Source organism: Grus americana, chromosome 13 (assembly GCF_028858705.1).
Source record: "Grus americana isolate bGruAme1 chromosome 13, bGruAme1.mat, whole genome shotgun sequence".
NCBI classification, from domain to species: domain Eukaryota; kingdom Metazoa; phylum Chordata; class Aves; order Gruiformes; family Gruidae; genus Grus; species Grus americana.
In genome coordinates, this window is record NC_072864.1 from 22,296,517 (window position 1) to 22,513,273 (window position 216,757).

Below are 216,757 nucleotides of genomic sequence, written 5' to 3' on the forward strand. Positions count from 1 at the left end.
GGACCCGACAGGCCCTGGGACTCCTCTCAGCCCCACAGAGCCCCAGAATCCCCTCAGCTCCATGAACCCTCAGAGCCCCCACAGGCCCTGGGATCCCCCCTCAGCTCCATGGGCCCCAGGGTCCCTCAGCCCCACCAGGGCCAGCCCCCCCCCCCTCAGCCCCACAGGCCCCAGGACCCCCCTCAGGTCAGTGGGCCACAGGAGTGCCCACAGGCCCTGGGGCCCCCACGGCCTCCATGACCCCCCTCACTCCACAGGCCCCAGGACCCCCTCAGCCCTATGTGTCCCAGGACCCCCGCAGCCCCACGGGCTGAGCAGGAGGCTCTCCCCGCCAGGCATGGTGTTCCCACTCCCACACTCCTGTCTCTGAGGGGCGGCCGTGGTGACCTGCTGCCCCAGGAGGGATGACTCCTCGTCTCCTTGTCGGAGCCAAACCCGGCCCAAACGGATCCCCAGCAGCGCCTGGGAGTGCTGCTCCCACCGAGGCTCCGAGGGCTCCCTGCTGGGCTGCAGGGCTCTGGAAAAATACTCCCTTTGCAAGAAAACCGCCCGGAAGCATCAGCCCTTTTCCTTGGCAGGGAAAACCGGGTCCCTGTGGGCTAGCTCTTGTACACAACAGAATAACGAGGCACATTCCTTTCTCCTTTCTTTTCCCCAGCTACTAAGTGCCACAAGACCTGCAAAGCTTGCTTGGTAACTGCTGGTGGGTTTTCTTCCTCGTACCCTTTCCCCATCCTTTAAGCAAACACTTTGCGTTTCAGCCCAGGATGACCTGAAAGCAGCAGGATGAGGGATGACACCTTGCAGAGATGCTGACGGCACTTCTTTCTCCAGGGAAGACACAAACACAACACCGTCGGGGCTTGTTTTCCAGCCTGGCTGTCGTGTCATTCCCTGTGCGGTTTAGGTTGAAAGGGGCTATTTTCACACTCCTACCATGCTTTTAAAAATAGCTGGTTTTATTTTAATACTCCTGGGCTCTTTGGCTGTTTAAAATGCTTAGTAAGTCATACCGTAATAGAAGTTATACCTGCTGATGCATGCTATTGTCATCAGCTTCTTTTCCATGTAATTCCAGATAAGGTATGGAAATGTAATGAGTGACACATTTGAGAAGGGGCCGCTTGGGCTGCGCTCGGCAGATCTGGTGAGTTCTACAGTTTCCTTCAAGGGAAATTAGCCTGTTCTTGTTTTCCCACACTGCAATAGCGCTGATGGTATATTTTCAGCCCTATAACCCCCCATTTTCTTTCTGGAGATGTTTCCACAGCACTCTCCCTGGGAGGTGGCTTAGCTTCTGTCCAACGTGTAAAACCTTGCATGTGTCCCTGTTAAAGTGGATCCCGTTATTTTAGGCCATTTTCCAAGGTCATCCCAGCTTGATGCCTCCAGAAAATTAAAGTGTGCGCCTCTCCTCCTCAGCTATGGATGGGCGTACAGAAGCAGGCTGCCTCACCTTGGCCACAGCTGCTCGGACAGGGATAACCACTCTGCCAGGATGGATTTACCTCAGGGTTTTGCATCTTCCATTAGTCACTTCCTCACAGCTTTGTTTCCTGGCTGGCTCATGAGAACATCGAATGAGGCAGTTACAGGTCCATCACCACTGCTAATTGTCAGCACAAAACTGTCAAAGAGCCAACACGTATCGAATTCTTGGGCCAGAACCATGGACTTCTGAGAACTTCAGTCAGAGCAGCTCTTCCTTTTATTATTTATGCCGTGGTAGTGCTCTGAGACCCACTGGAGCCAAGAGAACATCACACCAGACATCCGCACAAAGCCAACAGATCCACCCGGCAAACTACCCAGGGACAAGGCCGGAAGGACCCGCAGCTCACTGCGGGAGCGCTGGAGGAAGCCTGAAAACTGTGACAGAGCTCAAGAGCAGGCAGGGATCTCGGGGAACCGCTCCTTCACCTACATGATCAGCTGCCTCCCGGTTTGGGCACCCGTTTGGAGGTTGGGGTCAGTGGCAGCTGACCCCTGACACCTGTGATTCAGTCTAGAGTCATTTTTTTTCCAGCAAGAAATGTTTCATGACCAGGGTAAGCGTCTCGCTGCTGGGGATGCCAGCTGCAGGCTCTGCAGCCTCTTGCCCCGCTGTCAACGAGCTGTTGTCTTCTTGTTTCTTGATTGACTTTCACCTGGTGCTGCCTCCTCCTTCCCAAGATGTTGCTCTCCCGAGAGAGGAGCGTCACCCTGCCCCTCCTTGCTTGCCCCCTCAGAAATCCCCTGCCGACTCTTACCTCCCAGGCTCGCAGTCTGCCTCCGGTGCCGAGGGAAGGATTCAGCCCCTCGAGGCAAGGATCTCTATGAAGAAGCAGCAGCAGAGGTGGCCCCGCAGCCTGGCTGCTCCCTCCTGGAACCACTGTCCCTCTACAAGGATGGATTCCCTGCAGGGTTTGGCATCTCCTGTCAGCGGCTGCCTCATGGCTTCTCCTGTGGAAGCTGCTAAAGGCAGGCTGGGACCACCAAGCTGATGGTGGGTACCCAGAGAGATGGAGAATCCTTCCTCCTTGGAGATGCACAGCTCCACCGGAGACAGCCTTGAGCAGTGCCGGGTAAACCCCGCTTGGAGCAGGAGCTGGGACGAGAGACCTCCGGAGCCCCCTTTGCATCCAACACCCGCCTGCAGCGCTGCCATCCGAATCCAGAGTTTCACTGGGGCACAACGAGCTGTAGTTTCCTACGGAGTGATGGAAACAGCCAGCACCACCTCCAGCAGCCCCCAGCACCCCCAGGCTGCCTGGGACATTGCTGCACGTCCAGGGCACGGGGCATTTCGGGGAGACCGGGGCTTCCTGCTGTGCCAGGCCATAGGAAGGCAGAAGAGGAGGAGAACGGGGCCCCTCGAAGAGAAACGCGGTGAAGTGGGAAACCCAAATTTCCTCCGAGCCACATCCCAGCCCCACGTGGCAGGGAGCCCTCAGCGTGCCTCAGCGGCCACGCCAGGCCAGAGCTCAAGGTTGTCCCAGCAAGGCTGAGCAGAGGTCGGAGGGGAAGGATGTTCAATTAAAGCTGCTTAAAAAAGCAATCCAACTTTCCATATGCCTCTCTGGTGAAAAAAAAGTCCCAAAGCTGAACACAGACAGGGTGCCAGACTGGGGGCTGAGCACGGTCCCAGCGGCAGAGGTGACTCCGGCTCAGCCGATCACGCCACATCCAATCCACGGGGATTGAGGTTGCCTTTTGGCATTTCCTTATGGAAAGCTGGACATTTGGCTCGGGAGAAATCCCCACGCAAACTCGAACGGCGGCCAGCTCTGCAACACAGTGTCCTCCAGGCTACACACGGCTCCCGATGCTCCCTCTCCCCCCAGCGCACTGGGGTGCTGGTGACATTGGAGGCAGCTCTGCCCGGCAAGGGTGGCGCCTGGGTGCGTTCCTCCGTAGGGACACCGGACCGGAATGGTGGCACTGGGGACCGTGGGAGGGCAAGGAGCCATCCCATCTCCGCTGCTGGCCCCGGTGCAGCTTCAGCCCATCCTGTTGGACGAACTCAAGTGCGTCCCCGCAGATGAAGAGTTGTTCCCTGGCCGGCACCTTTGCCGGCAGGAATTTCCCTGGGCAAAGGAAAAGGAAAGGATGGATTTATCCATCGCATGGTGGAGGTGGCATGCGGTGTGGCCGGGAGGTTGGCCCTCGTGTTGCCGTGCCACGTGTGCCATCTCGCTCACACAGCTGCCCAGAATAGCGTCACCATCTGGTTCCAGCTGCCCGGGGACGTGGGGGCCTCCCCAGCCCCGTCTGCAATTACAAAAAGTGAATTCAAACATGAACTCAACCTAACTTGGCCTTCCTTTATCCCCTTTCGGTTTTTTTTTTTTAATAATTCAGGTTTGTCTCAGAAAAGAGAGAGGGAGATAATGTCTGCAGAGCATTTAATCTTCTGCCCAAAGAATAGCAGAGAGCAAATTAGGATCTACTCCAATTAATTTGCCTTGATGGGCAAAATCTGGAGAGCAGCCATATCTGGGAATTAAGAACAAAAGCAGGGAGTGTAAAGTAGGTCGCTGGAGTTTCATAACCGGAGCGATGGGTTTTCACAGCACGCCGGGTGCTCAGAGGCACCCGGTGCCGGGGGCCAGCAGTCCCCGTCCCCCCGTCCAGCGACCGCAGGTTTCAGCCAGGGCAGCTCTTTACGATGCCGGCCAGTGTGCTGGGAGCCAGCTGTTCAGTTTTGGGGGCAGGAACGAGGACTTTGTCCCTTCCCATGGTGGGACGCGGCCGCAGGACAGTCCTAAACCCCTGCCACAAACCCTTGAACCCAACGGGAAGACAGACACCAGCTGCTTCTCACGATTTCGGAGCACCCGGAGAGCTTTCCCGCGGGTCAGCATGCCTGTCCTTGCTCTCACGCTGCTGCTCCCAGCCTTGCAGGCACCTGTTTGAAGGAGGACTGGGGGTGACACGGTGACGGTGGGTTTAGGGCGATGCTCTGCTAAGGACCCTTGCACCATGGGGGGTCACCAAGCAGCGGTGACCCCCAGGCCCATCCTTGCCCGGCATCCCCAAATCCCAGCCCTGGCTCCCCAGAGCCCACAGACTGTGCGGGGACACACTGGTGTCACGTATGGGGACACCTTCCAGCTACAGGACATGCGTGGCAGCGTAGCCAAGGGTGTGGGCCACGCGTGGTGACACGCGCTGGTGTGCAGGACACGTGGTGACACAGCCAAGGGTGTGGGCCACGCGTGGTGACACGCGCTGGTGTGCAGGACACGTGGTGACACAGCCAAGGGTGTGGGACACGTGTGGTGACATCTTCCAGGGCGTGGGACACGTGCGGCACGTCGTTCTGTGTGCAGGATCAAACCCCCCACGCGTTTGGGGGGTGTTCGTGGGCCTTCCCAGGCACCCACAAGCTCCCGGCTGGATCAAAGGGGCGTGGTTTGGTGCACACCGGTGTCACCATCGCGGTGACGGCCTGGCAGAGGCCCCCAGCTCCCCAGCCACCTCCCACCACCCCGCCAGAGGACGATGGGCAGCAGCCCGCAGCAGTGAGCCCACCGCTCCCGGCTCCACGGAGGTGCCGGCAGGGCAACGGGCGCTGCGCGGTGCGTGGCCGGCGCCTGTCCGGCATTTATCCTCTTAACCACCCTGTGGGGATCCGGCACTAATTCACCCTTAAACACAGGATTGTCAGGAACTGGAAAGGAAAGAATCGGCGGATTATCCCCCCCGGCGCCGGCGTTAAACACGGGGAGCAGCAGCTGCCGGCCAAGGAGAGCCGGGACGGTGTCCTGTGGGGGACTCGGCATCATTCCCCGGCAAAGGCCGCCGGCAGCCTGTCCCCACTCCCCACCCTGCAATGTTTTGTGTCCCTCCCTGAGCCAGCTCCTGGCTGGTTAATGAAACAAACAACAGAAAGTAAATACGGGGCGTCCCCGTAAAGCTGAGGGATTGCTCAGCCCCCCGGGGTGCACCACGGCACAACAATCCGGCAGCACTTCCCGGCCCCGGAGGGTGCAGGGGACCGGAGCAGCCATGGTGACATCCCGGAGGCTGGGGATCACACGTTTGAGTGACCGGACATTGCAGGAAGAGGTTTTGCAGCAAAACGAGCAAGAATTTCCCCCGGCCCAATGAAGACAGCGATAACTGAGCTTCTTGCTCGCACACTGAAGGCTTTCAGACACGGGATGTTTTTGGGACAGCCTTGGAGTCGTCCCAGGGACCAAAGTCCCTGCAGCAACTCGCTACTCGCAGCACGTGGCTGCTTTTCTCACTGCTCCCGCTTGCAGCTGAGCCTGGCGCGGCAGACACGGCTGTGGCAGGTCCAGGACCCGGTGGCACTCACGTTGGCCGGAGGGTTTTGGCGGTCAGGGTGCTGTTGCCTTTACCGAGTGGGATGGTTTCCAGATCTACCCGGAGCCTCGGGGCCGCGCCAGCGAGGAGGAGCCGTTGATCTGTGCAATAGGCCGGGTGGCCCACGTACCACTTTAACGTCCCTTTAGGTGGCGGGCGGGGGGAGATGGCCGTTCCCTGGAGAGCGGGGAGGTCCCTTCGCCAACCTGCATCTAGGGGAACCGGTTTGCCACGATGGGTTTTAGTGCGCTAGGAAAAAAAATACCTGCAGTTTGCAGCGTAATGGCAACAGGGATGGGAATAACGGCATCTTCCATCGATGGGCACAGCCACGTTAAACTCCGGCACTTGGTTTAACTTCAACGAGTCCCACTCGGGACCCGGATGAGAGCTTCAGTTCCCTGCTTTTCTTCACCTAGATCATCTCGGCTAAAAAACCCTCCTCTTCCCTGCAAACCCCAACTTCCTTCATGACCGTTAACAGGACCAAATATAGCAGGACCAAAATAAAAGAGATAGAAATGGGATTTCTTTCAGAAAATTGTCTGATGCCACTGGAGGTGCCTACCTGAGGACAAGCTACCGGTGTTTTCCTGCGCTGCCCCTTACCATAAAGACACCATTTGACCCATCTCTAAAGGGAATACCCTTCATGTCGAGCCCTGAGGAGCAGCTGGCAGGGACCAGCAGGGTGGTGGGAATCGCCGGCCCAGCCCTCCCCGAGGCCGTCGGCGTCCTGTGGGCTGCCCGGCGTGGCTGCTGGGGATGCGCCGGGGGGACAGAGCCACAGAGGCTCCCTGCTGACCCTCCCCGGGGCTGGTCCAGGGACCGGCTCCCCTCCAATCCCTGGAGCAAACCCGGAGCCTGGGAAAGGCACAAGGGGCGTCCCACAGCAGAGAGACAGGAGAAATGTAAAAGCGTCTTTTAATATAAATATAAATCCATCTGAAAGGCTCCAGGAGAGGACCGTGCCCCACAAAGGATGCCCGGGAGGAGGTGGGCACGGCGGGGACCGTGGGTGCCAGTGCCTGGCCAGCACCAGGGGACCGACCCAGGGCATCGGCCGGGCACCCCGCGGGCGGGCAGCGCTAGAGCCGGGGCACCAGCAGCGGCAGCGCCAGCAGCGCCAGGAGACGGGGATGCGGGGGGGTAGCTGAGCCCCGCAGCGTGGCCTGGTTGGTCTTGGTGGCTGGCGAGCCGCGAGCGCTGGCCAGGCGTCCCCGGGCGCTGCACAGCTCCTGCAGGTTCCCCTGGAACTGGATCTTGCGGGACTCCTGGCGCAGCGATTCCCAGATGGCGGCTGCTTCCTCGGGGCAGCTCGACAGCACCTCGCTGGCGCAGGCGTGGAAGTCGTCCCAGGCCCTGGGGAGATGGGCAGGAGCGAGGGGGACCGCTGGTGGCAGGTCACCTGGCCGTCCCAGCAGCTCCCGCGGGGACGGGGACACTCACTTGCAGATGGTGTCCAGCTCCTGCGCCTCCTCGCTGTCCTCCTCCTGCTGCCGCCGGACGCTCTGGGCCATGCTGTCCCCCAGGCTGATGAGGCAGCCGGCGAAGCCCTTGTAGATGGTGTCACACTTCCCCGCCATGCTGACGGGCTCCTGGCTCGCGACTGTAGGGGGAGAGGAGAGACGGAGCTGAGCCCCCGCAGACACCCCTGAAGACCATCGCCTGCCCGGCTCAGGGGTAGGTGGCAGCAGGCGGGGGTGGCACCAGGCTCCGAAATGTGGCGAGGGGCTGACACCCCCTCCCACATCCCGCCGGACCCCCCAGCATCCTCTCCCTGGGCGCTCGGAGTGAACCTTTGCTCCTGGCCTGGGAGCACGACGTGGCGTGATGTGATGACCTCGTAAGCGATGCTGCCATTAGCCGCAGGGGAAGAGCAGCGTGCCGGCCGCATCGTGTCGGACCTCCCAGGCTCTCCCCGGAGCCATCTGTCCCGGCTTTTATCCCCGAACAGCAAAGATTAATTTGTGACTACAACAGGGGAAAAAAAAACCAAACCAACAAAAGCAAAGGCTCAGCAAGCTGGAGTTCCTGCTCTAACTGCAGTGGGAGAGAAGGAAAAGAGGAAGAGGCAAAAAGGAAAAGGCAAAAGGCACCAGTGCAACCCCAGCTGCTTCACCCTGAGAAGCCCCAGTTCCTGCTCTGCTCCGCAGGGATGAACCACGGGGACTGCCCGAACCCCAGTGCCAGCCGCGGGTGACAGGGTGTGGGGGACGACTGCAAGCACCATCCAGGGCTGGGGGAAGCCCCAAAAGAGCCGGTGTGTGGCTGGGTCATGGGGAAACGCTGCGTGGTCGGCTCAGCTCTGCCCTGGGGTGCCGCAGGGCCAAGTCATGGGAGGCGTGAGACTTTCAGAAGCGCCATGCGTGTGCGCCCGGGAGCTCTCTAAGCTGAGGGTGCTAAAAAGACATGAGGACAGACCTGGAGGGGTCCCCCACAGGAAGGAGCCCCCAGAAGAAGCTGAAAGTAGCCCAGTGGCTGCCAAGGCAGGCAGGATGTCTCCAGGGAGCTGTGTGCCGTGCCGCTGGCATCCCATGCCTGCACCCCTGGAACACGGCCCTGAGCAAAGCGGCTGTAGCCGAGACTAACGCCGGGGCAAGCCTGAAACCTCAGCCCGTCATGGGGCACAGTGGGTGTTCGCAATGAGAAACCCCCCGATCGCATCACCAAGGAAACTCTGGGATTGATGCCAGCCACGCGGCTCACAAACGTCGCAGGTAGCGATGGAGAAAGTGGGATCCGTTGCTCCTCTTTCGATCCAGCCAGGCAACAAGCGTGTCTCCCACCAGCCCAGGGACACACCGGCCCCAGGATGGCAGCTGCATGGCAGGGTCAGGCCAGCAGACCCCTTCCCTTGGCCGGCCGGTCCCTGCCACCGGCCGGGGTTTGGCCTCCTGGGCTCCTCTAACGCCCAGCGCGAGCCCTCCCCTCCGCCCAGCTCCCTGGGCACAAGGCCGGGCAGGGCAGGCAGGGGAAACCGGGGTGTGGGGGGGCAAATCAGGAAAAACCTGCCCCCGGCTCCGGCAGGGAGGGAGCCCCAGGGGAAAGGCAGGGAGGGAGCCCAGGGTGCTGCAGAGCATTGCTGGCTCCAGGCAAGTGCTGATGTGGCCGTCCAGCTTCTGGGGAAGGAAGGGCCTGAATCATCCACCCTCCGAGCCCAAAACCTGCCCCAGGCTTGGCCATCCCCATCCTCCCCACTCCGTGCAGCGCCGTGCCAGGTCAGCCCCCGGGCTCCTGCCTCCCTCTTTGGGGCAGGGATGCCGCTGGGTACCGCTGCACCCGGAGCCGGACGGTGTCGCCGGACGGTGTCGTCCCTCGGCTCTGGAAGGAGCGGGAAAGCGTGAAGGCGGCACGTTGGTGCCGGCGAAGCGCAGGATCTGCCGGACGATCGTTCCCCAGCGGGCAGGATGCCCTCCAGGCCCCGGGTGAGGGAGGGCAGGCAGGGACAGCCAGCGGGAGCGGGGGGGTGGGCAGACGGGGCTGCCCTGGGGCGCTGCTCCGGGCTGGGGAGCCGGAGCCTGGGGACTGTCCCTGCCCGAGCAGAGGGACCCCCCGGGCTGCGAAGCCGCTTTCCTCCTTGCCCGGCACTGCGGGACGGCAGGACACGGGGCAACGGCGGGTCGCTGAGCCTCGGGGCAGGCGGGCACCCCGCTCCGGCAGCGACAGGGGGTACGGGCGGCGCGGGGGCAACGCAGCCGGAGGTCCCGCTCCCACCCGCCCGCCTCCCCCGGCCCCGGCGGGGAGAACCCGGGGATGTCCGAGCCCCGGCAGCCCCGGCACGGAGCGGTTCCCGGGTCTCGCCCCCCCCCCGGCACTCACCGAGGTGCAGGAGCAGCGGGCACACGACGCCCAGCAGCCGCCAGCAGCCGCAGCCCATGGTGCGGACCCGCCTGTGCTCCGCGCTCCGCCGCCGCCGGCAGCCCCGGACCCGCCGCCCCGCCCCGGGCCCGCCCCGCCCCGCCCGGCAGCGAGGAGCAGAGGAGACGCTTTTTCAGGGTGAAAAGGGGAAATAGTGGCTCCTTCCGGCGGGCAGCAGCCCGCCACCCGCCGCACCCAACGCCGGGGGGGTGGGGTGGGGTGCGTGTGTCTCCCGGGGGGGCCGGACCGCAGCACCCGGCTGGCAGCGCCCCGGGAAGCTCAAGCAGAGACTCGGGGGACGATCTGGGAAAAAAGGGGATCCTGGCCCCGGGAGATTGTCCCTCCAAGCCCCACCCAGGACTGGTTCCCAAGGCCGTGCAGCCTTTCCTCTGCAGCACAACCCTTTTTTCTTTTTCTCAAAAAGTTGTTTATTGAATTGTTCTTAATGTTATTTCAAAAAAAAAAAAAAGTCAAAATTTAGATAAAAAGAAAAGCCCTGGTGTAAAATCAAAACTCACCTCTGAACCATGGACATGCTCCAATACATAACAGAACCGATGCCCCCCCGGGGCTGGCACAGCTTGCTGCTGCCCAACCATCCCGGCCCCGAGCCCCTCCATGGGTCGCACAGCACCACGTAGGAGGGGCTGGGCACCCCACCGCGGAGCTGGAAATAATGAACCCCCCTTGCCAGCCACTCACCCCCCCGGGAGGAAGACTTCGAGTCCCTGATTGAGATACAGCTACAAGGTTCTGGTCAACAAGGAGCACGCGTCCCCGGCCGCCCCCTTGCTCCGGGGTTCGGCGCGCACCTCCCTTCTCTGCTCACGGCAGCAGAATACGAGCTAAAGGGGGAAGAAATCCACCAGCTTCTGCTGAATGCGACGTGGACTGCCAGCCAGGCCTGAGGGACGGATGGGCAGGTGAAGAAGAGACTTAACTCTCTCAAAAAGAGGCTATTTAGGAAAAATAAGCCAAGTGAGCGTTCAGTGACTATTTGGGACTATACACAGATGGCATTTGCCTTAGAGACATCACACACATGTTGATAGATTTCCTGGCAAGAGCTCTTAACACAAGCCATACGTGGTTAGTAACTATTGGAGCTGCTGCGTGGGCTTCCATGGAGCAGCCCACAAGGTAGCCAGGTCCTCCTAGGTCATGCCGGGGGTGACCAGGCCCTGGAGCATGATCATGAGGCGCCGGGCCGGCTTGCTCAGCGTGTTGTGGGGTTCCACCTGGAGGAACTGGAAGAGTTTCTGCCGCACCTGGTTCATGACTGACCCCATGTGGTCTCGGGTGATGGGGTCGCTCTGGTCCAGGTGCATCACGGCTTCCTCCAAGTAACTGAAGGAGAGAGACCAGGGTTAGAACCAAACCCAACGTGCAATCCCAATCTGATTCAGTTCATTTTAGCACCCAAGATGCACGATTCCACTCCCCCACCCACCCAAACTCAGTGCAGTACGTTCAGCCATCAGAAAACGAACGTCACTGACTCACAGCAGAGACCACCTCTCCCTTCATCAACACGCAGGGCAGCCTGTAGCCTGCAGGACGTGCAACACAGCCCGGCTGCCGGAACCAGGCAGGCTCAACAGCGAGCTACAACTCCCCGCAGAGCTGGAGGTGGCACTTGGCCACAGGCCATGCCTGGTCACACCTCTGTAGGTATTTTCTTTGATGTCTTTTTAGCATAAGCAGAATTAGTCACTTATCAGGCAGTAAAAATGCTCAGCAGCAAGGCTTGTTTCACGTAGGGATGTATTTAAGGTCTCCTGGAGGTGTGGGGAAGAGCAAGAATTTTACTACAAGCCCTTCTGAAGTTCAGAGGAGCCACAGACTTTCCAACCGCAGCCCGAGGGTAAGGCGAGGCGGTGACTGCCTGTTTTCACTAAGCACACAGCAGCAACCTTAACTCTGATTACCAGCTCGTCTGTAACTTAAAGCTCTGTTTCAGTTTTTCTAGCTTGCTTTATCCCTATTGTTAACTTGAGTTAAAACCTCAATTTCAGTCATTTTCCATACAAGCCACAGTCAAAACCTGCAGGGACCTTAACAAGTTAGGTTTTTTAGGGCAGATAAAGGGTTTTGACTCACTCACTAAAATCGTTCATGGCAAATATCAGCACAGTCACTATTTTGTCACACGAGCTTTGCTTAGAACATCTAACAGACGTTACTTCCAGTAGCTCCTACTGCCACCTCCCACTGAACCTGTCTGGCAGTCACGATGAGACGCTGCTGACACGATGTCCAGTGGCAGGTGAAGAACTGAGGACAGAGCAAAGCGGCTCTGGGTATTGAGCTGTCCAGGAATCACGGCACTATCCTTCCCCTTTTGCCTCCCCAGGGGAATTGCTCCTTTGCTAAAGGAAATCGCTGCACAGACCACGGATATTTACGGGGGACAATCCAGGAGGTAACAGCACCCACAGGTGAGTACCCCTCCTCCTACTACCTCCAGGCAGTAAAGCTTTCCGTGGCAATGCCTGCCTCTTTTTCCAAGTCACCACCGGCTGTTCCCATGCCAGCGACAGGCTACAGAAGCTCCAGCCTTCATCAAAGCATCGCCCTCCCCTCCCAGGCAGTGAACGTAAAGCTAGAACCGGGAGCAGGTCTGCACAGGTTCAGACCCGGCACTCTGATCATACTCACTTCAACTTCAGCTCCGTACGAGTACCCAGATCCGAGGAGAGCTGCTGAATGAGCGAGAGCAGCACAGGCTGGGACAGCGGGCACGGATGCTGTCCGAACACTTGCTGAGTATCCACAGTCTCACAGACATACAGGACCAGGTTGAGATCAGCCGCTGTTAGAGCCTGCAAGGAAGATACACGTAGAAATGCAGAGGAAGCCACAGGTGGGCGAGGGACACAGGACAGAGCGCGAGGCAGCCCTCTGCCTCGGGGCAGCTCAGTGGCTCACCAGCCTCCTCTGGGAGTAGAATTCCCTGCAAAGCCTGCTGTACATGCAAGCAGGGCCGTGCTTAGGCTCTCAGTCTATGCTCAGAGGACACCTGTGGCTGTTCTAAGCAGAACAGACCACAGAGAGGGCAGCAGGGTACAGTTAGGACAGAGCAGGACCGTGTTTGCATCCCCTGCCAGCCCACTGGCACAGCACTGCTGGTATTCCCAGAGGAGTTTGTCTGCAGCAGCTCAAACAGATCTGCCTACGTATTCAAAGGCAAAGGCAAGGTCAGGCCCCAGCTAGTAGATCTGCCTGGAGAGGCTTACGAAGCTGTTGCTCTTCAGGGGTGCACCACGTGCCACCCCTGATGGCAAAACACTCTGGCTTACTGGAGCCCTGACGGTGTCCCGACAGGGTAGGGAAGAAGGAACTTAACTGCCACTGAATCATGGAACCTGCACGGCTCTGGCATGACCCGCACCCCTCAAACAGTCTGCTGCTACAGACCCTGTAGCCAGCTCCTGTATGAGTTGCTGTGGGATTCCGTGCCCACCTCGAGGAGCTCTTTTTCCCCTACTCCACCTCCCAACAAGCAGCGATGCCCGCTACCAGGAAGCCTAGGTACCTGCTGGAAAGCTTGGTTGAGGTGTCCCTGCTGGAGCAGCTGAAGGATATGAGTTTGCTGAGACTGGAAATCCAAGTGAGCAGAGGGGATCGGAGTCCCGGCCGCTGAGCGCATTGCCTGGACGATGCTGGAGGTGACAGCTGCTTGCTGCTCCTTCATCGCCAAGCTCACTTCTCCCTTAATGACTCTCTGCACCTGGGCCAAAATAGACTCCTGCATGCTAAAAAACAAAAAGAAAACACCACAAACAGGCGTCTCTGAAAATGAAGAGCTGAGGGACTCCATTGCACAGAGCCTGTGCCAGCGAGAAAGCACAGGCTGGCTTGCTTATCACCCCACGGCTCCCGAAGGGTTAATACAAACTGCTCTGAGGCACAGGCAGCGGAAACGCAGCTCTGCGGCCAACACCACAGCGTCCCAAGGTGCATGTGGAAGATGCTGGGATTCTGTGCAGGAAAGCGATGTTTCAGGGAGCTAAGTCTCTCGTTATACAGTGTTTTAAATCTTTAATGCCTCTGGCTTACAAACAAGGCTGCAAAGCTCTAGGTTCATCCCTGAGTGGGCTCAGCTTTCTACCTCAGATCTGTTAGATGCAGTTTCCTACCCTGCAGCTGACACCTTTAGAATGAGAACACGCTTCCACTGAGCCTCTGACTTCTCTGCTCAAGACCAGGTCACAATGAAGGCTCCACTGCTGTGTGTTACACCTTTTTCCCCCCCGAGGGCCAGATCCTCCCCTCTTACAAAAGGTACAAAGCATTGAACCTGTTCTACCACAGGTAGAATAGCAGGACTTCCCTGGTAGCAAACACAGCCCGTGCAAGGAGACCAGAATTTAGTCTGGTAGCCTTCCTGGCAAGCCCGGTCTGCATCGAAGACCCCAATGTGCTCTGACATATGTTCTGGTAGCTTAAAATAGACGGAGGCATTCTGCCCTGCAGGTGACCGCCGGCCGATCTTAACGCCTGGCCACCGACCTCATGGCGTGAATGTGCTGAAGGCACCGCCGGGATCGCACCTTGAAACCAGGATGGCCAAGCACAAATCGCTGCAGAGCAGTTGGGAGGACAGAGCGGCCTGCAGAAACTGTCAGTGTGTCCGAGGACACAGAGTTAAGAAGAAAATCCTTCAAAAGACCAGAAGAACATTTTAAAACAGGAAGGCTAGTCAGTACTTTTGGGCTGCCTTAGGTCCTTCTGTCCTTCAACGTGCACGTGGGACCCTGTGAGCTCTCAGACGCAGCAGCGTTGCAGTTGGCTGTTAGAAACCGTCTTTTGTTTGTACTCGCAGCTCCCATCCTTTCCCATACTGTGCACAAGCCAACAAGGAGCCCTACAGTGGCAAATGGCTTGTTTCCACAACTAAGCAGGAAGAGGTGTTTGTTACACACAGGTATACGTCTCACCAACATCTCTTTCCACAAGCCCAGTTGCCAACTTACTTGCCCACGATAATGTGCAGCTGATGCTGGACCTCAGCGTGGACGCTGGCTGCGATGGTGGAAGCCAGCTGCTCGGTGGTGCTCTGGAAGGTGCTGATGAGCTGCCGAAGCTGATTCAGCAGCGGGTCCCGGACCTCCTGTTCTCGTACCTTCTTGTTCTTCAAGTGAGTCTCAAGCTGCTGAATATCTGCAACAACCAGAGAGGAAGACGTTCGGGCCACCGGTACCCGTGGAGATTGTCAGGGCAGAAATCCAGCTGCCAGGCTCTGCATGTTCTCCAGGAGAACAGATTACTGAGCCGGTGTACAAGTGCCGGGAGAGAGGGGACAATACACCCTGCTGCGTTACACAGACCTAGGAACCCTGCTCCCAGCCTCCCCACCACACAGGATTACACGATACAGCACCCGAGGCACGAGTTCTCTTGCGACAGACCTTTACAGGCACTGTTTGTTCAGGGCAAGATAAAGGTGGGAGTGAGGGTATTTAATTTCCTACACAGTGCGAGTTGGGATCTGCATTAGTGATGGAGTTCAATGCCAGTGGAGACAGAGGAGGAACATTCCTCACAAAAATAGTGTAACATCTGTAGAGATCAAAAAGCTGTATTTTAAAATATTATACGAATTAGTCTGATCAAATGGGAGAAGAATATAAGCTCTATTTACTTGTGGGAGAGTTGTGAGGAAAAGGAAAGGTACAAAATAAGCAGCAGCTGGAGACACTCTGCAGATCTACAGAGAAGAGAAGTCGCTGTGCTAGCACTAGCCAGCTTCAGGCCCCCTCAGAAACCAGCTCTGCAGAGTAATACCTGCCTGGCCTGCCAGAAGGCCAAGGAACTGGATCCCAAGCCTGAGAACAGGAAAGATCTTCTCCAGTGCATCAGCATACAATTTTCTTTACTTAAGAGTATAGTTTTCTTTTTTCCAGCCTGACCACACCTACACTGTTCAGCCACTATTTAGCCTCTGGATCATCCCTGTACCCTTCTCTAAACTTTCCCCAATCCGTTTACTACTCAATAGATGAAGTCACAGATTCACAGAATGAGGCCAAACGTTTTGCTGCATGAGCTACAGAGAGCAGAGCCAAATCTCTGTTCTTATAGTATGACCCACAAAACCCTCCTCACTTCTGCTTCTATTTCCCAAGTGTGAAACGGAGCACGCAGATGGGCTAAGAGGTTAAAAGTCACAGTGAAACTCTGAAAGGCAAAGACATGAGAAAAGGGCAAATTGTTGCAAATACGCTGTGCAGAGAAAACTCAGAAGAGAAAACCTACTCACATTCCTGCGTGCCCTGCTTGAAGGTGTCATTGATCTGCTGGAACATGGACTGGCAGCTCTTCTCGAAGGCTGGCAACACCACGCTCTGAAATGCTTCCCTGTAAGCCGACTGGATCGGCCCCTGCAGGGTATCGGCTGTTGCCCTCACAACGGTGTCTGTAAGGTTCTTACAAGCACACACAGAAGAGATTCCAGAAAATTAACAGCCTGCTGCAGCCTAACGACATGAAAACACACCGTAGGTCCCCGCAGTGCGCCCACGCCAGCTAAGGACAGTCTGGTGCCAGAAGCGCGTGTTGCCTCGGCCCCTTCCGCTGACCAGGCTGCACCACGAGCGCAGCAGGCAGAGAACCTGCTGCCTGAGGACATCGCGATGTCCCTCTGCTTCGGCTGTAGAGCTGGGGAAGGTGGCACAGCCACGCACGGCTCCTTTCCCCTTCGCCTGCTTCCCCCCCACAACCCACCGTTCACTGCCAAGGTAAGTAACAAGCTTCCACTCCCTAAATAATGGAGAAACGGAGAACGGAGTAGAAAGCAGAAGAGCCAAACTTCCACCACTTGGCTGATTGAGATGGCCCTAAAACACTGCTGTAATGAGAACTCTCTAATAAAAAATGAGCAACTTGGTAAATGGAAGAGAGCACTAACGAGGCAAAGCGGGCGGGGGGTACACAAGCAGCTCACTCTCCTGATGAGACCAAGAAAGAGCTTTGACCACTGGCAGCTAAACTGACCTTACCTGGAGATAAAGGTGAGGAGAAGAGGTATGAGGAGTCACTACCCAGGCAGGTGACAACTCAACGTCCCCAGGAAAAGCTACAGTCTGGTTCTCCTTACCTTTGATTTCACTAGCTTGGTGATACTCTCCTTCAGCGTCCCCTCAACAGCAGCAAGCCTGGTGGCGACAGTGTTATTGAGCTGGCCAGCGACAGGGTCCATGCTCTTGGAAATGCCTGGACACAACACAAACACGTCAAAGTTGCAGCTTTAAGCCTAGAGTCACACTTCAAAACCCAAAAAAGAAAACAAGAGTCAAACTCTTCTTGGATATGACACAGTGAGGGGCAATGCTCACAAGCTGTGGCTTGGGACGCTGAGGTTAGACATTAGGAGAAACTTTTTGTTAGGAAGGTGGTACAGCTCTGGAAGTCACCAGAGAGGCTGTGGGATCTCCCACCTTCAAGACTTGCCCAGACAAAGTCACAGCTGACCTGATCTAGAATAGCGAGCGGCCCTGCTTCATGCAGAGTGGCTGCAGAAGGCTTTCCCACCAGCATTTCTTTGAACACTTCCTTACACGGATGGTGCCAGCGCGTCAAGGAAGGGCAAAGACAAGTTGAAATTTGCCCCAGTCAAGTCTCAACATCTCCAAACTCATTAGTTTCTTTTGCCTTCCTCCACTGAACAGACTCCAGAGGTTTTATGCATTATAACAGAAGGTCAGACCAAGCTCTCTGGAACAGCGTCTCCTCTGGGAGCCTCGTACTCCTTCCAAACCACAACTCCTCAGATTACAGCGGGGCCCGCAACAGTTTAAAGCGCAATGACTAATCTTCATGTAACCTAACTCCCGCTCCATACAGTGCCAACACTTTTACACAGCATGCTTTCAATCCCTACGGGGCAAACTGTAGGGATCCACCTTCAAAACCTAGGCAGCACCACTCACACTGGGGTACGGTCTTCTTCATCTCCTCGCGAATGGTCCTCTCCAGACGGTTACACACAGCAGTGGAAAGGGACTGAGAAAGCTGCTGAGACAGATGCTCCTGGAGCTGCCCATTGCGCTGCTGTCCTTCCGTCAGCACTCGGTCTAGTCTTCTCTCTAATGAGAATGCACGTTAAGGAGCACAAACAACAGATTTCCTCTCTACCCTCAACACTCCTGTCCACAAAGACGGACACTAGCCTCACCTCCAGAGGCTCAGCGACAGCAAATTTGCGGCTCTGGTGACAGATGGGTCTATGTAACATTGCTGATGTGTCCCTGGAAACAACAGGGTGCTCTTAAACAACTGATCAGGGTGAGAGAAGAGCTCTGGAAGGCATGGTAGAAAAGCCAAACAGCTAAAACTAGCTCGGCAGTAGTGTTCCCTACACGCTGCGGGTTAAATTAGCTGTCCCCGGAGGCAGCTCAGCCCCACGCAGCCGCTCCAGCGGGATGGGGGAGAGAATAGGAAGGGTAAAAGTGAGAAAGCTCACGGGTTGAGATGAAGACAGTTTAACAGGTAAAGCAAAAGCTGCACAAGCGAGCCAAGCGAAACAAGGAATTTATTTACTACTTCCCATCGGCGGGCAGGTGTGCAGCCATCCCCAGGAAAGCAGGGCTCCATCACGCGTAACGGGGACTTGGGAAGACAAACGTCGTCACTCCAAACGTCCTGCCCTGCCTCCAGCTTTTACTGCCGGGCACAGTGTTATAGGGTATGGGACATCCCTTTGGTCAGCTGTCCCCGCTCTCTCTCCTCCCTACTTCTTGCCCACCCCCAGCCTGCTTGCCGGTGGAGCAGTATGAGAAACAGAGAAGACCTTGACAGGGTTTAGCAACAGAGAAAACATCAGTCTGTTATCAACATCGTTTTGGTCACAGATCCAAAACATACCACTATACAAGCTGCTGTGAAGAAAATTAACTCCATCTCAGCACAACCAATATAGAAACCAAGAAGCCAAATATCCCTAAAAAGCAAATCGGTAAAAATGTTTCTACAGGATGGAATTGGTGGACACAAACAATACAGCATACAGGAGCAAACACAGGCTTAATAAAAGCATCTTGCGAAGCAACCAAGCTCTCTGAGGAAGCCAACACACAAACAGCAAGATGCACGTTCATCTTAAAAAAAAAAAAAAAAAACAAAACCCAAAAAAACCCCCAAAACCAACAATGAAAGAACAATTCAGCTGCTGACAAAATTCAGTGCAGGTATGACGGTGTGCAGATAGGGGAAAATTATTCTAATATTACAATATAGCTCTAGAGTCCCAACTTCAGCAGAAAGCTATGTGAATTATCTATGAAATTATCAGCCTGGTGCTCAAAAAGGGAAATCCAAGACTAATTAATACAGAAAACATTGTCACATCACAGAAGTTAAGAGTGATTTCAGACATGAGACAGGCTAGAGCTGCTCAGTCTGGGGAACGTGACCAAATTCAGTGCAGCAAGAGATGTACAGGAACTGACTATTCACAATACAATAAAAATAATCTGATACCAGGTTTGAAGAGACCAAAAGAAAGTACTTTTCAGGATAATGTATTAGGTACACCTCTAGTCTACTCCAGCGCTGCAGCACTTATGGTCTTAACGGGTAACTAGAAGATTTAGTGGCATGGAGAAAGTATCAGTTCTTCTCTGTTCTGTTTCTGAGACTCTTGCCCTTAGAAAGGGACCGAGAGGAACCAAAATAGTTATTCTACAGCAGCCAGGCAATTCTACTGCACCTGTGGCCCACACCACCAAGATCTTGAACTTTCTTAGCTTTCCTCGTGGACTGAGGAAAATCCTTAACAGATGGAGAGCAGCCCTGAGGAGAAGGACTTGGGGGTGTTGAGGGACGAGAAGCTCAACATGAGCCAGCAATGGGCACTGGCAGCCCAGAAAGCCACCTGTGTCCCGGGCTGCATCCCCAGCAGCGTGAGCAGCAGGTCGAGGGAGGGGACTCTGCCCCTCTGCTCCGCTCTGGTGAGACCCCCCTGCAGTGCTGTGTCCAGCTCTGGGGTCCCCAGCACAAGAAGGACATGGAGCTGTTGGAGCCAGGCCAGAGGCGGCCACAGAGACGATCTGAGGGCTGGAGCACCTCTGCTATGGAGACCTCAGGCTGAGAGAGTTGGGGTTGTTCAGCCTGGAGAAGAGAAGGCTCCGGGGAGACCTTAGAGCCCCTTCCAGTCCCTGCAGGGGCTCCAGGAAAGCTGGAGAGGGGCTGGTGACAAGGGCAGGGAGTGACAGGCCAAGGGGAATGGCCTGAAGCTGCAGGAGGGGAGATGGAGATGGGATGTGAGGCAGAAATCCTTCCCTGTGAGGGTGCTGAGGCCCTGGCACAGGTTGCCCAGAGAAGCTGTGGCTGCCCCTGGCTCCCTGGCAGTGTTGAAGGCCAGGTTGGATGGGGCTTTGGGCAACCTGGGCTGGTGGAGGGTGTCCCTGCCCATGGCAGGGGTGGGACTGGATGGGCTGTGAGGTCCCTTCCAACCCAAACCAGTCTGGGATTCTATGTCTCTAGTCCACCTCACAGCCTTCCACTCAACTCCCACACAACATTTGCCAACAAGGATACGCTCCTGCTCCTGTTGGGAGTCGATCACCCTCTCCACGTGGCCCATAAGAGAGCTCTGGATGGCATCAAGGTGATCCGTGAGTCTCTGCAGCAGCTCCATCTGGTTCTGACGTAGCTCAGAGAGCTCCCGCTGTTGGCTCCTCAATATGCACATCAGCTCATCCTGGAACTCCAGTGTCACCTACACGTGGAGAGGACAAACATTCGTTTCTAACAGGATCAGAGGTCAGTCCAAGCTTTCTGCTAGGTATGAAGTTAACCCCTGTGCCTAGAACTGAAGTGTAACACACAAAGCGGAAAAACAGGGCCAGCTTAATGCCTATTCCTAAGACTTTTGCCCCAAGAAATAAACTGAAAAAAAAAGTACATGAAGTTCCCACACAGAATTCATAAATGGTTGCTTAGATTCAAGACTCTCTTCAAAGCTCTGGCATCTAAAAGAAAACAGAAGAAAACCTCCTGTTCACTTTTGGGCAGGTACCAAGAGTGTTTAGGCCTCTGAATGTAAATAATGACCTCAAACACTTATGAAAGAGCTGTGCAATCCGCAGAGTAAGCAGGTGGTTTCCTAGAGCACTTTTTCAGCTCTTTCACTTACTCATGAATAACCAAACAACTGGAGAAGTATAGATGTATAGCTCATTGTCTCTTCACCTGCTCAAAATATCTGAAGGAGGGAATCAAGAGCAGTTTAAGAAGCGTACGCAACTCGGCTGAGAGCACCTCCTGCCAGACATGAAGGTACTATCAACAGAGATAAGGAATTCCAACAGGCCAGTCCCACCACGACCCTCTACTTTGCTGGGAACAGCTTATCCTGCCGCCAACACGTGCAAGTCATCTCGGCAGGGAAGAGGAAATGAGTGGTAGAGTTTTGGATGATACAGGGCTTCTGAGAACACAGAAATGCACATCTGTGTGCAAAGGCGAGAAGAAAGCCATCGGTCTGGACTGAGCAGCAACTTCTCTGCTGCGCCGAGTCAAAGAACAGAGCAATGCCAAGCCCAGGTGCAGCCCCATCGCAGCCTGCTCGGGCACGGCAGGGCCCCATGGTACTTCAAGGAACTGGGATGAACTTTCTCTCAGGTAAGACAATAAATCCAGCTGAAGCATCGTGCCCTTCGGACAGACTGCAGAGCAGCTCTGACTCACCTGGTGGTTGGATGATCTTGGTGACTGATTCACATCCCTGGAAATAAAAAGAGAAATAGTAGTAATCCAATTATGTCAATTAACTGCTTTTATTATCCAAGTCTCCCACCAAGACAGATCACACGTTTTACGGTTGCTTTAGATTTTACACTTCAGCTCATACTTCTGTTTTGCCTAGTGTAACACGAAGAGCGATGAGAAGGTGATGAAATCCCAGTCCTTACAGCACTGTGACTCCATCACCTGCACTATCCACAAGCCCTGAAGCTCCTTACAGACCGGTCCCTTCGCAGGGAGGGGATTTGAACCAAGTCTTAATGACGACCATTACAAAGAACAACGCACACTGATTTTTTCAGTTTTGTCCAAATTCAAAGCCAGGGAAGGCTTTGGCAAACCACTTTTGAAGGTCTCCTGATATTTAACAAGAAAAACCAAGTACCCGTTTGTTAAATATAGAATTAATGAGTGTCAAATCATCTAGAATGATTCCAGCTCTCAAGGTGAAGAAACTAGTGAAGCACTTCAGCATATACAGCAGAATAAAGGAAAACACTGAACTGATCCACTAATATTGCATGTCTCCATCAAAGTGACAGATCTATGATTATTCAAAAGCTACCGGAAGGAAAACAAACATTTGTTGTTCCCAGACAGCATCCATTCATCAGCTTTAAAAGGCCTGAGGCAGGAAAAATAAAAGTCATTTCAGAGACTAAGAGCTTCTGGGTGTCACAGTAGAGGACCAAGCCAGAAATTTAATGCCATAGCCCATCTCTGATGTAAAGTGCACAGCTAGAGACCCAAATCACGGGGCTATGGGAACACAAGAAGAAGAGAGTGCCCCGTGCAGAAGCTGTGCTGCTCTCCTCACATTAACGCAGACAGGGTGGTCTAATTTGCCACGGGCAGACCTTTCCAGTCATCGCTTACAAGACATTCATACGGGCACGTTTAGAAACACGCAAAAGCAGCAATCAGGTAACAAACGATAGGTACTGCTGAACAAGGGCACTGTGCCAGCGCTCAGAAGGCAATTAGAAACGGGCGCCGCGTTAAGCTATACTCACAGTGTCACAGTTCCAACGAAGCCTTCACTGAAACCGGCAAACGGATCCAGTGTCCCCCCGCAACGCGCAATTTACCTCCCCACACGTTCTTCCGAAGCCCAGGCTACAGTTTGGATTTTGAGCCCCAGCTACAAAGGTAGTACAGACCCTACTCCCACAGTGAGTAACCAGCAACACTCCCTGCGGGGTTACTGCCGTTTGCAGCACGGGGTGAGGGCTGGGAGCACGCGGCTGCAGCCCAGCCTCAGACCCTAGTCTCGCTGTAACGGCTGCGTCAAGTTGTGGCCCTGCACGGCTGGTCCCGCAGCCACCTGGATTCTGGCAAGCCCAGCGTACCCGTCATCTTTCTTGCCCTTCCGCTTTAGCTTTGGGGAAGCCCGGGGGGATGCCTTGGCTTTCCAGTCCTTCACAGGCAGCCTCTGCGTAGACGCTTTGGCACCAAATCCACCTGACGTAGAAGCCAAGCTCGCAACTTCGTCATCATGGTCACTATGAAGGAACAGCAGGGGAGAGGACATCACTTGCAATACTGGACAGCGTTAGCCTTCGCTAAGGGGAGGGGAGTCACACGCCGCTCTTCACCCACACACGGCCAGAGTCACACAGCTAAGGACGCCTGCCACCTTGGTCTTTAACACAGAGATGGAGCTCAGCACGTGCTGCTCCGTTTCCACCCTGGCTGAGCTCGAGCGCTGCGTAACAAGACTCGAAGGGTCTCTGCGGCTCAGGCAGCGTGGCGGAACGCTGTCTGTTCTTGCTGCATACACACGCTAGCACGTACGCCCTAGGATGTGACGCTGAGCCAGCGGGGAACCCAAGCACAGCACATCCTTACAGCTTTACACAGAAAGCACTTAACGCAGCGAGTATTGCGGGAACGGAGGAGAATCAGGCTGAGCCTAGGAAGTACATGATCCATGGGGTCAATACAGGCTGCACGTTTCAGCCGGAATTGAAGTGTGGATTATGAAACTGTCAAACAGGGCTGGGCTTGCCAGGCACACAGAACATGCCCACAGAGCTTTCGGGTGGCTCATGAGGGAGCAAAGATGTCAAAAGCGAGAAACTAACCCCTGAGATACCCTCGCTACCTTATCTAAGGCACAGTATTTGGAAACTGATCCCTTAATAGGTTTTCCCTGGTAATTAAACCAAGCTTTGTCCATGCTCTTAGGAGCAGCACAGTCAAAGCTTTTCCTACAGAGAGTAAAGTGGAGACAGTGCCCAGAGGCCAATCTCATGATCAGCTGAAGTCATCAGAACATTACAGAAGCTGGACGGCATACACACGTTAAGTCAGGAGACAAAGCAAAGACATTCACCCCACACGTGAAGGCTTGCTGGGGACAGAAGCACGAATGCAGCCTGAACTGAGTCCATGCAGGGCGAGAGAGGGGGCTGAGCACTCTGGTACCTTTGTTCTGCACTAGCATCCTGGCTGTCATGCTGCAGCAGGTGGTAGCTGTGTCGATGATAGGAAGAGCTCTTGTGCTTTTCTTCAACCTCATCCCTTGGGCTAGAGGAGGTTAAAAAAAAAAAAAAAAAAGAGAAAATACTATCATGAAAATCTCTTTCAGCTTGGATATTTGCTCACTCCACTTCTCATGAGAGATCCTGATGGAAGGTCTAAACCAAACAAAACCCCACACCTATGTGCACAGAGCCAGAAAGCCACGGGTGTTGTTTAAAGGCAGGAAACACTCAAACTTCTCCGTGCATTTTTCTGGGGGCCTTAAGAAGGGAGAAGCAGCTCAGCTATGCTTCAGGCACGAACCAAGAACAATCTCCCAACAGACATTCATGCAAGACAAGTAAGGCAGTACTCAAAACGAGCAGTACAGCGTACTTCAGCGAACAGCAACATCTTGGGTTTGGTTTTCCTCAAGTAACACTGATCACTGGGGCAAAAATCATCAGTGCTTCTCAGTTCTTTCAGGTGTCTGAGGCAGCGTGCGAATTTAAAGGGTTAGCTCTATCAGACAGAACACAATTGTAACAGTGAATCCAGCCCGAGTTTCGTAAAGATTTTGAAAGAAAATTGCACATGCTTCTAACTGTAAACGAGGTCTATCTGAATTCAGCTTGCAGGAAGATCTTTAGACAGCAGTGAGCACTTGCTACTTTCACATAGGCTGATGGCTTGACTGAGCTGGGATGTAAAACAAAAAAAGAAAAAAAAGAAATCTCTCGGATCCAGAGATATCTGATCTTCTGATATGAGAAGTCCTGAAGAGCTCAAAGACGGAGTGGGATTGAGGGGAGTTGCAAACTCCTATGAAAGTATTTTCTCAACTTCAAATTATGAGCAAAAGCAAAACTACTTTGAGTAGATATGGCCTCAGTGCCCTCCCCAGAGCCATCAGAACTGAGAGCGTTTCCTGAAGCAGCATCCCCAGGTGTGGAGGCACAAGGTGAGGCCTTAGTCTCACAAGTCTGATGGGAGGGAACAGCCCTGGATGGTTTGAGGGACAAACACGGACACTCTCAGCCTGCTAGTCCTGTAGAAAAGGAAGGTGTTTGCGGGCTCTCGTGGTGCATGCAGCCCCAGCCTAGATGGGCTCCAGAGGTGCCAGATGCTTCTCGCTGTTCCCGTCCCACTATAAGATGGAGACGCTAATTCTGTGATGAATCCTAGCACTGCTCCAGTGTAACAGTTTGCTCCCGGTAAGCAGAGTACGTGATGTTGCCCCATTCCGCGTGCCTGCTCCACAGAGACATTGCCATTCATTTTCTGACTTCTAAAGTACTTTATTTACAATGCTAGCTGCACAGAGACAATCCTAGAAGAGAGATAAATAATTAACCTATAATCAAACCTGTCAAATGTATGCTAATTGATTCCTTTCAACAAAAGCATGCAGGAATGCATCAGCTGGGACAGAATTTAGCTTGTATTGGTTTTATTTTCAGAGTACAAAAAAAAAAAATCATCCCAGCTCAAGTGTCCATTCCCAGGTGAACATGAAGGCCAATAAAGTAGACTTTTTGCCTTCTTAACAGAGATCCTTTATGCTGCAAGGGGTGTTAGAGAGCACAAATTGTTAGAGCTGGCCTAGGAAGTTCAGGACACACCACAGACAGACCAAGCACACAGGAAGGTTGAATCATCAGATCCTTTAAGGAAAGGAGGGATGGAGAACTGTTCTGGCTTAATCACTACGTAAGAGCTTTTCACCCAGCTAGCGATTTGGCCACTGCAAAGAAACTGCCCTAAGCAAGACAAACCCAAGTGATTACCTGTCTGCCATGCTGTTCCTGGTTTCTCTGGTTATGTCAGGAGCTGCCGGCCACGGCTGACTCACAACACTGTCAGAAGATGCATTTTCCTGAGTTAAAGCAGTCTCCAGTAATGATGGAGCATTCAGTCTGTCCACCTCAACTGGAGGCATGTCCAAAGAGTGGTGGCTGTGCTCTGAATTGTGCCTGTTCCTCGGAGACAGCAAATGCAAGGCTGAGGCGGCGGATGCCATACTGTCTGCGTGATGACTGGGCTCCAGCACCTCTGCAGGGAGCCCAGACGGAGCCCCCGCAAAGCTGCGTTGCAAGGTCTCGGAAGCAATCTCTGGGATATCTTGGGACATGGCTGTGGAAGCAGAGGAAATGACGTCTGGAGAGCGCTCGCGGGTGGGAGAAGCTTGGGGCACCACCAAGGGCTCCACCTCCTGCAGTTCCAGCGCTAGAGAGGAGTTTCCTGGCGCGACCTGAGTACAAAAATCAAACAGGAGCCTTCAGGGTAATGCGGAGACACCCCAACGGCCCCTGGTACCTTACACCAACCACCTCTGGAAACAGCCAGCTGTATCCTTTCCTCCTGTGATCCCTGTGTTCCCACTCTGCACAGCAGACAGAGAAGGGCCCCAGGACTTGTAACAGACTCTCACAGCTGGGCTAACACCACAATTAAACCAAGGCTAGTTTGAACACACTTTCAAAAGAAAGTGTCACACCAGTTCTACCTCCCTGCTCCAGGATCCCTTCTCTTTGAGGGAAGAAGTTAGTTTTAACATTGAGTATCTCCTGGACTGAAAGCTTTTTTCAATTTCAAGCTGCGGTTGTAATCTGTTTTACAACACACCTGGAAAGAAAAATTTAGGAATAGGAAATGATTATTTCAGACTCATCAGACCAAGAAGGAGGAAGAAACCTTTCCAGGTAGCACTGTCTCCTAATACAAAGGCTGACCATGTCCAACCAAGCTAGAGCTGTCTAGTTTTCAGAGACGTGCCGTTTTACATGAGGTCAGGTTCCATTAACACTGGTAAACCTGGCTGCAGATCTGTGCCAGCAGCTGTGTTTTCCAACGGGAAGTCGCTGGCCCCGTTAATATCCAAATAAGTCTAATTGCAGCTTGTACAGGCCCACAGAGAGAGGTCCCCTGGCCCACTAGGAGAAGGAAGTGAGCAACATTTGGAGCCTTACTGGAACAGGAGCCTTTGGTGTTAGCTTGTCAGGGAGGCCTGGGATAAGGACTGAATGGCTCCTAGGACTAGTCTGGAGGCTGCTGCTACTGCTACTCAGCGTGAGGCTGGTGTCCAGCTGCATCTTGGGGCTCACAGTCAAGTCTTCCGATGGCCTGAAGAAAACAGAGACACAAACAAATCAAGCAGGCCAACCTAATGATACAGATCTGCATCAAACACTCGAGGTGAGGAGACGGGATCCACAGGTCAATGCAGAAGCCCATCCCAAACTTCACTGGTGTTCTCCAAGCCCTTGCTCTTTCCACCGTGGTCAGCTACTCCCTGTCAACTAGCACCTCCATCTCCTAGTCCTCATACAGCCCAAAGAGATGCTGGGTGGAAATAAAACAAAACACACCCCCCCAAAAAAAAAGAGGGGCATCACAATCTCTTAGAATTCGAGGGGTCAATGCGAGAAAGGACCAGTTATATCTTCAGTGCACAGTGTACAGAGTTTAGGGAGAAACAGGACACTATGAGATAGGTCTTTGTCCTTTTCCAAGCCTCCAGAAGTGAAGTTTTTGCCTGTTATGCAGCCCAACCCACTGCTACACTAGTAAGATTTTCCTAACGGTCCCAATTACCTCCCTGTCCTTGGTGGTTGCAGTGTTCTCTTACCTGTAAACAGGGGCAACCCTTTGGGAGAAGCAGTAAAGCACCAAAACTGAGATGCAATAAGAGAATCCCTATGAGGCACAAATGCAACGCTATTGTTGGCCCCTTGGATGACAACAGGCGTGCTCCAAGCTGCTTTAGAGGTGGAAACAGTTGCCCAAATAGGGACGTTGGGACTCAGGCCAGTTTCTAACTCTGGTTACAGTCTCCTCTCCTACATGATACGCTACAGCTCTGCACCACCCTGAAGGGCCGCATCAGTTCAGCTGCGGATGTATTATTTAATACATGCGCTATTTACCTGGGCATAGAGGCATCTGTGACAGAAGTGCTACTCATGGCTGTGACTGCAGTCAGGGAACTGACGCTGCTGCCTGGAGATACAGCGATCTAGAAGAAAATACACAGCGGTCAGGATGTGATAGAAGAGTCCAACAGTAGAAATTGAGAATGCTGGCTTTGGAACTTCAGAAGAGTCTTGGGTGAAGAGGGAATAGAAAAAACAATAGGTTGAGTTGTGCTGCTCAGGTGCTGGTCGAAGGCATCCTCGTCACATGAGCCATGAGTGCTTTCACTGAGCAATTGCTCTCCCAAAACAAAGTGCCACCAGATCCCCATTTTGTTCTTTGAGCCAGACTGCTCTTGTCCAGGCCTGTTGGCACGAGCGAGGCCAGAGTCTGTATGGGGTTTAGGTCCTGTGCTGCTGATACATGGAAGTAGAACGCTCCAGTGCAGAATAAGAGATATCTATCATCTAACTGGCTAGCAGTGAAGAGCACAGTGGGATATGCTGGCCCCCATCGCTGCTTCTGGCTACCAAGAAACACCTACAGAGAACTCCAACACACAAGTACTCAGCTGGGAAAGCTGGGGTGGCCAAGCTTCTTACGCTTGACAGTGCCTACAGCAGAGATTGAGCTAAACTCAAGGCTGTGTCCACCCTACAGAGCTCCTGGGTGCTGGTGCCACCAGGGAAAAGCCTGCCGTGAAATAGGTAGCAGTGAAGAGCCAGGCTTAAACCGAACAGTTACACTGTTTAAACTGAAGAGTGAGCTGCTCCTTGCAGCAAACAGTACATGCAACCATCACCCCATCAACAACTTCTCTCTGCTCCCTTGGCACAACTTTGCTACCCACCCTCAGGCACAAAATTAACTCCTGCACTCAGCAACTCTGCCAGCAAACTTCTCCTAAAGGTTTTGATGTTAATTTATTCTTTGCTCCCCAAGCTGTCGCCAGGGAGCTGGGGTGGCTCTCTCTGTAGTCAACTCAGCACAAACTCCATTTCTGCACATCTCCATGTGCTGTCCATCCTCATCCAGGCTCCTCCAGTGCATGTTTAAGCTGTGGCGACAGTCATGCATTCCTCCCTGGGAGGGAGAAGCCCTGCCGTGGGCTGTGTACGTGGAGTGCTGCTCACAAGCACTCTCCTCCTCACCTGTAAGAACTGTATCAGCACGGCAAATAACCGCTGACAGTTAATTTCTCACAGGAAGGCAGGGAAAACACAAACACCACAGCTTCTCACCAGCAGAATCCACACACAATGTAATTATGTTGCAGATCACTTTTCTTAAAGGATGCGCTTTTTAAAATACTTTTTAATTTATGTCTACTCCCATTCTGAAAGCACATAGAGAAAAACTACATAGTCACAAATTCAGTGCAGAGGCACAGAAGCAGGCTATGCAGCAAGAATATCTGGGTGGGTTTAAGACAAACTAACATGACATCTGGATGCAGAGTGGCCAAGAAACAGCGGGCTCCTGCACCTCTGCTTGTTGGTGTAACCAAGAAGGGGCAGCAGAAACCTGTGCTTAGACAGATGTGCACCGTCAGACAGCCTCTGGAAATGCCCAGCAGGACCCAAAGGCAGCACTTTCCCGAGGAAAATGCTTCACATGCTTCCTGATACCAAAATCCCTGGCGCAAGCACAGAAGACTCGCCTTCCGTACAAGTTAAGGCCTGCTGCTTTAGATTAAAAAACCAAGACACCAAGCTACTGGATGGACGATTTGCAGATCTCACGCAGAAGGTGCCACAGTCCCATCCACCTACCTGATCATTTCAGACATGCATTCCCACAGGATCCCATCAGACAGGATATGCAGAGATGGCATATTTTCTTCCATTATAGTTATATCACAACCCCAAACGACATGTGTAAACCAGCCTCCCAGCTTGGATGTAGTTATTTAGCAAACCCGTATTTCTACACAACACAGTTGCATCAGCAGCTTTGTGGCTAAACACAGCACTTGCAATACAAGCTTAGGCCAGCTTAGCATTTTAGATGTGCCAACACGTCTTTGCTAAGCTTGGTTTCTTGCACAGAGTTTCCTGTGTGCTCTGCATTCAGCTACTGCCTAAAAAGAGTTCCCCAAAGTATCAAGATCCTTGTACCACCAGTAACAGTGCTGCTCTCTGGTTACCTGTTGAAGGGATGTACTTGGTGTCATGAATGCATCTGGAGTCATCAGCTTAGGTTTGGCATCATTTGAGAGCGAAAGGAAGTCTGCTGGTACAGGCAGGTCAGCAATACGCCGCAGGTCTGGTTGAGAGCCGTGCACCGATCCTTTTTCAGATCCCAGCCCTTCTGTGCTTAGATCAGCCATGTGGTCTGGAAAGGCTTCCAAGGGAGAAACACAAATCAATTTACAGGAACTTCCCCCGAAAGCTAAAGCTTTAATTCCATAAAGTATGAACTTAGGCCATTGCCAGCCATACTAGTTTCCAAAAACAATGAGCAAAACCCCTGCAACATCCTAATCAAAGCTTAGGGCAAAGCAAATCCCGTGTTATGCTAAAGAGTGATGTTATCAGGCTTTGACAGCAAGAGATCCAAGCGTCCTTTCTTCCCTAAATGCAAGGCCAGTTTAACAGCCCCATCCCAGACCGGTGAATGAACTGAAACAGCACACCACACACAGCCCAGTCCCCTCCACTCCCAAAGCTCTGCTGTCACTGGAATCTCTTCTGCTTGACAAGAGACAAACGCCAAGTTTCTGGCACAAGTGCTAAATCACCTAGCAAGGCGAACTCAAGCATGCACGAAGCATTAGTGCTCCTAGCCTGATGTGTCCCCATGCTCCATACTCGCACCGGGGTCCTGCTGTCCCCCCACCAACGGCCTTTAAAGGGTCAGCAACACCGAGGAGCAATTGAATACAAACGCTCACCAAATTCTTCATGAGAGCCATGGGAAGGCATGGATGCGTTCATGTCAGGACTATGAAGAGGCTGGAATCTAATCTGCACATCCTGTAGGGCCCTGAAAAAACACCAAAAACAAACCAGGCATCTCTGATTAGTTTATGAATCACCAAGAAAAGTCTAATGCTCAGAAGATTCCTCTTCACAGAACTGATTCCTTTGGAATACACGTTACTGTTTTCTGCCTGTGACAGAAGAAGCGGGCGCTGATCCTCATTCAGCTGCGTCACCCAGTTCTGGCACCCTTAGCATTCGAGAGATGTTTCCCAGCATTTACACATGAGCAACAACTCTTAAGTCACTGCATACTCATGGGGACAAAAATACTAGCTTGCCACAGCACCATGCAGGGCTAGTTCCTGGGAAGGCCACACTGAGCGCAACACAGGTAGAAGCTTCTATGGGTCCAAGTAGGTTTTGTTATGCGCAAAAGGAATTGCTAAATTAAATTTCTACAGGTCAGCGCAGGATTAGGACAGCCACAGACAGCTGCCCATGGTAGCTGCTACACATACTCACTTGGTGTGTACACAGAAGAGTTTTATCAGGACGCCTGCTGCTGATTCAACAGCCCCAGCTCCCTGAGCACCTTCTGGAAGCGAGACAAAAATAAAACATGAAGTTGGGTGGAAACTGCAGACAAAGTACTAGAAGAACATCACAGCAGATGAACCAGCATGATACAGCTTCATCACTTCTCCACCTCAAGAGGTGGATTCACCCTGTTAAGGGAAATTATATCCTAGGCTCTCTTTACTTTTCAATGTGAGAGCAAGCACATTTGCTCTAATCCAGCCAAATAAGTCTCAAGAAAGAGAAAAAAAAAAAGATAAAAAAGAAAAGAAAAAGGTAAAGAGGAGGAAGTTGGGACTGCTAGTGATTTATCTGGCTGTGGAAGCGACCGGTTGGATATACTTTAAGAGACACACGTTAGCTTATATTGCACAGACATTCAGACTAGGGCTCAACCATCCCTCCTGGCTTTCAACAACACTAGTTATGAAGAGCTCTGCAATCACTTCCCATCAGCCAGCGCTGACAACATTCACCCAACACCTGTATCAGTCACTGCTAAGAAAGCTAAGGAGGCTGAGTAGAAAAGATAAAACTAACTCGCCATTAAAAAAAAAAAAAGAAGTATTAGGCATTCCTATGTGAATTGTCCTAATTCTCTGAGCACCAATCAGGGATCTGAAGTTTCAGTCCCAGTCTGCTCCCGACTCGCTACACCTATCTATCATTTTTGCTTCTGCGTTCCAGAGCAATACGCCACAAATACCACCAACAACATGAATTAACTATTATTGTGTACAATAATAGGCATAGGGAAGCACGTCATACAGCTTCTAACAGGAATCTTTCTAACAGTCAATATGTTGATGCTATTCAAAGCAACTTTCCACATTTTACTAGAAGGTAGGTATGTGATCAGAAGCAAGCCAACAGTTGAAGAGAGGCAGCGATCGAGGAATGCTTGCACAGGACAGCTCTCCACAGGATTCACTATCATATTCATCGTAGTAACAGCCAGAGAAGACACCTCATGTGTCTCTCGTCTAAGAGAGAGTTACTTGCCCATTTCTGTTACAAGAAGCTTTGTGGCTTGGCAATATGCCTTCCAGACATGATAGAGAACCCCACCGCTTCCTTCAACTCAGATTGCGTACTGTCATCACATCTATCACAGCTCAGGCAGTACGATTCAGAAGCAACCAAGGTCATGTGCTAAGACCTCTGATGTTTAACTACACAGAGTTTACTCGGACAAGCAGTCACAGAAATACATCCTGCCAGTTCTTCCAGGAACCCTTGTGCTCCTGTGAGCCTCAATCAAACTGTGCTGTAAAGGAAGCTGTCCCCTGCGTTCTGATGCAGGCAGTGACGGTATGTGATTGCAAAAGCATCACGGCTCAGATATGGAGCAGCTAATCTTGTACCTTAACCAAAGCAGCACTTGCAGTTACTTCATCCCACACAGTCCTGGAACACTTTTTAGTAACAGAAACACCTCAGCGGAGTTTCTGTGTGATAAGGGGCAATGGCTACAAGCAGGTTGGGAGGGCCAGGTTGGATATTAGGATGCATTTTCTTTGGGAGAGGGTGCAGCTCTGGGACCAGAGCAGAGCCAGAAATGTCATGTTTGGGGGCCTTCAAGAAGCAACGAGATGAAACCATAGGTGACCCAAACTACCACCAGCAACAGTCCTGCTTCAAGCAGCAGGTTGGACCAGAGACTTCAGAACTCCATTGTACCCAACTCTACTGTGCTTCTCTGAAGCACTCCAGCTGCACAGGATGTATTTCGTACAGACTAAGAGAAGAAAAGAGCCAGCCTTTCATGAGAAAGCCAGCAGAGAAAGACATCCTGATCTCACAGGAGACAAATTCTCTTAATCACCTACCTACACTCAAGTTGTCATTTTCCTCTTCTGCTGGGAGCACTTCAGTGTGCCTTAGCCGACAGCGGCTCACTGCCTGGATGCCAAAGCTGAGGACTGGGTGGGTAAGGAGGAACTCCGAGATGGAGCTGAAGTAAGCTTTACCCTCCTCTTGGTTCTGCATCAGCTCCATCACATACAAGACCTAGAAGAATCAGAAACGGTAAGTCACCAAGCTTTCAGAGCAGACCATGTACACGCGCATGTGGACTACAAAGCCTGGCGCCTGAACGAGATTTGGAACAACGGGAATAACTTGAGGAATAAAGCCTGCACCATTTAAATTTGAAACCAAACACCCAAGGGCGCCTCAATAAGCACACTCCTACGTGACTCAATGTTGATCAGGAACTCAGTCCTACTGTGCCAGACACAGGTTCCTCCAAATGAGAGCACAGAAGTAATCCTTAAAGGCTGCTCCAGATTAATCAGCTCAATTGTTGCCATTTGTCATCTTATGGTGAAACAGCTGAGGCCAACCTCTGCATTTTTAGCTATTAATGTGCAAATCCTAGGCCTAGGCAGCAGAATCAGTCACACAGATGGCCGTTTCTCTTTCTGTCACTATTACCCACGCAGCCAGCGATAAAATGAACCACCTACTTTTCTCTGTACATCGCTCAGTATCAGATATTCAGCAGAGAGGTCCAGGCAGACTTTCAGGCTGGGAAGAATACTCATGGAGCTGAAGATGTCAGGAGAAAAGCTAAATCCACAAAAAAGAGGTGGGGGGGTGCAGAAAGCAAGGTAGATTAGCACAACCAGAACACTGCTATGAAACTGCATTATTTAAAACAAAAAACATCTTAAGGAGTTTACAGCTATTTTACAGTGCAACCAGTTTTGGACCTTCTGTAGTATGAGGTGGAAAAAGCAGCGATCAGCTGTATGCCATATTCTTCTCACTTTAACAGGGCAATTCAGAAGCAGCTTTAAGCGTGCATGTGATCAGAGAGACCACAATCCACCATCGGAAAAGTGAAATTGGGGAACATAAGCTGAGCGAAGGGATGGACTAAAGTAAAATTTGAACTTCTGGACCTCGGCAAATAAGCTTGTATAATTGCTTTAGCTCTGTCCACATAGTAGCTTCTCATTATTTAAATCAGAAAAAGCAGTAACAGGAGAAAAACACAGATTGGCTACTGAATATCTAGCTTTTTTACGGAAGAAAGCACTCAAGGCGTGCAATTTTGGAACGCCTCTCCTTATGTACAGGTGTGTCTCTGCTCTACAGAAGAAAGCAAAGACAACATATGTCTTGGTAACACCAAGGAGACTGTATAAAGCGATCAACCTCCCTGGCCTTGCCAAAGCTTGACCCAACAGTCTGCCACAGCCCTGACAGCTTCCATCAGGTAGGTCAGACTGGCAAAGGAGGCGGCTTTAACTGGGGCCAAAGTAGACTCCGTTGGAGAATCACCTCTGCAAAATAAGTGTACCTGGAAATTGAGAGCTTTGTTACGATCCTCTGCTCATCAAAGTAAATCCAACCCCTCAGGGGAGCTGGTGTATCAACACCTACCGGACAGTCTGCAGACAGGTCCAAGACACAGTGCACCACATCTTCAGTTCTCTATTCTGATCTGCTCCTGTGATGAGAAATCTCCAGAAGGGAACCCTGCAGGCACAACAGAATTCGAGTCTTTTAAAGAAGATCTGGTCCTTCCCATAAGGGCATTTTCACAGGAGAGCTCCCCACAAGCTGCCCATAGCTGATTTTGCCCAACCATGTCTTAAAAGTTCCCAGATGATGTCTGCCTTTGAGGCAGGTTAGAAACCACTACAGCTCTCAAGAACCCCAAGGGCATAATTTACTGAAGAAAGAATAAAAATTTAAAAACAAACAAACAACACCCTCCCCCCCCAAAAAAAAAGAAACAACAACCCAACAAAACCCAAACCAGTTCCTTCTTAATCAACTGCAGCAGAAATTTGAAGGATAACAGGCCAGTTAAAACTGACCAAACCACAACCCTGACAGGAGTCATCAATTTAGATTTTTCATTGCTTTCATGGAACTGACACTAGGATTAAGGTCACTTTAGGCTGTGCTCCAGAGCCTTATTTATTTCTCCATCACTAGAAAACTGACTACAAAGAGGTCAGGACTTGCTCCTGCCGCAAAGCTGAATTTTTACAAGTACAATGCAGTTACAAGGAACCCTCCAAAGGTAGAGTTAGAAGACACCACTAAACTTTGACACTCCGGACTGGGAACTTACTCTGGGTCTTGTTTTTTGTGGTTGTCACAGAAGAGCAGGCAGGAAAGAGGCCTGCCATCATGGGGTTTCCACTCATGAAGACACCTAGGAAAGAATCAGAAAAGACTGAGTGTACAGGGAGTAGTACATAAGGAATATATACGGTGGGCGCTGAACACATCACCCCTTGTCCAAAGACAGCATTAAGTCAGCAGCCACCAAGTGTTATCAGCTTGTACAGGCTTATACAAAGGATGGAGATCACAGCCCACGCCATAGATTGTGACAAACAAACAAAAAGAATAAAAGAAATCATGTGTTGCTATTTGGTTTGGTGCCTTAGCAAGGGCACAAGACATTAAAGAAGTCAACATTGAGAAGAACAGCTCAGAGAAGCTTTCTGCAGGGACAGCACAGAACTCCTGCTTCCAGACACAGCTCTCTGCTTTTCTTTTTTTTCCCCCCCCTAAGTTCACCAAACCCTGAGCATGTGTGATATTCAGTGATACAACTCTTCGGCAACAAATTACTTTATATTCATCCTGTATCTTTATAATGGCCCGAGAATGACCATCGCAGGTAATTCTGTAACAAGGGAATTCTCACAGAGAAAACGCTGCTCTCTGTTCCGAGATCCTTCATTTTCTAATTCTCCAGTTACCTTGGCTCGTCTTGCCCCTCAATATAGATCTGCCAGAATTTGACAAAACCATCATGGCTTGCTGTGGCCAACACAGTTCCATCTGGAGAAAGTGCTCCCTCGCTCAGGCACTAAACAGAGAGGGGAAGAAAAAAGACACAGAAAAGTCATTTCATAACTCTTTGGGGAGAAAGAAAGAGTACTCCCTCCAAACAGGAATTTGACTATCAGTCTGATAAAAATCACTCTGACCTCCTGTGCTAACAGACACGTCACCAGGCAAATTAGCCCTTCACAGAAGAATTGACAGGACTTTTTTTTGTAATAACAATTAATAATCACCTTTTCCAGACAGGAAATTTAAGTACAATGGATTGTGCTGCTCCTGTTCCCACTGTTACTCACGTTATGAACAGAGCTCATTTTGGTTTGGGATCTTCCGGCTTTTCAGTCACTATGGTTTCACAATCATAATTGTTTCATCTAAGCGATACAATTACTTTGTCATCATCCTGGTCAAGAAGTGAAAATGGACTCTTTCCAGTTGTTTCTTTTATATTCAAAATATCACCTACAGTCCTGGTCCACTGTACTCATAACTATATTCATCAGGGAAATCATAGGAGAAAAAAGATGACATTGGGCTTAATTTTCCCCCCTCTCACCCAGCAGTAAACAGCTGCAGTGTTAAGTGTTCATTTACCAGGAGATAAAACAAAATAGTTGAAATCCAGCCCAGGTTCTCAGACAGGCCCTTGGAAATACAGATGGGTTCTTCCAAGAGGAAAATTTGCACCTTCAAAGCAAATGACTACAAATTCACCTTGGCTCTTTAAACAAGGGTTACTTATCAATGTATATACAACCAGTAGGCTGCGGGTGAGAGTGGGGATGGGTAAGAAACTGGGGTTTTTTACAGCCAACTGTCCTAAGGACTGCAGCTCCTGAGACACTATAACCCAGAGAAAACCTAAGTGATCTGTGGCGATCACCTATGCGATGGCGGTAAAGAAAGCAAAACAGGTTTATACCGTGCTGTGGCCTTTCACTACGATGAAGCCTTCTTTGATGCTAGGCACTTCCACCGGCCAGGAGCTGTTGTTTGTTCGGATAATGTCCAAGTCCCACACCTCTGCCTGGAAAACAAAGACGTGGGCAGATCCATATTGGCTCCTTCCTTCATTAGATTCTCTCCCTCCAAAAGAAATAAGGGACAACGTTTCAAAAGCAAGGTTTCCTTACCCTGTCCTCATGCAACAATGCCAACGTCTGGCTTCCCTCTTCACCACTCTCCTCATTATCATCTGGGATGAAAGGGCACCAAATGATTCTTCGAGAGGTGTTCAACGGGGTATTGTCAGGTCGCTTGATGTTAACCAAGATCTCCTCTCTGATCACCAAGGTTAAGAAACAGAACATTGTGGCAGTGCTACCGACACTCAGCAATACCCTATTCAGGCTTGGTCCTCTGGTGAATACTACTAAACCTCAAGATTTTTTGGATCTTTGAAATTCAAAAAGAAATCAGATTCTGCTAAGAAAGGTGGCAAGCTAGCATTTCCTCACTGACAGAAGAAGATAAGCTTACAAAAGTTAACAGATTCTCATAATTTTCTCTTGCTGGCACAGGACAAGCACAACAGGAGCACACAGCCACATCTGAATGTGCAATCCACGCAACTGCTGATGGACGGATTAAATTATTTCAGCTAGCACTGCAACAGCACTACCACAGAAACACGGAAAAGCTACCAGGCTGAGTGCTCTGGTCCACCCGCACAAATCAGAACTGAAACAACCACAACCACCTTTGCTCCAGCTGCTCTTGAAATGATGGTATGCAATTAAAATTAAGAAGCCACAATCTAAGACGACATATCTCACAGACTGATGTGCTTCTGAAAAGCACTGAGCAGTCACTCCTAGCAATTAAAAGGAAAAAATTTGGGGCAGTGAATCAAACACTGAAAATGAATTTCAGGACCACCAAAAGAAGAGGGACGTCAGGTTTGGAAAGAAGATAGCAAGCAGGAAGTATTACATCCTCTTCCCCAGAAAAGTAACTGAGGAAAAGAGCTAAAACCAGACAAACGTGAGTAAAAAGCTTTGTCACACAGTCAGGGTGACACTGTCCATGTGTAAGGCCAGCTAGTACAGACTGACACTTCTCACTGACTAATTTTGCATGGACCAGGAGCACCAAGGTGTCACTCCTAGAATTTCAAGTTACGTGCAATTTCACATAATGACTGTGCTGAATACAGGCTCAGCTTGACTGATTTGATACTCTGGAAGGGGCAGAACTATTGACTTTCCCCCTGCAAGCTGCTATCCTGAAAAGGCTACAAAATAAGCTGCAATTTTGAGGCTGCATTCACATCTAACCATTACACAAAGACTCTTATGAGACATATTTTGACGAGATACTGGATTTTGTCTTTATCCATGGCCAGGCGCCAGACAAAAAGGTTGCCGGCCTCATCCAGGCACGCCAGCTGGTTGGAGTTGAGATGAGCAAAAGCCAGGTCTGCCACACCGCCTGTGAATCCCTTCAGCAAGGTCCGCTCAGCAGTGCTGACGCTCAACACCCGCACCATAGCGGAGCCGTTACTGGCAGCTGCGGAAAAGACAGAGGGAGAAGTCACCATCTACCCGTGAGGTTTCCCCACAGGGCTGCCTTTGTTTCCATCCATCGGCTTGTCGTTTCCAGCACCCATCCTGCCATCAGCTGTCACCAGCAGCACACTGATAACCCCTATCAGCAGGTACCACGTTAACAAGCCCTTTCAAGATCCAGATAAACGCTGTGCTTTTCAGCTTTGGCAGAGAAGATTGGAACAGCAGCATCAAGAAGGACTTTGCCTGCCTTAGGGCAGCTTAATTCCCCATATCTTCTACAATTTCTTGAGCACTGCAAATTCTAAGTTGCTCTACTTAAAAAGAAGTCAACAGAATTTGACTTCTCATGCTTATTCTCAAGAAAGATGCCTTCATTTAACACAAGGCCTAAATCTTTATCCTGAGTTCATGACAAAGCTACTAAACCTCCAAGACTGACAGTAAATTAATTTTAATTGCAATTTCATTTTCAGTAAGTGGAGCAAAGGAGTCACTGAGAGGCAGCTAGCTCAAATACATCCTCTCTAAGGGGAACGTAAAAAGCATAAACACTCTCCTGGCAAAAAGTATGGCTTTTTGGCTTGCACGACTGAGAAGAACATGCTTTAGAGCGTGCACACACCAAGCAAAGTTTCCATACTGCTACTGCATCCAAGCTTTAATACTTCGGAAAAGGGTGAAACACCCCAAAGCTGCTCTAAAATAACCTCAGCTAGGAAAAAAAACACAGAAGCAGAGTAGCAGATTTATTAAAAGACTGATGGGTTAGAACTAAGAAGAACGGGAAAAGCTGATGGAGCCCCAAACACTGTGTATTTATCTGAGAGTAGAAAGAAACATTGCAGATGACTAAGCGTTCATTTGTTTCGTATTTGTTGTGGAACAATCTTTCCCTGCGTTATTCTGTTTTTCTCTCCCTTCCCACTGCAAAATACACTGCATCTGCATTGCTCTTTGGCTCCTCTAAATTTAGCCTTAAACTCAACTCTAAATTTATACAAGCAAGTCCAACACAAACATTTATCTGCTCAAATTACCACGGGGCTGTTTCTGTGCTTAGCTACAGAGAAGCTTGTTTGCTGCAGAAATATTTAATTAGAGGAGTAATCTGAACATCAGCTTACTGTCCAGTGAATCCAATGCAATCCTTCAACTTTTCTTCCATCCCTACTGAGTCCTCCTTTTTCTTTTATTTCTAACTTCAGAAAAGCTTTATTTTCTCGGTAGAAACTCTCCTACACCTCCAAATCTTCCCTCCCCCATAGCTGCAACTTCACTTATATTCCCACTACAACAGCACTCTGATCCGGGTATTGCAAGAAGCATTTTAATTACTGCCAGTTACCTCCTTCTGATGCAAACTTTGCTTCTTTTAGAGATACACGGAGCAAAAGAACACAAATTGCATCCAAGACAAGAAGGTATCTCACCTCTAATGGCATAAGCCAGGTAAGAGTTTGAAACAGCTATCAGGTTGCCATAGTAGTATTTCTGCTCCCAGTCATATCTAGCAACAGGCTGTATTTTCACCTGCTCAAGAGAAAGAAAACAAAACATCAGAAATGTCTGGAATTAACTTTTTTCCTGGAACAAACCTGCCAAATATAGGATTTCCTCTAGGGAAGATCGGTAATGCTTAACAGGAAACTGTTAGAAGCAGCAGCTGGTAAGAAGAATTGCACATCAAATAACACCAGGTAGCAGAGCCCTGAACGTTCAGAGTTCTGGAGGCCGATGAACGTTTCCTCCCACTGCAAGAAGAAATGCAGCTCACTGAATTTGTCATGCTGCAGAACAACACTCGACCCTGCAACTGCAGCAAAGCAGCCTTTACCCCTTCATCAGCACTCTGTCTGGATTCCCAGTTCTTGGAAACTTTTTTGAAATATAGAAACACATTTGTTGCATGGGCAATTGCTTTTTAGTTTTAATACTGCTTTCTAAGAAACTGAGTCCTGGTCTTATTTGATAAGCATTGTCTCTGTGAGCAAAGAATTAAGAAATACTATGGGAATTACAGCAGTGATCCTCCTCTTCATTTTTGTCTTCAGTATTATCTATGAAAAACAAACTTCTACGTAATTACAAACTCCTATAACACAGGAAAGAAGATAATTTCTGTTTAAAATACTTTAGCATGAGCTGATGTGACTAAAAAAAGAGAGAGAACTATGCTTTCTCTTGCTCCTTACCTTATTACTCCCTCTGGCCTTACTGGTGATGCTGGAATCACTGCTGGCCACTATCTCCACATCTTTTGCTGATATCACTACGCAAGTGGAGCTGTCATCACCAGAAAGGCAGCTTTTAAGAAAAACAAAGGGGAAAAAAAATAATCAGACAGGACTCTACAGGAAGAGAACAGAGGTCAGATATTTGCTATTCATAATTTTAACAGCAATGCAGAAGGATTATCTGTGCATCTAGGAGGTTTGAGCTGAACAATCGAAACCAGAAGCTACCTAGTTAAGTCTCCCTTCCCCACATGTCACAGGTTTGAGAATGCCAAACACTTGGTTTATTCAGCTTAAAAACCTCCAGGCTCTTTGACTTGAGCACAGACCTACACGTGGTTAAAGTAGCCGTGACTACAACCCAACATTGGAAGGTGCAAAGAGAGCAAAGCCAACCAGCTGAACCTCAGCAACAACAGTGCACGCTGCTCACGGTTCTCACCGCATCCTCACTCAAAACTATGACCAGAGAACCCAAACAAAAGCTATTTGCACGAGCTCTGATGTTAAGAGTCCGCACACAAAGCCAAGCATTACACTAATCAGTTCATATGTTCTCTTGACACGTACTGTCCAAGACACACCGATGTATATACACGACTGAGCAAAGAGGTAGAAATCTGGCTCAGGATCATTTGCCCCGTTCTAAGTTACGTGGAGAGAAATACTTCAACAAGCGCGAGGTCTAACGCACTGCAAACTGGTGTAAGTTACCTCTCGGGTACCTTGGGTCCCTGAGAGAGTCCAGTTGGAGGTCTACGTGAGAACGCCAAGTTTCGCCCAGGTCCCTGCTAATTGACCTCCGTCCTGACTTACGATGTCTGCCATGCGGCCAGTCCCGCTGCCCTTCTCTCTGAACAGCTCTGCCGATATTCTTGGGTTCCTGAGCGGCAGGGATGGCAGGCTCCATGTGTCAGCCTCACAAAAGCTACAAAAGCTCTGACCAACAGCACGGACTCACAGCTGTCACCTGAACTCAACGTAAAACTGACCATCAGGTTCCCAGCATGCTTGTCCAGGCTCACCTGACCTAACTTTTAACCATTTTCTGTTCACTCTCAGCCTTTTTTCGACAAAACTTACATGACTTGCTTGTCCTGCAGGGCTCCCAAAGAAATGCTGCGATGCACCGGCTTTGCCAAAGAAGGTCCATCTCCAGCCACAATGGGATCAGGCACCAGCAGTCCATTCAGGTCTCCATTATAGGAATTTGACGGTCTCTGGTTCTCATTCACTGAACCTTTGAAAGAAATTACATTAAATAACCATTTAAATAACCATTTAAAAGAAATAGCGCTCTGAAATAACACTACCTCCAGATGTTTTTTTGTCAGATTCTACCGGTCCTATCAGGTAGAATACGCTGAATTGGCTGGGAAAAGTATTCTTCTCCAAAAAGGACATGTAAGAGACCTTCCGTATAAGAAACTTATCTCCACGCAAACGGGTGAAGTCGTAGCTCTTCTCTTACACAAGCAATCCCAGGAGACCAGAAAAACACCAAAGAACAGGTACAAGGACTTACCAGGTTCAAGGAGCAAATCATCCTGGATCAGAAAGACTAAGCTGGTAATTTAGATCTACCAAATCTCATACTCCAGCACCACACCAAAGGGTTCTTGAAGGGCCGTTTCCAACCCTCCTGCCTGCAGAGAGATCTCTGAAGTCCAGCAACACAGTGCTTAGCCAGAAATAACACATTTTCTGCTTTCCAGAACTGCCTTCTGACTGAGACCTGACCTCGAAGCCTGGGTATTCGAGTAACTTAGCTATAAAACTGTGCTGCTGTGCCTATGGGACTCCTAAATTCTTCCTGTAGTCGACTAATCCCATAGAAGTTTACAGGGCTCAAATTTTGCATGAAGCAACCATTTATTCAGAGTTTTACCTGTGCTTTGAAGAGCACACGTGCCCTGAGTTCGTATATTGGGCCTAGCACAAGCTGCCTGGAGGCCTCCATCCCTTCTGAAGGCTTTTAGCCCTGGACAGACAAAAAGGGGTGAAGGAGACTCTCCTCTCTATTTCACTAGCAAGGGAAATAGTTGACAATCCCCACTGGGGAGCAAGCCCGCTCCATCTGCGCTTACACATCAACACCAAAGTCAAAGCCTCCTGTCTCAGCCAACTCCTCGCTTGAAATTTTCACTGGTTTTGAAAACTGAAATTTCGTATACTGTTGCCAGGTAACAACTGCTGCTGAGCTCTCGCAAAATGGCTGCTCCCAGGACCAGAAGCTCCTCTGTTACTAGCACACGTAACAAACCGTGGGCAAGAGGCACGTCCTTTGAAAGCAAGGCAAGCTTTCAGTTACCAAACAGGCTTTAACATATCAGGATGAGTGTTGCTGCCTACAGAAGTAACTGCAGCTATTATTCATTTGCCAGAAGAATATTTAAAACTTGCCTGTTTATGAACAAAGCCATTAAATCAGCAACCACGCTAGGGATGCAAAGAGCCTGTGCGGTGACAGGGTGTCCCGGCGCAAAGACCATCAGGGCGCTCACCCCAGTTTACCTGCAGCGCACGAAGAAAACTGCAGCAGCACAAGGGAACTTCAGGCCAGGGAGCGTGATCCTGTAACCACCTAACACGCGTGTGCTGCGTTTGCTGTTGCAAGACGAAGACGCACCCTTTATTCCTACAGCACATGGCAGGTGCTTGTCCAGCGGCAGCAACTTCCATCGACTGCGATTCAGCCTTTGCAAGCAACAGCAGGAAAATATTCACTACAGAAAAAGCAGCCAGAGAAAGATGATACGTTCTTTGCTCTATTTGCAGCAACAGGAATGCCTCACGTAAGTGTATCTGCTCTTTTACGGACAGCAGGACAGCGACATTCGCTCCATGGGAAAGGGAAGGAGGAAGGAAGCCTGATGGGCACAACAACAGTGCACTGAAGTTCAGGAACGGGGCTTAGCCCATCACTATCTCAGTGGAAGCCAGACAAGCACAGACGCTGCCTGCACACAGTCCTGAAGGCATAGAAGAAGGGAAGAGGCTCAGTGTTCAGTAGGTACAGGAGCAAAACCGGAACAACCTGGACCGGTAGATCTAGGCCTCCAAAGGGAAAGAAGCACGGTCATATTCATCACCTTTTTAAAGAGCGGGAAAACAGGAGCAATCAGAGCCGAGATACTGAACCCCTCCTGTCCCCCCCATCTCCTGCGCCAGCGCTTTGTATGGAACAGAACACTTCCCTGCCATCATCAGACACGTAGGGCGAGCCCATGTAACACCCGGTTATCAGCAGAGATGTCAGCAGGGACTGAAGGATCCTGCCCACAACCCAGCAGTGACTCTGCTCCTGACCGCCTGTCGACGTGCCCCCGGTCTGATCGTGCAGCTGCCCCTCACGGAGGGCACGGCATCCAAAAAGGGCAAGGGCTGCTGAAGGAACGGGTGATGTTTGTGGAAACTGGGAGAAAACCATGTTGAGGCTTTGGTGGTGGATCCTATTTTCTCAATCACCGAATCCAGCAGAATTAAAAAAAAAAAAAAAAAAAGAGCATTACGACAGTCCTAAACTCTTTAGAGCAAGGAGTGTTTCTTGTCACCTGCCTGGACAGCACCCAGAATAACATAATGCTGCTCATAGCTACATGCACATAGTACAACAAAGCTTTCTTCGTGGCAATAGCTTTGGAGAGCAGCTACACTAGTCTCCGCTTGCAATCAAAATCCGTAAGTGAAACAGAAGATAACAGAAGTAAGGTAACAGAAAGTGAAACTAGAGAGGACCATGACCACGGCAACTTTATGCCAGACGAGACTAGCCCTACACACGCAATTAATTCACAAGGCTGCTTCTACTCTCTTTCAAAAGCCTCAAAGGATCCCCCAGTTTCCCTTTCCTCTGACATCCCAACAGGATTTTCAGAGGCTTTCAGGTAACAAACAAGTACTCTTGCTCTTCGCTTTATTATATCCAGTTCTTTCAAGTCTATTCGCTACTACCCAGGCAGTGATTTCTGCTGAGAACCGCCACAGGTTCCTCGCTGCTTGACTTACTGTCTGTTTGCTCCTTTTCCTCTCAACTGCCTTCTTGTGCACTAGAGCTGACAAAGAAGGTACAAAGAGAATGAACAGGAAAGAAGAAAAACTAAAGGACATAAGCCATACTCAGAAAAGAACTACTTTGCTTCAACCCGCAAGAGAAGCTGCTGCAGGGGAAAGTCACATCACCTTGAGAAAACAGAAACAGCTTCAACCATGACGCCTCCTTTCAGGTTAGAAACCACTTGTGAAACAACTGCTCCCCATCTCTGCACTTTCAGTGCAGTCTTTCAAGTACAGAATGCTGTACTGTGAAGAAAAATTTATTTTCTCGTACAAGTTATAATCCGGGAGCACCCAAGCGCTCCAGAAGCATGAGAAACTACTTCAAGTAATGAGAATTTTTGCTATGGGTAGTAAATCTAACAAAGGTGGCTTCCTGGAGATTTGCTCCATCACCCCAAGTGCCTCCACACCCGTCCTGCAGCAATCCTGCATCCCACCTCTCATCCTTTTGGCCGTGCAAAAGGCAGCCCACGCGGCAGCTGCTTTGGGAGCAGCACATTCGTACTGAAAAGCTGCATTCTTCCTGCCTTTCCCTCAACAGGAGCACAACAGGGGCATGAATTCTGTCCTCTACCCAGAGGCTAAGTTTTTTTTACAGAACATTCAGGCTCTGAGTCTCCTTCAGACCATTACCTCATCAGGTCTGGGGATGGCACCGATCTCGGAGAGGCCCGACAGCCCCTTCCACCGAGCCCAGCAAGACACTTTGGGAAAAACTGGAAGTATTCTTGGCAGAGGAGGGACCCTCGGGTGGAGGAGGGCAGTGCCGGTGGGCTCTCGCATCAGAAGTGCCCAGAGACCGGCAGCAGCGGTGAGATGCGGGCCCGAGCCGCTCCCGCTCCGCGCCCTCTGCCACAGGTCAGGCTCCTCCAGCGGGCTCACCGGCTCCTCTCCTCACCCGCCCGGCACACGGCTGGGAGAGCCTCGGGGCTCCGCGGGGAGAGCGGCAGGGCCGAGCGGGACCCCCCCTCACCCCGGGCGGGACGGGGCCGGCGGAGGACGATGCCACCGGCGTCCCGAGGGGAGACGGGCCCGGCGCGGCCCCGGCGGAGGAGGGTCCCGCGGCCCCGGCCCGGGACAGGGCAGCGCGGCCACCGGCCCCGCCCCGCCCCGGCCTGGCCCGCCGGTAGCGGCCTCCCGCAACCCCCTCGGTCCCGGCCCCTCACCTCCTGGCCGGTCCAGCTTGAGGATGTCCCGCAGGTGCTGGGTCGCGTCCTCGATGTCGATGCTGGAGGAGGAGGCCATGGGGCCCGGCCCGCTTCCCGCCGCCCGCACAACCGCCACCGCGCTGCCCCGGCCCGGCCAGCCGCCCACGCTTCCGCCTCCGGTCCGAGCCTGGTGCGCCGGGCGGAAACCGCCTCCGGGACGGAGGGTTCCGGGTGCGGCGGGGGGCGGAGGCAGCCGGGCCCGGGCGGAGCCAGCGGCAGGGCCAGGACCGGCGGCCGCGGCCCCGGCCCCTTCCCTCGGCGAGAACCGCGCCGGGAGCCCGGCCCGGCAGCTCCCCCGCCGCTCCCCTCCTTCTCCCGGAGCCCGGCCCGGCAGCTCCCCCGCCGCTCCCTTCCTCCTCCCCGCCGGGCCTGGTCTCCGTTGGCCCCGCCGGGCGCGGAGGGGCAGCCGGTTGCCGCAGGCCTCAAGCGCCTACACCGGCCCGGGCCCCCTCGGAGCGAACTGCCCGCCCAGCTCCGGTACCGTGAGGTGACACCGACAGAGCGTCCCTCCACAGAGGCCTCCCGAGGCAGGAGGTGACTACCGGGGCTCAGTCTAACACCGGCGGGTGCGAGAAACGAGACGGCAAATCCGTTTGTGTATATTGGGGCTGAAAAGGGACCTGCAGATCTCAGAAATATTAAGCAGTGGTGTTTTGGACACACGGGTGTTTATCTCTTGCTGGTGAGGAACCAGGAGCGAATGACAGTGTGGAGAAAGGAGGACAAAGAGCCCCAGGAAGACCAACACCACCAATTTCAGAGGATAACTTTGAACTTTTCATGGCCTAAAACAATCTCATTTTAGGTAGTTGTTAAACTAAGACCTGTCACACATATCATTCCTCAAACCTGACTTTTAAGCAAGTGCTCTCTGGCTTACTGACCTAGCAGGCTGGGTTCATAAGCCAGACCTATTCTGAGATCCTCCCTCCCCTGCCAGGCTCCACTGCGACCTGGAGCTTTATACCAGGATCCTCGCTTAGCAGTGACCACACAAAACGCCTCTTTGTACTGAAAGTCACTTTATGTGTGACTTTCATAGCATAGAAGCAGCAACAGAACAGCCCTACATTTGAAGCAGGGACTATGCAAGAATGCTGCAGTACAGAACTGGAGAGCCCAGGAAAGCTCCATTCCGAACACCAAAGCAGCCAGGCTTGAGAACCGACTAGCATGAGCACACCCCATCCCGGTGTTCCTGAAAGTCTCAAAAAGGGAAATCAAAGTTCATAGACTTCAAAAGCAAGTGCAGCAAGGTGTGCTAAGTCCTTGGAAACTGGAGCCTAATGGCTCGGTGAGGTCTGGAAGTAAAGCAAGCGTGATTCTGTTCCTGTGCCATCTCATGCGCCGGGAAGATTAATTCCATACATCCCTTCACTGGTGGAATACTGCTGCCTCCAGGGAGGAAGGTACAGAACAGCCAACCATGTAAATACCTGCACAGCGACTGCTTCTACCACCCAGAACCAATCATAAGGCAGGAATGCTAGTCAGAACCTGGCCAGGGCTTTACAGCAGGATACAAACCCCAGGACTGACATCCAAGGAGGAAAACACCCATCCTGTTTAGCTTTGAGGGTGGACGTAATTAACTACAGGCTACCCTGAGTGTTGTCATCCTTGTGTATTATTTGAGGCTTTTTAGCTGAGAACTAACTTGTCAGTGGTGAAAGCTGAGTGAGAAGTCTGTGTTATAAAAGCTGCCAAGAGGGAGGGAAAAAGAAGCTGCATGGCCGAGGGGATACCTGAACTGCCTCCATCAGTAAAACCATCAGGTGCTCTTCAGTTGGAGAGTTTTAGGTTTGCGAACATTTTCTGACCAGGCAGAGAGAGAGTATCCAAAGCAAGGGGTATCACATACTCCATATCCAACTCATTAAAACAATTTAAACTGTTAAGAAAATCTCATGGTTTTATTGTGTAATGTAGCATTGAAACATCTGAACAAATCAATATCTGGGCTGTACAGGCTGCTGTTCTTTCATTTCTTTGGGTTATAGAGCATCTTGTCAGTACATAAACAACAACCTTTTGCATTATAAATTCTTTCCGAGGCATGCTGGTACAACACAAATTTCTCTTGTCAAATGCAGCTAAGTCTAACTTCCAAACATCATGCACAAGAAACTCATCTAGTGACAATGTAAACTCAGCAGAAGGGCAGGTCACAGGTCTTGCTTGCTCACGCTCTGCGGTGCTGCAGGTTTGTGTATGATATTTGGAATGTTCCGTGAGTGTGAATAATACCAGTAAGAGGAGGAAAAAAAAGAAAAAAAAAAGGGAAAAGCACGGGTGCCTCGGGGTTGCCAGCTCAGCCAAAGTTGTGCAATGCTAGCCTGAACATGTCATTGGTGCAAACCCAGGCATCGTTGATGTTCTTTAATAGAAATATCTGGTGGAATCCCATGATAGGATCTTCATCAGCCTGTAGAAAGAGAGGGGAAAAAAAAAGTTCAAAAAGCTCTTTTTTGAGAAATGTATTCCAAAACTCATGATAGGACAACTTAAAAGCTAACATGAACAGTGATGTCACATGCTGTAAGATGCCTAGCACCTCAGGAGACACTAATACAACCAGAGGTTCTGTTCCAAGTTGCTTTGCAGACAAACACCCAGGGCCCAACGACCCAGAAATCCTGCAATGGCATCTGAAGCCGGGCTTTTCTGGAAGAGCCGCAGACATCTCATTCCAGCAGCTTCACACCACTGATAAGAGCATGCCTGCCTTAGTGCCGAATCACAAATTCTCTTTGGGCCTTGCCCAGGAAACCGAGCATAAACCAGGGTCTTTCAACATTAGTTTTTAGCTGCTGTACTTTGGATTGATGACAGAAGGGAGTTTCTGTAGAAGTCCGTATCAACATTATTGCCTGAATAATCTAGGTAGTGATCTAGGTTTTTGAAAGCTTCCCTGGAGCAAGTTCAGCCAGCCAGTCACTAGTACTTCCTGCTTCCACTCTCCAGGAACAGCTCAAAGGGAGCGAAGTATCTGCTCTAGCTGCAACGAGATGTTCTAAGCACGGGGATCTTTGCAGCAGCTCTGCCTTTTGCAATTCATCTAGGCGGGTTATAGTGCCTGCACTGTATTTACTATAATAGTAGAAAAGTATAAAATAGTATTAGAGGGAGACTAGTTCTCCCACCTAATGTTTACCAGTCTCCTCAGAAACACCAGGTAGGAATTAAAGCCTCAAAACAACATCAATTATTCCCAAATCAGCTGGAAATCACACAATAGGATTTAATCTGAACAGCGCACAGGGCCTAGCTACAAAACAATCTTCTGATACTGACCATAGTGTATTCAATTCAGCATTTTTGGAGGATTTTAAGCTCTATTCTTTCAGCACATGACTATTCAGCTTCAGAAAAGGGGGGGAACGCATAAAGAAAGCATTGAAAAGCAGCAGAGAAACCCATGAAACAGACTGTCAAAATGCTGAGTGTTTATTCTCAATGCTCCGCTGATGTCCACCAAGAAAAGCAAGTGAAAAGGTTGAAGAGCAAAGCAAACTACAAAGTAAATACAAAAAAATAATCTTTACTTAAAGTAATATACTTGTCAGTGATTAAATGAACGTGAAACAAGTCAGCTTCGAGGAACAACTCGCTAAGGACATCAGCTATATCACAAACCAGCAAGTCTACCAGAGCACTGGTAGGCTCAAATGCATGTAAAAGGAGTAATCAAATCTAAAACCGACTGCAAGGACTTCACAGAAACAGCTGACTAGGAAATAAAGTGGCAGATGAAATGCAGTTTCAAGTAAGGGTACGCTAATCCAGAGGAAAACCAAAGAGGGCCCTAGATTAGCTGAGGCCTCTCAGGAAAGTGATACTGAAATCACGATGGACGGTTATTTTTATTGTTTTTGAAACCAGCTCAGAGCTCAACAGCTATCAAGACAAGCGCAGTGTTAGCAGTTATTAGGGAAGGAGCAGAGAACCACAACCCCTAAGTAAGAAACCACATAAATGCACAGATAGCACCCACATATCAAATCCTGCATGCACTTATTTAACACAAATTCAAGTGTGAATAGGCAAAGGCCAGAGAAGGGCAAGAAAGATGAGCCAGCTACAGGACAGGTTCCTACAGAAGAAAGTAAATCGAGTACGACGCTCTAGCTTGCAAAAGTGCGATCAGGGTGGGGAGAACAGGCAAGATATCAAATTACTATAAAACCATGAAGGACAAAGTGAATGAGGAAACTACTACAGCCAGAAATTAAGAAGGCAACAAGGCAGGCCAGAACTACAAGCAAGTCAAGTGTTTAGTTGACGAATGAAAAATCCTCAAGTGCCAATAAAGTCACTGTTCAACAGGCTGATGAACTGGGCAGCTTTTTGTCACACTGATACACGCCTCCTTTGCCATTAGGCAGAGGCTCCATAATAGCCAGCACAGCGTGAACACAAGCAACGATGCTGGATTAAAGCAGCTGTCCATCTAGTTCATTAGCACATATGACAGCAGTTGTGCCAGTTATTTCCAGGGAAGTCTTAGCATTATTAGACCTGCCCAGATACACTGTGCACTGAAACCCCTGGGTTTATGCCTTCTCTAGCTTTTCCTAGGTAAATATAACACTTACTCCTAGTATAGTCTCACTACTGCTTGATAGTTGGTGGGTTCCTGGACATGAAGGAATCTTTAGGAAAACTGAGTAGCACCACAGAGCTGTTAAAGTTTGACGTACGACTTTGTGAAGCATCTTATTAATGCTATCCCTTTTGACTAAGGTGGAACGAATTCATATTTGTGTCACCTCCTTTCTAATGGCTTAAACTAGCCAGGCAAAAATCATTTCAGCTTGAATCACTTCTAATCAACACTATTAATAAGCATTTAGTATACTCTCAGTTGCCCTATGGTCTCCTCTTTTTAGGTCACTGAGGCATCTAATACCAGTTGCATAAGTAGTTTTCACACCAAACTTGAGTGTGTCGTTACTGACATGAGTACTTGTTAAAAATATACCTCTGGAAAAAAAGGTATCACCACCTTTAGATTAGTTTTAGTGCAGGTTTCCTCAATTTCTGTTAAGCCTAGCTGCACTGCAGCTCTCAGTGCTTTGGCTTGAGGAGAACTTCCTCCTCTCTTATGCAATGCAGGACTGGACACATGAAAAAAAGATTAAAAGGGAATTCTTCCCCAAACACTTGCCGTTGTACATGTGGCAAATTCCCACAACAAAGTCACATCATTGCTTTCTTTATTCCTTTCATGTTACGTCTTCACAGCATAGAGGAGCAGAATACTTTAAAAACAAGGAAAATACTAGACTGTATTTAAGGTGAATGAAATAACGTATAGTCTGTTCTCAAAATTCTGGATACGCCCTATTAACATACAGCAAAGACCCACAGCTAAGTGATTTGAGATGCTCTAGAAGGCATAAACTAACCCTATCCCACTCTATTATTGATCTTCATCATAGCTCAGGTAAAACCTCACTGAAAAAATCTTTACTCTTACTTTCCACTCCAAAGTTAGCTATGTCCAACTCAAAATTTGCATTCCAGGCTTGAAAGACAAGGGCTTTATTTTTCCTACAAAGCTTTCCTTTGTGCAGTTCAAATTCTTTCATGACATCCTTGAATTAAAATAAAAATGAAAAAAAGTCAGTGACAGAATCAGGTTGGAAGGATCCTCTGGTATCCAGCCCCACACTCACAGCAGGACTACAGCAGCACTGCCTCAGCCACAGCTCTGTGGTCTTCCAAGCCTCCAAGAACGGAGGTCTCAACACGTCCAGGCAACAGTTCCCAAGGCTTCAACCTTCTGGGGCTGGGGGGAACCAACCCAAAAAACCAACCAAACTTCCCTTCGTGTCCAATCTGAACCTCCCAAGTTACAGTTTACAACCACTGTCCCTTGTTACACTGTCTAGCACCACCAAAACCAGTTTGCTTTCAGATTATTGGAAGTTCTCAACTACTTTCCACCTACACTTCAGGCAGATTGCCCTTAGGTGCCTCCTCTCCAGACTCCACAAGCTTTCGAACACTGGCAAACTTGGCAGCTTTTTGACCTCTTCCAGTTTTTCTACATCCCTTCTGACCTGGAGGCTCAAAACTGTAGAAACTCCTCAGCCCACAGAACCATGGGTCACGTAAAGAGCATTAGCTGCAACACTACTTTGCAATCCAATTTTAGCTAGACAATTTTCCTCCTCTTTGTCTGGTCAGACAGCTTTACTCTTTTGCCAGCACCCCACAGAAACCATTAATTGACCCGTGGGCTTGCAGCTATCCTTATCTCAAAGGAAAAGCTAATTACTTAGGACAGCAGGTTCTTTCAGATGCTAAGCCTCATTTAACAGATTTTAAGCAGTGCTTTAAGTGTTCAGCATGCATTACAAAAACATCCAGTGATTTTAATTGCAAATTTCCTTTCCCTTTTAAGACTAGGAAACACCGCATAACAATTAGTTATTCACAATTAATTCTGCAACAATCACTTCAAAATTCACACTCTCAGGAAGAGCCACAGATCTGCCACATTGCTCCCAGAACCCACAAGCCACAGCCATACTTCTCAGCCCAGCTCCAGTGACAGAAGAGCGAGAAGAGAGCGCTCCTTACTCAACCAGGACAGCGAGGATGGCATGGAAGAGAGGTAAGGCAGAGGGTTAAACGTTGTGGAGGGCTAGCCTGAAGACTTCGTTGGTGCACACCCAGGCACCTTGAAAACTTTTCAACAAAAAGGTTTGGTGGAAGCCTAGAACCTGGTCATCGTCTGCCTGAGCATGACAGGAGAAATATGTTACGAGGTGAAGCACACTGAAAATACTGGGTGACATTTTGGATGAACATTGGTAAAGTAGCAGCACACCAAATGAAACTCACTCCTAAAGGCTTAAACTGATGCTTACTCTGCCTAGTTGAAAGAAGCAAGCACGCATTCAGACAATGAGTAGCAATAAAAAAAAATAGAATTAGAATAAGCGGTGGTATAGTTATTATACCTCTACAAAAGGATAAAAAAAGCCCATTACTGCCTATCCCAACGTCCATTAAAGAGGATCTTTCATCTGTTTACTTGAAAAATCTGCTTTTCAGTGAAAGCGATTACTGTACTGCTGCTGCCAGCGAGTTAGTTCCTCGCTAGTGACATTGCTCTTGAACATCGTCTCCAAGAAGCTGTTGTGTCCGGTCCCATCAGCGCAGATAATTATTCTGCTGCAAAAGATGTTGCTTTTTCTTTTTTTTTTTAATTTACAGTTCATATAGGTATTAACATGCTGGGCTGTTGCAGAGCAGATACACATCCTGACCTTGCCACAGGGCAGCAATGTTTCCAACTGATCCCAGTTAAATTCCCCTCCAGCAGGGGAGGCCAAAGGCTTAAAACAACCCAAACGCTCAAGTTTACTTAAGGCATAACACTATGGTAAAGGAAATAAAGAGTTAGACAGTAACAGTCCTTGGCTCCATTATTTCTTCAGAACTATTCTTGTACAGTTAAGAAGAGAGCCGAGGCCTCGTTGACAATTTGGGAGTGATTCACCCCACAGTATATGCAGGGAGAGTAGAAGGTTCTTATGCTGCTTTGGTTTGTTTTTTTCCCCTTAAAGCAAACAAGATCAAAATATAATGGTTTAAGGAAGACATACAAGATGTGCTCAGCTCACTTAATGAGTTTCCACTGAACTTTTGGGACGAGCAATTCAAGCCACTAAGGCCTCAGAAAATCCATTTTAATATCATGCCAAGAATGACTTCTTAGAAAGGGTACGTTACAGGTATTTTAGCTTTATTATTTTCTTGGATTACTCTATTAAAAGCATTATGCATGCTCCTTCATTACATAAAACAACACTAGTGTAAAAAAAAAGGCAGAGGATTCAAAAGCATATGCATTAATTGTACTGGGTTTTGAAGAATTTGGCTCACAGTCCCATGAAGAGGATAACTGAATGGTGAGCAGGAAGCATGGCTTTTCCCTTCAAACCCTGCTACTGATGGTCTTGGAAGTCCCCTTCCATGGGCAAATTTCTCTATAGTTGTCCTCAAGACCAACAGATGGGAGCTGTGCAGAACAGCCACACCGTTAAGGCAGCAATCTTCACATAAAACTAAGCATGCCTCCCCATGTTTGCGTGTTCAACTGGAGCTGCAGATGAGCCACTTGTTAAAATGCACTAAGTGAACCCAGCTGTTCAGTTCCTGTATTGCATCTAGAGCAGCACTGAGATGCATTAAAATGGATATCAACACCTATGTATTAGCACAAGAAAAAGTGCTACCTATGACCACCAGGTTCATGTTCATGTCATGCTATAGACGGTTACTTATTATGTCATTTGTCCACCTGTATAAGTATCACACAAGGCAGAGGCAAGAAGTCAAAGTTCTAAGTTGACTTGGACTTTCTGGACACTTCCTCAGTGAGGAGCAGCATTCCCAGGCATTAAAACGTGCTTTTTAAAGTTAAGATCAGACACACATACATGTGAATAATGGAAAAGTGTTGCCTCTCCTACTAAAAATTCACAGACAAATTGGATTTGATCGTGACAATAGGCATACTTCAATCCAGTATGTTCTTTCCAAGTACCTAGACGCACTATCACGTGATCCCTGAATTATTCTGAATAATTTCAGCAAGTTGAAGTTATTTAGAGGATAAAAAAAAAGCACAGTAAGAAATGCTACTCCCGGCCATGGTATTTATGGAAAGCTCCCCAATTGCATCTACAACCCTAACGACCATACTAAAGGCTGAGAAAACCCAAAAGCTTGACAGAATCTTTAAGAACTTGGTATCTTGCCACAGGATTCAACACAGTCACTGTTGCAAGCTGTAATCTGCTTAATGATTACACAATAACCTTAAAAACATGACTGTGCAAAACCAGGTGCAGATGTGACTGGCCTAAGACACTGCATCAAAAGGTCACATCATCGAGTTTTGTGCACACCCAGGAGTAAGACAGATGAGATCAGCACATCTGACTTCACACCTGTCCTGCAATTCTGTGCTTTCCGTGGCCACGCGTGGCTCTTTCCTCAACGGAGTGTGTGCAGGCAGGATTGAGCAACAAGAAAGCTGGAATCCAACTTGCAGCTAGGAAGCATGAGCAACTTTAATGGGAGCCAAAGCTATCTGTGTTAGGCTTAGAAGTGGATGCAACGCACTGGGAACTGCTCTTCAACTGCCCAGCCATGAAAGGAGAACAGCTAAGCAAGCAGATTCAAACTTTCGGTCCCCCGTTTGCTTAGTTAACAGTACAGTCAGTGGCAGTTTGAATGTTTTGATACAGGAGGTGCCATTCAGTTAACAGGAAGAAGAAACCTAAACAGCTACTTTAAAAGAAACTGGCTTTAAGTAACTCTAAAGACTGGATAGCTTTAGAGTCCTGACTTAACAGCACGACTGGACCAAACCCTGACAAAACTAACTGATTGCTTTAACTATTGCTACATGATTTCACACTTTGTAAATGAACACTGCCCACTGTGAGCAAGTTCTGCCTACAGCTGACTTTACATACAGGATATTTTTTGCAGATTCCAGGATAATTTCTTTCATTAATAAGCAGTCTCATTAATTTACAAGTCTGTGGCCCCGGTATATTAAGATGCAACATTTCCTCAAAAGAACAAGAGACTGGGTAAGTTTACACAGTTCAGTAGTATAACATAAACAGCAACGTAATCATACTACAGCCTGAAAAATAATCCGATTTCTTCACCAGAAACAGCTGTTTCAACAATAAGCGTTTGATCTCAGAGGCAACACTCCCATTGCTGAACCAGTTTTGACTACAGAGATACTGGACTGCATTAACACCAGGACTGTATTCCTGCAAGAAAAAGCATGGTCTTACCGAAGGGTTGCCAACTAACCAAAACCATCTGCTAAATCACAGCTCGATGCATACGTTACATCAAAGAGCACATTAAACTAGATGTGCTTTTATTGTCCAAGAACACTGTTATGATGCTTTTAAATGCAGAGGACACCAAAACCTTACTGTATCAGGGTAAGGGAAACATTGATGCTTCTAGAGCCCATATGGCATTTGTATGCACAGTAAAAGCTGTGGTACTTTGCTTGGCAGGAACACAGCACTGTCCAATTACAGGTGGGTGACCTACTCCTAGTTATCTGAATGGACAAGCGGTTTCTTGACAGTCTTGAACAGCAGAAGAATGACATCCCAATACAAGCTTACTGGTGTTCCTTCCCCACCCAAGAGAGCATTTTAATGTTTTCAGAAATCAGATGATTTAGAATCCTGCAAAAATCTAAGACATAAGCATTTGTTAACCTGTAATGGAAAGAGTTTACCTTAAGCTGTCCCACTACCATACTGAGTATACAGCTGTCAGGTGTAGGTTGGTGGTCTTGTGCTGTGATGCTGTGTTGTATTTTTTGGAAAGGGAGGCTCTACAAAGAAAAGAAAGTAAAATAAGCAAGTGTGCAGTCATTGCATTATTTAAGTTACAAAACAAAGACCGAGCAAGCCCAACATTGTGAAGTGTTAGACTATTTTGGTAGTTCTGCATAGAGAGTTGTTGCAACTCGACACTACTCAGGCTGAGTTGATCGTAACAGTTGTTTTTCAAACACTGAGACATGAAAGAGTATGTCACCACGTACGTTAAGCAGTACCTTTTCCTAGTCTGATTACACTGCCTGAAGAGCTTCAGTTCATCTACAAGCTGAAAGTTCATACGATGAAGGCATAAAGCTTCTCTGCTCTGAACAGCTTTAAAAGATTCTATCATCTAATACTTGGGGTTTACCCAGCAACTCCAAATTCGTTTCTTTGTTAAAGCGGCTGTGAACACAAAGGAAAGGTGGTTGACCAAGAGGCAGTGTTCAGGACTTGAAATCCACATATCCACCTTTCCCCTTTTTTCTTTCCTTCCTAACAGCACCTGAGGGGAACCAAAACAGCAACAGGCACCATTTTTGCCACGTACCAGGCAGGTGCAGGGGGAAAGGAGGAGGAGGAGATCAAAAGCACACATACTGAAAAGAACAAAGCTTTCCATGCTCGTGCAGCAGATGCAAGTATGTCTGGAGTTAAGCGTGCAATGAACACACCTTGAGAAATACCAGACATTGGGGAGTAATTCCTCTCTTTCAACTTAGACCACATTCACATTCCAACCATGGATGGACTCAAGCAGCAAACACCAAATATCTAGGGGGATCTCAGAGTCCTGTCACACAAAGGCATTTTGGCACTGTTCTATCCAAAGCTGCATTAACGCTAGATGCCTTAGAAGTGACAGTTCAGCACAGATGGAGCTCTGAGTGACTATGACTGAAACACAGAGCCCATGCACTGCACGGGACAGCAGCATGCAACCTCAGGTTGTACTTTGATGCCCTTACTTCATATCCCCAAGTTGTTAACGGGTTGAGGCAGACCCAAGCATGTACTTTGACAAGTTCTGCATTTCACTCTAGTGGAAGGAGCCTGAAAGGCTTCGTAGAAGGCCTAGGTACAAGAACAGGAGACTCGAGTCCTACTGTCAAGGATGCGAAGTACAGACCTGGCCCTGACAAGCACAAGGCTTCTGTGGAAGGATACTAGGAAGTTAAATCCTTGAATAATACAGAACACAGAAACTGTGGAAGGAAGTACAGTACCTGGGGAAGCAAAGGAAGTGTGCAAAGTAGCCCTCTAATCAGAGGGACGCTATTCAAGAACAACTCTAAGAAAGCCTGCAGTGTTTCATCTTGGCTGGGAGAGCAATCCCAACTTACCACGAACTGCAAAGTGAGCTACTGGTTTGTAATGTGGAATAGACATCCTGTAGCTAAAACAAAATCCAGAGCAGTCGTTTCTGAACTACCAGCAGAGTATTTTCCAGGGTCACCATCTCAAACTTGAATGTGCACGCACAGCCTGCACCCTTCCTTTGACAGAAGGGAGTACTATGAAACCTGGTCCCACCTCAGCACAACGGTTTCTCGTTGAATGAGCCCTGCAAGAAGAGTCTCTTGAGAAGGCAGAGGGATGAAAGGGAATGAATGTGGTTGTATCCAGAACCCAGCTTCCAGTGCAACAGGATGCCAAGAAGTGAGACTGAGGAGAGAAGACAGGGAGGAAGGAAAGGCTTCAGAGTCAAGAGCCCTACCAAATGGTGACAAGGAACCAAAGACAAGGCTGGATAAGATGGTGCCTGTTTCAAGATTGTCTCCTTCAGAGAAAAGGGCCCCAGTGGTTGGCCAGCCAAGTGGGCTACTCCTCATGTGCTGCAGTGGGGGAAACCCCAGTGGAAAGAGTAGGGTCAGCTGATAGTAAAAATCAGTGATTTTTACTAAGGAGAGAAGCTACCTCAAAAGGATGGTTGCTCATGGACATCCATCTGTACCAGAGAGAAGCATTTCTCGATGTGAAGAGTACAATAAAGGTGACTAACAAGTGAGGAGCCACACAACAGCCTCTGACACTAAAAAGTGTCTGGGCTTTCACTACCAAAACCGTGGAATCCTCCTTGAAGTAAGAGAAATTCTGCAAGAATAAAACTGAGTAGCTTAAACTCACTCCTGGCAACAAAGCTATCTATCCCAGCTTCCTCTTTGGTCCAGGAGGTTTGTGCAATGAGAGGATTATCTCACACGCTCAATGTAAATCAGGCTGCCCCCTGATTAGGGCAGGGACTCTGAAAACAACTCAAGTCCAGCACCAATTAAGACAGAAGGAGTAAGTGTCAATTCCCACTTTGTAACATGGTACAGGTGCACCAGTGCTGGCAAAGCAAGGTCTTTACAACCTTGTCCTAATGTATTAGCATCATCTGACAGAGTAGGTTGAAAAGGTGCCACCGTGTTGCTGTTACACAGCAGAGAACTTGCTGTAAAAGAAAATCCCACCTCTTGGTGCTTACGTTAATTCATCAGCCAGGCAGTGAAGTGGAGAAGAATTTCAGTGTCAAACTTGCAGTGATCTGCTCAGCTGACCAAGAAGCTCCAGAAGCACAAACAGAATAAGTGAGCACATTAAGTTGAAGCAGCGAGCAGAGCCCAAGTAGCTCAGTGCTGACAGGGGTGTGCTGAAAGACATCAGAGCCACGGTAAGTTGATACAGCCCCACAATGAGCCATGGCAGAGGAAGGGCATGCAATCATTTTACTACATTTCTTCCTTACTTTAAACGGACGGATACAAGTCAGAAAAAGTTTCCCTGAGGCAACGTAGCATGCCTTCACTCAGCAAGCAAGACTGTGCAGCAGGCACATGAATCCAGAAAGTCCAACTTGCATCGCAGACAGGGAAGGTAAAGATGAGCAACACTGTGGTGGGAAAGGGGCCGATCTGCACTGGGCCAGATCCAAGGCAGCTGTCTGAGACACTGCGGCCAAGCAAATGCTCAGCTGGTTGGGTATCTAAATGGCTGCTAGCCCAGAAGTCTAAAGAACACTGAGTACACAAACAAGCAACTCTGGAGCTTGAGTATCTCCTCATCTAGAGGCTAGCAGTTGCAAGCTGTGCTATTTTTGAGGTGTGTGGCCTTCTCAAAGGCAATGCAGGCACCTAAAACACAGATCCAAGGGCAAACCTCAGCCTTCACAGTTAAAGATGTCTTAGATGAAAGCAGTGAGCAGTAGCTGTGCGACAAGACAAGCATCCAAGTTATAAACCATTTTTATTACACATTGAGAAGAAAAGTCTTTGTCTGTCTGATATACCACGCTCTGAACAGAACGTCCGAGGACCAAAAACATGCCCTCTGCATATCTTGCAAGGAAACAAACCTTCTAGTCTCATGACTGCTAATAAGTACACCCAGTTTTATAACAGAAGCATGGATTTACCCAAAAAGACAAAGCTTCTTCAAGTTTAACTAAATGAACATGGAGTTTCAGTCTCTATGCAGTAAGAAATGCTTTCCTCTTGCTTGCTGAAGAGGAACTACAGGTTTCAAAGTCCTGAACCATAGCTGCTCATATCCGAACAAATGCTGCACTGAGGATAATCAGGTTCTCCACTATAGAACTTATTTGCAGTTTATGTATCAGAAAACAAATTGTTCCTTGCAATAATGCATTTAGTCTCATCACAGGCAGATCCAAACAACAGGTTTGCTGTTGCTCCTTCCTCGGCATGCTTTAAAAGAACAAAGAACACCTTTTGTTCCTCTAGATCACAGGGTCAGCTAATGAACTATACTTTTTTAAAAAAAAAGTAAATCCATGTCAAATGCAATTGCAGTCACAAAATAGCCTTGCAAACTAATGGAGTCAATTAACATTCCACCATTAGAGCCACCAATGGAACACAGAATTAAATCACAAGTAACATTTTTTGAAGACCAAAAGTTGGAAGCACAAGTGCCATATTCAAGAGTTTTAAACTCCTGAGGCCAAAATAAAATTTTCAGAAGCAATTCATTTATAGTCTTCAGAGCTGTTTCCCAAAACATTCAGTAAGGATTACAGACTTACAGAGAGTTTTTCAACAATAGCTGCTTTGCCCTGGAACTGCTGTCCTTCCCACGTAAGGCATGATGCATCAATCTGAAGGGAAAAGAAAAAAACACTCATCAACCTGCTTAGGTAACCCTTAAGCAATCCTGGTAAGACACTTTGTTTACTTGGCATATATCCTTAGAACCCAGCTATTTGGAAACTACCTCAAAGAGAAATGGAAAGAAACCACAAAGAGCAACTGAAAGTGTGGAATAATCAACTAGAAATTGAGTAGATTAAATTTAATTATCATGATTCTACCAGCAAAAAAGTTCGTGCCTTTGGATCCGAGTTAGCTTTCAGAAGAAAATCTAAAGGACAGCAAAAAAAAAAAGCATAATCTATGGACACAAAGTGTCTTTCATATGAAGAACTCTGACAAGATGAGTTGCATCACCAGCTTCTTCCCCTCTCAGGTACTGATTTGCACACCCTACTCACACCCAGAAAAGTAGAATGTGCGTCTAAAGGTTTTCAAACAGACTGCCCTGTGTAGTGTGAATTGAGGTACTCCAGCCTACAAGCTCTTCAAGTATATGAGGGAGGGTGTTCTGAGCATGTCATATCAGGTTCGACAGCAACAAGCAAGGAACTTTCTATTCCACTTAGGATACTCTGTTTAAACTACAGTCACAAAATCCTATTATTGACATAACTCTGCCTTGTCAAACCCCATTTTAAACCTTGGCAAAGAGACTTAAATTTAAACAGGTTTCCCTGAGCTCAAGGTCTGCCTGCTGCCATCCCCAAACAGCACACTCACCCTCTAGATGATAGCCCAAGCTCCTGTGCACCCCATCCCAGACAGCTATTCCTTCCACTCTGAGTTTAAACACCTCCAGGAACATGATTCTTGGCTCTTCACCATCCAATCTTCGACTCCCACCGAAGCTCCAAATGTGTCAGCAGAAAGTGGCAGATTCTGAAGAACTCCATCTGTATGCTCTCTGGTAGGTTTTCCAGGCCCTGTTTTTGACCCACACCACATCAAAAAGCCACTTCTTTCAGCCACACATGCTGTGCTGAACCTGCACAACAATCACAACCACTCTAAAAACAGGTTCTGCTCCTGCAGGTATCATCAGAAAGAACTACACAGTGCAGCAGGAGCCAAAAGAACAAAGAAGGGGACCAGGGGCAACAGCACAAAGCATTCCAGGGTCACAGATGCATCCAAAAGCAGTATGGTGAAGAGCCTCTGAATACAGTCTCCTCTTGAGTTCAAACACATCCCTTTTAGGAGTAAATGGGCTTAACTTAGATTGTGTAATCTAAAGTCACACAGCAAGGCATCTGGCTGACACCACTTGCACCTTACATGATATCAAGCCCTGTCGCTGATCACTTGAAGCAAGGTGATGGGACCAGGGAATGAGGATATCCTCTCAGGCATTCGAAGTGCAGCCTTCGCATCTGGAAAGCCACAAAAGCAGAGGGGACCCAGCACCTGCCTTACCGAGCCCACTTCAGCGATCGGCAGGTGAGCACAAAGGACACAGATTAAGTTGGTGGGGAAAACACACTCTTCCTGAAACACACTTCAACTTCACATCGTACCTAACTAGTGTCCACCTGACTCTGCTGTAGGTTACCTCAACAGCTGCTTGCTCTATCAACAGTCTGGGAGCAACAGCTTCAAGAACAAAAAGCATCTCCTCTGCTATCCCAAAAGCCCTACAGATGAGAAAATAGCATAAACGTAAGAAAATATTGCATTCTAAGTAGCCACACGCTCAAAGCATAGGAAAGAAGAAGCTACAGCATTTTCCTGCAAAACTGCAGGGGGATAACAGTAAAACAAGTCTTTGGCTTAGTGCTCCAACTCAAGTAACTCGAGTAACTCATAGTAAAAGCAGTTGGCCCAGATCCCTACCTGGAACGGGTGATAAAAGCTCAGTTGACTTGGATTACACCACTAAAGGAGACAACTGAACCTTGCGGTGTGGAAGTAGCAATACAGGAATGCCAAACAAATCCAAGAGCTCCCTGCTGCATTCCTGCGTGCTATAAAATCTGTTTGCTCCCACGGGGTCTCAGAAGGCAAAAAGATCATCAGTAAAAGAGCAGTTGTGCAGAACCTCCTCTAATTTACACAAGTTGTGAGCTTCGTGCATTTTAGCCACACAAAACAGGGTCCCATCTTCTAAGGTCTAGGAACTCCACAAAACAATACACGCAGTGATCTGTGTAACAGCTCTCCTGACTACATTTGCATAGGTATCTCCACTGAATGATGAAAGGCTGAAAGACTCTAAGGGTGGAAAAAGCCCAGGAGTTCATTGTGCAGAAGACCACCATTTCCAGAAATTTCAATTAGCCTGTACTTATCAGTCTTCTGAGGACTGAACGTGTTTTGGTATTACACGACAAACTGAAGGGCCTTCATGTTTAGAGCTGTGGTTTGAACACAGGACACTTGTTTTTCTGCTTTGTAGGCTCCCTGTAGACAGCTTCTTGGTCAAAATAAGGCAACAATCTAGCAGACAGCAAATACACAACAATCCAAAGAGCGAATGCTATCAGTGCTGGTGGATACTGCTGAGGTATAAGGAGAGGTTTCAGATGGTGCTCGCGCAACAGTTTCAACCCTGAAGAGTTTGGTGAAGCTTCATACAATTCATCCAGTAGATGAAAAACAGGTCAGAAAAACAGGATATGCTGCTAGAAGACCTGTAAGACTTGAGTGTCTTGCTGAAACCCCTCAGGCACCCAGCAGCATTCCTCACCACCAGTAATCAACTCCACACACAGAGCGCGTTGCATGCTCTGGAGGAGTCTTCCTCCAAAACTAAAAACTGATGTTCCTTGGGTTTGTTAGTTACAGTCTTTAATTTTGGAAGCCAAATCTACTTTACCCCAAATAAAGAGAAAAATAGAACCTAATTTTTTGAAGAAATCTCAGTTGTATTTAAATTTCTTTAACAAAGCCTAAATATTTAAACTGGATTCAAAGTTTTTAATCTATTTTAATGTTGTCCTGGTTTTTGGCTGGGATACAGTTAATTTTCACAAGAAGCTGGGAGGAGACACATCCAGGACAGCTGACCCAAACCAGCCAAAGGGATATTCCATACCATATGACATCATGCTCAGTATATAAAGAGGGGTGCTGGCCAGGGAGGAGGGACCACTGCTCAGTGACAGGCTGGGCGTTGGGTCCTGGGCAGTGAGCAAACTGCATTGTGTATCACCCGCTTGGTATATTCTAAGTACTGCTGCTGTTGTTTTCCTTTGCTATCCCAGTAAACTGCCCAGCCACCTCATACTTAGCTGCCGGCTGGGGCTAAACCATGACAAACGTTCTGAGGATTAATACAGCACGAGATTCAAGAAACACCTGCAACAACTGCTAAACACAGAGCAGGACTTAAATCACATCCCGCTTCAAGAGGGATCCCAGCAAATCCACGCCTGTAAATTAGTGGCACACTAAGGCTAGGATATTTGTTTTCACAGAGAATTTCATCACAGGATCATCACCAGCCCCCTCCACTACAAGCCACTGTCTACAGCCAACTGGGTGAGTCTGACTGCCTATAGATAAGGCAGACAAAGCTCAAAACAGAAGTGAAATGTAAAAGAAATGCAATAAATAAAAGTTGAGTAAGTGTGATTGCACTGACCGACGTTCTGGAGTCGGGATAAAACCCACTATTCCACCCTGTGTATTCCCACACATCAAAACAGAGAAACCTAGACAGATAGTCGGAGAGAGCCCCAGCCCCCTTTCGGTAGGTACTTACATATATTGCTCCTAACTGAGTCCTGTCTGCATCAAAAAGCTGGTAGTAATGTTGTACGAAGCTGGACCCAATCTGCTCCCAGATAGGCTTGTCTCCCATTCTGAATCCTCACCTAAAGCCAGTGACTGTAAAAGAAACAAACAAAATCATCAGAAAAACACTCACAGAAATAAGCATAGCACTTGGCTTGTGCATTAAGCACCCGTAAACACAGATCGTCTCAGCTGGCCTGTTTTTTTCTTTGGAAGAAGTAGGACAAATCTCACCTCTGTATCCTAGACTTTTGTGAATTAAGAAATTAAACCATTTGGTATGCAAGATTTTTATTACAGCATTTGGTGATTTCTAGAGCTATTTCAGTGTGAGGGCACAACTCATGTACAAAAGTGGAGAACAAGAACAAAAATCCATGTTACCCCCTTACATTCACATATTTCAACAGTGACACCATCTGAAAAAGTTGGCTATTGCTTGCTATTTTGACTTGATCTCATTTACTGTAAAGAACTGACATGTTAATATGGATTGTCTGCAAGTGGCTTACACCAACCGATTTATCTGTTCAGCTCCTCGGGTATTTCAGCATCCACAGGCCATTCTAAGGAAGAGTGTCCTTTCAATGGTACACAACAGGAGTTAATTCACTAGTTCTTTGCTGAACATCAGCTTACTTTCCTCTTCTATCCTGTCACTGAGGCTGAAGTATACTCAATGTTTACCTTTGAGCCTCTAGTAACTTCAAGATACAAAGCCTGATTTTTCACAGTGGTGAGAACCTGCAGCTCCCAGTGAAGGCACTGGAAGCTCAGAAGCAGTACACACTTCCGAACATGAGTCCCTCTCTTAGAGATATTAAACATACAGAACGTGCAGCAGTCCAGACAGACCCAGTCTAGAAATTACCACACACGATCAGTACAGATGATCACTTTACCATGCCATTCAATCTTTCAAGAAAGCAAATTCTTTTTTTTTATCCTGATATCTCTCTGAAAGACTGAAGAATTGTGCTAAAAGTCAAAATACAATGATGCTGTGCTCAAAACCCACTACATTACATTTTAAGATCTGAGTTTACTTCAAGCAGCCTACATTACACTTGCTAAATGTCAAGATCTGTCGGCCCCTAGTCCCTCTTTGCAATCCCTGACCAGGAGCCCTTGAGCTACAGGTCCGTATTGCACTGTGAGTCTGGAAAGCATCTAAGGCTTGAAATTCTGGTTTAGGACACAGGCCATGACAGCGTCAATTTAGTTGTCAATTACTCACACACCTGTTTGACAAATTCGTAAGAGAAGCAAAAACCATACTCATCTCCACAGCAAGTATTACCAGATCTAGCTTTCTGTGCACAGTCAGACAAGAAAACTCTTTTCATACTTTAGGCCTTAGGCTGTTTTGTACGAGTAAAATAGGAACTGAAATGGGTTCAAACCCTAGGCCAAAAGTTTCTAGGTTACACAAATTTGGCCAGACTTACAGAAGAGCAAATATCTTCTGTTACATCAATGGTGTAACAGGAGGTAGCATACAATTTTTCATGGCAGTAAATTCAACTGCCAAAGTAAAATACAAGCCAAGAACAACTGCTAGGGCTTAGACACCCAGACTACTTGAGGGAGAAAATGGCTGGCATCTGTGGAGCTGAGAATGTGACAGCATAGAGAGCTGGCACAGTGGTTCTCCCTGCTGAGAAAGGGATGCTTTGTAGCCTGCGAGGAGAGGTTCAGCAGGAGGGGCTTTGGTTCTGACAATGCACCACAACAGTATGCAACAGGCTCCACCATTTTTGACATCCAATTGACGCTGGCTGCCCGCTAGATCTCAAGTGCGCCTTCAAAATTTATTTTATTCAAGGAGGAAGTCAAAAAAGAACTTAAGATAGAAACATACCTATCTCATTTTTAAACATCTTTATTCCAGTATCAACCACCCAGGCAACACAGTCAAACTCGGTAACCCTGCACGCTAACAGACTAAAAATTCAAACACTTGTTGCCACATAACTCATATTTGAACTGCTCCAAAAAGATCTACAATCTGGCATCAGTCACCATCACATGTCCTCCACTAATACTTGCAATACATGACTCAGTCTGAAGGAGTTTTACCCAGTGTGGTCACCCCTCTGGGAAAACAGATCACAAATTAAAAATCCATCCAAGTAAAACAGGTTGAAAAACCAAAACACATGCGCACCTCGAACAACTTAAATCTACTTCTTTACAAGAGAAAAAGTTGTATTGATTGCATATGCACAATTGCCACATACCAGCCTAACCTGGAGCTGATGCAGACATCAAAATTCAGCCCATTTAAAGGACTTCATGTTGAAAGAAAACCACCCTGAAGTCATTGCACCAACTCCCTGGAAACTTTACTGAGAGATGCCCACCCTGCAGACAGGGAGGACTCTCATGTCTTGTTTGGAAAATCAGAAGTACTAGTATTTACTTTTCAAGTCTGCTGTTTCTGTTCCAGACCTGCAGGTACCCAAGGTGTGTACTTTGAGATGGCTGCAGTGGAAACTACAGTCAGTCCAAGTGAAAAATACTTCTATTCACTTTTTATGGATCATCATAGCTTCAACTTCAACCCATGAACTCACACCACTGTCAGATATCCTTCCTAAACATTCAAGTGCAAATCTAGTCAACAATATTGATGTTGAGCAGCCACACATCTAATGTTGAGATGAAGTAGTGAACAGCTAAAAACCACCAGCTTACTCTCCTGAAACTGAAGTAAATTAGCTATTGCTAAATTAAATTTCCACACACACACACACGATGCGTATTCACCCTTCACAGCTCCCTGTACCGCCATACGAACCCAAGATATCGGGCTGTACCTCGTTTAGACCCAGAGGCTTTCAACTCCTCAGGGCACAACAGCCTCACTCAAGCACCACATGTCTTTTGTTCAATCCTGAAACGGTGAGAAAGCCTCTGAGACTGCAAGAAATTAAAGGAATATGTATTTTAAATACAGAAAGTAGTATTATGGTTTCTAAAACTAAGAATTAGTATGCTAGCTTGCTATTTCCTTCTTAAAAAATTATTTGTATTTTGGCAAGTAAAATACCATTAAATAAAAAAATCAGTATAAGTTTGACCAGTTATATTGTTGATTTTGCCAGAAGCGAGAATGAAACTATAAAAAAAATGCTGCTGAAATTTTTTTTTTTGTTACCACCTTACTCTTTTTCCTGTGTCATTCATATATGGTTTTGCTGAATACTCTCACTCTCGGGAAAGGTTTTTTTATTTTCCTTTTCTGATTTGTCACCTCTTCCTCCATGCTGTCTTATGTTTTCTGCCTGTCAGAGACATAAGAAGCTTAGAGAGGTACCTAAAGAAAGAACAAGATAGGAATTATCTTCTGTGTCATCAAGCCCAGTCCCTTTCAATGAGATACAATCCATGTAAGACTGTATTGATACATTTATCAGGCTGTTTTAATGAGATAAATGTAATACAAAAGGCTTTTAAGATCCATTCCAAAGCTAGGAAGAATGCACGTGTTCTGATGTTGTCAAACACTAGGACAACACAGATGTGCCTCAGAGCCATCCAGCCAAATCTATCCATGGTTCACTTAGAGTTGGGTTAGAGGCAAGAATATTCAGTTAATATAAAGCCAGATAAAAGAAGTTTCAATAAACTAGAAAGCACATAAGATGTAGCACACTTGTCCTTTTAAAGGCACCTGCTGAAAGTTAGCACGGTGTAAGTGTATTATTGGATATTCCACCTTAATTCCCCATGGAAAAGGAGACAGTTTCCTTAAGCTAATTAATTTGCTTTCCTTTGTCACTTCAAACCTACCTCATCACATCCACTTAAGAATATCACAGTCCATTTGATTAACAGCTTCTTTGCAGAAGCACAGCAGCAAATCCAAGCTACCAACACAGTGTTTAATACTTTAACTCACATTACTCACTCAATTTCTTGGAATCTGCTCATATTAGAGAATTTATCCCCACCTCAAATACCACCCAGCAGTCAGTGCTCAAGCCGAAACCCAATACAGTGCACAAAGGCTGCAGCTGCCAGCAACTCTCTCTTCAACAGGTATATGCTGACACTGCAGAACTGGGATCGCTGCTCCACAGGGGACTTTTCCTCAGTGGCGTCTAAATCAAATTTTCCAATACCTTTGCCAGGCCGCACACTGACACATCCTCAAGCGTAAACTCCGGCCCTCTACACATCTCGCACCACGCTTCCTACAGCTTTCATCCTACGCGGCACCACAGCATCCCCAACACCTTCATCCCTTGTTCACCCCTCAGCCTGGCACTGCCACACAATGCCTTGGGGTACGCTGCATCCCTGAACGCACAGCAAAGCTCCCATGTTCAGCATCCCGCAGTATGGGAGAGGGAATTCATACCCTAAACCATGCAGGACTTCCCATTTCCCCACAACACCAGGCTTCCCTACGTGCAGCCACAGACTCTCAACATCAGCCGACTTCCACAGGACACCACAATCCCAGCAGTCCAGCCCACCAAGTCTGCACTGCCCGGTGTTGCTGTTCCTGCTTGACCGTGCCAAATCCTCCAAGACTACATCACACCCAAAGCCTCTCTCCCTCCTTTCCCCACAGGCTCCTCCAGCTTGTAGTGTCCTGTGCCACCAGCCATGCTGCTCTACAAGGGACAAAGCTGCCTGAATGAAGCCCCCCCGCCATCTGCTCTGGCTCTTGGCAGATGGCACCAGTATCAGGTGAAGCTGCATGACCTGAACAGTAGTTGCACCAAGGAGAAAGATGCATCAAGGTATGAGACAGAGGAGGACTGAAAGAGAACGGAGCCTTCACATGGGCCATGAGTGACCTTGAATTAGACCAGGGTTACACCGGCCTCAGGCAACAGATTTTCTGTCCACAAAATCCAGAAACACAGAATCTTTCCTACTGCCTGTCACAGCTTAGATCTTCCCGTCTACGCTCATCTCTCTTCCTTCTCTGCCTTAACTCTGGGCGTGAGAGATCAGCACGAACACACCAAGACTGCCCATAACTCCCAAGGGGTCCTTAAAAGACCCACTTCTGCAAAAGATTTGGATGCAAACTCTTCCCATTGTTTCCTTCAGCAAACAAGAAGCCATGAAACCGCCTGCAGTCGATTCTGTCAGCATGATGCAGCACAAAGTCCATCTTCCTGCTCAAGGGGCATCACCAGAGCAACTCAGAGGTGTAACTTGAAGAAAAGCCACCTTTTTACTTGGCAAAAGTCAAAAGAGTCACCTGCCGACAGACAAACAAACAGATCGCTTCTCCTAAAACATGTAAGCACCAGTGACATTTGGAGCAGGTGGGTTAGCGGCACATCTCTGCAGTGTGGAGAAAGACCAAATAATTGTTTCAGCCAGCAGCTGCTTTTACTGTATTATCAGACCTGGACATATGTAAGCTTACCGCTATCAATTTAAAAAATTAAGTCTTTTTGAATTCAAGCATGGCAGACCTGCACTTCTATAAGTAACATTTCTGAAAATATCAACAAAAACTAATATGAGCAATAGTAAAGTATAACGTAAATTGCTAAAGAAAAAGGTGGTCTCCCAGGCATTTGCAAGCTGTATTGAAAGAATCAGTGAAAACCAGCACAGGCACATAAGCTCAGTAAAGACTTTCTGATCTGCGGAACACCAAGAAAAAAAAACACTGAATTTAAAGAGGAAAAACCTCAAACCAATACACTCTAACATGGTAGTGGGGGAAAAAAAAAAAACCAAACCCCAAAACATTGCCATCTATTATCCAGTTATGACTACACTGAGTCCATAAGTAATCGGTGCATAAACAAACCATGCTCCCTGGATATTAAAGCTGGCCCAACACATCACTGCACCAAAGTTAAATTCTCTTAAAACCAAATTCAAGCTTGTTTTCTGGAAGATTTGAAAATCGGTGTAACAAGAGAGTACCACTGCTCCCTTTAAATCAGTGCTGTCGGTCCAGGGGTACATGTGAATCCACAGCAAACATGATTTAGACCATCAGTTGCTGCACCCTTCACTACTGATTAACAAGAGTAAATAAGGACAATGAAAGAGCTCTCAGTTGTTTCAGTTCCTGTTATTCATGCAATTTCTACCATGCATGTATTTTTGATTGCTCAGATTAAAGAGTCAGCAGTCTTTAGATTACAGTTAAAAAACCAAAAACTAAAACAGCAAACAGTTTTTAGACTATTTTCCCTTTAATCTCTTTTCTATTGCCACTAAAACTTACAAAGATAGGAGCGCCTCCTGTGCATGCTTTCTAGGAACACAATGGAACCAGCATCACAGGACCAGTTAATCTTCTCTCAAACAGATCACCTATTCAACTACACCAAGAATCACTTGATAACAGATCATCTTCCTTTGGCAAAGGCATACACTGTCAAAAGAAGAAACTAAGCAAATTATCATAGAATCACAGAATAATTCAGGCTGTAAGGGACCTCCTCCAGCTCAAAGCAAGGTCAGCTAGGAGATGAGACCAGCTTGCCCATGCCTTTATACACTTCAAGCCCCAAAAGCTCTGCTGCTGGAGACTACATAACCTCTGTGGGCAACCTGTTCCAATGCTTGGCCATCCTCATGCAGAGGGCAGCTCTCCTGTGTCCAAGCAGTGTCCCTTCTGTTCCAATTTGTGCCCCTTGTCTCCTGTGCTCCCACCACATATCCTTGTGAAAAGCCCGGCTCCATTTTCCTGATAACAGCCTGACAGATATTCAGGGCTATGATTAAGCCCCGCTCAAGCCTTCTCTTCTCCAGGCTAAACAAGCCGAGGCCAGGCAGAATGCACCTTAACACAGGGATGATGAAATACTGGAACTTACTCAGGGACATAATACATCATCAGTCATTTATCTTAAACACAGTGTACCTCTTTCTGATAAATTCCAGTTTAGTGGTCAATCTTTCTGCGTTTGAAAAGCTATGAAATTTCCAGTTGAGGAGCAAATTCATGCATTCAGAGACTGAAAGAAAGAAGTGCTTCTCCTTGGTATCTTCGCTATCATCTCCACAGTAGCTGGCTGATCCACGGAGGTTAACAATCTGAAAATTACTGCTCCAGGCCAACGAGAAATTATTGATTTCAACAGAGACCTTCACCTAGTAATTGCTATGCGCTGCACAAGACATTACATTATTCTAAATATGCTTTCAGATCTAAAAATAATTAAGTCTAGATACGTGAACAGTGGAAGGATGGAAGAAAGGTGAAGAGTGACAAGGTGCAGACTGTTTCCTTTTGAAAAATATGAAAAATAAAAACACCGAGAAGGGGAAAGTCAATTTATTCCTCTACTCCAACTTCATTACAACAAATTAATGCAGGAATTATGCTAACCTGAAGTGTATTTTTTTGGTTGCGGATGTCAGCAAGTGTAAGGCCACTAGCAAACAAAACACATGGGGAGGACTCTGGCAAAGCTTTCCCTGTGCCTACAGCTCGATGCTCATCTTATCCGCAACCTGACAACCCTTCACAATCACAAAGAGTCAGTCGTGATGATTTTCAAATACAGAGACATATATTATATTACATATAATTAGAGAGGAGGGCATGTTTTGTTGTTAAGCAATAGCCACTATGCTACACATCTGCCATTTTTTCCACAGCATTCTTTGTGAATTCAAGTTTACAAGGCCAAAGGCATATTTCTTTTCCCCAGGATGAACCTAAGACCACTCAGTTTTAAAGTAACAGAGGAGGCACTGGGAAACTGGAGGGGAGAACTGCTACACCACATTTTTCTTTACCTTATGGGCACAGTAACATAACATTTAATCTCCAAGAAACAGCAGAATATAAGATATTTCTATCTATCTGTCTCTGACTCTCATGACAACTGATTCAGGTTAAGAGAAAATTAGGAACTGGTTTTTAAGTTATGGAAGCAAAGAGGTCATATTATAGATATAACCTGGTTTTCTCTATCAGTTCATTACTTAAAATTAACCATGTTTGTTCATGACCTCAGCAGCAAAATAATACGCAGTATTATTACTTTTTTTTCCAAACAGAACTTCTACCAACAACTGCGATTTGACCCTTACAAGTTTTCATGTGGTTCACATGAAGTTTGGCACATTTGAAAACAATCTCTGTTTTATGTTTGTCAAAGTGGCCAGTTGTGTAAGTAACAGTCCTGAATTAGACAGCACAAAGGCAGTCACCTCTAAAAATATAACTTTAGGTACCTTGGTGCAGAGCTAAATGCAGGAGGACCAAGAGAACATTGCTATTTTGCATTATATTACCCCATAATTTTAGGTCTAGCCACAGCATTCCTTGATTATTGACTGGCAGCGTTCAAAACATGGAGAATTTTCTCCAAAATGCTTTATGATCCACAAGATTTCATCTGCGTAAGCAAGGCTTCTTATACCTCACCTCCATACGATCGGTATCAGGTCTTTGGTTGAGCTCCAGATTTCACCATCACCACTAACTAGACGATCCTATCGTTAATGACTAAGACAAAAGAAACCGCAGCAGAGAAAACTGCAGCAAGTTGTTACCATTTGCATTTTTCTAAAGAACTGAACAAACACACGCAGATGTTAAACCAAATATATTTCAAATCACTTACCAAATAACTTGCAATCTTTTAAGGAGGAAAATGAAATCATTATTAGGATCCCAGTTGGAAAATAGTTAAATAGTCCAGAATATCATTGCACTTTAGATTATGCATTTTACTGACAATGATACTATATACAGTAATTTCTCTACTTCTATGCAGAGATTTGTGAAATGCCTTTTTTTATTGCTGCAAAAAGAAAACTTAAAGTCACCCCACACGAACACAGAAAGCATTGCTTGAACACAACTCCTCCTCCCAGAAAGAGAAATCAAAAAGTACCAACGTGAGAAGGCAGCTGATTAAGCAATCAGATTTAACTTTCAAGCAACAGATCAGCAACTGATTCCTATTCAAGCATTTACCTGGGCTTTGTTCCAGTTTGACTGTGATACAACGTGTGTGCCTCAAATCCAACTCTGAGAGACACATTTACAATGGAAATGATGGACTTTAAATGAGAACGAACAGTTGAGGTATTATTACAGCCTGCCTTGGACAGAGAGATAAATTTGAATTGCAAGCACACCGTCTTGGTGACTTAGTGTCTTCAGAAAGCTATCTCACATTAACAAAAAGTAACATACACTCCTTGCTACCGCAAGTTTTTGAGGTTCTGATTGTTCTTAAAGCTACAAAGTGACAACAGCTACAGAGGTGGAAGAAAAAAACCCAAATCTCTTATAGAATCACACCGGAAACTGGCAACTTAAAGTAAAAAACTAGCTGGCTATAGCAGATCACTGAGCACACACGTTTTTGCTAGCTCTACTCCAAGGGAGCGTGAACCTTTCGTTTTCTACGTGACAAAGTGATTCAACCACGTCGGATTAACTTCAGCACAGCCTTCTGGCGAGGCAGTAATAACATCAAAAATACTCGAAGCTTTCTCATACTCAAGTACGCCTTTCCCACTATGCAAACCATCACGTTGCAGCTCAGAGTTCACCCCCCTCTACCTCTCCTCCCTGCGATACTCGGCCACGCCAAAGCAAGGCAGAAGCACCGCGGGGCACCGGGCTCGGTGCCCGAGGAGAAGCCCCGGTGCCCCAGACCACCACGGCGGCGGTGAAGCCTTGAGCACGGCGGGGCAGGGACAGCACTCCTGCGAGGAGCCGCTTGCTGCCGCAGGCTGGGTCCGCCGGTGCGAGCCGGAGGAGCGGCGCTCACCTCCCGCTAACCTCCCGGTGCTCCGCCGGAGGGATTTGCTCTCTGAGCCCGCGGCCCGGGCTCGCCCCGGTGAGGCCCCTCGCCCTCCCCAGCCGGCCGGAGGGGCCGGGCCGGGGGCCTCCCGCCCCGCTCAGCCCACCACCCCCACCCCCCGCCCACACGCAGGGCCCCGCCGAGCCGCGCCCGGCCCCCTCAGCCCTGGGCAGAGCCGCCGGCGGCGGCGGCCCGGTTCCCTCAGCCGGTAAGCGCGGGGCGCCGGCCGCCGTCCCTCAGGGTCCGCGCTGCCGGCGCCTCAAAGACGGGGAAGGTCAGGGCGGCTCCGGCCGCCGGCTCCCGCCCAGCCCGGCCCGGCCCGCGACTGCCGGCAGCGCCCCGCGGCGGGGCCGGACCACGGGGCCGCAGACCGGCGAGCGCGGGGTGGGGCGGCGCCATGTGCCGGCCCGCGGGCAGCCGGGCCCGCTCCCGCCGCCGCCCCACCGGGGACCTGCCGCCGCCCCGCCCCTCGCACTCACCCCGCGGCTCCCACTATGGCGGCGGCGGCGGCGGCACCGTGCGCGGCGCGAACCCCCTCAGCCTCTCTCGCCCGCGCTCCCCGCCCCGCCCCGCCTCGCCCCGCCCCGGCGGCCCTGCCCCGCGGCACGCCGGGACAGCGAGTCCCGCCGGCCGCTGGAGCGCACACTGGGTGGGGCGTGAAGGACTACAACTCCCGACGTGCCGCGCGGCGCCGCCCGCGGTGGCTCATTTGAATGAAGGGAAGGGGACCGCGCATCGCTGGGCCCGCGGGCGGTGCCCCGGAGCACTGTGGGATAGTGGCGGAGCGGGGAGGGGCGGGGGAGGGGAGGGGAGGGGAAGGGAAGGCGAGGCGAGCCGAGCCGAGCACTGTCCCCCGCCTCAGCCGGGCTCTGCGGCCCCCAGCCCGGTGCCCACCGTCAGGGCCACGGGTCCTATCCCTGACAAACCCAGCGCCTCCGCCTCTCCCGGAGCCACCCACGCCGTCCTCCGGTGGGAGGCCTCGTCTCACGGGGAGGCTCTGCCGGGCCCTGTCACCCCCGCGGGCCGGCGGCGGGAGGGCGGTCATGGCTCCTGTGGCTGAGGGGAACCTCAGCCCGCCCTGGGCCCACCTCACCCACTCTGTCTCTGGGTTGTATCGGTGACAGGATTTCACCCCAAAAAGGGAGGCAAGAAGCGTTTCCCCCCTCAGAGGGCTGTTGGCCCTGCGTGAGGAAGGCAGCAGTGGGCCGCAGCCAGGACCGCAGATCCTGAAATTCATTTTTAACTCCCCTAACAAGCACTATACAATGAAAAATCTTTAAAAAAAAAAAAAGCTTGCTTGCAGTGAAAGAAGTTAGCAGTGAAGGTGTGGGGTGGTAAAAAAAAACCCTTCACATAAATACTTGCAGCAAAGTGGTCTAAAAGCATGAATTCGGCTTCGCTGGAGGCCCACACCACCTTCACTCAAGCAGCAGCAGAGAGGACTTCCAAAGGTGCGGCGGTCTTGGTTAGCGGGCAGTTGCCCAAAAGACAGCTCAGCGACTGCCCCATACCAGTATGGCGTTCAGGCCCAGCTCTAAATGTTCCCAGGTCTCTGCTGGCAAACCTGAGCATTGCCCGTCAGCTTCTTGGAAAGAGGTGGCATTGCGCAGCCCTGGGAAGAGATGGGTCCACAGAGCGTTCGTCTGGGCTTGCTGCTGAAGGCGGTATGAGGAAAGGAGATAGAGGTGGCTGACATTGAGCCTCTTCCCTAGCTTCTGATGTTGCACCAATAATGTCTTCCAACAGGGTTCTCCTATTTGAAAAAGGCAAACCTGAGTGCCAGCACTGTTTTGGTCGCTATCTCATGGCTTCTTACCCCATGTGGCCTGGAAATGAAGACTGCAGGCAGCTAGCTGATACTCCGCTGAGTCCAGGTGAAGAGTAGCTGGACAATAAATAGATTATTTTTTTTTCCCCTCTCTCCCCTTTGTTTTCTGACTGAGGTGCTGGTTCATGCCTCGCAGAAAATGATCAGCTTTTTCATTGCCTTTATCCTGACGTTCTCAGATCTCCAGCTGCCAGCCTGAGGCATGTTCATGCACTCTGCACCTTATCGCTACTGATGTCTCTCCCCCGGGGGGGAAGATGTCAGTGGAACAAGTGGCACCATCCTGACCACAGTTCTTTATGGACTCAGCTTAAGAATTTGCATCATGAACAAAACCTATTTTTTAAATTGTGGACCCTGTGAGACTCTTACAGGGGTGAATAGTTTGTGCACAGCGAGCCTGACCCGTCAGATTTATCTAGGAAGATGTAGGAACTGGGTTGATTACACACCAATGCAAAGCTGTGAATATACAGAAAAAGCTACTTCTCATTTGTTCTTCGTATGGAAAGCCAAAGGAGAAGGACTTGTGAGATACGAACCACCTGGGGTCCCTTGTAGCTGATGTGCTGTGGAACTGGCAGGCTTTAGGATAAAATGCTGTTCATTTTCCTTCTGCTGTTCCTGTAGTAGCCACTATAGTAGGAGAAGTATCTTTTAGGATGTGACTACCCAGCTATAGTAGCCCTCTTCTGCTCTGTGTAGCCTTTTCTGCTCTGTTTTAATTTTTGTGAGGGAGCATTGCTATGTGATTTGGGAGGAAAAGTAGAAATAAGATGGTGAGGGCTGAATGGACCATCCCAAGAAGGAGATAACTGGGTTTTAGGGATGTTTTCCTTGTGTGCAAGCCATTCCAAAATCATATTCCATCAGAAGGTACACACCTAGAGAGAAGTGGAACAGGGAAGGTCCATCAGCAGATGGTAACCGTACCACCCACGAGAGCACACCAGTTTTGTTCTTTGCCTGCGTAGCAATTCCCAGGCAAGTTGTGGGACAGCGCAGGTGTGGCTGGGGCCTTGCAGTTGCCCTTCTGGTCTCTGGGGTTGTCCCAGCACGTCTGTCTGAACTGTCATATTTCTGTGCGGAAACAATCAGCCCTTTGAAGCGAGAACTGACTGGGGAGCAGCTGAATGATGCCGAGTCTTTATTTTTTAGCAGAGGTTAAGATGGGTATCACCTGGGAGCCTGGGCAGCATCAAAGCCCTGCTTTGCTGGGCACTACGTGCAAGCAGACACGCTAGAAAATGAGCAATCTAAAAACCATAGAAGGCACTGAAGATGGGACTGCGCTGTGAAGTGCATGACAAAAATGCATGCTTGGCTCGGTAGCATCCATCCTGACCAGGAGTGAGCAAATTTTCCCTGACGGCTTCTCAACCAGCCCTGAGGCGATGATGAGTTTGCGATGCTGGGACCCCAGGAGTGCTCCTGCATTCTGCTCAGGAGGAAAGTGAAAGCTTTGCATGCTCCTCCTCGTCCTGGGAGGCTGCCACTGCTTTCTTGGGAATTATACAAAGAGCCCGTCAGGCTGCCTGGGCTCTGATCAAGGGGAGCCAGCCCGGGAATGGGCCTCAACTTCCCCCAAGAGCAAAAAGAGGGCATGTAGTGAGATGCAGAAAAGGAAAAGAGCAAGGAGAAGAAGGTTGCATTTGTTGGTGCTGTCTCTCTCAATTTAGCCCTGATGTAGCCCAGAATTTCAGCATTTCTGCTGTCTGTATAGAGAGCAGGGAAGTCTGAGGCTGCATCAGGGAGTTATCCATCATCCAGCCTTTCTAGCACACCAGTTCCCAGAGGAGTCTCCAGCCTCTGCATCGTGACGCTCGCTGGCACAGTAACTTCTGTCCTGTCACGTTGGGGCCCTGGTCACAGGGTAGGAACAGCGGGAAAGATTGCAAGAGGAGGCGGTTTCCAAAGCTGGGGGCAGGACACAAGACAAGGAAACAGAGGTGGAGCTGGCATGGGAACTCACCAACTCCCAACACAGTGACTTCCAGTGATGGAAGGGAAGAACACTGGAGAATATTCCTTGTGGAGGAACCCACCCTGCGGAAGATCCTGTGTTAGAGGTCATGAAAAGAGTCACCTGCCCAATTTAATGTGAGTGATCCTGATCTCTAAAATACAGGTGAACTAAGCAAGCCTTGTGCATGTGCAGAGAAGATGGTTAGGGTTTAACCTGCAGGAGAGGTTTTGCATCGGGGAGAAGCTTCTGTGTCTTTCTCCCGTTTGGTTTTGCTTGTTAACTTGTCTCTGTCCCTACCCATCCGTATCTGATCATGAAGAACTCAACCTAGAGCTCAGGCTACAGGTCACCATTGTGCTCTTACCGGGGCTCTGCAGCCAAAACTCTTTTCATACTACTTTCTCACAAAAGCTGATTTTACCTTATTAAAGTTCAGAAACCTTAGTCCTTGGAAACACAAACACTTTGGGTAGAGCCAAGTGATTAGGCACGCCACCTTCAGAAGAACATCTCTTCTGTTTAATCCAGAGGCATGGATCGTGTGGCTTGTAGAGATGCATAGGGCTGTTAGGTAAAGACTACATATGTTAGAATGCTGTTTTCACTCAAACTAAGGTTTTTCCCTTAGAACAATAAAAGCCATTCTTCAAGTCCCTTTCTAGGGACAAGGTTTGATAATATACACACAGAGGAATGTAGCAACCAAAGAGAGGTGATGCTGATAGAAGAAAAATACTGTGAGGATATAGGCTGGATTAGAATGCAGGATGCAGAAAGGTTGAAATGGAAGAAAAAGCAATTGTATTAAGCAATGATACAATTTTTTTGTTAACATATTAAGGTACCTTCCTACAGAATTAGCCTCTAAATTCACTGCCAGTGCTTTTGCTCACTTACCTTAATTTAGCAGCAAACGGGGGTAAGTGTGTGTGAGGAGAAGTGTTCGCTTTTGTCATGCAGCTTCATTTAACATTCCCAGTCAGCCCCAAAATATGTTTGAGGCACAGCGATTTTTTTTGCTGCTTACAATTGTTCGAGACCAATAGCTCTGAACCCAATCTGAAATTAGGGACTTTGGGAAGCGGAATTACAAATTGAAAGATACTCCAGGCTAGCTCTTCCCTGCACTAGGCTGGAGGCCGCGCCTCCTCCTTTCTCCACCGCGCAGAGCGCAGAGCGTGGGAGACCTGTGCTGCCCCTCCAGCAGACGCCCTGGGGGGGAAGCCTGGCTCTCGCTGCTCAAATCGCTCCTGGCTCTTTAGAGAGCACCCACCCCTGTCCTAACAGCCGTTTCCTCATCAAAACAGCTCTAACCCCTGGGTAGGCAGGCATGTAATACACCAAACAGACCTCAGACTCCTCTTCCTCACCCTGTAGGAACATATTCACACTGTTGTAGCCAAGGAGTTCATGAGGAATAAAAAAAAAATGTTGCAAAAGAGAAGACGGGCTACAGCCACTGACCTTTCAGAAATACATATATATACAGCACGGAAACAGGAAACATAACAAAACAAAATATACTTTATTAAAATTAAGCATGTTAGCACCTCAGTGTAACCTGGAGAAGTCGAGAGTCCAGCAGTTAACCAGTCCAGCAGGCCAAATGGCTGAACGTCCTGAAGTGCATTCCAATGGTAGAAAAAGTACCATGACTGTTACGACACGCACGTTCTCAAGAAGCTAGGACGCACAACCCGTCTCGTGTGTAAGGAGAGACGTTGTGCTGCCTATTGTCTTGATGGGAGCATATAGATCTGCTGGACCAATTACATATGTTAAATCAGATGGTGTAGCAGGTATCTGCCTTCCCTAAAAAAAAAAAAATAAACAACAAACCAAACCAAACAACCAAACAAAAAAATAATTGCTGCTTACTCGTCTCGCAGGAAAATCAGTATACCGCGGAGCTGAAGTTAAGAGCTACATATCAGATTGGAGAAAATAAATTAAAATGAAATAATGGGAAATACTTAGTACGTGAATAGATAGACCTGTAGTATCCTTACGGTCGACCATCCAACTCAGTACACACGCTAATAGAAAAATGACCCATGCATCACATAGCAGGCTGTGACAACTGATGCCTTTAGCTGAACGGGCTACATGATCAATAGCTAAACCTCCGGCTACCAAATCCCACCGTGCCCTTTTGTTCGCTCACACAGAGTATCGAAATGGACAGTTGTAAAGCTACGTTAGCCAGTGTTACAAAGATTACAATATTTTCAAACTAAAGATATTTTACATTTAGAAAATACTTCTATAAAATTTAGTAAAACTGACATTCCGATCTAGCGAGTGTAATGCACTCTGATGACAGGAGAAAGACCTCACAGGCTCGGAAGACACACAGGCGTTCCTCCCTCGAATGTATTTATGGGCACACTGTGGTGAACTGCCTTTTGTTTTCAACATCCATCGCTATCGAAGCCGTACCCCCAAAGTGCGCATCGCCATAGAGCTATGCAGGTGACCAGATACCCTCCTCCTCCTCAGCGCTGAGGTATCTGTTCCACCGGCTAACCTGGAAGTACAGATTCAGGCTGGACTAGCAGCCTTGCTACCCTCACTCCACCATCTTTCTAGCCAACGTTGATTTGGTTTCCTGTCACTGAAAGTGAGGGGACTAATGCTGGCTAGAAACAGAAACTACACACTCATTCCACGTAGATTTGTTACAATACTCTTAAATCTCAGTTTAGAACACGCAAGCACGTTTCAGGAAGGTCTTGCCTAATGTACAGATTATTAGTCATGCCAACTAGTTCAGGATTAGACAGCAAGGGTTTGCAACCACTGCAGATAAACTCGCTTTGCTTCTGTTTCAGCCTGGTTCTCTGAACGAAAGCCACGGATTTAAATTCCGACGTGTTACAAAGCCTCCGTTTCATTAGAGGGAGTTCTTAAGCCAATGAGATAAACTACAGCCGTCAAATGCCAGAGGGTTCTTTGCACCAGATCGTAATCCTTACTAGTGTTGAGAGCATCGAGACATCTGTAACAAATACGTATGTACTGCAGAAAAAGCAAAAACTACATAGTACAAGAGCACTCTTTTAATCTGGGGATTCTTTCACGCTAGAAACAGCAGTCTTTTATGGCATCAGTAATTTACTGAAGAAACACATCACCCTGAGAGGGTTTCTAAAGCTTTCCTCGTGCCTCTGCTAGGCGAGGCCAAACATGACATCGTTGTTTGTTCCTATGAAGGGTACGGTGCCAACTGCGCTTTCAGACACGCCTTCTCCAGGGGGTAGTGTTGCTGCTACCTCACTTCACACAGAGCGAGTTTATTTGCTGAAAACCGATACCCTACGTCCACTTAGTGGTGACACGGGTCCCATCTACACTAGAAGAAGCGCTTTCCGCCATTGCCGGCACAGAGAGGGTGCTGATGGGCCCGGCGCAGACGGGACGCCGGCGGGCGCCCGCAGTGCTAGCTCTGGGGTAACGTCAGATCAATAACGGGGTTCGGCACTGAGTTGACAGCGACCGCCCCGTCTAGGCAGGGGAATCCGATGGCGCGGGCGTGCCCGGCTGGGGGCTGCTTCAGCGGGGGCAGGAGGGACCGGGCAGCGAGAGCCAGGGGCGGTGGGGCCGCAGCCCATCCCAACTCCGCTCTGCCTGGGCACCTCACCGAGGGTGGCAGAAGCTCCGGGGCGGAGAGCCCCGTGCCGTGCCAGGCATCCCCCTGGGCCAGGCTGGGCCCTGGCGGCCCTCAGAGGCCGTGGCGCTTGCGGGTCCCGGCGCTGGCGGCGTGGAGCAGCCGGTCCTTCTCGCGGATCTCCTCACGGAGCTGAGCCTCGGCCAGGCGCAGGCGGCGGATGCTGCCCTTCATCTCCTTCATCTTCACCTCCAGCAGCGCGATGATGTCGCGCTGCTCGTTCAGCTTCCTCAGCAGCTCCTCCGACGTGGTGCCCGACGACAGCGAGTACGAGTGGTCCGGGGGGCCGCCCTCCACCGGGCCCTCCTCCCCCGCCGCCGCCGGTAGCCTCCCGGGACCGGGCCCAGCGGTCGCCCCGGCCCCGAGCTCCACCTGCACCGTCAGGTCGATGGGCTTCACGTCCTCGGCCGCGCCCCCTGCCGGGGCCTCGGCGGCGGCGGCACCGGGGCCCTGCGCGGCGGCGGAGGCGGCGGCAGCGGAGGCGGCGGCGGCGGGGCGGGGGCGCCGGGCCGCCCGCTGCGCCTTGCGCTCGTTGACGCCGCGCAGCGGGAAGATGGTGGGGACCCGCACCAGGTAGGACTTGCGGCCGCCCTGGAAGTGCTCGCTGCAGACGCGGTGGCCCGTGGTGGGCTGGAAGGTGCTGAAGCAGCCGCTGACGCCCGCCCGGGAGACGTTCTTCAGCCAGAGGCGCCGCAGCTCCTCGTCCTTGGGGAAGGTGTAGAAGTGCAGCGCCTTGTCGCGGTGCGAGTTGTTGTAGCAGCCCGGCACGCAGCAGGTGAAGCCCGGCATGGCGGGGCGGCCTCCCGGGGAGGGGGGGACACCCCTGGGCGGCCCCGGCGGCGGGGAGAGCGGGCGAGGGGGGCTCCCGCCGAACTACAGCTCCCACAAGGCCAACCGCGGCCTCTCGCCGCCCGCCAACGCCGCCCGCCGCGGCCGCACCGGAACTACGCGGACCACAATGCACCGCGGCGGCGGCGCCGCGCCGGAACTACCCGCCCCACACTGCGCTGCGCCCCCGCCCCTGCCGACTACCGCTCCCGGGGGGCGCCGCGGCAGGCCAAGCCCCTCGCGGCAGGCCACGCCCCTCCCTCCCGTGAGGCGCCGCGCGGCGAGATCTCGCGAGATGCGGCTGGCGGGAGGCGGTGCGGCCGTTACTCTGTCAGGGCCGTTCCGCCGCCATGGCCGACAGCCGTCTCCGGGCCCGCCGCGGCCTCAGGCGCAGCGGCCGTTACCCGGCACGGACAGCGGCGAAGGTGGCGGATAGGGAGGGTCCGGCGGGCCCGCGGCGGGGTGTGCGGGACGGGAAGGGGGGGGGAGTCGTCGTCGGGATCGGCCGTCCCGCGGGGGCGGCCCGGTGCTGCCCCCTCGTCCCCGCTCGGTGCGAGGGGGAAGCGAGGCCCTCGGAGCAGGGACTGGGGGGCAGAGGACGCTCCCTTGTCCTTGTTCGCCTTTAAACATGGAAAATGGGCGGAACCCCCTGAATTTCGTGCTCGCCGACTAGCCGCGGCCGTTACAGCCTTGCACCCCCCTTGCGTTTTTCCTCCGTTTCCCCGTTTCAGGTTGGTTTAGGTGAGGGACGAAGCGCTGTGGGCTGTGCTTTCAACTCCCTCAGGCTTTTGTCTGCGATGAGAGTTGTGCGTTAAAACCCACCCTGATGATTCGCTGTTGTGAGTTGTCTGCTACCCAGAAATGGGTTGGCCAGCGTTGTTCATGCCAACGTGCCCAATTTCTTTTGGGGAATTTGGAAAATGTTTCATCTTGGCTAGCTTAGGTTCTTATTAGAAGGTGGATGATGAATACTTTTGCTGCTAAGAGTCATCTTTAATAATGAAAATACAATTTTTGACTTGCATGTCTCTGATTTCTGTCTTTAGGCCATATCTGATTCAGGAAAGGACAACTCTGGCAGAAGCACCTTGGTGAAGCAGAGACCGGCTGTGTTCCCTGATCTCGGCAATGACACGCCACGGATTATGCTCAAGAGAATCATCCGGACCCGTAAGTATCTTCTTTTGGGGGAAAACAGAAGGACAGTGTTTTGGTGGAGTTGAGAACAGGAGGTGTTCTTTTGTAGCCTATCAAAAGAGGAATTGCTGCAGTGGCAGCCGAATGAGGTCATGCGATACAGCTCTGTCTTAAAGACCAGGTCTTGCACTGATGCAAACAGATTCTTGAAAATCCTCTTCGCTCAGTCTTCTCACCCTGGTGAACAAGTGTGTAACAGTTGTTGCTGCTGCCTTTAGTTGTAGAATCAGGTGTAAATTGTTGCAGACTTCAGCTCGGCTCTGCTGCAGTATGTGGAACCCCCGTGCTGCTGTTTGTCACCGTTGGCTTTGGCACTGTACGTGCCAGCCTTGCTAGTTTTCACCCAAATAGTTTTCACTAGGTCTTTATTTTAACTCCTTAAATGTAATTTACAGAACGTAGTGTAGATTTGACACTGCTGTGTTTTGGCTGGATTGAATCGTGGAAAGGAAATGTTTTGGTTTGTTGGCAGAACCTCAAGTTTCACCTCTAGCACCTCAGATATCTACATATGAAGAAACAGAAGAAGCTCGATCAGAACTCCCATCGAAGAGGATTTCTAGCACGTAAGTATTTTTTTTTAATTTTTACTTTTATTTTTTACATTGCCAGATATAGCTGCAGTTCCTGTGATGGGAATGGTAAGCGGGATTTCTTTACTTCTGTTTCGGTGATCAGAATTGCATTGTCAGGTGGGATTTTCAGAAACACCTCTCCGGCTTTAAGAGTCACATAGGAATCACTGGGACTGGGGGACTGGATAGTAAATACCGCAGGTTTGTGCTTAGTCCCTTTTCTTAAATGCAGACTTTTAACATCTTTTTTGTAGTGGAAGTGCTGGATGCAATAAGTCTCCTGACGGAAGCCTACTTTTCTTAGTTGTCTGCGACTGATAACTAAAATAGAAGCTGTCGGATCTCCCTAAGGCTACAGGCCGTGTGCTGACGATACTGAGGTGTAACGAGTGACTGCTGTGTCTCGTATTCAGCGCACAGGCTGCTGTAGCTTTTTATAGTGTTACTGCTTCTTGCTCATCCTTGTTTTGGGTTGCTAGGGGTAACTTCCTTTCTGTAGGGTGGTTTGGAGGTGAGGTTTGCCTGAGGCTCAGCTGCTTCTGTTTGTGTTTAGCTTCTGTTAATACTTTAAGTTAACAGGCCTGACTGAATTGGAGAGGCTGAAGTGTGGTTTGTTTACTTCCACGTTGTTAGGAAATGGAAGAAAGCCAGTAGTGGTGGTAGGCCTTAATTTGCTTTAGCCAGTTTTGTCACCACACTCATGTGCAGTTTTGCTTACTGTAGAATAGATGGTTCTGAATAATGTGATTTCTTTGGCTGACCCTAAGCAACTTTAAACAGGTCATGTAAAATATTAAGCAAACTTCTATCCCTCTGATTTTTTTAGTAGAGGAAAAAAAATCTGAATTTTCTGTAAGTGTGGTAGCTTGTTTATTTGATTGGATTTTTTTAAATTAAAAAAAAAAGCAATATTATTTTAGTTCCTTCTGGTTTTTGCTTGTAGTTCTTGAATGTCTTTGAATGTGCTTCTCATTGGCCTTAACTGCAAAGAGAAGATGATTGGATCTTTGCAGGGTTTTACATTCCATATGTTAGCTAGTTGTTGAATTTAAACGGATACAAACTTTTTGTTTTCAGTCCTTCCTCACAACCTTCCCTTAGTTCACGTGAACTTTCTTGAATTTGGGAAGGCACTGCTTTCTCTAATTGTAATAGCATATTCCAGGATAAATGCAAAAAGAATCAATGATCTTTTTTTCCCCCGCTGCTTTTCATTCGTTCCCTGTTACAAGCCAGTGAATCCTAATGCTTAGGCTTACGTTATGCTCTTATTAAGAAATGAAACTTAGCCATGTTTCTGCCTAGTAGAGAATGTATTTTGTATGGGGAAAAGACCCATAAACCTGACCACCTTACCATTCTTGTGATGTTGAAGCCACATCCAGTGCCTCACTGGGATATTACGTGTCTATTCCGTGTGCCAATGTGCTTTGTGATACCTAATGTTGTTTCATGTAATGATTGACAAACCGAGTTGCTCCTGTGTGCTGTTAGGAGGAGAGCGCTACAGAGCTTGTTGGAAGTCCAAGCTTTCCCTCTAGTCTGATCTTTCTCAGCTCTGTTTTGAATATACACTCAAGTTTTGATTCTCTTTGTGAAATTTACTTTGATTTAGTGGGAGGGAAGGACATGTTCCTGCATTTGCTGGGCTGATCGCTGATTAGTTCCTTACTTCTGCTGCAGCAAGGGCAAGTAACTGTTAATTTGCTTTTCAGTGACGTTACAGGGAGCTTTCTAGGGTAGCCAAGTGATACTGCTGTCCTCTGTTAAAGGCTTGGTTTGTGTTGGCAGGGTGGAAATGCAACTGCCAGACCTTGTTCCTGAGCACACGTCTATCGCCACATTCCATATGACTAAGAAGAGAAAGAAACTCAGCATTTCTGAATTTGAGAGAGCGGCAGACAAACGGCTTCCCCAAAACCAAGGTGAGGCTGCAGTCAAAAATTACCTTCTTCAGCGCTGCGTTTGCTGTCAACTGATTTTCATCTGCTGCAGTTTAGTTCTTAGTAGCTCCTCAGCTGGACAGTTGTACGTTTGGGAGCAGGACTGCAGTATCTTGTGCAACGAGGATAGCAGAGAAGGTGAAAGTCCTTCCTATCAAATTTAAAATAAGCCTTTTTGAGCCAAGTTGCAGGCTCTGCCCTGACTGTATATGATTTCTTGACTGTTTTTTCCAGCTTGGTGCTCTTTGAGTTTTGAAGTGTCTCCAAGGGAAACAATCCCTGTCCTCCCCTCAATTTCAGAAACTTGAAAATACAACAAACTGCATAATTTTGTTGCAATTATATCAAATAAGTTATAAGCTTCTTGCTTGAGAAAAAGAGGTTTTGTACTTTTTATAAAAGAAATAGTTTTATATTGAAATAAGTCTTCCCTTTAAACATAAATTTGCAAACTTGGTAAATATAACTTCCATTTCAGTTGCAGCTTAACAGAGGCAGATAGGGAATGTCAACCAAGGTGAGGTGTTCTATCGGCAGCAGCAACTGGGGTAGAATTCAGGGATGAGATTCAGCTCCAAGGTACCGACACTGGTACCTCAGCTCCAAATTGTAGCCACTCCGTGTCTGTGTTTACGCTAGGTAACTGAAGTCCTCCTGAAGTTTCGGGGAGATCCAGTCAGCGGGGTCTGGAGGGTGATTCAGCTCACCCTAAAGTAAACACCTACATTTGATTATTACAGGAAAGATGGTCACGGCCTGTTTATCAGGGAGTGTAGTGACAGGACAAGGGGTAATGGGTTTAAGCTGAAGGAGGGTCGATTTAGATGAGATGTTAGAAAGAAATTCTTTACCATGAGGGTGGTGAGGCACTGGAACAGGTTGCCCAGAGAGGTCGTGGAGGCCCCGTCCCTGCAAGCGTTCAAGGCCAGGATGAGGCTTTGGGCAACGTGGTCTAGTGGAGGGTGTCCCTGCCTGCAGCGTGGGGGTTGGAACTAGATGGTCTTTAAGGTCCCTTCCAACCCAAACCATTCTATGATTCTATGATTATTTGTGCTTGACACCGCAGACACACCTGTGTTGGGATATATTAAGCTGGAGCTGAATCCCATCCCGACTCACCAGCGGTCAAAAATTCAGCTTTCTTCAGCCTGAACACGTTCTGATAAGATGCAGGCAGCTCTGTAAAGGCATAGGAGGTGTGCTGTAGTATTTTCTAATATGAGTGTGATTATGTCGCTGCTCTCCAGATCTGCTTTTGGATTTTGGGGACTTTGTGAGTAGAACAGGTTTGAGTTACAGTTTCCCCGGCAATCTGTGGAGTAGTTATTTGTATTTCTAAAGCTTCCAGCTGCTTTAATGTTTGGTTTGGGTTGCTGAAGGGTGGTTGTGACTGAGGCCCTAGCCTAGCATCTTGCTGTTGATGTGGTAAGATTAATGTTATTGAGTGTGAGGGCATGTGCCATATTAAATTATCTTGAAATAACTGTTTTATTACCCTTCCGAAATGCAGACAAGAAATTGTAAAGCGAACCCGTTGTCTAATTCTGTTCTTGCCAAAATGTAACTTTTGAGGATTATAACATAACTGGTTCTAGGGAGAGGAAGATCCATTGGGGTGTTCCTGTACACCGTTGTGTAGAAGGTAATTTCTCAGCTAGTGTAATTTCTCAACTAATGTGTCACAATTTTTTTTTTCTAGCTCAGTCAACATTGGACAGCACTGCTTTAGCTCGGTGAGTTTAAACTAAAATGTCTTTATAGCTGCCTTGGTTCATCACCTCTATGGTTGTGCAGAAGTATAGATAACTGGGTTCACGATTAAGACCTGTGTTATTACTAAACACAATCATCTTCCACTCTGGTGATGGAATTTGAAGGTGTTACACCGCATACCTTGTAATTTTCAGAAACTGTGGCTCTGCATTGTATGCCCAGCTTGGTCCAGCTTGTATTGCTACAGTTGCTCCTCTTTTTACTTGTTGGGATCATTCCTTTTTTTTCCTTTCGTTCTCATGTTTCTGGCATTAAATCAGTACACAGTATACCTTAGAATATTATCTCTGCCTGTTAATTGACTTATCAGATCAGTTCCATCTATGCAGTCTTTAGTCCCACTTCCCTGGACTTCAAAAGCTTTTTTTGCAAGCCAAAGAACTTCTTTTCCTGCGTTGCCCATGTACTTTGCTAATGATCCTAGCCCCGGTTGGCAATTTATTTCACCTCTCTCACTGCAGCCCTTGCCTGTGGTGCCATGCTGCATTCTGTACTTCTATCTGCGAATCCTCCAAACCCCCTTTTGATTTGGCTGCCTAGAGAGAGGGATGGGAGGTAGCCGAACCTGACCAATCTCTTTAAGATGCAAAATATGTACATTGAGACACATCTTTTCCCATGCTTTGCATGTTTCTATCTCAGCTCCCATCTCATAAGAATTGCAGTGTATCAGTAGCTGTACTTTGCTGCGAATTCTCATGCTAAGCAGCTTCTTAGACTCATTCTGAAGTCTTCCTACCACCCTGCCAGCATCTAGAGGACATCTTTACTCTCAAACACTTGTTTTGCTTTTTTTTTTGTTATTTAAAATTCCTGAATCTTTCATCAGATGTATTGTTGCAGCCTCCTCAAGGTAGGAGGCTGTAAACCAGTCTGTTACCTGATCTCTGGGATACGTATCCTGATGGTAGGTGATACCATGAAATCAAACTGTTTGTTTAATGTGGACTTCGTTTGGGAAATTTACCCCAGCTAAGGGATTTGTGAAATGTCCCACAGCTAGTGGCACCATGCGTGTAATCTGAGGGTAAGAGAAGAGTGTGTAAGTTCGGAAAATTATTTTTTGCCTCCTCTTTTTACAGATCCCTTCGCATGTCTCTTGGTTCCTTGATCGCACCAGACACTGTTGAAAAGAGAGGCTTGCTGCGGAGGCCAAAAAGTCGCAAAGCTATTGACGTGGAAGCTTTTGAAGGTGGAGTGGAACAGAACATGCTGAAGAGAAAAGGTTTCTTTTGTGTCGTTACTTCTGTTGCAGGAGGGAGGGCCTTAGAGAAGGTGATTTTTAGCAGCAGTTACTGAAGCGTGGTCTGTATTTTATGATTTAAAGGCACGTTCACAGAAATCCAGTGTAATTTTGGAGGTGTGATTAGAATGAGGTTCTGCATCTGTAGTTGCTTTGATTCTGTGCACTTAAATACATGCTCCACCCACATGTGATTTATACCACAGGAATCGTATCCTGTTTGGGATTGTGCCTGTAACTGTGGGTGCTGGGGAGATGGTTTGGTAGAGAAAGTTTGGGGCACTGAAGTTTGATCTGTGGAGGATGAATAAAATTTGATGGAATTAATTAAATCTTGAATTATGCAAGTCCTCACATAAAACTGGTTTTAAAACTTTATCTAAACAGCAGAGGACTATCTTCTGGATTCACATACAGCATCTGGGATTCAAACAGCCCCGCTGACGAGTGATGCGGAAATCATGCTGAATAACACAGAGCTCTTCGTTCAGCCTCAGTTTGATGAACAGAGCCAAAATAAGCTTTCTGCTCTTGAACCACAGCTATTGGATTCAAAAACTTCAGCCCAGAGAAGCAAGATTTCTGATGCAGCTCAAGAGGAAGCAGGGCTGGTGGGCCTGGTATCCAGTGTGGGCACAAATGAGGGAAGGACCCAAAGATATTCTGAGGACTTAATCCTTGATCGTGAGCATGTTGACAGAATGACTCATTTATCTCCAAAAACACCCACAAACCAGCGAGAAGATAAGCAAGATCATTCCCGGCGGAGTAACCCAATGGAGCAGCTTTCTGTTTCGGAAGAGGTGGTGGTTGGCAGTGAGTACTATGGCTTAGCACTTGGGGCTTAGCAGGTGGTATCTGAAATCGCAGCCCGGCTGAGGTAGGAAGGCGCTTCTGGAGGTCATCGTCTCCAACCCCCCTGCTCAAGCAGGGTCACCGTGTCCAGGCAGCTTTTACTTGTCTCCAAGGATGGAGACTGCAAACTCTGGGCAACCTATTCCAGTGCTCATTCACCCTCACAGTGGAAAAAGCATTTCCTTATGTTCAGACAGGCTCCTGTGTTCCAGTCTGTGTGTGTTGCCTCTTGTCCTGGCACTGGGCACCACTAAAAAGAGCATGGCTCCATCTGCAGATGCTTGCATGCATTGATGAGATAGATCCCCCTGCAGAGCCTTCTCTTCTCCAGGCTGAGCAGTCGCAGCCCTTTCAGCTTTCCCTCCTAGGAGAGACACTCCAGTCTCGTAACTGTCCTGACGGCCCTTTGCTGGACTGCCTCCATTATGTCCATCCCTGTCTTGTGCTGGGGGCAGCCCAGAAGTGGACACTGTAAATTGGTCAGAAATACGGTGAGGTAAGGAGTCAGAAGGAGTCTTGTGAGGTGACTAGTGTAGATCTTTAGTGTGGTAAGGTGATTTCTGCGTCACAGCTAACCGCTTAGCTGTCTCCAGGGCCTTAATCCCTTTGACAGGTAGTCACCTTCCTGGTCACTCCGTAGCAATGCTTTGCATGTCATGTCACTTGCCAGTTTTCCCCTGGTGTCTGATATCTCTTCTGCATTCGTTTCCCTGTAAATACCTTGTCCTGGCTGTGTAATGGGAGCACATTTTCCTCGGGCCCCAAGGCATGGTTGTAACTCTTAAAATTTTCTGCTTAGTGACCCTGGGGCGGCTAGCCAGGACGGGAGCTGCTGTAGTAAATAATCTTCCTGCAGTTCTTCAATCCAAACTCCTTATGCTTTCCATGAAGTATGGACAGCTAATGTTTCTTTTTCATTGAGGGTTTTTTATGATCTTTTGTCAAAAGGGCCACAGAAACAATATTTAAAGAATGGTTGGTGTATTCAGTACTGCTCAAGCCTGGAGAAGAGTTCTTGCTGTGGAAAGCTTAGAAATTAATTAATTCCTGGTGGAGTGTTGCTTTTGGAGGGTTGTCTGTGGCAAGTTTGGTGGGACAAATTATTTTGAAAGGGCAAGGGAAGAGATCAACAGGAAAAGATGAGTTGCTCTGAAGGGTCCAATGGTAGGCATTTTAGGGGAAACGGATAGAGAATGTGGAGGACATGGAATAGGGGACTGGATTAAATGGGAGGAAGAGTAGGGGAGTGAGAGTGGATCATAAAGATGCTGGAGTTTGTCAGGCTTTAATGTTCAAAGTTAAGGGTTACATAGTTGCAGTTTCACCAAAGGTGGCTGATGTCAGTGTTGCTCTTCAGCCTGAACAGAAAAATAGTTGCAAGGGCTTTCCCAACTGGTTCCTAAGATACAATGCAAACTCCCTAAACTGTTTCAAGTAAAGGAAGAGCATTTTCTTGTGTGTATTCCTCTCTCTGCTTGATTGGTTTTTTTTACTTACCAGGAAAGCAAAAAGAAAGTTTAAAAGGATCCTGGGGGCAAGTTAATGCTCTCAATTTCTAGCTGTTAATAGATGGAGCTCCTCTTTGCCATCCAGAAGTTCAAGTAAATGTTTGAGATCCCCAGTCACTCTAAAGCCTAAGAGATCTCTCAGCATGTCTTTGAGAGAAGTTGTGTCCCATATAATTGAAGACCTAGATGTAAGCGATGCAGAAGAAGAGATGGCTAATACAGTGAACAAAGTGGAACAGGAAAAGATTTTCAGACAGGGTAAGAAGCGCTTTCAGTGTTGCAAGGGAGTGGAGTTCTTTAATCAGATTAAACTCAAGAGTTTTTCAGGTGACCTGCAGGGTAAAATTAAGACTTCATTGTGCAGTAGATGCTGGAGATAACTTAATTCAAGTCAAATCAGAGATACTGCGAGCATTTCCAGACAAGCTTTCTAAAAGTAGGCTATGACTTGCTCGTGTGCTTTCTTGTCAGTATTTACCTTAGTCACAGTGACTGCAAATGGAATAAATTTTCCTATTTTTTGGTAGGTTTGTAGTATTGCTCGTCTTCCCATGGGAAAGATGAATAGCTCCCTCTTGGCAAGGCATATGTCTGGCTAATCATTCTTTTTGTATACATTTTAATACTTACTTAAGCCATGTTGGCCGTTATCTTTCTCCAGTACTAACTAGCATCTCTTTCTCTTAAGACAAGGGCTTGAAGGTTGCCCTCCCTTAAGTAACAAAGATTGTCACTAGCAGGTTGGGCCTTAATACCGCCTTGTTTCTGCTGAGAGCAAGTCATGCAGGTTGCCTGCTTTCACAAGCATGTTCTCAGTTTTCTCTGAAATCCTTTTGCCTTAGAATAAGATGGTAAAAACTCTGCACGGATGCTGAGGGCGGCAGGTGTTACCCAGTCCTTACATAAAGCTTTGGGTATCTGTGGACACAAATTCCCCTGTTTTGTTGAATTTCATTTTCCAGACTCCAGTTTAGGATCCTTTTTAAGTCTTTCCCATTGTTACTTTGACAGTGTCTGGAAATAAGAGAAGACCCTTGTCATGTGGGTTTAGCTTTCCCAAGTCTTAATTACCTGTCAGAAGTTTCATATGAATTACCTGATGGAAACTGAACTGGCTGCATCACCGGCAGTTTTGGTTCTTATTAGAATTTTAAACTGAATCCTTGCAGTGCCCATAAGGAGTTGGTTGCCCATACTAAAACATATCAGCAAAATTAGTTATATTGCCTTTTTATCATGATAAATACAGCCTTTTGTTTTAAACAGCTCTTCTAGTTTGTTAAGGCAGCAGATATTCTGCACCTTTAAATTTACAGTTGCGTAAGGTTGGCAACCTGTAATCTTTCTGGATTCTTTTGTCCTGTTTAGTTTTACTTGGGTGCACCTGTGGAGTGTGAAGTTTAAATGGGATGTGACTCTTGGGACTGATGAAAGTCACCTCAGAATTGTTACAGTTCTGTGAACACCAGCTCAAAGCTTGGGGGATGGTCAGAAAAGCAAATAATGTGTAAAAATTATGAAAGGAAGAGATGACAAAATGTCACTGTGCCACTATAGAAATGATTATCATGCTCACCTTTTAAATACTGCATGCAGTTCTAATCTCTCCATCTCTAAATAGATTTAACAGAACTAGAGAAGGTGCAGAGAAAAACAGTTTTACTGTTAATAATAATCAAATATACGGAGCAGTTGCTGTACATTGAGTGACTAAAGATAAGGACTGCTCAGCCTGGAAAAAAGACAATTGCTGTGAGAGTGAAATATGAGAAGTTTAAAAAGCAAAGCCTTGAGTCGCGTGGAGGAGGTGATTCAGCAAACAAATTGAAACAAACAGCTCTCTGATCTGCCAGCGCAGAGACTAGAGAGGAGCAACCGGCACTGGCAGGTTATACCCAACTTCAGGAGGTATTGCTACTAGCAACAGGTGAAGAAACGGGTAAAAATGATGCTTGACTGTATTGATAGCATCTGGTGCTCCACTGTGAAAGTACTGTATCCCAGCAGGGAGCCAGTAGTGTGGGAGATCCACTGGTGCCCATCTGCCTTAGGCAGTCCTAGTGTCAAGTTGAGCTTTTGTCTTCTCACAAAGCTTAGCTAATATTTCACTTCACTTTGGGCAAGATTGTGCCCTGCATAGGTGTAGGGAGCGCAGTGGTTAGTGAGATTGGTATTACTGACTGTAGTTGTACTGTGTAGGGAGTATTTAAGTACTCCTCAACAGCTACCTCTGTAGAAGTTTTTAAGGATGTGCAAATCATGTGTCCATTTATTTCTCCTTATCCTGCCTGCGAGAGGCTTGTCTGGGATGATTAAAACCACTGCTAGGTGCTCTCCTCTTTGTAGTGCAATGTACCTCTTCCAAAATTGCTTATTCAGAAAAACTGAGGAAATGGGGAGGAGAATCTGAGCACAAACTCCAGGGAAAGGAAAGGACTTAAAGGAAAAGAAATTGGTCTTTCAAACAATTACCAAAAGTGAGAATAGAGATGGGAGATCTGGAGGAGCTCTACTTACTGTTAAGTAAAATCCCTTCATCAGGATCTGACAAGCACCCTAATTAGGTTGCTATAGAGCAAACAAAGTTGTGTGTTTCTCAGGTGTAAATTTTTTGAAAGCAACTGCATCTGGTTCCCTTGTTTATAGCTTATACCCTTTGCTGAGTTTACTTATCCCGAGTAAATGTCCACGATTGTTAAACTGTATGGTGGTGGTTGATTCGGGTTTTCTTTGTAGGTAAGACTGATGATAGAATTTCCTATTTTAGCTGCAGAGCATCACGCAAATGCTGGATATTCTGAACATTTGGAGAAAAAACTGACCAAAAAAGCAGAATTGCAGATAGCCACTGCACAGGATGCCAGAGTCGAAACAGAAATGGCCCCTTCGGAAGAGGGAGTAGCAGAAGGCATTGTTGAACACCAAGGCTCTCCCGAAGCTGGTGAGGACAACCTGTAATACGGACGATTATCTCTAATGCCATTTCTTTGCATTCTGGAATCTGGGCTAAATACTGGGAAAATATCAGACTAATGTTGATGTTTTTAAGCTGAAAGACTGCATTCTGCTCAAATGGAAACCAAAATTGCATTGGCAATAGTGTTTAGAAATATTTAATTGCAGAAGGCATCTTTAATTAAAGTTTACTAGTGGAAGTTCCAGAATCAGGCAAAGACTGATAAAATTTGGAGACCTTCTGAGCCTGTAGGCAAATCAGGATCTCCCCAGTTACTTTTCCCGAATTGCCTGGTCTTCTGCGTTCAACATGCAGCACTAAGGCTTTGGCAAGACTTCTTTTCAGATAAAATTTCTTATTAAAGGAAGTTCATTTAAAAGGAGCTCAGATAAAAAATTCTCTCAAATCTCATGGGCTTCTCTACATTACCAAGTGCTATTTTTTTTTATGTGACCTCTGCACACCTAGATGCAGAGAGAAAAGTTGAGTATTCATCGGTGCTTTAGCTTATCTAGTTTAGCGTATTGATATCCTAATCCTTGAAGATAGGATTATAATAGGTTGTCAGGAATGGAAAGTTGGGTTCTTATGAGTGCTCTGAAATTTTGGCTATGATACTTGTTTCAGTGATATATTTTTCCTGTTCTGGAAATCTAGAGCAGGAGATTGTCGAAGGTGTTGGAGCTGGAAGTCTGGGCAGGCATTCTCATGCTTTTTCGTCCTCTGGAAAATCTGGGATGAAGCCATTAAAAGAAGCTGTTGAACAAGCAGATGAACTAGAGGACCAGGCTATCATGGTAGAATTCGGTAGTCCAGGAGAAGTGCCTACTGAGGATGAAGCTGAAGACGCTGAGAGTGAAGGTAAGAAAACTATTGCAGTAGTAGCAGAAGGCAGTTGGAGAAATTTTTCCGTGTTCTCATAGAATCCCAGACTGGTTTGGGTTGGGAGGGACCTCACAGCCCATCCAGTTCCCACCCCCTGCCATGGGCAGGGACACCCTCCACCAGCCCAGGTTGCCCAAAGCCCCATCCAACCTGGCCTTGAACACTGCCAGGGAGCCAGGGGCAGCCACAGCTTCTCTGGGCAACCTGTGCCAGGGCCTCAGCACCCTCACAGGGAAGGATTTCTGCCTCACATCTCATCTCCATCTCCCCTCCTGCAGCTTCAGGCCATTCCCCTTGGCCTGTCACTCCCTGCCCTTGTCACCAGTCCCTCTCCAGCTTTCCTGGAGCCCCTGCAGGGACTGGAAGGGGCTCTAAGGTCTCCCCGGAGCCTTCTCTTCTCCAGGCTGAACAACCCCAACTCTCTCAGCCTGAGGTCTCCATAGCAGAGGTGCTCCAGCCCTCGCATCGTCTCTGTGGCCTCCTCTGGCCTGGCTCCAACAGCTCCATGTCCTTCTTGTGCTGGGGACCCCCGAGCTGGACACAGTACTCACCAGAGCGGAGCAGAGGGGCAGAATCCCCTCCCTCGACCTGCTGCTCACGCTGCTGGGGATGCAGCCCGGGACACAGTTGGCTTTCTGGGCTGCCAGTGCCCATTGCTGGCTCATGTTCAGCTTCTCGTCCCTCAACACCCCCAAGTCCTTCTCCTCAGGGTTGCTCTCCATCCATTCTCTGCCCAGCCTGTAGCTGTGCTTGGGATTGCCCCGACCCACGTGCAGGACCTTGCACTTGGCTTTGTTGAACTTCATGGGGTTCACACAGTCCCACCTCCAGCCTGTCCAGGTCCCTCTGGATGGCATCCCTTCCCTCCAGCGTGTCGACCCATCACACAGCTCAGTGTCATCAGCAAACTTGCTGAGGGTGCACTTGATCCCTCTGTCCGCGTCACTGACAAAGATGTTAAATAATACTGGTCCCAGTATCGACCCCTGAGGGACACCACTCATCACTGGTCTCCTGGTCCTAGGGCCAGATGGTTACTGGCTCATCAGGTGCTTCAGGGACCTGGATCATCTTGTGCTTTTTGAGGTCACGGTAATGGAAGTGCCCAAATAGACAAAACTGAGTGCAAATGGTGTTATACAGTGTCATAGCGATACCCTGCATTTTTTCCTTCCTTCCTGACTCCTAACTTCAGGCTGACTTTTTAATGTCCTCACATTGAACTGCTGTTTCCACAGCCATTTAAGTGACTCCAGATTTGAAACCTAATTTAGAACCCCATGTTTTGTACATGTAGTTACAGATTTCCTTTCTAGTTAACCAAAAGACTAGGCAGGCTTTCCAGAAAGCCGAGAGGAAGTATTGTTTCTAAACAGTTCTTCAGACACTGCATCAGTCTGCTCTGTTGCCCCAAGAGCACTCATGCCTTTTGGAAGAACACACGTATCAGACTGAGTTCTCTTCCATCAAGGCCACGTTTGAAAATGCCCAGAGTGTGTTTTAGTGGTGTCTTTTGGGGCTGGTCTTAAAGTCTTTCGAAGTACAATACACCCTGAAATAAAAAACTGAACTAGGGACATGCTAAAAGAATCCAGTTGCCAGGATTTGAGGCTTTGTGGGGGAAATACAGCTGCAATGAGAATATCAGTGCCCGTATGTATTTGTGCAGTGTGGAAGGCACAGAGACAAAAGTTGAACTGGTACGCTTTAGTCCTGAGGAAAGCTGTAGGTGTTCTTAGGGCGTGGACAATCGTGTGTCAGTGTGCTTATCTTTCCATCTCTTCATACAGCTGTGTTAAAGATCTTGATGAAGAGATCTCTGCTGATAGGGTAGAACAGTAAAAGTAGCATCTTACAGGTCTGGATGGACAAGGATAGGAAGAAAAGATGAAAAAATTATGGCACTCTTGTCACAAAACTTGCCTCGGAAACCTCAGTATAACTAGTCTCTTCCCCTGCACCCTGCTCCGTCCCTCCAGCGCACGGAAATATTTCTTGAGAAGAAGCTAACATGAGGAACCGTGGTAGTTCACCCAGCCCTGCTTTCTCTGAGACACCCCTGACCTTTGAGTTGTGGAGTTTAACTCTCAGTAGTACTTGAGGCCTCCAGTAGTTGGGCTTGTCTTCTCTAACGAGGTGGGTGTCTTGGGGAGGGTTGTGAAGTTGACACTAACAGATCTGCTGGATTCTTGGATTACACTTGGTAAGGGAAACTGGCAGGCAAGGAGCCCTCCGCGACCGCTCCTCCTCTAGACAGGAAGCTGCTCAGTATTTCAGTTCTGTTTACGTTGTTTTCTTTCCTGGTCTCGCTTGTTAAGAAGTGAAGAAGTTCAAGAGTGAAGTTAGAGGATGCAGGTTAGGCTTGGAGCAAACTGCTGTGGGTAGTTCACAGCAAAGCAGAGGTGAGGTACTGACTATAACCTGAGCCTTGGCTGGAGGGAATGGATGGAAATCTGTGAACATGGGTGATGCTCACAGCCTGACCCTTGTAATGTGATTTTGTTGCTCTGCTTGTCCCTGTGTTCAGGAGAATTTGCCACAATTGCAGGTTGGCAATGAGGTAGCTTGCCGCTTTGAAGTTCTCTCTGGGAAAAGAAGCTGCAGCAGAAGCTCCAGCTGGACCTGGCAGGAGGGGAGCAGGCAGTGGGGTGGGTGGAATCGCCACAACCAGCAGTCACACTGGTTCAGGGTGCCATGGAGCCGCAGCCCCAGCAGATGTGTGGGAAGCTGGCTGGGCTTCTGCCTGCTGCTACGGCACTGCTTGCTGCAGGAACTCTGAAAACAGAGTTCAGTTCCTCAAGTGCTCTTTTCTCTTCCCTAGAAGTTTCCATGAAGACACCTGCGTTTGTCCGTGCTGCAGCCTACAAGCTACCGCTGTCAACTCCGCGTCTGGCAAAGCCTGCTGCTCCCAAGTAAGTATACGTCGCCTTCAGCCGTGGCCTGGCAGAAGTGTCTGGGGCTGTAAGTGCTGGGGCAGAGTGCCGAGCCCAGCTCTGTCAGTTGTTTGTGCAAATATATATGATAAATATATTTGTAAAATAGAAAAAGGAGCCTTTGATGCTCTGCTTAAGTGGAGGTGAATGAATGTAGATTCACTTTGGGATTTTGCACTGGGATGTGCGCTTTTTATATATATGTGTGAATATTCATATATATATATATGGGAATGTATATATTAACTCTTCTGTAGAAAGTGCTAGTCCTCGTTGGCAAAAGAAGTCCATGTATCTGGACACGCATTCTTTATAGGAGTTTCTGGACGTTAATGGACTGACAGATTTTCAGGCTTTCAAGCTGTACTGAGATAACAGATGATGATAATTACAGGTTCAGAGTCTAGACCACAGGAAGTTGTTAAAAAATGCATGGTTTGTTCACACTTTATGTAATGCAGTCTGAGCCTGAGTTGGCCTGCTTGCTCCCTGAGGTAGCAATGCTTGGGTTAAAAGCCTGAGGAATACTCTAGGTTACGTACTGGAGCAGTAGCCACGTGAGAGCCATGGTTAAGGCATTCTGCTATAAAATAATCTCTTTATACTGGTACAGTTCTACTGTGAACAGCTCTACCAGATAGTACTTTTCATTTAGAAACACCAAAGTCTCATACGGTCCCTACACTTCAATTTTACCCTGATCCTGTAAACCCAATGCTCATGTATAATCATTCACAAACGGGCGAAGTGAGGCACAGAAACAGTAACCATAACTGGTGTTTCTGTCTCGCTACTACATGTACGCATCTCAGGGGCTGCTCTCTTCCACCGGCCCATGAGGGCCTGACAGAGAAACATACAGGTGGGCTGGGGAGAGAATCAAGTGATACATGCACTCCCTCTGCGTTTTGCAAGTGTTACTGTGAGATTCCAGGTCTTTTCTGCTGTTTTCCACTTGCCTACTGAGTGTATCTGGGGATTCCACTTCCCCTCTTCATGTTACAATTCTTCCTCTTTAGAATGGCAAAGAGAGTTTCCTTTGGGAGTTACAGCCTTGTTAAAGGAAAAAAAAACAACCAACCAACCAAACCCCCAAAACCCCACTAAACAAAATGTTCATAATAGTGTAGAAGTTATTCTGTTCTGTGGAAGGAGGTTGTATCAAAAGAGCTTCTGGTGACTTTTGTCCACAGACAAAAATCGTTGAGCATACCCTGCAGATGGGAGTGTCCTGTCTGCAGAGGTGGCGTGTGGATGCATCAAACTGCATTCCTCGAGAGTAAAAACTACAGGGATGGAGTGAAAACTGTGTTTATGTATTGGAGAGAACTATAGTTTGCTGATTAATTGTTATGCTAGCACGCTCAGAAAACTTTAGCCCGGATTGCCTCTCCCCAGTCATAATGCCCTGTGAATTGTTTGCAAACTGTACCTCGTGAGTGTGAGGGTTTTGAAGAATAGGGAGGGGGAAAGAATTAAGAGCTCGAGGTAGTTCTTACCCCTTCAAACTCAACCTGGTGCTCTCTGCCTCTCCCCTGTGTTTGTTCATTTAATGTTAATTTTCAGTTTCCCTCCAAGGTCTCCCCTGCAGCCGCTGCGGGCTAAGCCAGTTCCAAAGAGCTCGGGAGCATCACGGAGGAAAACATGTGAGCCTGCAGTTGCAAGTAGTTTGATAAAGAACTTATTTAGCCATTACGTGAAAATGCCAGTGTCCAGGGAGGCATTCAAAATTGTTGAAAAATGGTAAGCAGCTACAAACTGCTCCTCTTCCCACCCCTTTTAGTCTTTTTTTTTTCTGTTCTTTTCTCTCCTGAAGTAACAAACCTGTCAAGAGTGCTGCTGACAGCCCTCCCCATTCAGCTGAGAGTGCCACGGGAGGTCTGATTAAAATGAGACAGAACTGTGCTAGGTGCTTTTGCCTGCTGTGGGGGTATCTGTGACCAGCGCAGCCTTGCAGGAGCTGCTGGGTTTTGTCCCAGCCAGTACAAATTGCGCCATTCACAATCTGCTCTAGCTGACAGTGCAGAGATTGTTAGCACTCTCCGTGAGCGGGGTGGCTCTGGAGTGTTTCTTCTCCCGCAGTTTTCCTTGGCAGGCTGTGTGTGACCTGCACAGGGAGCAGCTCTAGCACAACTGGCCCTGCAGAAGTTCACGTGCTCCACAGCCTGATTTTTATTTCCCTCCTCAATTCTCCTCCAGCTCTGAGAGATACTTCAAGCAGCTAAGCAGCGATCTGGAAGCTTACAGCAGCCATGCACGGAGGAAGACGGTGGAGATGGCTGACCTGGAACTCCTCATGAGAAGGTAAAGGGAGGGTTGTTGTTAACTTGTAGTAGTGTTTGGTAGTGCTCCGATAGCCTGGTAAGACTGTCATTGCCAGGGTGTGCACTAGGAATGTTCCCACAGTAAAGTGTGGAATCTTGTGATTTACTCTGTGTGATGCCACTTGACCTTGGGGCATTTGTGGAGTTGGGTTTCTGTACTCCATGGTGAAGGTGGTGGAGGGGCAAGAGGGAGCAGTGAGGGGCTGGGAGTGCAGGAGTGATCTGAGGAATGAGTAGCAAGAGGAGGAGGATGTGTGCAAGGGTGAAGCAGTTCTGGCTGGGAAATGAATGGTAGGAAAAGCAGAGTAACGTAAGCGCGAGGCTGGGCCACACATTTGCACCCCTGAGCAATGTCTTTGCTAAAAGTGCTCGCAACTGAAAGAGCGTGAGCGTTTTCATGTGCCCTGCTATGTGCTTTGACTCTTCCAAACAAAATCCCACTCTTCTGGCTTCTGCAACAGCTGAATCCAAGGGTTCAAAGTGACAGTTTCTCTCTAGAGCGGGAAAAGGGGGCTGCAGCCTGGCAGGCCAGGGCTGGCCTCTCCTCCAGCGCTGCTCCCCTTCCTGCTGCCTCGTGGACACCCTGCAGGCTGCCTGGGTGAGCTGCTCTGGGAGCCACTCCATGCTGCTCTGCCCTGTGAGTGCGCTCAGCTCCCCCACCTCACGACTGAACTGATGTTGTCCCGTGACCAAACCCCAAGGGATTTGTTTGTGTGAAGCTCTGTGGGACCTGAAACAAATTCATCGCTTATTCCAAGTTGTTATTCCAAGTCATTATTCCAAGTTGTTATTACTGGTCTCCACTGGTCAGGAATTGTTACTGGTTCATGCATAAGAACAGTATTTCTGTTCCTTCCACAAGGAAAGCAGGAATAAATGCTGCTTTTTGTTCTTTCTACAAGACCAGGAGATGCTGATTTTTTTCAGGCCAGTCAGCTAAAGGGTGTGCTAGAAAACTCCATGGCCTGCACAGTTGGAAAATGCCAACCACCTCCCAATTGGGAATGTAAAAAATCTGCTGGGTAACAAACTATTTGCTTCTGTCGCGTCATTCTGTGCCTGCGTTTAAATGTTAAAATTTCTCCCATGGCAGGCAGACTCTGAATTTAACGGCCATGAGCTCTTATTTCAGTAAGGCCCAGCATGCTGACCCTGATAAACACGTAGCTCTGGGGGCAGCTGGTCCGCAGGAACTCTCCTACTCCGCTTTCACATGTAGGCAAGCTGGTGCCTGCTCCTTGCGCCCCGACCTAGTGCTTCACCCAAGGAACTTGCTTGCAAATAGAAGTCTGTAGCTTTTCTATCACAAGCAGCTGCAGCATTTCAGCTACTAAATGCAAAAACATCACTGCAAGAAAACTTTAAAAACTTTACTCTGACACTGAGTTTGAATGGAAATGCTTTTTACTAAGAATTCTCTGTTTCTTCTCTGCTCTCCTCTTTTTGAACAAAGGCAAGGGCTGGTGACAGACAAGATGCCGTTGCACGTGCTGATAGAGCATTACCTCCCCCTGGAGTACAGGAAGCTCCTGATTCCGGTTGCTGTGAGTGGAAATAAAGTGATCCCCTGCAAATGAATGTGCCCCCCGGCAGCGATGGCCCGGGTGGGTGGGAAGGTGGCCTGCTCACAGGGGCTGGTGTAACTCTTCCGTGTAACCGTTCCGTGTGACGGTTTTCCACAACGAACTGGTGGGGCAATGAACAGTCGGTGGATGTTCTCCTGAATTGAGGCGGGTTGTGCCGTGGCTGTACGCCAGCCTGCTGGACTTCACCAACTGCTATTACAAGTAATTTAACTATCCTGAGCTTTTTGTTACCTTTGAATACTTGTACAGCTCTGATAAATAAAATATTGCATGTATTCTGCATGATGCAAATGCTGCTTACGGCAGTGAGCTGAAAGGCGACTGCACTGCATTGTTCAAAATGTCCCTAATAGACATTTAGCCACATTGATCCTCTTCGTACAAACTAGCTGTTTGCTCAAAGGAGAAAAGTTATGGAGTGCCTTATGGAAAGCAGCGGGTCCTTGTTAGAGCTGTGTGTTTTTTCTAGAGCAGGGGCTGTCAAACTTGGGGGGTTTTGTCCCCCTCTTGCAAGTCAAGTCTGTGTCAAGAGTAGATCACATGCCATCTGTGACCACAGCTGTTTACTGGTGTAAATTGAAAAATATATTTTATATATATAAAATGGGAAATGAGTAAGCAATAATTCAAGACCATTGGAGAGGTGACCTTTTTGGGTGCACACATGGTAGATGAGAGCTGGATTCAGCTGGAGTTAATTGTGTGTTTGGTTTGCCCCCATGTCAGAGCCAGCTCCACAACAGACTCGCTGCTGGCCAAAGCTGTGTGGTGTGTCTGACAATATATTTAAGGAAAGGTAAAACCGCTGCACAGCAGCTGGGAGAGGGAGGAGTGAGGAGAAAAATGTGAGAGAAACAACCCTGCAGACACAGAGGTCAGTGAAGCAGGGGGTGCTGGAGCAGAGGTTCCCTGGCAGCCCAGGGAGGACCACAGGGGAGCAGATGGCTGCGACCCCGTGGCGAGGAACCCGCGCAGGAGCAGGTTTGCTGGCAGGGACCCGTGGGAGACCCACGCTGGAGCAGCTCCCGAAGGGCTGTATCCCCTGGGAGGGACCCAGGGCAGAGCGAGAGGAAGGAGCAGCGGGGACAAAGTGTTACGGCCTGACCAGAACCCTTCATTCCACGTCCCCTCTGTGCTGCTTGGCAGTGAGGGGATAGTTGAGCCTGGGAAGAAGGAGGTGAGCCTAAACCACGCCAGGAGAGCGGTCAGCCACGGCCGAGGATTTTGGCTGCAAAGGACTGTGGCTTTGTGAAATGGTCCACAAGCTGGGAGAGGGTGCTCCTGTCACACAGACCAGTTTTGGAGGGGGATATGGGTATTGAACAATCTCACGTGTTTTTCTTCAGCGTCTTTCCAGGGGGTCAGTCTGACATCCTAACATGGCTTCCTTTTATTTAGCTAGTCTGTAATTTTCGGAGTAAGACATGATGCTTATTTAATTTCTGAGAAAAATTAGTAGATTTTATTTTTTTCCTCCTAATTCTTAGCATGTCTTGAACTCAAAAACCTCAAGCTTTTGAATTGATTGACTTTGTCTCAAGTCTTTAAGTTGATGAATTAATTTCCAGGTGTCCGTGAAGAAGGGATGGCTCAAGGCTACTGCTTTGCAGCCTCCTTAAATGGGACAGAGCGGGGCCGAATGTGTCAGCGTGTCCAGTCAGGACAAGGCAAAGCTCATCACAAACATCACCTCACTCTTCATCAGCTCTTCTGATGCTGCTGGGGTGGGACAGTCTGCGCTGGCACCCACCAGCCTCCTGCCCTCCAGTTTCTCCCTGTCCTAAATCCTGCTGCCTGTACAGATCCTGGTCTCTGGATTAAGCTGTGCACTAGCGCGGGTTCCCAAAGCCACAGCCAACTGGCGCGGTTGCAAGAACTGGAGGTCCAGCCCTGTGCTTGGCAGCACCACTTGTAAGTTAAACGGGTTTTGCACAAGCCAAAGGAAATGAGAACCAATACAGTTCAAATCTCTTTGGCAGGCAACACCGATACAAAGGTCAGTCATTTTTCAAGTATTTTTTTAAAAAACCCATAATTCCATTAATACAGTAAAGGGGATTTTTTGCAGTATTCAAAAACTGCTTTGAACAAACACATTGCAAAACTTGTACTTTTAAAAGTACATTTTCTGTCATTATGAGACTTTTCAAGTGTGTCCTCAAACCTTTGCATGCCAGAGTTTGAAAATTTTGATCTGAAATAATAATGAAGTTTGCAACATCTTTTCTCTGTGCTGCTGGAGCACCCTGAGAATCCTCTTTTCTACAGAGAGAACCTCTCAGGGACCTGCTGGTTTCTCTTTCCCCCCATCGTGTCGCCACCTGCAGCCGTGCTGCTGGGACACACAGCAGCAACCAGCTTCCTCAGCTGCTGGGGGCCTGGCCTGAGCGGCGTCTGGCTGAAGGCAGGAGATGATGGGGCTTCGGTCGGGAGCGTTGTGAGAGGGGAGAGGTAAGATTCCCCATCTGGTCTTTCCCTTCTGCTGGGAAGAAGGTGAGCAGCGTTGCCCGACTTGACATGGTTTAGTGTCAGCGCAGTCTCTTGTTCTGTGCGTTCGGTGAGATGAAATTCTTCATGGCGGGAAAAAAAATCTTGTTTTTACCTGTATCCACCAAATAGCATCTGGGTGTGCTGGCACAAACTGAACACCTTGACATCCTACTAGAAATCCAGCCAGGGTCAGCCAAAACAAACTGGTTAGCCAAAAGCATCACTGGCCTCTTCTGTATCGTTAAGCCTAAGATTCCAGATAAGATTACTGAAGAGCTGGCTCAGAAGGGACAGGCTTTCTCACCTGTGGGGTGCTGCTCGGCGACAGCACCCCAAAGTTCAGAGCAGCCCAGGACTTGCAGCAGCCCCAGCCAAAGCAGCGGTTGGTGCCTGCGGGTGGTGGGGTGCGGGTTGCGGTGTTGCGGCAAGCCGGGGTGGCAGCCGTGAGAGCTGAGGGGTGGCAGCAAGGGCTGGTGTTTAGCCTGGAGAACAGGAGGCTGAGGGGAGACCTGGTCGCTCTCTGCAGCTCCCTGAAAGGAGGGTGTAGCCAGGTGGGGGTCGGTCTCTTCTCCCAAGTAACAAGCAACAGGACAAGAGGAAACGGCCTCAAGTTGTGCCGGGGAGGTTTAGATTGGAGATTAGGAAAAATGTCTCCACCCAAAGGGTTGTCAAGCCCTGGAACAGGCTGCCCAGGGAAGTGGTGGAGTCCCCGTCCCTGGAGGGATTTCAAAGACGTGTAGATGTGGTGCTTGGGGACATGGGTTAGTGGTGGGCTGGGCAGTGCCAGGGTTACAGTTCTACAGGATGATCTGATGAAGGGTCTTTTCCAACCAAAATGATTCTATGATTCTTCCATTGAGACGTGTTCAGCGTCTAGCTGCAGTAAAGTCAGGGTTAACTAAATTCAAGATTTTTAGGGACACGTTGTTCAAGTCCTAACAATGTAACTGGAAGGGAAAAAGGAGGAGATACCTGGCGTTGTAAACAGCTGTTAACTTTTGGGGATCTGAAGTCCTCAGGGTGAAGCGAAACGAGTGATTCCTGCTCTGTCACCCAATGCTCCCCCTTAGGGGCTTTCTTGAAAAGCTTTGTAGATTGGATGTTCATCTCCCAGACACTTTCTCTGGGTTTGAGCTCCCTGTGCTTTTAGATGTACTGAATTTTGCCATATCACCATTCCCCCTCTCAGATACCTGCAGCTAGGACGTTTGGTTTCTAGCTAGACGATGCGTCTCCCTTTTCAGTCCTTTTATTGTTCCTTTCCTGGTATTTTGTGATTTGTGTTGGAGGTGCCCAGCACTGAGTTCAATAACGGCAGAAATCCCAGGGGCCTCATCCATCGGGGTGGAACTTGCTCTGTCACACAGGCTCTGATGCCTGTCCAGTTTATAAACACAGTTTTTGCAAGATGCCTTCGTTAGGAAGGTGTCTTCTGATTTCAGCTTTCCTCTTTCTACTTTCCAAAGTATGCTCTGAGAAAAAGAACGAGGTCTGATTCTCGGGTTTGCTCCGCTTACTTGGCAATTCAGACAGGACTAGAGCAGAGCTGCTTTCCTACGGGGTTTCTGTTCTAAGAACTCTTACTCCCGTCCCTGGAGAGGGCTATATGCTGGGTAGGGAGGACACTATAATACGAGATTAATTGATGCCAGTGTTTGGAAAGGTGGAAAGAAAATCACATGTGGTGTCTTCCTTGAAGCAAGGGACAGATTTCAGTGTTTCTGTGCTTGGATTGCTTTTGCAGCTCAGAGTTTGGTTAAACCTACTCTTGAATTTCTTTCGATGGGATTTCATACTGGACAACAGCAGCTACCCCAAGATAAAAGTCTCCTTGGGTCAGACGTGATAGCAAACCTAGTGTGGGCTGAACTCACCTTTCACTTGCAGCCTGGCTGTGCTGAGGGCACCTTATTTTGCAGAAGTATCTTTGAAACCCTCCCTCCGTGAGCTGAGGAACCCTGAGGCCAAAGGGCTAAAAGCAGCCACGCTGCAGCCTGGAGTTTGGTGGTGGCTCCTCAGGTTCAAGCAATGATGGTTGGAGCATGGCTGTTTAGTCCGCAAGCGGAGCCCAACACCCTGGGGTGCCCCAGTGCTCTGGCGCGGTGAAGCCTGTGTTTGGGGCTCAGGGAACTGCCCTCTGCGAGTCTCGCTGAGCTGAAATGACCCTGCCGAGGCTGCAGAGTTGTATTGGAGTGTTTTGCTGCTTAAGCTAGTTCAAGCTAGCCTACCCCCTCGCCTGTTAGGTACTAGGTGTGTATCTATGCAGGGGAAGAAGTATTTAGTGCAGTAACTCTGACCCCCAGTGAGGCATCCACACCTGGAGATCAAACAGTCCATTTATTTTTAATCCTGGAAGTCTGCTTGCTCTTCTTCAAGGCTTGTCGTGCTTCTCTCCCCAGGCGAGGGCCTGGCTCGTCTCACGTCTCCAGCAAGGAGTCTCTCAAGCGCAGTTTCCACGGGCACGACGTCTTGGTCTGGCTGTTCTCTCCGGACCTGGTAAGCCAGGCCAACGTAGGTATCCAGTGTCTGATCATCGATATCGGGGTCGATGGTGCAGAAGGCGGTCTTCAGGTCATCTGCCTTCACCTCTCTGTTCAAAAACAACTCGGTCACTGCTATGCTGTGTATGTGACAGGAACGTTTATGTGTTTGTGCCGCAGTGAGAATCTGTGCTGCTGGAAATGCAGAGCAGAGCTGTATTTTGGTATTGTTACCTCTGCCTCCGCTAGTGTCCCTTTGCTTTTTAAACGTACCTGTAACAAAGACTGCCAAGTACTAAACTTCAAACTGAAAATTTAGGAACTGTTAGACTTGTGGTAACTGGGAAGACCTTAATTTCGCTCTGGTGTGCACTGGGCACTCCTTTGTTACAGAGCTACATTCTGTGCCCACCTCGGACAGGACTGAACTCAGTGGGCATCTCTCCACCTTTGGTGTTTTCACTGCTCAGTGCCTGGCACCAGGCTTTTTTCTATGCAGGGACTGCCTCTTGTTTATCTTGTTTTGAGATTTAATTATTTCTTTCAATCTGCAGTTGTCAGTCCTGTTCGCTCTTCCCACTCCTCAGAACCAACCTCTGAGGATGTACAGGCTTTTACTGCTGTTTTTGGAGACCTGAGAAGTGTTGAGATACGAGACTTCAGGTACTGAAGGGGATTATCGGTACAACCAATTTCTCTACTCACTGCCTGCCATATCCAGTCCTTTGGCTCAGGAACTGACACCGAGCGGGGTTTTGGTATTTACTGCGATATTTGGTATTTACTGCAATATTCACTGCTGGGGCCCTCTGTAGTGCATGCACTCCTGTGCCCGCAGCGGGGTTCCCTCTGCGCACTGTCCCGGTCTGCTGTCCCCCCCAGCCCCTTCCCTCCGTACTTACGTTAAATCTCCCAGCTTGCTCTTCAGCTCTCTCAGATACTCCCGCCTCTCCCTGACGTACTGGCTCCTGAGCTTTGCAACAAAAGGTTCAGTATTCCCCTCCTCATCCTGAAAGAAATCGCAGGTGCGTTAGCGCTGAACGTGGGTTCCAGTCTGGATAGGAGCTGCCCCCCGATGTGTACTAAAATAACTCCACTCTCCTAGAAATGGAATTTCCATGTGAAAAGTGGAAATAAAGAGAAAGAATATGGATAAACCCCTATCACAGAAAAGGCACAAGCTTGCATTGCCCATGTCTGCAGATGGCCTTTGGCTGTTAGAGCTTGTGGTGGGCACTGCAACTTTGTTAGTCTGATAAACCTCATTAGTCTGATAAGACTAATTTAAGCTCTAAACTAGGCTTGATCTGAATCAAAAGGAAAACTTAATATCAGCTTACTTCTTTGAATAAGGATACGTAGTCAATGAGGTCTTCAGTGTTGTCCAGCCCGTACCTGCTTGCATCGACCAGTTCTTGGATTGACTCCTTCCTTTTCAAGGGAAAAGCTTCCCTCACAGCCACGCTGTACGGAGACAGGCGACACGGACAGAATGTGGATGCCGTTACCGCACGAGCACTTAACCACTGCCAGTGTGGCTGGCTTTTAGGCTACCAGAGTGTGGGTGTATTCCATGGGCCGGATCTTCAAAATCCATTGCTTTTCCAGGAAACGCATTTTAAGGAGCACGCGCACCTTTGGATACCAAAACAAGGGCAAAGTTTTTGGCAGAGCTTAGGGCTCAGGGGAAGGTTGGATGCTGAGCCACGTGGGGAAACTCTGAATGCAACCGTGAGGGTTTGCTGGCAGCCCAGACCGAATTGGTTGGTGCGTCTGTACTGGAGCCGTGTTCCCAGCGAAGTGCTGGAGATGGCCAGTGCCACGGCCCAAGGAAATGCTGTGCTCAGTTACACTTAAGACAGCACAGCTGATCGATGAGCTGGGAGAAGACTGACAAAAGGTCACAGAAATGCTGTGTGACCGCTCATGGGAGCACTGTGTAGGGTCCTGTGTCCCCTCAGGGACTGGGGCAGGGTGCAGGGGCTGCCAGCCCACCCCGCTGCGTGCCTGAAGCACCCCAGGGTGCTCTCGGGCTGCTACTCAAACCCTGCAGTATTCACATTATTCTAAGGCTAATGCAGAGGTTAACAAGTAGAGACTCGCTACAGCCGCCTGCACAGGAATTTAAAAGAGAGAAGCCTCCTCCCCAGGCTGCGCTGGCACAACACCCGACGTGTGCCAGGCACGCGCAGAGCTTGGTGGGCAACAGTCGGCCTCTTGCCTGAACTGCTCGCTGGTCAGGGATCCGCTGTTTGAGCTGTCGTAGGCAGCCAGCTCCTTCTGCAGGTTGGAAACCAGCTGATTCTGGCTGTGGTACTGTTCTTCACCCACCTGGGAACAGGGAAGGAGGTTCACAGGTCAGTAACTGCCCCATCTGTTCCTTGGACCACCTTCAAGAGGGAAGCAGAACTGCAAAAGGACCGTGCTCACTTCTAAAACAACTTTTACCTGAGCAGCTTTTAGTGATTTTACAAATAATTATGGAAGCAACACAGCAGTTTCGTACCAAACAACTTGCTGCAAAGCAGTTTTCCCGCTGCCGTGTGCAGGAGCTCTGAGGGCAGGCGGTGAGAACGGCTCTGATGATGTGTCGGGGGGCTGGGGCAGAGGCTCACCCCAGCACATCTGGGACAGCTGTTGCACCCCCAGGTGCAGATGCACATCCAGGATCCCCCAGAATGGCAGCAGCCGCCCTGCCTGCATGGTCACGCTGGCTCCCAGCCACTTGTCCCTTCCCAAGCAAGACAGAAGACGACCCGAGGGGGCTGCGTGTCTTTGTGTCCCAGGAAGCTGGGAGCTGCGTAGCCAGAGCTCTCCGGCTCTGATGTGGAGCTGGGGAGCAGGGAGCAAGGCTGCCAGGGCCTGCACCGTGCTACGGTTCAGAAACTATGTCCTGGTGTTCACGAACACACAGAGGGACAGATCATGAGCCAGGAGAGACCTACTGAGAGAAGCAGGCCTGTGTGGTGGTGCTGCAAACACGAGCCTCTCGTCGGAGGGGGCAGACAGGATGAGACCAAGGCGTTTGAAAGAAATAGGGTCCGCTAGAAGCTCTGTGGGGAGCCTGTCGTGTCTTGCACGTGCAGCATTCCCTTCTCTAGTGTGGGTCGGTGTTTACTTTTATTCTCGTGAGAAGGTGCAGGAGGAACAGGAGGTGAAGCTGCTTTGCAGAGGAACGCTTCCCTGCCTGCTGTCGGTCACGCTAGGGGTGTCTGGGCAGAGGCGCGGCACTGGGTTGTGGGTTGCCTACCTTCCCGGTGAGTACGTCGTAGAAGGAGCTCAGGACGTGGTTCGAGCGACAGAGTCGCATGTTCTCGTAGAGGGTGTAAGACCATTCCATGGCAGCGGCATCTCCATACTTCTTCTGGAGGTAGCCGAGAAAGAACTCGGGAAGACTGGAGCGCTTCCCCATCTGCGGATAAATAACACGCGAGGAACTCCCATAAGCAGCAGAACGAAATCAAATCTGCCCATTTGATTCTAGCTCTGCGCGTGGACGTCTGTCTCTTGGGAATCGCACACAGTGCTAGTGCTGGCTGGAGCCTTCCCCAGTATTAGCTCGTTCAAAATGTTTTTCCCAGGTTTGTTTTCTAGATGTGGGTAAGTTTATGATGAAGCTCTTCTGCTGCTGAGGTCACCGATAAAGTCTCTCTTCTCCTACCTACTTCTGTGAAATGACTTGGTGCCAGCGAGGTGCTACCCCTCTGTCAGATTTAGCTGAGCTTGGCTCGTGGGTTGAGAAATGGAAGCAGTTACTGGAGAAAAGTGGAGCCAGGCAGTGATTGCAGCAACCCCATTTCCCCAGGAAACCAAGCTGAAAGTAAAAGACAGCTGCCATGGAAAACATTAAGCCATTTTGGGCTGATCTCAGAGATGTTTCTGGGCTTCTAGCTCAAGAGAACAACTCCGTAAAGTGACTCTGCCTCTCTCAAGGTGGCTCTCGTGTGACGGAGGCACAGTAACAGGGCTTGCCCGGTATCTGGGGAGATGGTATCACTTGTCCCTGACATGGAAAGAATTAACCAGCCACTTTCATTCTCTTTTTGAGTTGTATTGCCCCAGATGGGCAACCCATAACATCTGCCTTGGCAGAGAACACACACCTCACCCCTTGGGCCTCCAGTTGTCACTCCCAACCCACCCTTCTTTGCCCACAAAGAAGGGGAAATTCTTTGGGTTTTGTGTACCAAAACTTTATATTGAAAAAAAAATTATTTTTAGCCCCTGGTCCACGTTTTTCCTGCAGTGCCACTTGTTCCTCTCTCGCATGGAGCTTCATAATGGATTGGCAAGGGTTAAAATCAACCCAGCAAGAAAACCCTGGCCTTGCTTTGGCTGCACAGATGTTGCCCAAGTTTCCACCACCTAAGAAGAGACGCTGCGTAGTCATGGTGGCACGGCAGTCTGCAGAGCACCGTCACACCCCACAATAGCAGCAGCCGATCTAGCTGAGGTCTCGGGCGCGTGAGTGTGGCTGATTTAGCGCAGGGCGCCTGCTGCAGTGGTTCCTCCCGTGGGCACCCTGCTGTGGGGAGGAGGCTTCACCCACAGCTCGGCTGCTCTTGCGGCAGCTGCTGGACCACAGCAGCTTACGGCCCTCGCCATCAAAGCAACCAGAGCTGATTTCTGGTTTCCTGAACACCTCTGGATTTGCCACGGTGGGCATCAGGGGCTTCATGGGGACTCAGCTGTCCTGGCAGCAGGAGCTGCAGAAGCGTCTTAGGCTGGGGATGGAGCTGCTCCAGTTATCCGCGTGACACTGTCCTAATTCGTGAGTCGGATCCCTGGGGAGCCCTGCCAGGCACGGGGTTACCGCCAGCTGGAGCCGTTTGCTCTGACAATGTTTTATGCAGCTCGATTTGCATGAAACGCTAGGCAGGATGTGGGTGAGACCTTGGCTTCCCAGACTGGCCTGACTGTCATAGCAAATGCTGTTTGTGGAGAAGGAAAATGGGACAAACCTGCTGTTCTAGCGCAATTTTCTCCTTCCAGACATCCTTTAGGATGTTCACCACATCCTTCTTAGTCAGCTTTTTGTTCCTGACTTCACCGTCGTGCCTCAGGTACACAGGCACTGCGTCGCCTTTGCCCTAAGTGATGGAACAGAAACACAGATATGGGTAAGGCATTCGCCTCACCGGCAGCGATGCAGCGCCAGAGCTGCGTTGGCAGCATCTAACTCGCCATTAAAACGAGTCATTTTCGTGGGTCTCGTTCCCAGTACTATCAAACACATCTGTCGTGTCTCAACTGCTCCAGGGTGGACCTGCTTAAGCTGGGGCCCACACTGGCCACATTGCCTGTTCCCCACTGTTACACTACTTAGAACTTGGTTCATGAGTGGGTTTGGTTGATGTGTCCCTGTTGTGTCCGGGCAGCCGTGAGTATTCCTCATCACCAGTGTAATATGTTTGCAGTCAATAAGTTGTTTATTACAGCAGAGCGATGCTGAAGCCCTCTGTGTTGTGCTGGAAACTCTGTGGTCAGCGTGGAGCTTGTGGCTGGAAGGTGTGGGACCTTCTCGAGGTGGCAGGGAGCTGACAGACCTTGTCCTTAGACAAAATGGGACTGGGTGAGAGGTTCTGCCCAGCAAAAATAGAAGAGGAAAGATCTTCCTTGGAAGCACCTTCCCAGAATGGCAGGGCAAACAGGTCAAACTTCTGGAAAGGCTGAGGAAGAGATGTTGAAGGACTAAAGCAATGCTCCTCTGTTCCTGAGAAAACCCTTGGATACAGTTATGCTTGGTATGACGTGAAGAATCCTTGTAACGTTTCCTTGTCCCTGTATCGTTTCCCGATTCCCCAGGTGCTGGGGTGCAGCGCAATGGGACAGTGGGAGTTGAATTAACTTTCTGATGCCACGCAAAGGAGTCATTCCCTGCTCTGTAGTCTTGCTACTTACTCTTAGTCATTCTAGCACTTGTCTGAATTCATCTCATCGGCAGAGAGCTAACCTGGGAAGAAACGAATACTGCTCTGCTGGGTCCTTCCCTGGTGCTGCAGCCAGTACCGGCGGTGAGGACGGGGCAGAAGGACAAGAGTTTTCAGCTGCACGAGGCCATTAATTTCTCTCAGCCATATCGTGCAGCATTAATAAGGGGCTCTAGCCCGCTGGTAATACCTGCATGTCTGATGGTTCACGTGGCATCGCTGTAAGTCATTCAGCTGTGTCTTCAGTGTGCTCCCTCTCAGTTCCAGCTTTTCTGCTGCACCTGAGTTTCCCTAGCTTTAAAGTTTTTGGCAGTTATACTAGCAGGGAGATGAACATTGAAGACACCAGCCGTGAAAGCAATTCTCCCACCTTCCTAATGGATATTTATTACCAATTCATCTCAGTAAAAAGAAGCAGAGAAGAAAGCTTGCACGTACCCATCCAGGGAAGACATTTATCTCTTTTAGCACTCCTGTTCCTATTTCTTCCAGAAGCACATCCACCAGCTGATCGCTGGTCTTCCCCTCAGCCAGACAGCCCCACCGGGCAGCTCCACCAGGAATCACCTCTGCAACAGCAAAAAGACGCTGAGCCGCTAGAATAGAACGTGCCTACACGCACTCATTTTGTGTGAATCCCGCGAGGAGCCTTACGATAGATACCGATCTCTAGACATCCAGTTAGTCTCCTAAGATGGAATACTCTGCAAGCTCCCAAATACTCTGGGAATACTCTCCCAGCCCACCGCCTAGAAGCCTAGGAGAAATGGGGTGTTGCAGGTAAGAAATGCCCCATAGCAAAGCGTTTAAGGATGAGCTGTCTTAAGCTAAACCACTACAAATACGTTTGGCACCTGAACACTTTGCCCAGTTTGGCCGGGGCGTGCGGTTGCGCTGCACTTGCTGGAGTTCGGCGCAGAAGTTGTCTCGCTCTTCTGCCGTCTCTCTGTGGATTTCCTGCAGTGTTTCATATTCCTTATGGAGCTGATCAAAATCCTTCTGCAGGGTCTTCATCTAAAGGATACAGAAAAGAGTAACAGAAATTATCTGTCGTCAGACGGCTCCGGTGAGCGTCAGTGTAGTCCAAAGACTTATGGAGAGCTGTCCCTGGCTAATTGCTTCTAGATTGGAAGAAAAATAAATCATTTGTTAAATTTTATTGTTAGCATTTACAAAAAATTCTGGCAAAACATGCCAATGGCTTTTATACCTGTTTTTGTGTTTCAAAATAGATCTTAATCCACTTGGAGAGAGCAGGAGAAACATAGGGTTTTCTGCTAGAAATTTTACATGCATCCCCTTCAGCTCCACTATACTTTGTTTAGAAAGCGCTTCTTTTTTATATGATTTATCTTTGTTCTCCTACTACATCGTGATTCAGAGGTAATCACAGCTCTAGTCTGGGTTTTGAGGGCTGTGTCTGTATTTATTATGCCACGATGTGGGGACACGAGCAGTGGATCGAGCTGTGCTGACGGTCAGAGCCGGAACGGAGCTGCCAACGGAGCTGCCAGTGGCCCAAATGTATCTCGAAGAGCCCAGCATGGTTTTTCGGAAGCACAAAGACAGGTAATACATTTTTTTTTTTGCCTTCCTGGAGGTTCTCATCCGTCCCTTCTCACAGCTGTGCCCTAACTTTGCGGTGGGATCCAATGTGTTCTCTTTCCTCATCCTCCTTCTCGAGGTCAGGTCACTGCCACTCTGCCGCTGCAGGTTGGAAGCAGACCCTGTCCCTTTGCTGTCCTGCGCGTGACACAGCATTGCTCCTCTGCATCTCCGCTGCAAGCTAAGCAGTCAAACGTTTATTCTGAAAAGGCAGCAGACAGATACGACGTGAGGAACGTCAGTTCTTTCACGGCTGGAAAATGCATTGGTGAGCCCCACCGTTGGGTTGATGACCTTGGAGTTCCGGTAGGCCAAAGAAGCTGTTTAATATTACTGGAAAAGGGAAAAATCCAGCTAGACAGAGAAGCGTTAGTAGGCCAGCAGTGGTTTCTGTTAGCTGTGGTTTGGACAAAACTGGGCAATGTATGTGAGGTGAACCTGGGTCGTTTATTTATATGTATGATGACTTCAGAGAGTAGCTCCCGAGCTGTCATCTGTGGGCTAGCATTACTTTTGTGGTGTTAACTCAGTTAAACCTGATGTTAGGGGGTTGTGATGGTATACTAATTTTGAGCGCTCAGGCAGTCTGTGGTTCCAGTCGAATGGGAGCTTTGGGGGTTAGAAGACAGCGGCTTCTCATGTGTTTCACGTACAAAGAACAAAGAAATGCCCTAACGTGAGCTCTAGGTTTACTGAGTCCCTATCCCAACCGGATACTGAAGCATCGCGTTACGTTTGTATTTATGTGGTATAGCTTGAAAATGAGGAGCTTATGCTCACCTCCTGAAGTAAATCAGAGTATTTTTTCTCCAGTGATTCAAAATCTCTCCTGGGCACAGCATCTCCATAGTCTGCTATCATTGCGTTCAGCTTCACCTGGGCTTTGGTGAGGTCCTGCCGAGCTATCTTTAATGCCAAAGTTAACTTCACCACATCTTCACCCTTGACGTCTTTAAGCAACAGCCTCATGACAGTAAAATCGCAGTTGTAGCTTTCTAAATTTAAATTCTAAATTTTCTAATTTAAGCTTTTAGACCACATAACCCCAGAAAGCGTCAGCAAGAGCTGAATGGGTGTAGGCTGGATTGTTATTAATAATAGTCGGGAGCATATTGCAGCGTTCACATTCCCACCTGCTGTCCTGCCCCTCTCCCGTGCACACGTACATATTCAAAGGCTGGGACTTGGTTTTGATTAATGGAAAGGATCCCAGGCGGAGAGCCTCAGGCAGGTGCAATGGCTCAAGCAGCAGTAGCACGATGGATGCCTGTGACCCAACTGTGGATCAACGGAGATCATGCACTCAACAGGTCCCTACCACCATGAGTAACCTCAGTGCCTGGTATTTTTGACCCCTGAATTTCAGCAGTTTTGTCCATCCTTGTGGACAGGCACCAAGCCGGCAGCTGTGGCTGGGTAACACGTGCTGACAGTTGGCACTGGAGTCAAAAACCATAAGGAACCTCTGCGCTGGGCAGCTCCTGCCTTCCGTTTACTTGTTGTGCTAAGCAAGAGCATACAAGAACACAGGCAATGACTTACTGCATCAGCTCAGACTATCGGGTACATCCCTGCCTATTCCCTTTCCTACCCATTTATGGACTTTTTGGCCATGAATTTATCTAACTTTTTTTTTTTGTTTAAAGAATCAAAGCATATCTGAAGATATTTCAGAGATACTCCAAATTTTTACTGCGATGCTGTACCCACGGCCGTGCACTTGCATCTCCGTGCAGGACAGGTTCTTACAGAGACCTGCTCTCTCTACCTTGGACTTGGTGGCGCGTCCTGTCCAGCCGTTGGTTATGCATATCATTCAGTTTTGCTAGAAGCATTTTGCGGGCACCGTACTCGTTGAGATAGCGAGCATACTCCTCAGCTACGCTCGTCCGCAGATGCTCCACCTGCAGGAAACGGAGGCTTGAATTGATTGGGAGCAGAGCGTGAGTGGGAACTCTTGGACTGGTTTAGAGCAGAAACTAAGGAGCAGAGAGTGGGATAATGGGAAAAACTGGAGCAGGAGAGTGGGCAAGTGATAACACTATAGAAAAGGATGGGCCGGATAGAAATATGATGGGTTCAGACTTGGAAGTAGTGTGCAAAAAGGTGTTCCACCTGAGTGTTTAGCCTTCTAGAGAGTGACTTATATGCGTTTCGTGATCTGAGTTACACCGTTTCTCTATTGTAAGCACATATCTAGAAACCTTCCAGCAACGTATTCCATCCCCGTTGCTGGTCACACAGCAGAAAAAAGCTGCTACCCTTCCCAACTTACTCCACGGGAACTGGTGACAGAAATGTATCTTGGGTGGCAACATGGGATGGTATTTGTGCTGTATTTTTAAATTTTTGTTGTAATTTTTAATTTTAATTGCATTTTAAATTAGTGGCGAAGTACAACTATCAGAAACCTGGAAGCCTAAGAACTGGGATTATGTGTAACACCGTAGCTTGTTCCCAGGATGCGCATTTCACTACGTGATCACACCCTGCCACTGCCAGCGCCTGCCTGGTCCGCTGGATAGGGAGTGAGTCAAAACGTTCCTTTCCTTGTGGCTCAGAAGACAGTTAGCCCTCAAGGAACTCTGCTGATTCTGATGAGAATTCTGAATTCTGCTAGTCTCCCAAAAATACAAGCCCTCTGTAGCAATGCTGTTTTGCCTGTCTCCCTACGCCATCAGAGCCACAACTGCGCTGCCACCGGCCAACAGCTCAGCAGCTCGGATGGATCTTTCCAAGGAATTTTTGACCATCTAACTGTGTCACAGCTAGAATATTTGAATGCTGTCTCAAAAAATGGAATTCTGGTTTGAGCAGAATCATTTTTCCCAACCTCCTTCACCCAAATTACAAAACTTAAATAGCCCAAACTAGAATTTGGATTCTGGGCCCTATTCTTAGGTAAGGCAAATATAACTGCATAAATTCTCGGTTGCTCCTTCCAGAGAAGGTTCTCTATGGCTCTATGAAGCACTGAGGCCTGTGAACACCAACAAGTGGAACTGGCTAGTTCTAGGACTGCAAATGGAAGAAATATTTATGAGCATTTTGATCTAGCTAGTGAAACCAAAGCTTCTAAGGTTCACCAAGTGCTGGCTAGAGGAATAAGGAGCCTACGTGGTCTGTCCTGAAGCTTGTTCTTCTTCACCTTTACCACTTAAACTAGTGGATGAAAGCAAGTTCAGGTAGAGTTCCTCATCCTGTTATCACACCTCTGACCACGGCAGAATTGCTGTGTGACAAGGACAATTTGTTTTTTCCTCCTGCTCATTTTTCACCAGGAGGATGGTACAACCCTGGAACAGGCTGCCCAGGCAGGTGGAGGATCACCATCCTGGGCGGATCTCAACACTCAAGCCAGACAAGGTCACGGCTGATCTGATGTCATGGAGGCGATAGTTCCGCTTCATGTGGGAGGTTGGGCTGGAGACTCTAGATGTCCCTTCCAACCAACACTTCTTTGATACTTCCTGAATTAGCTACAGTAGCCGTGAGGGCCCCAAGAACCGTAACTGTCCCGATCAGCCTCAGCCAGACCCTCCACCCACACACGTCTGCCCACAGCCAAGGAGCTCTGTTTAAGCTCAGGCCAAGGCTTTTGGCCGTTGTTGAGCTACATTGTAGGCTTATCTGCCTCCAGTCCGGTCTCTGTGCCCTCACAGGACCTTGGACTGATGTCGTAGGTAGCTCTTCTGGATGGACCCCTTTGGATGTCTGTTGCAGTTTTGTCTCCAGTCCTGACTCTGGCCCTCAGCTCCTGGCTCATCCTTCCTCATGCAGCAGCCCTGCTCCTGTCGCTCTCCAACAGGAGTATCATTTCAGCCTGAGCAGCTGAAACTGCTCAAGAACTGTACAAAGTGGTAATTTAAATTGGAAAGACCTAACTAAGCTTGCCTATAGATAGCAATGCGACTCCACCGGCGGCAAGATGAACGATACGGATTTAAAGATGCTAAGGGTACAATGCTGTAAAAGAGTGCACTTAATTTTACGTAAGAACTTAAAACATTAGTACCAGAAAGAGATCTATTTCCTCCCCTGCCTTCAAGTGTGACTGTGCAAGAGCCAGATAGGACAAGAGATACACGTGAAGACTTCTGACAGCGGCGACACAGCCTGTCCCAAGGGAGCAGGGTATTTTCTGGAGCTGGCCAAGATCCAGCATCACCACCGTGCTGGACATTTAGTGCCTGCTCTAGAACTTCTACTGGCACTGAAGGATGAGCAGCTGGGAGGTAAGAGATCAGAGGAGCAAAATGCAGCCCACTGAAGTTGGGAAACGGTTGACTCGTCATTGTCTAATTTACCTGAACCTGAAGAGAACTCTTTTCTTCCTTCATGTCGTCAATGAACTTTAACAAATGTTGTTTCTCTTGCTTTAACATATTTATTTCATCTTTCTCCTTTTCCTGCAGAGCCAGTATCTGCTGGGTGCACTCCTCGGACATGGTTGTGATCATAGCCTTCAGGGGCTCTAGGGCACGAATTGTCTTCTTCTGATGAGCTAAAGAAAGCAGAGGTGAGTTCTCACAATGAGCAACAAAGCCTGAATTTTTTACTCAGCTGGGGTGTTGGATATTCAACCCCGAAACAGCGCTGGTGGGAAGTGGGACTGAACACGGCGCTTTCACTGCTCGGCCTGGCGAGTGCCTACGGACATGGAGTAGTGTCGTTTGGGACTGCATCCTGTTGTTTGTCCAGCTGTGCATGCGAACTTCATAAGGATTTCTGATTTCAGCTCATGCCATTTATCCTGGTTTGGAAAACAAAGGATGAACAGTATTTTATTTTGTTTTCTTGAGTATTTAAGGTTTTGGTAAGACATAATGAGCACCGACGGCTTTACCGTGTTTCGTTAGGCGGGAAGCTGTCACCATTTAAGCACAGGCAGCACGTGGGGCTAAAGATAACCAGTAATTAGTGATTTACCCTTTTTTGTGAAGGCACGTTCTTCAGGAACTTTGATCTGCTCTCTGCTCCCCAAATGCATGGTTTCCTGCAACCTTTTACATGCAAACGTGCTGTCTACCCATCCTCCCCTCTTTTTAGGTATGCCTTGACCTCTCTTCTTTTGCCTTTCTCTCCAGTACGTCCAGTAAAGAACTCGCGTGCGCCTCTTGGCTTTCTCTGCTGTACCGTGTGCTCCTCCCTCTCGGCTGTTTCCCCTTTACCTTGCATTAGATACTTACCTGAGGGACCTCGCGTGACAGTACTTGACTTGGGTCCCACATCCTAGTTACAGTTACGTGGCAGAATTTCATCTGATGCCATCTCCATGGTGCACTGGCTTGTTTTTATGACTGGATGGAATTTCGCCAGGAGAATAAACCGATCAAAGACAGGATATGGTGTGATTCAAACGAGGCTGTGAGCAAGCCTCATCTTGCTTGTGAATAACTGCGTTATTCACCAAAGCTGTTCACTCCCTCTCCTGAACAGAAGGACAGAAATGCTGGTGGATGCTGAATAATCTGACTTGGAGGGTATTTTCCTCCTCAATAAAACCCGGTATTTATGTTGAAATACTATGCGACAGATTTTGCATTGTAAAAGTTCAAACGGCTGTATAAATCTAAGAACAGGAACTACTTTTCTTGTTATACTTGGGTGTGAATTTCCTTCCCACGCTATAACTGTACCAAAGGTTTTGCAAAACTCTTTCACTATGACACTTGTGTCGGGACACGAGATGGCAAAAATTAGAGCGTTGCCATGGGGATTCTGCTGCCGTGCTCTTTGCTTGCTGAGCGTGAGCTAAGAACACCGCGTGAAAATTTCAGCAAACTTGTTGCAAGGCGTAGTTTGAGTCTTTCACATCTGACTCCTGACCACAAGCAAACCCCTTTAAGTGCAATAGTATTTTTAATTGTAGCTGCCTAGTATGTCAGAAGTTAGAGTACAACAACTCGCTGGCTGCCAAAGCGATTATTTCGTAGCGTGGACGCTGGCCAGTGCCATCTGAGAACATCAGCGCTCTCATGACCTCTCCCAACTCTCCCCAGGCCAGGAAAGGACAGACGTGCTCCCACTTGGAAAGAATTCAGGCTGCAGAGCGGCTCATTGCGCACAGAATTGCTGGATGGACCCAGAAGTCTTAGCACCGCAAAGGAGCGAACGTGAAGCCTCTGTGGACGTCGCAACCTGAGTGGTATTTTAATCACAAACCGGATTCGGCTGTGATAACATCACTGCGAAGCGAAGAGCTACCCTGGCACTCAGCTCTGTCTTAAAGGAGCTCCCAGCAGCACAACCTTTATCTCGGCCCAAGGTAACAGCCGTAGGGATTTGATGGCTCTACCCTCCACAGCGATATTTGCCAAATTCTGCTGAATACCTTCACGTTCACGTGGATTTACGCCAGAAACAGTGACGTAAAGCTCAGCACCACCGTAACACCCAAAGGAGCTGCAGCTGTATGTCCAGGTCTGGCAGAAGACGGATAGTTGCAAGCAGCCCGTACGGGCTGCACGTCCCCGTTCCCATCAGACGCAGCCGCCTTCTCTGCCTCCGTGCTCAGCTATGCACGTGCTAGCTACTTCGAACGTCCTGCTGCCACAATGATGCAGCTAAATATGCGGCGTAAGCAGTACGGGTTTAGGACAACATTTAATAATACAATTTTTGGCTTCTTTTTTTTTTTTTTTCAAACTAGGTTATTCTGACTGAACTGGGAACTAGCAGATTGAAGGGGAGAACCCACCCCGGCAGTGGGTGCCGTGGCGAGCTCCATAATCGACGTACAGGCTGAGATAGTACAGAAACTCTGACTAGGGCAGGAAAAACAGAGTAAGACAAAGCTGCTAAATCAGACTACAAAGATAATACCAGTTGGTTGAGAAATACAATACTGTGGTGCAAAGGAAGTTGAGTTTCAGGTTCAAAAGGAGCTGAAATGCTACAGATAGAGTATGTACGTTTGGTGGAGCGATGAGACATCTCTTTAAGCAAACTGTCCCATCTATTAGCTCCAAAGCTGCACCTTAAGGCTCCAAGCGCTGTGGTGAGGGACTATAAACAGAATATAAAATTCTGACGTTAAGAGCCATCAGAATGACCAGCTCTCACAGATTTTAAAGAAGTTATTTTTGTTAAGCACAGTCAGACACAATTGAAGAATAAAGATAGGTACTTAGGACTGCAATGCTACAAATCAGTGAATTTCCTTCCTTTTCTCTTTCTTTTGTACTCCTCCTGCTCTCTGGTGCTTGCTTTTGTCTCTTCCCTAGCACAGACGCTTTCCTGAGCAATTCAACTCACTAAACCAACAGGAAACTTTGCAGCTCTCGGTCTTTGTTTTTCCTGCTGGGTGAGTTGACTCAGCTCACAGAGGTGTCCACTCCACCATGGGGACGTGGGACCGTGGTGTTTCCGTGGCTGTGAGCTGTTGGATGAGGTCACTGCTTCCTCGGCCAGGCAGGGAAGCTGATGTCTGCGCTCGGCAGGGAGGAGGAGGCCTGGAAATCACTGATAGCTAAGGCTGTGGGCTGGGGTTAACAGGGGAGGGATGTCACGCAGGCCTCATTAGCAAGGTAAAGTCCGTAATTAGGAAAATGAGTTTGACCTCAATATACAGAAAGGTGGGAGGATCCCAATCCCAACTTAAAAAACAAAATTGTTTTTGTTTTATTCTTAGAGCTTCGAGTACACTTGTTACCATGGCACATTTGTTCACTGGCATTCAGTTGATTTCTAAAAATAAAGCTATTGTAGAAGATATGTTTTGCTGGGTATCCAGGGACTTCGGAGAAAAAAAAAAAGGAAATATCACATCCAAGCAATACAGAGGAAACAGTAAATAAATGCTTAAAAAAAAAATAGTCTCAGAAAGCAGTGCAGTATCAGCTTCAGCACGGACACCAGTATTCTGTCTGGGAGCCGAAGCAAAGAAATGTCTGCTAACGAGTTCTGGAAAGAAACTGAGTTTTAAAAAACATGTTTTTATACAGTGATTAAAATTGACTTATTTACCTGGTTGAAGGATATTGTGCAAAGAAAGATTTTTGTCCTTAATGAGGGACTATGATTAGGTAGTCCAGGTAACCGGTACTGGGATAAAGGATATATATCCTTCAAGAGACCGTCCCAGTAGAAAACTGTTGACATCTGATAGCTGCTCGGTGCCCAGTGTGACATGAGCTCCTGGTTACAGCCTATTTCTAGCCCTCTGTGATTGTTTACAAAGTACTGGTATCACTGGGGCATCTGAGTGCCAGGCAGTTAAAGCACCCCAAGAATGGACAGGGAACAGCCAGTTCAGCGCTCTGCCCTGCCTCGCTTCAGGAGCAATCCCGGCTTCGAGTTACCACAGCAAGTGCGTCCAAAAAAAAAAATCTAAAATATTATAGGGAAAAAAACCCCTCCAACAACTTCATCTTATGTAGGAAGGAAACAGACCTAATGGACCAGAAAGCTGGCTTTACCAGTTGACGTCTGTTTAGGCTGTTCATCCCTACAGCTATCTGACACAACTGAGCTCCGTAAAAATGTGTCTCCGTTCATGTTTTTTCCCCACAGGTGAAAGTCCAAGAGCTTACCCAAAGTAACTTCGTATTCATTCTTTATAGCTGACAGCAAGGGCTTGTAGGTCTTGAAGTTGTCTATGAAGAATTCAAAGATCTCTCTGTAGGGCTGAGAGAAGAAAGAAGCTTAAGAAAACATTCAGTGGCCCATTTTTGCAGAATTCAGAGGTAGCTGGTTTGTCCAACACTCCCATGGTGTACCTGGGCCATGGGAAGACTTCACTAGCAATAAGGAATGTTCTCACTGAGTGTATCTCACTATTACATCGAATAAAACACATCGTGTAAGACAGTAAAAAATACTTTCAAAGAAAAACCACGTTTATGAAACCTCTGTTTTCTCTTGCTATTAGTCACTCATTGTTTCCTTCCATTCTCTTCCATCTACCACCTCTTTCCCCATCACTACAGGATTCCTTTGGGAATGAGAATTTGAATTAATTAGTGCAGAGTAAATCACATCCACACTTCCCATGGTCTGCATAAACGCTCTAATTGCAGGATATTACAAAAACAGGAGTAGCTACTCCTACTCTGTCTGTGTTTTAAATTAAAGTGGTGGTTCTCGATATGTCCATGAGGTGTGTCCTCAAACACTCGCAACAAATCCCCCAGGATCAGACCCATTAGAAACTACGAATTTTGGGGATCCTGATTAGGCTCAGACAAGAGCTCAGTGACAAAGCCCCTTCCTGTCACATGCAGAAACCTAACTTCAGAAATGAGAGGTTTTGCAGTGAAAATTTGGGAACCTACACGCTTGCTGCTTTACGGGTTTAGGCAGGAATCTTCAGGAGTTTAGTGTGTAAATTCTGTTTCACACCCACATTAGATCACCATGTCTTTTTGAAGGCTTGGGCTTTGATTTAAAGATGGAAACAGTTATAGAAGATGTGGAGAACACAAGATGTGAACAACCCAACAACTCGCAAACAATAGCAACCCAACATATAAATAAACTGTTTCCCTGCAAGGTCTCTGATGTGAGCTGCCATCCCACTTATCCAATACTACCCGTAGGTGCCTACTTGTCTCCTCTACTTTTTCCTTTGGATGGCCAATTTAAGTCATCCATCTCAGCACGGAGTTTCAAGTCAAGAGAACCTTGCGTCAAACCTGTAACTTCAGCTCTTGGGAGTTCTTTTTAGTCAGATCAAGAGACTGCAGCTCTTTCCTTAAGTAGGACTCCAGTCGCTCCAAGTATCACAGCTTTGGAATGGTGCGAAGGACCTGTTTATTGCTGCAGAGACACAGGAAAAGAATGGACGCGTGAACTTATGTGTGTCATATACGTAAGAATGAACTCATAATAAATCAGCTCAAGGTTCTTGGTTTTCTTCCTACTGCCCATTGCTTCACAGCAGGACTTTTTTTTTTTTTTTTTTACTGTAGCACATAAATTTTCTCTCAAAGCATACAGTGGATGATTTAAGATTCCTTGATGGAGCAGAAATCTATTCAAGACATTCCGCTATTACTACTCTTCGAGTTTAAGAACTTCATAATGCTTTTTGGTATAAAAAGCCAGGTGAGTGGGTTGTCTGTGTCAGAAAAGAATAAATACTGATTATGTTATTTGAAATGTGTCAAGGAAAGCAGCTGTTTGAAAAAAAAAAAAAAAGAACTCAGTACATATCCTGAGATTCTAGGTTCCTCAGGAGATTCTAGGCCAAATGTCCCTTTGCTGGATGGTATCATCCATATTTCATATTAAAACCAGCCAGAATTAAAACTAAAAAGCCCAGTTATCCTTATTATATCATCCACAACGGTGTCCTGCAGTCCATCGGAGCCCTGAGTCTACCAACAGGCTCTGGAACCTCTTCCCCTCCCCCTGGGGGTTTGGGTGCCTGTGCTGAAGGGGAGCTGGGAGCCCCCAGGGTGACAGCGAGGCAAGCAGGGACAGTGACCTGGCAAGCAGGGACAGTGACCTGCCCAGCCTGGCACGAGGAATGCCACAGGACTTGGACAAGAGTCGCAGAGCAGGTCCCCGATGGTAGCCAGCGTCATCCATCGTTCAGCGATGGTCAGGCAAGTCCACAGTGATGAGGAAGGTCCGACGCCAAGCTGGGATGTCAGGTCAGCCAGCCAGGGTCAGAGAGGTACGCGGCACGTGGCTACAGCGTAGCTCCAGCGAGAAGCAAAGGTGGGTGCGCTGGGGTGAAGGCTTCTCACACGGCTCTTCTTACCGCACCCGGTCCCAGGTTACCCGGCTGTGCCGTATCGAAACCGGTGTAGAGCCCAGGCACCCGGGCGCCTCGGGCTGGAGAAGGGCTTGCAGAGCCTGTTGGTGCACTGGGGCCTGACAGGATCCTACGTAATGTCGGTCAATGAATCATTAAACGATAGCACTTTCTGGTAATGTTTATACTAAGCATAACTCGCTATTACATAAATACTCAACATCTCCTGTAGAGCTACTCGTCAGAACCAACGATGTCATGCTGAATTCTTGTGGGGTAACCCAACATCATTGTTCTACCAACGCTGGAAGAGGTTCTGCTCTGTAAGGTCTTGGTTTTCAAAAACTGCTTCCAGCAAGCGTGGTGACTTGCCCAGCGGTACCGGCTGAACTCACCCGGCCGGTCTCTCCTCTGGGGCACAGCAGGGTTTGTGACTCCTTGGGACAGTCTGTCTGGATGCAAACGCAGGCCAGGTGGACCAGTGGCCTCTAGCAGAAAGCTAAGAAGATGGAAAGGAGAGAATCCCTTTGCTGTATCTGAGCACTACAGACTCACAACAAAGAGCCAAAATCAGTACAACTGCCTATGAGTACAGTCAGACAGAAAGACAAGGGCCGTACCCCACAACTCCTCAGCCGGGACTGACCACGCCTAAAAACCAAGTAAACTTTTTCTGTTCTTTGAGGAAATCATCTTCCCAGACTGGTTCCATTTGTTAAACACCTCTGACCGATCTCCTGGGTGCTATTCATGCCGCCTAGATGACATGATTGTGAGAAAGCGTTCACATCTTTGGGTGAAAAATGATTTCTTGGTCTACCCTGGGACCACTGGAAACTAAAGCATCGCACAACCAAAGCAGAATTTTGCATTAAACCAGACGAAACACAAACCGACAGGTTTGACTTAGGTCTTGTTTCCACTAGGGAGTTTTGCACTGGGGTGTGCCCTAGTAAGGGCACAGTGAGCTGCGTTAACTCATTTAGATAATGAGTTTTAAATGCGGGTTGGTGACCCTACGCAAACCAGCTGGATTTGCATCAGCATAGAACATAACGAAATAAGGTCTGAGGAACAGATTTAGGTCTGAGGAACAGTAAAAAAGAACGTGATAAATGAATTTTCCTTCAGAAACTGCAAGCTCCTCTGAAAGCAAAATCCTGTTCTTAATTTTAAGGGTCTGTTCATTTCTATCTTGGAACTTTCTCAGTGTTTCTTTGGTGGGGAAAAAAGCTAGCTATGCTGGATTGCTCTACTTTATCTTCATTATTACAACCAAATAATTAGTATGCGATTGTCCGATACAAATCCCTCCCTATTGTGAATGTAAAATTTACCAAAAAAAAGTTAATCATGGGCAAACAGGAGGGTTTGATTTTCAAAGCCCAAACTTCAGACTGACAAAGCCTTGGAACAGTTACACGTAAAGCCTCAGGAGTTTAACTGTCCTAATTTCAGTGCAAGAAGCAGGAAGATTACATTGGAGAAACAGTACGATTCCAATTTGCTGAGAGTTGAAAATCTTCGGGACGACGAGGAAAGTGCTTACAGAATGTCCCAGCTCTAGGGACGAAATAATACTTTGAGATCGCGTGCTAATGGAGCACATACGGCTTGTCATAGAAGTGGCACATTCCTGAAATACAGCCAAAATGGTAATGAAAAAAAACCCCAACAAAATAACTAACATATGACTTTTATAGACCTTAACCTCCCATTAGTTTGTTGGTATACGCATTCCTGGAATTTATTTTCTCATAATTTGGATATAGGTTTTTTCCCATGCTGGTTTATTTTATTTACTAAGACTGATAAATACTAGGGAGCAGATGTTCCTGTAGGATGCTCTTATCCTATGATTAAACAGCATGCGGTCATGGGTTTTCTTTTTTTTTTTTTTTAAACTACATGGGTCAAATTCTGGCTTCAGTATTTGGCAGTGCGTCTACTCAAAAAGCTGCAGCCAAGAACAACGTTTATATTCCTCCTCTCTTTCCTCCACCCTTAAAAATGCAGTAATTAAATCACAAAGATGACATCTGAATCTGAAATTCAAGAGCTAGCAGCAACATATATATTTTAAATCTATATATATTAGAAAGATTAAAATGATTAGAACTTGCTTGACTTCCTAATAGTTTGGGATGGTCCCTGGGCTTCCAGCAAGATTCAAAGTTGACCAAGTTAGCTAAAGTTTGGATGTTTCACTGGAATTCTTCAACTCACCGGAGTCTTCCGTTTCTTGGACAGGATGTATTTCAGACGGTTGATACGTGTTTGGCAATCTGGAGCCTCAGAGGAAGATTTGGGAGCCGTCCTGTGCAATGGCAAGAAAGAATCTTTTCATAATATAGAGAGTTAACTAAATATACAGTGGAGATTGAGAGTCTGGCTCATGTGCACCTGAGGTCAACAGCCAAACATGACGTGCCCGATGGATGAAAATAGCCAACAGGCTAACGTACAGGGAGGGACCGATGGAAAGATGTGTGGTGCAGCTGAACTCCAGGATTTGTGTTTGATAACTGGCACGACATTTGGTACTTTCCTTACTGCCCCCACAAGAGCGACCAGGCTGAACCCTGCGGCTGGGCGAGCCTGAAGGAATTGCTCTTCTGAAGAGGAGAGTCTGGAAACAGAGCTGGGAAACCTGTTACCCGTGGGTCAAGAACCGGGATCTGGGGTCCCAGAAGTGCCTGCGAAGCCGGTTCCCTGGGGTGGCAGCGGTGCCATGGCACGGTGGCCTGATAGCAAACCATGGAACAAATATAACCAGGAGCTCTCTTTCCTAGACTAGAAACGACGTCCAGGCTGCCTCCTGATGTCCAGGCAGCGTTAGCTCTGCCGTGCGCCAGACAACTCTCTGAGCTGTTTCGGTTTGCTAATCCGAGGGAAAACCTGCAGTTTAGCCCGACTGAAATGATAACACGTGGGGGAGCGATTCTGCAGCTGGCAGGGAGGATGGAGACGGAAACCCCAAGCAGCTGGGTCGGCTTGCCCAAGGCACCACACCTTTGGGTGAGATTCCCTGAGACACCAGGAGCTGATCTAACAGCTTACTGCTCTTGAAAAGCCACGCCATCTCCTCCTCCTAGCTGTATCTTCCCGCTGTTCACCTTGTGCTGCCACCGCTGCTCATCAGACCCCTTTATAAGCTGCTTTAAGTCACCACCTCAGCAGAAAACTAACCCAGGGTCATCTCTTAATTTTGCTTGGCTATCAGCAAAGCGAGGATTGTACCTGGTGCAACATGCTTTGGTGGCACAGTTCCACCAGCACGTGGAAGCTCGTGCTGCGTGCCTGGCTACAGGGAGGCACGGAAAAGCACCGGCAAGCGGGAGCCATGCCTGAGAAGATCAAACTCCACTGGCCAGGGACACTCCGGGACCAAGGAGCAGGATGAAGTGCCCTCCGGGCGGAACTACAGAGTGGTTTGAAAATCTCCAGTAGGTAACAGACCATTAAACATAGCGTAACTCGTGTTTTAGGATCTGAAGGGCACTTTTCATGCATTTAAACCAAGTAAGGTCCCTAGCTATCCAGAAATGCATCTTCTTCTTATCTGCAGCTAAACTCACGACCAGTTTGATACTCTGAGTACTGAGCATTCTCTGCTTCCATTCGCTTTCATAAAAGCTGAGTGCAGTAACCATCCAAGAACGTATGTCTCTTTTTTTTTTTTTTTTTTTTCCCCCACAGGATGGGATGTTAAGGTAACGGCAGCCTTTACAGCCACATCCGTCAGGTAGGCCGTCAGTACACTACCAGTCACGACAGCTTTTCACCTGGCAAGAGAAATGGGAAGGTGCCTGTTCCCAGACAGCTACGTTAAGTGGAAAAAATAAAAAGCACCTGGAACTTTTCCCATGAGTGAAAAAGATTGTTAGCTGGGCCGTGGCACAGCCTGGATTTGGAAGCGGTGGCTTCTTCAGCATTGTGAAAGCTAGCAAAATTGAAACAAGGAAAACTTGCTTGTTTGATGAAAGGTACTTCCCAGGAGCGCAAAACATACAACTTCAATATAATCAAAGTTGCTTTTACTACACATACATTTTCTTGAATGAACGTAGACTTTGCTGTCCCTGTTGGAGCTCTCTGCAGACAAGGCAGTGACAATATGCGTCATACAAGTCTGAGATCCGAAGATAAAAACCTATCTGTGGGTATAAACTTGGCCTTCGCTGTGCTGGAGAGAGGCTCAAGACACACAGAGGAAAGTAGGTTTGGCCACGAACACTCCAGACTTTTCCTTTCGAGGCAGCCCAGGCAGACGTCAGAGCCTCCGGCCGGCCGTAGTTACCCCGACCAGCCTCAGCCGAGACCCTCACCCACGCACCCTCTTGCCAGTTGGCCTGGGAGCTCCACGTGAGCTCAGGCCTGGGCCTTTACACCCCGCCTGAGCCACTCTGTAGGTGTCACTATCTGTCACCCCCGTCTCCTGGGCGCGCCTTGGCCCTGCGCTGCGGCCTTGTCTCCAGTCCTGCCGCCGAGCTGCTCGCCCCAGACCCGATCTGTGGGTACGTGCCGCCAGGGAGGGCCCTGCCCGAGTCTTGCCCTCCCCGGGAGCAGCCCCACGCTCTCAGAAGCGGGGAGAGACCGGTGTGCCAGAAGGCGTCATCCCCTCAGGAAAGGGAACGAAAGGAGACCCCGGCTTTTATAACTAACCGGAACAGGGCATTGCTGGTGGGGACAGGTGCTTTGATAACGGAATGGTATGGAAAACAGCTAGTCGGGAGAGGCACCGCTTCCCAAACTACAGCCCGCCAGACACAGCCGCTATGAACAGCGGCCCTTGCAAGGTGACTACCGCAGGAATCCCTCGGCAAGTTCCTCGCTCCGCCGTGAGCGAGTGCGGCCCTTGCGACAGAAACGTTGTGTCCCGAAGCCCACGAGCAGTTCCTGAAAGCCTTCCCCACCGCCTGTTCGCACCCCCCGACGGGCGGCTGCGCTGAGCCGTGGCCTGCCGCCCCCGCTCGGGCCCGACGCCGGCTCTCGGCGGGCGGGGCGGGGTGACAGCGCCCGCGGCCTCCCCGCCCGGACGTGTGGCAGCGCCGGGAGGCCCCGCAGCCCCGCGGGAGGGGCAAAGGCAGGGCAGGGCTCGGCTCTCCCCGCGGGCCCGGACGCCGATATCCCCTTACCCGCCCGGCGGAGCGCGCCGCGCCGCCATAGTCCGCACCGCCCGCGCTGTTTACACCCGTCGCCATGGAGACCCCCCCAGGCCCCCTCGCGTGCCGCCATAGCTGCCCCGGCAGCGCCTGACGCGCTGTTGCCGCTCGCTAACCGCGGCGGCCCCGGCGCGGCCCAGCTCCGCCCCGGCGGGAGGCGGGCTCCGCCGAGCGGGCGGGCCCGGGGCGAGGCCGCTGGAACGGCGCTGCGCGCCCCCGTGGCGGGGCGGCCCGATACCGGCCCGTGCGCGGAGGCGGCCGGCGGACGCCGGCAGGAGCGGAACGGCCCCTGGAGGCCGCGCTGCCGCGGAGCACGCTGGGAACGGGAGTCCCGCGCCCCGCGGCGCCCACCGGAGCCGGGCGGGGGGGGTGGAACACGCTTCCCAGCGTGCAGCGCGCCGACGGGAGGGGCGGGGCTTCGAGCGCGGGGCATTTCGGGACTTGCAGTCCCAGCGAGCGCGGGGGTCGGGCGGGCGGGAGTGGCGTGGACTCCGTTTCCCGTCGTACAGCGCGGCTCCATTGTGGCCACGCTCGCACCCCATTGGCTGGCGGCCGGAGCCGGGCCTCGCTCCCCGCCCGGTGACACAAAGCGAATCCAAGATGGCGGATGCGGGCGCGGGGAGCCTGCACGGGGGGGACGCGGCGCTGCCGTGCCCGCCCGAGGAGCAGGAGCTAAGCCAGCGCCTCCGCCGCCTTTACCCCGCCGTCAACCAGGAGGAGACGCCGCTGCCGCGGTCCTGGAGCCCGAAGGACAAGTACAACTACATCGGCCTCTCGCAGGGCAACCTGCGCGTCCACTACAAAGGTGCCGGGCTGGGGCGGCGGCGCCGGGTTCGGCTTCGGCCTCGGCCTGGAGCGGGGCGGTCCCGGCGCGTCCTTTGGCCCGGCGGCTCCGCGGGGCCGGTGGGGCGGCGGGCTGGGCCGGCAGCCGGGGCCTCCGCTGGGGCGGCCGCGGGTCTGGCAGCGCCGGGGGAAGGGGCCGGGGCCGGGGGGAACCGCCGAGCTCCGGCCGCGGGGCGGGCTGCCCGGCGTGGGTGCCGTGGCCGGAGCCCAGGAGACGCCGGGTTTTCCCGAGGTGGTCGGGAGCCGAGGGCTCGTCCCCCGGCGGAGCGGCCGCCTTATATAACGCTTTGCAGTGTCACCAGCCCGGGCCGAGCGCTCGCTGTAGCCGGATCGCCTGTTTACTCCGTCATCCTCCTTAAAACCCGGCCGAGGGCTGGGATGGCGTCGAGACGCCGCGTAACTGGGGCTTCGGCTCCTTGAGTTTACGGAAAATAGATGCTCGCAGACTTGTAAGACTCGGGGAATCACACCGCTGTTTTTCTTGCTCGCTATTGGAAGCTGTTCTCCCTACCACCCAGCGGAGAACCGATCATTCCTTTTCCTGCCTGGTTAGTAAACACTGATGTCATTCCCCTCTTGTGTAATCATTTTTGTCTTCTGTTCGGGTACGTTGGTCTTCAAATTATATACGTGGGGAGGGGGAGAGGTAGTACCGCGGGTCTTTCTCAGTGACTTCACAGTGAAAACGAAGGAAAAAACAGGGTGCTCGTAGTGTAGGGAACGTTCGTGGTGGCAGCGCAGGGTTGTGCATTCTAGTTCCCTGAAAAGTGTGCTTTAAATTGTTGGATATTTGTCGAAACACATCCCCGCTGTGTTCAGAAAATGGTGGTTTAGGTCAAAACGTGGGAGAGTTCAAATCCCATCGGTACTTACAGTTCTGTTCTTTCCCAGGTCACGGTAAAAATCACAAAGATGCTGCCTCAGTCAGGGCTACGCACCCTATACCCGCAGCCTGCGGCATTTATTACTTTGAAGTGAAGATCGTCAGTAAAGGTAGAGATGGGTAAGTGCCTTATTTGAATCTGATGCTTGGTGATGTGTATGTAGCAGTTCTGCTGTACTCTGACCTCCTTTCCGGAAGGGTGAGAGGTCCCGTGGCTGCTGGGCGTAACAGGCAGGTACATCAGGAGGTTAGATTCTCTCGGTTACTAGATGTAACTGTGGTAGAACGCACTGGAAGTAGAGGCACTTATGCAGCTGCTTTCTGTGCTGTTTGATACAGGCAGATTTACAAATTTAGGAAACTTTTAGGTCTCCGGTGTAATTTACATTCAAATAGTTTTTCCTCTTGCTAGCTAGGTCTGGTCACACAGATTTCTGGAATTATCAGAAGTGAAATGAAATAGAAGGGAGGAACCTTGAACTTAATTTTGGACGGTTAGAGAGATGTTTGCTTGGTGAAGAGTAGTCATAGCGGTACTTGAGCACTGGAGGAGAACTCGTGAGGCTGTTTTTTTAGAATCCCCGAATGCATGATCAAGGAAAAGACGTTCAAAGTGAGGGAAATGAGATGATTGATTGTGAATATAAGCTGGAATCTGTGCTACTTCAGTCTAGGATCTGAATTTAGACTTGAGTCATTATCTCAGGATAGATCGCATCACAGAGTATCGTGACAGGTAACAACTGTGGAAGCTTGGGAGACTGCTGGAACCAGCAAAACGTTTTTCCTGGCCAAATCAGGTTTTTTGTGGTAATATTTAATATTGTAGGCTGCGGTTGAGACTGCATTTGCCCTATCTGTCTATACTCCTTTGAACGGTAGCAAGTGGAAGAACTGCAAAAGCAGCAAATCCTGCCGACAGCATTCGAAGCAGCCATCCCTTACTAGGCGGCACCTCAGCGAACTGAACGGGCATCTCATCCGGTGTTGCGGTCACTATATTGGGCAGGATTTTGAACCAGGATGTATGCGGAGTTCCTTTAAAGCAATATTCAAGATGTTGGGAAATGTGGGAAAGCCATCAAGGGGTATTTCTAACAAGGTCTGGGTTTCTACTGCTAGTGTAGATTTAATTTTTAATCGGTATAAAGGTATCAGCCTGCTCTGTGTGTGTGTGTGTGGCATTTTGCATTGCTAAAGGATGAGTATTGCAGGTATAGCTGTGCAGAAGGGAAAGCCGCACAGGTATAGAATGTAATTAATTAGTCTAATCCTTCAAGAATAACATTTGAACTCTGGCCGGTTTAGGGGTCTTAGGGCAGAGCAGCAAACATTCCTACAAAAAACCAAATTAAAGTCATAACTTCTCACTGTTGAATTTTTTTGCTGTCATTGTTGAGTTAAGAACTGGCCTATTTGTAAAGGGATTTGCAAAAAGGATCTTGAATTGTGCAGCATTTAGGCTGATAATAATTACTAGGTTATCTGTGCAGAGGTGGATGCGGGGCTGAACGCTTTATAAATGCGGGGAAAAGACCATCTTTACTCTTCCACTTCACTGACTTGGCGATTAACTGTCTGTCATATTTTGAAACCCTACGCTTGATTAGTTTATGCAACTGCTAAAATGGAAATAATTTACAGTGAACTTCCAGACAATTTTCTGAAGAAATCACGTTACGAAAGGTCACTGAGCAGCACTTACCCCTTACTGCATTCTAGATCAATCTTACAGGGAGACAATGGAATTTGCTGCTTGTTTCCCAAGATCAGAGTTCTCTATTGTTGTTTTTACTGTATTCTATAATGACAATTCTCCGGAATACTTTCAAAGGTACGGAACCATGTATATTAACATTATAGCCACACGAACATGAGATGTTGATAGCTATGATCCAAAGTCAGTGCAGCGGTGAGCCTCGGAGAGCTTGTCTGATGTCTTGGCCATTCCTGTGCCTTGTTTTTCTTTCCCTGGTAGAAAGTACTCCGATTTTTATCTTGCACACTGGGGTGCTGGGGATTTTTAGTTGTGCATTTATATTGTAGCTGCTGCCCGTCTGTCACTTAAGAAGGTACCTTTGTGTGTCTCATCTTTAAAGTTTGAAGTCTGCCGGTTGGAGGCCCGGTATGTTGTAATAGTGAACTGCGGCAGAGACATCCTACTTCTCAGGACGCTCTCCAGGGTTTATTACACCATGCTGGCTTCAGTTTAAAGGAATAAAGGTCCAGAAATCTAAAGAAGGGATCGGAGGGATGAAAGGAAGTTTTCGAGTGGCATAAGTGGTAGAGCATGTCCCTGGGAACTCAGCTGGAAGCTCTTTAGCAAGGGGAGAGGAAGAGGAATTTTTCTGAGCTCGTATCCAGAATGGGTGCTTCAGGTGTAAAGTCTCTGCTCTGCAGATTGTTATTTTATTTATGCTGTACGGAGTGGTGAGGTGAGGATCGCGTGGTGTTATTTGCTGTGTCCCTCTTGCTGAAGTTTGAGCTAGCTTTTCACATTTAGGTTTAAAATGTGAACGATCAGGTTTCAAAACAAGACTTACTCAAAATACTTTTGCAGAACGAATTTCAGGAAGTGTGCTTTGAGGAGTTGTGATTGATTTTTGCTCAACAACTCAAAGCTGTCATCTTTCTGTGTTGATAAATTGTTAGTCTAGCGCTCTATGCTCTGGTTAGATGCTGACAGTTGCTATCAAACAACAGAAACTAAGATTGCAAGTAAGAAGCGGGATAGAAGCTCCCGGTGGCTTTTACTGGGTATGTACAAATCCTGAAGCTCACATGAGGACTTTTTTGCAGCCTGACGAGCGATGTTGCCCGTGTGCGATCTGCTGTTCTTGAGTTGGCATCAGACTGTGCCAGTTCTGGCTTGGCGATGTCACCGTGGTAGAGAAACCTGAGCTATAGAGACAACTGAGGTGTTGGTACCACCTTTTAACGTCCCCCTTCTGTTACTTTCATGGGGCTAAGGTGATTTAAATCCAGTGGTTCTCTCCTTTGTGTCCTCCCACCACACTGTATCCCAGCAGTAAAAACAAACCTCCTCACCTCCCCCTGTTTTTCAGGCAGATTACTTCTCTGCTGGGTTTTGCAAACCCCAGAGCCAGCAAGGGAGGAGGGAGAGACTGCAGCCGCGCAGAGACGAGGTGCTTCAGACTGCCACGGCGCTGCGCCTGTAGCTGGCAGAAAAGCTTCCTCTTTGCATTGTCTTTCTCCCCTGCCCTTTACCACACCTGCTCCGTAAAGGTGCTTTTGTTAAAGAAGGAAGTGAAATGATTTATGAAAACTCTCCCTTTACCATCGCTAGACTTTTTTGCCTTGGCATCAGTAAAATCTAGCTTGGATTACTGGCGGATGTTTCCAAGGAAGTACAGCATGCAGAAAGTCCATTTGGTGCACTTAAGAAACTTTTAAGATTTATCAGCTTTTCTTAGCTTTGGATCTTCCACTGCTCGTGCACTGAGATATAACCACAATCCTTTGAGTTAAAGAACGATGACTGAGATTTACTTTTAGCTGAAGGGTGGTCATTTCTCATCCTGGTGGTTTTAGTCTTTGTTGATAAGAGGTCGTGTTTGTTTACTGGGGTATTTTTGTGGGTTTTGTTTTGTTTTTTTCTGTTCTGGGAGAGGGGAGGCTGCCAGGCTACAGTTGGTAACGTAACAAATCAGATCTGTCAGTAGATTGATCTGTTGTTTGTGCTAATCTTTGTTTGGGGAGCTGATTCTTATCCTGGGAGCCTAGAGGAGAATTTAGTTCGCAGTCTGTAGTTGCAGCCCTCTCCTCACCTCCTTGTCTATGCTGAACACACAGGGAGTGGTTCCACACCACTTTAGGATGATACAAGGCAAGGCTGTGGGTTTCCGCCCTTCCGTTTGCCACGCGTTTCTGTGCGTTCCCTCATGCTGACCATCTGTGACTTGGTCCTATGGCGAGCTGGTTCCAGGAGATAACTGGTTGAAAACTGGCCACATCGAAATAATGATGATGATTTAATCTGTTGACATCACTGTCAGAAATTGCTGGCTTTTTTTTTTTTTTTTTTTTTGTACTTTGAGGACTACTTTTCAGGGTTCTGCTCCCTGACGTGGGCTGAAGGCGAGTCAATAAAGGGATGGGCTGAGCTGGGAGAGGGAAGGGTAGGATTGCAGCAACCCTCGCTTAGTTCCATTCAAGGTGTTGTTGAACAGTTTTGTCTTAGGACTCGCTGGGTACTTAATTCCTGAGCCATTGTGCACGTGTCTCCTGAGTGTTGTCAGTTGGAACAAAAGGACAAGAGGCAACAGGTCACAAGTTGTGGCGAGGGAAACATCAACTGGACATCAGAAATTTTCCCCTTGAAAATGGTTAAGGATCAGAACAGGATGCCCAGAGGGGCCGTGGCATCTCCATCTTCAAATTTGCCCGGGCAAGGCCCCAGACTGCCTAATATAACTTGGAGAGTTACTTATGTTTTGGGCAAGAGGATGAAGAAGGAAGGTCCCAAGGTCCCTTCCAGCCCAGACCTCTCTGTGGTTCTGTGGATGGCTTGCTTCCAGCATTCCTCAGATGAACAGACTGGCAGAAATGTACGTGACTCTCATGTTCTGAGCTGCCACAAATAACTCATGCTTTTATCACGGTGGTGTTTATAACAGTTCAACCTTAGTTATATTTGAAGCGCTGGACTCTTACCCTCTCTCTCTCAAATATGTGTTTCTGTTTGCTGTTGATTTGTCAGCACATCTCGCAGCTTCTGTTTCCCCATTAGATGTTCTCTGCTTGGTAAACAGGAACAGTGTAAGACTCATCAGGGTAGGGCAGTCAACCCACAACTTACAGGCTGCTGTGACTCAGGAGGACGATTCATCTTTGTCCTCTTTGTGCTGGGGCAAGGTGGCTTGTCTCGTGGGTGGCAGTGCTTGCTCCTGATGGCCGTTTCAATTTCTTCACCTGTTTACCTCCCCCAGCCACGCGGTGGGTTGTGACAGAGTGGGACTGGGGAGGACACCCCACAGATTCCTGATTCTAGCAAAAAGTCACCTGTCCCGCAGCCTTTTCTCCGTTTCTGAGCTCCTCCCGGGAAAGACGTTCCGGCAGCCTGCGGATTGCCCTTGCAGTGGCGGTTTGCTCTTGACAGCCGTCTTTCCTGGTAATTGCTTTTTGGACTCACGGATGCTTCGGTGTGCTGGCGTTCTGCAGCCAGCCTGACCTCTTCGGCGGCAGCAGAGCCCGCTGCCTGTCCACGGTGGCTCCGTGCGTCCTGTGCAAAGGAGAGTGGAGGGGATGCAGGCGGCACAGCCCTTGGTGCCAGTGCAGCCAGGCTGTTTCATGAGGACTTTGAGCCGCAAAGGCTGCCGAAAGAGCCAGTCTGGCTTTTCTTCTTGCCATGATGGTTTTTTTTTTTTTTTTTAAACCCTTTCCTTTGTGCCAGCACTAGTGACTGTGTAATGAGCTGGATCATGTTAACTCTCTTTTTGTTGGCTCAGTCCCTGATACAGTGCTTTCTGTGCATTAAGTGGGGAAGAGGAGACCCAGAAGGGCAGAACGGGGAAGGTGGGAAGACATGGGCAGCAGGGTGTGTTGATGTCCTCCTTCTTCCAGCACCGGCTTGAACTGTTTTACAGTCACTTTGAGATGCGCGGCCCATTGTCCAGAGATGTCGGTGAGCGCTAGCTTAGGTTGTGGGTGTTTTTCTGAGAGAGGGAGGAAAGAGTACTTTGAGGAGAGCGGTCAAAGAGCTAATCTAGCTTAGTCCATACCGTAGTTTATTTAAAATCTTCCTTTAGCTTTCTTACACAAGTGCACCATATCTCAGACTTAAAAATAGCTTAGTTTCTCTCTGACCGAAAAAGAAAAATAAAGGTCAGATGTGTTGGTTGTTTAGCAGTCTTTACATTAGCAACAAGTAATCTGCCCCTCTCTTCCTTGCTTACATTTCTCCTTGCCAACTTTCCATTTCTCCTCAGCATATGGTGAGTGTGAGTGCTCTTTGAAAAGCCTTTCAGGCGCGTGCTCTAATGGTTTCCAGATGCTGATAGAAGGCCTGTCCGTGAAGTGCTCTGCTGTCGGTGGCTTTAACGGCACGGTTGTCTGTGTGCATCTGTGGGCTGGTTATACCGCGGGCACCTTATAACGTCACGCGTGTCTGGATGTGGCCGTAGGGAAGGCTGAGGAATATTCTGGGGCAACTGAGGATTTCTAGTGTCTGCATGTGCTGTGTGATCCCTTATTTGTATCTGATAAGCCTGTAAATAATTGATTTCCTCCCCCTTTTTTATTTTTTCCATCCTGGTTTCCAAGAATCCAAAACCAGCACAGAGAAGGGGTTGTTCTTCTGTTTGCAGGTATGTCTGCTTACTTGAATTTATGCTGTTCCGCAGACATTCATTTAAACAAACCATCACATAAATAAATCCCCCCAGGTAGGTTCAGTAAACAGTTCTCCCCTTGTTCCCCTGTGCAAACAGTCTTGCTTGCTCAGCTACTGACTGGCTGCGCTTTGGTGCTCTGAGGTGTAGAGATACTCTCATTTTCTGCGGAGGTTTCACGTTAATTGATGACATCTCATATGAGCTATTATTCTTTGTCGTTGTTCTGCTAAACTCTTGCAAAAGGGAGTAATAACTGAGAGCAGTTGTTTCAATGTAAAGCAAGTTGTGAGATTGGAATATCTGATTTGCAGTTGATAACATTTTTAATTTTGGGTTTTTTTTTAAAATCAATGAAGTGGAAATTGAAACTCAGTGCTTTATAGCAGTATCATGGGCCCATCCATTGTAATGGTAGCATATCAATTTCTCATTAAAATAATTTGTGAAATTAGGAAACGAAATGGCAGTAGTGATGCGGATGTGTGACTTTTTCACTTCTGATGTGTGCGCTTTGTCTGAAGTTTGAGATCTCCCAGATTTCAGGCTGTGATTACTTCGTTCTGGGTTTTTTGTTTGTTTGTTTGTGGGTTGGTGTGGTGGTGTTTTGGTGGTTGTTTTTTTTTTTTTCCCTTCCAGTTAGGGTTGTGAGATTTTGACCAGTAAAGAAGAAAAATTGCAGGAAAAGTTGTGTGTTGGGTTTTGTTTTTTTTTTTTTCCTTCCTCCTCCTCCCTCCACTCTTTCTGAATATCTGTTATAGAAAAGGAGGAATATGGCAAAAGTAAACTCTAGCAAAATCAACTGAACATCTTTAGAATATGTGTAGCATTATTACGCTTCAGTTTTTCAGAATATGTTTACAGTTAATCAAATCATAGAATAATGGGAACTAATTGTTTAAATGTTCTAGGGTTATGGATCTAAGCAATTCTCTGCTCAATAATTACATTGTACAAGTTGCATAACTTTTGTAGAATTTATATATATAACTTTTCCTTCACTTAGGAAGCTCTGGGGTGATGAACTGCTAAAGAATTTATCACTGCTGTGGAGCTTGACTCTTTCTTCAGCTCAGCCACTGGCCCTGGGAAGCTGAATCCTCCTAACGGCATTACACGACTGCACCCCCAGATTCTTTTTCTTAACGGCTTTTCTAGGAACGGGGTTTACAGTGGACCTGTGGTATAAGACCGGATCTCCTTTTCCACACTGCAGTTTCAAACCCAGAGATACAATCTGCCGCCTTCTTTCCAAGTTCTTTGTATTGGTGCTCTCCACATCTAGCCTTGGTTCCTCATGTGGAGGTGTCAGCGTGTAAAGGGCTGTGGGCTCCCTGTGGGTTGCTTTCCCAGCGCTCTCCCTAACTCTGGGTATTTGGTTTTGTTTTCAAGAGAAAGTATTCTTCTCTCAGAAATACATCTGTCGAAACTTTCTGTGCGTTACTTTCTGTAGTGTGTTTTCTACATTAAAAAAAGACAGTTATGTAAATATTGCAGTAATTTTTTTCTGTAATTTCATGATAACTTGTGTTAGCAGGTAAATCCTCCTTGCATAAGAATTGTTAATATCAATTTCCTGATCGAAGCCTAAACCAGAGCAAATTAGGCAATTTGTCTCTCTTGAGAGAACTAGCTACCTGGCAGCAGAGTGTTTGCTCCTGATTTGGGTATTGCGTTCACATTGTTCCCATGTTCTAGTGGAGAAAACAGGAACTCGAGCTGCTGTTTGATGCTGCCTGTTAGGATGGACTGAAATGCAAGATGAGTGTTCAGCGTGAAACTTGCAGTCTTTATATGACTTGCCCTCTTTAGGATGCCTTTCTGTTAGATATTTGTGGTACTCCGGTGTCTTTTTTTTTTTTTACTGTTTTCTAGGCTTTGTTCACGCCAGGAAAAATGGCCTGTTGATTAGTCTGGCAGTCCTGGAAACCTGTTTAACTTCCCTAATATATCGGATAAAAATTTTCAGCAACTCTGAACAGTGCATTTGTTAATCAGCAGGACAAGCTGAACAAAAATTCTACTTATTCAGTTGGGTGTAACCAGAATAAATAATCAGAGAATTAATATCAGTAATGCTTTATGCTGTTCCCAGACTGAATGTGCTTGCCACTGACATGGTTTATGTGAACTTTATGAGTACTTAGAGAGCAAGTCAGCTATCAAGAGTGAAAAAATCTAAAGTTGGAACGTGAAGGTGGTGGGACACCTTAGCTTCGGATACAGTTGGTTTCGACCACGGTGCATTGCGGGGTTTGGGGTCCTGTTGGATGTGGTGGTGTTTGGGGTGCCAGGTGGAGAAGTCGGTTATTCTGGCCAGATCCTAGAGGGGATTTTCACCTGGTGAGGCTTGTATTACACCTTTTCTTTCCTAAATGGTGCTCAAGTCAAGTCTTCATCTCCGATCTGTATTTTCTGTCTTTTGGTTTTCCTACATATGTTGCTAATCTACATCATCGACCTTTTCCCTTCCTGAAGGTAACACGGAAAAGGGACAGATTTGGTCCTTCCTATAGCTGACAGATACCAGTTGAACGGGATCCTAAAATTGGAAGGGAGCTGGGAATTTGCTACCTTGGCCTACCAAAAATAGTTTTTTATTCTTCCTCTCTAGTTTTGTCACTTGAAAACAGACCAAGGAGATGTGTTATGTCACCAGATTGCTGCCTCTTAATTTTGTTCTGCTCACTCACCTTCTCTTCCATGCTCTTGGGCTCTTAGAGCTTCTCTGCCTTTCGAAGGGCTGATGTGCAGTGGACTCCTCCATGCCTCAGGATATTTGTAGCTGTTTTTAATGAGCTCTTAAGAATTTTATTTTCTTGCCTTTATCTACTTCTTTTCAGCCTTGCATTATATGTCTTTACTGACCTCCGCTTGAGGAATTGGGATTCTTTCTGGAGCCTGTCAGTGCTATTTCTGAAGCAGTTACAGAACAGCACAATATCCATGAATAAAACCAGAACTGCTTCCACTTTAGAAATTTGTTATATTCCATTATGAAATAGTTCCAAAGTATTTCTTGTTAGACTGAGGAGTCAGAGGCAGTTGGAATCCAGTATTTTATGTACCATAGGTAGTTTTTTTAAACAGATGTAACTTGTTTTTTCACTACCTTAAATAACATGCCCCCGCCCCCCCCCCCCCCCCCCAGCCAGGACAATGCAGTTTCAGGTGGTAAATTGATATGGGTTATCATTTCTCACCACTCTTTAAACCTGGCGTGAAGTCAGGGCCCACCTCACACAACAAGAACGATAGTTCGGAGCTTTGCACAAGGGACTAGGAGAGTCTCTGACATGCCACCAGGGTGATGGGGTGTATTATTAATCTCTAACTTAATAATTTAGCTTGATTATTTTAGACTTAACTACGTGTGTTGAAAGAGCGGGCTGCATGATAGCTGGGAGGACAGGATTCCTACCAGATTGGTGTGGTGGTTAGAAAAAAACCCCAGGATGCAGCAAGCCTTTGAATCACAAACTCACCTCTGGAAGAGAGGAACATCCCTGGTTCAGCGTGTGGCTAAGCTGCGTTGCTTCGTCTTGGCTGAGCCACGTAATAAAACGCCATCCCAGGAATTTCTACCGTGTGTTAGTGATATTGTTAGTTCACTACTGAGCAGGGGACGACTGCTTTAATGGAAGTTGTGGCCTGCAAAACAAATAATTTAACGTCTCTGGTTTTAACTCTTGAAGTTTGGGCCTCGGTGTGTCTCTGCATACGTAGTAAAGCGTGCTGTAAGGAGAGACCTCTGTGTCAGGGTGGTGCTGCACAGTAAAGAAGAGTTCTAGGCTTGTGAGCATTAGATAGCCAACCAGTGCTAAACCAATGTATTTTTTTCACGCTCGTTTCCCCAGCTTTCAGATGGGGTGAATTTTGTCTGCCTTCTAGGTAAGCTTCACAGGCACTCAGGAGAGGAGCGGCATGGATTGTTTCACAATCCTGACTTGATACCTTTCAACAGGTTAAGAAATAAAGGGGAAACATAATATCATTCTTTTCATGGCAGAGCCTTAATAAATCTGCTGTGCTAATTGTCAGAACTAACATTTGAGATGAGTACTCTTTTTAAATTTCTTGGAGAACGTCTTGTAGCTTTTTGGGTAAAGAAATATCCTCCTTCTTTGGTTAAAGTATACTGCCCTGGTCCAGCTAGGACCACGGACTAATTGCTTTCTCCCTCCTTCTGCCCCACCTTTATTTATTTTGCGTATAGCAATGCCTCCTGAGGGCTGGGCGCTTTCCAGGCATTCAAAGGGAGATGTTTGTTGCTCCTGGGATCCTTAAAACTGAAGAATAAAAAGTACAGGTATACCTCAGTTCTGTTGCGGTCTTCTCCTCTGTGCTACCCAACAAATGAGTTCTTCATTCCTGCACTTGAAAAGCCAAATAGATGCAAGTGCTGGAATTTGAGCATTACTATTTGCTGTCAAAGGGCAGGTCTGTTCTTAAGTTTTTCTGCTGGGTTCATGGGGATTTCTGTGGGCTGCTCGCACAAAGTAGCTTTAGACTAGCCAAAAAAACTTCTCTTGCGTTGACTTTTTGGCAGGCTCTGTGGGTATCATGTTTGTTCCGAAGAAACATCATTTGACTCGAAGAATTGCTTGTCACATGGGTGGATTCCCCTTCTGGGGACAGACCAAACGCGGCCGTCGGTGCACTCCTCTACTTGTACGACTGCGTAACAGTTAAACCGGCCTCTTTAAGAGATCCCTTTGTTTGGATTTAGGTTAGTCAAATCCTGTCCCGGTGGTGATATATAATGCTTCCTGGCTGAGTCAGTGCGTCTGAGACTTTTTGTCTCTTTAAGAGTTAAATTTTAATTTAGAAGTACAGTCATCGTTTTGGCTCTTTCCATCACTTTTCCAGGGAAAGTCTTTTATTGGCAGAAGCAAAAAAATAATACATATTTAAATATACAAATTTAAATTGCACCATTGAAAATACCTACACTGCACAATCCACCACTCAAGTTCTCTTAGGAGCCAGGAGGGAATGCCATCCTATTTAAACCTCACTGTGCTGGGGTAGCAGCATACACGCTGATGTTTACTGCTGAAGTACTTGGGAACTGGGGGAGGGAACCAAACAGCTTCGTTTCTTTGAATTTATTCTTACCACGGTCACGGCGCTGTAAGATCTAGAGGGGAAGAATGTTAGCAATCCTGCTGGTCGTGTGCGGTGCGGAGCCAGCATCTTTTGGCACGAGGGCTTGCTACCAAGGTCCGTCGTTCATCTGCTGCGGCCGAGGGGAGCCGGTGCGTGCATAAAAGAGGCAGAGCCGATGTTGTGACTGGCAGTAAGTGTGGCTGGTTCAGTCCATGCAGATTTTAAAAAGCAACTGGGCAGGGCTGAGGTGCGGTAGGAGTCTGGAAAAATTCGGTGCTATGGTAACTGCCGGGGCTGCTGGTGAGTGGAAACAAGGCTGTTCTGATTGAATCACTAGCATGTGTCTGCGTTTATTTTTGTCGCTCTGCTCTATTTGGAATTGATGTACTGATGCGGCATTTTTGAAGCTTCTGATCAGGTGGGGGGCAGTTCCAAGTATTCAGTCTTCCCTGCTGAGAAGGTGGTTTTGAGAGGTCACTTTTGCCTGGCTTTAGCTAAGGTATACATCTTACATGTGATGGATAATGGACTTAAACGTATCATCACCCAAAACCCTAAGAGAAGATTATAATTTTTTTCCTGTTCAAAAGTGGGTGGTAACATTCCTTAGGCATCTTCCGTACTGCTGTATCAGTGCTTCACTCACTGTGCATCCTCTTTGAACCCCTCAGAAAGGGGCTCCAGTTAGCGGATGCCCCATATGGAATCTCTCCACACCCGAAACCTCCAAACCCAGTGCCGATGCAGGCAGGCAGACTCTGTAGAGATTGATGATGAATGATATTGTTATAATTTATTCATTTAAAAAAACCCAAGTGGTAGGTTGTGCTTGATGATGCCCACAAATACTGTTTTAACCAGTTTTGAATTCATTCTATGCACAAAACTGGTGTGGAGCATTTGGAATCGAGGAAGTGAGAAGCTCTTCTGCACCAAGAAGTTCAGAAAAGCAGCTGATGATTTTGGTGGTGGTGCAGTTAAAGACGAATTTTTTTTTTTCCTCTCAATTTTCAAGAGAACAGAGCAATTTTTATTTAATGTGAGGCTTTGTAGGTCTCAAAGCTTATTTCATCCATCACTTCTGATGTGTTAATCGATAGTAGAAGGGGAAAGCAAAGTAGCTAGCATCTTCTGAAACAATAACCAGCAATCAAGTATGTGACAATTAGAAGTTCTCGGTATAAGCTGTAGATTGTGGACTTGAAATCCAGCATTGTGAGAGAGTCTCATTTTATTTTAGTTTGGCTGCAAATTCTGTGTACAGTTCCACAGTCATTAAGGTCTTATTTGTAAAGTTTGTCTTAAGCTTTAAATGAGAGTGAAGAGCAAAATTTTGTGAACCAGGAAGGCTTGTGGTCATGTTAATTTTTTTTTTTTTTTTCCCCAGCGACACATTTCCAAGGTGTTATTACAGTGTAATCTTAAATTTAGAATTTCTGGATTTGTAGTACTTGCTATTTATAAAAATGCAAGCTTCTAGTTCTAATTTAAAGCTGTGTTGTCTGAAAATGGAAAGATACTCTTGTATGCGTTTTTGCCCTAGGTTATGTGCATGGGAGTTGCTGCAGTACACACAAGAGGGAAGATGAATCTGCATAGAAAATAATAAAGTTAAGCAGGATAAGCTGAAGTGGAAGATGACCTGTTTTATCCAAGTTCAACAATTATGTTATTTCTTGTAATTTCCTGCGGTTTGCTCAGTATTGTCACCCTTATGGTGACGATGCAATGCAATGGCCCGACAAGGGGTGGGGACAGAAGGGAAGCCATCAAAATGCTGCGGCCATGATTCTGACGAAGCTGCGCGCCAAGGTCGTGTGCAGAAGTAAGGAGGGACGGAGTTGGCCAGAGGCCCTATGGCCCTGGGGCAGTGCTGGGTGATACTGAGATTAAGGAAGCTGACACCACCAGATGACGGAGCTGCGCTGGAGGAGACTAAGTGGGCACAGTTTTACCGTGTTTCACCTTCGGCTCAGCCACATAGATCAGGACATAGGAAACGCTCCCTGCGCTGAGAGGCACATCCTGCTCATTGAACCAAATTTGGCAGCTGCCAGCAAATCCAGGCCTTGGGCTTGCTAATGTGAGGAGGTGAGGGTGGTGGGGATCATTCTGCCAGAGTAACTGAGCGGTCTGCTCTTCGACAGACTTTTCCTAAGTTTTTCGGGCGTGCCAGAGTCAGGACCAAGCACTCCAGTACTATTGCACCAGGCTTAGGTGGTGCCTTTATTGTGTGTTCAAACAATTTGGGCCCTTGAATCACAGCTTCCCTGAGGCTTGAACTATTGCCAGAGGTGGCACTTTGCGCTGCTCCCTGAAGCAATGTAGACCTGGAATGTAGTTCTAGCTGTGAACTGTGATCCCCACTGTGATCATGTTGGATAATCAGTGTAGATGTGTGTGAACTGCTGGAGAGACTCAAAATGACTTGAGAGTTGACATAATTAAGCACGAGGGTGAGAGAGGATAGGGATACGCCCTCCAAAAGTTGAAATTTTCTTAGGTGAGAAAAATGGAAGGAACAAACTTTAAAAAAAGACTAAGGTTGACCAAAATGACTTGAGGGACATCTGCCTCAAGGTCTGAAATGTTAAAGGAGTATTTTTCTCTCCCAAACCATCAGGGGTGGGAAGCAAGCTGGAGAGTCTGTAAAACCAAGGGATGATTCAGGAGAACTTTTTATGAAGGGCTCTGAAAAAGTAGGAATGTTTAGAGGCTCCCAAATGCCAGTGTTTGCTGTTAAAGGATTATCTGGCTCAAGTCAAAGAGTTAGTACAACAACAATGTCATTTGTCAATAAACCACATGCAAATCTTTGTTTTTAAATGATTCTCTGGCTCCTGTTGAATGGTTAATACAACAACAGTGTTGTTTATCCATAAAACACAGGAACAAATCTTTAGGGGTTATCTGGTCTTCATTCAAGAGATCTAAAGAATGAAACAGCTGAGCCATTAACTGTGGAGTGTGATGTTTAAAAAGTCTTGATTACAGAGAAGAAAGACGTGTGTGTGGTTTGTTTTTTGGATCCAAATGAGGGAGATCACATAACGCTTTCTCTTGAAGTCTCTTCTGTCCTTGAGATCTCTACATCAGAACAGAACCTTCCTTGTAGCTTTTCTTCAAGTGAACACTAGGTTCAGGAGCCCTTCGGCCAAAGAGGCAATGTGCCAGGCAGCAGTCATCGTGGCATGTTTTGTTTGTGAGTTCAGGGTTGTTCTGTAGATCAGGAACACACAGATTTTCCTGGATCATCTAGTCTGCTTGAAGACTAGGAAGAAAGCTGGGTTCAGCTGGTACGATCAGATCAGGACTTAGCTTGCGGTATATGTGTGTGCCTCAGGAAGTTCTGTCTTTTCTCAGCTCGGTCGATATCCTGCTTTATGCACTGCTAGCCAAGAGTTTGCTGCCTGTCAGCAAAACTGTCCTGAGTCAAGATCCTGTTGAATCATTTAGGTTGGAAACGGTGTTTCTGTAGGTCATCCAGTTCAGCTCCCCAGTCAAAGCAGGGCCAACCTCAAAGGTACATCAGGTTCCTCAGGACAACGTGCAGTCAAGTTTTTGCCTATCTCTGAGGGTGGAGATGCAGTAACTTTTCTGGGCCCTTCTTCCAGCACTTGATCACGCTTGTGCTTAAAATCTTTTTAGTAATGTCTAATTGGCATTTTCCTTTTTACAACTTTGATCTCCCCTTCATCTTCTTAAGGCTGAACAAACGCGTTTCCCTCAGCTTCTCCTCATACATATGTGGCTTGAGCCCCCAACTGCCTTGGTGGCCTCTGCTGCACTCACAAGCTCCAGTTCGTTACTCTCCCGTGTGTTGGAGAGCCCCAAACTGAATACGATACTCCCAGGTGCTGAATAGAGGGGAGCAAATCCTTTCCCTTGACCTGCTGGCTGCATTCTTACTGGTACAGCCCAAGATGTGGCTGGTGGAAGTAGTTCTCTTATCGTACTGTTTCATCATGTTGGTCTTTCCACCCTCCTCCTCCTTTCCACCTCCTCCCTCTTTTGGGTATTTTTCTAAGCGGTCTTCTTACTACTTCCTTTATCAAACACTAACACTTCCCTGGTGCTTGTGTAATTACATAATTTATGCACGGTGAGAGCTGAATTGCTGAGCATGAGGTGATGGTTGTGGTCCCTGTGGTGCTGAAGGCATAGGGAAGAGCAGAAAAAGTTCTGTATGTGAAACTCTTAACCATTACATAGGAAGTTGAAAACTAGGACCTTTGCTTTTCCCCACCTTTGCACAGTTCTGGGCCTTGCCCAGTAACAGAAAGAGAAGTGAGGAGGAACAGTTCTGGTACGTTGCTGAGGAATTGGTCTGAGGAGGAGAGGTCCAGATCCTCTGGAAGCTGAGGATCTTCTGAAATAGAGCATGTTTTTTAAAGAAGGGACTGACTTAATTTTAAGCACTGTAAAACTGGGATTCAAGTGTTTAAAATCAGAGAATCCCAGGCTGGTTTGGAAGGGACCTCACAGCCCATCCAGTCCCACCCCCTGCCATGGGCAGGGACACCCTCCACCAGCCCAGGTTGCCCAAAGCCCCATCCAACCTGGCCTTCAACACTGCCAGGGAGCCAGGGGCAGCCACAGCTTCTCTGGGCACCCTGTGCCAGGGCCTCAGCACCCTCACAGGGAAGGATTTCTGCCTCACATCTCATCTCCATCTCCCCTCTTTTAGGTCTTTTAGGTCATGCTACCAAGATGTGAAGTGTAGAGAAAGACAGAGTTGGCCATGTTTGTGAAGTTGTGGTGCTATTTATTTAAGAGATCATAGACTAAGATCTGATAAACTTATAGATCTCTATGGATTAAAATTCCTGTGTAAACAAGAAAAAAAAATCTTTTATTACCATTTCCATGCTATTTTATTGGGGTGGTGACAGCGATTGAGATGGAGAAGTCAAAGACAGGCAGCACTTGCTGCAGGAGACTTAACCCATGTAGCTTGAAGAAATGTAACTTTGGGGTCCAATTCTGAAATAATATTTTTAGACGTGGTTAGCGTTTTATGGAGCAGATAGTCGGGGAAGCTACAGGAGGAAAGGCGGTACTGTGAAAGAATAGCAGGACGCTGGCTGCAGCCTGTCTGGATTTATACCTTTACATGAACAAGAGCCCAACAGGAACTGTTAATTCCAAAGCGCAGTAACGTAAAACTGTGGAAGCTTGTTAAAGACAAACTGAGCAGGGCAGGTGTTTCTGTGGTTCCAGGAGATATTAAGAGAATTCCAGACCATGCAAATTAATAGAAATAGAACAAACAAAACGAGTATGTGCATAAATACTGCAGTGAGGAAGAAGAGCCTGGCCGTGCCTTACAGTCCTGTTGAACGCAGCAGTAAAGATCGGTCTGCCTGGATTTGCAAAAGCCATTCGGCAAGGTCCAGTCTCAAAAATTCTTGAGGGAGGTAAAGGAAATGTGGGATAAAGTGAAGTTGCTCGTGTGGTTGAATGGTGGGTTAGACGGTTAGCTAACAGGTAGGGAAGGGGGCAGAGAAATGAAAGGTCGGTGTGTGCGTGTCGTGGCCCCTCGCCTCCCTCCAGCCGGGCATGTTCATCGGTGGATTTCTGTGCTAAGCCTCTGATCTTTACTACCTTAATAAATGACCCAGAAGTGAAATTAATAGTAACATAATAATTTTTGCTAACTAGAGTTGTAAAATCAAGGGCTGACTGTGAAGAACTGTAGAATGGTCTGACAGTACCGGGTGACTGGTGATAAAATGAAGGATGCAGTTCAGGCTGGATAGATGTAAAATGGTTCTCATGGGGGGAGAATAAACAATCCAAACTTGACATAGAAAATGGTCTCTGAGCTGCCTCTTACAGTGCAGGGATGAGTTCTTTGTGTCCTTGTTCCATGGAAAAATCAGCTCAGTTCTCATCTGCAGTCAAAAAAATAAATGTAATAATAGAAACCAGGAGGGGGAGGAATAGAAACCAAAATGGAGAACGTCATTATATGGTTGTCTCTGATAATCACTGTGTGTTTGTGTTGTGAACGATGCTTGCGGTTCTCGTTTCCCCCTGCTTCTCAAAGAAGATACAGAACTGGAAGTGTAGCAGGAGTATTAAGTGGTACGGATTAGCTTCCGTATGAGGAACAACGGAGTAGATTGGGAGTAGTCAACCTTGAGAAGAGACCATTGGGGAGTGCGGTATGAATGAGGGCTTTAAAATCCTTGAGAAAGTTAACGGAGAAATGCTATTCCGTTCTTCCAATTCTGAAAACACAGGTACCAAGCGAAACTAGTTTGGACCGTAACTGAATGGTGGAGCCGCAGGATGTTGTCTGTTCAGAGAGCTTACAAAGGCTCAGAAAGCGATCAGATTAATGGAGAAAAACCTGTTGGGGTGCGAAATGCAGAAAGACCACCTTTTGCTTAGGAAATTGTGTAAAATAGGTTGGACAATGAAAGAATGTTCTGGGAAAGTACAACTGTTTGCTCTGTCCCGTGCATCTGCTACCAGCTATTTCTGGAGTCAATATATTAGGCTAGACGGACATTTATTCTCATATACTACATCTGCCCTTATGTAATTTTCTTACTCTCTTGTTAATCACCTATACAAATATTTTTTCTGATATATGGGGGAGGGGGGAAAGACCCCCAAACACAACAATTTAATTGCTGATTGTTTTCCAGTCCTTTTCCTACCAGTTAAGAGCTAAGGAGTAGCTGTAATTGTATATCGGAAAGCTGTCAGTCACTAAAGCAGTCTGACATTTTACCTTGGATTCAAGAGAAGACTGAAAAAGTAAAAAATCTTTAGTGATTTCAGCATTCTTACCTTAAACGATTAGTGGATTATGGTGTTCGGGTTTTTTTTTCTCTTTTCCTTTCTGTATTTCTACTGCAGGAAATCTTGTGGATTGGCCATTCTGTATTTGACTGATATTTTTTTTTTCGAAGGTACATGGGAATAGGACTTTCTGCTCAAGGGGTCAACATGAACAGGCTTCCTGGTAAGTCACTGTTAAGATTTGGTTTGGCTTACAGTCTATGTTAAATGTTCATTTGAAATAAAGATTTTAATTTATATATATGAATTAGTGAATGTATGTTTCTATTAATAAAATGTCATGACTATAAGCACCTTATGTCTGGAAGTTGCAAACTATTGAGTGTTATCCTAAATTGAGTTACTAGTATTGTTAATGTAGCCGTGATGATTTTAGCAGATAGTAGAAATTAATATTAAACTAATGAGCAATGGGTAATTGCTAATAAACTAATGAGTAAGATGATGAGCTTTCAGATAGGCAAGCTCTCCTTTGCATCTGAAAAATAAGTAGCAAAATAATTTGACATTTAATGTGTTTATCCCACTTGACAAATTTACATGAAAGAACCTGAAAATGACAGGATAATTGGCCTGTCATATTGTCTGTCCTCTCTTCTTTCCCTCTTCCAACCAAAAAACTAGAAAAATGTGATAGAGTGGTATTTCCACTTAATATTGTTGCTTCGTTTGAAATGTTTGGTTTTAGGTTAGCCTCTGAATTGTAGTAGCTTCTTTTTAAAAATAAATAATTAGTGATCTTTCTTTAACAATATCCAATTTATTAGGTTAAATTAGAATTTCTAGATTTGGATCAACATAGTGACTTCTGTAGTAGGAATTCTTTCAGCTGCGTTTGAAACTAGAAGTTGTCTGTGTTTGGTAGAAGGTAAAATGTTCTTCAAATGCCAGAATGAATGATGGCGGGTGCCCAGTGGTGGGGGCTTTCTTTGGTCTTGGGTGTGATTTACTTCTGGTGGAGTTGCTTTAAAGCTGCAATGGGTGTTCAACCCTTATTATGCATCTTGGTATCTCCAAAGGAGAAGGTTTTGTGAATGTTCCAACAAAAGGAAGAGCTTCTGTAGGGTTTGCACTGAGACCCTTGTGAATTCACTTCTTGGTGAGGGTTTAGCTTTCGTCTTCACTGGTAACCTGCATATTCAGAGAGTGGAACATGTTCCTTTTTTCCCCTCATAACCTCCAGGAGAAAATAGTGCAGCATTGGAGCAAAATCCCTCGCTATTCTGTTAGCAAAATACGTGATTCTGTAGCTCTGTTGTAAATTTCTGAAATGTGTCTAGCAGGTGGAGTTTCAGCAAGAAGATGAAAAGGAGACTAAGACAGCCGGGGTCATTTCAGAAAATAGCCAACTTTCTGGTGCCCATTCTTCTAATTGTAAATCTGCTGCTGAATTTTCCAATGACCAGCTGCCTTGTCTTGTTACAGAAGAGAAGCATGGAGATCTTGGAGTGCATGATGGAGCATTTGGGACCTTTTGCATTGATAGAGAAGAAATTTGGATTTGTAGGCTAATTGCATTAGTTCATGAGTTCAATTAAAATTTCACCAGTGAAGCAATAAGCATTGTTGTTTTAGTGACAATGTCAGTGCAGCGTGTGGGCCATTCATAAATCACAGCTGTGGTTAACAGCTGCAGGCAGATTTTCCTTTTCCAGGGTCCACTTTGATCATGTTTGATTGACCTCGAGAGCATTGTCAGAGGCAAGTCTGAAGACCTGTTGGTCTGACTCGGGCACAGCATTCCTTGCATCTCCTTTTCTCCGGTAATTTCAGATCTGCCCAGAGGGCTTGTGGAACCTCTAACTTTGGAGATATTTAGGACTCAGCAGGACATGGCCTTGACCAACCTGATCTAATTAGACCTCCTCTGGGCAGGGGTTGGACTAGGTGACTTCTGGAGGTCCCTTCCCTCCTTAGTTATTTTACACACTCTTTTTGGAAGAATGGTTTCAGTGACACCCATGTTTTAAAGAATATGCATCTTACTGCAAGCTGTAACAGTTACTGCAGACTTTCATGGTTGGACTCGATCTTAAAGGTCTTTTCCAACCTGAATGATTCTATGATTCTGTAATTGTTAATGGTTGTTATGACAACCACAACATACACACATTGGAAGGAGAATTAAGGTCACAGGTCTTTATCCACTCAGAAGTAGAGCAGGGAAGGAGGAAGGCAAGACACTGCCAGTTTTCTCAAGTGATACTTGGTTGCAAAAAGGTAGGAAATGTCTAGATTGAGATGATCTGGTGCCAACAGGTATAGAAGTCTCCATTTTCAGACTCCTCCCTCTGTGCTCCCTCTCCCCATAATCCTCTTGACTCAAGTCAGCTCTGTGCATGCACAAGATGAAGCATGAGTCTAGTCCCGTCATCTCTTCCCAGGATTGAAGTGCTTGGCTGCTTGGAAGTGGAGCTGTTTGGCTATTAAGGGAGCACATTCTGTTCAAGAAATGGCTCTCTGGCCTCTGCCACGGAAAGATGGGTGGGATTGGCCTGTAGACTTGGCCTGTAGACTGCTCATTAGATTATGCTTAACCTAGGGTTCTCCTGGGATTATACCACAGATAAATATATGTAACACAGTTGAATACTAACCTGGGATGATATGTACTGAATATCATAGGTGTGCTGTCCTGAAATGGAACAGCCAACATATTTTTTTTTCCCCCTTTTAGAGACTAAAAATAAGCCAAACCTCTTCTGATAAGTGGCTTTAAAGCCCAAGAGCTACATGGGCAGTGTTTTGTGGCCAGTTTGAATCAAAGTGCCTCTATATTACTATTATTTCTAGAGTGTATGTGGTGAATGTGGATTTCTTTTCTGGGTGAAATAAAACATAGAGTGAACTTGAGACTTCAGATCTGCTTATTTAGCAATGAATTGTACAAATTTGATCCTGTGAACCTGTTGTTTGTTTGATCACATGCAGATTATGCTGCCAAGAGTGATTCTGCGGGCATAGTTAGGTCGATCTCTCATCATCTGTGTAAAATGAACTGCATGGCTCTGTATTACAGCTCAATAATTATCTTCCTGCTTTTGGAGAATGAGTCTGGTTTTTTTATAGTATATTGCTCAAGTAACTGAAGTGAGAAACATATATCAGGCTTAACTGTTACCGGGTCCTTCGCAGCACAGAGTAAGCGAGAGCTCACAAAGAAGTGACAGACTTTGGAGCCTTGACTTGGCTTCATGTCAAAGTGTAATTTTAACTTTTTGTGACCTGAAACCCTGCCAGGTTTCTCTCCTTAGATCCTTTCTAAGTCGCTCCTGCTTTAACAGATCAATTTTCGCTTGGTGTGGTGGCAGGGCAGTATGTGACCCACTAGAAGTAGTGGTTTGGGAGCCCAAAGCCAAAGTTGGTCCCTTTCTTGTTCCCGCTTTCAGTGGGGATCCTTGGCACCCCATCAGCCCTAAATCAAAGAACAGTCTTGCTGCTGGGTTCTGTCTCAAACTCCTTTCCCCCCCTGAGAACACACACTTTGGCCATATCCAGTTCCAAGTCAGGGCATTTGTGCTTTATGCCAAATTTATTTTGGCTCAAGCCCAGCTCGGTGCTGGTGGGGGTAGTGCTGAGCTTTCTCTGAAGGTTGGAAGTGTGATTGGAGCAACCTGAGCGTTCCCGTGAACTACCCCTCTCTGTGTTGCGAACAGAGACTGCTTTTAAAAGGAGAGCGCCCTGTCCCAGTTCAACTCAAGGTTTCTGTGGGCTGTGCTTTGAAATTCAATCAGCAGGTCTGGAATTATTGTGGCATTTGTATTGAAGTGCCAACTTTTGTGACCCTGACATGTCGTGATGATGGTTTTGTGGTTTGGTTTTTTTTATTTTTTAAAGGGCATTTAAAACACTTACTAATAGCCGTTCTGCTTTAAACTAGTGGTTTTTATTGAAATGTCTACTCCCTTCCCAGATACAACTTTTTTTTTCACGTGTGCTCAGCATTTTGGTATCTGAGGATGAAATTACATGTTACAGCTGAACTGATCTAACTCACTGTCATCAAAGGAGAGAAACCTGACCCTTCCTTCTCCCCTGCAGTTGCACAGTCCCTCTTCTTCCCTTGTGCAAGCTCCTGGCTCTGGCAGTTGTCACCTCCTTTGCCAGGCCTGGCAGGAACCTGCCAGCTTCTCTGCTGTGCTGGGGTGGTGGCAGGCTGGTTTCTTCAGAACTTGTGGAGCAATGCTCTGACCTTCGCATCCTGAACATAACATCTGAAACACTCTTTCTTTAAATTATTTAGCCCTCAATCCAGTAAGTTTTTCTAAGCCCAGCTGAAAATGCATTGGTGGTTTGCTACAGGTTTCACCTAACCTTCATAAAACGGAGAAGATAGGTGGCCCTGTCTTTAATATGGATGAGATGTGCATGCTGGAGATGATTCTCCCCTGTGTGTGGTGTTCTGCTTTGGTTCAAGTCCTTCACGCTGTTGAGAGATAACATTTCATTTGTTCTAGCTCTTTGAGGGTGACCCAGCAGGAGCGTACAGCCAGGAGAGAGGGAAGGAGGGATGATTCTCTATGGTAGCAGCAAGGTCTTAATTCAGCCTAAAATGTTGTGAAACCATACCCGTAGGCATGCCCTGCTTCAGTTTCTGAAACAGCGTAGATAGGATCTGACCAATCATTTTTAGAGACTTTAAACACCCTCTGGTTAATAACTGACTTGCCCTGCTATGCAGCATTGCACATGTTAAAGGGAGTGCCAGCTTTCACTCACCATTGTTTTGTTTTATGGAACTTTGATTATTTTTTTAGCTTTTCAAATGAAAAGGTACTGCTTGGCTTATTCACTCTCTGCCTGCTTCAGACTCCCTATTTGAGGAACAAGCTTTCAACTTCAAGAAGGTTTTATAGACTTGAATTAGTGTGCAGCCAGATAAACCAGCAGAGTTTGGGGTACAGAAACCTGCTCCGTTATTGGGGTTTGGCTTCTGGGACTGTAACACCTTAAGTCAGGTCAGCAAAACCAGAAACCATTTGTCCAACTGTCCTGTGCCTTTGTTCAGCAAAGGGTCCTTGTGCATGATCTTGTTTCTGTTGCCATGTAGATAAAACAAAAATGAGCACTGGGAATTAAGACTTCCCCATGCTCCCCTCCTCTGTGAAAGCCATCTGTCGTCCTCTGTAAGGAGCCCAACACGATGAACGGGCTTTCAGTTTTAGTGTTCTTTGGAGATCCCTTCCTTTCCTTTGCATTCTCCTCTTGCTGATAGGTTTCTGTTGACATTGATAGGTAGGACTTTATTTCTTCTCAGCTTATCTTGCAAGGTGTCAGAGGAGATGCAAGCAGGGGAGCAAGGCTGTTGAGGAATCTGTCTTCCCGGTCCTTCCTTTGAGAGGAAGAAGATCCTGGTTTCTCCCCTAGGGATGCTCACAAGGGTTTTTCAGGCAGGTGCCCTCCCTTTGGAGTGGGACCGGAGAAGGGAGACTGGATAGATGTTGTATTGAAGGAACCAGTGAGAAACTAATGGAACCGGCCTTGTCCAGCCTGGAGAAGAAGAGGCTGAGAAGGGATCTAGTAGCAGCCTTTCACTATCTAAAGGAGCTTGCAGAGAATGTGGACCCAGGCTCTTCTCGGAGGTCCGCAGTACACGGAAGAAAGGCAATGGGCACCAGTTGCAACAAATAAAATTCTCATGGGAAATAAGATATTATTCCCCATCAGAGTTGGGCATGGGTTACCAGAGAGGCTGTATCCGAAGAGATTTTCAGCCTCAGTTGGACAATGCTCTAGGCAACCTGGTCTAACTCTGAAGTAACCCTGCCATAAGCAGGAAGTTTGGCTAGAGACCTCCAGATGTTCCTTCTAGCCAGTTTTGGTTTGGTTTTGGTTTTGCTGTGATTGCCAGGGGATCTTTCTACTTCAAATGTGATTAAAGAACTTAATTTCCATGTATCAGCTTATGCTTTGGGTTGCCACTTTCTGTGACTGCAATGACAAATGAGGGACCTGTGCTAAAGGACTGAGTCCCAGTGGTAAATATCATAATTATAGAAGATGAGACCTCACCAAATCATCTGATCTGAAGCTAATTCAATTATGCCTTAGTCCTGCCTGACAGGTGTGTATCTAAACCAGTCTTTCATTATCTTTCTGGCAACTTTTTCCAACACCGTCCTTGTGTTGGGAACTTTTCCTGATGACTAAGCTGAATATCCCGTGTAGTCCAAGTCCATTACTCTTGGATCATGTGGAGGTGGAGAACAATTAATTTCTTTGTTCTTTGTAGCTGTGTACATGAACACCTCTATCACTGCTTTGTGGTCTTCTCTCTAGACCAAACATCTCTGGCTCTTTATCCTGTCCCAATTTGTCATGTTTTCTTGATTTGTGACAGCTCTTGTTGACCTTTTCTAAACTCTATCCACTGGAGGCATCACAAGCACCAGTGTCTTACTCCCTATAGTAAAAGAAAACATTAAAATTCGGAGCAAGTCCAGGAAGAGGCTGTTATCCCACGCTGCAAACAAGGGCAAAGGAAAATCCTTGCCAAGCTTTCACAATCTCTAAGGCTTAAGCAGAAAGGGGAGGCGAGAAGCTAGATGGTTAACTGGGAAAACAATGACCTTCCCCCTTGGCTTCTGGAGCAACCAGCAAAAGCCTTGAAGTATGGGATGAAATATATGAACAGTATGTGACAACCAAATAGTGATTTCAAATTCTCCTGGCCAAATCAGCATTTTGGACGCCCAGCTTGATTTTCCTGTCTTTAGGAGTAATTTCTGTTAAGTTTGTTTCACTATTTATGCAGCTGATCAAGCTCTGTCTTAAAATACCTTATGGTATTTGTCCTTCTGCAAAGCTCTTCCAGGACTATCCTTAAAAATAGTTGACCAAAACGGCATGTGGCATTTCCATACGGTGTCTTAGTAAAGTCTTATACAATGGTACTTGCACTTCCTCTTCTCTGCGGTAAATATACCTCAGATGTAACTTTTCAGATGTAACTCTGTTTGCTGTGTTGAGGAAATAGAGCAAATAAAAGTTTTGCTTTTCATTTAGATGTAATTTTAATGATGTAGTTTATCCTTATTGCAACTGGTCGGTGCATTAGGAAGGCAGCCGGGTGGAAAACAAGATGAGCAAGCAGTGGCAGTCCGAGCTGCTGCCAGTCATGTGTCAAGGCTGAGCGAGCAGACATGGGCAGGCTGCCTTCTGTGCTCAGCGCACAGCAGGTTGTAGCAAAGGTACTCATGCCTCTGGAGCGTGTAGGGAACCGTGGAAAAACCTGAATTCTGTTCCTCCCCTGCATTAGTATCCATAAGGAAGGCTTAATGCTGTAAAGAAGCGTGGAGACGTTCAATTTACCTCCCCCTCGACCCCCGCCTTGTTCTTAGTGTTGCTGTGGCTCTTCATGGAGAACCGTTGAGGTTTCTAGTTATACCGCTCAAATCATTCAGGAATGGCTGAAGGAAGAAGCCTCGTGATTTCTTAGAGGGAGTCTGAGTGCTTGCTTTTACTTGATCATTGCTTCTGGTCTTCATTTTCCTTGTATTTTCTACTCACACTTGGTTGGGTCCTCTTCAGGACTAAGCACCATGGAAACCTTTGAGTCCTGTTTGATAGAGTTTTGGGATAAAAGTGATTACTTGAGTAATTTAATCAAAGTGGTACTAAAACGTATACTTGGTTCAAGTAATTGAATACTTTTTACGGCAATTTGGATCTGTTGATGTTACTTGTGCTAGATTGGCAATGGCAATACCATCTATACCATGTCCTACTGGAGCTATTGAATGTAGAGTTAACGTATAACCCAACTCTGCTTGCCGCTCCATGTTTAAACCTTTCCCCTTGCTAGCCAGGAGGAGATTTAACTTGTCGGGAATTTTATTTTATTTGTGCAGTAAGTATAACTCAGATTGAATAGTACCCAGATCTTAATTTTGGTGTGTGATTTGCATATAGATAACTGTAGTACCCATAAGGAATTTCATAAAGACATCGCTTATTTAGTACCTGCGTAAATTATAGAGGATGGCAATTAGTTTTTGTATGTCAGATTAAGGAAAATAGAGGGTTGATATTGATTTTTTTTTTTTAATAAATAATAAATAGCTGTGCATTCCCCCAAAACTACTTATGGAAGCACCTCCAGGACTTCGTTACACATGCAGTTGTTAGCTGGCTGTGCCAATTCCTATCCACAAACTTGCTTACGCTGCTGGTACCCTCTCATTTATCCTAGCAAACCAGTTTGTGGGGCTGCGTGTGACCTGGATCATGTAATTGGGTTAATAAGAATGGGCGGGGGGGCACTGCTTGATTTTGGAGTTGTTGTTAACGTGGATCTGTTCTATGGCCCAGTTGATCCCACGGGTAGTGCAGGTTGAAACAACTCCTCTGTGAAACCTTATTGTACAGGAACGCGTGGGTATCAGTGATCTGAGATTATTTTTGATAGAAATAAATATTACTCTTACCTAAGATGTATACTGAAAACCTTAATTAAAGACTGTGTCCTCTAATTAAAGTTATCCACTGATCATGGAGACTTTTTCTGGAGGGGCATCTTGCTGGGGCATACTGAGTTGAAGCTAGATTGGCCGGCTGCTCTCTAATTTTTGATTTATCTCTGCCATTTTTCAAGTTTTTTTGGTGATGATGGCTGGATATCTGTCTTCTGGTGATTAGTTAAGGTGGTATTTGAACTTGATTGGATTTTTTTGCATTGAGCTTTGTTTTATTCAGTCATATGAAAACAAATGTCAATGAAAGCATACGCTTGGTTTGCTGTTACCGATCTGATGCCTTATAGTCCAAATGATCTTCATTAGCTCCTGCAGAGTACAGGTAGAGCACTTTCTGTCTTGGTGTGGTGGATGCTGCTCTGGCTACGGAAGGGTGCCATGAGGAAAAATCACGGTGTGGGTAATGGAGGAGAATCTTATCTTGGGAAACTTCTGGTCCAAATGCCTTCCAGCTGTATCTGGTCCATTGCTGGTGATCTGTTAAAGAGGCTGTGATGTATATGTGCTTGCCATGGCACTTTAACACTCTAGAGCATGAAGGGATGAGGGCATCTACAGAAATTCTTAGTGGTAGTGGAGGAAGTTACCCAAAATTAAAGGACAGTGACTTCTTGCAAAGAACAGGTATTGTGGAGGAGTCCAGTGGTTTGAAGCAGAGGCCGCCAGGAGTTCGTTGACTATAAATCGAGGAGGATGCTATTAATCACTCCAAAATAGGGAGATGCAAAAGATGGAAGCAGAGGGAGCCTCCGACCTGCGGTGCCCGCAGGAGGGCTGTGATCCTAGCAGTGCTGTCTCTGCCTCCCCAGGCCGAGCAAGCCCTACGACTGTGTTTTGAGCAAGACACAGTGGAGCGTCTAGGAAAGAGTCCTCTTGCTTAAATACTTGGGAGCAGTTAGCAATGCCAAAAATCTGAGGTTCAGTAGGAGCTGAGGGGACAAAGCAGCCCGAGAACTGCTCCAAAACCTTCACTTGGATAGCCTTGTCGCTGCCAACTTAACGAGGTTTTGACCTGAAAATGTAATTTGTATCTGTCGTCAACATCCTAAGGGGTTAGCGGTATGTTTAGAAATTGCAGGTTTTGGTGCTGTGTAATGGAAGAAATGAGAGCGAAGGGGGTCAGTGTGTTGGTTCGGCTCCGGAATCCGTGATCCTTTTGTGCAGGATGAATTATTTTTAGAGGGATTCCTCACCACTCGAGAGCTCATCTGGCTCGGGGAAGATTACTGGGGAGCTTAGAACAGTGGTGGATAATAAACATACACTGCCAAGAAAAAGATACAATAGATTTAAGATTTTTGGCCTTGTAAGTCATAGCCTTTTGGATTTGTCTACAGAAGTCTTATTTTTGGAAGTGGGGTCTACTTTTGAAGTGAATCTCCTGGTCGTCACCGCTTTGAACTTTGATTTACATCTTCAGTTGTGCTGCCCTGGTTTCTTCCAAACTGAACTGAAGGATACACTCCTGGATCACAGTTAATGCACTCCAGCCGCTAATAACCTCTCAGTCCGCAGGACAAGCCTAAGTAATACGAGGTACCCGTGCCCATTAAAAAACCCCTGATACTGGGGAAATAGTGTTCTGACACTGGTTGGAACTGGTTGTTTCATTCTCCAAATCTGCTCTTACTGTGCTGCACCATGTGCTGTTTTCAAAATAGCTTTTGATATTTTTTTTTTTTTTTTTAAATTTAAGTCCAAATGAAGGTCATGCCAAAAAACTGGATAAAAAATTTGGAGCGTTTATAACAAAACAAAAGGGTTTCCTTTGAACTTAAGTTTTCACATCATATTTTATTTTTCTGTAAGAATATTTCCCATCCGGAATCAATTTCATGTGTCTACTGTATGTAGAACTTCATCATAGGAAAGTCATCTGAGAAATACTAATTTTCTATTTATTCTGGGCATATCTGTTCCATTTATATTGTTTCTTTTTTCATCTTCGCCCTCAATTCTACATGTATGCAGTGCCTGACCAAATTTTAAATGTGCCATGGGTGTCCTGCTGCGTCTATGTTGAAGAATCATGATCTCTGAGTTCCTCTGGTGTTACTTAACTTACCCTCATCTTGTTTTCTCTTCCTCCTCCTACTCTCTGCAGATCCGTAAATACCCTTTAAAAAGCTTGTTCTTTCTCAAAATTGTATGGTCTTTATTTTAAAAAAAAAAAAAAAAAAAAAAGGTTCTGCATATCTCTGTGAATCTTGTGTTTTCTGATTGACCTATCCACTACCAATCGAGGTTTGCTGGGCTCCACTTAATTGCTCAATCATCTTCTCATCCCACATAAGCGTTCTCACTTTCCAGTCGGTTTTCTCAGATCCCAGTTTATGTGCTGAGGTCGCCTGAACTTGTATGAAAATTCCAGCTCAAATATTGAAATGGATTCGATGCATTTGTTACGAATTCGTTCCTATCCCATCTTCAGCTCCTAGCAGAACTGGAAGTTCCTTCTTCCACATTCTTCAATTTTTCACATATCAGGAGTGGGCTTTCTGACAAAGTTTGGATTTGCAAGATCTAAATTTTGGAGACATCCAAAGTTAAAACTTACCAGTATACGATTCAAAGATTTAACTGGGTGTACTGTGTGTGGGTGCATTGTGGTATGGGAGGGGAAGGCTGTGGACTGAATTTGTGTACGAGGACGGCTGTGATGGTTTTGTTATAAAATACACGTTATGTGAATTGCTATTTATATTAGATTGTGTTGTTAGAGCCTTTGAATAACCTGAATTCAGATCAGCCATTCTTTTAAAACATGTGTATTCTCTTGAAATCTGTAGTTTGCAAGTTTTTTGGTCTTGAGGAGCGCAGTAGCATTTATCTTTCCTGCTGCTCCGTGGCCTGGGCATGGTGTGCTGCATGTGGCTGGTCTTGTCTGAGGAAACAGCTTTTATGGAGCCTGGCAGAGGTGCTCAGCTCGCGTCTGTGTACCCAGAGTCAGCACTGGAAAAAGAGCTGGATGTCTGCGACACCCGCAGAAGGGAAGTTGTAGGGGCATGGAGGAGTCCAGCTTAGGAAGCTTGAGCTATCCTGTTGGGTAGATCTTTAACCAACTGCCACTACGAACGTGAGGTGTAGGAATTGCAAGAAATGCACAAATTTCTGGGTTAGTTTATGTACCGTTCCCTTTTTCTTGCCAACAGGTCTTGGATTTTTTTGGAGCTGTGGTGCTGAAGCGTGGTGTGTAGGATCACACCTTATAGTGGATGGACTCGCCTGGTTTTTATAAACTGTCGAGAATAAGCAAAACAAGAAATGTGAACTGGCAGTGGTATTTGTACCTGGCAGTATGTGCGATTTCTTTCTTTACCCTCGTGGCCGCCAAAGCCTCCGTCCCCATGCGCTCCTGTGCTCTGCTCGTTAGGTGTGCCTCCTCTAATTAGGTTATCTTGCACATAGCTGAGCACAACTTGTTTAGGTGGGACATGTTTTAAAACATGAGCCTTCTGCTAAGAGCTGATACTGGGTGAGTTGGCATGGCGTGGAGGAGTCGGGCAGATAGCTGAGGTACACTGAATGATGCTCACTGAAGAGCGACAACAGAGTGGTGATGATCAAGTCCTCAAATGAGGTCAGACGTGACACTCCTCAAATGTGGCCAGACCTGACACTCTATCAGATGTGTTCAGAGCTGGAGGGTAACGAAACCAGCTCCTGAACCACCGAATTGCGGTGAATAAGCTTCTGAATTTAGGTTAAATTTAATCTCATGTTTTATTTATGGCTATTGATGTGAAAATTAAGATTGTATAAAGTAAAAGTTACTGCCTTTTTCCCCTTCAGACCCACTTCAGTTCATGTGTTTGCTTGTATTGATTGCGCTGTCTGCTGCCAGAAAAACTGCTGCCAGCCCTTTGGTCAGGTTTTTAGGGAGGTGTTGTTTTTAAACATTTTCTTTCTTTCTTTCTTTTTTTTTTTTTTTTTTTTTTCTTTTGGTCATTTTTAATGAGACTAGCTTTTGGGTGCACAGACTTCAGATTTGAATGGCGGAGGCCGACTGAAAGCTGAGCTTTCAGTAGCCGTGCTTCAGCCTGGAATATCTGGGAAAGTGCTTAGCCACATCACTCAAGCTGAACAAAACTGTGAATTGGTATTTCAAGGCAGTAACCCTGGCCTTGGAGGACTGATCAAAGAAAAGTGTTTCCACTGGCTACTAAGCGCTGAGGGATCAGTGTGGGTGAATAAGAAGTGATTCTTACTCAGGGGTACGGCTGTCCCGCACTTTTCCATGCCCCGATTTCTGTGCCGTAACTCTTTTGGCGATGGGCTGGCTTCTCGTAGAGGTTCCGCACTCTTCTTGTGCAACGTGTTCGCAGGAATGTACGATACGGGTACGCCGGAGCCTGCCTTTGCGTGGAGCTTTTTGTCATCCGGCAGGTTGCGTTGGTTTTGTGCCGCGTGAAAAGAGTTTCCAAAGCGGAGCGGAGATGGCATCGCATGGTGGGGTTTGTGATTTGGCCTTTCCCAATATCCCAGGTTCCATCTCCAGCTGTAGCACACACTATGGACAATCCAGGTAATCTCCGTGGCAGTTAAGAGTTGACTAGCAATTTAGAGACAGCAATTTAGCTGTCAGCAACACTTGTAATCAGCACTGCTTGTTTTTCAGATTTAAAAAAAGAAAAATCTTTATAGTGGCTGTACCTATTATTTGAGCCTTTCAGCTAAAAGATAACATCAACACAACCCTAAATTTCACTACAACTCAAACTGATGGATAGCAACTATTTTTACTGATGGATAAAACCTTGTTGCTTTACCTTAATTGATGTGGAAAGTATTTAAGGAACCTCAGTTTAGAATGTAGAAGACCTCGTTGCAACCCCTTAACATCATGAGATGCACTGGTTCTGGAACACTTGGCCCTTCATAAGGTCTTGTGTTTATATAAATGTGTTTTGTTCCTAACTTTCTTACCTCATTAAATACCATTTTAGTGATTGTTTTTAATAGTATCTGGGCGATAGCCGCCTGCGTTCTGTAGTGAGCTCTGACGTCACTTTTGGCTGAGTCATTTAACTGCTCTGCCTCAGTGTCTCCGTAGAATGACTCTTGCCCATTACCTTGCAAGATTTTTCTGAAGGTGTCTTAATATTTCATAACGATGTTCTTGCTCATCAGCTAAAAGTTGAAAAGTTGGCCTATAAATGAAAATGTGAATTATTTAGTATGATGAGATTTGAAACCTGTGTATGTGATAAGCTTTTGTATCCAACTTGTTCTTTGCCCCTGCCTCTAAATAGATTAATAGAGACATCCTTGTCTCTAAATTGGAGAGACGTGGATATGATGGATGGACCACTCGGTGGATAAGGAATTGGCTGGATGGTCACACTCAAAGAGTGGCGTTCCTCAGGTGTCGATACTGGGACCGGCGCTGTTTAACATCTTTGTCAGAGACATGGGCAGAGGGATCAAGTGCGCCCTCGGCAAGTTTGCCGACGACACTGAGCTGTGTGGTGGGTCGACACGCTGGAGGGAAGGGATGCCATCCAGAGGGACCTGGACGGGCCGGAGAGGTGGGACTGTGCGAACCCCATGGAGTTCAACAAGGCCAAGTGCAAGGTCCTGCACATGGGTCGGGGCAATCCCAAGCACGACTATAGGCTGGGTGGAGAATGGATGGAGAACAGCCCTGAGGAGAAGGACTTGGGGGTGTTGAGGGATGTTGAGGGACGAGAAGCTGAACATGAGCCAGCAATGGGCACTGGCAGCCCAGAAAGCCACCCGTGTCCTGGGCTGTGTGAGCAGCAGGTCGAGGGAGGGGATTCTGCCCCTCTGCTCCGCTCTGGTGAGACCCCCCTGCAGTGCTGCGTCCAGCTCGGGGGTCCCCAGGACAAGAAGGACATGGAGCTGTTGGAGCCAGGCCAGAGGAGGCCACGGAGATGATGCGAGGGCTGGAGCACCTCTGCTATGGAGAACTCAGGCTGAGAGAGTTGGGCTTGTTCAGCCGGGAGAAGAGAAGGCTCCAGGGAGACCTTAGAGCCCCTTCCAGTCCCTGCAGGGGCTCCAGGAGAGCTGGAGAGGGGCTGGTGACAAGGGCAGGGAGTGACAGGCCAAGGGGAATGGCCTGAAGCTGCAGGAGGGGAGATGGAGATGGGGTGTGAGGCAGAAATCCTTCCCTGTGAGGGTGCTGAGGCCCTGGCACAGGTTGCCCAGAGAAGCTGTGGCTGCCCTTGGCTCCCTGGCAGTGTTGAAGGCCAGGTTGGATGGGGCTTTGGGCAACCTGGGCTGGTGGAGGGTGTCCCTGCCCATGGCAGGGGGGTGGAACTGGATGGGCTGTGAGGTCCCTTCCAACCCAAACCAGTCTGGGATTCTATGATCATCATTCTATGTGTCTATGAAATGGCAAAACTCCTCATCTAACTTTTTTTTTTATTTTAAATCCCTGTCCTACACTGTTTTGCACTTCTCCCCACTCTCTTCAGTGTGGAGGGTCAGGGACTAGAATAGGTACAATAGTACAGTGGTGACCTGATGATGCTGGAGAGCTTTCTGAGCCTTGCCTTTGTCGATAGAACCAACCTGTTTTGTAACTGTGCTTTAGCGATGTTGTGCTCTTTACAGGGCTACGAATGGCTTGTAGCTTGTCCTGACCCCTCCGGTATAGGGAAGACCAGATCATGTTCTGACTCTGGCAGAAGATGACCCTTCAAGCTTGTAAGTTAGGAGGTCTTGCCATCTTTATTCATTCAAGGAAATAGGATTTTTATCTTGATTAGTGTATTCTGTGGTGAGATGCATGCTAAATAATAGTGAAATGGATTTGTTTGTCAGATCTCTGGGGCAGGTGGAACAGGCCGTTCCTGTTGACAAGGTTTTGCCCGTGTTTGCAGCCATCCAGAGCCTTCTGGTTGTGTTTTTTTCTCTTTATGAGCCAATGGGTAGCGTCACTTTATAGAATTAAGCGTAGCTTGTGGTTTGATGTTGTTTTGAAGCCCACTTAACATGCAGCAGCTGTCAAATGGTAGGAGCTGCTGATCTGGTCTAAAAATCGCCATGCCGGATCAATATTGTTAAAAAGGAACTTCTACAGTGTCGCTTTCTGCCTATAGTCTCTGTGGTGGATCAGGCAACGCTTGTTGGCACCCACGTTCTGCTGGACTCCCAAACTCTTGCAGGCCTTTTTAGCTGGCTGTCTTGGAGTCTTTTTGATCTGTGGGTCACTGCGTCCTTTTGTTCCTGCTCTCTGTTAATATGAGAGAGATGCTGTGATTTCTTTTTTTGTTGTTGTCATTTTGGTTGGTTTGTTTGTCTTTGGAAGCTTGCCACATTTAAGTCCTTCTGCCATGAGGATTTGATCTGAGCTTTGTCTCTTTTACTGTTGCAAGCGCAAGTATTTTATTCAAACACATGGACTAGCCCGTGAGCCAGACCTACAGCCATGCCTGCCAAGAGTCCTGCACAATTTGATTAGCATCATCTGGTGTGGCTCTGAGGGGCCAAACTGGCCTTGGATCAATCTGCTTGATCTGCTGGGAACTGGGGTGAGAAGGTGGCCACTGGACAGCGGTCCCTCACTGGGATGTCTCCAGCGGCGTGGTGCACTGCGCCCTTACCTTGGACACGACTCGGCGTGAGGCTACAAAGACTGAGAGCTGAGCGTGTCCTACCCCTACTTTAAGAAGTTTGTCCTCCGTGAGGTGAAGCGGGTTTGTTTTCTGTACGTGCATTGATCCTGCAGTGCAGTGTTTGGGCCTCTACTACATTCGAAGTCATCGTGCCACCTTGCAGATGAAGTAGAAGCTGTTAAGAGAAAGAAGGCGCACAGATAAAAATTGGGATGTTACTAGGTAGGATTTCTTCATTTGCTGGTGTCTATAGGGCAGTAAGTGGGTTTTAGGGACATTACTTTTTTTTCCTTGACATTTTCTGGGCAGCTCTCCAGACCCTTGAAGTCCTGCCAGGAAGATGCTGTAATACGCTAAGCACGCTGCTCCCTGGTCCTATTCCTGTCCTGCAGCTGGTGTTGTGACTGTACCTAGACCTGTTCCACGCCAGGACCGTGCCTCCCCTATTCCCACCACCTTTCATCTATAGCACAGCAGCTATTTTTCTAGGCGGGATATGGAAACAGAAACATGTGTTGCAACAGTAAGAGTTGATTTGATTCTGAAGCATGGTTGCATGAAGGAAAACGAAGCTACCTCCTTGCTCTCATGCAAGCGTCTGATGTTTGTGCAACTTCTGGTATGGCCTCAAGGCTGTAAAACTGGACCACAGCTGAGATGCTGCAGCACCCCAGATGCTTCTTGGGGCAACAGGCTTTTCTTGACCAGGCATTTAGCTTTTCAGGCTGTAGGAGCAGGGGGGGCTCGCTCGCCCTTGCCTTTGCTAGGGGCAAAGGCATGCTTTCACTGCTCTGGGCTGACGTACACCAAAAGCACATCCACCGGCAGAGCCCAGGCCACTGCAAGATGGTAGAGCAGTCAATAGAGGGTGGTTCTGCTGCTTCTGTGGTAACTGCTTCTTCCCCATATTTACCTTTCCCTGTCCCTGCCTGGGACTGCTCTGCCCAGCACATTGCAGAAGCAACTCCGAACAGCAACATCCTACTTCTCCCTGCACCTTGTTCATCTGCCCAACCTCGGTTTAATGTACTTCCCCTCCACTGACATCGTGCTCTGCCGCTGCCAAAGACCCAGAGCTGGCTGAGCAGCAGCAGCCTGCGCAGCGCGGTGCACGGGAACGGCCCCAGCCAGAACGTGGTCCAGCAGTGACTCTGGGCTCCGTAGCTGGTTCCACCCTCAGTGTCCCATTCCCCAAGCAGAAGCAAAGTTTGTACATCTGTTTCTGCTGGACTTCGGATTCAATGAATCTTATTAAAATTATTTTGTTTGGTTTATTGCAGTGTGTTGACACAAGTTCTTGTCCCTGTGCGGCTGGTGTTTGCACACTACTTGTCCTGGCATGGGCAGCTGCGGGATGCTGGGCTGGCTGGCCAGAGGAGTGGGAAGAAGAATGCCCCAGGCACAATACCGGACAAGAACAGGGAGAGGAGAAAAGTGAAAAGTGTTTCAAGCTGAAGGAGCGTCGATTTAGATGAGATGTTAGAAAGAAATTCTTTACTGCTAGAGTGGTGAGGCACTGGAACAGGTTGCCCAGAGAGGTTGTGGAGGCCCCATCCCTGGAAGTGTTTAAGACCAGGTTGGATGAGGCTTTGGGCACCTGGGCTAGTGGAGGGTGTCCCTGCCTGTGGCAGGGGGGTTGGAACTAGATGATCTTTGAGGTACCTTCCAACCCAACCCATTCTATGAGAGAGAAAGTAGGTACAGGTAAAATCTGGAAAGATGCAGACACTGCAAAGGGTTCTGTGTAGAGCAGTTGCTGGGGTCTGTCCTGAAGAACAAGCCTCCAAACTCTCACGTTACTCAGGATACAACAGATACAAACTCTACCTACAAACATTCAGATTTTTTCTGAGGAACTTCTTGTCTCCTCTGCATATGGCCAAATGCGTACTTCACCAGCATAACTTACTACTTCAGGTGTTTCAGGTTTTCCTGATCACAGGCCAGCTTACCCCCAAATTTGTTGTGAGCAAGGCTCTGCCCTTTGTAGCACCTTCTGCATCAGGTGCCAATTCTTTAAGTGGATGGGCTGAGCTGCAGTGGAACATTTCTCCCTGGGATGTGCACGGGCAGGGACTGGTCCATGTGTGGGTGGCAAAGTCCAGCTGCCTGCCATTTTTTTAAGCCTGGCAAGTGGCAGAGCAGGAAGAGTCTGAGGTGTCAGGCTGTAACCTAGCGGAACAACCATCTACTCCATGATCCCCATCAACGTTGCCTTCCCAGTTCTCCTGTATCCACTAACAAGCCTAGAACGTTTGAACCTTGATGCATGGAGGGATGTCATCCGTTTGCGTTCTTCTGCAGAAGGAGCAGCAGGCCAGCAAGGATCTGTTGCTCTTGGTAGTGTCCACTACTGCGCTGCGTTGCCTCTGTTGTATACAACTCCCCAGAAAGTCAAGAGCACAGCAGGGCTGATGCTGAATGGGCGAGGTGGGATTGAACTGGGATGCACATGGGATAGTTAGGAGTAGTAGGCAGTGAGTAGGAGTGAGCATTTATGAGCTGGTCCCATAACTTGTGTCCTGAAGTAACTCAAGTCTTTTCTGCCACGTGGTCTGGCATTGCATAATTCTGGCCTGTTTATCAAGCAGCAGCAATGGAGCTTGCTGTTCTTTTTTTTTTCTTTTTTTTTTTTTTTTTTTCTGTGTGTTGGGATCAAGATAGTCTGCCAAGAAGATCAACGTATCTGCTTTTTCTTGTTAGCAGGCCAGACAGAACTTCAGTTTGGTGCTGAACATATAGAAATGTCCTCCCAAGGCCTGCTCTGCTTTTCTTTCTCCCCATTCTCTGGTTGTACAGCCTGAGCTATTCTGCATCTGTCTGGCTGCTAATAAAGACCACACACATATTTTGGGTTTGGGAGTTGAACTGTTCAATGCAAAGGGATGGCATTTTAACCTCTTTTTATTCACTAACAGCTGAGGTCCTACCTGCAGAGTGGTTCTGCCTGTATATTTGCATGTTCAAAGTGCTCTTGCCTTCAGAATGAGCCATAGTGAAAACAGGAGGCAGGACGGTTAGGTTCTGCTTTGACCACCGCCGTGGGCCAGGTGGCCAGATCCTTTCTGTTCTCTGCCTGTCGCCCGTCTTTAAAATGATTTTGTGCTTTTGAAGAGAGGATGGGAAAGGAAGAGGAAAGAATGGGAGAAGCGTGCTAACCGGACCCTCCAGCCACTCTAGCTCACTAGATTTCAGTCCACAGGGGATGGTCATTTGGGGGTCCGTGATCGACTTTTCATAAGAAAATCTTATCCAGATTTCTGAAATTTTGTAAGAAATCTACACTTGCATTTGAGAATTTTTAGACTTGGTCAACTGCCATCACCAAGAAACCGAAATGGGATGTTATTTAAACCCCACAGCCTTGTTGGAATGAGTTACGGGTCAGAACCTGTTCATGCATGGGTAGTCCTAGGGTTTTCTTAGAAAGAGGTGCCTGCACGTCGCCAGCCCGGGATGGATGGCGTAGCTGTTGGGGATTGCAAGCCATTGAGGAAGGTGAAAGTGCTGTGGGAGTGAGCCGAGGCCGAGTGCTCCGGCGGTGAGATGGCAGATGAGAATCTGCGCAGAGAGAGCGTGGTCACAAGAGTGATGATGCGTTTTGGACGGATTACAATAGCTTCATGGCAACATCAGTTCAGTGGTAAAAAGGATAATAAAGGGGAAAATGCTGGGATTAACTCACAGGGAACAGTACAGAGAACAACTATAGCCTGCTTCCCTTCTCCATGGTGCACCTTTGTCTCCATTCTCAAAAGCAACACTATAAATCCAGAAAAGGTTCAGGTGATGATGGTCAGAAATGCAGGGAATAGCTGAATAAGCCAGGAGTCATCAGTGTGGAAAAAGGATGATTATGGGGGATCTTGGAGAGGTCTATGCATATGTTTTGGAGAGACTGAATATATAGTTTGTCGCCTTCTCCACTGCAAAAGCCACAGGGTATCACATATGAGTGGTAGGAGGCACGTTTTCATGCAGCTTGCAGTTACGCTGCAAAACTCCTTGTTGCAGGATCCAGTGGATGGTAGGAATGCTTATGTGTGCTTGAAGGAGGATCAGGCAATTTAATGGCAAGAAAATCCTTTGAGGAGTACTAAGTGAACAGAATCTGCGTCCGGCTCAGTACGTCTGTGCTACGGGTGGTTGTAACGCTGGTCAGTAAGAGCGTGATACGTGCACGCCCTGTGCTTACACTGTCTTACTTCTTGAAGAGGATCTTTGGGTTGGCCCCGTATCCCAGGATGGCCAGCCTTTCCAAGGACATGCAGGTAACACCTCGTCTCTGCCTTCTGGGTCTCACCACAGGTACTGGAGTACAGGTGGTACAGAGGTTAAAACATCTGGAGAACGTGCAGGTGTGAGTGTGGGGAAGGCATGTAGGAGGTCAGATTCAGCCCGTGTTAAAGCAGCGTTAGATTTTATGATGGAAGGAGCTATTGAGTAACTGGAGGTGGAAATAGTGTCGTAGGAGTCAAAGAAAAGGTTGTAATATCATAGACCTATTACTAGGTGGCGATAGTAAATTGTTAATGATGCAGGAAAGTCCCAAGTTTTCAGCAAGTGTTTTTGTATTTGGAGACAAGTTGGAGGATGTGTTTGCAAAATACATGTGATGAGTTACTCTCCGCTCTGCTGGTAATTGGAGATAACGCCAAACACTTTCGATGGGGATACGCTATTTAAATCAACAGCCCCAGATAACTTTGACCTAGAAGCGTTAGAAGTGCTGATTGTTATTTTTAATTTAGATTACTAGGAAATTTCAGACGGCTGGCTGAAGTTTGCCAGTGCTGGAATGACCTGTATGCCATTGCCCTCGTGTTTATTCTGGGCAGAATTTTAGAAATACATTATTTGATTAATAAATAACTAAAGGTTAGGCATATAATTAACGCCGCTCAGCTTATGTTCATGGCAAGTACAGTAAGTTCTCTCAAATCTGGCTTGGTTTTGTAAGATGATCACGGCGATTTGACAAGGCTGACAGCCCAGATGTAAAACACTTAGTGTTGCGTCGGGTCCAGATGCAGCACTACATACACAATATTTGAGTTGAAAAAGTTAACTCTGTGTATCATTAGCAAAGTGCTGGGTGGGCGAGATTTCCTTAACTGGTGGTATTAGTGGTTGTCTGCGGAGAATAAAATTCAAACCAAGCTTTTTCCAGGCACCGTTGCAGTTCGTACCGGTCTCGACACTGGCCTCAAAGCCTTTAATTCAGTCACTTCTCATGGAGCTCATCACCACCTTTGGTGGTACAGCAAGTGCTGATGCTATGAAGCACAAGTCTTACAGGAGCAGGAGGAGGATTTTTCAGTAGGATCGGTCGTGAGCTGTAGGCAATGAAACCCTTTTTTCCTTATACTACAGAAACTGTCATGTCTGTGTTGGCACAAGTCTTTTGTGGAACCGTCCTCACGGTTGGGCACGCTGTTGCACTTCGGTAGCCTTACCTGGTGCGTGATGCGTAATCATCTGGCTACCTAGATCTAATTGATGATAGAGTTTTATTAAATGTTTTATGATGCCAGAAACATTTTGTATGCAGAAGAGTTAGAGGTTTGTATTTGGATTGTATTAGTAAGTAGCTCAGGAAATAAATTGATTAGAGTTATCACCAATTGCCAAACAGCTTCATGAGAGAAGTTCTGGACTGACAGACGTTACAGGTCAGTGTTGGGGAGACTAAAATCAGATCAGTGATGGCCTTCACAGGCCAGCAGCAGAGAAAATAAAAAGAGTAGCGGAAAGGAGCCAGACTTAAAAATGCAATATTTCAATGATATTTTTACTGGATGGAGTCTTAGCAGTGGGAGTTTGACAACAGACTCTAGAGCCTCTATCAGTCTGTCCTTTGTTTTTGGCAACCCAATTTGGCATCGTTTCTGATCTCGCTGAGGGTGCTGCCTGTGCTGTTGTCCCTGTCTGTGATGAAGATATTAAACAGGACTGGTGCTACTGTCGACAGCTTGTTTGGAGCTGGTCCTCGGGAAGACGGAGCTGACTCTTGGGACATCTCAGCCTGTTCCTATAGGTGTGTGGGATTTAACACCATTTCTAGACTAGGGTTTGCTAGGAGTCCTTCACACCTTTTGTTCCCAAACTTTGCCCTCAGGTCCAAATCTTGGTCCAAGTCTTGCTCCATTCCCTGCCTTTCCTGTTGGCATTCATGCGATGTGGTGCAATAAACGGAGGGCCTTGGGCATGCTCCGAATGTTTCATGCTTTTCTGAGAAACCCTGAGCATGTGGGTCTCGCTGATGATAAGATACCTGGGTGCATGTAGCTGAGCACCATTTGACCGGACTAAATTTCTAGTGCCCTCATTTTGTTGTTGTTTTTGTAGGAAAATCGTGGCTCGCAGAAGTGCTCCAGCCCACCTTCACAGGACTCTCTCTGCGTTTTGCAGTGTACTCTGTCTTTTTTTGCCTCATTGCAGGACATGCGCTTTCTACTTTTTAACCCCTCTCCTCTTGTGATCTTTGCATTTCTTCTGTAGTCCTTTTGCCAAAACCATTGCTCCGCATGTAACGGATTCTGCAGTACCCTTAGGTTGTATAAGGTCGGTAGGTGGTCAAAGCACCTTGTCTCGCTTCCGCCTCAGTCGGCATGGTCTGCCTGGGGATCCGACCGGATCTGTTTAAAAGACAGCTTATGTTGTGTCTGTCTCATGGGTTAGTAGATTCAGGTGGCATTTGCTGAATCGCTCCGTGGTGACAACCGTGGGAGCAGTGTCCTCGCTTCTACAAGAGGGAGATAAGACTCTGAAAAGAGAAGACCAGTGTGTTGCCTGAAGAACACTTCAGCTTTTAAAGGATGAATTAATCTCTCTTCTTTGCCATAGTTCACAGATGTACCTGGCATTTCTAAGTGTAAGAAATTCACAAAATAATCTACAACAGAATTAAATTAGAACAGAACAAAATCAGGAGCTCGGAATAATGGTATTACTGCCAGATGTAGGAAAGACCAAGTGGGCTGGGTGCTGTCTCTGAGCCCAGCTTTAGGCACAGTGTTACCGGCAGAAGGAAAAAAAAAGATATTAATGTTAGAAGCAACCGCTTGAAAATTGCTGATTGACATCGAAGGGTTGTGTGTTAAGCTGCCCACAGAACGGGAAATGCTGTTGCCCAAGGGGAACAGAGAAATCCTTATGAACTGTTAGAAGGGAAATGCAAAAAGTGCCTCTGGCCATTCGGTTACACCTGTGAGCAGCATGTACGGACAAAGCTGCAATTGCCTGACAGTTATTTTATTAAATGCTTTTGCTGGAAGATTGTGTTTGTGGGAAACACAAATGTTTTACAAAGAGGAGCTTGTTTCACCGCAGGCAAGATAAACCAGAAACAGGATTTTAACGTTTTTTTTAAAACAAAAAATCTGTGTCAAAATGACTTTTGGCAATGTATTCTTTTTTATTATTTTTCATAAAGATTGAGGTTGAAACCCAAGTGGTGTGTTATGATTAATGACCATTAATTTATCTTCAGTTACTGGCATGTGAAAATTAATATTGGAATGGGTCAGGAGTGGGAATCAAAATGTTGAATTTCCTACCAGAAAATTGTGTCCTGAGAGCTGGTGTTGCCGTGTCATTCTGCTAAACTGGTGTCATCGCTGACCTGTCCTTTTGTCTTTCTGCAGGATGGGATAAACATTCTTATGGGTACCACGGTGACGATGGGCACTCCTTCTGTTCTTCGGGGACAGGACAGCCCTATGGTCCTACGTTCACCACTGGAGATGTGATCGGCTGCTGTGTCAACCTTATCAACAATACCTGCTTTTACACGAAAAATGGCCACAGTTTAGGTAAGTAAAGAAAGGTGTTCTCAGGAGAGAGCTGCTCCTGCCTCCTGCCCTGCTCTCGCTGCTGTTCACCCGAATACTTTGCATGTGGTGTAACTCTTATCCTGCATCTGTGGGTAAGATTTAAGAAACGAGAGAGAAAAAGCACACTCAGCAGCAGTCAGGAGTTGTAAATTGGCTCCAAGATATAAATACTTCCAGCACATAAAATAGTTTCTGTGCTGCTCGATGTGTTAAGGTAGGTCAGGGTTGCATCCCCAGCTTCTACTCCTTTCCTCTGCTACTGCCCAGCTGGGGGGGGTGGTGGTGGATAAGATGGCTGATGGCTGGGCAACAAGGAAATAAAGAGATGGGGACTTGAGTCAGTGTATTATTCAGCTACCCACAAAGGCACTGTATCAGTGTCTTTTCATTTCTAAAGGGACTTGTCCATCTGTAAGCCTTAACACATTGGTCCAAGCATTCCCAAAGCCAGACATTAATTCAGCGTAAGAACTCTTACTTAAGCACTGACCTGTAATTTGGTTCATTCCAGAGTTGTTTCAGTAGTTCCCCTAAAGTTAAGGAGTTCGGAATTTTGCCCAAAGGAATATCTCACAGATGTTTTCCAGGCATCCATTGTATCTGATTTGTCTAAAATAGAAAGTTGTGGCCATTTTCACCTAAAATGTCTTTCCCTTGGATGACATACTCTCCACCTCAGATAAATTCTTGTCATTTTTTTTGTCATGTAAGACATGCAGTATATTTTGATGAGTTCATTTCACTTTTTGTGCTGGAATTCATTTGGTTTGGTAGGGACAGGCACTCCTTTCCTTTGCTTCTCCTTGCTGTGTCAATTCTACTTTGTTGAATTCAAGATGAAGAAGCTGGTAGAAAAATACCCCACTCAAAACATTTATCAGAACAAAAGTTGTTTTGAGTTACTGGCTGGGCTGAAGGAAGGAGTGGGATTGGAGTGCGGTATGTGTCCGGAGAGAGCATAATTTCTGGTGAGCTGTTGGGAAAAGTACTGGGCTTCCCCGTACAAGAGAGAGACGGACATACTGGAGAGAGCCCAGTGAAGGGCCGTTAAGGTGGTTAGGGGACTGGAGCATTTCTCCTAGGAGGGAAGGCTGAGGGAGCTGGGTCTGTTTGGCCTTGAGAAGGGTCAGGGGGCATCTCATCAATGTATATAAATACTTGAAGGGAGGCTGCAAAGAGGATGGAGCTAGACTCTTCTCGGTGGTGCCCAGTGCCAGGACCAGAAGCAACAGGCACAAACTGAAACCCCGGGGGCTGACACAAACTGAAACCCAGCAGATTCCCTCTGGACACCAGGAGACACTTTTTCACTGTGAGGGTGACCAAGCACTGGCACAGGTTGCTCAGAGAGGTGGTGGAGTCTCCATTGGTGGAGATATTCAGAAGTCACCTGGACACGGTCCTGGGCAGCCAGCTTTGGGTGGCCCTGCTGGAGCAGAGGAGTTGGACCAGATGACCTCCAGAGGTACCTCCAACCTCAGCCAGTCTGTGGTTCTGTGAAAGCAGCACATTATGCTACAGGTATAGCTGAGAGATGGATCTGAGATGCGGGCTTTTCGCCCTCAAATCCCAAGGAAGATCCTTCCTTTGAGGCAGGTGCAGGAAGGCCTGGTGCCTGGACAGAATTTTTTTTGGAAATTTGTTTTCAGTTTTCCTCTAATTTCATACTCACCGTTTGTTGATTTGTGAGGGGATGGTTGTCTAGAAATGAGGCATGTGCCTTCTGAGAAGCATTCTAGATTGAATCTGTGACCATGCAGTCACCTACTAGTCCTGGTGCTTTGCAACACATCAAGAGGTCTCAGCCCTGAATGGAGAAAAAATAATCTTTAAGCATCCTTTGAGATTCATTTTTAACATTCTAATTTTATAAATGGAGCCTCAGTCAGAAGCCCAGTGGGAAGCTTCTGAGAGTTGAGTGTTTCTTTTATGAAAATACAAGGTGCCGAAAATACAAGGTGCCGAAACAGTTAAAAAGATTTCACAAAATCTCTCCTTTTAGTTGCTGTCCTTGAGTTTTAGTGTGTATTTACACAGAAGCAGTATAGTAGTTTGTGCTGTGCTCCTCTGGCTGTTTTCCTTTATTTGAGTGGGTGGTTTTCCAGCTTCACCGGTTTTTAGCGTGCCAGTGCTGTTATTTTTCATCACAATGAAAGCGTAACAGTTGGGAAGAGGCCAGGTCTTCTGTTTAATGAATACAAATTTGTTCATTTGAAATTTAATTCCTTTTTAGTGACCAGGAGTCTGCAGAGTAGAAGAGGTTTCGCTCGAAAAGTTGTCCCTTGCTCCGTCCTTGTTCTGTTCCCAGGGCGGTGTTGTGTCTGGGCAGGTGAAGCCAAACAAAGAGCACAGTTCAATAACTTCTGTATTGCATTTCGTCATTACCGTCCTCTGGGTCTTTGCCTGGTGTCCTGCTCAGAGATTTGGTTTGTTTGGGACATTTGGAGGTCTTTACAGCAATGAGGTTGCCTGGTCTTCCTTTCTTGAGTTTTAGCGTTCCTTTTCCTTCAGAGATGGTTTTTGGGTAGAAAGCTTGTGTTTTCTGATCTGACATTGGTCCCTTGGGGAGCAGTCTAGCCCAGTGGTGAACTATGCCAGTGGGAAGAAACAGGAAAGGAAGGAAATTAAATTACACTGTGCTTAGAGAACAGCAGTAGATTAGAGGTGTAGCTGTCTCCTGGGTATCCTCCTCTTGGGCTCTTCAGGTGTATGGTACAAGACATGAGATGTATGAGAAAATTACAGGCAGGAGACTCTCATGAGCGTTCACAACTGGCTCATTCGTGTACCCGCTCCTCTTTCAGCTGTAGTGGCATAGTGGTTGTACTCAGAGAGGAGAGATGATGTGGTTAGAAGAGACGGTGCTGGAAGTACTTGGAAGTCACAGACCATCGGTCACTGCTGGGCTGACACCCCCAGAAGCTGCTGGAACGTTTTACTGTCTTTACAAAAGCAGAATGAAGACCACAGCCGGGAAGACTCTTGTTAAGGACTAGTAGTGTCTGTTTGTGCCATCAATAGTGAAACACAGCATTCAAGAGAAGCGCTTCCTGTTGAAGGTTGGGGAGAGGGTGTCTGAGCCCTGTAAGACATCTGGCTGTTACGCCGCTTCTCATCAGCGCTGAACAGGTAGATGGGAGAGAGGGGTGAGGCAGGTCTCGGCAGAGGAACCAAGACCAGACGGAGGCAGGAGCAGTGATTTATTTGAAAGTCAGAACACTTTCTGGCCTAGTGGAAGCATCTCCATGAAGATCCTGAACATTTCGTGATACTTGAGAATCTCATTTCTGTGTCATGTAAACCCGAGATTTACCAGGAAGGGGATAAAAGTGCTTTTTCTTGATGCTCCCTGACACAAAGCTGCTGAAGCTGTATATCTCTCCTCTTAGGAAATTAGGTCATTATGTAATCCTACTGCAGATATAAAAAATATTCATGAGACTAATTAAGCTCTTTGTGATGCCAATTAGCTTGACAGCAGGGTTTCAGGGCCCTGCCTCTGGGCATTTGCATTTGTCTTGCTTTTAATGGAATTACTGTAGCTTTGTCTTTCCCTACAGATGATATTCTCTTGTCACCATTTCTCTCGTCACCGTTTCATCCTCTCCTTTTTATCTGTTAATTAGACACCCCCCATTGTTTTCCTTGCGATTTCTCCTGTTGCTTGACTATGATCTTCCATTGTCTCCATACTTTTCCATTTAATCAGATCCATGAGGAGCAATGTATAAGAACTGTTTTCTTGGCCATCACAAATTCTGGATGTTCTGATTGGAGCAAAGTCTTGAACTTTGTTTGGAGACGTCACATGAAAACTGTTTGACATCGTATGTAGTCTTAATTCTGTGTTCTGGAAAATGTCTTGAATATCTTCTGGCTGCTGACAAGTTGCTTTCGACAAGTTCTGAGCAGAGTCCTGGCAGTAAAAAACATGATGAGATGTGGCTAGAAGTGTGGTGAGTGTGAATTAGGAGAGAAAGAGGGAGAAATGTGAGAAATGTTGGGGCTGTTAAGCAGAGACTCTTGGACACAAGACATGGTGAGGGAACGTGACTGCTACAGCTCGCTGGGATTAAGTGGATGAGTTTGCCCAGGGACGAATGTAGGAGCGTTTCTGATCTCAGACTTTGACAGCGGACCAAGGTAAATGGAGCAGCAGGGCTATAAAAAGAGCGTGCAACCCTCTGAAGTCTTGGCATAGAAAACTTCCTGTAGTCTGAGTTCTAGTGCAGGCACTTGGAAAGACCAAGTTAACCTGTAAAGCACAATGCCTATTCTCAGCCAGTTTAGAGATTAATAGGAACCTTAGAGATAATGAAGAAATCTGCTTGTTACAGAGATCCGCGGATGTCCATCCCAGCTTTGCCCAGGTTTAACAGGTTTGTCCTCAAACCAAGCTTGCAGAGAGCAAGAGCATTGGGAGGTTTAAAACAAGACTTTAAAGATGAACCAGATTTAAAATGAATGCAAAATATCAAACTTGGCTGCAGCCTGGTTTCTCTGTAACAGTTTTACCCAAGTGGCTGGATTGGATAACGGTTCCCAAGAGCATGTAGAGCTGTGTGGGTTTAATAGTGCTTCTCCTCAGCAGCAAGTCATAGAAGTGTTCAAGTATTTCATGGGCTGACATTTGCTAGAATACTCTTCAAGATGCTCATCTTGCTGAATGTATTGTTGCTTGTTGCAGTCCATCAGCACTGCTTTTGCAATCTCTGAATTAACGATTACCTAAAGAGATGCTGGAGGAGTACCCTGCCTGTGGGAAATGGAGTGTTGTGGCTCATCACCCAAATGTATGTTGCCTTGTGCAAATTGAATTCTGAAATGTGTTGTGAAGAAAATGGCCAGCTGTGAGGCAGACAGGATGATTGTTGTTGGGTGAAGGTTAGAGTTGGGCTAGAAGGTCCACAAGCATGTTGTATGCATGGGGGATGTGTATTAATGCACGTTAGTCACGGAAAGGCGAAAGTCCTTTGTTTAGATGACAGGGGAAGGTGTCCATCACCCTGTCCCCCAGCACTGAGCCTTCATTTAATGTCTTTATATCACTGCCTTGATGATCAGGTTAACATCATGGACTTACAGGAGAGGCTCTTCACACGCTCACTTTTGCTTCCTGACCTGTCCAGTTCTTACGTCATTAAATTTATGAAGTTTGTTATTTTAAATTGGATCCAGGCTTTGGAGGTGTTGCAGAGAAAGAGTGCAGTTTCAAATTCAGCTGCCTAGTTAGAGCTGTGATTTTTTCACTTTCTGCTGTTGACTTTGTTGGACGCAGGTGTGTAGCAGTACCGCTTCAGGATGAAGTTTCTGAATAGACATATTTGTGAACACATCTAGTTCTGTACACATAAAGCATTTTATTGGTCTTAGTTACATAACAGAGGGTGCAAAACATACAAATGCCTTAATTTAAAGACAACATAAGTTTCATTATTGAATCATAGAGTAATTTTCATTGGGAGGAATCTCTGGAGGTCATGCACCCAACGCCCTGCTGAAAGCAGGACCAACTGGATCACGTTACTCAGAAACTCATCAAGTTTTTACTGTCTCCAAGAATAGAGATCCCCTAGGGAGCTTTTCTGGTCCCTGGATTCAGTGTTTAACCACATTCATACTGAATTCTCCCCCCCCCCATCTAATCAAAATTTCCCGTGCTGCAACTTGTCACTGTTGCCTTCTGTGTCCTGTCACCACGCATCTCTGGGAAAAGTCTGGCTCTGCCTTTTCAGTACCCTCCCATTAGGTAGCTGTAGGCAGCAACAAGTGTTTGAACAAGACTGAACGACCCAATTTCCCGTAGCCTCTCTTCATCTTGTCGGCCTCTGCTGGACTCACTCCAGTTTTGCTGTGTCGTGTTATGGGAGAGCCCAGAAGTGAACATCATACTCGAGTTTAGATTCACAAGTGTCGAAAGGAGGGAAAAAATCCCTTCCTTTAACCTAGCAGCCACACTCGTACTAGTACAGCCCAGCCTGTGGTTGACCTGCTTCACTGTGAGGAGCCACCGCTGACTCCTTGTCGTGGTTTAGCCCCGGCTGGCAACTAAGCACCACGCAACCACTCGCTTACTCCTCCCCGGCAGGATGGAGGAGAGAATTGGAAGAGTGAAAGTCAGAAAACTCGTGGGTTGAGATAAAGACAGTTTAATAGGTAAAGCAAAAGCCACATGTGCAAGCAAAGCAAGGAATTCATTCCCCACTTCCCATGGCAGGCAGGTGTTCAGCCATCTCCAGGAAAGCAGGGCTCCATCACACGTAACGGTTACTTGGGAAGACAAACACCATCACCCCGAACGCCACCGCCTCCCCCATCCTTCCTCTTCCCCAAGCCACTTATAAGCTGAGCGTGATGCCATATGGTATGGAATATCCCTTTGGTCAGTTTGGATCAGCTGTCCTGGCTGTGTCCCCTCCCAACTCCTTGTGCGCTGGCAGGGTGGTGTGAAAAGCAGAAAGGGCCTTGACTCTGTGTAAGCACTGCTCAGCAATAACAAAAAACACCTCTATATATTAAAAACACCTCTATATTATCAACACTCTTTCCAACACAAAACATAGCGCCGTAATAGCTACTATGAAGAAAAATAACTCTCAGCTGAAAGCAGGACTTTATCCACCCCGTATTCTATACCATTTACATCATGCTCAGGTCCCACACAATCCAATACATCCTCATTAACCACCACCACCCTTCTCATCCTTTGATATAATACAATATGCTGATATAATTCCCTTAGTCTATGAACCACTCTTTCAAAATGTCCACAAAATGTCCATTGAGTTCGTTTAGCCTGTGACTTTGGGCTCCCATCGGTTATGGTGGTCACTCAGGACAGGAGAGGTGATGCGATGCCTGGAGTTACTGGGCACCAGTGAAGGTGAAGAAAGTTAACTCTATCTCAGCTGAAACCAGGACACTCTTGCTCCACTTGGTGCCCAGCAGGACCCCCTGCGTCCTGTTCTGCAGATCTGCTTTCTCACCGTTCAGCCCGGCCTGGCCTGTTTTCTGGCAATATTACAACCTGGTGGTAGGGCCCTTTAGTTGCTTCTGTTGAGCTTCATGAGGTTTGTGCTGGATCATTTCTCCAGCCCGTTGAAGTCCCTCTGAATAGCAGTACGACCTCCAGTGTATTCTCCGCTCTCGCGGTTGGTAACATCTGTGAACCTGCTGAGACTGCACGCCGTCCCATCGTCCGGGTCGTTGGTAAAGACGTGAAACTGTATTGGCCCTACCATCGATCCCTGAGGGACAGTACTTGGACTTTGAGCTGCTGATCACAACCCTTCGATCCGACAGTCCAGCCAATTTTCCACCTACCTTGCAGTCCACTCAAAAACCGTGTGCTTGCCCCTGTGCTGGATGCAGCTCCCAGCCGCGCAGCTACACCAGTTGTCAGAGGATACTCAACAGATGAGGTCCAAAATGCCACGATGTTGATTAAACCCTATTGGCTATTTATTTAGTAAAATATTTTCTGAGCACTTGATTTTGGATCTGTGCTGTTTCGAATAGTAATTATTTCTTTCTATCTTGACTCCTAAAGTTGGTTTAAATTACCATTTCAGGCTGATCTGGTAACATTACATTGCAGGTTAAAATAGTCCTAACATGAAAAACAGAGAATGAGGTGCTTTTGCTTTTCACTGCCACCCAGAAGGGACTGCTGCGTGGCTGGGGGGTGGGACGTGTGCGAGAACTGGGCATACTGGTGTGGGTACCAGCCTTCCTCTGGCTGGGGACAGGAAGCATTGCTGGGAGCGTGCGTGGGGCAAGACCGCAGCTTCCAGGTTGACTCCTGAAGCGTTAGCTGAAAACGTGAGTTAAGCTCAGCCTGATAAGGCGAACAGGGCATGGCAGCAGTTTCCCCTGTGCTGTTTTGGTGAGAGCGACCCAAAACCTGTGGTCAGAGCTGCCGTCGCTGGCCGATCCATCTCGCCCTGCTCCTGCCCGGCCGCTGGCTCCCACCCATGGCGGATGGAGGGACACATGCCGCAGGAGAGGGAAGAGAGGCACCCTCCTTCCGAGAGGTAGCTCACATCTACATCAGCTGCGGAGCGTCGCAGAGCTGTGCCCGGGGGACCCTGACTCCAGCCGAGCGTTATCTCCAGCCACAACTCCGTTAGCAGTGGCTGCCTCTGCTTAAGCAGATATCTCTTCCCTGGCACGCCAAATGTAAATGAAAAGGGAAACCATACACCTTTTCCCCCCCCATCTCTTATATTTGGGTCTGTAGCAGCGTAGCTGAGGATGCAGCTGTTCTTTGCGCAGTTTTTCTCAGGTGCTCCTGGCTGCAGCTCGGTCTTGTCGCAAGGCTCTTCCCCAGCTGTAATGCAAAGCGTGAATGTTCATTCCTGTCTCTCTGGCTGGTGAGAAGAACTAGTTACAGCCTAAACCAAAGCAACCTTATAGTAAAACTCTGTTTCTAAAGCCAAAGTGAGTCTTGAAAACTAACTCCTTCGTAGTAACGGAGGGAGAAGCAAAGAAAAGAGGAGCTGTTTTGTAGAAAACAAAATTTTTGGGAGAGATGTCTGAAACACTTAGGCTTTTCCCTGAACCCTTCTCCAGATGCAAAACCTGACAGAGGAGGGGACTGGGGAGGGAAGTTACTTCTAGATACAACAAGTCATGAAATGCAGGGTCGGAGCTGGGATTTATTGAAATGCAGTTACTTTTTGTAGCATGTTAAGGATGTCGCCAAGCAGGGAAAAAAATAGTCCTTTGTCTTTTTAATTCTAATATTTTTCCCCCCACAGGTATAGCCTTTACAGACCTCCCTGTAAGTACACCTATTTTCAGTATTTTAACTAAGGATGCAAACAGAAGGGAGGGGGAAGAGCGTGGGGGTGTGATTATTCTTTCTTTTCTGTTTGATGCCCTGTTATTAAATGGTAATGCACATTACTGAATGACGTGGGTGCTCCTTTTGCTGGAACTTTGTAATCCTGTGGCTGGGTCTGTGGGCTACTCAACATGCCTCCTCTCATCCCTCACCACCCCTAAGAATATGTTGCTCCTTCTCCTGGAATTAAAGCAAGGAGTCAGACTTCGTTACAGGTCACTGTCTTCCAAACGCAGCTTCGACTGCGGGGAGTATGTGTGCAAAGTCACTGAGCGGCCTCTCACGTCCCATCATCACAGAGCTCAAAAATACCTACTGATATTATTCTCAGCTTCTTCCTGTCTCATCCAGGTCTTGCAGCCGTGGTGGAGTTGTTGCCTTGCCACGGTGTGGTTAGGGAAGGGTATTTCTGAGACCGAAGGTCAAGCTCAGCTGGCTCGTGGCACGGATCCTTGGCAAGCCTCTGCCCGTGATGAGTAAGCAGCTCGTGGAGCTGCTGGAGGAATGTATTTGGCACCCGCGTGGGGCTGAGGGTTACTCCTCTGATTCACCAGCCCCGGTACTGAGTTACTCTTGAGTGCAGTGCCACCAGCTGAGTTACACGAGGCAATAACACCTAGTCGGGTCTGACAAAAGCACGACTTTCACACTGGGTCACGAACAAAAAAATGGTTGTTCTTTTTCAGGCCCACGTGTTCCTGGACAAGGAAAAGCAGCTAAAACCAGGTCAGGCATAGACCAACACATCCACTGCATCCATTTCTCTCATACATAGAACTTCTTGTCCCTGAGGTTGCTCTCCGTCTTTGTACTTAATAACCCCAAATGAATTTCCTCTGAGGAATTTCTTAGTTTCCATAACTTGTTTAGGTCTCCAGAAAGATCCGTTTTCTTGGCTGACTTCCACGCTGTGTGGAAGAAACCTTGCTTTCCTTTGTTTGGCACCTCCCGCTAAAAAATTCATTTTGTTCCTCTAATTTTTGTGCTGTGAGAAATAATGACTAGCACTCCCAGTTCACCTTCCCAGTGGGATTTATGGCTTTACGGATCTCTCCCAGCCACTGTCTGCGCTGAAGGACGTTCCAGTTATTTAATTTGCCTTCTCATATCAGCTGTCAGTACAGCTTTTTTTTTTGGTTCCTAGCCTCTTTGAACCTGGTAACGTCGCAGTGTATTCCAAACCAGAAACCCTCTTTATGTGGGTTATTTCACTTGGTCCAATAAACAGTTTATTAAAGTAAAAGAATATTTTACCTGTCCATGAATATTAACCTTTTGGAGTGAGGTCTTGTGACAGCCTTGCATCCGTAGCAAGAAGACGCTTCTGTGATATACCCCTTAGTTTTAGGTGTTGTTTGTTTTCCCTCTGGGTATAGATTACATTAGGAGTCACAGTTTTACCATATTCCTTCTAATTTTTTCACAATTTATTCACAACGTATTCTTTCTCATTTCTTCTCATTTGGCTAGACCGCTTCTCTTTCTGAGATGAGAGCAATCTTCATGTTGGGATAGATAATTACTATTTAGGCTCTTACCAATCAGAAACAGCTATCCAACACGCATACCGTTGTTTTGTCATTGCCACCTAACGTGTTGCACAGATTTGGCAGGCTGTACCTGTCCCGCGTAGCGTGACTTGCATCCCTTTGGTGCAGGAGTGCACGGTGAGCTGATGTCTACGTTTGACGTGCACTTGGAGGCTGTTCCCCCGGTGTCGAGCCTCTGTTGCAAATGGGGGATGAACAGTTGGGGAAGCAGACCGGGCAGAAGAGCTCTTGAGCAGCGGGGTCTTGCACTGCCGCTGAGATTGAATGCAAACCCCTCCTGAGCCCAGGGCATCCCCCATCCCGCTGTTTCTTGATCTCACCAGATCATCCTTACAGGATCTCATGCTTGTTTGTCTGTGTGTCCTGCGCAGGGGGAATGTTTTAGTGTTAAACTGGGGGAAGATCCGGTCAGGTGGGGTTTGGGATCAGCTATTCACATGCCTCGTGGCCAGGTCTCCAGTGGTTAAACGGTGTCTCTGTGCCTTCTGCCAGCCAGTTTGCCGAGCTGTTTTCTGTGGAAACCTGCTTCTGGCTTTTACAGCAGCAGCTCATCCATGACACTGTTTTTCTGGGCCAGGAAGGAGAACAGTGGATGCCCTATAGACCTTCTACTATTGAGAATTATCCTCCATGAGATCACTTCTCTTGAAAAAGAGGGCGAGAGAAGCTCCACTGGGTCATTTCACCCCCTAACTGGATGCGAGCAAGGACACGAGACTTCTGCCTCTGTGGGAGTTTTGGACATTCCTCTCTGTGTGCTAAATGGCTCAGCTGCAGTGTTGGCAGTTCATCATGAGGATGCCTGCACCCGACTTCCAGCGTTCCCATCCTCCTCTTCCAATATCCTTCCCTTGAATTACTGCCTTCTTCCCTCCCCCTTGCAGACGCCTGTATATTCCATGTCCTTTTCTGGCCCTTTTTGGTCCCTCGGTCCATGGCTGCTTAGTTCTTCTTCCAAACAGTTGAGGTTACTGCCCTTTCCCAAAACAGACGTTTGGTGTAAATATAATGACTATTGCCAGAGATTGTAGAAGTCTTGAGGTAGAAATTGTTTCCTTGAAGTGCTTATGCAAAATTCCCCTTTCAGAGGCAAATGATGACAACAGTATTTTGCAGTATTAGGAAGTTGAAATGGATACTTTCAGTTGAAAACCACATTTTGTTCTGATAGTTCTCACACATGGTGAAGCACATTTGCTTCAGCTTGTTTCAGTTCCCTCTAAAGAGCGTTTGCATCTGTACAAATACTCAGTGAGGGAAAAAAATCGCATTTTGGCTTAGCACGGGTTGAAGTAAATACAAAAATAACTGCTTGCAAATAGAAGTGAATATCCCACAGAGGGAGTTTTCCCCTTTTTCACCTATTTAAGTCAGTGCTTAGGCCTAACTCTCTTACGCAAGCCCGTATCAGGTTTATCCTGCCTAGTGGTTTGCTGAAACGATAGGAAGTGTAAAAAGCAGGATGTGGAAGAGCCCAGGGTGGGATTGCAGGGGCACAAAAGGACGAGGAGGTTAAAATACAAGTCAGGATGAACTAGGGGGTCCTGAGCAACTGGCCACCAACATCAGAGGCGAGAGGTGGTCCAGAAGTCACGGGGAAGGTGCACCTGAAGAACTTGGCAGGAGAAGCATCTGCCTGGTCAGAGGGCTCCGGGATGATGTCTCCCTGTGTCTGGCAGGACGGCGGAGATACGTGTAGTTCCCAACAGCTGCTAAACAGAGAGAACACGTCCCACACGTGAAAAATGGAATTTTAACTCGGAGGTGATTTGAGACAAGATGGGGGTAGGCAGCTTCCCCTCAAAGAGGAATGTAGCCAAAAGTGGCAGAGAAATACACGATATGTTGTTACTTGGGGTTTTTTTACTTCTACCTTCCGAGTATTTTGGGGGTCTGATTCCTGACTTTGGAAGTCCTTGGGTTCATAATACTAAACAGTTCCGTTAATAAAAAAAGTCTAAAGTATGGACTGGAGAAACGATCTGATCCCTCAGTAGAGCTATTTCCTTGTCAGCTAGGTCTGAAAGACAAGAGAGACTGACTTTAAATACAGCATTTTCCTCTGGTAGTTCCTCCTTTATCATGCTGTATTTTTTTTGCACACCTCTAACCCAGCGACTTCCTTGGTGTGAGGATGGGAAAGGAGGAGGTGGGCTGAGTCAGCAGTGAAGCAATCATCCTGATTTCTGGCATCCATTCTCAGACTGTATTTATAGATTCATTTTTTCTTTGTTATTTGAGATTCAATAATTTCAAAGCTGGAGCAGGACATTATCCAGTTGAGCTTTGAAAATTTCCGAGAACAGAGATGCTGCAGTCTCTGGGAAGCTATTCCAGTCTTTAATCATCCTCCCAGGGAAGAATTTCTTCCTTATGACCCATCAAAATTTCCCCGGCTGCAGCTTGTGCCCATTGCCCTTTCACTGAGCACCCTTGAGAAGAATGTCTCCATCATTTTTTTTATTGCCTCCCTTTTGGGAGTGGAAGACTTGCAGTTAGGTTTTTTTGCCTTCTCTTCTCCAAGCTAATTCCCTCAGCCTCTCCTTGTATGCCAGGTGCCTCCATCCCTCTGGCCATCCTAGCAGAACTCCGCTGGACCCTGTTTGTGAATGTCTTTCTTGTCCTGGGGATGGGGATGTGCAGGCACGGAACCGAGTACAGTACTGAGCTGTAGCCACGCCAGTGAAAGCAGAGAGAAGTAATCGCTTTCCACGACACGCTGGCTCCCTTTTTGCCAATGTCATCAGGATTCTGCCGAGTTCCGCCTCGTAACAATCTTAGTACCTTTAGTAAAAAGTAAAATCCACGGCTACAGTAGGTCTCAAGGGGAGATCGATGACATTGCCAATGTCTCGGGTCTCTGCAATAGTGAGGAATTAGTTGAATAAATTTTCCAGATAATTGTAGGAAAGCCCATGGCCCTTGCCACAGAGGAGCAGAGAATCATCCTAGCTTTCTTTAGGATGACTGTCTAACCACCAGTAGTAGTTCTTGCTGATTTAACCTAGAGAGAGAGGTTCTGCTCCTCCACTGATCTAACGTCTGACTTGGGTTCAGCCATGAGCTAGACACCGCAACCAGGCACCTCCCAGACTTCCATTTCCCTACGTGCCTCCGCGTGCCTTGCCCAGTGTCCGGTGTCTGGCTGTGTTGGTCTCCGGTGTGTTAGAGCAAAGGGAAGAAACCCAAACAGTTCATGAGTGCCATGAGAGAGATTTCTTCCTACACCCCGCAGGCTGTCAGCAGATGCTCCAAAGCGGAGGATTAGTGAAGTTTGTGTTGCAAACAGGGGAGTAATCTGTGCTGCAGAAAAGTAACACAACAGTGAATGGAACATGCTCTTAAAAAATGCGACCCAGAGTGAGAACCAGGCATGCCTGTACCTTTTCTGATGCCCTTTCTCTTTTTCCCATATTTAAGCGAGCTCAGGGCTTCAATTCTTATCCATAAGCTTATTCTTAAAATAGCCGGAATTCAGAGAATTTCTAGATAGACTTTTATCACCTGTTTTCAATTAGATCATCTTCTTTGGAAGCTGAATTTCTGCCTGAATTTCGGAGGTATTTTCACAGTGGTAATCTTTCTTTTCCCCATGTTTTGGGGCAGGATGGGGTGTCAGAGCTCCCATTTGGATCCATATGCTTGTTCTTAAAATGAAATTCATCTGTCAGTAGTGGAATTTCTTGTGTGGATGACGTGCTGTCTTGGGATTGTCAAAGACCTAACCTCAGAGCTCCACTACCATCCGTTCCCTTTTCATCAAAGATGTAAAATACTCTGACAGCAGCTTCCAAGGAATAAGAGAGTTCAGTTCAAACAGTGGAGAACGCGTGGATCAGTTGATTGAGATGATGCTCCTTTCATTTTTTTTCCCCACTGTTACTATTTACTGACTATTGGACTTTGGTAGAAATTGCAAAAATCTAAGCCAGAAAGTGGACACACCACGGACAGCCGTTGTGGCATTGATCCCAGGCTGCTGGGGGATTGATCCTGTTGCTCTGGTTTATGTACAATAACTGTTTGTAACTGCACAATAGGTCGTCGGGTTCCTGGAGATGTACCTAAAGGGCTGTTCCCCTTCCTCTTCCATTGCACGTTTCAAATTAAAGAGCAGCACTTTTTGTCTTACCAAACCATGGAACTGGAAACAGAAAGAGAAAGCTGGGTTTAATGTAGGTTTCTTTTTCTTCCTTCCCAGTCAAATCTCTACCCTACAGTGGGTCTCCAGACTCCAGGAGAGATAGTCGATGCCAACTTTGGGCAGCAGCCATTTGTGTTCGACATAGAGGACTACATGAGGGAGTGGCGAGCGAAGATTCAGAGCACCATTAAGCGGTTTCCCATAGGAGACAGACTAGGCGAGTGGCAAGCCATGCTGCAGAAGTAAGTCACTGCTCTGGTGTTCAGCTTCTTTTGTTCTCTTAAGCTTTAAATACTTTTTTTTAATGCTGATTTATGCTTTCTTATGTCAAAAATTGCCAGTCGGTGCATTTTGCTCAAATTGTTTTACCCTCTGTTTTGTTGTTTAATAGTCTTTCCTGTGTAGATTGCTGCTGTTTCAAATGTAAAAGATATGGGAGAAGTTTTCAGCCAAAGACTGCATGAAAGCTTGTAGGAATGGAAGAACATACACTTTGAGGTGATGCACTGGGGGAAGGGGAGTGGAGAGGACACCATAAAACTCTAACGTAGGAGACAAGCCAGTATGTAAGTCAGCTGAATTCAGAAATGAAAGAGCAAGAAATAGCCTAAACCAAAGGCTTCCGAACCCAACCTAACTGAAAACACAATTATGGCACTTTATAAATTTATGAATACTGAATGCATTCCCCATTGCAAAAAGGATTGAGCGGAACTTGATGAGAACAGTTGATGAGAGTTGTCAGAGGTCAGGAGTATCTTCTGCCTGAAGACAGACAGAGTTGACTAAGGCTCCCCAGCTTGGCACGAGGTAATTGAGGGAGGCGGACTGTAGCTGTCCGTCAGACGTTTACACCACGAAGAGCGTGACTAGAAAGTGATAAGTCACTGTTTCTCAAAACACAAGAATTAGAGAAAAAGCACCTTCTGGCTTAAAAACAATTATTTTTTTTTTTCCACTAAATATGTGAAACTGTGGGACTTGCTGCTGCGAGAAGTTGTGGTGGTTTAAGTATAAGTGGATTTTAAAAGATATACATTTAAATATTCACAGTAATTCACGGAGGCCAGTTCCATAGTTATATCTTAAACCCCCAAGTCTGTGGCTGTTGCCTCTATCTCTGATTACAGAGAGCTCTGTGTTTCACCTTTTTATTACATTCTTTCCCTAAACCCCTCTTACTGGTGACAACTGCGTACATGTGACCATTCTTGGTTTCTGCCAGCCTTGTATGTACTTATTTGCGGATAATTCATGCCCACACTTTGAAAATCAACTGGCAGAAGCTGTTGAAAATAGTAATAATATCTTTCTTCAAGAAAATCAGGAGCAGGAGGCCTGCCAGAGAGTTTGTAGGTCCTGTAGAGGATTGCAGTATAAAAAAGAGACCTCGGGGAAGATAAGACCATATCCAATTGAATTCTTTGCCTGTGTGTGCAGAAATCAGGTAGGTTCTCATGCTGGGACGCTGCTCTGTGAGGGACTTGGCAGAGGCTGTGTCTGGGGTTGAAGTGTCTGTCAAAGAAGCACTGGAAGAAATAGGTGAGGGGAAGTGGAGACAGTCTCCGGGATCGGATATTTACCCAGAGTCCTAAGGGGGCTGCAGGAGAAAACAGGTGAGCTTGTGGCTGTGGAACAGAGTTGCTCTCCCAACTGACTTCTCTTGGGTCGAGAGAAGGGGAGGGTGGTGTGTATGGTGCCATGTTTCGTGAAGGGGTTCAGAAGAGAGTCAGGCAGCGATGGGCTGAGAGAACCCTGATGTCTGGCTTGGACAAATCCATCGAAGCACTACTGAAGGGTAGATGCATTGGGCACGTGGAGAAATAGGACGCGGGTTTTGCGAAGAGGAGCCACCAGACACCTGGATGTGGTTATCGGACTGCTGTCTTTGTCTTGGAAGTCCAAAAGGCTTTTGAGAAGTTCCTTTGCTGCAAACTAAAGAGACACTATGTCTCCATGTGGATTATGAGTCATTTGTAAGAGAGACAAGAGAGGGAATGAGTGGGTAAGGGATTGTCACTTGGGAGGAGGAGGCTGTAGAGAGGCTTGGACGTGTGTGGGTGGTGTCTGTGGTGTTGAGGGTGTTCCGAAATGGCTGGGAAGAAGGGACCCTCCAGGAAGGCATGAGGTCTTTGGGTTATGATGAATCATTGCACCGATTGTGAGGGGTAAGGCAGGAGTGTGGAAAAAAAAGTCTTGAATAGCCTGCAGAAGGTGCTGAAGAGACAATTGTTCATTGTTTTCTCTACTGCAAGAATTATTAAAGGGCATTAGGTGAAGTTAACTAGATGGCACATTTAGAAAAAATAAAGGAGGGGGTTTTCCACGCTCTCTGCCATAAGATACCATGAAACGGATTCAAAAAGTGACTGGAGACCTTATTAGAAAGAAAAAGATCATTCGGAGCTACGATGCGAAGAGATACCACCACTAGAACAGGAAGTATCTGACAAATTATTGGAAGCTGGAAGGGTTATGGGGAAAAGTATCGTTTAATATGTGCCTTATTCCTTTTTTGCCAGTTGGGAGGTACAAGTGCTGGGCTAACAGGATGTTTGGTCTGATTCAGCATGGATGTGCTCAGAGACTTCAAACTTTGTTAAGCTGTTGACTTGAACTTTCATTTTCATTCTGATGTACCGGATTGCTGACTTTATGGGTCATTTCAGTCTCTGCAACGCATCTTGTGGAAAGACAGGATCTGCTTTTGGAAAGCTTGCTTAGCAGCCAGAGAGAACGAAGAGGTTCATTGATACTTAACATGGAAATGCTTAGTTTTTAGTGCTTAAAAGGCAACTTATTCAGAAAAAAAGTGTATACCCTGCATCTTTGGACATAAAAGCACCTGCATTGACTGAGAGGACTGGCCTGTCAAGCTTAGTTTTATGAATATGTTAAGGGCACAGGCTCCTGCAGCACAAGAGAGGTTTTTTCCTTTCCCTGATAAAACTGATCATTTTTGCCATCCCGTTATTTAAGTGAATATTTAGCCATGTTGGACCTTTCCTTTTATCACATGGTAACACAGTTTCTTTGAGAGGCTTTGCTGAAAGACTCCGTGAAATATCTTTGGACAGCCAAGTGGACTGCCAAAGTATCTCTTCTGTCTGCTTCCAGTCTCCTCCAAAAATGTCACCAAATTAGAGAGCCCTGACTTCCCTTTACAAAGCTGTTGATTCTTCTGCAATAAGGACCCACGTATCCCTTTGTTTGTTCCTTCTGTTCTCCAGAATTGTTTCCTCTGATGTGCATGGTGGAGGTGTCAGGGTCACCGATCTGGACTTCTTCATATCTCATTTGGACTTCTTTTTGAGAATCAGCATTATGTTTCCCATCTTCCTCCTTTCCGTAGGCAGGCTTAAGTCAGAGCTTGTCCTCATGTTTAGTGGTAGGGCTGGTTTAGGTTGGAGCTCCTTTGGAGCTCTTGGGACAATGTTACCTCGTCCTGTGGCTTTGGTAGGTTTCGTAGTATCTTATTCATGTTCCTCAGGGTCGGTACTGGGACCGGCGCTGTTTAACATCTTTGTCAGTGACACGGACAGAGGGATCAAGTGCGCCCTCAGCAAGTTTGCTGATGACACTGAGCTGTGTGGTGTGTCGACACGCTGGAGGGAAGGGATGCCGTCCAGAGGGACCTGGACAGGCTGGAGGTGGGACTGTGCGAACCCCATGGAGTTCAACAAGGCCAAGTGCAAGGTCCTGCACATGGGTCAGGGCAATCCCAAGCACGACTATAGGCTGGGCAGAGAATGGATGGAGAGCAGCCCTGAGGAGAAGGACTTGGGGGTGTTGAGGGACAAGAAGCTGAACATGAGCCAGCAATGGGCACTGGCAGCCCAGAAAGCCAACTGTGTCCCGGGCTGCATCCCCAGCAGCGTGAGCAGCAGGTCGAGGGAGGGGACTCTGCCCCTCTGCTCCGCTCTGGTGAGACCCCCCTGCAGTGCTGCCTCCAGCTCGGGGGTCCCCAGCACAAGAAGGACATGGAGCTGTTGGAGCCAGGCCAGAGGCGGCCACAGAGACGATCTGAGGGCTGGAGCACCTCTGCTATGGAGACCTCAGGCTGAGAGAGTTGGGCTTGTTCAGCCTGGAGAAGAGAAGGCTCCAGCGAGACCTTAGAGCCCCTTCCAGTCCCTGCAGGGGCTCCAGGAAAGCTGGAGAGGGGCTGGTGACAAGGGCAGGGAGTGACAGGCCAAGGGGAATGGCCTGAAGCTGCAGGAGGGGAGATGGAGATGGGATGTGAGGCAGAAATCCTTCCCTGTGAGGGTGCTGAGGCCCTGGCACAGGGTGCCCAGAGAAGCTGTGGCTGCCCCTGGCTCCCTGGCAGTGTTCAAGGCCAGGTTGGATGGGGCAGGGGGTGGAACTGGATGGGCTGTGAGGTCCCTCCCAAATGAAATAATTCTGTGACTCTGTGATTCTATGATTTAGTCTCTAACTGTGCAGTTAAGCATCACAAGATGCAGCATGTCATGCATTCATCTGTGCTACACTGCTGGATATGCTGTCACTGCAGAGGCTGATCTGAGAAGGTTTCCAAGTACTTGAAACCTTGCAAGGGACTCACATGGATAACTCATCTTCTTTGTGTGTTGTTACAGTCTTATAGGATCTTGAATCTTTTTAGCTCTTGCCATGAAGAATCTGAGTAGGAGTCATCTGAGGCTTGAGATCAGCTGGTGTGGTTGATTATGGGAGGAGGAACAGTGTAGGTCCCTATTTCTGATAAAGCGGGAGGACTTTGTACTGTTCATTTGAGAATCTAGGTGGCACCATGCAGAATGAGAAGTTTATGTAATTTGTACAGAGAAGCGTGCAGTTGAGTTCTGTTTTGAAGAAGAAAAGCCACAGACGGTACAAGCCTCTCTACCAACACCGTGGGCGCTCAAGGGGAGAGAAGCAGCCCTAGCTGCAGCACTGGGATGGCTGCTCCTGCGATTTGAGCTCTTCTGCTCTCAACAAGTTTCAACCCTGGCTCCCAAGCAGTAAAAACTGTTCCCTTGGAGAGCTTGGGATTCTGAAAGGTTTTTGTGGTCTGCGTGAACGTGTCACGTAGGTTACAGTGGAGTGCGATAATGTTCCCCAGAACTTCAGGAGGGGTACCCCTGGATGCAAACATGCAGCTCAGTGTTTGAGAGGGTGCAGCACTGCTGTAGTAAGTAGCTGAGACACAGAACTGATAAGTCCTTGCTGAAAATTAGCCTGGCATGGTGACCAGCCTGTACCACTGCTGTGTACCCAGAGGGACGCATCCTGTGATGCCACGGGCAGTTGTGGCATAGGGAGGAGCTCAGTTTTTATGGGGCTTCGTAGAGCATTTACATCTTCCCAGTGTGAAGCCTCTGACTCTGGCCACTGAACTACCCTGAAGCGAGAGTTGGCTTTTCCCCGCTCCGTTCCTGCCAGCCTGGATCGCTGTGTTCAGCCTGGCTGAGCCAGGGCGACCTGGCTGCGGTGCCTGACACAGGGAGGGATGTTACCGCGCCATGCCAAGGCCAAAGGGTACGTCTTGTACCCGCACTGCTCAGAAACACTTCGTTTTAAAGCAAGTTTTTCAAATTACACACCTGCTTACAATCTTACGCCTGAAAATTATTGCTGACTCATAAAGTAGTTCAGCAGCTAAGTGGAACATGTATTTTGAGCTGTGTCTTGGTCAGACTTGGACTTCGTCATAAGAAGCCTATTTTGAGATTCATCACTTTGAAATCTTGTGCTGGCTTTTCAGGTTTTTGTTAAAATCCAGTCAGCATTTAACATTTCCCCGCCATATCCTGGGAGGGCACAAATGCTTTAGAAATGGTCTGTTCAGAAAGATGTTTTTGTTGTGTTTGTTTTCTGACAGTGATACTACCTCCCCCCCCCAACATTTTTTTGAAAATACAACTTAAAAGTGTGTTAATGTAAAATCAATGCTGACAGTCTACTTTTTGTAAATCAGCAGATAAAAGTATCTGTGAATGTGTAGAATTCATAAGGAGATTCAACTACCAGAGATATAATTGCTGGCAAATAAGTGATGGAAGAAATTCAGGACCAGAATCTCTTTCTTTTTTTTTTTTTTTTTTTTTTGAGATCTGCTTGAAAGCCCTGAGCCTCTCTGAGGTTCAGATTTTATGTCTGTACTGGCAGTTACACAGTACTGAGCTCTTACAAGTGACCCTCGGACAGCAATCATTAAATAAATACCATGTATACATTGGGAGTCTTATTTTATTGGTTTTCCCCCTGTAAGGTGAATTTAGAGCTTCCCTCCTGTTTGCTGAGGTGCCTGTCTTGTAAATTTACACTGTGTGGACCCAGAAGTAGGACCCCGGTTATGTTCTAAGCAAGCTGAGTTTGGTCACTGAAATTACAACCTCTGTTGTGTTGATTTTTTTTTTTTTCCTCCAGTGTGATTACCCTGTTTTACCAATGCCTCTTCATCTGTTTGTGTTTTCTTATTTTCTAGTATGGTTTCGTCCTATTTGGTTCATCATGGGTACTGTTCAACAGCCACCGCCTTTGCCAGAGTCACAGACACCACGATCCAGGAAGAACAGACCTCCATAAAGAATAGACAAAGTAAGTCTCTGGGGTGGTCGTTCCCAAAGCGTGGCGCACTGGCCACGTGTCACCTTCGGGACTCTGCAGAGGAGTGAAGTGCTGTGGAAGTAGAAAAGTTACTCCACGACAGTAGAAAGCTGTCCGCAGCACGCTGCTGACTTAGCGTTGCTGTCTGTGGGTCAGCAGAGCTTGGGGACCACTGCTGGGAGCACTTTGCCCATCGTCACGGTGTCCCCTCCGCCCTCTTTGCCTGAAGAACTGCCCCGTTCTTTTCCCTTTGCCTTTCTGCTCTGCGAAACGTCCTGCCTGCCTGGCAGGGTTGAATATGCTGAGTTTTCTGATCAGCTTGGTTCATTTTCCTCAGTCTTGCTGAAAATGAATAGCTGAATGCTGGAAGAGGTGAGGCGACTCTCAGCCTTGGGTCCAGCAGTTTCACACATTGGGCTAAACGTAATATCTAGGGCAGAAGGTGCTTTCTTGGAGGTGGTGCCAAATCGGTGGAGAATAGAAGGTTGCCTTGGACTTTACCTGAACTGAGGTCACTGTGCCCCGGAGATCCCTTTGGGTTTGGGTTCTTCGATGCAGTCTCTTGCCCAGGGGCAGTGTCATTGCCATGGTCGTAGGGACCCAGACACAGTGTTTTGACTACAGCTCCCAGAGTTAACGAGTCTTCCAGTCTCTTTGCATATTTTGTCTTCGGGTAGTTTTTTTACACACTGAGGTTTTTGCAGATTCACAGCCAACGCGTTTAGCTCGCACTAGGTGAAGGATTTGTATTCCGTGTCTGCTTTGGTTATCACTGTTTCCTCTCAAAGTGGCTCATCTCTCAGTTGGTAAGGCTGTAAATGCTTTTGGTTCCTGCAGAATAAGGCTTGCAGCTTTCTCCCGCTGTACTTTTTTTTTAGTTTTTCTATTCACAGGCTTAACTGCAGAGTCACAGAACATTGGTGTGTTTTCTGCATTCTCCTGGCTGTCGAATATGGGCTACATCCTGCTCTGTGCGTTTCCCTTCCCTTTGTGAACCGTTTCTCATGTGACTGTCACGTACGAGGAGCATCGTGTCCCTTTGTAGCTCGTTCTCCATACATTACGTACGCTTAGCCAGCGTTCGGGTTCATCTGGGGACTCTGCTTAGTACCCAAAATAACTTGTCGTCGCTGCCCGTCAGTGCTGATGGGCTTTGTGCTTTCCAGGTCATGCGTTACGCAACCCTGACCCCAGCCAGTGGTCTTGCTGGCGTGGGTTTAATTGGTAAAGGCTTACGGGAGGGATGCGAGACAGCGCGGTGTCGTTTGTCTGAGCACAGGTGACAAGGCAGACGGAGGGAAGGAATACAGAGCTCTGAAACTGGGGCTTGAATAAAAGGTGTGAGGAAAACACAGATGGGAAAACAAGAAGAGGGGGAAATAGAAAAGGCGGTGACATCTGTGAGAGTTGCCAAACAAGGCAAAGAGGAGAGCTGTCAAAGGCAGCGAGACGTGAAAACGGACGTGCAAGTAGGAGAAACAGCGAAATGAAGCTCTGTGCAGCACACGTTGGTGTGAGAGCTGCGTCTTTGGTTTTAGCTTTTAGCTACGGTAACAGGCGAATAGACCCTGAGAAGTGGGAGCGAGACAAGTCGTTGCAGATTGTTCCTGGGGGTCGCTACCGAGGATCACCGGGTGGGCCTCCAGCTGCTCATGACTCGCGAAAGTCAGAGCCCGCCTGCAAAGCACCTCACAGGTGATTCAAAACCTCCTCTCTGGTGTTTGTAAGGAGTCCTGCAAAAACAGCGAGGGAAGTGCAGTGCATTCTTAGTTTTAAGTACACTTAGGAAAAAACCAAACTGTAGATGAAAAAACCTCTGTAGATGAAAAAACCTCTGTAGATGAAAAAACCTCTGTAGATGAGCAGCTTCCCTGAGTGTTGGGGGGGGATCAGTGACTGCGTTGAGTCTTTAATTGTGTCTTCTGACCCACTGAAGGAACATACCTGGGACGTGAACACCCAGGATGACAGATGGCTTCTGCCTTGTATCTTTGCGCCTCCTAGAAATATCCAACCTGTTGAGCTGTTTCTAGCTGCGTCGCCAGCTGGTCCCTGGAGCTAGCTGACAGGTCCACATCCTCGTTGCAGCTCAGGGTACTTCTCTGGCAGTACATTGAGGTGGGATGTGCAGGAACCCGGTTTCGTTGGTATAATTTCTTCTGCTTAGAGGTGGGGATAGTGGGGAAGCGGTACGGTGCTGTGGTTTAGGCCCTCTGAGAATGCTCTGTTCATCTGGTGGTCAGCCATACAGTAATCTTGGACCAGCCAGAGGATGTAACGTGGGGGTGACCTAGGGGATTCCCCTCTGAAACTGGCATTTCCCCAGCAGCCTCCTTGCTCCCATCCAGCTGCCATGTCCTGCTTTCTTTTCCATCGCTGCATAGCTCTGTGGCTGAAGGACTAAAGTCCCAGAGCACCCCACCCCAGCACGCCTGCTTCATCTCTCAGATCCTCTTGGTGTTTCTGAGCCACTAACAGATTCTCCCTCATTTTCACAGGCTTTTTCCTCATCCTAATCCGTAATAAACAGAACGCGGTCCCTGGTTCTCCCTAGCCCTTGTGCAAGGTGATAGTGGGGAGCTGTGTGGCGTACGTGAGACAACTCTTCTGGCCATTCTTGTTGGCCGGTCCTGTGTGTCAATAGGTCTCCTTTTGCTTTCAGGAATACAGAAGCTAGTATTAGCAGGCAGAGTGGGAGAGGCTATAGAAGCCACCCAGCAGCTCTATCCTGGCCTCCTAGAACATAACCCCAACCTGCTCTTCATGTTAAAGTAAGTATGAATAGCTTTATACTCCCTAATGCTGAAATGTGTAGGTGAAGCAGAGAAGAAAGAGGCTGTCCAGCCATCCAGTCCGGCTGCACGGCTTGGTCTGAATTCAAACTGTTTGAGATCCCTTTGGGAGCAGGTGGGAGAGGACGTCGGTTCAGTCCTTTGCACAGTGCTTGTAGCAATGTAGACGTAGCCCTTTTGTTGCTGCTCAGATCCAGTATGGCATTGCCTCAGGAGGGCAGGCAGAGGTGGGTGAAATTTTAGTTCTGCAGACCGCCAGAAACTCCTTCGCAGATGGCCTTTACTTGTCTTGTGGAGATCTTGCAACGCTGGAGCACATGGCAGTCGCTGTGAAGGTTCCTAGAAAGGCAGATGTATGGAAAAGGCTATCTGGGGTAGAGAGTAAAGGGAAAAAAGTGCCTGTGTGTCCCAGTTCTCCCAGCCATACAGAGTGGCTCTCCCCACCCTCCTGAGATGTGTAAGGACAGTTCCCAGCAAAGCTAAACAGGGACCTGTCCTGTCACTGTGGATATTGCATTTTTTACCCTTCCTTGTCTATTTGCCATTGGCCGCCAGCATTTCTAGGTTGACGGAGTAGTGGGGGAACTATGATGTTTGGCAGATTTACTATCATGTCCCTGAAAAAACCCCCACAGTTGAGTTTTGGAGTTCCTGCAGAGGTAGTGGAGATGAAAGCATGCTGGAAAGGAACAGTTTCTTCTTAGCACAATGGAAATAAACTTGCTTTTTGGGAACATCTCAACATTCATTAGCATCAAAGTTGCAGGTTCTGAACTCCTTCCTCCCATAGCATTATCAGAGCACTCGCAATACAAAGGTACCAAGAGTCCGAAATGTCTTTTTCAAAGCCAAGAAATTTAACTCAAAAAACCTCAATGCAGAGCATCCTGGCTGTCACGCACCCTTTTCTCCTTCTTCCCTCCTATGAAATCAGGTGTCGGCAGTTTGTGGAGATGGTGAATGGGACAGACAGTGAAGTTCGTTGTTTCAGTGCCCGCAGCCCCAGATCCCAGGACAGTTACCCCGGGTCCCCCAGCTTAAGTCCTAGACATGGATCAAGCAACTCACACGTGCATAGTACCGGTAAGTGTGTTTTCTGTGTTTCCTGGTGAAAAGAGCAAATGTTAAAGGTGACTGCTGTCCCTTACCTGCTACTTTCCGTGCATTATTCTATGAAATGCTCTGCTCCTTTCTGATACCCAGCTGAGAGGACATACTGTTATCATGGGTGTCTCTATACTGTTACAGAATTGGGTTTGCATTAGTTATTTTCCACAGATAATTGTCTGCAGAGCAGATTTTTTTTCAGAATAAGGAAGCTTTTGAAGGTGGCCTTCTAGTGCAGCCGGTAGTGACTCAGTGTTTCACTGACCAAGCTGTAGGAGGAGGTCTGGAAAACAAAGCCTCCTGTACCCTAGAGTCTGCAAAAGAATTGCTTTCCAGTAAGGACCGAGCAGAAGCAGCACTGTTCTGGCCAACGGAGCAAAAGGTTAGGGGGATGCCTTGTATGGGAGCTTCTCCTTCTCCCATAGACTCTACCTTGCAAGCTCTAGACATGTGAGAAGGGAACGGTTCTGTACCTGCAAAACCCTGAAGCATCAACTTTCCGCAGTTTGGGAAATGAAACTTTAGGATTTGAAGTGGAAAGAACAACGTGAACCAAGACACCCAAGCTGTCTTCCCTTGGTAATTACTGATGACAGCTTTGAGGATGGATGGAGTGGGCCAGGAACTATGACCTGCAGAGCCCCTGGAAACAGCCGAGCTGCTTCACAGCCTCTGAGTGCATTTTGTTTCGGTATTCCCGCTGCTGCATGTGACAAACTGTGGACAGGCAAACATTGACGGGGAAAGAAGACAATTAGTAGAACGCCTCCAAACTGTCACTCACCTTCCCAAGACAGTATCTTTATTTTCCTATATTGTGTTGCAAGAAACCCTGGGTATCTTTCTCTGACTAGGTAATCAGAATGACCCCATCAGTCCATAAAAGCTCTCGTTGATACCTCTTTTCAGCTGGGAGATGCCTACATAAAAAAACCTGCAACACAAAGCAGCATTCATATATATTTGTCTCCATACGTAGGACTCCACCTTCCACAGTTCTCTCTGTCAGACCTTGTGCTTTCAAAATAGTGATAATTTCATCAGTGCCTGTTTCAAAGATTAAGCAAGACTGTCGTGCACAGTCTACTGCGTCGTTGTTGTTCAAATACACAAAACGGCCCGTTGTTTGAATCTTTGCGTTGTTGGGATAAAACTACAAATCAATTCCCTAGCTATAAATACAATGGTGAGATCAACCGATGAATTTGGATACATCACCATCACTTCTGGAGAACCGCCATGCCGGGCCACATCATCTAGTCAAGAACTTGTGGTCAATATTGGTTGCCTAGGGAAGAATATAGGAAGAAGGCAAGCCCATAGTGAGGTTTTTCCAAAACATTATTTGAGCTCCTAATGATTTTCCGTTGTCTTGGGATTTAATAGCCCCCATAAACATAGCCAATCATTTTTGAATCCATATAAAACTTGTGCTAATGACTGAAGGTTTGTGTCCTGTGTCAGTGAGTTCCAGAGCGTGATTCCCCCTTTTTGGGAAGCTGCGGGGGGGCAATGAGATTTCAAGCCTGACTCTCCTTTCATTGATGTCTGTTCTCCTGAATGAAGAAGTTAGCTCGTGATTTTTAAGAGGGTTGTTGTTATTTGCCAAGTGTTGCGTGAATCAAGTATATGCCTAATACAAGATAGGTTGTGGGAAGCCTGGGAAATTCTGCTTGCAAAGAATTCTTGTGGCCCAATTTTCACCTGTGCTTTCGTAGTTTTCTTTGATAGAGGGTTTATGAGAAATATTTGGGTTTGTGAGAAGAGAGTTTGTAAACTTCTTTACAAACCATCCACACTTCCTATTTCAACAATAATTTCTGTGCTTATGTGAGCTGCTTCTGCCGATTTTTTATTTACAACCCATTTTTGGAGCTTCCTTAAGCTCAGATGTTGCTGGTGAGCAGTGCGGTTCCTTCCACATTCATTTGTGCTTTCTCTAAACCCCCTTAAATTTAAGAAAGATGATTAATAATTTAATTCTTGCTCTCTTCCTTTGGGACCTGCTCTCTTGCTAAATTGTTGACTTCACAATAGAGTGATATTGTCAGTGTGGTCTCATTTTTCCCTTTCTTCTTGACTGTCAGGAGCAGATAGTCCAACCTGTAGCAATGGAGTCATGTCCACAAAAAGCAAACAGAGTCACAGTAAATACCCAACGCTGAGTTCATCATCTTCATCTTCCTCCTCCTCCTCCCCCTCATCTGTGAACTACTCTGAGTCCAATTCTACAGATTCTACCAAATCTCAGCAGCACAGTAGTACGAGTAACCAAGAAACCAGGTATTTCTTTTTCTTTTACAGATGCCTGAGGAGGGTGAGATGGTGGGAGAGGGCTCAGTCTGCTTTCTGAAGGGCATCTCTCCTGCTCTTCTGAACAACAGAGTAACTCTTTGTTATCTACAAGGTCACTACTATTCCCAGCAGGTGCAAACCTGTTCCCGTTCTCCTGCTCTGGCCCAGGCTTGGAGGCTCATCTCCTGAGGAATATTATGATGCTCTCGTTTCAAACGCTGAGCTGTCCCATGGGACTGATGCCGTCAGAGCCCAACATGATAGCTTGCACAGAAGCTCTGCCGTTGAGCCGTTGCTCCTGCCTCAGCCAGCCGATGACTGCTCGAAGCAGCTTGCCCGCCCTTTAGTGGGTGAGGCAGCAGCTCCAGTGAATACTGGGTTGGTGCACTGCCCTCTCGAGTATTTTTCTTGGCTCCCTCTACCTGTTGCCCAGCTCCTTCCAGATGAGCCTCTGAATCAACAGTAATTTGTATCGTACTTGTGACAGCAAGTCAGATCTTTAGAAAGCCTCCCTTCTCCCAGGAGGCATAGACAGTCCAGGAGAGCGGTAGAGTTACTGCTGCGTTTACTGGAGTGTGGAACGTATTGAGCCGTGGTGAGAACTGAGCTTCCTTTGGGCTCACTTTCCAGGTTGGTGTTGCAGGGCTGCCCTGCTGGAGCAGAGGATGTCCTTGTGATTAGGAGAATCTCTTGCTAATTGCAGCTGGCACTGCTCCTCTGAGTACTGTGCTGAGCACAGTTTGCAGGACAGTTTGTAGTCTCTATCAGGACCTCTTGAAAGCCGTATAGCACGTTACTGAGTGAGAAACACTTGTTCAGACTCAATTACCACCCTCCAGGATCATTTGATAAAGCTGAATTTAGGATTTGTTTTTTAAATGTAGAGCCCAAGTCCCAGCAAGATTTTCTTATCTAATTCAGACTGCTGTCTTGAACGTTTAAGCCTAGAGCCCCTGTGTGTTCTGCACTGCACTTTTTGCAAGTTTGGCTTACCATGGCCAAGACTTCCCTCCTGTTTAGTACGTTAGTATGTTATCTGTTGTCTGGCTGCTGTTTGCTGGCATCTGAGCTCTTCATTTCTTCCCTAATTTAGATATCTGACCTTTATTTCATCCTTTCACCTCAGTGACAGCGAGATGGAAATGGAGGCTGAGCACTACCCCAATGGAGTCCTGGAAAATTCATCCACCAGGATAATGAATGGCACCTACAAACATGAAGAGATCCTGCAGACGGATGAATCCAGCATGGGTAGGGCCTCAGAGGCAGGAGGGGAAAAGGGAAATAGAATTAGGTGGTATTGAGAGTTAAAGTTGTGATTGGATTGTGGGGAAAACCCGTGTACTTTGGGTTTCTTTCCCCACCCCAGTGAATGAAGTTCTCAAGATATCTGTTTCACCAGGAAGATGAATCTGTCTTGGAATTAAAACTAGGTCTGGCTTTTCATAGTCTCGCAGCAGTGCTGGTGATGTTGTGGAGCAGGGAAAGCGATAGGAGTGAAAGGTTTGTTCAGCACTGGTCATGAATTCCAGCTCAGAGCAGTCCTGGCACTTCTTCCAGCTGAGGAACTGAACCGAGCTGTACAAGGCTCAAAGTGTCCTCAGCGCAGTGTGGTCAGCCGTAAGTGTTGTGTTTGTGGGTGCTTTAGCCAGGAGGGAGAGGATGAATCAGTGACACCACCTCTGAAACTGGGGATTCCTCCAGTTATAGCACATCTTGTGGGCACCTAATACTGGGAAGTTGTTGGTGGTGGCATCTCTACTGAAAGTTTGACGAGGCCAGGATTTGTTAGACCAGGCGTGCTGTGTACGCTGTACAACACACATGAAAGGGTAACACAGCTGGAGTTGCAAGCTGCCATGATTTTATCAGAATCCTTGATCTGTAGGTAGTCCTCAGGCATTAAACAAACTGAGCTCAAGTTTTCCCAGTATCTCTGGGGCTCTGAAAAAACCACTCCTGGCTGTGGCAGTGCAGAAGAAGCTTCCACTGGGATAAAGTTAGAGCAGGGAACAGCTGCCTGCTCCAGAAGGGGAAGGAGTTCATGGGTAGCACGACACAGAGTGGGCAGTGGTGGGGAACAAGGGATGGTTGTTAATTCTCCACTGCCTTTCCTCTAGAAGACAGCTGTCCCCAGAGGCAGCTCTGTGGAGGGAACCACGCTGCCACGGAACGAATGATCCAGTTTGGACGGGAGCTGCAGATGCTGAGTGAGCAGCTTTGCAGAGAATACGGGAAGAACACAGTACACAAAAAGATGCTTCAGGTAAGCCTGGACCTTGTGCTGCATCGCAGCAGTTCTCTGTGCCAGGGCTGGGGTTGCAGGTCCTCTTGCAGAGCTTTGGGCGACCCCGACTTCTGCACCTGGTGAGGAAGAGGGGGCCTGCCTGGGGATCAGAGGTCAAAACTCAGTGAACTTAGAGCATCCAGACCCAGTTCTCGGCACAGGAGAAAAGAAACACAGCTCCTGCCTGCCTTCGCTCTTCTTCTCTCCAGGTGACACTCTGCCTGCCTTCCCGTGCTGGCTCCCCTGCCAGGTGGAGAGGGCCTCCTCTTTAATCCACTATCTTCATGGCCCACTGTGGTCCTTCACTACCGAGAAGAAAAGGGCCGTTTCTTTTCAGGAGGTAGGCGCCTGTCACCTTGGCGATGGCAGGAGGCGCCCCGGCTGACGGACCCGGCGGTTTTCCCGTGTGTTTGCAGCCATGCATGACCTTACTGTGCCTTTCTCTTCTCTCACGCAGGACGCGTTTAGCTTGTTAGCTTACTCAGACCCTTGGAACTGCCCCGTTGGTCAACAGCTGGACCCGATCCAGAGGGAACCTGTGTGTGCTGCTCTTAATAGTGCTATATTGGGTAAGACCTGGTTCCTGTGTGAGCACTGCCACTGGACAAACCTGCTCTCGAGGGCTGTCCTCTGGCGGGCAAGCCCGTGTTAGGAAGAGTTCAGAAATCCTTGTGTTTAGCTTTTGCCTCTCTTTCTCTTGCTGGGGACTGACAGGGCAGTGATGCAGGACAGGAGGAGATGGGGGAAGCCAGCAGAGAACGGATCCTCCTGATCTGATCTGCTTTTGGCTCCCTTCCTTGGGTCTTCCTCAATGCCGCTTCCAAGGATGCTCCTTAGGATTTTCTGAAGAAGCGAAGATCTCTTTGATGCATTTCCTGCCCCTCTTCTTTCTTGCTCTGAACCCACCTGAATCATTTTGCTGGCATTACCAGGGCTCTTTTCCATGCTCTTTGGGTTGGCAGAGTTTTATCCTGGCATCGTCCTACTTTCTGGCAGGGAATGCAGTTGCTCTGTTGCAGCAGCTCCTAAGTGAAGCCGGTTTCCACAGTGTTGGCTCTAAAGCAGAGGGGAGCCATAATTCCAGTTACCTTTGAGCTCATGCCGAACATGCGGAGTTAAATGCAGGCAGGGTCTGTCTTCCCTTCGAGCATTGCCTCTGCATGTTCCCATCGCGTGCAGCGCCTGCTGGAGCCCAGAGAGCCTGGCTGCCTGCGGTCCAGCGTTGGAATCGGGGCTGTGGTAATGGTCCAGCCCTGCTGCTCTTTCCCTTCTGGTCTTGAACTGTGCTGAGATGCCCTGCTCTGTGCAGAGATCTGGTTATTGGTTGGTTTTCTCCAGCTAGCAAGACAGCTCCCCTTTTTCTGATGAGTCTTGCTCTTTGTGTCAGTAGGATGGGTCATGGTTGGATCCAGGTATGAGCAGTCCCATGCCCTCCTCCGTGTCCTCAGACCTGCATGTTTATGCCTGCTCTTCCATTTTCATTACACAAGCATCTTCCTTGGCCCAACAGCTTCTTGTCGCTTACTCTCCAGCCTTAAACCCGCTGTAGTAAATGCAGTAGCTTTCCCTGATGGAAGGCTTGTGCTTGCAATCAATGAGTTGCCATGTCATTGCTGACCCTCCTGGTATCTTCAGCTACAGAAAGCTCCATGGTGGCGAAATGGGTGTAGTGATAATGAAGTTATGCCACCAGTCTGCAAGAAGGGGATTGATTCATTCTAGGCAGGCCTAGTCTAGCTCAGTCCATCCACAGCCGGCCAAACGCTGTCCACTGGACAGCTTCTCTGTCTGGGAAACCCACGCCTGTCTCCTGTGCACAGTCCAGCTCACTGTGCCCAGACGTATTTCCTAGTGGGTCTGTGCACCTCGTGTCGAGTGTGCCAGAAGGAGATTTGGAGATTATCTTCTGGGGGATGGAACAGCTTGATGGACAAACCCGTGATGGCTCCTGTTCTGTCTGAGTAAAGGCACAGAAATGGTAGGGCTTGGGAAGAAGAGTCCCTTCCCCGGACAGTCAGCATGGGCAGGTGTCCAGCAGGGTGGTCAGCTCTGGCCATTGTTTGTCCGGTGCATGATGTGCATGGACAAGTTGCTGAGGGGTGTCACCCGGGAGACATGAAAGATGGTGTCTGGACATGCTTTGTCACACAGGTTGCAGGGCACCTTGTCTAGCTCAGCAGAGGATTCCGTCTTGCATACACGGCAAACACGAAGTTGCAAACAAGCAGAGGGTTTGTCTGGGGCTTGGACTAGTGTGTAGACTTGCACAAGTGGGAGAGATGGAGAGGTCGCCTCTCACTGGGTGCCAGTTTCTCCTGCCTTTCCTTATTCTTCCATGCTTTGATCTCTCATGCTTTGAGGGTTTTCTGGCAGACGCTGACGCAGCAGGAGCTCCACTGCCTTTTTCTTACTTTGGCCACCACAGCAGCACTTTCTCAAAGGCCCTGTTGAGCTGTGGCCCCAGGTGGGACTTGCCATGGGTGGGCAGGACTGTGTGGAGCGTGCGGAGGAGCCAGCGGTACTCGGGAGCAGCTTCCTTCCAGAGCCAGCGGCTTCTGCCAGGGATGCTGGGCTTGGTGCCCAGATGGGACTGAGAGGGACCCGAGTGCAGGTGAGCCGGCATGCAGCCAGGGTGCCTCTTCTAAACGGATTTCTTTTTTTGCCCCCACAGAATCTCAGAACCTGCCAAAGCAGCCCCCGCTGATGCTTGCCCTGGGCCAGGCCTCGGAGTGTTTGCGGCTCATGGCTCGCGTGGGCTTGGGCTCCTGCTCCTTTGCCAGAGTAGACGACTATTTGCACTAGCCACCAGAGCAAGATGGAGTTGACATCATTGAGTGCTGCCCTTCACCCTCCGTTGCTGCCACTCTACACCACCACCTCGTTCGATAGCCTGACCTCCCTGCCACCAACACCCCCTCTAGCACACACACACACGCTGCCCGTGAAAGGATCGAGTGAAGTCCCTCACTGTGCGGCTGTTCCTGACCCCAGGAACGACTGGCAGACCTTACCCGTCTCCCTGCCATTGCTGCGGCTCCAGCGGCACTCAGTATTTCGCTGGTTATTCTAATGTAGCACCTTCCGATGTAGGGATTTCTCTTTGTTTTGATTTGAGTTGTTTCTCATGGATCCACCAGTATTTTATCTGGAGAGTTTTGCTGAGCTGGTTTCTGCTGATTTACTGAGGAAGCTCATCAAGTTGGTGACAGCTTGTTCTTTTCTTCCCTTCTCCCTCCATCGTGCACATACAGCAGCATCTTCTGTGCTAGTTCCCTGAACTCTTCTCGCAGTGGCAGTTCAGAGGGATTTTTTTTTTTTAATTTTATTTGAATCCTGTTTATTAAAAAGGTCTCTTCCACCTCCACAAAGTCATTGATGTATTTATTGCCCACAGACACGGTCCCAGCCATACGCATCATACAGCCCCGCAGGAGACCTGGTGAGGTAGGTCCCGTCACGCACTAATGAGGGGAGTTGGAGGAGCTTGGTCCCTCAGGGCACACGCCTCTCTGAGAGCACAAGGCTCTCCAACGCTTGTCTTTGTGAGTGGGAAGAGTAGCAGCCCTGACATTGCCTGTGGTAGTGGCCGTGCTGTAGAAGCATCTCACAGCCCTGAGGAATAGGTAAATCCAGCTCTCGCAGCAGCTAGAGGGACAGGACTGGCGAATATGAAGTCATCTCCCGCGGTGTTGGTAAAGCGGGTCACGTTAGCCTGCAGGAAACATCCATGGGTGCTGCCCGGTTGGGCTGTCGGTTTTTGTGTTAAATCACAGATCCCTCTTTTTCTCCATGTAGGAGGGCTGTGTCACCGAGACTCGGTAATGACAGTATTTACTGACCCCCGCGTAACGCTGAGCTGGATGGGCGCTGCTGAGTTTGGGAAGTGTCGTGAGAACACTGCTCTGGACTGTGCTCACCCTTGCAGGGAGCACATGCCAAGATCAGGTTGTGGGTTAGGGTCAGTCCTGGCTTTGTAAGGTCTGAGCCAGGGCTAGGGTCAGTCCTGGCTTTGTAAGGTCTGAGCCGGGGTTAGGGTCAGTCCTGGCTTTGTAAGGTCTGAGCCAGGGCTAGGGTCAGTCTTGCCTTTGTAAGGTCTGAGCTGCTCAGAAAGGAGCAGCAGTGTTTCTTTAAGGATTACTACAAAAATTATTTGAGTTTCAGGTCCAAAAGCAACCAGCAAGGATCTGTGGGTGAGTAACCTCCAAGTAAGATGGACTAACGTGTCCCTGCTGCGGTATCAGGCCTGGGGACTGAAGTGCTGCTAAGCTTTTGGCGTTCAGACCCTCTGCCTGTAAGCGTTTCTGAGCGTGTATGGTGAGGCTGCGCAGCAGCACCGCAGGCTCTGCGTCCTCTGGCGTACTGTTGGGAGACTTCAGGGTCAGCCCGGTGCACGGGAGGAATTGTAACTCGGCACCAAATGAATTTTAGGTCTGTAGCTGTGGGGAGAACCCCGGGGAGCCCAGACCCAACGTGTACTTTACGGCTTTTCTTGAAATTTTTAATTTTTTTGAAGTGTCAATGAAAGATGAACAGCTTCTGTTGAAGTTCCATCCCTGGAGGCGTTCAAAAAATGTGTAGATATGGCACTTCAGGACATGGTTTAGTAGGCATGGTGGTGTTGGGTTGACGGTTGGACTCTATGATCTTAGAGGTCTTTTTGAACCTTAATGATTCTATGATTCTATAAGTTTGCCCTTAAAATGGAGGTTAACCTGTGCCAGGGGTTCAGTCAGCGAGAGAGCTTGTGTGCCGCTGAAGGAAGGAAGAATGGAAGGAAGGAGGGTGGTGTGTGACCTCTGTGCAGTGGCCCAGAGCTTTAAGGATTTGCAGCTGGGACACGAGGTCTGAAATGAAGGCAGAGTGGGGGGAGAGGTGTCCCCTGTGCTGCAGAAGACGACTGTGGCAGTGAACGTGCCGATGGCGTTGGAGGTAGTTGGGAATGCCTCTCGCTACCTTCTGGTGAAGGTTTTGAAGCAGTGCTAGAGCCATGGTGGTCTAAGAAAACAGGCACCACGAGGTTTAGAGATGGAGGGGATATTTTTATTAGATGAACTCATAGAATTGAAAAAAGCAGAGGGAGCTCTGCGGACCGAAGCCGTTCTTTAGGCAGATAGGAGCAGAGGACTGCACTAAGCAGAAGAATTTAACTTGCAAATCTGGGGCTTCGGTTTCAATTCTGGGGAACAGCTCATGTGCCTGAAAGCTCATCTATTGATTTTCAACTCTGCTCGTTGTCCCAGTGACGGATGTTACGCCAGCCTGCAGCCCTTGCCTCGCTGCGGTTGCAGAGACAGTTTGACTCGGTGGGCAGGCATCTTTTCTGGAGCCCCTGATGCCGGAGCTGCCAGGCTGCCCAGCCTAACCCATCGTGCCCCGGTGCTGTGCCTGGACCTAAGGCAGCGTGTGAACTTGGCCTGGTGAGGCGTTTTTCTGCAGGTTTTCCATTTCTTAGACCAAGGCTTAGGGCTGATGTGGGTACTTGAGTTGGGAACACTCTAGACCTGGCTTTGCCTTTCACATTTGGCGACTTCCTCTGCTGTTGGTCTTCATTTACCTTGCTGCTGGCTGGCTGCAGTCAGACCTCTCTTTCATCTTTGTAGCAGCACCATCTTCATCTCTTTCTGAGTTTTCTTTGGTTTTCTTTGTTCCTTCTCTTTATGGTGATTTAAGCCAAGGCTCTGTCATGTGTCCTATTAACACCCCACTTGGTCTCTCAGCAAAGCTGTGCTGACTATCCTAGACCGTTTGTTTTGGTTTGGTTTCCCTTTTACTACAAAAAACCCAAGAGATGCTCCTAGATGCCTGCTTATTCTGGTGCCGGGAGATGCGTGGTGGGATGGTCTCTCTGACTTCTCAGGGACACCCTCCCTGCGGTAGAAACCATCTCGCTCTTGTGTCATGGTTAGTGCTGAGAGGCTTGTGTCATGGTTAGTGCTGAGAGGCCACGCTCTTAATGAAGGTTAATTGGATGTAGCAGGGCTGAGTCACTGCTCCTGCCGCTGACGACGTGCATCGTGTGGTGGCAGTAGGTCCCTGTGGACTAGACAGCAGCGATGCTTGCTACTTCTTGCGCTGGACGCAGTAGTGCTAGGCTGAGGTTTTTCCCTTTCCCCTCGCGCCCAGTTCCTAACTGGTCTCGCAGCTGTAACCACACTCATCGCTGCCGCCAGCATCTCACCAGCTCTTGTGCCTGCTCTCCTGATTCTGGTTTTTGGGGAGCACAAATGCTTTTCTGCTCTGACATATCTGTCCCATACCTGTTCCTTGATTGTTTTTTTGGTTTTTTTATTTCAAGCGTTCTTGCAGTTTCACTGGCGGTTTCTGCTTGTTGTGCTCAGATTCTGACTAACGTGGTCGTGAGTCAGTGTGGAGAAGAGAAACATGTTTGCGGTGTGTGGTGGAGGTACAGGCTTCAACCTACCACCGATTCCTAGATGACATTTCTGACTTGGTTTTCCCAGGTTATTTTTCAAAGCCTCTTGATCTTTGAGTGTCCCTGGGTGCTCCTTGATGGTTCGTGTCAGCTGAGACTTGGTTTGAACTATTGCGGTCATTTTAAAAACAGAACTAAATTGAATTGAGATCTTTAACTGTGAATGTGGTGGTACACCTAACCAGAGGCTTCATACAATTTAAAAATGACTTTTATAAAAGTGATTTGGGATTTGTTATTCCAAGTGCCTCGTGCTTTGCTCAGAAACAGGTAAGACTCCTCTTCATCTGGGCAGTCCCTCACAGTGTCACCTCTCCCAAGAGTCCTGCAGTAAAGCCGTGTAAACGACTGGAGAGCCCTCAGCAGAAACTGCTGGCTTCACGCTCCTTGGCAAGGGCGAGAAGGTCTCAGCTGTGGCCCAGTGTTACAATCACGCTGATGGCATTGGATGTAGGACTTCCATCTCATGAGGGTGACCCATAGGTTGCTCTGCTAGGCTGACTTGAGATCCTGGAAGAGGGGTGTCCAAACCACAGCCAGACACTGCTCACAGGAAACATTTCTCACCGTGCAGCCCCGGGAGAGGCTTTCTAGCCGTGGCGTCCTTCCCAGGACATGTGAAATGCCGCAGCTCCACCAACTAAACCTCTTCCAGCCCTGCCGTGCCTGCACGCTCGGAGGGCCTCGACTCTCAACTGATGAGCCCGGTGTGACCACCAAAGAGCAGTAACCTACACAGTGGGAAGCACCCTCCAGCTGTCTGCTCTGGACACCAACCACTCCACCTGCCTTCCTCACACTCCGCATTGCAGCAGGGCCTCTCAGAAGGGTAACATTTCACAGGGACCTGGTGGAAACCTGCTTTCAAGGGTGGTGAACTGCAGCTCTGCACATCATGAGCTTTGGGTTGGAGCCCAGTGCCCTGCCTGTTAACATTTTGGGAACTCCAGACCCAGAGCCTTGGTTAAAGTGTCCTTCAGTGGCTCTGCAGAGGGAGCTTCGTGGAGCTGACTTACATCGCCAGGCTTTTCTCACCGTGGCCAAGGGTCCGTGCTGTCCTCAGAAGCAGTGGGTGAGAGCAGTCACATCGACAGTAAGATGGGAGAACTTTGGAGTGAGACCAGGGATTGATTCGGGAGTTGGAGGCATTGGAGTAGCTGGGATAAGTGTTTCAGGGAAGTGTATCCACCTCGTACGCCTTGTACTCCAGGCTCTTACCATCTTGGTGGCCTCCGCTGGATGCATTCCAGTTTGTGGACATCTCTCGTGTACCTGGGGAGCCAAATCTTGTTCCTTGTGGTTCTTCTTGGTACCATCTTGTTCTAGATGATTCCTCTTGCTGCTCTATGATCCCATCCTCTCAGGTGTTTAACAAAAGCTGATTCCAGACTTCCAGGGTCACTCCTGTGAGCGGGGAGGGCAGCCGTCTGTTTCCCACACATCCTTAGGTGTGCTCTCAGAGCCAGCTTCTCTTGGGAAGCCTTACTGCTACTGGGTCTCCCTTCTTGCTCCTTTGCCTCCCACAGTGCCCGTATTCTCCCACCTGTGTGATCACCAGAAGTGGTATCTGCAGTGCTTGGCGCTGCGGGAGCTGCTCTGGGACCCGGGGTCAGCTCTGTGGCTCATGCCAACAAGGCGTTTGTTGAGCACGGACGTGGCAAATCCAAGTCCTCTTCCTGGGCTTGCAAGGATCTGTCAGCCTGCAGCCGGGCTGGCTGCTGCACTTCTGCCGTTCTTTTGAAGTCTGGTTAGAAATGAAGCCTTTGCTTGTGGCCGGCAGAAAGGAGGGGGACGTGGCATCCAGCTGTTGGGGGAGGTCGTCCAGCGGCTGCTCTCCCTCCCCTCCAGCCCATGTCTACCAGAACCGTAGCTCGTTGCTCTGGGACACGTGGAAGAGGTGTGCCTGTCGGTGCGATAGCCCGGTTCTATTTCCGACATCCTGGTGGTGCTCATCATGCTGCTGCCGGCCTGATTTGGACACCGGGAGATGCAGCTGTGACTGGTGTGGGGAACGGGCCCCTCCGGGAGCGTCGCTCCTCGCGGCTGTGCACACCTAGGATTTTGCCACCTGCTTCCTTCTGCCTTCTGGGTTTTTACAGTGACATCTCAACCTGTCCTCAAGCCGTGTCCTTATTTTTCACGCAGTCTTATTAAGGCATCTTTACCATTCTTTAAATAGCTTTGTTCTTGAGGCTCCCTTGAACACCTGGAACAAGCAGAGCCGCTGTAACTAGCTCTGGGGACTGGATTTATCATTTTCCTCCTTAGGCATCAGGCGTGGTGAACCGTCCCCTTCTCCAGCAAAGCAAACCTCGTTGGATCGCCGTGACGCTGCCGTGCCTTGGTACCGTAACACCCACGTGGCACGCGTTGCTTAGGTGCCAGTTTCAGAGTTCCTTCTGCCGTCGTGGGGTTGACTGAGAAGGTGAACCGTGAGAGCCAGGCTCCGTAGCAGTGTGGAAATGCCATCGACCTGCGTGGTGCACCACGCGGCATTGGGAAGTTCTTTCCCTGAAGAAGCAGGGTGCAGTCCTGGGCACAGTGAGACCCCATGGAGCTGGTCACAGCATGAGGGAAGGAACGACGTTCCTTGGAAGGGTGGTCCTGGTCCACCTGGGAGTCCCCTTTGCAGAAGGAGCAGCTTCCTTCAAACCCTGCCCCGTGTTAGAGCAGCCTGAGAGGTGGATCCGGAGGGGAGTAGGTCTGCTGTAGAGAGCTGGCGTTGGTACATCCTCTCTCCCTAGATGTTTCTGCAAAAGGGCTGGAGGGGGACATGGCGGGGACCACGTGCTGTGTGCTGCTGGGACCCTTCTGCTGCCCCAGGACAATGAGTGATGGAGGGAACTGCAGGCCAGCAGCTCGTACTCGGAGCCAAAAGCTGACTGTGAGCCATGTCCCATCTGCTGTGTAGGTCGGAGAGCTGGAGGAAGTGTTGGGGGGGTGTGGGGAGGTACAGCAGATTTGGGGAGGAAAGGGGAGCGGGTTGAGAGCCTGGAGGCCTCTTCCCGAGGAAGCACCAGCTGCCGTCCACCATCCTTCCCTGCACCGAGAGGTGGTGGGTGATGGATGAGTGAACGTGGCGTGTCTGTCCCTCTCCCTGCGTCCCACACCAGAGCTCAGAGCCTGCAGCAGCCCCTGGCAAGCTGAGGTTCATCCAGGCTTGAGGAGCACGTGTCCTACCAGCTGTTTTATTTCCGAGAGGGAGGTTTAGCTGTCTCCTGCTCGCAGGAAGCCGAGTCCCGTGTGGGATTTACACTCGCATCGCTGCAGAATCATTCCTGGAGGCTGTGCAGACCTCTGCTCCTTGTTGACCCTCCCCTGGCCAGGCAGACACCTTCTCTGTGGTCGCTCCACTTGGGTCCAGCTCGTGCTCTGACCCCTTTGCTCGGGGGGGCTTTACCCGCGTCCTTCCCCCGGGAGGGAGCGCAGGGTTTTTGCAGGCTGGGCTTCTCACAAGCTCACACTTGGAGAAAGAAGCAGCAGCGGCTCTGGGGATAATCAGAATTTAAAGAAAATTTTAAAAATACAAGTGTGGTGACTCGTGGTGACTCTTCCAGACCAAGGACTCTGCGCAGGCGTTCGATTGGGATTTTTTCTCTCGGTCCTACCTGTGCACGCTCTTCATGGCTCTGCAGCCAGGGGAGGCAGGAGGCGGCTGGCGGCACCTGAAGCTCTTGCAGGCGGTGCATTCGGCGGTGCGAACCCCGGGACCTGCCCACCGCGCGGTTCACCGGCTCCTGCTGGTTGCTCAAAACTCAGGTATGAAACACTCAGCTGGAGCGTGGGGTGCGAGGGCTTTGCAGGTTTCCAACCAGCCCCGGAGGAACGGCCGCCGCTGGGCTGCGACAGCCCCGTCCCCCTCTGCCGCTCCAGACTCCTCCTCGCCTTCGGGGGGCGGGGGGGGGCGGTTTGGGTTGCTCCTCTTCGGTACAGCATCGGCTACGTGGACATTACACAAATTGTGCACATTGGTTCGGTCTAAGCTTAGTATTTGTGAATTAAGTTACCTGACGCTTCGCATGAAAACTTCAAAAAGGGGAAGGGGGGGGATTTTAACTGAGAAAAAGCCTATGAAAATATACTGGAAATATGGTAAAGAAAATCGATGTTCTGCTGTATATTGACAGAATTATTTTTATTAAAATACACATCCATGTGCAAGAGCTAGCGTGGAGCCGTGTGCTTTGTCGGTCTCTGCTCGCTGGGGAAGGCGGCAGCTCGTGTCCCCTCCGACACGGGATGGGGTCCGGCCCTGCCGGAGCGGGGGCTGCCTGCCCGCGGGCAGCTGTCGGGCAGGACACCGGGTGGGCAGCAACGCCCCACGCCTCGGGGGGCATCAGCCCTGGGACCCGGTGGGAGGAGCTGGGCGCTCCCCAACAAGGACGAGCTGGCTCCACTTTGAGTTTTCCCCATCCAGGGGCGAGCAGGCGCCAGCGGCAGCGTGTCCCTGCCGTCGCCGCGTCCCTGCCCTCTCCGCGTCCCTGCCCTCGCCGCGTCCCTGCCCTTGCTGCGTCCCTGCCCTCGCCATGTCCCTGCCCTCACCGTTCCTGCCGTCACCGTGTCCCTGCCCTCGCCATGTCCCTGCCCTCACCGTTCCTGCCGTCACCGTGTCCCTGCCGTCACCGTGTCCCTGCCCTCGCCATGTCCCTGCCCTCACCGTCCCTGCCGTCACCACATCCCCGCCGTCGCCGCATCCCTGCCCTCGCCACATCCCCACCGTCACCGCGTCCCTGCCGTCGCCGTGTCCCTGCCCTCACCGTGTCCCTCAGCGGTCGGGGCAGCTCTTCCCTCGGGAATTGCTGCCTCACCTACAATTATTAGAAGGAAATAAGGAATTATTGCTAAGACTTCCAGGTAAGCCCTACCCAGCTTTGATAACAGGTAGTTATGGGAAGTCCACAATGCAGCAGCTGCCAACACCTATAGATTTTTCTGCTGTAAGATTTTTTCGGCGTAACACGTGATGGCTGTTCTCCAGAACTTTCTACAAAATTGCTTCTCCCACCGTTGCTAAGCCCTGCCAGAAACAGGGAAAAAGGGGCACTTCTGGTGCACGCTTGTGACCGAACCCCTAGGGCAGAGCCTGGAAATGACTACTCGTCTTTTTGGCCTGGAGCACCTCCTGCATCGTGGGTCCTGATGCCACGCGTTGGGTAACGTTCTCACCTGGCAGCTCACATCCCTGAGTGGGGGGACCTGGGGTCTGGATGAATCCTGAACATCGCCTCAACTCCGTTCCCCACTGCCCAGAACAGGCCATCGTGGTAAAATCCTCGAGAACAACATTGGCGTGCCCGGTGGAGCGTCGGTTTATTTTGCTAATGAGGGGATAGAGACTAGCAAAACCATCATCATTTTTTTTCATCAGGGGCTGCTCTGTAACATGGGCAGACGTGTTTGTCCCACATTTCCACCACCGCTTTTCTCGTAGAGGGTGCAACGTGTCATCCCATAACATTCCCTGATGATCTGCTGGCCTTCCTCACCTCCTGTTGGCAGCAGCATCCTCTAACACCTCTCACGTCTCGTCAGCACGGCTCTTTTTGCAGGTCAAAACTGCCCAGATTCACTGTGCACCACGGCAAGAATTGCTTTTTCTCCTTGAGCATCGTGTTGTCCACTTGTAATGTTCTGGTCGTGAGCCTACGTGATTTTGATTTTCAGTGGTGTTTAAAAAAAAAGGGGGGGAAATAATCTTTGGAACCCTCAAATTTGAATGGTTGGGGAAGGCTGCTTAGTAAGATGTTTAAAGCGTCTCTGAAATACAGGCCAGGGGTGTCTGTCCATGAGCCTACCACCTTGCATGGCTACTTGCACATCCGTTTTTTTCTTTCAGAACATAAACCAGCCATCAGTCCCTGGTGTTACGTGCTGCGAAGGTGTAACCCTAAAACTTTGTGTCTATCAACAGCCAAGCACAACCCATGAGACGTTTGTCCCCTAAAATCTGATCCTGCTTCAGCTTTCCTCTCCACCACTGCTTCATCCCATGATACTGAATGATTCATGGGCAAAAATGTCTAGGCGATGCTTTTTCCTGTCCCCTGCCTACATTCAGTGTCCTACAAAATACAGCCCTACCCTGTTTTCTAATCGCGATGAAGCGCTGATGGAAGTTTTAGGTTGAGGATCAGTCCGTGGCATGCACACACTTCTTGCCTTCGCCTTTCGGAGGGTTTCCCCTGTCTGCTTTGCACCTCTCCCATGAGATGAGGGACCATCAGCCCGGCGTGAGCCTGTTCCTCACCCTCCCGGCACTGCGGACGCTGTTTTTCACCTCCCTCGCTTATTTTGCAGTGGCCACCAGCA

The 216,757-nt window shown here is 47.9% G+C and overlaps 7 protein-coding genes across 14 annotated transcripts; 2 read left to right on the forward strand and 5 right to left on the reverse strand.

Moving 5' to 3' along the window:
• Positions 1–6,734: 6,734 nt before the first annotated feature.
• Positions 6,735–9,748, reverse strand: NRN1L (neuritin 1 like). Its single transcript, XM_054840278.1, has 3 exons — positions 9,634–9,748; positions 7,261–7,420; positions 6,735–7,173 (listed from the first exon to the last, which is right to left on the reverse strand). The coding sequence occupies exons 1-3, from the start codon at positions 9,689–9,691 to the stop codon at positions 6,900–6,902; spliced, it is 492 nt and encodes a 163-aa protein (XP_054696253.1). The 5' UTR covers positions 9,692–9,748; the 3' UTR covers positions 6,735–6,899.
• Positions 9,749–10,075: 327 nt separating this feature from the next.
• EDC4 (enhancer of mRNA decapping 4) lies at positions 10,076–46,256 on the reverse strand. Of its 2 annotated transcripts, XM_054840218.1 has the most exons (29): positions 46,083–46,256; positions 41,941–42,097; positions 40,816–40,927; positions 40,054–40,153; positions 38,432–38,621; positions 37,247–37,394; positions 37,036–37,140; positions 36,026–36,135; positions 35,386–35,469; positions 34,686–34,781; positions 33,764–33,866; positions 33,125–33,305; positions 31,242–31,314; positions 30,689–30,780; positions 29,942–30,138; positions 27,810–27,898; positions 26,853–27,006; positions 25,671–26,134; positions 23,848–23,949; positions 22,770–22,922; positions 21,364–21,400; positions 20,212–20,392; positions 17,604–17,759; positions 16,772–16,887; positions 15,935–16,100; positions 14,649–14,835; positions 13,208–13,427; positions 12,331–12,494; positions 10,076–11,019 (listed from the first exon to the last, which is right to left on the reverse strand). In XM_054840218.1, the coding sequence occupies exons 1-29, from the start codon at positions 46,159–46,161 to the stop codon at positions 10,827–10,829; spliced, it is 4,209 nt and encodes a 1,402-aa protein (XP_054696193.1). In that variant the 5' UTR covers positions 46,162–46,256; the 3' UTR covers positions 10,076–10,826. The 2 variants fall into 2 exon arrangements, with proteins under 2 accessions (XP_054696193.1, XP_054696194.1); XM_054840219.1 differs by lacking the exon at positions 22,770–22,922.
• A 1,753-nt stretch (positions 46,257–48,009) lies between these two features.
• On the reverse strand, positions 48,010–74,684 carry NUTF2 (nuclear transport factor 2). Of its 2 annotated transcripts, none has more exons than XM_054840281.1 (5): positions 74,582–74,684; positions 64,307–64,431; positions 60,540–60,611; positions 56,425–56,523; positions 48,010–48,549 (listed from the first exon to the last, which is right to left on the reverse strand). In XM_054840281.1, the coding sequence occupies exons 2-5, from the start codon at positions 64,403–64,405 to the stop codon at positions 48,436–48,438; spliced, it is 384 nt and encodes a 127-aa protein (XP_054696256.1). In that variant the 5' UTR covers positions 64,406–64,431; positions 74,582–74,684; the 3' UTR covers positions 48,010–48,435. The 2 variants fall into 2 exon arrangements, with proteins under 2 accessions (XP_054696256.1, XP_054696257.1); XM_054840282.1 differs by lacking the exon at positions 74,582–74,684 and adding an exon at positions 73,265–74,058.
• Positions 74,685–79,408: 4,724 nt separating this feature from the next.
• On the reverse strand, positions 79,409–82,352 carry THAP11 (THAP domain containing 11). The gene has a single exon (XM_054840275.1). The coding sequence runs from the start codon at positions 82,350–82,352 to the stop codon at positions 81,618–81,620; it is 735 nt and encodes a 244-aa protein (XP_054696250.1). The 3' UTR covers positions 79,409–81,617.
• CENPT (centromere protein T) lies at positions 82,351–102,451 on the forward strand. Its single transcript, XM_054840233.1, is given in 15 exon segments — positions 82,351–82,602; positions 82,605–82,724; positions 82,727–82,816; positions 83,438–83,561; positions 84,061–84,154; positions 85,955–86,088; positions 87,806–87,839; positions 88,962–89,104; positions 89,510–89,938; positions 94,253–94,426; positions 95,099–95,302; positions 98,148–98,238; positions 99,838–100,002; positions 100,459–100,563; positions 102,037–102,451. Coding segments are annotated over 15 exon segments (2,283 nt in total). The 3' UTR covers positions 102,161–102,451.
• Positions 102,452–106,977: 4,526 nt separating this feature from the next.
• On the reverse strand, positions 106,978–130,835 carry TSNAXIP1 (translin associated factor X interacting protein 1). Its single transcript, XM_054840285.1, is given in 16 exon segments — positions 106,978–107,249; positions 108,042–108,148; positions 108,480–108,603; positions 109,361–109,470; positions 110,390–110,551; positions 112,101–112,229; positions 113,508–113,638; positions 113,924–114,083; positions 115,455–115,624; positions 116,443–116,578; positions 118,982–119,178; positions 123,209–123,302; positions 124,310–124,433; positions 125,772–125,875; positions 127,603–127,693; positions 130,515–130,835. Coding segments are annotated over 16 exon segments (2,115 nt in total). The 5' UTR covers positions 130,544–130,835; the 3' UTR covers positions 106,978–107,002.
• A 282-nt stretch (positions 130,836–131,117) lies between these two features.
• RANBP10 (RAN binding protein 10) lies at positions 131,118–207,383 on the forward strand. 6 transcript variants are annotated; one of them, XM_054840245.1, is made up of 17 exons: positions 131,223–131,346; positions 131,678–131,932; positions 132,276–132,387; positions 145,270–145,744; positions 150,650–150,702; positions 174,240–174,407; positions 183,188–183,210; positions 189,025–189,209; positions 195,413–195,525; positions 198,197–198,305; positions 199,261–199,409; positions 201,521–201,716; positions 201,858–202,106; positions 202,855–202,979; positions 203,849–203,994; positions 204,473–204,584; positions 206,687–207,383. In XM_054840245.1, exons 4-17 carry the CDS (start codon positions 145,638–145,640, stop codon positions 206,815–206,817), a joined length of 1,866 nt encoding a protein of 621 aa, XP_054696220.1. In that variant the 5' UTR covers positions 131,223–131,346; positions 131,678–131,932; positions 132,276–132,387; positions 145,270–145,637; the 3' UTR covers positions 206,818–207,383. The 6 variants fall into 6 exon arrangements, with proteins under 6 accessions (XP_054696221.1, XP_054696222.1, XP_054696218.1 ...); XM_054840248.1 differs by lacking the exon at positions 145,270–145,744; XM_054840243.1 differs by lacking the exons at positions 131,678–131,932; positions 145,270–145,744 and having other exon boundaries at positions 131,126–131,346.
• Positions 207,384–216,757: the final 9,374 nt, after the last annotated feature.

Excerpts from the sequence above, each read along its gene's own strand:
- EDC4 (XM_054840218.1), bottom strand. The coding sequence starts at position 46,161 with ATGGCCTCCTCCTCCAGCATCGACATCGAGGACGCGACCCAGCACCTG. Across the intron at positions 40,154-40,815 it reads AGGCCAGAGGGAGTAATAAG|GTGAAAATACAGCCTGTTGC; the intron begins GTAAGGAGCAAG and ends TCTCTTGAGCAG. Across the intron at positions 27,007-27,809 it reads ACAGATGCCTCTATGCCCAG|GCCATCGGAAGACTTGACTG; the intron begins GTAAATAGCGCA and ends TGTTTTCTTCAG.
- THAP11 (XM_054840275.1), bottom strand. The coding sequence starts at position 82,352 with ATGCCGGGCTTCACCTGCTGCGTGCCGGGCTGCTACAACAACTCGCAC.
- NUTF2 (XM_054840281.1), bottom strand. The coding sequence starts at position 64,405 with ATGGGAGACAAGCCTATCTGGGAGCAGATTGGGTCCAGCTTCGTACAA. Across the intron at positions 60,612-64,306 it reads CTCAGTTAGGAGCAATATAT|ATTGATGCATCATGCCTTAC; the intron begins GTAAGTACCTAC and ends TTTTCCCTTCAG. Across the intron at positions 56,524-60,539 it reads CTATTGTTGAAAAACTCTCT|AGCCTCCCTTTCCAAAAAAT; the intron begins GTAAGTCTGTAA and ends TTTTCTTTGTAG.
- NRN1L (XM_054840278.1), bottom strand. The coding sequence starts at position 9,691 with ATGGGCTGCGGCTGCTGGCGGCTGCTGGGCGTCGTGTGCCCGCTGCTC. Across the intron at positions 7,421-9,633 it reads CCCGCTGCTCCTGCACCTCG|TCGCGAGCCAGGAGCCCGTC; the intron begins GTGAGTGCCGGG and ends CTCCCCCTACAG. Across the intron at positions 7,174-7,260 it reads GAGCTGGACACCATCTGCAA|GGCCTGGGACGACTTCCACG; the intron begins GTGAGTGTCCCC and ends CCATCTCCCCAG.
- RANBP10 (XM_054840243.1), top strand. The coding sequence starts at position 131,142 with ATGGCGGATGCGGGCGCGGGGAGCCTGCACGGGGGGGACGCGGCGCTG. Across the intron at positions 195,526-198,196 it reads CTCCATAAAGAATAGACAAA|GAATACAGAAGCTAGTATTA; the intron begins GTAAGTCTCTGG and ends TTTTGCTTTCAG. Across the intron at positions 202,107-202,854 it reads GCAGCTCCAGTGAATACTGG|TGACAGCGAGATGGAAATGG; the intron begins GTTGGTGCACTG and ends CTTTCACCTCAG.